Genomic DNA, 247,294 nt, shown 5'->3' with positions numbered 1-247,294 from the left:
CGACATCTAAAAGTTGTCGAGTTCATGCAGAAGTCAATGGCAGTTGCTCTAAGAAGTTTTTTCAATTTGAGTTTTTTCGGGTCTTTCTAATGGTTTTTTTTATGCTTGTAAAGTGTTCAAGTTTTTTCCCCCAATGATTTTATTAAATTGAGTTTTTTTTGTGTTTGGATTTTTTAAGGGCTCCTCAACTGCAGAAGCCCAGAACTAAAAAACTGAAATGGCGCTCAGCCTCATAAAGTAAAAACTGTTGTTTATGAAACACCCCTTAAGCTCCTGCTCACAGCCTATGATTCAGGGGTGGACCCGAAATGCGTTAGGCGTCCATTACACTCTAGCCACCTGTTTTTAATGGAATAATAAACAGCAGTTTTTACTATACAAAACGGTGGGACATTTGTATTTTTGAGTTTTAGATTTTTTAATAAATCAGCAAAAATTAATCATTTTTTTTTTTAAATGTGAGTTTATTAAAAGTAGAAAACAAAACTCTAAAATGACACAAATTCAGATGCTGATAAATAAACCTAAAGAGAAATAGAATTGTATCATTTAGATGCAGGACAAATGTAGCAGCGCCAAAGCCAATGAAAACCCCTCTACTGCTGAGCATCCAATCAGCATGCTGCTTTTATTATTTAATGTAGAATAGAATGATCAAAACTAAAGGGTGATTTGGTTCTGGGGGGTTACTGCATTGGTGGGCCTCTTTATCAAATTTTGGTTTGTAAACCGGAGTTCCCCTTTAAGTATGTCAAAGAATGGACAATTTTTTAGTTGGTCTTCATTTACATTTTTTTTATAGTGTCTGAATGATTTGTTTTCCTATTTTGACCCTTTCCAGCTTTCAAATTCAGTCCCTATCCAATTCTTCTTCCTGTTTCTCATTCAAACCGCGGTCTGGTTGCTAGGGTAATTTTGACCATAGCAACCAGATCTCTACTGAAATTCCAAACTGGAGAGCTGCTGAACAAAAAGCTAAATACTTGAAAAAACACAGAAAACATCCCTGCCTGTAATATACTAGTACAGGTATGGGATCAGTTATCCAGAAACCCGTCATCCAGAAAGCTCCAAATTATGGAAAGGCCATCTTCCATTGACTCCATTTTATCCAAAATTTTAAAAGCGATTTGCTTTTTCTCTGTAATAATAAAACAGTAACTTGTACTTGATCCCAACTAAGATATAATTAATCCTCATTGGAAGCAACACCAGCCTATCTTGTTTATTTAATGGTTATGTGATTTTCTAGTAGACTTAAGGTATAAAGATCCAAATTACGGAATGATCCATTATCCGGAAAACCCCAGGTCTCGAGCATTTTGGCTAACAGCTCCCATACCTGTACTTGATCCCAACTAAGATATAATTAATCCTTATTGGAAGCAAAACCAGCCTATTGGGTTTATTTAATGTTTATATTATTTTCTAGTAGACTTAAGGTATAAAGATCCAAACCACAGAAAGATCCTTAATCCAGAAAACCCCAGGACCAGAGCATTTTGAATAACGGGTCCCATACCTGTAGTTAATTTGCTTTTTGATTCAAAAACAACAAATTATATAAAACAAATTGCAAATTGTCATTCTAAAAGTCAACAACCCCTTAAAAGGATAAAAAGCAATATTTGGATAAGTCGCCATATTTATTATTTCCCAGCACAGAGCATTATGCAAATACACAGGCTACTCGCTCACCTGCTATGTAAACTCATTAACACGAAGAAGAACCTAATTTACATGAGAAAATATTAACTTTATTCTATGGACAGAGCTCTGGTTACTCACAGTGAACATCTGCCCTTGAAAATTCCTGGACTTTCAGTGCAAATCTGTATAAATACTTATCCATATCTTTTCAGTTAAATTCATATAGACGAGGCCCTCGAGCATTGCATATATAGTCTATATATATATATCCATTTTACAGATCATATACATCAGCTCTGATTAATACAGTAGTAGCCTTGTAGTTTTAAACTAGGTGAGAGGGAAGGGTAAGTTAGAATATTATGGGGAAGCCAGTTTAGAGCAAAAGGTGTTGCATGCTATAAGCCACACAGTGAGGCCCAACTACTATTACAATTGGAGGCTGCTTCACAACTACGTCAAGTTATTACTATGGGTGACTTCAATTATCCAGACATAGACTGGGGTAATGGGGTTGCCAAGTCGGAAAAAGCTAGCGGGTTTGTAAATATGTTGAATGACAACTTCAAGCTCTTTGAATAACCTACTAGGAATGATTCTCTTTTGGATCTTGAACAGCGTCGGACTGTGGTCTCCACCCCAGACGCAAAGTGTCCTCTTGCCCCTCCCCAAGGATCAACTACCACTAGACACTACGTGTCTACCTTCCGTGAATTATTTTTTTAAAAGGGAGATGGGCATCCTGTAGTTTGGATCTTTCTGGATAACGGGTTTCTGGATAATGAATCATCTACCTCAATATTGGCCTGTATTTGTACCTGGATAGAGAACTGGCTAAAAGATAGACTACAAAGAGTGTTGGTAAATGGAACATTCTCTAATTGGACCAGTGTTGTTAGTGGAGTACCGCAGGGCTCTGTACTAGGTCCCTTGCTTTTCAACTTGTTTATTAATGACCTGGAGGTGGCCATTGAAAGTACTGTTTCTATTTTTGCTGATGATACTAAATTGCACAGAACTATAAGTCATGGGTGTCCACATTTTCCAGGGTGGGTATAGTCATGAATCAGAAACAATCTATTTTCTACACTAGGGGGGTTATTTATCAAGGTCCGAACTTATCTCAATATTGGCTGCTACAAACTCCGATCTAAGCCGCTCAAGTTTTTAACGTTTATTTATTATTACATTTTCCCGATATTGTGCTTTGCGGTAAAAACTCAGATTTTCACGATTTTTACAGAGGTTTCACCCGATTTTCATGTTTTTTTTAGAGTTTTCATCCAAAACCTCTGATTTTTGCGATAAACCTCCGAAAACGTCAGGATTTGTCCCGAGACCCAGCACACATCAATAAAATCTATGGAACTTCTCCCATTGACTTATATGCAACCTCGACAGGCCTGAGGTACCGTTTTTACTGACTTTTCCATTCTCGGGGTTTCATAAATTCAGAAAAATTCATGAATTTTTAAAAAGTCAGATTTTGTATATGAAAAAAAATCACAAATTTTTCGTGATTTTTGCATACAGAGTTTAGTAAATAACTGTGAGGGGTATGGGGTTACCTGTGAGGCGGGGTCGCCCGCCGCATGGTCCGTGAGCCGGCGCTGGCGCCGGCACCATCTTGGATTCTAGGGCACGCGCGGCATTTGCGCCAGCACGTTTTTGGCGCATGTTTGGCGCGAAATTTGAATCTATTTAAGGGCCATTCTGTGTTCAGCCCCTTGCCCGTGATAGAACTTTGTTTCTAAGTGGTTTCTGAGCCTAGTGCATCTGTTCCTCTTATTCTGTATCTTGATTATCCGTGTTTGACCCTGGCTGTATCCTGACTACTCTGAATTCTGTATCCTGACCCTTGCCTGCCTACGACAACTCTTCCTGCTTAACCCCTTGATTGACAACCCGGTTTGACCCTTGCCTGCCTGACGATTCTGATATCCGCCTGCCTCGACCCTGCCTGTTTGACCATCCTTCTGCCTAATCCTTTTGTACCGTGACCTTTGGCCCAAAAAGACTTTTCTAATAGCCGTGTCCCTTCGCCAGCTAGAACATCCAGCTCGCCTTGCACCCCTCGTTAAGTCCAGGTGGCACCCAAGTAAGCTGAGGGCTCCACCCGAAGCCCAACGGTGGTCACACTACAAGTGAAGCCGAGCCGAGACCAGGGTGCTTGGCATTTGTTCTGGTATCGGGTGCCGGCCGTGACAATAACCTCCTAAGTCTGTATACAATAGCTAGGTGTAATGCCAAATTTAGAAATCAATTTATTGGCCCAGTGCTCCAGCTGAAATTTCCTGAATTTTTTTTGCTTTTGGTGGAGCCTCTCAGCTCTCAGCTCTCTTTCTCTGTTCAATGTGCAGTTGTCTCTGCCAGGCTTTTCCCTTCTGCCAGTATCTTTGACTTCCTCTTCCTGCCAGCCACTCACTAGCTGCTGTGTCACTTCCTGCTGGACTGAGATCACTGAACAGCTGGTTGCTAGGTAACAGCTTACAGCACACAATCACAGGGTCTAATGCCTGAGCCCCTACAGGGCACTAATTCCCTACATATGTGCATATATATATATATGAAGAGATTATCGGCACTCACCATTCACATGATCACTTGCTGGGTGCTAACCAAAAGTAATTGCAGCAGTCCACGAAAGTACTCACAGCAGTCGCCATCAAGCGTGTATCAAAAAGTAATTTATTGGTGCATGGTATATCCAAAAAGTCATTTATTGGTGCATGGTATATACTGTATATATATATATAATGTCAGATAAAATGCAAAAATAAAAGCATTCATTCACTATTGAAAAAAGGAGAGTGCTGATCCCTTATTCCTATATGATTCACCGATTGATAGAGCACCTCCAACTTTTGGATGTCAAAAGTGTGGGCGCTCCAAACAATTACTAAACATAAATCAATAAAATTAGTATGGGCAGAATGGTTGCTCAATTACTTGCAGTGCTCAGGTTCTGAATTCTGAGTCTGGAGATGACTGAGAGAACATAGATTGCAATCACTGAACAATCACTATATATTCCCAATAGGTTTGTGAGTCAAAAAGCATCGTGAGCAGAGTGTCCCCTTCTATAGCAAATGTAAAGAGGAATATCATCCAGTCCACCCGGAGTTCTCTTTCCTCTCTGAGTGGAACCCAGGTGAAAGCCCTTAGAACAGGGTTACCAGGTCTAATTTCCAAAACCAGCCAAAGTCAATTAGAAAACCAGCCCAAAACTAGCCAAGAGGCACTTCAAATGTAGCCCAAAAATAGCACAATATGTGCAGTGAAAAAAATCTAAAAAAGGAAAAGAAAATATTTGAAAATTTGCAAATGTTTCCATGAAGCAAAATGGGACAGGTTCTAGGGTCGCCAGGGGCGTAACTACAGAGGGGGGCCCAGGAGGTAATATAAGGCCCTAATACATACACAATTTCAATAAATATTGGTGAAACAGGTCAATCTGTAGATATTTTGGTGGCCAGCAGATTTTTGCTACAAAATTGTCTTAAATCGAGGAAAGTCACTGGAAAATGTGAGAATGCTTAAGACTGATGGGAGACTGGGGTACAGAGCCCAAAATCTGGTCTCTCCCAATTTCTACACAAGTCAATCCCATTGCCTGCTGGGTATTGTAGTCTTACATTAACCTTGGCAGTAACCAGGAAATTGTTAAACAAAAACTACATTACCCAACATGCACTGGGAGATGTAGGCTTGGCACATTAGTGCAAGAAAAAACGTTGGCTAGTTTCCAAAGTACAAACCCGCCATAAGCCCAAAGGGGTCCTTTAATGGCCAAACTTTATGGGATTGTACAATGAAAAAGGGGAAGCTATTTATCAATCTCCTACACTAGCACACAAACATACATACAGGGTCTCACAGCCTTTCTAGCAATAGTATCAGCAGAATGAATATGCAATAAGTTATCAGCCATTGTGACACATATGTATCAATCACAAGCTCCAAGCTAATATCCCACATACATCGTTGCCTTAATCCCAACTTTATTTCCCATTACAACTGTATGGTAACACTGTGCATCATCACTTATATGTTGCCCTAACTATATAATTATATTGCCCTCTGGCTGATACAGGAGTGTTTGCCTCTTTGTAACCATTTAAACAATAGGCTGGTGTAATGTATTTTCATGAAGATGTTTCAGCACGTTATTTGGGAAAGGGGTAGTTACGATATTTACTAAATATGTTTTGTCAGCAGAAAAACCTTTCTGATATAAAGAGGAATTCCACATTTTACTAAACATGCCCCATGTCAGAATTCTGCCACCCCTGGCCACATTGAATTCCAATCTCACTCCCCCGATTCTAAAACCAGGTCCCTAGTGGGATTTTGGGGTACTGGTCAGTGTGGGGGGCACTGGTGTGGCTGGGTAATGAGTGAATGACAAGGCAAAATGTTTATCATAATTCTGTCCACTCATTATAATGTCACCTGCCTATGGATTTGGGCTGCCATAACTGTAAGCTCTGTGGTACATCAGCAGTTCATAGATTCCCTGTGCCTGTATCCCCAGCCTGTTACTAAGGGACATTCAGTAGGAAATAAGGAAGAAATGAGAGGCAAATGGGGGAGAAAGTGCCTGTGGGTATAAGTTGTGCAAAATATTAATTCAGTAAATAGCACCCAATGATCTCTTTTTTGGGGAAAATTCTTTGAACTTTCCTTAAATGTACTCACTGTTATTCTCTTAAAATAATTAGTAATGATCATTAAATCTGTAACACCGTTGGCAGGTTAAATGTATGGAAAGGTGAGTTGCACTGCAGGAATGGTGGGAGTGGCATGTCAGTTGGTTTCTATGGTTACATTGTTTACCCTAAGTTACATGAAAAGTTGTTGATCTGCAGATCATTTTCATCTGGCTTCCTATTGGCTGATAATACAGAGAGCATTGTGATGTCATACAGAGAGCATTGTTATGTCATAGAGAGGAGAATAAAGAGAGCATTGTGAGGTCATAAAGAGGAGAGTTGTTTACTGATGTTACTCACTCACTTTGTCATAAGACCTACGAGCGCTGGTGGTGACACATCAGAGACTCAATCTTATCACTTTTTGTATTTTTTCTTATTGTTATTTTGCTTTTTGTATTTTTTCTTATTTTTTATCATCGTTATTTCGCTTTTTATATATTTTCTTATTTTTTATCGTTATTTCAAAACTATAATTATGTCAAAAGAAGAGAAAGATACTAAGATAACAATTAATGAAAAAGAAGAAGAGGAATATCAGCGTTCCTGCATGAGGAAGATCTCCCGGATCGTGGTTCTACTTTTGATTGGACTCCTTGCTACCTGCTATTATATATTTGTGGTGGAGCTGTGCATATTCACTGTACAGTTATTAGAGGCAAAGGTGACTTTCCTGGTGATTTTCCACCTTTTGTTCCTCCTGTGCGTGTGGTGTTATCTCCGGACTGTTATGACGCCTCCCGATGTCCCTCCTGAAAAATTCCGCCCATCGGAGTCTGACAAGCAGCTGTACCTGAGTGATGAGAGGCCACAAGTGCTGCAGGAGATCCTCATTCATGCGGCTAAAGACTTGCCTATTTATACTAAGGATCCAAAAGGAGATGTTCGGTACTGTACCACATGCCAAATGTTAAAGCCAGACAGGTGCCACCATTGCCCAGTGTGTAACATCTGTATACTGAAACTGGATCATCACTGCCTATTTCTAAACAACTGTGTGGGATTCTCCAACTACAAGTTCTTCCTCCTCGCTGTGATGTATGGAGTGCTATTGTGCATATTCACTAGTGCAGTGTCGCTTTATTGCTCCATACTATTCTGGACTGATCAGCTGCCCAACAGCTCATCCAAAGTCCCCATCATTGTGCTGTTCTGCCTGACCACAATCTTCGCTATAATGCTATTCCAACTTTTCCTTTATCATTTCAAACTGGCTCTAAGGAATATAACTGATCGGGAGGACAGTGATAACACAGAGGAGTTTAATCCCTATAACTTGGGCTTCAGCAAGAATCTGAGAGAAGTGTTTGGCAATGAAAAGAAATACTGGTTCCTCCCAATCTTCAACAGCTTAGGAGATGGCTTCTCATTCCCAATGGGTGAGGCCACAGAAGACATAGAGAAAAATGCTGCTTTTGCCAAACCCCCAAATGAGGGAATATAGGGTTATGGAAGATAACTTATAATACAAGTTGACCAGGGACTGGTGCGATTGCCAATTTGGAGTCAGGAAGGAATTCCCCCTCCCCCCCAGAATATGATATTGTTTTATTATTATTATTATTATTACAAAATGTTTTAATAAAAGTACATTATATGTAACTGTATCATGTCAGTGTTTTTCTTTTAATATACCCAGGCACTAGAAGTGTGCAATAGGTCATTTAGTAGTTTTGAGAAAGGGCAATGACATTTCTAAAATGCAAAAATTGAGCCTGGGAGTTGTCTCTGGTATAAAGTATAAAAAGTGGCATTTACTGTGAGGGTATACCCGCGGGTCCGGCAGGGTTCGGGCAGGGTTCAGGCAGGGTTCAGGCAGGGTGCTGCATCAAATCTTTGGGTCGACCTAACAATTCCGGCTCCTCCATTTATAGATTTCTGCCGGCTCTGCCCCTTTAGTGACAACACTGCGGGCGGGTGCCAAGCCAGGTTGGGTGAGGGCGGGTTAGGGTTGGGTATATGTCCAAAAAATCTGGACCTGCATATCACTAATTCTCACCTGTTGTTGGCCTAGAATTCTACTACAGAGTTTATACTAATGGGTTAACTCATAGGGACAAGCTGTCACTCACAGGTTTATATAATAATCTGTTTATTCCTCTTGCTATAGACAAAGCTCTTCCATTTGGGAAAATAAGATTTTGTGGACTCACCATTAAATCTCTTTCTCTCCAGTCGCTTGGGGGACACAGGAACAATGGGGTATAGCTTGCACCACCAGGAGGCAGGACACAATAAAATACAAAACAAACTAGCCCCTCCTCCTCCTGCTATACCCCAGCTCGCAGTCAGAACCAGCCCAGTTTGTAACAAAGCATGGAACAGGAGGTTAACAATAAAACATGAAGCCTTATGTAACTATGTACAAGAAAAGGTTGGTTGTATTAGCAACCATGTCTGAAAAACACAAGTGAAGGCCTCAACCAGGGAGGGAAGTCCTGTGTCCCCAAGCGACTGGAGAGAAAGAGATTTAACGGTGAGTCCACAAAATCTCCTTTTCTCCTTAGTCTGCTTGGGGGACACAGGAACAATGGGGACATACTACAGCAGTCCCATTAAATAGGGGCGGGAAGTAGAGGCCTATGTGGAACTAGCCACTGGAGTACTTTACTGCCAAAGCGGGTGTAAGATGCCGCAAAGGTATCTAAATGGTAGAATTTTCCAAAGGTATTCCCCGAGGGAATGATGAACAGGGAGTCAGACTTACAGACGTCTTTGCTTGTTGAAATCATATGAAAGCTCTGCTAATGAGACATAGAGAGATTTGCTGCAGAAAAAGCTATAATCACTTTGCTTCCACAAGGCTGTATCTGCTCTAGGAATATTGATGGAGATATGACTGCTCCACTGTAGTCACCACCATCCAGTCCAGCCATAATGCCAAACACAAAGGTGCATTTCTGGCCTCGTTAAGTACAATACAAGCAAAATTCCCACCCCAAATCAATCAAAAGGTTAATTACTATAGCTCTGAACCTCTTTATTTCATCAGATGCCAATGAAGTCACACACACAGTTGTACAGTTCCATGCTGACACTTTGCAGGGGGATTCGACTAAATTCAAAAAATGGGCAGCAAATGGGCAAAGAAAACATAAATTCACCTCTTTATAGGTCCCTGGTAAGGCCTCACCTTGAGTATGCAGTGCACTCTTGAGATGGAGAGAGTAGAGAGACGCGAAACTGAGGACAGTGAGGTTGGGGAATACCCTTCCAGATGATGTTGTGAGGGCAGATGCCTTTAAGAGGGGCTTCAATGGTTTCTTAAACAAGCACTTTCTTATACTTTGCACTTGATGCCTAAGATATAATTAATCCTTAATACGGGTATGGGACCTGTTATTCAGAACGCTTGGGACCTGGGGTTTTCCGGATAACGGATCTTTCCATAATTTGGGTCTTCATGCTTTAAGTCTACTAGAAATTGATTTAAACATTAAATAAACCCAATAGGCTGGTTTTGCTTCCAATAAGGATTAATTATATCTTAGTTGGGTTCAAGTACAAGCTACTGTTTTATTATTACAGAGAAAAAGGAAATAGTTTTTAAAAATTTGGATTATTTGGATAACATCGAGTCTATGGGAGACAGCCATTCCTTAATTCGGAGCTTTCTGGATATCGGGTTTCCGGATAAGCGATCCTACACCTGTACAACCAAATTCACTATTTTAGGATTCAGCCAAATCCCAGAAGGGGGCAATACATTTGGCCCCTCAAAGGTCTATAGCAGAATCTGGGTTTATTAACCCCCCAAAAAAACATAAAGCAATGCACAAGATGGCTTCCATCTCAGGTGAGCACATTATAGGATCCCGTTGATAAGTCATGGGAGGAAACCTGTGATTTGTGAAGGTCGAAGAAACCTAGAAACACAAGAGATAAAAATATTAGTATTTAAAACAAAGTGCAAATAAGGAGCAAAAGAATGGGCATTACAATGTAACACCTTATGATTTAGGCTTCTGTACCAGAACTATTATCAAGTTAAGGTAAATAGAGCATTCTGCATCATGACCTCTTTTCTGTTTCCTTACCCACCCTATTAGTCCTGGAAAGGACGACTAGAAGCAGTCAGAGGGACTAGTTGTGTAGGGGGGTTGCCACATCAAAAAAAAAACCAAAACAGGTCTACAGGTTGTGAGCAGTAGCAGGGACAAGTGGAACTTTTTGGCCTGGCACCATTCACAGTCCCCTCATCTACTGGAAAGTAACTGGCATCATGGGCATGATCACCTGACATGCAACTGCACCACCCATTCTAGGTTATTGCCGTTCACATCAATGGGGAACAATTATAAGATCATTGTTCTGTATGGTGGCCTTCAATGCAGAAGAATGTTGCCCTTCTTGCCTCCTGAGAGAGTCTCTGCTTAATCCAAAGACACTCAGTCGATTCAATGTGGTCACATACAGTCAATGAAGGGAAAGTTGTGCTCACCCCCACACCAAAACCATTAGGCGGGGGTGCAATGAGGCTGTGACTACAAAATACATATAGTCAAATACAAGAGTCCTCTGCACTCAACCCATTATCAATATATTTAAGACAGAGACATTCTGTGCATACTGCTACTGAAAAACAGGGATTGTTTGTCCATATATTGCAATATATTTAAGCTGGACAACTACGTCAAAGTCATCCCATATCTGGCCAGTCCTACGCTCAATTTTCATCTGATTCATTAAGAATTCAATTGATTAATTATACATTTTACACAGGGAAGAAGTTTTACCTGCAACTTACTTGCTGCTTTCAAAGTAAAACTCCCAAACTAGACTATTTGTCTACACATACAGTCAATGCCAATCTTCTCTATTCCTTGGGCCCACCTAGCCATGGACTTTATTGTCAGTCTTCCACCTTCTTAGGGGAATATAGAAATATATGTGGTGATTATGCAAAACTGTCACCTGTTGAACTATTCCAACTTTTTATTACATTTTTTAATCCACGGCTTGTCTTTAAAATTTGCATCTGACAGAGGGTCTCATTTGAATTCCATTTTCCACTCCCACACCAAGTTGTGGCATCAGTGTGAGACATGGCACAAAATGTAAAGTAAAACACTGCCAGGGACGCCATTTCTGTGGGTCTAGCTCTGAAAATTCACTGCAAGTTTTACAGCCCTTTCCCTGTCTTTGAAATAATCAATTCTACTTCCATATAACTTCAACTCCCAACCACCTTCTCCTGTCTTCCAGGATGGCCAACATGAATATGAAGTGATAAATAGCCTTCAATCAAGACTCTTCTGTGGATCCCTTTATTAACTCATCCATTGAAAGGGTTTGAACCTGTAGAAAACTCCAGAATTAATTACACTAGTGTTCATGACTCTCATGTAGTGTAAGGATTTCCTGAGGAACCGGTCCTAGTGGGTCCTGTGGACCTCCTGATAAAGTGGGTTCTAGGGGGTCATGGTGAACTCATTGGCAAGACCCATTGACATCATGACAGTGGTTCCATTGCTTACACCATCACACCTGCACTGTTGTATTGTGACATCAATGCATCCAGATATGCCACAAAACTTTATATCAAACACTTCCAGGAATGCAGCTTCTGTAGGTCTAGCTCTGCTAAATTCTGGATTGAACTATAAGTCTCTTTTTGACTGACCAAGTGTCTGTTTCTGGTACCGTATATACTCGAGTATAAGCCGTCCCGAGTATAAGCCGAGGTACCTAATTTTTAAACTGGGAAAGCTTATTGACTCGAGTATAAGCCGAGGGTGAGAAATGCAGCAGCTTCTGTTAAGTTTCAATCAAAAAATTGAGGGTTTCTGCTCCCATTGGAGGTGCCGGCGTCTCGTTTTTGGATGCCGGCAACCATTCTTGGACGCCGGCGAATATTCTTGGGGACTATTCTTGGACGCCGGTGTCTATTCTTGGACGCCGGTGACTATTCTTGGACGCCGGTGACTATTCTTGGACGCCGGCGACTATTCTTGGATGCCGGCGACTAATCTTGATGCCGGCGACTATTCTTAGACGCCGGCGACCGTTTTTGCGCTTGACCCGAGTATAAGCCGAGGTAGCGTTTTTCAGCATATTTTGGGGGGCTGAAAAACTCGGCTTATACTCGAGTATATACGGTATTTGTTTTCTGACACTTTTGTTTTCATATACACATTTAAATTAAAAAAATTAAATTTTCTAACCTTTGGCAGGAAACAGATGTCTTCTGAATCTCTTTCTCTTTGGGAATTTCAGATGTGAATCCTGTGAGTGGCTAGTGGAAGTCAGAGTCGATGTCGACTGTGAAAATGAAAACATATTTTATTATTTTGTTTTACCAAAACCGACTGTTATAGATCAAGGGGCAAAGCAATAAAAGTTGGTGAGTAGAAAGCTCCAGTTAGTGTCAGGAAGTGCCGTTAATTAAGGTATATTGGCTAGTTGCTTAGAATGACATTTTCATTTAAGCAAAGAGTATTTTCTGGGATTATAATAATGCCATGCATATTAAATGATAAATATTTAGAGAAAAATTATTAGTGAGTTATTTAATGATACCTTAGTTCAAACTAGAATTTCAAATATATAATGTATCCAATTTAATGTATTATAGAATAAATGCATTTCTTCTTTTTCACTTTTTTGCAACTTTTGGACCACTGTTGAAACATGGGGCCTATTGTTTTTTTTTGTTTATGATAGAAAAGGAGATTAGTCGGCCATGACAGAGGAGATTTATCGATGACTAATATCATAACGGGCCATTGGCCTTAAGCCTCCGCCTTAGACCCTTCACTGGTCTCTCATTTTCTCTCCTGCAACTCCCTCCACCTTGGTTATGTCAGTGCCATGGCTCCTCCCCCTCAGTGATGTCACTGCCGAGTTTTAGTTATATATAGAACGGAAGGAGTTGGTTTTGGGTGGATGCTGGTTGTCTAGTGTTACATTTTTTCTGACTCTCACATGACTAACATGCAGTGGTAGAAAAAGTTGGTCTGCGGCAGTGTCAGATATCAAGATCCTTCTCTCGAAAACATTAGGTTAAGTGCTAAATTATATAGAGAATAATGTACCCCCAATCAAAATGTATAAGGATATTATCAGTTACCATTGGCCTTATGGTCATGGAACTTCAAGGAGTCTAATATCCTCATATTTTACAACAGGAGGTACATTATTTTTTATAATACACATATTTTAGTAATAATGACATCACTAAGCACCAATTATAAGGAAGTATTTTACAGCATATCCATGGCTCTTGTGTATGATATACTATCATTTAGGGCAATAGGGTAAAAAAAGCAAAGGGCTGATGGGAATTTGTAGACTATAAGGCTCCACTAGAAGATAATTAGGAAGATAATAATACTGTCACCATGAGGCAACTTCAGTACTGTGTGTGGGCAACAGAGACACTAGCTGGTGTCTAAACAAAATAGAGGTGGATGTATAAGGATTATGGTCCACAAAACGGTTTAGGACCTCCCGTCTCCTGAATTATTCATTATGGAGCCAAAACACCTGTGAAATGTGAATGTAAAACACCTGAATGCGCCATCACTGTGCTCACCTTTGTCTTCTGTGTCGTCCAGGATAATGTGTTTCTCATAGCGAGCCTTACCTACAAATGAAGCACAACAAAGACACTGCATTTCCAAAAATCCATTTTTACATCCTAAGGAAAAGTCTTTCAATACATAGAATATAATGATACTTTCTCAGCTGACAATATAGGATTGAGTGTCATGTCTAACCATATGAAACAATTTCAAAATTTACTTCTAGTTCCACCAGGAGTAGACAGTATTGTCACTGGAGGGCTTTGCCCTAATTCTTGGACACAGGACAATAAAGCCACCCTAGAGGAACCCCAAAAGGTGCCTAGAGTAAATCAATTGGGCATAGGGATACTGACTGAGAGAAGCATCAGTGCAGCCCCACACCATGATAATTATATAAGCAAATGTATCTCAGTGCTTTCATTGCAGTTAAGCTCAAAAGGATATTAACAAATTTACAAGTCAAACTGATTGTAAATATTACAAGCAAAACACAAGTAATGAATGGAAAAAGGTACTGACAAAATCAGGGCACCAAAAAGCATAAAGTATGTCAGAAGTTACAAAAACAGAAAAAGGATATATATATATATATATATTGTTTATGAGGAAACCAGTGTCTGAGGATTTACACTGAAGTAGTACAGAAGAACAGATTAATTGTCATGGGCAGATAATTGATAAAGGGGCAGTTTATCAGACACTTCACCACTACATTTGCCATTTGGTGAATTATTTGTTTTGCCTTAGAAAACCAATGTGTTGTGGTGATTACAGTGAGGAAGAAATCCCTCTATATTTGCCCCCAACTTGAACTGCTACAGTTTTAATCCCAAACCCCCTTAATGTAAGTGCCTTGCACTGCTCTACAACCAATCAACTATCACCCGATTCAGGACCGCCATCTTGTTTTACAGATCTCCAATTTTCGCTGCAGAGTTGCAGGCCCAAGGGTGCAAATGCCTAGTGGAAGGGTCCTAAGGGGCACAAATTTGCACGAAAGATTGTCACCCTAAGATTTTAGGAAAAGAGATTGAACTGGTGGGAAACCTTCAGCCTGATTCCCTAGTTTTTTAATAAATGGGTTAAATAGTTTAAACCTTTAGTCCAAGCAAGTCCAAGCAAGAAATGAGAGAAGTAGAGAATCTCCTCCTAATGAATCAGCTTCTTTGTGTTTCAATCTGTGTAAAAGGGATTACGATCTCAGCCTGGCAATTATAGGCCAGTAAATTTGACATCTGTGGTGGGCAAATTATTTGAAGGCTTGTTAAGGGATCACATTCAAAATGTTGTCCTAGTGAATGGCATTATGAGCAGCAATCAGTAAGGCTTTATGAAAGATCGGTCATGTCAGACTAATTTGATTGCTTTTTATGATGAGGTAAGTAAGATGCTGGACAGTGGGGGGGGCAGTAGATGTGATCTATTTGGATTTTGCCAAATACGTGGCCCACAAACGACTGCTTTCTAAACGAAGGTCTGTTGGGCTTAATGAAGTCGTTTGCACATGGATAGGAAACTGGCTACAGGATCGGGTACAGAGGGTGGTTGTTAATGGGACATTCTCTACTTGGAGTAAGGTTCTTAGTGGGGTCCCCCAGGGCTCTGTATTGGGTCCACTTTTATTTAACTTGTTCATTAATGACTTAGGATTAGAAGAAAAGAGGTTCCAGCTAAATATTGGGAAGGGGTTTGTTACAGTGAGAGCTGTGAAGATGTGGAATTGTCTCCCTGAATCAGTGGTACAGGCTGATACATTAGATAGGTATAAGAAGGGGTTGGATGGTGTTTAGCAAGTGAGGGAATACAGGGATATGGGAGATAGCTCATAGTACAAGTTGATCCAGGGACTGGTCCCATTGCCATTTTGGAGTCAGGAAGGAATTCTTTCTCCCTCTGAGGCAAATTGGAGAGGCTTCAAATGTTTTTTTTTTGCCTTCCTCTGGATCAACTGGCAGTTTTGCAGATTAAAATAGAGTTCAAAGGTTGAACTTGATGAACGTGTGTCTTTTTTTCAACCTAACTTTGTTACTATGTTAAGCTTAGAGAGTGAATGGCAGTGTATATGTGCCTTCTTTTGTATCTATGTCTGTGTATAAATTAACTGTTAGTATTAATGTGTCTAAGGGAAACTGTGTGTACGAAGGTCTGAATGTGTGTGTGAGTTATAGAGACTATAAATGAACCTGTGTATAGCTGTGTAATGTAACTACATTCATTATTGAATCTTATAGGTACAGGTTGGCTGTGGGTTTTGCCTACAACCATTCTCTCAGTGCATTTGCCACAGAGCATATTAACCCCTACAATTCCTGGTCCTGCCGCTCCATTGAATTCCCCACTTATCCATGGCCTCATTCTATTCACTGTCTTCTCTTACCCTTTACTTTCTCATTCTGCTGAGTTACCCCACACTCACCTCTCTGTCTCTAATAACTCTCTGCCTCACTCTTTATATTTGTATAAATAGAAATATCTATAATATTATAATATATTTTTGCACCTCATCCATCTTTCCTGCTCCTGTAGCCACTTCATTGTTTAAAACAATGAATGAATGTCTAAACATAGATTGTATACTTCTGACATTTTGTTGTGCACAACCTCACCCTGCTGTTGTTACTCTACTTTATGTACAGTAGAACCCCCATTTTACATTTTTTAAGGGACTAGAAAAAATGGTGTAAAGTCAGGGAAATGTATTATGCATGTTATATTGATTGGACCACAAAAAATGGTAAAACATATGGAAATGAGGGTAAGTAAAATGGAGGCTTCACTGTTTGTATCCAGCTCTAATTAGGACAATAGAGGGAATAACATTCTACAGAACTCAGGCTATTAATTGTTCTAAGAAATATAATATACCAAGTGCTGTCCTGGCAAACAAAGAGTTTGTGTCACTAATAGAATGGCAATGCTATACATGTGCAACACGTACTACTTTATATGCTGTATTTATAGAAAAGCTGTTGTTAGGTTTGTGTGGAAACCAAAATATTGTTATTTGTGTAATATGTCCCCTCCCTGGGTAATTTTCAGCGGATGCCCCAGGAGCCCCATCATCTGGCCACTCAACCACCGCCAGCCCCTTACCCTCCTTCTAATTACTTTTGTGTGGTGGGTGATAGTGGAGGACAGACAAGGATCGGGTCTGGGTTGCCGGGGCCTACCAGGTTTTTTCTGTTGTCCTGCCGACCCAGTCCGACCCTGACAATAGTCTTGTAGGAGTGTCAGGAATGTGCTGCCCCAGCATGCTGTATCAGTAGTGTGTGGAACACATTAGGCACAATATATGAGATTTCTAGATTCCTACTTACCTTTTGGTCCAACAGCACAGTAGAAATCAAAATGAATAATCCCTAGAGAGTGAAAAACAATGACATTGCTTATGAATAAAAGAAGTGCGTTATACAGCTCTAAACATACATTATATAGTACTAACATATCCCACAGTGTTTAACAGAATTTTAAAATCCCCTAATCGTCTGTTCCCTCCCCAGGGGAGTGTAAAGTATCCACTCTGTGATGCAAGCACACAACACCAGTGACATCACTAAGACCAACAACACCAATTATAACTGATGACATCACTAAGCACCATTTATGAGGATATAATTTACAAGATATTCTTGGCTCCTATGTAATATCAGAATAAAGTCCACTAATGATAAGTCTCCCTGAGGGCTGTAACTACAGGGGGGTGAAGTGGTTGCGACTGTGGCTGGGCCCAAGCACATAAGGTGCAAAGAATAATCAACATTTATAAAATCATATAAAGAGTCTACACAAAATAGGACAAGAAGGGGTTTATGGATAAAGAGAAATAATGATAAGAGATCATTCTTCCACTGTATAGAGCACTTGTAAGGCCCCATCTAGAATATGTCGTACAGTTTTGGTCTCCATCACTCAAACAGGACATTATTGTATTAGAGAGGGTACAGAGAAGGGCAACTAAGCTGGTAAAGGGAAAATCTTAGCTATGAGGAAAGACTGGCCAAATTGGGGATGTTCACGCTGGAGAAGAGGCGCTTAAGGGGTGATATGATAACTATGTATAAATATATAAGGGGATCATATAATAATCTCTCTAATGATTTATTTACCAGTAGGTCTTTCCAGCTGACACAAGGTCACCCATTCCGATTAGAAGAAAAGAGGTTCCGGCTAAATATTGGGAAGGGGTTTGTTACAGTGAGAGCTGTGAAGATGTGGAATTGTCTCCCTGAATCAGTGGTACAGGCTGATACATTAGATAGGTATAAGAAGGGGTTGGATGGTGTTTAGCAAGTGAGGGAATACAGGGATATGGGAGATAGCTCATAGTACAAGTTGATCCAGGGACTAGTCCCATTGCCATTTTGGAGTCAGGAAGGAATTTTTTCCTCCTCTGAGCAAATTGGAGAGGCTTCAAATGTTTTTTTTTTGCCTTCCTCTGGATCTTTTTCAACCTAACTTACTATGTTATCATGGTAAAAAATATAGTGATAGGACCAATGCTGCCTTTTTATGTAACAGCATCAATTAATCTTGCTTTATTTTATAACAGCAACATGGGGAGGCCCATTTATTAAAGTTTGAATGTTAGTGGTATTAGAACTTTCTGAAACCACAATTAAACTCTTTTTCTTAAAAAAACAAATGCCATGAAAGTTATTAAAACATCCGAATATAAAAAGTAGGAATGAAAAAAAAACCACTTGAAAATCTCTAAAGCCTCTCAAAATTTGATTTCTTCAGACAATTTCCAGCAAAAAAACCCTGAAAACCTCTAAAAGTCGAGTGGCTAAAAAAAAGGTTCAACGGGATCAGCGCAGCAGACGTTTTGTATTTGAGGTTTTTTTTATGGTTTTTACACTTAGGGGCATATTTATCAAAGGTCGATTTTCAAAATTTATTTTCACTCTAATAAATTCGAATGTACTCAAAACTGGAATGTGATCTTATTTAAGAAAAAACTTGAACGTCTATGAACAAATGAAATGAAACTCGATTCAAGTTTCTCCTTGAAAAAAACTTGAATGTCAGGAATGGACCTCTGCCATTGACTTGTAAATGAATTTGGCAAGTTTTAGGTGGCAAAAATTCAAATTAGAACTGTTTCCACGGTCGAGGTGTGATAAATCTCACATCCGAATTTACATTCGAGTTGGTGCTTTTAAATTGGACACCCCAAAAAAAATCGAATTTACCAATTGAACCTTAAAAAATCTGCCCCAAATCAATCTCAAACTTTTAGTTTTAGGGCTCTTACACACGAGCGGTTGAAGCTGCGCTCCCCTGCGTTCCGTTTTTCTGCGTTCAGCCGCAGGGGAGCGCAGGAATAGATGCATTACATTTTTTCCAATGGGGCTGTACTCACACAGACGCGTGTAGACGCCAAACGCAGGTTGAGACGCAACATGCTGCATTTTTCCTGCGTTCGGCGCCTACACGCGCCTGTGTGAGTACAGCCCCATTGGAAAAAATGTAATGCGTCTATTCCTGCGCTCCCCTGCGGCTGAATGCAGAAAAACGGAAAGCAGGGGAGCGCAGCTTCAACCGCTTGTGTGGAAGAGCCCTTAGAGAAATAAAAAAAAAAATTTCTAGAGAAAAAAACTACCATACATGAATAAAATAGAAATTTGTATTTTAGTAAATGCTTTAGTAGTGATTACTAGAAGAAAGTGCTCATACATCAGTAGCTGGGGGGGGTGCCTATTTTGTAGAGTTTTGGTTCAACTGAGAAAGGTTCAGACAAGGTTTTTGACCCCTCTAATGTTAATTTTTTGGGAAAACAGCATGTGAAGCAGATATGACATCCTCCACTTGCTGGTGACATACTGGTTGGGTCACATGATCACTGATGACAACAGCCAATTAGACATTTGGTTTCATTCTGCTAAGTCTACCAGAACAGTAAAAATGACCTGCTCTTTGGGTTACAGTACTGTCAGTAATGGTGCCTATATTTGTCAGTGATATATTTTTTGTCATTATGTCCAACCCTATTATTGTGCGTTCAACTCAACCTGCAGCTTTGTATTTTAAAAAATCAGGTTCTCCGTCCAATAATGAAGTCTAAATTGAATGCAGTTGATAACATTGAGAATAAATTGCGGTGTACGATTTATAAGACAAACCTGAAATGAGTTGAAGATAGCAAATATCACCTGGAACGCCCTATTTTTAGGATCAGTCACAACTAACAGGCCAAAAACCCAAGTGAGGCCCAGAAGAGGAATAAGGACAGCAAAACTTTTACTAATCTGTATCAATGTTTTCTTTTCATCTTTGCTTTGCCTTTCACCAATGGTAGGTCTTAGTAACTTGTATATAACCACACACAAAATGATGGAATTGACAAACATGATGGCGAGAACAGGCACGACAAAAGCAAGAAAGCTCTTTGTTGTATCATAGTCAAGCCAGCAATATTTTCCACTGGTAAATCCTTGTTTCAGTGCTGTAGAAGCCACTGTGATAATGGCTATAAGAGCAGGGCATCCATATCCCACAGAGAATGCTATGATCATCATAATCTTCCTACTCATGTCATGCAAAATGTAAACCAGACGGTAAAAGAGGATGAGCCCGGTGGTTAGCATCCAAAAGAAGAGCGCCAAGTAGAAGTAGAAGCTGAGGAACGCAACAGCAGTACAGGCCGGGGAGTCTGGAGTCTTCTCCAAAGATGCTCCAATGATAAAAAAGATGTCACCCACCAGTAGTGACCCGGCAATATTCACCAGGCACACGTGGCGGAGGTACGAGGTCTTGTTCTTAATCACCGACCTCCAGACAATGGCTTCAATGACCAGAGTGATAAACAGGCAGGCGAGAGACGTCCCCAAGCCAATGTAAGTAATCATATCTAAGACTGCTTGTACTGGATCTGTTGTGTTAGATGATGGTTGTATCGGACCTGTTGTGTTTTTCATTAGATTTGTAGCATCATGTGCACCCATAAGCACAGCGAAGGAAGTCAGGTGATTACAGCTGCAGACTGTAGTGTTCCCAATGACTGACGCAGAGCAGTTTTCCTTATTCCAACTATTTATACTGAAATCCCAGAAGACACAATCAGGGTCAGCCAGGGAAGTGTTGCTCTTACTAAAGGTCAATGATACATTAAAACGATCAGAGTTTTTGGTTTCTGGAATCACTTTCGTTGAGATAACGAGGCCATTGATTGTCTTGTTAAAGGCAGAAGGCAGAATATCTTTCAGAGTAGAATAAGCGACGCTGACAACAGTGCAGGAGTTCCCACTCAGGAAACCTTCTCCTAACAACACTCCTCCACTTAATCCGGACAGCTGGAATGTCTCATTGTAGCTCTCACTTGCATTTAACGTTTGCCCTCTCAACTGAATGTTAGTGTTTGCTTCGTTGCTTGTAAAACTGGTCACATTTGTAAGTTTTGCTCCAAAATTTTCAACCGACTGGAGAAGTTCTGAGCTCTTGTTCTTTATAGTTGTCCAAGCTTGTGTATTGTCCACAATGGTATTTACTGTAGTGATAAATTTCTGGGAGGAAAAAGTGTAAAATACAAATTATGCAAGCATGATCAATGAATATAGTTGAAACAGCTTTTTATTTTCCATGTTAGATGAGAGCACTTTTTAAAAGGGAATAAAAATACATAGAGCTGAAACCCTCTCTCAATGTAGTGCTGTATACAGAAGAGTTGAGATGTGGTCAGCACGTGGCTGTTACTTGGAGTACCCCTTGATTGTCTTTTATTCAGAATATGCAAGTTGGGGAGAGCTGGGGATGAAAGGAGCTAGAGAAGCCAATACATACTGCCTGCTTATGGTGGGCAAAGAAGATATTAGGCTTAATGGGGTTGTTCGCCTATAGCAGGAATGCCTATACTTTACTAATGTGAGATCTACTTTTAATGATGTTGTCCCATTATCATCTACATACATAAAAGCATTGTTAGCCCTCTGCTCCATGGAAAGTATTACTTAAATATTGATTTATGAGAAAATGGTTATTGTTATATTTAACAAACATATATTTCTCATGTAAGCTTAACATAATAAATATGTGAATGAAAAGAATAAAACAGAAAGGTAATTTAGACCGGCTGTTTGTTGACAGTGTCTTGAGATCTACTGATCACCAACTAAAGGTCTACTGTACATCCCGATCTACCTTTTGGGCACCCCTGACCTATAGTATAAGCAATATACGTATATATGTCTTTATACACTGCATGTGGGTTTTAAAGGAGTTGTTAACCTTTAAATTATATTTAATATGATGTAGAGAGCGATATTCGAAGTCAATTTGCAATTCTTTTTTCATTTTTTATTATTTGTGGGTTTTCAGTTATTTAGTAGCTCTGGTTTGCAATTTCAAGAATTTGGCTGCTAGGGTCCAAATTATCCTAGCAACCATGCAGGCCTGCATTTGTGGAGAGGCCATCAAGGCCCGGGCCTAGGGTGTCAGGATTTTAGGGAGCGGCATGCTGCCAAACCACACCCACATTGGTTCAGAAACACTGGGGATGCACAGCAGATACAATAGTTTTTCAAATTTTCCATGTGCCAATCCCCATTGTTCCAGTCTCAATGATGAAAATTTGGGGGGTATAAAAGGGAGGGGACAGGGGGCGATGAATGACAGCGGGCCTAGGGGCGCTCGCTATGTAAATCCGGCCCTGCAACCATGCATTCATTTGAACGAGAGTGTCACGGCCGGCACCAATACCAGAACAAGTGCCAAGTACCCTGGTCTTGGCTCGGCTTCACCAGTAGTGGGACCACCTTTGGGCTTCGGGAGGAGCCCTCAGCTTAATTGGGTGCCACCTGGACTTAACGAGGGGTACATGGCGAGATGTTCTGGCTGGCAAAGGGGCACGACCGGATAGCAAGAGTCTTTGGGCAGAAGGTCAAGGAACAAGGCATCAGGAGAAATGGAAACAGGACAGACCGGATCAGGACAGGCAGATAACAGAATCGTCAGGCAGGCAAGGGGTCAAAACCAGGTAATCAGACAGACTGGATCAGGCAGAAGGAGTTGTCGTTAGGCAGACAAAGGGTCAAAACCGGGTAATCAGACAAACAGGATCAGGCAGGCTCGGTAGTCAATAAACAGGCAGGATCAGGATACAGAGGTCAGAATAGTCAGGAACAGGCAGGGTCAAACACGGAAAGAACCATCAGGATAGCAATTCAGAAACAGGTAGCACAAAGCTCAGGAAACCACAGGATATGATCCTATAACACCGGGCACTGGCTACAGATCTGAATGGGCCTTAAATAGGGTCCCAATTCGCGCCAAAACGTGCAGAAATTTGCGCCATTGCGCACTGGCGCAATCACGCCAGCGCGCCTGCGCCTTTAAGAGACCCTAGGAAACCCAAAATGGCGCCGACAAGGAGAGGACAGGAGCGGCGCAGGGGGCGTCCACGCCAAGGACACGGCGTGGGCCCCGCTGCCCACTAGACCACCAGGGTAGGTTCTTACAGAGAGACTGAATAGAAAGATGACTAATAAAATTTATCAATAACAATAAATGCGTAGCCTTACAGAGCGTTTGCTTTTTAGATGGGGTCAGTGACCCCCATATGAAAGCTGGAAAAAGTCAGAAGAAGAAGGCAAATAGAAAATAAAAAATAAAGGCCAATTAAACAGTTGCTTAGAATTAGCCATTCTATAACATTGTAAAAGCTAATTTAAAGTTGAACCACTCCTTTAAACCCAGGTGACTTGCTAGCACTGACTGGTTAGCTCTCACACTACACTAACTGGTTTATAATCCACTCAAAAGCACTAAAACATCCCACTAAAGTCCAGGTGATGAGGTCTTCTCAATAAATGCAAACACAAACAGAGCAAGGCAAACTGCCTAAGCTCTGATACCAAACTATTGCTCTTTACTAAGCAGAATTTTAAATTGAAGCAGAAAATTAGAGAGTGTGGAGTTCTCTAAATTAATGTTAAAGGGCTAGGGTTGCCTTGGGCTAGTATTGAACCCCAAACTATAAGGTGTAGCATTTATACCCTACTTCTTTGTACTGGCACGTCCATATTAAAGGAGTGCGAACCTCTAAAGAAGCCTGGTATTACTTTGTGGGTGTCAAGGGTGTGACCTCAAATGTCTTGATTTTTCATTTTCACGTTGGTAGGTATTTAGTCAATATGTTATTACTTACGTCCATGGTTTCTGGCTGCACATTTTTACTGTTATCTGAAACAACAGTCAGTATGTCCACAATCATGTTGATGTTGCTTGCTGAGCTTGAAATGGTTTCTTTGTTAGTTACAGAATTATTGGAAAGGCTTTCAATGAACGCAGGCATCAGCTTCTCAGGTTTTGGTGCATTTGCCAAGTTCTGGAATGAAGCATTGAGAAATATAATTGGTTCCAGTTGACTGTGACAACCTACCTATTGAGATCTAGAATTCCATTCCTCCCCTTAGCTGCACAACTTTTGTATTTTCACACTGCCTCTAGGTGGAACTCAGCTCTGACATACAAAAAACATCCGAATGATCCAGAACAACCCTGTGATTTATCCCCACAAGAAAAACACAATCATAAGCCCCCATGTCACTGTATGCAACAGAGAGTAAGGAAAATGTAAGCTCTTCGGTGCATCTAGGGACAGTTAATTTGGAAGCTTCTCTATGGTGATTGTGTTTTTTTTCTCGGTGCTGAAGGTACCACATTGTGTTCTCCTACAGACATCTATTTTGTTTTAAACATACCTAGGGGGACAGCATGAAGCTTCTTCTGTAAATATCAACTTGCCACTCCAGAACAGCCACCTGAACTATGGCCTACAACACTATCTGGCTTGCAAAGAGGATACTGATACTAACCCTTCTAACACCCATAACAAATCAGCCCCTCTGAATGGGGAATTTTGCGACAGTAACAAGATCCAGTGATTTGGTGATGGGTCCAATGGATGAATGTGTCCATGTGTAGATGAAAAGATGCTGTAATGGTACCTAATTAAACTGTAGGATACTGCTTGCATGAAAAAAACATATAAATTAAAAATTCATATTGATGGCTTTAGGTGAAAAAACTGAAAATAGTAACCCAGCAAGTACAATATTGTTACCTGAACTTCCAGGAACTGATTGAAGACAACAACAGAAGTACAGTTTTCTTGGCTCGTCCACTTTCCATTATTGCAAGAGTAGGTTATATTCCCTGTTAGTGTGGGATCTTTATTCTGACACGGAATGAGAAGTTTCCCACCACTGGGAGTCTCGGGAAGAAATGACTCTAAAGAGTTAAAGCTGCACTTTGAAATATCAGTTCCTGTAATGCAACAAACAAGAGTCAGGGGTTACAGGGAAGGATGTTATTAAGTCTTGGCACTGAACTGAGCCAGAAGGGCACCAGTACAACTCCCAGCCAAGAACCAACAGCCCTTCCTACTCCCACAACCATATGCCCTTCTATGCCTCTCTCTCTCCTCTCAGCCTACTGTCCTTCTGAATACTTCTGCTTCCATGTGGTTAAACCACCCAAGAATTCACCCTTTTATTGGTAGTTTTATGGCTTTTAATTTGGGTGAGGGTCATGAAATTCTACCATACCAGGCAGTGAGACCAATGCTTTGTTCAGAAGACAAAGAAGCAACAAAACAGGTAGGTGCCAGCAATCAGTTTTGGCCTTTGCCGGTAAATGCCTCCTACTGCGCATGCGCCATCAGACGCTACTGAATACAGAAAGAAGAGCGCTCGGGAGAAGATGGCTGCCGTGAACTCCGCTGGAGAGGACATGCAGTAGAAGGAGGGGTAAGCAACAAGTCAGGGGTATTTGCCCGGGGGGAGGAGGGAGGGGGACCTACATAGGGGAGGGAGGGATTTTGCGCCTAGGGGGTTGAATTCTCCTTTAAGACATAAGGTATGGAAGACTTTCTCTTAAACAGTTGAAGTTCATTGCTGTAACTCCTTCATAACAGGTAGACAGCCGCTCAACCTCTCTCTCCCTAACAAAGACTGCTGCCCCTTCCACTACCACTGCCAGAATGACCACTGTATTTCCTGTTCCTGTTTGCTTTATTCCTTTTTCAGTACCAACAACTTTCACAGTTCAACTTAGGAAGCACTGCCACCTAGTGGCCAAACAAATTATACATTAAATACCATATATACTCGCGTATAAGCCGAGATTTTCAGCACCCAAAATGTGCTTGAAAATCCTACCTCGGCTTATACGCGGGTCAGCTGCCTTGTAGCGATGAATCCCCCTCCCAGCCGCGAAGAGCAACAGCGCAAGTGTCATCTGGTGTGACTGCGCATTTGGAGCAGGCGTGACTACAAAGGCCAACGATGCGCTATGGAGAAGGCATAGGACAACGCATGCGTCAAAGGTAATTACAGTAGGCGCATGATGTCCTAAAATGCGTTCCGTATAATAAGGCAAACCCCTGCCCCACGTGACAGCTTTGTTGAACTGCGCGAGTGCGCGTCTTCTCTAGTCCCAGCGCCTTAAGCAGCGACCAGTGAGACCTTCACCTCAGGGTAAGTGCCGTCTCTTGTATCAGGACTGCTGCTCTGCTACTGCCCAACTCTCTGCTTGTCACACACGGAGAGACAAAGGGACGCGCACGCACACCGCGTGGAACAAAGGGGCAGCAACGAGGAAGCCCCTGGTGCTACTGGCCTGGGCTACAGTTGATTGGTCAGCCTTTCTACCTAATCATCCCTTATAAGCGCCGCTGCCCAATGGGAAAGCACTTGGCTTCTGCAGGATGGGATCAAAGGTCACCTCAGCAAACCCCCAGTAGTGTAAGGACCACAGTTAGAGGGACCCTAGAACTATGCATTGGGCTCCCATCTTAATGGTGGAAGGTGCATTGATATAAATCAGGGATGTCAAACCTGCAGCCCTCCATCTGTTGTCCAGCTATGACTTCCACCAGCGCATTCACGGCTCCTGCATGTTGTAGTGAGGCATCCCAGCCGTGAAGAAAGAGCAACATATATAACATAGTTGTGTCTAGGCTTATACGCGAGTCAATACGTTTTTCTGGTTTTCATAGGTAAAATTAGGTACCTCGGCTTATACGCGGGTCGGCTTATACACGAGTATATACGGTATTCACATTTTGCCTCCTTACAAATAGTTATGTTTTTTATCCACAATGCAACATTATCCCCAGAAATCCAGCGTCCTTGTGGTTGCCATGGAGAGTTGCACTTCACATACCATAATCTTAGCTGTTTATAACTGACTGAATCTGATTTATCAACCAGTAATTTTTTAACAAGTGGCATGATAGAATTTTTTCTTGTATGTAGTTCTACTTGTATGAGACCTGGAGGGCTGGCATATATATATATATATATATATATATATATATATATATATATATATATATATATATAAAGCAATCTTGAAAAAAACCGCACTCACAGGGCTTGTAAAGATGAAAAAACGAAAAATTTTATTACGACGTTTCGGCTCTAATACTAGAGCCTTCCTCAGGCCTGAGGAAGGCTCTAGTATTAGAGCCGAAACGTCGTAATAAAATTTTTCGTTTTTCATCTTTACAAGCCCTGTGAGTGCGGTTTTTTTCAAGATTGCTTTGCATTTACTATTTGTAACCTGCACCCAGGCAGTCGGCCTTGATTGTGTGAGTGCTCCAGCCTGACGAGTTTTATATATATATATGTATATATATATATATGTATATATATATATATATATATATATATATATATATATATATATATATATATATATATATATATATATATACTTGATGACACTCCTGTACTGAGGGGTTGCAGTGGGCAAAGTGCCTTATTTTGTGTATGTCCAGAAATACTGTGTTTTGTTACCAAAATGTGGAATCTGCACTCTACGAGCAACTACGAGCAGAAACTGTTCATGCACCAAACATTTATTGGGTTATGTGGGCGTTTTGTGGGTGGATTGTTTCACATCTTGCCTTGCCAAGTGCAAAAAGCAGGCTTGGATTTGTGAAAGACCCAGTCCTAGGGAGGCAGAATTATTAGAGCAGAATGCTGCCAGGCTGCCTCTGCTCAAACCCTACTGCCCAACTTCCAATCATCATTCAATACTTGGGAGTAGACGGGCAGGGGATTTTGACAGCTATTTGATTGTTCCACCCAGTCCCCAGTACTTTGTGAGGGGTCAGAAGCTGAGCGAAGGGGGTGGACAAGTGTAGGGGGCTCCATTGACAAATGTGATCCTGGCAAAAAAAGCACAGTTTTCCACTAAAGTTATGGTTTAATGTACTTTCCACCAGCTTTTTTTGCAGGAGATAAATACAAGTATGAAATTCGTGGAAGTCAGTATAATTTAAAGGAGAACTAAATCTTAACTAAAGAAGTAGCTAGAAATGTTGTACATTATGTTTTGGGCTTCTATACCAGCCTAAGGCAACCACAGCCCTTTAGCAGTAAAGATCTGTGTCTCCAAAAATGCCCCAGTAGCTCCCCATCTTCTTTTCTGCTGATTCAGTATATAAAATATGGCATTTTTAGCCATATTCATTTTTAGGGTATAGTTCTCCTTTAACCCATAAAGACATGGTTAAATTATTAAAGCATAAGGAAAGCGTATTTCACTGGGGGGGGGGGCAAAATGTTAGGCACCCTCCCTCTAAAATAAATTGTTAGTTTTTTCCTAGGCAAGTATTCCTGTTACTTTGCCTATACCAGAACCATTGCATCAGTCCGGGTGCATGCAAACGCAGTGGATTTCGATGCAGAAACGCGATGTATGGTAAGAATTTGCCAGTGCAGCAGCTTTCTCCAAGGGCTTGTCCGTTTTTCTCTGAAAATGTGTTTTTCTGCCCGAGGAAAAACTTGAGCAATCTAGTACACTGGAGGGGTTCAATGACAGGTGCCTAACATTTTCTAGGGAAATAGGCTTTTCTTCTTCTTTAAGTAATGTAGGTGTTTAATTGGAACAGTGAAGTATAGTATGGGGGGTGTTTAAAATACACATTTTGGATATTATATTTTGTTTACAATGTTACTTTTGTAGTGACAAAAAAAAACATTTCAAAACTAAAAAGAATAACTTAATTCCCATATTCTGTGACCCAATACTGCACTATAATCGCAAACTGAATTGTGTTCACACAAAATTAATTTCAGTAGCAACAAAATTACATTTGTCCACACAAAATGAATTCGGGAAACACATAGATCATTTTGTAGTTAAAAAATCAAATGAAGTGCACACAAAAATAGTGTTGTACTTGTTGCACTTGTAACATTTTTGTCTGGTAAAATTAATTTTGTTACCACTAATTATTTTTTTGCATTCAGGGGATGGATTTTGTTCTGCTGACATTTTTTTTGTGGTCACAAAATGTGTTCTGCATTCATAGAATTAATTTTCTGATCATTAAATAAATTAAGAATCATTTACTAAATTAGTACTGTGCGCAAAGTGCAAATTGTTGGTACAGTGTGCTATTTTTTTTACTGACAATGCAACTTTTTTATTCAGCATTATAGCTTAGTTAGGCTTGTTGCACAAACTGCATGCCCCAACCAGATTCTGTAGCATTAATAGTGCCATTTGCATGCAGTTCATCTCATGTAGGAGCTCTTGTAGGTACAAAACACAAAATTAAAACTGGAAATATCACCTGCACAAGACAGACAAGTGCACCAGGCCCTGGAGCTTTCACAGTACCACAAATCAGGTGAAATTGTCAGGTTGGCATTCTGTGATTTAGAGTGATTTATATTGGCACAAGCGCATTTTATTTCTCTTTCTGCAGTTTTGTGCCCATTTTTGCATTCAGTGCTGTACCTGATGATGGTGAAACCCACAAGCCCCAGTTGTGGAGTAAATAATGAGACAATGAAACTCTTACCAGTCCAATAGTTTATCTGCATGTCAGGGCTTCTCACACTGTCAATGTTGTTGGAAATCACACAATTGAAGACGACAATTTCATTGCAGTCTGGCGACTGGTTCGAGTATTCTGCTGAGAAACACATCAGTTGTCCATGTATTTGTCTGTTTCCTGATAAAAGAAAAAGGAAGCGCCTAGTGTTTTTGTGATATAAATGCAGCAAAGGAAAAGGATTTATTATCTGATATCATTTACTACGCTGCCACTAACATACTTAGATACATAGATGGGCCCTACATTTGTACTCCAGCAACATATGAAGAGTCTTATGTATATCTATGCCCTCTGCATATTTATTTATATTATATATACCTTATTTTATATAAGATAGTAGAGTCCTGCATCGGGTCCGGTGCCCGTGAGTACCTGTGGAATACCTGCAAAGTGGTCGGGTTTCGGGCAAAAAGTCCCCAAGTCCTTGGCTGTGCGGCAGTCCGCAGGTAACCCTCCCACCCACCCTTGTGGTTCTTCCTGTTTTTACATTTTTTTTGGGATTATTCGGCACCAGAGTGATGTCACTTTGCGGAATACCCGCAAACTGGTTTGGTTTCGGGCAAAAAGTCCCCAATTCCTTGGCTGTGCGGCAGTCAGTGCGTAACCAGGCTAGGTACCTCACAAAGGTGTAGACTTGGTCCCTCTCACCCACCCTTATGGTTCTTCTAGATTTTACATTGTTTTTGGGAAGATTCGGCACCAGAGTGGTCAGGTTTCAGGTAAAGGGTCCCCAATTCCTTGGCTGTGCGGCAGTCTGCAGGTAACCCGACTGGGTACCCCACAAAGGTGTGGGCTTGATCCCTCTCACTCACTCTTGTGGTTCTTCTAGTTTTTAAAATTTTTTTGGGACGATTCAGCACCAGAGTGACGTCACTTCTGGGCAAATGTGACGTCACTTCCAGTTTTGGGTGTCCCCTTGGTTGGAAGGTTAGTTGGCCTATTGGAGGTTGGGTAGCGGAAACATGCGGGTCAAATTGAGGGTTGCGGGTACTTGTCAGGCACAGGCTTCAAAAAATGGACCCATGCAGTAGTGATGTGCGGGCCAGCCTGATACCCGGGTCGTGTTGAGCTTTTATAGACGAGCGCCTCTCGCCCTTTTTGTGACTTCAATGGCAGGGCAGGTCGTCGCGGGTCTATAAAAGGAACAGCCCGACCCGCATACAATTACCACGCAGGACTCTATAAGATGGAATTGTTCCTTTAAGAGCTGTATATACTGAGTTGTTTTAATAAGGCTTCAGCAACTGCAGGACGGACCTTGTAGCTATGAATTTTGCTTGCCTGTGCATTAATACAGCCGGGCAGTCAATAAAGGGGCACTATCTAGCAATAGATAAAGCATATGTGGAATCCACTTTGATGCGTCATATAGGAAACAGGATTCTTTGAGATTTTACTTGCCTTTCCTGAGTGATGGCTGATGGGCTATAAAAAAAGCTCCATCTGCAGGGCTAAAACCAGAAGTTTCAGATTTTCTGTATCTGAGGGGGTCTGGGCAAAGCTACTTGACCAAAGCCACAGTCTGTACATTCCTGGTTACTCAGGTTGGTATTACCTTAAAGGGGAACTCCAGCTTCCAAACCAAAATTTGATAAAGAGGCCCACATAACGCAGAAATGTATCAGTTACCTGTTTCTTCAAATAGTATGAATAAATGCCATTTTCTATGCTGAAATCCAGCTGTTTAACAGTTCTTCTCTTTCTGCATCATTTGAAATCCTGGCAGGGAAGGAGGGACTAAACACTGATGTTACAAATTGTAACAACTTCTCCACAGCTTACAGACAACATGCAGGAACTACATAACCCACAATACATTGCACTGTGATGATCCTTTCCTTATTGAAATCACTTGTGCAGGGAATTGTGGGGTTTGGAGGATGCAGGCTGAGGACAGATGGCTGTTGATACAAAGTAACAGTAGTCAGCCAGCTCAGCAAAGTAGTCAGACAGATCAGCAGGGGGCTAGGCTTAGGGAATTGTTAAAAATCATGAAAAGTCTGCATATTTTATAAATGATGTATATTGCAAAGTTGCTTGAAATTATGTTTACTTTTCAAAAAACTTAAATTATGTTTTTGTGGAGTTCCTCTTTAATAATATTCTTATCTTAAAGGGATATTGCCATATCCTTTACCTTATGATCTAAGTGAATCATTTCTTTAAAGATGTGATCATGAACAGCATCAGAGTTTTCAGTTGGTCATTTCACTGTTGCTACCTGCCTCTAGAAAAGACCTGCATTCCACCCTTTGGTACCAAATTATGTGGGCATAATACACTTAGGGGCACCTCCGCTCTACAATTTGACAACAACATGCACTTACTGCAGCACTGCACAATCTGTTTGAGCTTGTCTTACCCTCTAGTTGAGTTCCAGGTGCCACAAACTTTACAAAATAGTCAGAGGAACTGTCAAGTGGGATACAGCAATTAAGTATTTGTTTTTTGTTGCATATCTGATAGGTATAAACAGGATCAACTTGGATTGCTTGTTGGATGGGCAATGGCAGGACTTTGACTGTGTAACTGCTCACGCTGGGTAAGTTCTGCGGATACAAAGTGCAGACGTAGATGCCTGCAAGACAAGATTCGAAAAGCATTTTACAATTTCTTAAAATACAAGAAGAGTAAGGTGTTAGTATGAGGTACTTTAATTGTTATGTAGGGGATTGAAGGTTTAATTGCCCTTTATTCAAGCAGTAGCCTAAGTCTGATACAGCTAAGTGTGACCCTAAGTTGCAGTTGGGAGCAGTGGTGTAACTATCAGGGGTGCAGCGGGTGCAACTGCACCCAGGCCCACCCCTGCCACAGTATGGCCCACCAGAGTCCCAAAACATACACATTGGACACACTGGATGCACAGGTAGGGTTTTTGTACCATGGCCTGCAGTCCACTAGTGGTGCAACTGGTTGAGAGCTTTTCAAATCATGGGTTAAAGAATTTGCCTGACATTTCAGTACTGGCCAGGAGGTGTGATAGTCCTAGTCTTTAGAAGGGGAAACCGACATGTGCTCAGCCTCTTGTGACTTGTTGGAGGTGGTGGATGAAATTCAGAGCCAGGCTGGAGGCAGGCCCAATAGGTGTTAACTAGGATTAGGTTAACTAGTTAGCAGCATGTAACTCTGCTGAGTAAAGTAAAATAATTAGTAGTCCTGGGTGTACCACCCACAGAGCTGGGACTGAAGTGTACAGACCTAGGGTCAAAAGTAGTCCGCCTAGGTTCCACTTGGAGGGCCCATACTTGGGGTTGAACACTTTCAACTGAGAATAGATCTGCAGACTGATTACTGACCCCTGATTTGGGCAAGCACTTATTAATAGATACTGTAAATGCTGAATAACTGTACTGTGTCATATGTGACTGTCCTCCTTGAGGTTGTTCTACATTCCTGTACCTAAAGAGTTATCACATTTTTTTCAAGAACCACTGGCAGCCATTTGACTTGATGAACCTGAGAGTTGTAGTTTGGCCACACTTTCCTCCATTAACTCCCCGAGAGCCCATCCCAGAGATCAAGAGTTGTATGTCTCAACTGAGATGTTTATGTTCCTTACCAGCCCAGTCCATGGTCACGGGCATCACTGTGAGAGTGGAGCCAGTATTGCTGATGTTATATTTATTGTCCGCTATTGCATAACCATTTATGCTCCAGGTTACTCTGCCAATGTTGGGTACATCACTTTGGCACATCAGACTCAGAGAAGACTGGACAGAAACAGAATCTTTACCTGTAATGGTAACGATGGCTGTAGAGAAAAACAGAAGCAGTTGAATAATTGGGTCTTTAAGTAAAAAACAAAAATCATTATTTATGGTATGCACACTCCCATCAGTTCCATATTGGAAAGTAGTGGGGTAACAGAGTTGACAGATGAGTAGTTATTCCTTCTATGGAAGGTGACTCCTTGAGTTGATTTGGTTGTGCTTCTCTGTACATTTCTTCCATGAGTTTTTACCTGGCTTCAGATAGGTGACTTGTATGACCTTATAGCCGGTGGCACCATATATACCTTGGAAGGTACATGTGTAATTGGTGTTACTTCCTGATTTTTCAGAGGGGCACTGAGAAGGATTAGCTTGAATAGTGTATATGGAACAAGCAGAATCCTTACTTTGCATCCCTGTGAAAGAGAAGAATATATTCTGAGAAGAAGAGAAGTGTTCCCCCTCTCAGACAAACAAAATGATAGCCACATAAAGATATTGTAAATTGCATTTCACCAATCTATTTAACATAATGATGGAAGAGACTTTATTTCTTTCTGGCTATGCCTTTTTGAAATGAATGGTTTCCAGTGTAGCTGTAACGTTAGGTATCCCAAACCCAGAACCGACCCCAAGGTCCCAGTCACGGCTCACTATTCCGCCTATAACAACTGCCTTTTGCTTTGGGAGGAGCCCTCTGCTACTCAGATGCGGCCAGGTCTTAAAGGAGAGAGTTCTGGGCGACCAATCGCACCCAGGAACTATAAGAATAGAACTATAAGAATAGACCTATGTTGGGCAAAGACACATTAGACGCTGGCTCTTATATTTGAATTTCACTACTATGTGCGATGATGTCATCCGTCACCCAAACCCAAAAGTGCCGATGCGCACGCATCATTCTGCTCTAGCTCAAAAAGGGGGAAGACGCACCACCGCTAGACCACCAGGGATTCCTACAGTGCCTTCTGCTTTTTACAAGGTGCCATTTATTTACTTATGACGCAAAATGCAAGTGCAAAATCATGCCCCTTACTACTGATTCTGGAAGAACTGTGGCAGGGGCAGATCTGCCCTCTTCACCTTTACCTTTTTCAGTCAGGGTGGGTGTATGTTGGCTCTGTAGAACCACTTGCCAAAGGGCATGGCTCGTATTGAAAGGCTCCAGCGTGTGTCCCCTGTGTGAGGCCAGGCATTGTCCATGCGTCTGCTATGTGGGAGCTACTACCTTATCCAAAGGGACAGGTATTTGGGGCAAGTAGAGCTACCTGGCGTAATATAAAGAGCTCTAGGGAAATGGACTGTGACTATGTTTGTTCACCCAGAGTGGAGTGTGGGACTGTGTCCTGGGGAAAGACTGTGCCAGAATTGGAACTTACCACATGGGTTATCCAGGTTGATTTGAAATTGCATTTTACACTTATGCCAGTTATGTAAAGTTTTATTTGTTTGCTGCACTTGTGTGTTTTATTGGTCCTAGTGGAATTTCCCTGGGGTGTAAATCCTCACTGACCAATAGGTCAAATAAAGTTACAAAAAAAGGGGAACTGCCCCTTTAATACCCTACTGTTTATATGTGCATGGTTGCAACCATATAGTGCTTGTCTTTTCGTCTCTACATAATGCCAAAGGAAAATGTCCCAACCAAGGAATGCAGCAGAACTATACTGGGCACACAACAACACAGGGCCTCCTTATCATGTTAAGAATTAAAGGGGTGGTTCACCTTTAAGTTAACTTTTCGTATGTTATAGAATGGCCAATTGTAAGCAACTTTTCAATTGGTCTTCATTATTTATTTTTTATAGTGTTTAAATTATTTGCCTTTTTCTTCTGACCCTTTTCTGACCAATTGCAAATTGTAAATTTATGGAATATAGAAAAATCTGTGGTTATTTTAGGCTCTGTACATCAATACCATGGTTATACTTACCATCAATTTGTATTGGCCCTGCTTGAGTCCAGGTGACATTAAAGAGAGCAAGGTCCTCGCTGCAGCAAGTTAAATCGGTCGCTGTTCCATCACAGACAACAGGAATATTGCTGCTTGAGTTAATTAATACAGGGTTGATTTGCAGAGAGGTGGTTGGGTTGTCTGGGCCGGTACAAGTGTAATTACCTGTGGTCAAAGATATATATATACATACATATATATATATATATATATATATATATATATATATATATATATATATATATATATATATATATATATAGAAACATTCATTATTCAGGAATCCTCATAAACTTGATTATCTATGCAGAATATGTCAATCAGTGTAGTAATGGTCTTCAACTGCAAACCTGTGCAGGTATGGGATCAGTTATCCAGAAACCCGTTATCCAGAAAGCTCTAAATTACGTAAAGGCCGTCTCCCATAGACTCCATTTTATCCTAATAACCCAAATCTTTAAAATGATTTCCTTTTTCTTATTAATAATAATAATAATAATAATAATAAAACAGTAGCTTGTACTTGATCCCTACTAAGATATAATTAATTCTAATAGCAGACAAAACCAGCCTATTGGGTTTATTTAAAGTTTGCATGACTAAAGTTCTGAAAATCCAAATTACGGAAAGATCTATTATCTGGAAAACCTCAGGTCCTGTGCATTCTGGATAGCAAGTCCCATACCTGTACAGAAGTGATGTGCGGGTCGGTATTTCTCCAACCTGCACCCGACCCGACCCTAACACACCCTTACCCTCCCTCCCCGCATATAACTTCCGGTTGCTTTTATAAACCCGCGCTGACCCGCCCACCGATGATGTCACAAAAGGGGAGGGCCGGGCAGGCGCAGCATCTATAAAAGAAGAACCCGTTAGTCGGAAACCGCATTTGACGGTGGCGGTGAGAGCAGTAGAAGAGCTAAATATGTATTACATGATTTGTATAATTTAAACACCCCCCTTTATACTGTAGATGATCTGGACAGGGGATGCGGCTAATGATGTCAATGGTGGAGTTAATAATATTTCGGGATGGGAGGGGGGAGGGGTTATGACACGGATGGACGAATTTGTCCAGTTTCAGTTTTAAACCAGACCGTCTCTATTAAAACTGGATTTTCAGGTTTAAGACTAGGAAACCCTGAAAAACCTTTTTTTGCTTTACCCTTAAAGTGGCATTTAGGTTTGAATAGAATCCTATACTTAACCCTTTACTTATTTCACTGGGTGCCAGATTTTTCCACCGGAGCCACTGCGGGATGTTCATGTGAATAAAAGCAAATTGATATGAACCCCGCGTTGTTCCTTTAAACATCAAAGTGACTGAGCACTGTACCTGTATCATTTGCGGTGACGTTCTTTATAGTCAGGGTGGACAGCAGTGATGATGTATTGTAGGAGATCATATATTTCATTCCCTCTTCAAGTTGTATAGAGTTATAGAGCCATGAAACATTTGTCAGATTACTGAACTGACAATTAATCATCACCGTGTCTCCTATTAATGGTTTTGCTGGGATCACTGTGATGTCTGATAAATCTAAAAGGAGTGAAAGACTGAATTATTACTGCACGTTATGTTGTACGTTACAACTACATATTTTTATATACATCATCCTTACTCTGAGTAACTTGTATTTCCGTGATCGTTACTATTGAAGAAAGCACCTCTTTGAGCAGATTGGGGTCATTCAGCTTGTTTTGTAAGGAATCTCCAAGTGAGGCATTAGAGAAACTTATTTGTAGGACAGACATATAATTTTCCGCTGGAATATCTATTTTAAAAATATGGAAAAGATAAGTTATTGGTCATCCATGGGAGCTGTAATGGAATGAGTGTATTTAAAAAAAAACTTAAAGTTAAAACAGGTTGTTGTGCATTGGGCATGTGTGTGAGTCTTCCATAACAACTGCACTGGTCATGCCGCCATGTTGTGTCCCAGTCCCGCTTTGACAAGGTGCATTATTAGCACAGTTTATAGTCTGATGTAGTGCAGCGGATACCTGGCATCAGGTCTGGGCTGAGTGAAACACATTCTAGCTAGACCTGTTTATCAGTTCCATTTGGAACAAAAAAGGTCCAGTGTCTTTTGTGTTAGAGTCCTGCAGCAGGTCGGGTACCCCGGGTTACCCGCAAAAAAAGCAGGTATAGGCCCTTTTTATTTCAGGTAAACAGAGGCCCAAACAGCCCCCACCAGTCCACTAAATACTGACTTTCTATGGCACCTTATAGCAGCCCCTCTTGCATTTGCCAGAACCCACAGATTGCCAGTCTGGGCCTGCCAGGCATTTGGACCCAGCATGGCGTTGTTGCGCTTTTGAAGAAATTACCATGGACCAATGTGATTTTTCTGGCAGACGTGAACCACTCACAACATGGTTTTGTTTAGGGATGCACTGAATCCACTATTTTGGATTCAGCCGAACCCCAGAATCCTTTGCGAAAGATTCGGCTGAATAACGAACCGAATCCGAATCCTAATTTGCATATGTAAATTAGGGGTGGTAAGGGGACATTTTTTTACATTCTTGTTTTTTGACAAAAAGTCACGCAATTTCTCTCCCTGGCCCTAATTTGCATAACCAAATTAGTATTTGGATTCGGTTCAGCCTGGCAGAAGGATTCAGCCGAATCCGAATCCTGCTGAAAAAGGCTGTATCCTGGCCGAATCCCAAACCGAATCCTGGATTCGGTGCATCCCTAGTTTTGTTCTAGGGCTCAAGATACCTCTTGCAAAACAGAGGGCTGACACATTGACACCCTACTGCCAACCAGATCTTTGACAGTCATCCTTATAGCACAAGGAAAGGTTAACTAAAGAAGTAGCAAGAAATGTTGTACATTATGTTTAACATGTTTGTGTTCACTTGTCACTTGATAAATCACTTTTCTCTTTTCTACATCCCTTTAAACCAATTACTTGCGAAGCTCTGCACTTACTCCACCTTCCTAGGAACTGCCACCTGACCTCTCAACTGTCACAGCAATTCCTTTGTATCCCCTGCGAGTGACTCTTCATATTTTTTAGTAGAACTAAAGCTTAGCTAAAGAAGTAGGTAGAAATGTTGTACATTATGTTTTGTGCTTCTGTACCCGCCCAAGGCAACCACAGCCCTTTGGCAGTAAAGATCTGTGTCTCCAAAGATGCCCCAGTAGCTCCCCATCTTCTTTTCTGCTGATTCACTGCACATGCTCTGTGCTGCTGTCACTTACTGAGCTTAGGGACCCACTCACAATATACAGTACACATAGAATAGAAATATCACAATATAAGGCTGATTAGTAATTAATACACATAATTACTACATGGCAGCACAGAAACCAGTGCAATTAGCATCAGAATTTAATAATCAGCAAACCTGTAGCATCAGCTTATATTACAGCCAGGGAAGCTCATTTTCTGCTGGATAATTAGTGACGAGCCCTAAGCTTAGCTTCTCAACAGCTGCTCAGAGCCCACTGAGCATGTGAGTGTCACAGACACTTTCCAAGATGGTGACCCCCTGTGACAAGTTTGAAGTCCTGGATCATTGCTGCTATTGACAAGCTGAAACTTTAGCCTCGTGCAATAAGTTCACTATAAAATATGGCAGTTTTAGCCACATTCATTTGGTAAACCACTTGGTTGCTCATGCTATTCATCATCAGACTGGGGGGCCAGGTACTCACCAGAGGCTGCTGCCTCGGGGCCCGTCGCCACCCCCAACCAAAGTGCCTCCTTCCACCCCTGCATCTAGCTTCTTTTCTATCAGCTCTGCCGGGGGCCAGAGAGGGAGGTCGGAAGTCACTTCCGGCTTCCATGCAAGGACTGGGTTTGGGCCGGCTGGGACGTTCCTCTGGCCCAGTTCAACACTGATGCAATTGGTGCCCAACCAGTGGAACTTGTATTGATTCCTGGGAAGGCATCAGTCCTGGGCCCCCAGCTACAAAGGGCCATGCCTTAGGGATGTTAAACCCAGGGCTTTATGCAGCATTTATATCTCATCTCCCAGGGAAATACTGTCAACAAGGTTCTAGAGTTGTTGTCCATCAGTAGCTGGAGAGTGTCAGGTTGGACAACCCTGTTTTACATAATATTTTGCCTCATCTGAGGCCTCTGTCCCTGTAGCCACACCATACTGTCTTCCATAATAATTAAGAAACATAATATGTACCTCTCCTTTGTCTTCTAAGGTATTCCTGTTCATGAGAACCTGTTCTGTAAACCTAGAAGTAAAAAGTATATTTAGATTAATTACACGACTTGTATAAACGACGTATAAGGGCAGAGAGACACACACTAAATCGGCTCTTCTTCGGGGCGACTAATCTCCCCGAACTGCCTCCCGCCAGCTAGAATGTAAATTGCCAGTGGGATGACGCTCGGATCACTTTGTTTTCCGAAGTCGCCCAACTTCGGGTGACTTCGGAAAACAAAGCACTCCGAGTGCCATGCCGTGATTTACATTCTAGCCAGGGGGAGGCAGTTCGGGGAGATTAGTCCCCTTGTAGATGAGGAGATTTGTCGATGGGCGATCCCCAAATCTGAGAGTGTGTCTGCCCTAAACAGTGGGTAATGTTTCAGTAACCAATCAGCAGGCAGAATTTACTGGTCACTTGTCTGAAAAAAAAAACACATGACATTGTGCCCCTTTAAAGATATTTGCCCCATACAGTTACATAATGGACGAGCTTGAAGTTGAAACTAATTTCATCCATGCTGACCTATAAGATGGACAACAGAACCCTTGCAGAAGGCCAGGCCTTTAATAATGGTAAAATAGAGCATCCTACTGTATATCTTTATCAGAATGTTTCTATACCAGGGGTAGGCAATCTGAGGCTCTTCATCCTCCTTGCTGCGGCTCGGTCTTGCGGCTTTACAGCACTTGCACCTGCTGGCGGCTGTTTGAGTGTGTGACCGGGGTAAGTTAACGGTCAGCTTACCGCAGTCGCACACTCAGGAAGCCGCCAGCAGGTGAGAGGACTGTATAGACGTCCCAGGAGTGACAGGCAAGACCGAGCCGCAGCAAGATGATTCCTCATGGTCCTTACCGTGGTCACAAACTCAAGACAATAGATGGAAGATCAGCATTGAACTTCAGCAACAGAATTTACATGAAACAGATGAGAACACTAGCATTAAATAGGTCTATTCAGTGTTTAATTTATCTCAAAGTAGTAATTAATATATAAAGTATCTCAAAATCTGCACTCGGGATTTAATCTATAAATATTAAATTGTATTTTAGATTACTCTCACAACCGCTTAGTCCAAAGATTTGATTACAAATGTATTAATACAAAAAATCATATTTTTATTTTACACGTATGCAAAGACTGACTTATTTATATAATTTAATAAAATGCAAAAAGGAAAAATTTTTTTTTATCAATTTGATCACATTCATTATTTCATATTAAATGAAGTTGTAGAAAAACCGGTATTAGTAGTTCATCATTTGTTTGGGATGTATAAATTCATATAAGTCAGTCTTTGCATACGTGTAAAATAAAAATATGAATTTTTGTATTAATACATTTGTAATCAAATCTTTGGACTAAGCGGTTGTGAGAGTAATCTAAAATACAATTTAATATTTATAGATTAAATCCCGAGTGCAGATTTTGAGATACTTTATATATTAATTACTTCTAAAATCTTTTTATCTCCTGCACCACCTTAATTAATTTGGTTGTGGAAGTCTGTTTAATAAATTAGAGAGTGCTGTACCAACCATAACATTTTTATCTCAAAGTAGCCCTGCATATACACACTGCACTTCTGTTTGTTGTATTCTGTTGTTGTAACAGTTAAAATTTAAAAAAGGTTAAAACTTTTAAAAGTTTACAATCTGTTTTATTTTTTGCGGCTCCAGACTATTTTTCTTTAGTGGAAGAGGGGGCAAAATGGCTCTTTTGATAGTAAAGGTTGCTGACCCCTGTTCTATACAGAGATGTGCGGTATTGCAATTTTGATTACAAAAAGTTCAGTTAATAAATACTGTATTAAGTGCAAACAATAATATGCTATCTGTAGTGTAGGATACTAATACTAATGTATATATTTTATTTTGGGAACTACTCCATGGCTTCCTAGGGCTTCTGGTTCAATATAAGTTTGTCCTGCTTCAGACCCGCTAGGTTACATTGAGCCCCTATCCCTGACTATGATGGCATTTTTTGTTTTTTCAAGTTGTCCTATTATACCTGAATTATGTTCTCATTTGGATAAAGACAAAGGGTGTTCAGGTCTCTTCACTCATTAGGTAGAGTCAGATTTAGTACTCATTTGTCAGTGGCTCTACACTCCTCGCTCTTGGGGTAGAGTAAGCCGCATACTCATTGGTCAATGGCAGGTCGGGGCACTTCTCATTTAGTGAGCAGTCAATTTTAGCACTCGTAGGTCATTGTTCTACTCTCAGATGGTAGTGAAAATGTGATGTATATTTATTTTTATAAATGTGCTGAGGCTGTTGTACATAAACATAACAGTGGGTATCATTTGTGAATCTGCCACTATTCCATCCTATTATATATATATTGGGGGTATTATACACGGGGTTGTCTCTGTGCCATCCTGCTATGAATTCATAGGGGCATCTTACATGTAATTGTCACTGTGCCATTCTTCTATGAATTCTAGGGGGTAATATACATGGAATTGCCAGAGTGCCATCCTGCTATGAATTCTAGGGGGTAATATACATGGAATTGCCGCTGTACCACCCTATGAATTCTGTGGGGGGTATTATACATGGAATTGCCTCTATGCCATCCTACTATGAATTCTGGGGGGTATTGTACATGGAATTGTTACTGTGCCATCCTGCTATGAATTCTGGGGGTATCACACATACGTATTTATATCGATATTGAAATAATATAAATGGAGGGGGCACCAAAAGTTCCTCACTGGGGGGCCCTGAAAGTTTCTCTGCAGGGGGGCCGGCAAACTCTAGTTACGCCACTGGTAGAAGCTAGAATTCAAATGACCCTAGCAGCCATGCATTGATTTGAATAAGAGACTCGAATATCAATAGGAGAGGCCCGAAATAGAAATACATTCAACAAAAAGTAGCAATAAATGTGTAACCTTACAGAGCATTTGTTTTTTAGATGGGATCAGTGACCTTCATTTGAAAGCTGGAAAGAGTCAGAAGAAGAAGAAGAAGAAGAAGAAGAAGAAGAAGAAGGCAATTTATTCAAAAACTATAAAAAATAAATAATGAAGACCTAATGAGAAGTTGCTTAGAAATGGCCAATCTATAACATACTAAAAGTCAACTTAGAGGGGTTGTTCACCTTCGAGTTAACTTTTAGTATGATGTAGAGAATGATATTCTGAGACAATGATGTAGAGAATGATATTCTGAGACAATTTGTAATTGGTTTTCATTTTTTATTATTTGTGGTTTTTGAGTATTTAGCTTTTTATTCAGCATCCCTCCAGTTTGCAATTTCAGCAATTTGGTTGCTAGGATCCAAATTCCCCTAGCAACCATGCCGTGATTTGAATAAGAGACTGGAATATGAATAGGAGAGGCCTGAATAGAAAGATAAGTAATAAAAAGTAACATAAACAATACATCTGTAGCCTTACAGACTATTTGTTTTTTTCCTACCCTTATTTGAAAGCTGGTAAAGTCAGAAAAACGGCAAATAATTAAAAAACTATACAAAATAAATAAGGAAACCCAATTGAAAAGTTGCTTAGAAAAGTTAACTGAATTCAGATTGTTTCCTACAAGATTCTATTTTTCCTATGTCTCACAAGAAAGACTCATTCTCAGCAAATATATAGAACTACGGAAAATAAAAGCACCAGATGAATGTGAAATTGCTCATCCGAGGGAAGGAGTTGCTCTTCTTCTTCTTCAGCAGCCATTAGACCTTTGCTCATTTGAACTAACAGGAACCCAAACAGTAGGTGTTTCATTCCGATGGGCCTGGTCATCTTATTCTGTTTCTGAAAATAATCAGAGAAAGAGAATAATGAATGTATTGGGCCAGACATACTATTGGTTGTATTTATATAGTGTACAGCAATGAATCTGCATTTATTAAAATGAAAGAAAGATCAATGGAAGAAGAAACAGGATTATGAATAATCTACATACAACAGGAGGAGTAGATTTGGGGAAGTGGACAAAAGTGTAATAAAGACAAATGAAGTAAATATTAACCCAACTCTCGTTATTTAATAAAATACACTTAATCTGCAACAACCTATAGCAATAAATCATCTGGTAGCAAACATTATGGTTGCTATGGGTTACTGCACCTGGGCTAATATAGTGCATTTTTTACATATAGGGGGAGTTGCCAGATGTTGGATATTTTTCCCATTTGACTGTCTAAAAAGTGTTTTCTACAAACTGACAAATGCACCAAGGCCGATAGCTGTGCCAGATCTCTAGAATACGTTCTACTGCTTTGAGCAATTGAATACCTGTTTTATAGTGTATTAAAGCTTTGTGCCAGCGCTGAGCTCTAACACCCCTCTGAATCCTTAAGCAAATTGCTTTAAACAAAAAGTTACTTCTGTGTAGTAGGTGCAGTTACCCATAGCAACCAATCAGACTTTTCCTTTCACTTTCTTTTATGGTATTTCTTATTATAGAAGACTGTTCAAAGCTAATAGCTGATTGGCTGTTACTGGCAATAGTTACATAGTTACATAGTTAAATTGGGTTGAAAAAAGACAAAGTCCATCAAGTTCAACCCCTCCAAATGAAAACCCGGCATCCATACACACACCCCTCCCTACTTTTAATTAAAATTCTATATACCCATACCTATACTAACTATAGAGTTTAGTATCACAATAGCCTTTGATACTATGTCTGTCCAAAAAATCATCCAAGCCATTCTTATAGTCATTAACTGAATCAGCATCACAACATCACCCGGCAGTGCATTCCACAACCTCACTGTCCTCACTGTGATGAACCCCCTACTCTGTTCCTTTAAATTAAAGTTCTTTTCTTCTAGTCTGAAGGGGAGGCCTCTGGTACGGTGATCCACTTTATGGGTAAAAAGGTCCCCTGCTATTTGTCTATAATGTCCTCTAATGTACTTGTAAAGTGTAATCATGTCCCCTCACAAGCGCCTTTTTTCCAGAGAAAACAACCCCAACCTTGACAGTCTCCCCTCATAATTTAACTCTTCCCTCCCTCTAACCAATTTAGTTGCACTTAGTCTCTGCACTCTCTCCAGCTCATTTATATCCCTCCTAAGGACTGGAGTCCAAAACTGCCCCCATACTCCAGATGAGGCCTCACCAGAGACCTATAAAGAGGCATAATTATGTTTTCATCCCTTGAGTTAATGCCCTTTTTTATACAAGACAGAACTTTATTTGCTTTAGTAGCCACAGAATGACACTGCCCAGAATTAGACAACTTGTTATCTACAAAGACCCCTAGATCCTTCTCATTTAAGGAAACTCCCAACACACTGCCATTTAGTGTATAACTTGCATTTATATTATTTTTGCCAAAGTGCATAACCTGCATTTATCAACATTGAACCTCATTTTCCAGTTTGCTGCCCAGTTTTCCAGTTTAGACAAATCACTGTGCAAAGTGGCAGCATCCTGCATGGAACCTATAGTTCTGCACAATTTAGTCTCATCTGCAAAAATAGAAACAGTACTTTCAATGGCCACCTCCAGGTCATTAATAAACAAGTTGAAAAGCAAGGGACCTAGTACAGAGCCCTGCGGTACTCCACTAACAACACTGGTCCAATTAGAAAATGTTCCATTTACCACCACTCTTTGTAGTCTATCTTTTGGCCAGTTCTCTATCCAGGTACAAATACTATGTTCCAGGCCAACATTCCTTAATTTAACCAGTAACCTTTTGTGTGGTACTGTATCAAATGCTTTAGCAAAGTCTAAGTAAATCACATCCACTGCCATCCCAGAATCGAGGTCTCTACTTACCTTCTCATAAATAGAAATTAAGTTAGTCTGGCAAGATCTATATTATGCATAAAACCATGCTGGCACAAACTCATAGTATTATGATTTGCTATGAAGTCCAGTATCTTATCCTTTATTAACCCTTCGAAAAGCTTTCCTACCACTGGCATCAGACTAACTGGCCTATAGTTTGAGGCTGAGAACGGGATCCTTTTTTGAATAGAGGCACCACATTAGCAATTCGCCAGTCTCTCGGCACTATGCCAGATCTCAATGAATCCTGAAAAATTAAGTAAAGAGGTTTGGCAATCACAGAGCTAAGCTCGCTAATTACCCTGGGATGAATACCATCTGGCCCTGGATCTTTGTTAATCTTAACATGTTCAAGTCTCTTTTGAATTTCTTCATGTGTGAACCATACCTCATTAGTTGTATTACTAGAATTGGGACTGTTAAGAAGGAAACCTTCACTTACTGGTTCCTCATTTGTGTAGACAGATGAAAAATATGAGTTCAGAATCTGCGCTTTTATTTTGTTTTCATCAACCAGCTGACCCCCCTCTGATAGTAAGGGTCCCACCCCTTCCTGCTTCATTTTGTGAACCCTATTGATTATGTAATATGTACTAATAAACTCAGCCCCTACTACCCCCCCCACACATTCATCCTGGCTTCTCCTATTAGATCCATATTTTCCCTTTATTTTATGTGTTTTTTTTTTTCCATGATTAACTGTAAAGTGCCTCAAAAGTCCACTTTGCAAAGTGATATCATTTATAAAGGTGCACGATCTTTCCAACGATAAGGAGCAGATTTATCCAGGGTCGAAATTTGAAGGTGAAAACTTCGAAATTCAAATTCAAAAATACCAACCGAAATTAAGACAAAGTTTTTTCCGTTTTCGATCTAATAGGTCTGTATTCGGCAGAATTCAAATTGTACAAATCGAAGTAATACCGCATTCGATCTAATTTCCCCAAAAAAGTCCACTAATTGACTCCAAATAGGTTCTAGGAGGTCCCCCATAGGCTAAAACAGCAATTCAGCAGGTTTTAGATGGCGAATGGTCGAAGTTTTAAAGAGACAGTACATGATAAGTTTCGATATTCGAATTTTAGAATTTTTTTAAAATTTGAATCGAATTTGGACCATTTCTAGTCGAAGTACACAAAGGGGCAGATTTATCAAAGGTCGAGGTGAATTTTCTAATGAAAAAAAAAACAAATTTAGAGCTATTTTCTGTGTACTTTGACTAAGGAATAGTCCAAATTCAAATTTAAAAATTAGAATATCGGAATTTATCATGTACTGTCTCTTTAAAAATCCGACTTCGACCATTCGCCATCTGAAACCTGCCAAATTGCTGTTTTAGCCTATGGGGGTCCTCCTAGAACCTATTTGGAGGCAATTGGTGGACTATGAAAAATCAAAGATTTTTTTGGAAAGACTTCGAATCGAATTCGGTCTTTTTGAATTCGAAGTTTTTTCAATTCGAAATTCGACCCTTGATAAATATGCCCCACAAAATAGCTAGAAATTCGAATTTTTTGAATTCGAAAATTCACCTCAACCTTTAATATATGTGCCCCTCAGTGGAAAAAAGTGTGACTTTTTAGTGATTTATTATGCAACAAAACTGTGAGAATTCTGAATACGAAAATTCTCTGGTTAAAACTTGTCAAAAACATGTAGAAGGTCCCTGTTGCAACTAGAAGATCTTTCTTTGATTTGTGGTTTTAGTATTTTTCTCATATTTTTAAAGCTGACTTTTGTCAATTTTTATTGTGCAATAACTCAAAAAATGTGAGTTTTTGTTACTTTTATACGATTTTTTCTGTTCTTACTTGTTTTATTCTGATTTTTTATTTTATCTTTTAGTACATGACAATCGTAGTTTTAGAGAAAGTGAGTTTAGTCATAGTTTCAAAAACCTCTAAAACCACTACAATCCTGCAGACATAAGTAATATAGTCTACAAAAAGACAAAATAAAAAGGCAATCAATAAGAAATCCTCACCAAATAGAGAGAGTGAGTTGAAAGAAAGTCTCACTCTTTCCATGTAACATAAAGTCCAGCATTGCTGATGCAGAGAAAGCCAAAGAGACCCCTGTAGCGCCTGTCATTGTGACAGTCAGAATGTTCCCTGGTAGAACTTGTTAAACTAAAGTTTCATCTGGAATCCTGGATACTGTGTCTATGCCAGCGCCACTAAAAGACACGCAGTAATCTGTCATCACATTGCCAGGCAGAGTCTGGCTCATTCACAAGCAATCAGATGGTGAAGAAGAGTTTATGTCGGATGAAAATCCCCTTTCCACCAGTATTAACGTCTGCGTTTTGCCATTTGTACTTCTCTAAGAAAAACCTGTTCCTGCAGTTTAACATGTTTGTGTTCACTTGTCACTTGCTAAATGCCTTTTTCCTTTCTTATTACTCAATTCTAGGTCCCTTTAGCCAGGGGTGCTTCGCCAATGAGGCGAATTGAGGCTGTCGCCTCAGGCGGCAGCGCCCCAGTAGGTACCAGGGGCAGCAAAAATGCTTCTCCTGGTACTTTAACAGCGAATTTCCGGGGGAGGGGGGCAGCAGCAACTGCTGCTGCCTCAGGCGGCAGAGGGGCAAGGATCGCCCCTGCCTTTAGCCAATTAATTGCAAAGCTCCACCATTATAATATCCTTCCTAGGAACTGCCCCCCGATCTCTCAACTCTGTCATATTGATGCCTTTGTATCCCCTGCGAGTGACTCTTCAAATACAAGACTTTACTTTAATAGCTTTAGCACACACTGACTGACATTAATTAGAGCTGCAATGTCTGTTATCCTCAAAAAATCCCAAATACTTTTCTGGTAAGTCCCTTTTTGTCCAAATTTGCATTTATGAATGTTGAACCTCATTTTCCTCTATTGTGAATGCCTCTTTATATACAAGATGGTACTTTAAAGGGGTGGTTCACCTTTAAGTAACAGCATGTTATAGATTGGCTACTTCTAAGTAACTTTTCAATTGGCTTTCATTTTTTCTTTTATAGTTTTTGACTTATATGTCTTCTTGTTCAGATTTTTTCCAGCTGACCTCTTCTAAAAAAAACAAATTCTCTGTAAGGCTACAAATGTATTGTTATTGCTATAATTGCTTTTTATGATGAGGTAAGTAAGATTCTGGACAGTGGGGGGGCAGTAGATGTGATCTATTTGGATTTTGCCAAAGCGTTTAATACCGTGCCCCACAAACAACTGCTTTCTAAACGAAGGTCTGTTGGGCTTAATGAAGTCTTTTGCACATGGATAGGAAACTGGCTACAGGGTCGGGTACAGAGGGCGGTTGTTAATGGGACATTCTCTACTTGGAGTAAAGTTCTTAGTGGGGTCCCCCAGGGCTCAGTATTGGGTCCACTTTTATTTAACTTGTTCATTAATGACTTAGGGGAGGGTGTTGTAAGTAATGTATCAGTGTTTGCAGATGACACAAAACTATCCAGCCCAATTAATTCCATCCAGGATGTGGCACTTGCAACATGATCTTGACAAACTGGCAATCTGGGCAGCTAAGTGGCAAATGAGATTCAATGTTGATAAATGTAAAGTCATGCAACTGGGATGTAAAAATATCCACTTATACCCTTAATGGGACTGCACTAGGCAAATCCATTATGGAAAAGGACCTTGGAGTCCTTGTAGATGATAAACTTGGCTGTAGCAAGCAATGCCAGTCAGCAGCATCAAGGGCAAATAAGGTCTTGAGCTGTATTAAAAGGGGCATAGTCATGGGAGGAGGGGGTCATTCTTCCACTGTATAGAGCACTGGTAAGGCCCCATCTAGAATATGCTGTACAGTTTTGGTCTCCATCACTCAAACAGGACATTATTGTATTAGAGAGGGTACAGAGAAGGGCAACTAAGCTGGTAAAAGGTATTGAAAATCTTAGCTATGAGTAAAGACTGGCCAAATTGGGGATGTTCACACTGGAGGCGCTTAACGGGTGATATGATAACTATGTATAAATATATAAGGGGATCATATAATAATCTCTCTAATGATTTATTTACCAGTAGGTCTTTCCAGCTGACACAAGGTCACCCATTCCGATTAGAAGAAAAGAGGTTCCGCCTAAATATTGAGAAGGGGTTTGTTACAGTGAGAGCTGTGAAGATGTGGAATTGTCTCCCTGAATCAGTGGTACAGGCTGATACATTAGATAGGTATAAGAAGGGGTTGGATGGTGTTTAGCAAGTGAGGGAATACAGGGATATGGGAGATAGCTCATAGTACAAGTTGATCCAGGGACTGGTCCCATTGCATCTTGGAGTCAGGAAGGAATTTTTCCCCCTCTGAGGCAAATTGGAGAGACTTCAGGTGGGTTTTTTGCCTTCCTCTGGATCAACTGGCAGTTAGGCAGATAAAAAAACCCAAAAAACTAAAAGGTTGAACTTGATGGACGTGTGTCTTTTTTTAACCTTACTATGTTACTATGTTACTTTTTATTACTCATCTTTCTACTCAGGCCTCTCCTATTCATATTCCAGTCTCTTTAAACAAAACAGGGATTGTTTGTCCATATATTGCAATATATTTAAGCTGGACAACTACGTCAAAGTCATCCCATATCTGGCCAGTCCTACACTCAACTTTCATCTGATTCATTAAGAATTCTGTTGCTTCATTATACATTTTATACAGAGACTAAGATTTACCTGCAGCTTACTTGCTGCTTTCAAGGCTCAATTAGTGGTGAGCACAACTTTTCCTTAAAAAGTAATAATAATAAAAAATGAAAACCAATTGCAAATTGTCTCAGAATATCCCTCTCTACATCATACTAAACCTTAATTTAAAGGTGAACTACCCCTTTCACACACACTTACTGACACTGAATAGAGTTGCAAATTCTGTTATCCTCAAAAAATCTGTTTACTTTCAGTGAAGTCCTTGGGACAATCGCATGTTGTTTTTGTCATTTATAAATGGTGAAATAAATTCGCCATTTAAAGGTGAACTAAAGCTTCTGCACTGTTTTTTGTAAATAAAAAAAACCTCTAAAATGTAGAATGTTTCGAGATTTACAATACCCCAAACCATGAAATAGCTCAAATCCGAAAATACACCATCTGATACCTGTCGAAGTCATGTAAGAGTCAATGGCAGACGTCCCTTGAACCATTTGAAGATGTTAATTGCCTTTGTGATTTTTTTTTGGTTAGGTTTCGCTCGAGAACTCGATCAGTCTGAGCGATTCAAGTTTTTTTTCCATCGGAAAACTCGATCAATTCGAGTATTCGAGTGTTTCACCCCGACTACGTTAAATCGAGTTTTTTGCATTCCAGTTTATTCTTAATTTAGAAACCATTCAAGTTGTGAGTTCATTTGAGGTCCCAAAAAAAGCTCACAAACCTCTAAATTCGACCTTCGAGTATGATGTAGGCAGCAGTATTCTTCTAAGTTGGTATTGCTATTTATTTTTTTGTTTTTTTTCCAGTTAACTTTATGGGTTTTATTTATTATGTTTATTTATTATGTTTTCTCAAATATTTTAGTTTTTTTTTACTGAAAAACTTGATTTTTTAGAGAAAAAAAAACGAATTTTTAGAGAATTTTTTTTATTTTTTAGAGATTTATTATGCCCCAAAGCAGCATAAAATCTGAATCCGGAAATATTTAAGCTAAAACCTGTTGAATTCATGTAAAAGTCAATGGCAGAGGTCCCTTTAACAATTTGAAAAACATTTTTTTCCCTCACGATTTTCTGGTGTTTTTCGGTATTTGATGCGGGTTTTCGCTCGAAAACTTGATAAATTCGAGTTTTTCAGCCTATAAAATCGGAAAATTTTAGGTATTTAAGCTTATAAACTTGAAAATTTCAAGATATTTGTAAAACCTTCAATTTTTTTGTTTTCATTTTTCAATCTGATTTTTTTTGGAAATTACTTACTAGTAAATTAGCCATATTCGTAGATGGGAGTAAGGTCGAGTTTGTTTCTGATAAAATATAAGACAAAAAAATGAGTTTTCGTTAAAAACCCCTATGTGTTCTGTAGCCCTCCAGTTTGGAATTTAAAGGGCAAGTCAACCCCAAAATAAAGATTTTCCGAAATTAAAGATTTTCAGTGCTTTTAAATTTATCTATAAAAAGGGTTGCTGTTGAAAGCAGCATTTGTGTAACTCTTGGTCTTACTAAAAGTAAAACACTGGCCATGAAATACTTTAGTTGCAATGTACCAAAACCGTCAGCTCCTCGTGAGAATGTTTAAGCACAAGATTCCATATTTAGTCTCAGTGTTGTTCTAAGCCCAGTCACACTGAACATGCACAGTGATTATTTTCTGCATGGTAATACATATACAATAGTTCTTCAGACTACAATGTCAATGCACAAATGTTTAAAGGGGAACTCTACCCAAAAATGATAGAAACTATAATTGCAAGCAACTTTTCCATGTAAATTTTCAGCAGTTATTTGTTATTTTTTTTTATTTGCTATTATTGGTTAATTACTATTATTTTTCAACTTGAAAAAAGGCAGTGTCTGGGCCTAAAACGTTGTTGGTTGTCAGAGATACCAACAAAGGCTTTTTAAATTATATTCTTGGATGGTACTGTGACTCCAATCAACATTGCACAGGTTTGGGACCTGTTCTCCAGAGTGCTCGGGACCTGGGGTTTTTCCGGATAACAGATCTTTCTGTAATTTGGATCTTCATACGTACCTGAAGTCTACTAGAAAATCATGTAAACATTAAATAAACCCAATAGGCTGGTTTTCCTTCCAATAAGGATTAATTATGGTGGTTATTTATCAAAGGTGGAATGTTAGAGTTTTGAACTCGTATGAACTCACAACTCAAATGGTTTCTTATTTACGATTAAACTTGAATGGAAAAAACTTGATTCTGTGAGATCAATTTGCGAAGCCCCACAAGAAAAAAACCTGAATTTTTCAGAAAAAATCATGAATGCTATTAACATCTTCAAATGGTACAAGGGACCTCTGCCATCGACTTCCACATGACCTCGACAGGTTTTAGATACATTTAAAATCAATTATCAAAGGTTGAATTTTAAAGGTTTGTGAGTTTTTTAGACCTTGAATGTACTCACAACTGGAATGGTTTCTGATTTAAGAAAAAACTCGAATCAGTGTAGTCAGGGTGAAAAACTCGAATACTCTACTTGATCGAGTTTTTGAGCAAAACTCACCGAAAGCAACTGGAACATCATGAAGGCTATAAACATCTTCAAATGGTTCAAGGGACCTCTGCCATTGACTTTTATATGACCTCGGCAGGTTTTAGTTGGTATATTTTCAGATTCCAGCTATTTCGGGGTATAGTCGGGGTATAATACATTTTGAAAAATCCTTTTTTTTTTAACCAGAAAATGTGAGTTTTGACCAAACAAATCTATTTGAAAACTCAAATTTTTGTAAAAAACACAACTCGAACCTTAATAAATCTGCCCCCAAATTTTAGTTGGGATCAAGTACAAGGCACTGTTTTATTATTACAGAGAAAAAGGAAATCATTTTTTAAAAATCTGGATTAGTTGGATAAAATGAAGACTACGGGAGATGAACATGCACAGTGATTATTTTCTGCATGGTAATACACATACAATAGTTCTTCAGACTACAATGTCAATGCACAAATGTTTAAAGGGGAACTCTACCCAAAAATGATAGAAACTATAATTGGAAGCAACTTTTCCATGTAAATTTTCAGCAGTTATTTGTTATTTTTTTTTATTTGCTATTATTGGTTAATTACTATTATTTTTCAACTTGAAAAAAGGCAGTGTCTGGGCCTAAAACATTGTTGGTTGTCAGAGATACCAATAAAGGCTTTTTAAATTATATTCTTGGATGGTACTGTGACTCCAATCAACATTGCACAGGTTTGGGACCTGTTCTCCAGAATACTCAGGACCTGGGGTTTTTCCGGATAACAGATCTCTCTGTAATTTGGATCTTCATACGTACTTGAAGTCTACTAGAAAATCATGTAAACATTAGATAAACCCAATAGGCTGGTTTTCCTTCCAATAAGGATTAATTATGGTGGTTATTTATCAAAGGTGGAATTCAAGATTAAACTTGAATGGAAAAAACTTGATTCTGTGACATCGATTTGCGAAGCCCCACAAGAAAAAACCCTGAATTTTTCAGAAAAAATCATGAAGGCTATTAACATCTTCAAATGGTACAAGGGACCTCTGCCATCGACTTCCACATGACCTCGACAGGTTGTAGATACATTTAACATTTAAAATCAATTATCAAAGGTTGAATTTTAGAGGTTTGTGAGTTTTTTAGACCTTGAATGTACTCACAACTGGAATGGTTTCTGATTTAAGAAAAAACTCGAATCAGTGTAGTCAGGGTGAAAAACTCGAATACTCTATTTGATCGAGTTTTTGAGCAAAACCCACCGAAAGCAACAGGAACATCATAAAGGGTATTAACATCTTCAAATGGTTCAAGGGACCTCTGCCTTTGACTTTTATATGACCTCGGCAGGTTTTAGTTGGTGTATTTTCAGATTCCAGCTATTTCCAGAGTCGGGGTATAATACATTTTGAAAAATCCTTTTTTTTTTAACCAGATAATGTGAGTTTTGACCAAACAAATCTATTCGAAAACTCACATTTTTGTGAAAAACACAACTCGAACCTTAATAAATCCGCCCCCAAATTTTAGTTGGGATCAAGTACAAGCACTGTTTTATTATTACAGAGAAAAAGGAATAATTTTTTAAAAATCTGGATTAGTTGGATAAAATGAAGACTACGGGAGATGACCTTTCCACAATTCGAAGCTTTCTGGATAATGGGTTTCCGGATTATCCCATACCTGTATTTAGAGAGTTCCTTTCTTTGAGTAGCTTGATTTTTGTGATAGTTCCCCTTTAAAGGTTGTTTCCCGTGCTACACACTGAACGAGACACAGCAACACAGTGAGCAATAAGAGAATACTTACATCTTTAGCAGATAAGTGACTGTTTCTCTATCCATTTAGGTATAACCTGGGAGTGAGTGAGAAAATGAACAAATCTGCAGGAGAATAACTCGCCAACCAGCACTCGCCCAATCACTGATTTTCACCTTATTTCCTGATTCCTGACTTCTCAGAGATTTGCATGAATGTTTCCAATGTTATTAAAAAGAGATTCCTTGGGAGATATAACCCTTTTGTGCCCCAGCAGGGAACCCTTACTCTGTCAGTTTAGAATTATAACAATTAATAGCTGTTATGTTGATAAGGGAAAATTTATTCCAAATTTAACATTGTTTTGCCTTGAATGCAACTTCCTTGGTCTGTCTCCTCCGCTGGAACAAGCAAAAGCACTGTGATCTTCTAACCATACAATATACAACACAGACAAATAAAGTGCTGTAACTCAAGGAGAGAACAGACGGAGCTGTATTAAAGCTACAATATAATTCTCTTTTGTAGTGGTTAGGTGACATTGGTCCAATGCAGGCATGTCAACTCATATTTTCCGATGGGGTCGGCGACCCCCATTTGAAAGCTAAAAGTTACGAGTCAGAAGAAGAATGCAAATAGTTCAAAAACTATAAGAAACAATTGTTTGGCACTCTTTAAACAACATTATTATGTAATAAGAGTTGTAAGATGTCTATGGCTAAACTATGACAACATATTTTTGTATTAAATATTATATAGTAATAATTATTCTAATAAATAATAATTTAGTATCATATGGAAAGTTGAGACAATACTTACCTACACGCCACCCACTGTTTAATTCACCAGATTCAAAATGCCTGTAGACTGATGAATAGCGCACAATGAAAGAGACTTGTGGGCTTCCTGGGAAGGCAGTAAAAAAAAAATCTATAGAACACATTTTGTATCACAAACAATTTGAGTGTTGATTGAATGGAATCTCTTTAAATTCCGGAAAATTTGCTCATCACCATGAGGGGGCAATAAAGCCACATGAGTATTATCGATTGTACCCATGATGTTTGGCAAACCTCCTCGGACATAAAAGTCCCTTTTCACTTTCAGCCACTCCTCTCTGGTGTTGGGAAAATGGATAAATAAATTACATCTATTTTTTTTTAGAGCTTGGAGAACTTGAGTCAGTGATTGAGAGAAAGTGGACTGAGACATGCCACTGACAAGCCCTTCTGGTTACTAAAAGCTGGCAGATGCCAGAAAATGGCAGGTGGCCAATAAATGGCCAAAAATGCCCTATTTGTAGGTCCCAAAAGATCCGTATAATTTTGGATAAGCTCATAGAGATCCACAAAGCACTGGCTGTTAAGCCAGTATCTATGAGCAACCTCAGCCTCCCCTAAGCGAACCTGCAAGTCCCTGGCTCTATACAGCCTCGGGGGACGTTGAGGAACAACAGGCAGAAGTGCCAAAGCAACTACTAGTGGATCCTCTGCTGAGCGGTGTGTGATGCAGCAGGGGAAGCAGTAGTACTTCTAAAATGCAGTCTTAAGTGAAGTCTCCTCGCTCTCTCTCTTCTCAGTATCCCAGACGCATCTAAGCCAGAAAGGAGCCCCAAAATTCTCCATTGTATAAAGGCAAGAAGCCAAGGAGTAAAGGGTTTTAATAGTCCTGTTTAGCAGGACTGTAACCCCTGGGTTTCTCTTCCTATAGGAAAGAAACGATTGCCTGGTGCACAGTCCTCTAGGGAGACGGCACTCCCTCAAATCCAGTGGAAAGAAACGAAAGGAGGAACCGGCACACAGGAGCATAAGCAAACGGGGTAAACCCTTTACGTGTTTATTACGTCAAATGATGCACAATGTTTCGGGGGCACGTTGTGCATCATTTGACGTAATAAACACGTTAAGGGTTTACCCCGTTTGCTAATGCTATTGTGTGCTGGTTCCTCCTTTCGTTTCTTTCCACTGGATTTGAGGGAGTGCCGTCTCCCTAGAGGACTGTGCACCAGGCAATCAGACAAAGGAGGGCTAGTGAGTGCGTTCACACTGTTTCTACGAATATTCTCTTCCTATAGGAACATTGACCCAGAAAACATTATTATTATTTATATATTGCCTACACATTTGTGTTTAGGCCAACAGCCCTAGATTGGCTGTGGCAAATACACCATGTACTTGCCACAGCCAATCTAGGGCTCTTGGCCTAAACAAACAGATCAATAAAAAGTTAGCCATGTGTGGTGCCTTGAATGTTACGTGTTTGGTCTGTCGGATACTATAAAGCAGTGGTTCCCCAACTGTGGCGCTGTCTCTTCCTAGTGGTGCTCAAAGCCTGCTTGGATGGTGCCCAGTTTAAAGGACAGTTAGGAACAGATATGAGAGAATGTTTGTGTTACCCTTAGTCAATTAAATCAAAATATTGGGTCACATTTCTCATATCCTAGATAATTTTGGAACTATGATGCAATAGCTGATTGGCCAATGTTTTTTATATTTTTGCAACTTTGTAGTTGCTCTATTAAAAATAAACTGTGGCGCTGTCTCTTCCTAGGGGTGCTCAAAGCCTGCTTGGATGGTGCCCGGTTTGAAGGCCAGTTAGGAACAGATATGAGAGAATGTTTGTTTAACCCTTCTAGATTATTATTATTATTATTGTTATTAACATGTATTTTTAGAGCGCAAATATATTGCACATCGCTGTAAAATAAGTGTGTTTATACAAAGAAATTACATACATAGAACATACAGAGTTACATACATAACGACCAGTACCAGTACAAAAGGTGAGTAAGCCCCTGTGCAAAAGAGCTTACAATCTTGGAAATGAGACACAAGATGGGCAAGGATCAAAAATAAGCAGGTGAGAGATGTAGAATATGGTATAGCGTTTGGTAGCTGAACAGAGTGAGGGTAGGCTTATCTAAATAAGTGTGTGTTAAGAGATCTTTTGAAAGCAGAAAGGTTGGGAGAAAGTCAGACAGACCGTGGGAGAGAGTTCCAGAGGAGGGGTGCAGCCCTTGCAAAGTCTTGAATGCGACCATTTGAGGATGTAATGAGAGAAGAGTTGAGTAGCAGGTCAGTAGAGGAGGGTAGTAAGCGATTGGGTGAGTATCTAGAGATGAGTTCAGAGATGTAGGGTGGGGCAGAGTTATGAAGTGCTTTGAATGTCAGTGTCATTAATTTGAATTTGATTCTGAAAGGTAGCGGGAGCCAGTGCAGGGATTGACAGAATGACGAGGCAGAGGAGGAGCGGTTGCTGAGGTGTATGAGCCTCGCAGCAGTGTTCATTATGGACTAGAGAGGTGACAGTCTCTGGCGGGGAAGGCCAATTAATAGAGAGTTATAGTAGTCTAAACGTGATATGATGAGAGAGTGAATAAAAATTTTGGCAGCATCCTGGGTGATAAATGATCGTATTTTGGATATGTTTCTTAGGTAAAAGTAACTTGATTTAATACGTGGCTGGATATGAGGAGTGAAGGACAGGGCAGAATCTAGGATAACCCTAAGATGGGTTGATAGTGGAATTATTAACTACGATAGATACCATTTCCGTTTAAGAGAGGTTAAATTTAAGGTAGCGTTGCGACATCAAAGCAGACAGGCAGGAGGAGACCAGAGTTAAGAGCTCTGGGTTGAGATCAGGAGAGGAGAGATAGGTCTGAGTATCATCAGTATAGAGGTGGAAGCCATCTTGTAGGTCAATTAAATCAAGATATGGAGTCACATTTCTCATAACCTAGATATTCTTGGAACTATGACACAAAATCACTTTACCTGTGTTTTTTTTAATATTAGGATTCTAGTGTAAAACATATGCAAATAGGAACATAACCTGCAAATGAATCATGAAGACCCAATAAGATGAAGAAGTCTGAGCAAATACAGGGATTTCCATCACATAATGTTATCTTTATTAGACTGACGTACATGTTCATGGACTCCCAGTCTCATAGTACCATGTTTTTTGGGATAATAGTCTCCTGATATTTATTAACAAAAACAAGCTTTGTGGCAATGTAACATGATGAGACCTACTGCCTGTGTCCCTCTGACTCTTCATAAGCTAGATCTTCTTGAATATTCCGGCAGGTAATAGGCAAACCGTCACCTGGGTTTGTTTTAACAAGACAGCAGAGCCTCACATTGAAGTGTATAAAAAATAGAACAATAGCAGCACAGATTGTCTTGAGAAGAGCTAAAATATTTGCTTGACTTTAGTAACCACTGAAAGAAGCATCTCCACAATATTTCCCCACTATGAAACAAAGAGCAATACATTTGGCCCCTCAAAGGTCTATAGCAGAATCTGGGTTTACCGTTAACCCCAAAAAACCATAAAGTGATGCAATGCACAAGATGGCTGCCATCTCAGGTGAGCACATTATAGGATCCCGTTGAATAGTCATGTGAGGAAATCTGTGATTCGGAAAGGTCGAAGAAACCTAGAAACACAAATAGAAAACAATTAGTATTTAAAACAAAGTGCAAAAACGGGGCAAAAAAATGTGATTTACAATTACACTTTATGTACCAGAACTATTACCAGTAAGAATAGAGCATTCTGCATCATGACCTCTTGTCTGTTTCCTTACCCACCCTATTAGCCGTGGAAAAGGCAACCAGAAGCAGTCAGAGGGCAAAGTTGTGTAGGGGGGTTGCCACATCAAACCAGGTCAACAGGTTGTGAGCAGTAGCAGGGACAAGTAGTACCTTTTGGCCTGGCACCGTTCACAGTCCCCTTGTCTACTGGAAGGTCACTGGCACACATTGCATCATGGGCATTTTTTTGCTTGCTAGTTGACTGCAGTCAGCTTTTCCAAGCACCTGACATGCGACTACACCCACCATTCTAGATGACTGCTGTTCACATTAATAGGGAACAATTATGAGATCATTGCTCTGTATGGTGGCCTTCAATGCAGAAGAATGTTGTCCTTCTTGCCTCCTGAGAGAGAGTCTTTGCTTCATCCAAAGCCACTCAGTCCATTCCATGTGGTCACATACAGTCACTGCCAATCTTCTCTATTCCATGGGCCCACCTAGCCATGGACTTTATTGTCAGTCTTCCACCTTCTTAGGGCAATATAGTAATATGAGTGGTGATTTTGCAAACCTGTCACCTGTTGAACTATTCCAACTTTCCATTAAATTTTTCAATCCACAGCTTGTCTTTAAAAATTGCATCTGACAAAGGGTCTAATTTTAATTCCATTTTCCACTCCCACACCAACAAGTTGTGGCATCAGTGTGAGACATGGCACAAAATGTAAAATAAAACACTGCCAGGGACGCCATTTCTGTGGGTGTAGCTCTGAAAATTCACTTTGCAAGTTTTACAGTCCTTTCCCTGTACGTGACTTCTACTTTCATATAACTTCAACTTCCAACCACTTTCTCCTGCGATCCTGGATGTCCAACAGGAATATGAAGTGAAAAATAGCCTTCATTCAAGACTCTTCTGTGGATCCCTTCAGTATCTCATCCATTCAAAAGGTTTGGACCTGTAGAAAACTCCAGGATTAATCACACTAGTGTTCATGACTCTCATGTAGTGTAAGGGTTTCCTGAGGAACCTGTCCTAGTGGGTCCTATGGACCTCCTGATAAAGCGGGTTCTAGGGGGTCATGGTGAACTGATTGGCAAGACCCATTGACATCATTACAGTGGTTCCATTGCTTACACCATCACACCTGCACTGTTGTATTGTGACATCAATGCATCCAGATATGCCACAAAACTTTATATCAAACACTTCCAGGAATGCAGCTTCTATAGGTCTAGCTCTGCTAAATTCGGGATTGAACTATAAGTCTCTTGACTGACCCAGTGTCTGTTTCTGGCATTTGTGTTTGCTGTTGCTGCCTTGCCACCAAATTCCTACCAGTTATTATACACATATAAATCTATATTTTCTAACCTTTGGTAGGAAACAGGTTTCTTCTGAATCTCTTTCTCTTCGGGAATTTCCGCTGTGACTCCTGTGAGTGGCTAGTGGACGTGAGAGCCGATGTCGACTGTGAAAATGAAAACATATTTTATTATTTTGTTTTACTAAAACTGACTATTTTAGATCAGGGGGTAATGCAATAAAAGCCCCTTCACCAGTCTCTCATTTTCTCTCCTGCAACCCCCTCCTCCTTGATAATGTCAGTACCACGGCTCCTTCCCCTCAGTGATGTCACTGGCGGGTTTGAGTTACATATAGAACTGAAGGAGTCTGGTTTGGGTGGATTGAGGTTGCTCAAGAACATTTTTTCTGACCCTCACATCACCAATATGCAGTGGTAGAAGAAGTGGGTCCGTGGCAATGTCAGATATCAAGATCCTCCTCTCAATAACATTAGGTTAATTAAGTGGTAAATTATATAGAGAATAATGTACCACCAAATATAAAGTATAAGGATATTATAAGTCACCATTAGCCTCATGAATTTATATGGTCATGGAACTCCAAGGTGACCTCTAATTTACTCATATTTTATAACAGGGGGTAAATTATTTTTTTATAATGCACACATTTCAGTAAATCTTGTAAAACAAATGACATCACTAAGCACTAATTATAAGGAAGTATTTTACAGCATATTCATGGCTCTTGTGTATCATTTTAATTCCATCCCATTCTATAATTTAGGGCAATAGGGAAAAAAGAAAAGGGGCTGATGGGGATTTTAGACCATAAGGATCCACTGGAAGATAATTTTGTGCTTTGGCAGGCCAAAAAAAACATAATCATACTGTCATCATGAGGCAACATCAGTACTCAGTGTGGGCAACAGAGACACTAGCTGGTGTCCAAACAAAATGAAGGTGGATGTATAAGGATTATGGTACACAAAATGGTTTAGGACCTGCCGTTTCCTGAATTTTTCATTTTTGGGTTGAATGTGAAACACCTGAATGCGCCATCACTGTGCTCACCTTTGTCTTCTGTGTCGTCCAGGATAATGTGTTTCTCATTGCGAGCCTTACCTACAAATGAAGCACAAGAAAGTCTCTGCATTTCCAAAAATCCAGTTTTACATCCTTAAGAAGAGTCTTTCAACATATAGACTTTCTGAGCTGATAACCATATTTTTATAACCATATGAAACAAGTAACAGTGAAACTGATGGGCATTAGTGGGGGATTAAAATCCAGGGATACGTTTGCCTAAAACAGTTATTTCTATTTCCCCCATGACATGGCCAAATGAGACACAGTTGCTTTGAAAATGTACTTCTAGTTCCACCAGGAGTAGACAGTATTGTCACTGGAGGGCTTTGCCCTAATTCTTGGACACAGGACAATAAAGCCACCCTAGAGGAACCTCAAAAGGTGCCTAGAGTAAATCAATTGGGCATAGGGATACTGGCTGAGAGCAGGGTCGGACTGGGGGGACCGGGGCCCACCGGGACTGCTGGTCCAGGGCGCCCCGCCCCCCTACTGCGCCGCTCGAACGCCGCCATGCGCATGCGGCGCTTCTCGGTGCGCAAGCACTGAAGCGCATGCGCAAGCGGTGATGCGATGCGCATCGGCAGAAACTTTTAAAACATTTTTATACTATTAGAGGGGGTCTGGCCCGGCGGGGGCCCACGAGGGTCGGGGCCCACCGGGTTTTTTCCCGGTGTCCCGCCGGGCCAGTCCGACACTGGCTGAGAGAAGCATCAGTGCAGCCCCACACCATGATAATTATATAAGCAAATTTATCTCAGGGCTTTCATTGCAGTTAAGCTCAAATGTAAGACATTTAGAAATTTAGTTAAACTGACTGTAAATATTACAAGTAAAACACAAGTACTGAATGGAAAAAGGTACTGACTGTTGCACAAAATCAGGGCACCAAAAAGCATAAAGTATATCAGAATTTAAAAAACAAAAAAACAGAAAAAGGATAAATTGGCTACGGGGAAACCAGTGTCTGAGGATTTACAATGAAGTAGTACAGAAGAACAGATTAATTGTCACGGGCAGATAATTGATATAGGGGCAGTTTATCAGACACTTCACCACTACATTTGCCATTTGGTGAATTATTTGTTCTGCCTTAGAAAACCAATGTGTTGTGGTGATTACAGGGGGAAGAAATCCCACTATATTTGACCTCAACCTGAACTGCTACAGTTTTAAAGTAAGTCTTAAAGTAAGTGTTTTGCACTGCTCTACCACCAAGCAACTATCAATCGATTTGTGACTGCCATCTTGTTTTACAGATTTCCAATTTTCGTTTCAGGCCCACGGGTACAAATACATAATGGGTCCTAATGGGCTAATGGTATGAGAAACTGAAAAATCATAGAAGAGTGGACCTATGGTAGAGCCAGGATTGATTAATAAGGTAACAATAGGCAGGGTCAGACTGGGATGGCCAAGGCCCACCGTGGCTTTTACCCCAGGAGCCCCCATTATCCGGCCACTCAGTCAGCCCACAGTCAGCCCCTTACTCTCCTTCTACTTAGTGGATTGGGTGAAGGCGGAAGACAGGCAAGGATCGGGTCTGGGTTGCCGGGGCCTACCAGTTTTTTTTCTGGTGTCCTGCCGACCCAGTCCGACCCTGACAATAGTCTTGTAGGAGTGTCAGGAATGTGCTGCCCCAGCATGCTGTATCAGTAGTGTGTGGAACACATTAGGCACAATATATGAGATTTCTAGATTCCTACTTACCTTTTGGTCCAACAGCACAGTAGAAATCAAAATGAATAATCCCTAGAGAGTGAAAAACAATGACATTGCTTATGAATAAAAGAGGTGCGTTATACAGCTCTAAACATACATTATATAGTACTAACATATCCCACAGTGTTTAACAGAATTTTAAAATCACCTCATTGTCTGTCCCCTCCCCAGGGGAGGGTAAAGTATCCACTCTGTGATGCAAGCACACAACACCAGTGACATCACTAAGAGCCAATTATAACTGATGACATCACTAAGCACCATTTATCAGAATAGAGTCCACTAATGATAAGTCTCCCTGAGGGATGTAACAGGGGTGAAGTGGTTGCAACTGTGGCTGGGCCCACATAAGGTGCAAAGAATAATCAACATTTATAAAATCATATAAAGAGTCTACACAAAATAGGACAAGTAGGGGTTTGTTTTTTATGGATAAAGAGAAATAATGATAAAAAATATAGTGATTAGGACTCATTGCTGCCTTGTTATATAACACCAACAAATAATCTTGCTTTGTTTTATAACAGCAACATTTAGTGCTATAGGAGTGATCACTACAAAATAATGCTCATGCATTATTAATTGGGGGTGCCTACTTTCGAGAGTTTGGGTGCCACTGAAAAAAGCTTAGACAAAGTTTATGACCCTTCCATGGGACATATTTATCATGCTAAAACAGAGGAGGCGAGTGGAGTTGTTCATAGCAACCAATCAGATATTTGGTGTAGTTTTCTAACTTATATGTCACTGTCTAATTGCTGATTGGTTGCTATGGGTAACATCACTGGTGTTGTTTTTCCCCACTGTTTGATAAGTAATCCCTTTTTTTGGAAAACAGCTATGTGAAGCAGATATTACATCCTTCATTTGCTGGTTCCATACTGGTTGGGTCTAATATCAGACCGGTTTCATTCTTTTAAGTGCAATAGAACATACTGCCAGTAATGGTGTCTGTTTGTGAATGATCTACTTTTTGTCATTATGTCCAACCCTGTTATTGTGTGTTCAACTCAACATGTTGCTTTTGTAGTTAAAAAAAATAATAATCAGGTTTTATATTAATTAAGGAAGTCTCAATGCAATGCAGTTGAGAACATTGGAAATAGATTGGGGTCTACTGTTTACACATTTCACAAACCTGAAATGAGTTGAAGATAGTGAATATGATCTCGAACGCCCTATTTGTAGGATCAGACACGACTAAAAGGCCAAAAACCCAAGTGAGGCCCAGCAGAGGAATAAGGACAGCCAGACTTTTGGTAATTTGTATTAAGATCTTCTTTTCATCTTTGCTTTGCCTTTCACCAATGGTAGGTCTTAGTAACTTGTATATAACCACAAACAAAATGATGGAATTGACAAACACAATGGTGAGAACAGGCACGACAAAAGCAAGAAAGCTCTTGGTTGTATTATAGTCAAGCCAGCAATATTTTCCACTGGTAAATCCTTGTTTCGGTGCTGTAGAAGCCACTGTGATAATGGCTATAAGAGCAGGGCAGCCATATCCCACAGAGAATGCTATGATCATCATAATCTTCCTACTCATGTCATGCAAAATGTAAACCAGACGGTAAAAGAGGATGAGCCCGGTGGTTAGCATCCAAAAGAAGAGCGCCAAGTAGAAGTAGAAGCTGAGGAACGCAACAGCAGTACAGGCCGGGGAGTCTGGAGTCTTCTCCAAAGATGCTCCAATGATAAAAAAGATGTCACCCACCAGTAGTGACACGGCAATATTCACCAGGCACACGTGGCGGAGGTACGAGGTCTTGTTCTTAATCACCGACCTCCAGACAATGGCTTCAATGACCAGAGTGATAAACAGGCAGGCGAGAGACGTCCCCAAGCCAATGTAAGTAATCATATCTAAGGCTGCTTGTGCTGGATCTGTTGTGTTAGATGGTATTGTTGCATCATGTGCACCCATAAGCACAGCGAAGGAAGTCAGGTGATTACAGCTGCAGACTGTAGTGTTCCCAATGACTGACGCAGAGCAGTTTTCCTTATTCCAACTATTTATACTGAAATCCCAGTAGACACAGTCAGGATCAGCCAGGGAAGTGTTGCTATTACTAAAGGTCAATGATACATTAAAATTATCAGAGTTTTTGGTTTCTGGAATCACTTTCGTTGAGATAACGAGGCCATTGATTGTCTTGTTAAAGGCAGAAGGCAGAATATCTTTCAGAGTAGAATAAGCGATGCTGACAACAGTGCAGGAGTTCCCACTCAGGAAACCTTCTCCTAACAACACTCCTCCACTTAATCCGGACAGCTGGAATGTCTCATTGTAGCTCTCACTTGCATTTAACGTTTGCCCTTTTAACTGAATGTTAGTGTTTGTTTGGTTACTTGTAAAGCTGGTCACATTTGTAAGGCTTCTTGCAAAATTTTCCACCGACTGGAGAAGTTGTGAGCTCTTGTCCTTTATAGTTGTCCAAGCTTGTGTATTGTCCACAATGGTATTTACTGTAGTGATAAATTTCTAGGGGGATAAGGTGCAAAATACAAATTAAGCAAGCATGATCAGTACACATATATATATACATTGAGCAATGCAGAAGAACGGCACTCACAGGACTTGCTGAATCAATCTTCCAAAGGTTTATTTTGCTCAACGTTTTGGTCACCTACAGGGACCTTTGTCAGGAGTACAACAGTGCACATGTTGTTTCTAAGCTCGGGCAGCCAGACAAAATAACTGTTTATGGTGTGCACCTTATGGGGTAAATTTACTAACCCATCGCTACACTTTGCCAGGTGAAAATTCACTCAGACAATGCTAATTTACGAAAATGCAAAGTTGCGTCCAGAGAGCCGAACGCTGGCGAATTTTTCAAGGCGAAGATGCGCTAGCGTTCAATTATGCCTAGCGCAACTTTGTTAGAGGTCTTCGCTCAGGCTAATTTCCATATGGTGGGAAATTTAAAGATGAATGGACGTATATGTTGCAGCAAATACATTACATTACTTGTATAATGTAATGCATTTGCTGCAACATATACGTCCATTCATTATAGAGTTGTTTTTTGACACTTAGAAACTTTTCCCACTAAAAATATGATGTAAGTAACAGAAGATTGAGGAAGATCTATGCACTCCAATGCACTTCACCTGGTCTGAGCTGGCGAAGTCAAGTCTGGCGCAAGAGGTAACGTTCAGTAAAATGCGCATCTTGGTGAATTTGCGGAGTTACGTCTCTTCGCCAGAGCGCAAATTCATCTGGAGCGAATGAGCACCAGCGGCAGTCTCTTTCGTAGTAAAGTTCGTTAGTAAATTGGCGAAGTACCGAAATGACGTCACACTGGTGAATTTTCCCCAGCGTTAGTCACTTCGCCCTTTAGTAAATTTGCCCCTTTACGTTTGCCCCTTGTTAACACTGAGTTAAGGAGGCTACAGCAACACAGCATTTGTTTGATGTGGATACTAGTCGTGAATTCTCTTTCTCCCCTCATGAGGCAGACAGGTTTCTTTTTTCTGAATCTCCAACAGATGTGACTGTAAGTAAATCCTCCTTTTTCTCTTTCAAAATGCCTCAGTTATTGGGGCTGCTCCAGCAGAATTCTGCACTGAAATCCATTTCTCAAAAGAGCAAACCTATTTTTTTATATTTAATTTTGAAATCTAATATTGGGCTAGACCTATTGTCAGTTTCCCAGCTGCCCCCAGTCAGCTGGGAAGGAGGGGAGCCCCAAAAAATTTTTAGATCTTTTTCAGCCTATCACCCATAATGTAGAAAACACGCCAGCGTTTTTTGGGACTTAGAAAAAATTTTGACTTTTTTTGAAGCAATCCCTATCTACTGTATTGCGCTTCGCCTGGTCTGAGGTGGCGAAGGAAGTCTAGCGTAAAAGGTAGCGTTCAGTACACTGCGCGCGTTAGTGAATTTGCGTAGTTATGTCGCTAGCGAAAATTCGCCAGGCGTAAGGGTGCGATGTAACACTAGCGAAACTACGCCAGCGTTCATTAGTGAATTTGCGCAGTAACGAAAATGCCAAACACTAGCGAATTAATCAGCACCTCCGGCCAGACCAATTATCTGTCGGCTCACTATTCCAGTCCATTGCTACCTATGTTGACCACCACTTGCAACGCCATGTAGCAGCAATGGCATCTTACACACAGGACTCCACCCATGTCATTAAAAAATTACAAGCCCTTGGTGATATCACTGTTTCCTCGTTACCATGGATGTCAAAAGCATATACAATGTCATTCCCCATGACCAAGGCCTGCAGGAGAGTGCTGCTCACTAATGCTGACGATAAAGTTACGTGCGAGTTCCTGTCATGACTTTTAGAACTTACACTCACCAGTAGCTTTTATCATTTTGAAAACTCCATTTACTTGCAATCCTCAGGCACAGCAATGGGCAGCGCCCTGGCACCCTCATATGCCGACCTCCTTATGCTACAATTTGAAACAACACACATCATCCCTTTAGAAGGTAGGTCTATTTCAATTTACTTTTGCTATATAGACGATCTGTTCCTCATCTGGACAGGGAATGTAGAAGCCCTCAAGGATTTCCATGACAAACTCAATGTTCTGGATAGCCCAATAAAACTGACCCTATGTTTCCACGATATCGAGGTTATGCGCAGGACCTACTAGTAAACCAACTATGCAACACACTCAGAAGTACCAAACCAAAGGGACCCTCATCTTTGATTTTTACCACCACATTCACATCTGCAGACAGTACTCTCTCTGTATGGGGCAAATTTACTAAAGGGCGAAGTGACTAACGCTGGCGAAAATTCATTTCGGTACTTCACCGATTTACTAATGGGCTCAGGCATAACTTCGCCAGCGAAAGAGACTGACGCTGGCGCTCATTCGCACTCAATCACCAGGCAAAGTTGCTCTCCGGCGAAGGAATGTAACTGTGCAAATTTACTAAGATACGGATTTTACTGAACGTTACCTCTTGCACCAGACTTGCCTTCACCACCTCAGACCAGGCGAAGTGCAATAGAGTAGATAGGAGTTCCTAAAAATCTAGTTGAAAAAATTTCCCAAAAAACACTGGCATCTTTTCATTTTTTTCAGGTGATAGGCTGCAAAAGAGCGTAAACATTGAATGGGGTAACCGACTTCCCCCCTACATTTCCTAACATACGGCACATAAACTATACATTGGGCTCATGTGTAGGGCAATATAACAACTTTATTTTATTTTATTAAGGTTTCCTGGGCTTGTGTAATGTAATGTATTTGCTGCAACATATACGTCCATTGTACTTTAACTTTAATTTGCCGTATGCAAATTAGCCAACGCTAGCGCAACTTCGCTCTGCTTGCAGAATTAACACTAGTGCAACTTCGCCAGCTTTCGGCGCCATGGACACAACTTCACATGTAAGTGAATTAGCGTTGTCTGAGCGAGTTTTCACCTGGCGAAGTGTTGTGCTGCCTGCGAAGCCATCGTTGGTGAATTTTCGCTGCTTAGTAAATTTGCCCCTAAGAATATTAAGTCCAATTGGCCTCTGATTAACATGGATGAAACATTGGCTTTGTTTAAAGCACCTGTATCCATGATGGGATATATGAGGGATATAGGAGGGACAGGAATTTGAAAGACATTCTGATGGTCACAGATTTTAAGGGACACACTCCCAATCCAACAAATTGGTCAGAAAAAAATGGGGTGTTATAAATGCCCGGATTGCACAAGACTTAAAATCAATTAATCTTCATTGGCCTATGACACACGTAAGTGATTCCTGTAGTAAACTGTAGGACTAGGCACTCATAGCTCATACCTACAGTGGTAGGTCTGGTTGTCTCTATTGAGTTTTAACTATGGGTACAGTTGTGTGGGCAGTGGCAACAGGCAAACACACTTTAATCTTTTACTCTTGATCCATCTCATACAACCATGAGCGCAAGAGTGAAGTTAGAGATGGCCACAGTCCGCTAGAGTGAAATTCCGCCACTCTCCATTCATTTCTATCGGATTTTGAAAGGCGTATTTATCAAAGGGTGAATTTGCACTTTCACCCATTGATAAATATTCTTTTGAAAATCCCATAGAAATAAATAGAGAGTGGCGGAATTTCACTCTAGCAAACTTTAGCCATCTCTAACATCACGCTTTGATAAATATACCCCTAAGGCTTTGTTGGGTTTTTTTTCCTCATGAGCTATGTAAGACTAAGGGGTAGATTAATCAAAGAGTGAAGTTAGAGATCTCCACAGGTCGAAGAGTGAAATACTGCCTCTCTCCATTCATTTCTATGGGATTTTTAAAGGCGTATTTATAAAATGGTGAAATTTCACTATTACCTTTTATCCCATAGAAATGAATGGAGAGAGGTGGTATTTCACTCTGCGGAGATCTCTAACTTCACTCGTTGATAAATCTACCCTTATGTTGGGATCTAAGGCCTCGACTGGCAGCCCACTAATATGCAGCAAAGATGAGAGCACTTTGTAGTCGATATAAAAGGGGAATGAAAATAGCGTTGCACCTCTTTCCCAGTGAAGTGCTGCTTATGCAAGCAATAAGAAGTGATCAGCACATGGCTGTTATTTGGAGTGCTCCTTAAATGTCTGTCATTCAGATACCAAGCAATTGCCTAGATATTATGGAGTCCTCTAAATCAATTTAAAAGGGCTAGGGTTGCCTTGGGCTGGTACAGAACCCCAAACCATAAGCTGTAGCATTTATACCCTACTACTTTGTACTGGCACATTCATATTAAAGGAGTGCGAACCTCAAATTAAGCCAGGCATAACTGAGTGCTGTGTCAAGGGTGTGAACTCAAATGTCTTGATTTTTCATTTTCACGTTGGTAGGTATTTAGTCAATATGTTATTACTTACGTCCATGGTTTCTGGCTGCACATTTTTACTGTTATCTGAAACAACAGTCAGTATGTCCACAATCATGTTGATGTTGCTTGCTGAGCTTGAAATGGTTTCTTTGTTAGTTACAGAATTATTGGAAAGGCTTTCAATGAACGCAGGCATCAGCTTCTCAGGTTTTGGTGCATTTGCCAAGTTCTGGAATGAAGCATTGAGAAATATAATTGATTCCAGTTGACTATGACAACCTACCTATTGAGATCTAGAATTCCATTCCTCCTCTGAGTTGCAGAACACACCTGTCTTTTCACACTGCCTCTAGGTGGAGCTCAGCTCTGCCCCTGTGATTTATCCCCAGAAGAAATACACAAAAAGAAGCCCCCCATGACACTGTAGGCAACAGAGAGTAAGTAAAATGTGTCAGCTCTTTGGTGCACAATCTATGGGCAGTTCATTTAGGAGCTTTTTTTTCTCACTGCTGAAGGTACCACAATGTACTCTCTTACAGTTACAGAAATAAATTTTTGAAGATTGAGCACCTCTTCTAGGGATGTAGCGAACGTCGGAAAAAAAGTTCGCGAACATATTCGCGAACTTGCGCAAAAATGCGAGCGGTTCGCGAACGGTTCGCGAACCCCATAGACTTCAATGGGAAGGCGAACTTTAACATCTAGAAAAGACATTTCTGGCCAGAAAAATGATTTTAAAGTTGTTTAAAGGGTGCAACGACCTGGACAGTGGCATGCCAGAGGGGGATCAAGGGCAAAAATGTATCTGAAAAATCTGCCTGTGTGTGCTTGGAAGAGATAGTGTAGGGGGAGAGCTGTTAGTGATTTCAGGGACAGATGATAGTAAGTTTGCTGGCTAGTAATCTGCTTGATACTGCTCTGTATTGGAGGGACAGAAGTCTGCAGGGATTTGAGGGACATTTTAGCTTAGGTAGCTTTGCTGGCTAGTAATCTACTGTTCTCTTTAAACAACTGCCATACGTTGACCTTGTAGGCATTGTTTGCCCAGTTTTTTTGGACGCAGCCACTGAAGCACAGTTGCCAGAAAAAATATGCCATATAAATGCTGAAAATAGTCATTTTTCGCCATACGTTGACCTTGTAGACATTGTTTGCCCAGTTTTTTTGGACGCAGCCACTGAAGCACAGTTGCCAGAAAAAATATGCCATATAAATGCTGAAAATAGTAATTTTTCGCCATACGTTGACCTTGTAGACATTGTTTGCCCAGTTTTTTTGGTTGCAGCCACTGAAGCACAGTTGCCAGAAAAAATATGCCACATAAATGCTGAAAATAGTCATTTTTTGCCATATACGTTGAGTCAACGTATGGCAAAAAATGACTATTTTCAGCATTTATATGGCATATTTTTTCTGGCCTCTGTGCTTCAGTGGCTGTGGCCAAAAAAACTGGGCAAACAATGCCTACAAGGTCAACGTATACACTACTACAGCGGTGGATACGGATTACGTAAAATATATGAATGCTGCTTGAAAAAAGTGACTCCGGTGTTTTTTCTGGAGACGGTAATATTATGGATATTTAGACAGAATGTGAACAAGGTCACACAGCTCGATGGCGGGTTGAAGAAAACAGTGTGCAAATAATGCCTACAAGGCCAACGTATACACTACTACAGCGGTGGATACGGATTACGTAAAATATATTATGGCTGCTTGAAAAAAGTGACTCCGGTGTTTTTTCTGGAGACGGTAATATTATGGATATTTAGACAGAATGTGAACAAGGTCACACAGCTCGATGGCGGGTTGAAGAAAACAGTGTGCAAATAATGCCTACAGGGCAAATAATGCCTAAAAGGTCAACTTATACACTACTACAGCGGTAGTAAAATAAAAAAAGTAAAATAAAAAAAAATGAATATTAAAAAAAAAAAATTAAAGTTGGTGCTGCTGAACTACTAGGAGCAGCAGATTAGCACACCAGTCCCACTCCCCAACACTGCTAGACTAATAGCACTGGGCTCTTATAGTAGTAGTAGTAGTAGTAGTAGTAAAACAACAAAAAAATAAATAAAAGCAGTCCTTACAAGGACTACTGTTATTGCAGCAGTCAGCAGATGAGATCAGAAGCAGGACAGCTGCCCACTGCAGCTACATACAGAGCACTGCAGTAGAAGGTAGATTACTAGCCAGCAAAGCTACCTAAGCTTAAATGTCCCTCAAACCCCTGCAGACTTCTGTCCCTCCAATAACAGAGCAGTATCAAAACGATTACTAGCCAGCAAACTTTCAACTGTCCCTGAAATCACTAACAGGCAGCAGCTCTCTCCCTACACTATCTCTTCAGCACACACAGGCAGAGTGAAAAAACGCTGCAGGGCTTCGGTTTTTATAGGGAAGGGGAGTGGTCCAGGGGAGAGCTTCCTGATTGGCTGCCATGTACCTGCTGGTCTGGGGTGAGAGGGCAAAAAAAAGCGCCAACAATGGCGAACCCAAAATGGCGAACGTCGCGCGACGTTCGCGAACTTCCGGCGAGCGCGAACACCCGATGTTCGCGCGAACAAGTTCGCCGGCGAACAGTTCGCGACATCTCTAACCTCTTCCTCTTCCATTGAGCACCAGGCATATTGTTGTCATCTGTTGGGTGTGCGGGATCCTGCTTTGTTCCTAGCTCTCCTACAGTTAGACATATATTTCGTTTTAAACATACCTAGGGGGACAGAATGAAGCTTCTTCTGTAAATATCAACTTGCCACTCCAGAACAGCCACCTGAACTTTGGCCTGCAACACTATCTGGCTTGCAAAGAGGATACTGATATTAACCCTTCCAACACCCATAACAAATCAGCCCCTCTGAATGGGGAATTTTGAGACAGTAACAAGATCCAGTGATTTGGTGATGGGTCCAATGGATGAATGTGTCCATGTGTAGATGAAAAGCTCTGTACTGCTGTAATGGTACCTAATTAAACTGCTAGCAGGAAAAAACATATGGCAAGAAGTTTGTATTGATGACATTAGCTGAAAATAACTGAAAATAGTAACCCAGCAAGAACAAGTTACCTGAACTTCCAGGAACTGGTTGAAGACAACAACAGAAGTACAGTTTTCTTGGCTCGTCCAATCTCCATTATTGCAAGAGTAGGTTATATTCCCTGTTAGTGTGGGATCTTTATTCTGACACGGAATGAGAAGAGTCACACCACTGGGAGACTCGGGAACATATGTCTCTAAAGCCTTGCACTTTGAATTACCAGTTCCTGTAATGCAACAAACAAGAGTCAGGGGTTGCAGGGAAGGATGTTATTTAGTCTTGGCACTGAACTGAGCCAGAAGGGCACCAGTACAACTCCCAGCCATGGAACCTGCTGCCCTTCCTACTCCCACAACCATATGCCCTTCTATGCCTGTACTACAGCCATCTATTTCTCTCTATAGGGAAAATTTACTAAAGGGCGAATTTTCGCTTTGTGAAAATTTGCCATACTTCCTGCAACTTCGTCAGACGTTATTTTACATTTTTAGCAAAATGTGAAGTTTGAGAAAAGCTGGAGAAAAGCTGGAGAAAAGGAGATTTTGTGTACTCATCGTTAAATCACTTTCGTCGCTTGGGGGACACAGGGAAAGTGGGTATAGCTGGTACACCCCCAGCAGGCGGAGCCTAGCTCAGTTTGTACCAAAGTCAACAGGAACTAGTAAAACTTGAGCTCTAATCGAACTGTATGGAACAAATCAATAACTATAAACAACACCATATCATGTCTGACGGAAGCGAAGGCCTCAATCCAGGAAGGGAAGCCCTGTGTCTCCCAAGCGACTGAAGAGAAAGATTTAATGGTGAGTACACAAAATCTCCTTTTCTCTAGGTCTGCTTGGGGGACACAGGGACAGTGGCAACATACCAAAGCTGTCCCCAAAAAGAGAGTAAGTAAGTAAGTAACCACTGCAGTTTGGAGCACCTATCTGCCAAAGTGAGTGTATTGTAGAGTGAATTATTTGTAGTGTTAACAGTGTAATTTAGAAATAAAAACGACAGCATAAAAATTATGACAGAATCCACTCTCTGAAGAGAGTTTAGGTGACTCTTCCTCTTCAAGATCTGAGGTATAGGATAGCTCACCCTCAGAGCAATCACAGTCATCTCCAAAATCTGGTGGAAGGGGTGTCTGGAAGGGGTATCACTCCTTCTCAGATGGAGATGGGGGTTTGGAAGCCGTTGCCTTAGGGTTATCTAGGCGGAAGAGGAGCTTGTCTAATGAGTGCGCCAACTTCGAGATCCCTTTGGCTAGTTGTGATGCCCACTCTGGGATGTCTCTGAATGGAAGGTTGTGTTAGGAGCTGATGGTTCTCCCGAGTAGCCTGGTTCACCAGGGGTGGAGTAGGATCTGGGGGTTATGTAGCTTGCTCCAGTGGCTTACACTTTACGCATAGAGGGTCTTTGTGCCCTGATGGCAGCCATTCACGGCATTTGGCACAGGCTAGGGACTTTACTGAAGATGCTCCCCTGGAAAAAAGGCTGTTCCCTTCAGACATAGTGAGTTGAAGGGTATTACTGTGACAACAAGAGGCTGAGGCCGGCCTGTGCACAGTAGGGAAAAACCCCCTAGCTGGTATGCACTAAGCTAAGCACTAGCCTTTGATGGGTGGAAGCAGGAGTATCTGCACTAACCTGCGTTGTGGTAGCAGCAGGAGTCACTGAAAATTAAGGGTGACTGCTGGTATAGCAGCACCAGCTAACCCCTTTTAGGCGCACTAGTGAGTTGGTGTGAAAAATATGTGTGCTTTCCCCTCCAGAGTCCCACCAGTAACCCCCTTACAGAGTAGGGCGCACACCGGGTGATGGGATCACAGGAAGACACGCTTGTGTTTGCGTGCGCAAATGACTGAAAAAAAGGCGCCCAATTCAAAAGGCAGCACAATAATGCAGTTTTTGCCTGCCAAGTTAGAACTGTGTTGTCAGTCCGGTCCCCTAGCAAGCATGGCTGCTTAAAAAGGCAGAGAGAAGAAAACCTATGTGAACCTCCCGTCCCAGGGAGGAGGGGAATATACTGGGGAGAGCAGGGGAGTGTAGAATTACTCACCTGATAAGTTAGCAGCTCTCCCTCATCTTCCGGCACCCCCCTCTCCTCCTATAGGCGGAAATGGAGATGTTAGTCGGGGTGTTTGGTCTGTGCATGCAGCACTGGATAGACTCCAGAGACAGGTTCCCCCGCTGGGGATGCCGGTGTAACGGTCGGCACCCAACACCAGAACAAACACCAGGCACCCTGGTCTCGGCTCGTGCTTCACCAGTAGTGTGACCACCTTTGGGCCTCGGGAGGAGTCCTCGGCTTACTTGGATGCCACCTGGACTTAAACGAGAGGTGCAAGATGAGAGTTCTGGATAGGCAGAGGGGCACGACTGTAGAGCAAAGTCTTTGGACAGAAGGTCGTAGTACAAGGCGTGAGGGAATAGAGTAGTCAGATCAGGCCGGGTCGAGGCAGGCAGAAAGTCAGCGTAAACAATTCAGGCCGGGTCTGGGCAGGCAGCGTTCAAAGCGAGGTCAGGCAGGCAAGGGTCAAAACTGGGAGATCAATCAGATGGGATGAGGCAGAATCGGAGTCAAATAACAGGCAAGGGTCAGGTTCCAGAGATCAGAGTAGCAGGGCCGGATTTACCCTCCTTGCCCCCCTAGGCCCAGCTACTGTGCCGCCCCCCCCCCCCCCGTGCGCATTTTCTGGATGTGAATCTTTTTCCAATCAGGACATTTATGCAAAAGTGGATCAGATGGATCAACTAGCAGTTAGGCTTGTTTGAGATATATCTATATATATTCTCTATATATAGACACCTTTTTATACATAGATGCAGAGAGAGTTGTGTCCCTTGTTTTGATAAGTTTGTCAATTGTGCTCCAGTGGGCAGCTGCAGCATCAGTTAAATATTTATGATAAAATAAAAAAGTCAAATCTTGGCAGCAACATAATCTTTTTAGTTCCTATTTCTCAGCAGACATTATCCCTTATAATACATGAGTGATACTCAGAGTTCCCTGTATAACTCAGCCTGCAGCCTTGTGCCTTTATATGGTCACAGAACAACCCCTCAGTGACTTCCAGTATCCTTATCGTTTACAGTAGGGGGTACATTATCCCTTATAATACATGAGTGATACTCAGAGTTCCCTGTATAACTCAGCCTGCAGCCTTGTGCCTTTATATGGTCACAGAACCCCTCAGTGACTTCTAATATCCTTATCATTTACAGTAAGGGGTACATTATCCCTTATAATACATGAGTAATACTCAGAGATCCCTGTATAACTCAGCCTGCAGCCTTGTGCCTTTATATGGTCACAGAACAACTCCTCAGTGACTTCTAATATCCTTATCATTTACAGTAGGGGGTACATTGTCCCTTATAATACATGAGTGATACTCAGAGTTCCCTGTATAACTCAGCCTGCAGCCTTGTGCCTTTATATGGTCACAGAACAACCCCTCAGTGACCTCTAATATCCTTATCATTTACAGTAGGGGGTACATTATCCATTATAATACATGAGTGATACTCAGAGTTCCCTGTATAACTCAGCCTGCAGCCTTGTGCCTTTATATGGTCACAGAACAACCCCTCAGTGACTTCTAATATCCTTATCATTTACAGTAGGGGGTACATTATCTCTTATTATACATGAGTAATTCTCAGAGTACCCTATTTCCAGTTGAAAAGATAATTTACAAATAGAACAAACTGTGTCTGATGTTGCACTTGGTACTGCAGCGCAGCTGTTCTTATAAGAAGCAGTTTCTGGCCGTATCTGCTGCTGCACAAGTCTGAATGTCAGATAACAGAAAACCAATACCGGTATGTTCTGCTGAACTCTGCAGCTAAGATGCAAGTCAATCACATTTTGTAACCAAAGGAAAAGTGTAAGGAAGGAAACCTAATTCTGTAATAGGTTGAAACGAAAAAGGTCCCTTATGTCGCACTCTTGTAAATATCTTCTTAATGAAATATAATAATCATTAATTAATTAAATGGATTTAAATTAATTGAGGTTTTTAATTTCATCACACAATATATATAAAATCATGTACAAAATTCATTTATCAAATTTCATATGTAGCCATTAATTTATAGCATTAAATTCATATTATTAGTTTGTTTATAAATATTTATTTCATCTTGATTATCGTAGCAGTAACTTAAAGCATAAAAAGTTCTATATTAAAAATAGACTAATTGTGTAATAGAACTGAAATGGTTTTCATTTTGTAGGAAGCAGGAAAGGGCCATAAAAACATCTGTAACAGGTTTAGATCACTTGTGATTCTGCACCTCCAGCAAATCTGCAAGTTGACTATGACATATTTCTCTACATGGCCGATATACAGCAGATCTGCAGGGGAAATGTTAATTGTACATAGCAGCTAAGGAACAGATCAGCTGGGACACACGCAGCACAGCAGAGGCAGCAGCCCGAGCACAGAGATGAGTGGGAGGGGGCGGAGCCACAGCGGGAGATAGGCAGGAGGAGCGGTCCTAAAGCCAGCCGGATCTATCAGGAGCAGCCGACTTACACAAGATGTTAGGAGGCGCCTTCTTGCCGCCCCTAACATCTTGCCGCCCTAGGCCCGGGCCTAGGGGGCCTTTCCCTAAATCTGGGCCTGCAGAGTAGTAAAACAGCCAGGCAGGGTCAAACACAGGAATCAAACAGAATAGAAGCTTAACAGCACAAAGTACAAGGCACCAGGAACAAAACCTATCACTGGCAACCATCAGACGTCAGCACGCCTGCGCCTCTAAATAGCGATAATGCGCACGGCTAGGGAGGAAGCCGGCAAGAGGAGCAGCGCGGCGGGTGTCCCCGCCGCACCACTAGACCATCAGGGTAAGTGTTCTTGACAGCCGGACAGGAAACTTCTGCTCATTGTGGAATTCCTGAGCATCTCCTGGTGTCAGTTTAACTGATCAGTAAAAGAGAATACATCCTCTTCTAGTTCGAGGAGCTAGTTCTTCTTTTGTTGTGTCCTGCCTCCTAGTGGTACCTACCAGCTATACCCACTGTCCCTGTGTCTCCCAAGCAGACCTAGAGTAAAGTAGAGAAAAGCTAATGGCATTCCAATATTTAAAAAGGGATCTCAGCCTGGCAATTATAGGCCACTAAGTTTGACATCTGTGGTGGGCAAATTATTTGAAGGCTTGTTAAGGGATCACATTCAAAATGTTGTCCTAGTGAATGGCATTATGAGCAGCAATCAGTAAGGCTTTATGAAGGATAGGTCATGTCAGACTAATTTGATTGCTTTTTATGATGAGGTAAGTAAGATTCTGGACAGTGGGGGGGGCAGTAGATGTGATCTATTTGGATTTTGACAAAGCATTTGATACCATTTGATACCATTTGATAGGTCTGTTTGGGCTTAATGAAGTAATTTGCACATGGATAGGAAACTGGCTACAGGATCAGGTACAGAGGGTGGTTGTTAATGGGACATTCTCTACTTGGAGTAAGGTTCTTAGTGGGGTCCCTCAGGGCTCAGTATTGGGTCCACTTTTATTTAACTTGTTCATTAATGACTTAGGGGAGGGTGTTGTAAGTAATGTATCAGTGTTTGCAGATGACACAAAACTATCCAGCCCAATTAATTCCATCCAGGATGTGGCACTTGCAACAGGATCTTGACAAACTGGCAATCTGGGCAGCTAAGTGGCAAATGAGATTCAATGTTGGGATGTAAAAATATCCACTTATACCCTTAATGGGACTGCACTAGGCAAATCCATTATGGAAAAGGACCTTGGAGTCCTTGTAGATGATAAACTTGGCTGTAGCAAGCAATGCCAGTGTCACGATCGCCGCCCGGAGCAGGACCAGGAGCTCCGGGCGGCGCAACTACTTCCTCTGACGCCGCTCCCAAAATGGCGGCGCCCATGGCCGCCACGTGGGTAGCGGCGCCGGCGCAGAGACGCCTGCGCGCAAGTGCGCAGGCGCGAAGACGTCACAACGGTGCGACGGACGCAGGCGCAGCGCGTCGGTCGCAGACGTGCTGACGCCGACGCAAGGGCGCCAAAAAACCCCTTTAAAAGGACGCCCGAGACGCCAAGATGGCGCCCGAAAATAGGATCTTGTTCCTGATTTGATTCCTGGGTTCCCTGTTGCTGTTTTCCCTGAGTATTCTATTGATTGATCTCTTGTTGTTGACCCCCTGCCTGGACTTTGGACTCTGTTTATATTCTGCCTGCCTTTTGACCTGTTGCCTGAACTTGATTACCCCTTCTGCTGAATCCCTGGATACCACGATCCTGATCCCTCCTGAGGGGCTTCCTCCTATATCCGGACAACTCCCCAGAGGGAACTCCCGGTTCCCTGACATTATTTTCGGGCCATGGATTCCTCTGAGGAAGCTCAGCCAGATTTCGGCAGGGCCTTTCGGGGCCTACATTCCCGCATGGAGGCGTATGAAGCCCGGCAGAATTACGTGGGACACACGCTGGAGGCGATCTTGGAAAAGCTCTCCTTGTTGACACCAGCGACCCCCCTGCCGGCACCTCCTCCGCAAGCGGCTGCTGCCAAGGCTACCCAGCCCCCCACCTCTGGTCCACATATTCCTGCTCCGCCTCTCTACGATGGCGATCCTCAAGCCTGTCGAGGATTCGTGAATCAGTGCCAGATTCGATTTGCCCTACACCCCACTGAATTTGACTCTGAACGTGCCAAGTTGGGGTTTGTGATTACTCGTCTGGCAGGGAAAGCTCTCGAGTGGGCATCTCCACACTGGGAGAAGCAGTCCCCACTGATGGATGACGCGGAAGCATTCCTCAAAGAATTTCGGATCGTTTTCGATGCTCCCGGCCGGGTGACATCCGCTGCTTCCCGTCTGTTCCAAATCCGCCAAGGGAGTCGCAGTGTAGCGGAATATGCTATTGAATTCCGTACACTTGCTGCTGAGACTCGTTGGAACAACGACGCATACCATACTGCATTTTATAATGGTCTCTCCCTCCGCATCAAAGATGACCTGGTCTCCCGGGAATTACCCACGCAAGTTGAGGACCTTATCGCCTTGGCTGTTAAGGTGGACACTCTTCTGAGAGAGCATCAAACCCTGAGAGATCGTGTCAGGAAGTTTCAACCCACGTTGGCACCCCGCTTCCAGAGGCCTCTCCTGCAGGCTCCTGTCACCCCGCCTGCCCAAGCATCCATTTCTCTCCAGGAGGAACCCATGCAAGTGGGAAGAACTCGCCTCACTGAACAAGAGAGACTCCGCAGACGGACGTCAGGCCTGTGTATGTATTGTGGCGGACATTCCCACTTCGCTAATGCCTGTCCTGCAAAGGCTAAGAGTTTTGTACCCCGAGGTATGTCTGTGGTAACTCATGTAGGGGGCACGACTCAAAAGTCTCGAGATTGGTCTCAGGGGAAGACCCAAGGAAACTCACACAGGTTTCTCCTTCCCTTCCAGATTCGTCTGACTGATAAGACCATCTTCGGGAATGCTTTCCTCGATTCCGGAGCCGGGGGTAACTTCATGGACGCTCTCTTTGCTAAGTACATGGGAATCCCCCTATTTCCTTTGCCTTCTCCCATGAGGATTTTCGCCATAGATGATAAACCCCTGGAGTCTGTACTCACGATGACCACTGGCGAACTACTTGTGCAGGTTGGGACCCTGCATAAAGAGAGACTTTCGTTTCTTATCATCTCTTGTCCCGATGTTCCTGTTGTTTTGGGTCTCCCCTGGCTGCGCCTGCACAATCCCACCATAGACTGGTCCACAGGGCAGGTTTCTCGTTGGAGCCCATTCTGCCTACAGCATTGCCTTCCTGATAAACCCCTCAAGAAGGTAACTATCTCCTCAACCGAGTTAAAGTCTCTGCCCTCCTGTTATAAGGAATTCTCCGATGTGTTCTGTAAGAAGTCTGCGGAATTCCTTCCTCCACATCGCTCTTATGACTGTCCTGTCGAACTCCTGCCAGGAGCCATGCCCCCCAGAGGCCGCACTTACCCTCTTTCTCCTGCTGAGACTTCCGCAATGAAGGAATATATCCAAGAAAATCTCCAGCGGGGGTTTATCCGCCCTTCTACCTCTCCTGCAGGGGCTGGGTTCTTCTTTGTGGAGAAGAAGGACGGAGGCCTTCGGCCATGCATAGACTACCGGGGCCTGAATAAAATCACTGTCAAAAACAGGTACCCTCTGCCCTTGATCGTAGAGCTCTTCGACCAGCTGAAGGGGGCGAAGATATTCTCTAAGTTGGATCTCCGAGGGGCGTACAATCTCATTCGCATCCGTGAGGGTGATGAATGGAAGACGGCATTCAACACTCGTGACGGGCACTATGAATATCTCGTTATGCCCTTCGGCCTTTGCAATGCCCCTGCCGTCTTCCAGGAGTTTGTTAACGATGTATTCCGGGATCTCCTAGGAAGGTTCGTAGTCGTATACCTGGACGACATCCTGATCTTCTCTAAAGACCTAGAAAGCCATCGCTCCCAGGTGAAGGAGGTACTCTCTCGTCTGAGGAAGAACTCTCTCTTCGCCAAGTTGGAGAAGTGCGTCTTCGAGGTGTCTAAGATCCCCTTCCTAGGATACATTATCTCTCCTGAAGGTTTTGAGATGGATCCCGTGAAAGTGTCTGCCATCCAAGAGTGGCCTATCCCGTTGAGTACCAAGGCAATCCAGAGATTTATCGGATTTGCTAACTACTATCGGCAGTTCATCCGGGGGTTCTCTTCCCGCATTGCACCTATCCTGGCCCTCATCCGGAAAGGGGGTAAACCCAGCTTGTGGCCCCCATCTGCCATTGAAGCTTTTCAGTCTTTGAAAGAGGCCTTCACATCCGCTTCTGTCCTCCGACACCCCAATCCTGAACTACCCTTCTGCATCGAAGTAGATGCTTCTGAAGTCGGAGCCGGAGCCATCCTGTCTCAGAGACATCCCGCTGATGGGAAGTTGCATCCCTGTGCTTATTTCTCCAAGAAGTTCTCGTCCGCAGAGCAGAACTACGATGTCGGGAACCGAGAACTCTTGGCTGTTAAACTTGCCCTTGAAGAGTGGCGTCACCTCCTGGAGGGTTCTCTGATTCCTGTTCAGATTTTCACCGATCATAAGAATCTCGAGTTTATCCAGTCCCTCAAGAGGCTAAACCCCAGACAAGCAAGGTGGGCTCTCTTCTTCTCTCGGTTTAATTTTATCTTGACTTATCGCCCAGGTTCCAAGAATCAGAAGGCCGATGCCGTGTCTCGTAGCTTCACTCCGGTGGACCGCTCTCCTGAGGGACAAGAGCCAATCATCCCTCCAGTCAAGATTATTGCCTCCCTGTATCCACAGTTTGCTGACCAAATCCTGGCTGGTCAGTCTTCTGCTCCTTCAGATACTCCCATTGGAATGGCATTTGTTCCTCCTGAGCTGCGTCTGCCTATTCTGCAACAGACCCATTGCTCCAGGCAAGCCGGACACCCTGGTCCAGCTAAGACTCTTGAACTATTACGACGCCTGGTCTGGTGGCCTGATATCCGCAAAGATGTGAAGGACTTTGTTGCTGCTTGTAATGTTTGTGCCACATCTAAGTCAAGCCATTCCCGCCCCAGTGGGTTACTACAGCCATTGCCGGTTCCTTCCCGTCCCTGGACCCACCTGTCCATGGACTTCATTGTCGAACTTCCTCCCTCTTGTGGGAACACTGTGATCTGGGTTGTCATTGATCGATTCTCCAAAATGGCCCATTTCATCCCTCTGAAGAAGTTGCCCTCTGCGGTGGAGTTGTCCCAGCTATTTATCCAGTACATCTTCCGCCTGCATGGGTTCCCGGTGGAAATCGTCTCCGATAGAGGCACCCAGTTTACTGCCAAATTCTGGCGTTCCCTATGCAAAGACCTGGGAATTGTTCTTCAGTTTTCATCTGCATACCATCCGCAGACGAATGGGGCAGCTGAACGTGTCAACCAAGCCCTGGAACAGTTCCTGAGGAACCACGTATCCCTCTGCCAGGATGACTGGTCTGATCTCCTCCCATGGGCGGAATTCGCTCATAATAATGCTTGTCATTCCTCTACAGGAAGGTCTCCGTTCATGTCGGTGTATGGGCAGCATCCTCAAGCTTTTCCCCAAGACTTTGTACTTTCTGACGTCCCGGCTGCTGACGATTCCGCAGCCCATATGTCTGCTATTTGGGCTGCTACCAAGTTGAACCTAGAGAAGAGCGCTCTTGTTCATAAGACTTTCGCGGATCGTCGTCGAATATCCTCTCCTCCCTACAAGGTGGGTGATAATGTCTGGCTCTCTTCCAGGAATATCCGGTTGAAGATCCCATCTCCCAAATTGGGTCCAAAATTCGTGGGTCCATTTCCCATCTTGGAGATAATCAACCCTGTGGCTGTCAGACTTCAGCTTCCACCAGAGATGAGAATCCCCAACATGTTCCACGTGTCTCTGGTGAAACCCGCTATCACCAACCGGTTCTCTGGTGGTCAATCTCCTCCTCCTGCCATCTCTGTGGAGGGTCAACTCGAGTACGAGGTGGAGAAAATCCTAGACTCCAGGATCTCCAGAGGGTCCCTTCAGTACCTCATTCAGTGGAGGGGCTTCGGTCCTGAAGAATGCTCCTGGGAAGGACATCGTGATGTTCACGCTCCTCGTCTGGTGAGGGATTTTCACGCCAAGTTTCCCCAGAAGCCTTGTCTCGGTGGTCCTGAGGCCCCCCGTGAGGGGGGGGGGTACTGTCACGATCGCCGCCCGGAGCAGGACCAGGAGCTCCGGGCGGCGCAACTACTTCCTCCGACGCCGCTCCCAAAATGGCGGCGCCCATGGCCGCCACGTGGGTAGCGGCGCCGGCGCAGAGACGCCTGCGCGCAAGTGCGCAGGCGCGAAGACGTCACAACGGTGCGACGGACGCAGGCGCAGCGCGTCGGTCGCAGACGTGCTGACGCCGACGCAAGGGCGCCAAAAAACCCCTTTAAAAGGACGCCCGAGACGCCAAGATGGCGCCCGAAAATAGGATCTTGTTCCTGATTTGATTCCTGGGTTCCCTGTTGCTGTTTTCCCTGAGTATTCTATTGATTGATCTCTTGTTGTTGACCCCCTGCCTGGACTTTGGACTCTGTTTATATTCTGCCTGCCTTTTGACCTGTTGCCTGAACTTGATTACCCCTTCTGCTGAATCCCTGGATACCACGATCCTGATCCCTCCTGAGGGGCTTCCTCCTATATCCGGACAACTCCCCAGAGGGAACTCCCGGTTCCCTGACAGCCAGTCAGCAGCATCAAGGGCAAATAAGGTCTTGAGCTGTATTAAAAGGGGCATTGATTCAACGGAGAGCGGTCATTCTTCCACTGTCAATGCCATACAGTTTTGGTCTCCATCACTCAAACAGGACATTATTGTATTAGAGAGGGTACAGAGAAGGGCAACTAAGCTGGAAAAAGGTATGGAAAATCTTAGCTATGAGGAAAGACTGGCCAAATTGGGGATGTTCACGCTGGAGAAGAGGCGCTTAAGGGGTGATATGATAACTATGTATAAATATATAAGGGGATCATATAATAATCTCTCTAATGATTTATTTACCAGTAGGACTTTCCAGCTGACACAAGGTCACCCATTCCGATTAGAAGAAAAGAGGTTCCAGCTAAATATTGGGAAGGGGTTTGTTACAGTGAGAGCTGTGAAGATGTGGAATTGTCTCCCTGAATCAGTGGTACAGGCTGATACATTAGATAGCTTTAGGAATGGATTGTTCACCTTCCAAACTCTTTTTTCAATTCAGTTGTTTTTAGATTGTTCCTCAGAAATAAAGACTTTTTTTCAATTACTTTCCATTATTTATTTTTTACTGTTTTTCCAAAATCTAAGTGTAAAGTTGAATGTTGGTGTCTCTGGTGTTTGAGTCTGGCAGCTCAGTAATTCGGGTGCAGACTCTAAACTGTTACAATTTTGCAACATTTAGTTGATCCATTTCTCAGCAGCATCTCTGGAGTATTTGCAACTATTGTATCAATTCTAACAGCTGCTTGTAATGAAACTCAGAGATTCTGCTCAGCAGGGACAAAGATAAAAACATCAGCTAAATGTATCAATTACAGGGTCGGAGACCCCCTCCCAGAGCTGCTTCAGAAGATGAAAAATTACACTTGACATTTCAATATTAGAAAAGCAGTGACACTAAGGGGCAGAATTATCAAGGGTCGAATTTTCGAAGATGAAAATACTTCGAAATTCGACCATCGAATTACTTTGACTTCGAATATCGAAGTCAAAGTTTTTTTTCATCGAATTTGTCCAGGGCCTGGTGCACTTGTCTGCCTTGTGCTACTGATATTTCCAGTAGCACTGGAAATATCACCTGCACAAGGCAGACAAGTGCACCAGGCCCTGGAGCTTGCAAAGTGCCACAAAGCATGGGAAATGATAATCTATGATTTAGAGTTAAGTATATTGACACAAGCACAATGTTTTTCTCTGTGTGCAGTTTTGTGCTCATTTTTGTATTCAGTGCTGCACAGGCCCCCAGTTGTGCAATTCTAGAGTAAATAATGGAAAAATGAAACTCTTACCAGACCAATAGTTTATTGTCATATCAAGGCTTCTCACGAATGTAATACTGTTGGAAATCACGCACTTGAAGACGATGGGTTGTTCGCAGTCTGTTGTTTTTTTGTACTCTCTCAAGAAACATTTCAGATTTCCGTATGTTTCACTGCTTACTGATGAAATAAGAAGGAAACAGTTATTTTATAAGTTGTTTTAATGCAGCAAAAAAAAAGAAGAATATACTATCTCATATAATTTAATACACTGCCACTCATATACTTAGATACGTAGATGAGGGATCCTTACATTTGTACTCCCGAAACATATGGAGAGTGTTATGCATATCTATGCCCTCTGCATGTTCTTTCATATCCTTTACCAGCAAGTCATTTCACTTCTGCCAACTGGCTTTACTTTATCACTTCAGTCATTTGTTATGCTTTATATTCTGCCCACACTTCAGAACTTTCCCATCAGTCCTGTCCCAGGGGAGCTGGTAAACTAAGGCCCCATTCACAGAACAAAAAGGGTCAATTTTTTCAGGAGGCCAGTTAACCCTCTTGTGTAAACATGCAAAGGTAGACTATACAGGGGGTCAGAGAAGAGACCTGCGTTCCACATTATAGATACCAAATTATACAGGCCAGTGTCGGACTGGCCCGGCGGGATACTGGGAAAAAACCCGGTGGGCCCCGACCCCTAATGGGCCCCCGCCGGGCCAGTCCCCCGTCCCGCTCATACTAAAAAGAAAAAAAGGTTTTTCTATGTGCCGCGCAGCGCCATTTGCGCATGCGCGCGGCACCTTTCAGTGAGGAGCAGCGACTACACGCAGGCGCGCTGAGCAGCGCCTTCGCGCAATCGTGCTCAGCGCGTCATAGTAGGGAGGCAGGGGGGTCGGAGGGGGCCCTGGATTTTAGTCCCAGTGGGCCCGGGCCCCCCAGTCTGACCCTGATGCAGGCAGACACAAAATGCTCTCATAAATGGGCAATTATAAGGACTTCCCCAATCAATATTTTGCCAAAAGTCGGCCAGATGTCTATCCGGCATGTTTTGAAATCCTGTTGCATTGGCTCAATCAGACTGCCCATATTCTCCTTGTTGTGATCCAATTGATTGTCCCTAAGGATCAGATCAGCCCATATCTCCCACCTCAAGGTGGGCATATCAGGGAGAGACCCGATCATTTGGCAAACTTGCAGAACGAGTGGCACTCTGTATGTATGGTCAGCTTTATGTGCACCTCCACTCTACAAGTTAGGTAATGACCACAACCTGCACTTACTGCAGCAATGCACAATCTTTTCAGCTTGTCTTACCATCACTGAGCTCTGTTGTAGATGACACAAATTTTACAGAACAGTCAGCGGAACTATCAAGCGGGATACAGCAATTAAGTATCTGGATTTTGTTGCATATCTGATAGGTATTTACAGGATCAACTTGGATTGCTTGTTGGGTGGGCAACGTCAGGACTCTGACTGCGTGACTGTCCTTACTGGGTAAGTTCTGCTGATACATTATGCAGAGGTAGGTGCCTGCAAGACAAGATAATCAAAGCATTTCACAATCTCCCAGAATACATGAAGAGTAAACCTGGCCATAGACATTGAGATTTTAATCCTTGTACAACGAACTTTCAATATCGATCGTATGTTTCAATGCAACAGTCTAAAACTAACCATTCAGATTTAAACTGTAGGGTTGAAGTAGGAAAAAACACAAATCAGACAATGTTCTGGTCATGAATTGACAGAATATAGTAGTGACAGTCACCCACTAATATCGGCAGATATCACAACAGACACAACTGATGGATGAAAACACTGCATGCTACGTCTTCATTTGGCGAGATAGAATCTCATGGTATCTGACCAATTTTTTTTCCCCATCGAAATACATTGATGAAACTGCATGAACAAACTACACCATCAGACTTTATCTTATCCAACTTTATATTCTAGCTATTGGGGGATTACATTTTATCGCAACCTAGTGTTGCTGCATGCTAGTTCCTGGTGTTGCATGGTGTTACGTGGTGCTGGATGGTGTTACTTGTGATGTTAAGTGGTGTTTCCTGGTGTTGCATGGTGTTTAATGGTATTGACTGTTGTTTCCTGGTGTTGCCTGTTGTTGTATGGTGTTGCATGGTGTTGCCTGTTGTTGTATGGTGTTGCATGGTGTTTCCTGGTGTTGGATGGTGTAGAGATTTTGTACCAGGGCCCACAGTCTCCTAGTTACCCCACTGGTTGAAAGCTGTTTCCCAATCCTGGGCTAAAGAATTTTCCTGAAATTGCAGTAACTGGCCAGGAGATGTCTTTGGGTCCCACCTGTTGGAGGAGGTGGATGAAACTCAGACGTTGGGTGGAGGCAGGCCCAGTAGGTATACATAGTTTGAGGTTAGGTCTGTTATAGCTCATTCCAGGAGTGAGACGTAGGATTAGGTTAACTAGTGAGTAATTTGAAACTCTGCAGAGGAAAGTAGACAATCCACTTGGAGGACCAGTACTTGGGGTTGAACACTTTCAAATGATACTAGATCCGCAGGCCAATTACTGACATACCTGATTTGGGCAAGCACTTCTGGAAGTTCTATTAATAGGTAAATGCTGAATAGCTGTATAGTGTCATGTGTGACTGTCCTCTTTGAGGTTGTTTTCCATTCCTGTACCTAAAGAATTATCACATTTTTTTCAAGAATCACTAGCAGCCATTTGACTTAATGAACTGAGAGTTGTAGTTTGGCCACACCCTTCCTCCACTAACTGACTATATAGCCCATCCCAGAGATCAAGAGTGGCATGTCTCAACATTTATTTTCCTTACCAGCCCAGTCCATGGTCACAGGCGTCACTGTGAGAGTGGAGACACCATTGTTTGATATATATTTATCATTCCCTATTGCTTTGTCATTTATGCTCCAGGTTACTCTGTCAATGTTGGGTACATCACTTTTGCATGTCAGACTCAGGGAAGATTGTGCAGAAACTAATTCATTTCCTGAAATGGTAACCGTGGCTACAGAAAAAAACAGAAAAAGGTTTATTAAAAAATGTAAGTATTGGGTCTTTGAAAAAAAACAAAAAAAACAGAAATCATTATTTAATGTTCTACTGTGATTATGGTATGCACACCCCCATCAGTTCCATATTGCAAAGCAGTGGGGCAACAAAGATATGGGATGAGGAGTTATTCCTGCTATGGGGGTAGAGTTGCCATCTTTTACTGGCCCAGGATTTGGGCAGGGGGCAGGCCTGTGACGTTGGGCGCGCTGGTGATGTCATGGGCAGTGCTTTCCTGGGGGTGGGGTGATGACGTGGCAACCAGCTATTGGCTGATCGCCATGTCAATCAAGGACGGTCCGGTTTTCCTTATTTTCTTTCTTGACCCGGGCAGCCCTTCTGAAAACCAGGCTGTCTGGGTCACAATCGGAGGGGTGTCAACCCTATATGGAGGGTGTTTTTATTAGAAAGAAAGAAGACAGGCAGGGCCTAGTAGTATTACCTTGGGTGCCAGGGCTGGAACTAAAGGGAGGCAGGTTATGCAAATGTGCAGGGTACGGGGGGGGGGAGAGCTGGAGATTGCAAGTAGACAAGTGGTAGGCTTTCAATAGCATTTCATTTTTTTACGTGTGGGTTGTATGTCCCCTAAAGTTAATTTGGTTGCCCTTCTCTGTACATTTTTTCCATGCGTTCTTACCTGGCTTCAGATAGGTGACTTGTATGACCTTATAGCTGGTGGCACCATATATACCTTGGAAGGTACATGTGTAATTGGTGTTACTTCCTGATTTTTCAGAGGGGCACTGAGAAGGATTAGCTTGAATAGTGTATATGGAACAAGCAGAATCCTTACTTTGCATTCCTGTGAAAGAGAAGAATAAATTCTGAGGAGAGGTCCTTACTGTTGCACAGCTCCCCCCCCACAAATAAAACGATAGCCACATAAAGAAATTGGCAATTGTATTGTACCAATCTGTGTAAAATTGTGCGGAGCTTGACCAGGTAGGGTCTAGAGCTTGAGGCAGCAGAGGAATGTAAAGGAGTTGCCTGAGGATGGATTCTAGTGAAAGAGGCTTTGGTGTGCTTGCCCTTTGGGTAGTGTTGGGAGCTCATCCAGAAGATTCAGAGGCTTTGTATGCTCGGCTAGAGAGCTTGGGTGCCCGGCCTGAAGCGTAAAGATTTCTTTGTAGATGCTGTGGATACCTGTACCAGATCTGTGTGACCCCCGGCGAGTCTCTGTCTGAGGGAGGGTATTGAAAGGCTCCATCGTGTGTCCCCTGTGTGAGGCCAGGCCTTGTCCATGCGTCTGCTACGTGGGAGCTTCTACCTTATCCAAAGGGACAGGTACTTTGGGTCAGGTAGAGCTACCTGGGGTAATTTAAAGAGCTCTGGGGAAAGGGACTGTGACTGCATTTGTCCACCCAGAGTGGAGTGTGGGACTGTGTCCTGGGGAAAGAATGTGCCAGGATTGGAACTTACCACACGGGTACCCCCAGTGTCGGACTGGCCCACTGGGATACCAGGAAAACTCCCGGTGGGCTCAGGTTTCAGTGGGCCCTCCTGCTTTTAAATATTTGGCCTATTTCATTGCCATTTCTTATTTCCATAAAAAAGAGGCTAAATGGATGGAATAATAGATTATAGTATATAAAGAAAAGAGACTAGGAGAATAGAGGTTGAGTGTGGAGAGGAAGAAAATAGCACTGTCAATGGGCCCCTGGTCTAAGGTTATATGGTGGGCCCCTGGTGTCCCAGTCCAACACTGGGTATCCCGATGAAGGTTTGATTCCTAGTGAAATTTCCCTGGGGTGTAAATCCTCAGTGCCCACTAGGTGGAGGCACTGTGCTAAAAATTCCCAGTACCTTTCCCATAGCATAGGGGTTCAGGCCCTGTATTGGGTATTGATAAGAGTGTACATCCTATACTGCATGAGGTATCATGATAAAATATGCCACTACATTACCTGTAAATGCCTTGGCAGATGTTTTTCTGGCTAGGCTGATAAAATACTGCCTGGGTACCAACTATACTTTCAGGGCTTCCATAAAATTGGGGGGGAAATGCAGCTTTTTTCTTTATGTACAGGGGATTTGGTTCACTGTTCTGATATACTGTATATTATTCAAGGCCCCTGTGCTAGAAAGCAAAATCTAAATCTCTAATCCCTCTCCTTGTCATCCAAACACCCCCATGCCTTTTTTCTGACTGTTGTGATGTCTACACCACATTGCCAGTTTAAGCCATGCCCAAGATATGGCACAGCATGTTATACCCGACCATGTCTACAGTATATACAACCTCAAATTTACCAATGTTGGCAAGGCCCACTATTTTTCAAGTCCTCAGATTTGAACTATTCCCTAGGGATGACTGCAGGGTTGGACTGGGCTGTCAGACACCGGGAACAAACGTGGTGGGCCCGGCTCTTTTGGGCCCGGGTCCCTGCACTCCTTCCCCTAACCCCCCTTTCCTGATACCGGTAGCAACAAAAAAGTTACAGCGGGGAGGGGGATGGTGTGGGGGGCCCCTGAGGCTGCTTTTAGTATGTTATAGAGTGGCTAAAAGCTAAATAACTCAAAAACTACAAATAATAAAAAATTAAAACCTTTGCCTCAGAATATCACTCTCTACATCATACTTAAAGTTAACACAAAGGTGAAAACCCCCCATTAATAGCTTTAGCAAGTGAGGCTCATTTGTAAGCACTGGGCAAATGTGCACCTGGGCAGCTACCCATGGCAACCAATCCGATGATTGCTTTCACTGTTCAACCTGCAACTGATTGAAAAAAAACTCATCAATGATTGGTTGCTAAGGGTTACTGCCCAGGTGCAAATACCCCCTGGTAGGCAGTGCATTTACCGATCATGGAGAGCCACACACAAATAAAAAATAAAAGCCAATTGCAAATTGTCTCAGAATATCACTCTCTACATCATACTAAAAGTTATCTCAAAAGTGAACAACCCCTTTAAGGAGATTCAAATGAAACTATTGTTAATTATTAGAAAGTAGAACAGTTATTTTAGACTCTGTACATGGTTCTACTTACCAGGAATCGGTATTTGTCCTGCTCGAGTCCAGGTGACATTGAAGAGAGCAAGGTCATTGCTGCAGCAAGTTAAATTGGTCGCTGTTCCATCACAGACAACAGGAATATTGCTGCTCGGGTTAATTAATACAGGTTTGATTTGCAGAGAGGTGGTTGGGTTGTCTGGGCCAGTACAAGTGTAATTACCTGTGGTCAGAGATATATATATATATATATAGAAACATTCATTAGTCAGGAATCCTCATAAACTGGATTATCTATGCAGAATATGTCAATCTATCAAGGGCTTCAACTTCAATTGCAAACATTCCAATAAGATTGTTTTTACTCCAATATGAATTAATTATATCAGGGGAATTCATGTGAGTTTTTTTTTAACTCGAATAAATTTGAATATACTCTAAATTCATTTGGGAGGTTATTTGAGAATTAAATCGAATATTACTGACCCAAAAACTCGAATCAAATTCAACTAAACTAGAATCATGTTTTTTCTCTGAAAAAAACACGAATTTCAGGAAAGCTAGTAATATCTTCAAATTGGTCACTGAACCTCTCCCATTGACTTATACACGAACTCGGCACGTTTTAGGTGGCGAATAGTCGAATTCGAATTATTCCCAGAGTATAGGTTTGATGAATCTCGAAATTCTAATTAAAATTCGAATTCGAAGAGACCTTCGTATTGGACATAATTGAGACGTATATTCTCAAAACGTTAAAGGATGAGTAAACCTTTAAAATAAGTGAATGTACAATTGATGAGAGTGCTATTCTAAGCACTTTTGTAATTTACATTCATTATTTATTTTCTTTTAATTCCTCGATATTAAGGGATACATGTACTGTTCATATGAAAGAATTTTGTTACAACAGCACCACCTGCTGGTCAGTTTCCCACCAGTCTGACCACAAAATTTCCTTGACTACTTGGTGGTCAGACTAGTGGAAAAATGACCAATATCTTTTTTCACTAGTAAAGGCCATAGTTAATGAACAATTTCAATATATCTTGGTAGAATAGGTTAATTTAGTAATGTTTTGGGGCCCCAAATTGCATTTGCTGTGGGGTCCAGTAACATCTAGTTACACCACTGAAAAGTTAAGAAACACTGCCTAATGGGCTCTTCTGAGTTTGGTTTCCATGTTTTACTTGGAGACAATGTGGAGAGGGCATGGACTGTGTGATGTCAGGGGCAGGGCTGAAGATGTCACTGGTGATGACATTTGAATAGAAACAATGACATTTTGGGGTAGCGGTTATGACACAGCCTGCAGAGATTGGATGAATTTCCATTCAACCAGGTAACGTTTTGTCTGGTTCCAGTTTTGAACCAGACAGTCTTTGGGGCAAATTAACTAAAGCGGGAAGCGCCTAACGCTAGCGCAAATTCGCCAGCGTGACTTCATTTCGTTTCGATTTATTAACGGCATAAATTCGCTAGCGAAGTGGACCTACTCTAGTGCTACTTTGCACCCTTACCCCAGGCGAAGTTGCGCTATGGTGAAGGGACGTAACTACGCTAATTCACTAACTTGCGCATTTTACGGAACTTTACCTCTTGCGCCAGACTTGCCTTCGCCACCTCAGGCCAGGTGAAGTGCAATAGAGTAGATAGGGATTGCTTAAAAAAAAGTTGAAATTTTTTCTAAGTCCCAAAAAACGCTGGCGTCTTTTCCTTTTTTAAGGGTGATAGGCTGAAAAAGATCGTACATTTTTTGGGGGCACCCTCCTTCCCCCCTACGTTTCCTAACATATGGCACCTACACTATACAGTGGGCACATGTATAGAGCAAAATAACAATATAATGAAGCTTTCCCAGCCTTGTGTAGTGTAATGTATTTGCTGCTACATATACGTCCATTCAACTTTAACTTGGCGCCGTATGCAAATTAGGCATCGCTAGTGTAACTTCGCGTTGCTTGACGAATTAACGCTAGTGCAACTTTGCTACCGTTCGCCTCCCTGAGCGAAACTTCGGATTTTAGTGAATTAGCGGTGCCCTGGCAAAACTTCGCCTAGCGAAGTGCAACGTAGCCTGCGCTAGCGCAACGAAGCCGGTTAGTGAATTTGCCCCTATATATTTTCTGGTTCAAAACTGGGCAGGTGACAATTTTGAAATACTGTTTTTGTTTTACAATTAAAGTGCCATTTATGCATGAACAAAATCCGGTACTCGTTTTACTGGATGCCAGATTCCTCCACTGGAGCCACTACTGGATGTTCATGTGAATTAAAGCAAATTAATATGAACCCTGTATTGTTCCTTTAAAGGGGCTGTTCACCTTTGAGATAACTGTTAGTATGATGTAGAGGGTGATATTCTGAGACAGTTTGCTATTGGTTTTCATTTTTTATTATTTGCGGTTTTTGAGTTATTTAGCTTTTTATTCAGCAGCTCTCCCGTTTAATCTGGTAACTAGGGTCCAAATTCCCCTAGCAACCATGCATTGATTTGAATAAGAGACTTGAATATGAATAGGAGAGGACTTGAAGAAGAATCAGTAATAAAAAGAAACAATAACAATACATTTGTAGCCTTACAGGGGATTTGTTTTTTAGAAGGCAGTCCGCGACGCCCATTTGAAAGCTGCAAAGAGCCAGAAGAAAAAGGCAAATAACTATGTTACTATAAAAAAATTAATAATGAAAACCAATTGAAAAGTTGTTTAGAATTGGCCATTCTATAACATAATAAAAGTTACCTTAAAGGTGAACCACCCCTTTAAATAGAATAGTGACTGAGCACTGTACCTGCATCTTCACTGGTGAGATCCTTAATAGTCAGGGTGTAGAGCACCGACGTATTCGAGATACTATATTTAATTCCGTTTGTAAGTGTTTTGAAGTTATGGCGCCATGAAACATCCGTAGTGTTACTGAACTGACACTGAATCATCACCGTGTCTCCAAAAAATGGGTTTGCTGGGTTCACCGTGATGTTTGATAAATCTAAAAGGGGTGAAAGATCAGACTGAAATATTACTGCACGTTATCTTGTACATTACATCTTCTTTTCGCAATATTTTTTTTATATTGAATCCTTACTCTCAGTAACTTGTATTCCTGTGATTGTCACTATGGAAGAAAGCGCCTCTTTGAGTGTACGGGGGTCATTCAGATTGTTTTTTAAGGAAACTCCAAGTGAGGCATTTGCGAAACTTATTTCTAGGACAGCCATATAATTTTCCGCCGGAATATCTATTTTAAAAATAAGGAAGAGATTGGTTATTAGTCATCCATAGAAACTATAATAGATCAGGCTTAATGAGTGTATTCAGAGTACCTTGCCACCATGTTGTGTCCATTTCCCCTGTCCCTGCTATGGCAAGGTGCATTATTAGTACAGTGTATTATTATTATTATTAATAATAATAACGTGTATTTATATAGCGCCAACATATTTCCCAGCGCTGTGCTCTCCTTTGGTCACTTTACTGCATGGTTTAGTGGTAAGGGATATGGATCCAACATGGCGTCATTACCCTTTTGAAGAAATACCTTGGACCAATGTGATTTTTATGGCAACAGAGGATAAATTTTTGGGCCTCAAAAATTGTGTCTACAGTCTCGGTGTGGGTACAACTGGCAATGACATAGTGAATGATTCGCAACAACTTTTTGATCTTTATGTTTTCATTTTTGTTTTCCTTGCTCTATAAATATCTCCATGGGCACATGAAAAACAGGAGTCATTTATAAACTCTGGGCAATCTTGAATCTGGGTAGTTCCATGGCAACCAATCAGATGTTTGCTTTCATTGTTCTCCTTGCAGAAGCCTCAAAACAATCTAATCACTGATTGGTTGCTACGAGTTGCTGGCCAGGTGCAGATTTTGCTCAATGTTTATAAATGAGCCCCGTTGAATAGCAACTGCCTGGAATTGCAGGTGCACTTGCATGTCAAGTGTTTGTCAAGGACTTCCATGTTTCAATGCAATAAATTGCCTGATATGCGAGCACACCCTTGGTTCCAGGCAATGGCCATTCAAAAAGAAAGCCTGTAGACAAAATCCCTGAATTTCTATTGGGTAGGTTACCAAACCTTGTCAGACAATGACCTCATTGGTGCAGTGATGCAGCCCTATTCTGTCGGTTCCCGTAAGCCTCCATTATTATCTGATCAAACAAGTGGATATTGATGTGTATGGTCAGCTCTAGTTGATATAATTATTATCCAATATACAGAGATACTCTTGCACACCAGAGGAGTGACACATTGCCACCTTACTGCAAACCAGATCTTTGAAAGTCATAACTAACCAGTCATAATAAGCCACTTGGTTGCTTATGCTACTGGTTCCCAACCATTGAAACATTAATTCCTGGGGAGGCATTTGTCCTGGGCCAACAGCTACAAAGGGGAAAGCATTTATACCACATCTACCAGGGAAATGCTGTCAACAAGTTTCTAGAGTTTTTCAGTAGCTGGAGGGGTCCATGTTAGAGTCCTGCGTGGGTCCATTTTTGGGACCCGAACCCGACCCGTACCGCAAGCTGCAATCCGCAACCCGCACCCGCAACCTGCATTTTTACCCGCTTGGACCCGCAACCCGACCCGCAAGTACCTTCTCTGCAACCCGGACCCGCGACCCGCTGACCATCAAGAATCAGGAAGTGCTGTCATTATAAACCGGAAGTGACATCATCGGAAGTAGATATGATCAGAAAAGGGTGGGTAAAACCGGAAGTGCTGTCATTGTGTACCGGAAATGACATCATCGGAAGTGGACGTGACCAGAAAAAAGGAGCAAATATTGATATTGAGAAGACCCGCAGCCCGACCCGCAAACCCGCAGAACCGCCGACCCGCGGGTATACCCGCACCTTGAAGTTCAACGAAAAACCCGCATGGTACTGCAGGTTTTTGCGGGTAACCCGCGGGTACCCGACCCGCTGCAGGACTCTAGTCCATGTTGGACTTGAAATTTTGTAAAAATGGACATGGTAATTAGGGGGTGTGGCCATAAAATGGGCATGGCCAGAAAAGATTTTGCCACGCTGCGCACGGCACATATTTTTTGTCCCTCTTTTCGTTTTTCAAATGTTGCGAGGTATGATATAGTAAAAAAATCTTAGGCTTCTGCCAGATATTTCCCAGTCAAATCCAGTTGAAAAGTAGGTGGAGTAGGAGCAGGTCTGGACTGAGATTAAAAATAGGCCTTTGTCTGGTCCTCTGGCAGGACTAAAAATTGCCAGTCCATGCCTAAGTGGGAGTAGCTGAAGCCTCCATGATTGGCACATGTGCAGTACAGCTTGTAGGGGTCCAATGCCTGGGATGGCACCAAACCAAAATTGGGAACCCTGGGAATTGGAAAAGAAAGAGGAGCCATATACAGTGTTGCAGGATTGGATCAGGGGTTGTTCACCTTTAAATGAAAATTTAGTAGGATGTAGAGAGTGATATTCTGATGCAATTGGTTTTCATTTTTTATTATTTGTGGTTTTTATTTAGCTTTGTATTCAGCAGCTCCCAAGTTTGCAATTTCAGCCATCTGGTTGCTAGGGTCCAAATTAACCTAGCAACCATGCATTGATTTAAATAAGAGACTGGAATATGATTAGAAAGATGAGTAATAAAAAGTAGCAATAACAATACATTTGTAGTCTTACAAAGCATGTGTTTTTAGATGGGGTCACTGACTCCCATTTAAAAAGAGTCAGAAGAAGAAGACAAACAATTCAAAAACAGTGAAAATGAAAAAACGAAGGCCAATTAGGATTAAGCAACATGCTATTCTATAACTCACTAAAAGTTAACATAAAGATGAACCTTTAAAGAGATGCAATCATACAAAAAAAAAAAAAAAAAGACGTGAAAAAAATGGGTGCAATGGCATACTGCTTATTTTGCCTCATCGGAGGTCTCTTCTTCCCCTGTTACCTGTATCCCTGTAACCACACCATTCTTGTTTCCATAATAATAATTAAGGGACATAAAATGTACCTCTCCTTTGTCTTCTAAGATATTCCTGTTCATTATAACCTGTTCTGTAAACCTAGAAGACAAACGTGTATTCAGATTAATTACACAGCTTGTATAACTTTATTTATACTTTAGACGTATAAACAGTGGGCAATATTTCAGTAACCAATCAGCAGGCAGAATTTACTGGTCACTTCTCTTTTAGTACTCACTGGTCAGTGAGGGGGGCATTGCTCTTATCTCAGGTGACAGAGGCATTGAGTTATTAATTAGAATCTGCCAAGTTCCTATGGTTCCCAAGGCTTCCAGCTCTCAATTTCACCAATTTTCACACAGGGCAAGGAAGCATGACTCCAAATTTGAGGTAGAGCAGCGGCATATTGATAGAGGAGTGGGGCAGAAGAGCCAATGTTGAATGACAACACAGGCCAGGGGCTACCAGAATTCTTAATCCACCTGTGCATAGAGGCAGCTTTAGTACAGGTATAGGATCCCTTTATCCGGAAACCCGATATCCAGAAAGCTCTGAATTACGGAATGGCTGTCTCCCTTAGACTCCATTTTATCCAAATAATCCAAATTTTTAAAAATTATTTCCTTTTTCTCTGTAATAATAAAACAGTAGCTTGTACTTAATCCCAACTAAAATATAATTAATCCTTATTGGAAGCAAAACCAGCCTATTGGTTTATTTAATGTTTAAATGAATTTCTAGTAGACTTAAGTCATGAAGACCCAAATTATGGAAAGATCCGTTATCCGGAAAACCCCAGGTCCCGAGCATTCTGGATAACAGGTCCCATACCTGTACCAACTGGTTAATGTAGCATTAAGGCTCTAATTCCTCAATGGGTAGAGGCAGATATAGACTCTGAGATGTATGGGAGAACCTTTGTTCCTATTTTGCAGCTCTCCAGTTTCAGCAATCTGGTTGCCAGGGTCCAACTAACCCTAGCAACCATGCATTGATTTGAATAAGAGATTGGAATATGAATAGGAGAGGCCTGAATAGAAAGATGAGTAATAAAAAGTAGCGATAACAATAGATCTGTAGCCTTACAGAGCATTTGTATTTAGATTGGGTCAGTGACCCCAATTTGGAAGCTGGTAAGTGAAGACTCAGCTATTCTATAACATACTAAAAGTTAACTTAAAGGTGTACCAACCCTTTAATTAATTTTTTTCACAAAAGTTTAGATATTTTCCTACAAGATCATAGTCTTCCTATGTCATATCTAGAACTAAAGAAAATTAAACCACCTGATGGATGTAGAACTGTTCATCCGAGGGAAGGAGTTGCTCTTCTTCTTCTTCAACAGCCATTAGACCTTTGCTCATTTGAACTAACAGGAACCCAAATAACAAGTGCTTCATGCTGGCGGGCCTGGTCATCTTATTCTAAAGAAAGAGAATAATGAATGTATTGGGCCAGACATACTATTGGTTGTATTTATATAGTGTACAGCAATGAATCTGCATTTATTAAAATGAAAGAAAGATAAATGGAAGAAGAAGGAACATGGCTGCTGCCTGCTTGTTATAATTATTAATTCCCAGACTGAAGGAAGCAAGATTTAGTTATTTATATAGTGTAATTAAAGTTCATTTTGCTTGACTAATGTAATAAAATAGGATTTTGAATAATTTTTTTGGGTGACGGGTCCCCTTTAAGTCTACTAGAAAATCATGAAAACATTAAATAAAACCAATTGGCTGGTTTTGCCTCCAATAAGGATTAATTATATCTTAGTTGGGATCAAGTACAAGCTGTTTTATTATTACACAGAAAAGTGGAATCAAAAAAATTTGGATTAGTTGCATAAAATGGAGTCTATGGGAGACAACCTTTCCGTAATTCGGCGCTTACTGGATAATGGATCCTATACCTGTAGTAGACTGATCAAAGAAGCTAACTGCTGATTGGCTGCTATTGGCAACAGAATGAACCCTATTGATTATATTATATGTACTACCGGTAATAAACTCACCCCCCCACACACACACACACTCATCCTGGCTTCTCCTATTATATCCTTATTTCACCTTTATTTTATTTCCTGTTATGGTGCATTTTACAGCACAGTCTTTCCAACACAAAGGGGCTACTTTTTTAAACCAACATTTTTTCGGATCATGCTTTTTGACGCCAAAAATCCAAATAGCTCTAGAAAAAAGTGTGTCGTTTTTGGGATTTAATATGGGACAAAACTGCGACAATCCAGAATATGAAAATACTCCAGCTAAAACCTGTCCAAAACATATAGAAATCAGTGGCAGACGTCACTTTTACAACTGGAAGATCTTTCTTAAATTCGTGGTTTTCTGATATTTTTAATGCTGAATTTTGTGCAACAAAGCAAAATAGTCATAGTTATTGTGCGACAACTTGAAAAAGTTGTGGTTTTTTTTTTTTACACTTTTCCTATAATTTTTATTCTGATTTTTTAATAAATCTCATGAACTTTTTAGTTGAAGTGACCATGAGTTTAGCCATGGTTTCAAAACCCTCTAAAACTACTAACCGATCTTTGATAAAAACACCAATACTTTTACAATTTCTGGGTTGGAAAAAGACAAAATAGAAAGAGAAACAATAAGAAATCCTCACCAAATAGGGAGAGTGAGTTGAAAGAAAGTCTCACTCTTTCCATGTAACACACGTTCCAGCATTGCTGATGCAGAGAAAGCCAAAGAGACCCCTGTAGCGCCTCCATTTAGAGAGAGAAATTATGATCCTGACGTCCCGCTGGCAGTCAGAATGTTCCCTGGTAGAACTTGTTAAACTAAAGTTTCATCTGGAATCCTGGATACTGTGTCTATGCCAGCGCCACTAAAAGACACGCAGTAATCTGTCATCACATTGCCAGGCAGAGTCTGGCTCATTCACAAGCAATCTGATGGTGAAGAAGAGTTTATGTCGGATGAAAATCCCCTTTCCACCAGTATTAACGTCTGCGTTTTGCCATTTGTACTTCTCTAAGAAAAACCTGTTCCTGCAGTTTAACATGTTTGTGTTCACTTGTCACTTGATAAATCACTTTTCTCTTTTCTACATCCCTTTAAACCAATTACTTGCGAAGCTCTGCACTTACTCCACCTTCCTAGGAACTGCCACCTGACCTCTCAACTGTCACAGCAATTCCTTTGTATCCCCTGCGAGTGACTCTTCATATTTTTTAGTAGAACTAAAGCTTAACTAAAGAAGTAGGTAGAAATGTTGTACATGATGTTTTGTGCTTCTGTACCAGCCCAAGGCAACCACAGCCCTTTAGCAGTAAAGATCTGTGTCTCCAAAGATGCCCCAGTAGCTCCCCATCTTCTTTTCTGCTGATTCACTGCACATGCTCTATGCTGCTGTCACTTACTGAGCTTAGGGACCCACTCACAATATACAGTACACATAGAATAGAAATGTCACAATATAAGGCTGATTAGTAATTAATACAGATAATTACTACATGGCAGCACAGAAACCAGTGCAATTAGCATCAGAATTTAATAATCAGCAAACCTGTAGCATCAGCTTATATTACAGGGGAAGCTCATTTTCTGCTGGATAATTAGTGACGAGCCCTAAGCTTAGCTTCTCAACAGCCAATCAGAGCCCACTGAGCATGTGAGTGTCACAGACACTTTCCAAGATGGTGACCCCCTGTGACAAGTTTGAAGTCCTGGATCATTGCTGCTATTGACAAGCTGAAACTTTAGCCTCGTGCAATAAGTTCACTATATAAAATATGGCATTTTTAACCATATTCATTTTTTGGTTTTAGTTCTCCTTATTAGCACACACTGACTGACATTGATTAGAGCTGCAAAGTCTGTTATCCTCAAAAAATCCCAAATACTTTTCTGAAAAGTCCATGGCACAAGTCCATGTTGTTTTTGTCCAAATTTGTCTTTATGAATGCCGAATCTCATTTGTCTCTCTTTATATACAAGATAGCACTTTAAAGGGGTTCACCTTTAAGTAATTTTTAGTACAGATGAAGCCATTTCGATTTGTTTGTTAAATGTGTCATGACTTGGGATCAACTGAAGAAACTGTGTTATCTAAAGTCATCTTAACTCATTTGATGCATTTAAACTTTTCATTAGCATACCAAAGCACCACAAGGGTGAACGCTTTAATTAGATGGGATGCTATGATGCAATTTTCTGTGTTAAATGGGATAAGTGGGTTAAATGAGTTAATATATTCTGTGTTAGACACACAAACCAAAGTGGCTTCTTCTGTATGTTATAGAAAGTCACTTTTCTTTTCATTTTTTCTGTCATCTTCTGGTTCTTTCCAGCTTTCAAATGGGGTTACTGACCTCATCTAAAAAAACAAATGCCCTGTAAGGCTACAAATGTATTGTTATAGCTACTTTGTATTACTCGTCTTTCTATTCAGGCCTCTCCTATTTATATTCCAGTCTCTTATTCAAACTAATGCATGGTTGCTAGGGGAATTTAGACACTAGCAAACAGATTGCAGAAATTGCAAACTGGAAAGCTGCTGAACAGAGGTGGGCCTTGCTGATCGGGCGCCCTAGGCAGCCCAGCCGGCCAGCTCGCCCCCCCCATCCTTGTCTCGTGTGCATGTGCGGCAGAATTGTTTGCATTTGCGCCAGAAAAAGTCAAGGGTGCAAGTCTAGTGCCAGGTCCAGTCTAGGGGTAGGCAGAAGAGGTAGCTGCCCAGCCTCCCCCCCAATAGTTGCGCCCTAGGCAACTGCCTCTTCTACCTACCCCTAATTCCCTGCTGCTGAATAAAAAGCTAAAAAAAACACAAATAATAAAAAGATGAAAACCAATTGCAAATTGTCTCAGAATATCCCTCTCTACATCAGTGATCCTCAACCAGTAGCTTGTGAGCAACATGCTGCTCTCCAACCCCTTGGATGTTGCTCTCAGTGTCCTCAATGCTGGTGATTTTTTTTGAATTCCAGGCTTGGGGGAAGTTTTGGCTGCATAATAATCAGGTGCACTGCTAAGCAGAACCTCAATGTAGGTTGACAATCCACATAGGGGCTACCAAATGGCCAATCACAGCACTTATTTGGCACCCCAAGAACATTTTTCATGCTTGCGTTGCTCCTTTTACTACTGAATGTTTCTCACCGGTTCGAAAGGTTGGGGATCCCTACTCTACATCATACTAAAAGTTACTTTGGACTATTCCCTAGTCTAAATTTGAATTTTTTTATTTGAATTTTCACTTCAACCTTTGATAAATCTGCCCCTTAATAGAGGTGCAAAGTCTGTAAATTATTTTCAGTGAAGTCCTTGGCACAATTGCATTTTTGTCCAAATTTGCATTTATAAATGCTAAACCTTACTTGGCATCTAAAGGTGAACTAAAGCCTCCGTACTGGTTTTTTTTTTAAACTGCCCAGCATTATATTGTCTCCCACAGTATTCTGTACTGACCCCTGGTCCTGAGTGCAATTATTAGAGATTCACACAGGGAGAGCCCAGCTCTACGCAATACAGGGACACAGAAAGGTTCTGGCAGCTATGTTTTTAGGGAGGGTGTCAGGGAACAGTTCAGTGCTTTTAAAGTTATTTGTAAAAACAATTGTTATTGAAAGCAGCATTTTCTTAATGCCTGGTTGTTAATTTTTAAACAATGTTGCCAAAGTCTTAGGGGCAAATTTACTTACCTTCAAAGCTGCAACAGCGTTGGCTGCGTCGCACTTTGCCAGGCCGCCGCTAATTCACTAAAATCAGAAGTTGCGCTCAGGGAGGCGAAAGGTAGCGAAGTTGCACTACCGTTAATTCGTCAAGCAAAGCAAAGTTACGCTAGCGTTGGCTAATTTGCATACGGCGCCAAGTTAAAGTACAATGGACGTATATGTTGCAGCAAATACATTACACTACACAAGCCTGGGAAAGCTTCATAAAATAAAATAGAGTTGTTATATTGCCCTATACATGTGCCCACTGTATAGTTTATGTGCCATATGTTAGGAAATGTAGGGGGGAAGGAGGGTACCCCCAAAAAAATTTACGATCTTTTTCAGCCTATCACCCTTAAAAAAGTAAGACGCCAGAATCTTTTGGGACTTAGAAAAAAATTCAACTTCGCTTGGTCTGAGATGAGAAGGCAAGTCTGGCAAGTTAGTGAATTAGCGTAGTTATGCCAATACACCATAGCGCAACTTCGTCTGGCGTAAGGTTGCGAAGTAGCGCTAGAGTAGGTCACGCCAGTAGGTTTACGCCAGCGCGGTTAGTAAATCGGCGAAGTAACGAAATTATGTCACGCTGGCGAATTTTCGCTAGCGTTAGCCACTTCGCCCTTTAGTAAATTTGCCACTAGTTCCCCAGCAGCAAAGACAGGTCTGTGAATCAGCTGCCTTGTCTTACATTGTATCAACAGTCTGTCACCAGGACAGAGAATAGAAAGGCAGAGACGCTGCTTTCAGTAGCAATAAATATACAAGTAATAATCTGGTTGCTAGGTCCTAATGTTACCTTGACTAAGATCAATAAAAACGCACCATAACAATAAAAATGTAGTATTGTGTTAGGAATAAATGCTGGTTTGTGTGGAGTCTATAGGCTGAGTAACACACCTGTACACAAACTGCAAGTTAGATGAATATTAAAGAAATAATGAAAAACGGTTTAGCAGAGAGTAAAAACAAGGACAAGTTCAGGCAAAGGTCTGGCCAGGCAGCAAATAAAAACAAGCCCTTAAAGCAGGCCATGGGTCAAGGGCGGGCAGTAGACAAACATAACCATGAACAGGTTAAAGATTGGGACAGGCAGAGGAGTTGCAGGGTCAAGAAACAGGCTAAGGTCAAATGAGGGAGTCAGAACCAAAGGGAAGAGGGACAGGAGCAGAACTTACAAGGCAGGAGCAAGATTTATTAGGCAGGAGCAGGACTTACTAGGCAGGAGCAAGATTTATTAGGCAGGAGCAGGACTTACTAGGCAGGACTTACTAGGCAGGAGCAGGACTTACTAGGCAGGAGCAGGACTTACTAGGCAGGAGCAATGTAACAAGCGGAACAAGGTTGCAGGAACAGGGTCAGGAACAGATCAAAGGAACCAGAGAAAATGAAGATCAGGAACACAATCAACAAGACACGTAGCTAGAAAAAGGCAGAATGGCCGATGATACAGCACTGGGAAGTCTGAGAAGCAGGTTTAACAACAACAGCTCTGAGGCCTGCATGCCCCGGGGTTCTTTGCTGACATTTAGCCATAAACAAAACCTTATGTTTAGTCTTTTCCCTGATACTGTAAGTGTACCAACATTCCTGCCCTCACTTCTTACTCACTGAGTCCTTCTGTTCTCTCTACATGTGGGGCATCCAAATAACAACTTGCACCTGATGTCATAAAACTTGGTGCAGCCCAGGGCCATATTCTCCACCTAATTGTTTTATTATATATAATTAATTAATAGTATGTTATTATAAGCTGAGCATCTTCTTTATTGGTCTTCATTTAGGATTTTTGGTTGTTGTTTTTGGTAAAAAGTTACTTTTAAGGTGATTCTGCACCCCTCTCTGGTCTATGTCTGTGTTAGAAATGAACGGTACATGTGTCCTTGTGAATACCTCCCAACATTTTGGAAACAGAAAGAGGGACATAAAGATTTGGCGTGGACCACGCCCATTTTTTGTGGCCCCTTAATTACCATGTTCATTTTACAGAATTTGGCAGTTTATGAAAGTTTGAACACATTTCTGTGGTTTTTCTGTGTTATTGCAGTTTTGCTAATGAAGGTGAAATGCCCTTTAAGCTGCAAGTCAAGGTTTCCCCAAGAGACCTGCTCATCTTAAATTGTTACAATTGTTTCAGTGCTTATCTTAAATTGTTACAAATGTATCTAAGTGCAGCTGCCACGTATTCTGGGCTCTGTGCCAAAAGCCAAATTAAGTTGTAGAAACTTTTGAAACTTTTTGTGCCTGTTTAGTGCAGGAGATCAAAAAGAAAGTCGGGACATTTCAGTAACAATCCGGGACTGTGGGTTGAGCTGTCAAAATTGTGACTGTCCCGCGACAAATGGAACAGTTGGGAGATATGCTTATGATATGCTTACTCCTAAGAAGCACAGTCGGATTTGGGTGGTCAATCACAGCTCTGCCCACACACAGGGAAAAGCATATAGCAGGTCCCTGGCTGATTTCAGCCCTTCCACCAGATGGCGCAATGCAAAGTGCCACCATCTCTTCTGCACAATCTGGGAAAGGATTTTTTGGGGAACTTTCTAAACTTGCATTGTGCATTACCCCTTAAGTGCAGGCAGATTTACAGAAACAAACTAGGGGGGTGCATTGTACTAAAAGTAAAACACTGGCCCTGAAATACTTTAGTTACACTGTAATGAAATCAGTCGGCTCCTCGTGAGAATGTTTAAGCACAAGATTCCACATTTAACAGTCACAGTGTTGTACCGGTCACACTGAACATGAACTGGGATTATTCTCTGCATGGTAATACACATACAGTAGTTCTTCAGACTACAATGTCAATGCACAAATGTTTAAAGGGGAACTCAACCCAAAAATTATAGAAACCATAATTGCAAGCAACTTTTCCATGTAAATTTTCAGCAGTTATTTGTTAATTTCAATTATTTATTTTCTAATTTATTTATTGCTACAGGTATAGGATCCATTATCCGGAAACCCGTTATCCAGAAAACTCTGAATTACGTAAAGGCATAGACTCCATTTATCCAAATAATCCAAAATTTTAAAAATTTTCTTTTTTGTGTAATAATAAAACAGTAGCTTGTACTTGATCCCAACTAGGATATAATTAATCCTTATCGGAAGCGAAAACCAGCCTATTGGGTTTATTAAGGGGCCAATTCACTAACTTTGAGTGAAGGATTCAAAGTTATTTTTGGGCTAATTCGACCATCGGATGGGCTACTTCGACCTTCGACTACGACTTCGAATCGAAGGATTCGAAGTAAAAATCGTTCGACTACTCGACCATTCGATAGTCGAAGTACTGTCTCTTTAAAAAAAACTTCGGCCCCCTAGTTCGGCATCTAAAAGCTACCGAAGTCAATGTTAGCCTATGGGGAAGGTCCCCATAGGCTTGGCTAACTTTTTTTGATCGAAGGATATTCCTTCGATCGTTGGATTTAAATCCTTCGAATCGTTCGATTCGAAGGATTTTATCGTGCGATCGAAGGAATAATCCTTCGATCGTTCGATCGTACTATCTGCCCTAAATCCTTCGACTTCGATATTACATGATTTTCTAGAATATTTGGAATACAAATATATTTTCTGGAATATTTGGATACAATGGAAACTATGGAAGATGGCCTTTCCATAATTCAGAATTTTCCGGATTACGGATAACAGATCCCATACCTGTAGTTCCCTTTTAAAAGGTTGCAAACATAAGTTTGTTTCCCGTGCTACACACTGAACGAGACACAGCAACACAGTGAGCAATAAGATAATACTTACATCTTTAGCAGATAAGTGACTGTTTCTCTATCCATTTAGGTATAACCTGGGAGTGAGTGAGAAAATGAACAAATCTGCAGGAGAATAACTCGCCAACCAGCACTCGCCCAATCACGGATTTTCACCTTATTTCCTGATTCCTGACTTCTCAGAGATTTGCATTTGCATTTCAGCTGTCATTTAAAAGAGATTCTTTTGGAGATATAACCTTCTCGTGCCCCAGCGGGGAACCCTAAATCTGTCACTTAAGAATCCGTGACTTTGACAAAAGGGAAATTTATGCCTAATTTAACATTGTTTTGCTTTGAATGCAACTTCCCTGGTCTGTCCCCTTCGCTGGAACAAGCAAAAGCACTGTGATCTTCTAACCATCCAGTATATTAAACACAGACAAATAAAGTGCTGTTCAAAGTGTGACTCAAAGAGAGAACAGATGGAGCTGTATTTAAAGCTACACTATAATTCTCTTTTGTAGTGGTTAGGCATGTCAACTCACCCATATTTTTTGATGGGGTCAGCGACCCCCATTTCGAAGCCAAAAGTTAGGAGTCAGAAGAAGAATGCAAATAGTTCAAAAATGTTAAAAAAAATAAATTAAGGCCAATTAAAAAGTTGCTTAGGCCCCCATACACGGGCCGATAAAAGCTGCCGACAGACTGAGTCGGCAGCTTATTGGCCCATGTGTGGGGCCATCCGATGGACTTCCCAGTTTGGAATCTGGCTGAAAGTTTTGCCATATCTCGATCAGGCAGGTTAAAAAAATCTGCATCTATGCATGTATGCGGTTCCTCGATCCGACCGCCAATATCAGATCCACTATAATCCGATCTTGGGCCCTAGGGCACATGATCGGATCAGCCCGATATCACCCACTTCAATGTGGGCATATCGGGGAGAGATCCCCTCGTTTGGCCAAACTAGCGGATCTCTACGTCTTTGGCCACCTTTAGAATTAGCCATTCTATAATATACTAAGGGGCAAATTCACTAACCATCCCAAAATTCGCCAGCGACGGCTTTGCTCACATCGCAACACTTCGTCAGGCATAGATTCGCGAGGACATTGATAATTCACTAAAATCTGAAGTTGCGTCCAGGGTGCCGTATGCTGGCGAAGTTGCGCAAGCGTTACTGCGCCAAGCGAATCGAAGTTGTGCTAGCGTTGTCTAATTTGCATACAGCAGGAAGTTAAAGTTGAATGGACGTATATGTTGCAGCAAATACATTACACTACACAAGTCCAGGAAACCTTAATAAAATAAAATAAAGTTGTTATATTGCCCTACACATGAGCCCACTGTATAGTTTATGTGCCATTTATTAGGAAATGTAGGGGGGAAGCCGGGAACCCCAAAAAAAACGTTACCCTTTTTCAGCCTATCACCCTGAAAAAAGGAAAAGACACCAGCGTTTTTTTGGACTTAGAAAAATTTTCAACTATTTTTTGTGGAAGTCCTATCTACTCTATTGCACTTCCCCTGGTCTGAGGTGGCGAAGGCAAGTCTGGTGCAAGAGGGAACGTTCAGTAAAATCCAAATCTTAGTGAATTTGCGCAGTTATGTCCATTCGCCAGAGCGCAAATCCTGGCATTAGGGAGCGAAGTACCGCTAGAATCTCCTTGCTAGCGAAGTTACGCCGGTGACCGTTAGTAACTTCGCCCTTTAGTAAATTTGCCCCTAAAAGTTCACTTAGAGGTACCTTGATTTAAGCCCACTCTCCTGCTACAAGTCCCCCGTCCATTGTAAGTAATTTGCACCCGGAAACAAACTTTTCCTATAAAATGCATAGAAGTCCATCTTCTGAAGCAGTGGAGCAGGGGACACAGCATGGGGTGGGCAGAATAGGGGCATGGAGGGGTAGTTTGAGGTGGGACAGGTGTGGCCAAGATGCATCTGAATCATCTCTGCTAATGGCCCAAAGCTAATCAACATATAAGTAAGAGAAAGGCCTGGTCTATTGAAGCAATGTTCAAATAGTAATGGGAGTGATGAACCAACTCAATTTTCTACCAATATAAACCAAATGGACCACAAAATCAGACGCAGCCATTCAGATAAGGCATTACTCTACTGAGGCACTTACTCTAAGGGCATGTCTAGAATCAGATCAGGGTCAAGATTTTTTATTGACGAACTAAAGGTTTGTACTCATAAGGGTTATATTTCTCTCCATTCATTTGTATGGGATTTTGAAAGGCGTATTTATCAAAGGGGTGTATTTTCACTCTTACTCATTGATAAATACTCTTTTAAAAATCCTATAGCAATGAATGGACAGTGGTGGAATTTCACTCTAGTGGACTGTGGCGATCGCTAACTTCAGTGTCGCACTGGGCCTGTTCCCTACGATGGGACGCCCCTAAAAAAAAACACTTGTGCCTCCACACAGGGCGACAGCATTCACACAGGTGCACAACGCATCAGCATTCTCACAGGTGCACCGGCACGCACCTAGGTAAGCTGGGAGGGGGACTGCCTGGAGGGCCCTTCATGTGGCAGTCCCAGTGGGCCCCATTGCTCCAGTCTGACCCTGTCTAACTTCACTCTTTGATAAATATACCCCACAGTGTTTCCACCTTTATTTCTCCTTTAATGATTTTTGACATTTACTAACCTGCTAACTGTCTAGAGCTGATTATCACGCATAGTTATACTTAGTAAGTGATAATGTACATATTAAGCCAGCCATGGCTAGGGTTACGTAGAAGAGGCATGTATCTATTCCCTCTGCCTAGTCTGGGCCCTCATCCCCCACCACCCACTTCTCAGGTAACCTTGTCCCCCGCAGCGCATTCACTGCTGCTCACATTAGCACACTTCCCTGTGCGGGGGGGGGGAGCTGAGGTGCCCAGCCAGCTGGATTGCCTAGGTTGCCCGGCTGGCTTGTCCACGCACTGGTATATACATCAATGAATTTCTATTTTCCATAGGAGCATTAAAGGATAACTAAACCCTAAAAATGAATAGGGCTAAAAATGCCATATTTTATAAACTGAACTTATTGCACCAGTCTAAAGTTTCAGCTTGTCAATAGCAGCAATGATCCCGGACTTCAAACTTGTCACCATCTTGGAAAGTGTCTGTGACACTCACATGCTCAGTGGGCTCTAATTGGCTGTTGAGAAGCTAAGCTTAGGGCTCGTCACTAATTATCCATCAGAAAATGAGCTTCCCCTGTAATATAAGCTGATGCTACAGGTTTGCTGATTATTAAATTCTGATGCTAATTGCACTGGTTTCTGTGCTGCCATGTAGTAATTATCTGTATTAATTACTAATCAGCCTTATAGTGTGACATTTCTATTCTATGTGTACTGTATATTGTGAGTGGGTCCCTAAGCTCAGTAAGTGACAGCAGCACAGAGCATGTGCAGTGAATCAGCAGAAAAGAAGATGGGGAGCTACTGGGGCATCTTTGGAGACACAGATCTTTACTGCTAAAGGGTTGTGGTTGCCTTGGGCTGGTACAGAAGCACAAAACATAATGTACAACATTTCTAGCTACTTCTTTAGTTTAACTTTCCTTGTCCTTTAATGGCTGCACCTTATTCCATACAACAGTATGAGCTACATTTATCCGACAAGGTGTTTCTGCAGAATAGACAGGTGCAGCCCTGGCTCTCTTATAAGGAATTCATGTCATCTTGTACCATCTCATTGTAACTCTACCTAAGAATGCAGCTCCTCAACCTGCCACTCACTCTCTGACATGAACCGAAAGGTCCTCTTGGTTTAACTGGATATGTTTATACTTGTAATGTAGCCATAGTTACATGGTTAAAGAAAAGACTACTATGCTTCAAGTCCTAGTTGCCCTTGGTAAGGGAGCATTCCATCTGACTCACAAGGACCAAACATGAAGTCACTTAAATTTCCCTGCTTGCCCTGTTTAGGAATAACACAACCCATTTATACAGTATTTTGTGATTAAAGGGGTTGTTTGCCTTTAAATGAATGTTTAGTATGATGTAGAGAGTGATATTCTGAGACGGTTTGCAGTTGGTTTTCAATTTTCATTATCTCCATATTTTTTTAGTTATTTATCTTTTTATTCTGCAGCTAGCAACCATGCATGGATTTGAATAAAATACTGGAATATGAATAGGAGAGGCCCGAATAAATCCATGAGTAATACAAAGTAGCAATAACAACAAATAGGTGGGGGTCAGTGACCCCCATTTGAAAGCTGGAAAGAGTAAGAAGAAAAAGGCAAATAATGAAAAAACTATAAAAAAAGAATACATGAAGGCCAATTGAAAAGTTGCTTAGAATTAGCATAACATACTAAAATCTAGTACCACTCCTTAAAACCAATAGGCAAAAATGATGTTCAGCACAATCCTTATTCATTGCCCTCATGTTGAACAAGGGGTTACACTGTCCTTATACTAGCAGTAAGGGAATGTGTCATCACAGCATCAGCAGATATAACGTTCCATAGTCTCACTGCCCTTGGTGAAGAGCCATTGACCTACTGATGACTGCATTACATGATTTGTGGCTTAGTGAAAAGTGATAAAATGCAGTGGGTGCCATTGTCCTTAAAGGAACAGTTCAGTGTAAAAATAAAAACTGACTAAATAGATAGATGTATAAAGGCTGGAGTGACTGGATGTGTAACATAATAGCCAGAACACTACTTCCTGCTTTTCAGCTCTCTAACTCTGAGTTAGTCAGTGACTATAAGGGGACATAACTGTTCAGTGAGTTTGCAATTGATCTACAGCATTCAGCTCACAGTTAAAAGCAAGTTATGACCCATGTACCCCCTAAAGTCACTGATTGGTTACTTAAAAACATTTTTTATTTTGCACAGCCTATCTATTTACCTAATTTTTATTTTTACACTGAACAATTCCTTTGAAGGAGAATTCAACCCCTTATTAGAAAAAACCCTACCCTCCCTCCTCCCCCAAGCCTAGCTGCTACCCCGGGAAAATGTCCCTAACCTTTTAATTAGCCCTGAGTGCGGATTCATGGCATCGGAGTTCACAGCAGCCATCTTCTTCGGTCTTCATCGGGTCTTCTTCTGGCACTTTGGCAATTTTCATGACTTTTGTCGCATGCACAGTTGACAAAAACCTAAAGACTGCGCATGCACCGATACGGAACTTACTTCCAGATGAAGACCAAAGAAGAAGATGGCTGCCGTAAACTCTGACGCCATGAATCTGCAACAAAGGGTAAGTAAAAAGTTAGGGGCATTTGCCCAGGGTAGCAGCTAGGCTGAAGGGGGTGGGGGAGGAGGAGGAGGAGGGAGGTGGATCTATGTAAGGTAGGGGGGTAGGGTTTTTTTTTTAATAAGGGGTTTACTTCTCCTTTAAGGTGCAATTTTTAGAAGGATGGCCTCTTGTGCTTGGTTCTTTTCAGACAATGTCCCCTTGAAAAGAAGTGTACACTGAGCCAAAAGTAGGACATAGTAGCTAAAGAACCATGAGAACAACAGAATGTAAAGGAGTCCTCCACCCTAAAACAAATGTTTGCATAGTGATAGAAATCAATTTTGTTGCCAGACTAGTCTCAGATATCTTCAGAAGCTTAACCAGACTGGTTTCTTGAAGTCACAGAACAAATTAAGCTTCCAAAGGTTCCTCTTGTTAATTCAGCACGGGTTTAAACAACTATGATGTAGGGACAGTAACATGTAAACTAATCACAGATTAAATGGTATTAATTCTACCAGCAACAAAAGTATGGACATTCAGGCACTTAGTGGATTTCACAAGGGTTATGTAGATCAAAAGTAAAAAAAAATCTTCAATTAAAAGCTGAATTATAACAGCTCCATATCCAATGCGTTTTGTGATCTAAGGGTACTTAATGATGGTTAACTGTGTTGGGGGTTTGTTTGCCTTTCTCTGGAATAATATTGACATTTTGGAATTGTTGATCTTGATGAACTTAACATCTTTTGTAAATTACTATATCTTCTTGCTGATCTTATGCATCATCTTTTACCACCTGGAGGAACTGCTTACAGTCAACTTTGCCCCAACCTCAAGGTCACTGCTGAAGCAGTCGTAACTGAAGGGACATGAGAGGCTGACACAGGTATGTAAAAGAGGGGCAGCAATATGCAAGAAATAAGCTTTAACATATTAAGTAGTAGTGGCTGCTACTCACACCTTCCTGGAACAATGAGCCCTATTTTAAATATTTCTGCTAGGGTTGTTGTCATGAAGCTTCCAGAGAAGCTGGCGTAAAATAAAGTTGTTCTTCAAGTCGTCATGGAAATGTTCTAAAATGCCACTGAAATACAGTTATTTTAGATGGTAGAAAAATATTAATGACTTCTCCTATTGTGTTCCCGAAAGGATGTTCTTCATCAAGGAACTAATAGTATTTTGCCAGGTTTACATTGGCAAAGGTTAAATATGTTTTTGTTAGTATGAGTGGATGTTGAAGTGGATGTTGAAGTTCTTTATAAGGCAAAGTGAATAAGATGAAGAAGAAACTCAAAGAGCAGGGATCATTTTTTATATATCTTAATGCAATATAAAACGGCAAAGGTTTCCTCAGGTCAAAAAGCAAAATTTGTATGGAAAGTGCATATTGATGTTTGCTGTGCATGCTGGGAGTGCTGGGTGCAAAGAGGGAGTAAGTGCAAATAACTGATTGCTGTGTGTTTGAGGTGCAGTTGTGTTGGGGGAGAAGATGGCTAGAGGGTTGGAGGAGATTTTAAACTAGGCCTGGGGGGAGGGTTCAGTAAAAGATTCGGTGGAAGACAGGTTAGATGAGATAGTGGGCAAAGGAAGGGAAGATGGGGGTGGAGATTTGGTTGGGGGTACTGTTAAGGATAGGGAGGACCACATGCCATATATGCAATTAGGTACCAGTTTTAAATGTATGTTTACAAATGCAAGAAGTCTGACTGGTAAAATGGGAGAGCTGGAGGTGCTGGTGCCGGAGGGAAAATATGATGTGATTGGTGTGGCCGAAACATGGCTGAATGAGTCACATGACTGGGCAGTTAATATCAGTGGCTATACTTTGTTTCGGAGGGACAGAGGCAATAGAAAATTAGGTGGGGTATGTCTGTTTGTTAGGCAGGATTTAAAAGCTATTTAAAGGAGGAGGTTATGTTAGAAATGAGGGGCCAGAAGTCGTATGGGTGGAGTTCTTCACCAATTGTAAAGAATCCAGCAAATTAATTGTAGGAGTCGCTATAGACCCCCTAATGTAAGTGAGGAGGCTAAGCTCTTGATGCAAATAGAAAAGGCTGCTATTTTGGGGGGGACATTTTAATTACCCAGATATTGACTGGAGCAATATTACTGCCAGGGCTGTTAATGGGAGCAAGTGTACAGTATAAACGTGTTGCATGACAATTTTATGGCACAGGTTGTTGAGGAGCCTACCAGAATAAATGCTATTCTGGATCTAGTGATCTCAAATGACTCAGAACTTATAGCAAATGTGCAAGTCATTGAACCCCTTTGTAATAGTGACCATAATGTGATCTCATTTAGGGGTAGATTTATCAAAGAGTGAAGTTAGAGATCTCCACAGTCCGCAGAGTGAAATACATTTATGTGGGATTTTTAAAGGCGTATTTATTAAAGGGTGATAGTGAAAGCTCATGTTTTGATAAATACGCCTTTATGCATGGTGGGCAAATTATTTGAAGGCTTGTTAAGGGATCACATTCAACCATGCATTGATTTGAATAAGAGACTGGAACATGAATATCAGAGGCCTAAATAGAGAGAGTATCAATAACTATGTGAGCATAGTATATATGACCCCTATCTTTCCCCAGTTTAGCCACTAGATGGCAGTCTTCAATAATGTATAAGCTGAGCAAACGTCCATTTTACCAGTTCTTCCTGCTCTTCCGCCAAGTGCTGCTGTGATCTGGAATGAACCATCAAGGAACAGGGAGTGGCACATGAGGGGGCCCATTCGCTAAGCTCGAGTGAAGGAATAGAGGAAAAAAACTTCGATTTTCGAATGTTTTTTTTTGGCTACTTCGACCTTCGACTACGACCTTCAAATCGAACGATTTGAACTAAAAATCGATCGAATATTCGACCATTCGATAATCGAAGTACTGTCTCTTTAAAAAAAACTTCAACCCCATAGTTCGCCACCTAAAACCTACCGAGGCCAATGTTAGCCTATGGGGAAGGTCCCCATAGGCTTTCCAAGGTTTTTCTGATCGAAGGATAATCGTCCAATCGATGGATTAAAATCCTTCAAATCGTTCAATCGAACGAATTGCGGTAAATCCTTCGACTTCGATATTCGAAGGATTTTAATTCGGCAGTCGAATATCGAGGGTTAATTAACCCTCGATATTCGACCCTAGGTAAATGTACCCCGAGGAGAAAAAAAAAAGCTGCTGGTGCACACACTGGCCCCTCCTCCCTGCTATGTCACAGCATGCAAATGATCTCATTTGACTAGTCAGAGAGATAATGAGAGCTCAGTAAGCTAATTAAGTTTATCAAGTTTATCAGAGCACAAGTCACAAGACTGAGGGCACCTGAGAAATTAACAACATGTTTAGCCCCCTGTCAGATTTCAAAATTTTATGTATATAAAAAAAATTGCGCTTTTGAAAAGTGCATTTGAATTCAGGATTCAGTTGGACGAGTGCTGTGCATCTTGTAAAAACATGTTTTGCCATGATAGAATCCCTTTCAGCCAAATATCCTCTTCTGTTTTGTTCTTCTCAATTTAAAAAACGACTCTGTCTACAATGTCCTGTAATATATGCAGCACCGATTCTTATCAGGAAGCTCCTCAAATGCCGCCCCCCTCACTGGCAGGAACACTAGTGCGAAGAGCACAATTGCGCTCTCTCGCTCTAGTAAAGCCGAATTTCCGGTTTCAAAACTGGAAATTCGGCTCTTAAAGGTACCAGGAGCGGCCTGGAAACCTACCGGGCGCTGCTGCCTGAGGTGAGTTGCTCAACTCGCCTCATGGGCGGAGCTCCCCAGAATATATGTGTACGGTGTTATAAATTATCATAGACCCCGAAAGCTTTTTCTCAATAGTAAAACAAGCAGTCTTTAATTGTGTAGCCATATTCTGCTACTGCAAGAAATATAGCACTGATTTTATTCCTTGTAGCGCTACAGGATTCCTGGGTTGCCTACTAAAACACCTGCCAGGGCCGGGGCCGTTATTACAAATTTACCGGCAATGTAATACCCTTAAAGGAAAACTATACTCCCCAGACAATGTAGGTCTCTATTAAAAGATACTGAGTAAAACAGCTCATGTGTAAAACCCTGCTTCATGTAAATGAACCATTATCATAATAATATACTTTTTTATTAGTATGTGCCATTGGGTAATCATAAATAGAAAATTGCCATTTTAAAAAATAAGGGCCGCCCCCTGAGATCGTACGATTCACTGTGCACACATACAAACCACATGTAAGGTCACATGAGCCAATTAACAGACAGAGATCTGCCTTTTGCTTCCTCACTTCTTCCTGTTACAGTTAGTGTTGTAGTATTTCTGGTCAGGTGATCTCTGAGACAGCACAGATAGAGTCACGAAATGGTGGTTCAAGGCAAGAGATGTAAAAGGGCAATATTTAAGTAAATATATATTCCAGTTTGGTAAGATTCTTTAATATGTCACTCAATTTGATATAAACTATCTGTTGCTTAAGTATTCATTTTGGGGGTATAGTTTTCCTTTAACAAAATCCCTTGGCCCTCTGGTGGAAACTTACCTTTTTTTCGTCTTCTGCTCCTGTTGCGATGTGGCCCTGCCCCCTTTTGCGGCACGACCGTGGCCCGCCCCTTTTTGCATCACGGCCCACCCATTTAGTTACGCCTCCACCACTGGCCGGTACATTTTTTTAAAAAGGTGGCAACCCTAGTGATACCCCAACCTGGGAACTTCCCTGACCACATACACAGAGGAAAGGTTGATGGGCTTATTTGGAGGACATTGTACTTTTAAATAACAGTGATCTATGCTGCCTGCCAGCCAGGAGCTACTTCATATTATTTCATTTATATGGTTTTATATGGGGTGCGTAGGGTGTAAAGCTGAGGGGGTGCTGGGTACTTACCTCTTTCCCTGTTCGATGCCTTCACTCCCCCGCTGAATATAGGAACTGGCCGCTATGTCCCAGTGTTATATCACCAGCCATGCATTTACTGGTTCCTGCAGGATGACGGGTTGGCTAGGGTGTCTGGCTGCCTTGACTCTGCCTGAGGAGAGAAGGCTTTGCTCTTCAGAGCCTTGACAAGGGCCGCCATTACCTCTGCACCCTAATTAGAGCTCACTTTTCTGCCACTGGGGTTCCCTACTGACTTCACACACACAGTAATATCTGGGACCTTGCAGCACCTTGCTTTATACCTTGCTGCTTCTCTCTCACAGCATCACTTCCTGTGCAGCTCTTCCTTCTTCCTGTCAGCCTCCTCCCCCTCCTTGCACAGAACAACACAGAGGAGAGAAAAGTATACATAACTCCCCTACACCAGTTTAGTTGCACATCTTTGTGCACTTTCCAGCTCACTGACATCCTTCTTAAGGACTGGAGCCCAAAACTATCCATTGCATTAGATAGCACTTTATTAATTAGTGCAGTGCTGTCCAACTTCTGTGGTATCGACGGCAGGAATTTTTCTGCCCTACATGGTGGAGGGCAGATAATGGAAGCCAGTTGACCACTCCCTGTTTTTAAACCACACCCACTTTAAACCACACCCATGTTACCACAAGACCATGTCCACATTAATGGTGGTAGCACACCAAAAAACCAAATGGTTGGTGCTCACTGCAGGGATATCACTTATCACTCATATGTGAAACAAGATTAAGTCATATCCTTAAAGGAAAACTATACTTCCAAAATGAATACTTAAGCAACAGATAGTTTATATCAAATTGAATGACATATTAAAGAATCTTACCAAACTGGAATATATATTTACATAAATATTGCCCTTTTACATCTCTTGCCTTGAACCACCATTTCGTGACTCTATCTGTGCTGCCTCAGAGATCACATGACCAGAAATACTACAACACTAACTGTAACAGGAAGAAGTGAGGAAGCAAAAGGCAGAACTCTGTCTGTTAATTGGCTCATGTGACCTTACATGTGGTTTGTATGTGTGCACAGTGAATCTTACGATCTCAGGGGGCGGCCCTTATTTTTTAAAATAGCAATTTTCTATTTATGATTACCCAATGGCAAATACTACTAAAAAAGTATATTATTATGATAATGGTTCATTTACATGAAGCAGGGTTTTACACATGACCTGTTTTACTCAGTATCTTTTAATAGAGACCTACATTGTTTGGGGGGTATAGTTTTCCTTTAAAACCATATGCCTCATTATCCTCTGTGGATAACACAGCATCCCCCCCAGCACATGATTAAACACCTTAGGGGCTCCTAACAACAATTTTCAAATGCTAACAACCCCTCAGATAGGGTTGCCACCTCTTCGCTCGGTGGAGATTGGGCAGGGGGCAGGGACGGGATGTGGAGGGGGCAGGGCTGTGATGCAGTGATCATCGATTGGCAGATCAAAGTGTCAATTATGGGGAATCCTGCCTGGTTTTCCTAATTTGGAAAACCGGGCAGGAAGTTTTGACCCAGACAACCCTTCAAAATACCAGGCTGTCTGGGTCAAAACCAGCAGTGGTGGAACTACCGGGGGAGCAGGGGGTGCGAGCAGGCCAGGGCCCGCACCCCCTCAGGGCCCCCCAGCAGCTTGCACACCACTGAAATGTGGGCCGAAAATCGGAGGGGGTGGGGGGCCCGGCTGTGCATCCCGCACCAGGGCCCATCACCCCCTAAGTTACGTTACTGAAAACCAGACAGGTAGCAACCCTACCCCCAGAACAAACCCCTACCAGGCTTATGTTCCAATGGCAGAGCAGGGCACACAGGCAGAGTTTGGCACACACAGGGAGCATAGGGAAGGCAGAGTATGGCACACACATGGAGCATAGGGCAGACAGAGTATGACACACACACACAGGGAGCATAGGGCAGACAGAGTATGACACACACACACAGGGAGCATAGGGCAGACAGAGTATGACACACACAGGGAGCATAGGGCAGACAGAGTATGACACACACAGGGAGCATAGGGCAGACAGAGTATGACACACACACAGGGAGCATAGGGCAGGCGGAGTATTGTGGTGTTTATACAAATGGCCTGTTGGTGTCACTGTGCACATGAGTTGTGTTGTGCATGCACAGTACTTTCTATACAGCTTAGGGTGTTAGAGTGAAGCTACTATTGATGTGTAATGGCTGCATGAATCTGCTAATAAAACACTGTTATACTCTACTCATCCTCGGCTACCAAAACACGACAAGTATGGCACACACATGGAGCATAGGGCAGGCAGAGTATGACACACACAGGGGGCATAGGGCAGACAGAGAATGACACACACAGGGAGCATAGGGCAGGCAGAGTATGACACACACAGGGGGCATAGGGCAGGCAGAGTATGACACACACAGGGAGCATAGGGCAGGCAGAGTATGACACACACAGGGGGCATAGGGCAGGCAGAGTATGACACACAGGGAGCATAGGGCAGGCAGAGTATGACACACACAGGGAGCATAGGGCAGGCAGAGTATGCCAGGACGGTAAAAATAATGGTTGATCCCAATGTTATTATTAGGGAAAAAAGATAAATATATAGGAAGGGGAATTGGCAAGAGTATGCAATAACCGACACACACTCTAGAAGAGCCTTGCAAGTCTGATTTTTCTACTCTACATAGTTTCAAATTGAAAAAAAAAAATGTATCCACCTTTAGGATTTAATATGACAGCCAAGTTTGGACCACACACCTGAACCAAGAACCAGGACTTTGTTGTGACGAATGGCCTAAAAAGGCACTTATCAATTTGGTAACATCTGAGTACTGCTTCATCTTATTGCCTTCACTTTTTTTTTGAATGGTTTAATAACATGTCACGGACCTAGCAAAAGCCTAGTGTTTATAGTACTTCTGCCTGGGGTCACAGATAGCCCATTAAATATGCCATTCTTGCATCACATAGTGTTTTATTGTACCTTTTCATTATTCATTTCATGTCTTATGAAAGGACCTAAGCTTTTCTATAATAAAATAAAAATCAGGTGGCCAGTTTAGAAAACGTATATCTTTAAGTTCTCATAGCAGATAGTATCTATAGGTAACAGAAAAGCAAACTGACAGACATAAGACAGTGAGTGGATACTGGCTTTAATGTTCTTTACAAACGTAAGTAATAAATAAATTATAGGAGGAATGATTAAACACCTATATGTGTACCCTATAGAGTATTCATATATGCAATGCTTATATCTGTTAAGTGAACTCAACACGGCATCAACAAACCAAGACTTTATTCTCAGAACCAAGGAACCAGCTGGCACCTTAGGAGTCCAAAAAGTTAATTGAAGCTCTTTCAATAATTTATAACTTTGTTTAACATACAAAAAAAACTATATATCAACAGGTGTTCGGGTGATAGCACATATAAACCAGGCTAATGAAACAGAGAACTTCGCTCTGTTTTAATAAAGAGTGGATTAGAACTGGCAAGTATATATACAAACTGTCAATTGCACCAGCCCGAATGAATTTAGGAATATCCCATGTTGTATCCAGCTGGCTCCGTCATAAGCTGAGAGGAACATTTTACAAAAGAAAGGTGCTTCCATTGCTCCACCTGAAGGACATCCATTAAACTTGAAGTTGATGTCCATGCGGGTAATAGAATAATCTACTCTATCTATACTTCTCAGCATACTGCACTTTAATAGTATGTTCCTTCCCAGAAGGAAGCGGAATAAAATATTCCAAACTGGTAAGGAACATTATAACACTTACATTATAGGGTTTTTTTTTTACACAATAATCAGTAATGAACATGTTATTCTATATAGGTTACACTAAACATGGGGAGAGGGGTCAGAGTGTTTTCACCAATCGTCCATAAAACATAAACAATAACAACCATCAACTGCCTCTTTCAGCAATCCTTCAGCAATTCTAAAAGAATTGGGTGCCACGTACCCCCCTCCTATACAGCCGCTGTGGGGAGCCTCAATAAACCCCAGACCAAACTAGATGTCTTCACTGAGTCCCATCTCCACAGAGAATTAGAAAGCTGTAATCCAGTCTGCAGTGTTTGACTGTGAGAAAGGCATTGAAGCCGACAGTTGGGCATGACAGTAATACACAGAGTCACTGACAAATGGCAATAAACAATAAAGTGCATACAGTATATTTTAAAAGTGTCCCAAAATGTATTTGGGCATATACAAGGACAATGGCACTGTCTTGTTTTCAGGTGAGTAAGGAGTAGGAATTTGATGGTGTTTCACTTGTAGAACTCCTCTGGGCAGTAGAAATATTATAAGCACCTATATGGGAAAAGAAACACGTGTATCAGTTTGTGCAGGGGCTCTGGTCGTATTATAGTACAAGTAGCCATTAGATGAAGGTGTGGAAGAAAGAGGATTAACACATCCTGTCCTACATTTGATTTATCTCACAAACCTTCCTATATAAGAACAGAAAACAGAATTTAAAATAGAATACATAAAAACACAAGGACAACCACTTTCGAGGTTCATATAACCTCAACATAGTCACAAGGTTTTGAGGGGCTGAAAATGTGGTTTTGGGGCGGCTAAAAGAGAACTTATAAATATAAAGCAGTTCATAGAACTTAATTTCTTCTTTCAAGAGGCTAAGTCTTCATAAATCTTCATTGTCCTCTGTTTGAATATGGTTTCTAAGTCAAGGCATTATATAGATATAAAGATGCTTGGGTGTCCGCACTCTGTCTTTGTCGCAGGCGAGGTGCACGATCAATTGGAATGATACAATCGATGCAGGGATCAGCTCACTCTAGTAAAGGTGAATTAAAGTGTTTTTATTTGTAACACAGCATTGTCCAACGTTTCGTTCCCACCTGGGGACCTTTATCAATATATATATATATATATATATATATATATATATATATATATATATATATATATATATATATATTCAAATACAAACAAATACAAATGGTTATATACTAAAGGCTCCATTTGGCCTAATGTCAGGTAGTGGAAGTGAGGATGCCCGAGGTTATGCTAATCCTCTAGTATAGGTTGATGTAAGTGTTAATAGAAGTTGAAGCTTTTTGTCAGTAGGCCACTAGGTGCAGCAGTAACTTAAGTTTACTGTAGTACAGACCTTGGCCAGTAGAGGGGGTACAAATGCCACATAAGGGGATAACATATGGGAGTTTTTTTCCTGAATGCTGGATGGATAGGTAAAGATAGGCAGGGTCTCCTGAGTAAAGGTGGCCATACACAGGGAGATCCACTCGTTTGGCGATGTCGCCAAATGAGTGAATCTCTCCCTGATAGGTACACATTGAAGAGGGCGATATCGGGCTGATCCAATCTAGGGTCCAACGATCGGATCAGAAAGGAGGCCAAATGGGTGGTCAGATTGTGGGACCGCATCAACAAAAAGATGCGGCCGCAGTCCGACAGGATTTTCTAGCCTGCTTGATCACATCTGATATTGATCAGGAAAGCCCGTTGGGGGGCTCTACAAATGGGCCGATAAGCTGCTGACTTGGTCTGTCGCCATCTTTTATCTGCCCCTTTAAGGTGGCCATACACAGGCAGATTAAATTGGTCCTTTAGACGGCAAGAGTGAAGAAATCCTATCTGCGGCTAGGACCAGAAAATGATACAAGGTTCCCATAAATCAATGAGAGATGTGAATGTACTGTGGGAAGCCGGGAAGCCAGTAAGCCTGTCAGATGAATCCGGATGTGCTTTGTATGCACCAGTTGCAACTTATAATAAAAGCATTGAGTGTGAAGACTTGCATTTAGATGTAACAGATACTGTAGGTGTGCCAGTGCTACATGCAGATAACCTGAGAATATTCATAAATCTAGCAGAGCATGAATAGTTCTCCAGTGATGGTTTCATGCTTACCCTTTTTAGCAAAAATGTTGAAGACTCCTCTGGAGAACTGAATCTCTGATGTAGTAACATGGGAAGTCTGTGGGGAAAAAAATAAAGATTTTTGAATGTGAGAACAAGGTTAACATTTGGCCTCAACCTCACCCAAATAAAGTAATACAAGGGACACAAGATAAACCAATAATAATTTTGATTCTGTTGGGGAGGGAGACTCGTTCTTGACTACATCAGTCAGAAAGGATAATTGCATCAATATCTCTCAATGGTAATTTGATAATGAAAAAGAAATCACATTTTATCCTATAAAATCATTACTAACATAACTGCAAAGAGTGGTAGGAAATTTCTTTACTTGACCAGTTATTACTCTTAAATTTAAGGAATAGTAATTTTACTGGAGCAAATTTCCTGCAGTAAATATGTTTACACAATATAAGCTAATAGATCTGCAGCAGTTTCAGCATTTACTGTATATTCATCCAATGAGCAAGAGAACATTGTTTTTTAAAACCTGCCTGAAAAGATTCTTAAGATATCTTAAGATTTTATTGGTTTTTGGAGTCAAATGCATTGAACCAATTTTAAGATTTCCCCAAATTCTTTGTTCCAAGGGTTGTCGGAATTATGTGTTGATGGCATGTTTATATTCAATTACATTGTAATGCAAAGTCAGATGTTACATGGACAAGATATTTTTGAGGTTGATGCTGGCCTCTTAATTTGCACATCTTATTGAAACTCTAGAGGGCTTTGGTCATGGGATTACCAGCATCACTGCATTCAATGTATTGCACATTATTTTTGTATGAAATCCAATATTTTGCACCCCTATGAATTGTTTGCATGATTATGTTGCTATCCAACATTTTTTACATTTAAGTGTGGCTTACAGGTAAAGAAAAAAAAAGGTTGGAGACCTCTGCTCTAGAGACTTAAACAAGGTACACCACAATAAATATGGCTTCCTAGGATTCAGAGTATTAAGAAGAATACTGGCTGGTGGGTAGATAAAGAACTCTTGGTAAAACGTGAATTGTTGTGGGTGAATAAATGTACATAATGTGTTGAGTTTTACGAAGGAATCGAGTACCTTTGTCTGCTGTGAACTCCCCCTTGACAATGAGAATCTGCTGAGCAACGAATCGCGAACCTGGAATTGTTTAAAAGTGAAAAAGTTAGGATTAGTTGAAAGAATTCTTGAGTGTTAAGTTGTAATATTCTGCTTTGACTGGAACTTACTTTTTTGTCGAGCAAACACCCAAACAGCAGAATAAACAGCCCCTGAAATAAACAAAGCATAGGGTTGAGAATTAGTCAGAGGAATCATATCAATAGGGCTCTTTTCACCTTCATAGTGTTTATTACTGTTCATTGAGAGAGAGAGAGAGAGAGAGAGAGAGAGAGAGAGAGAGAGAGGGGCCATATTTAAAGATAACAGAAGATGGAAAATCAGTTTAATTTGACCAAAGTAGTGATTTCATCAACTAGGATAACGTAATAAGGATTTTGGAGTAAACAGTATATTACTCATCAATGTATATTAATATAACATAGACAAGTAAATAAAGTTATTTGTTCTGGGGTATACAAGTTTAAAGCTTAAGTTGCCCCCCCTTTGAGTTGATTATTTTGGTTTAATTCTCATTGCACTACTTTAAATATTTTACAGTCATCATCTAAAACTGGACATACACTGGGCAGTTTGGCTGATTTCAAACAAACTGATCAACCATTGGAATACTTGCAGTTCCAACAGACTTTTTTGTCATCAAGCTGGATTCCAATTGGTCTAACTGGATAGAAAATGCAGTTTGTCATCCTAGTGAGGGATATCACTTGACCAGGTAGTGAAAAGGCAGCACTTCTCTCCATTAAAACATGTTCCTATTTTAGTGCTATATGGACTAACACCATGCGTTCACAAACTGCAAATAATCTGATGTCAAAATTGAATTGGCATATGTGACCAACTTTAATATCATGTTGGCCTAGAGGTTTAACAGTCTGTCTATGATACTGGAACTCAACCTAGAAACCTTGGAATGGTTTTTTTTTCATAAAGTATTTAAAAAAGGTTTGTTTTTTTTACCCTTTTATAAAGAATCTTTTTGATTCTGTTGACTTTTTTTGTAATTCATGCAATTTGTAAATTTGCATATAGAGTTTTGAGAAATGTTCTGTCTAATACTGACAGACGGTGAGGAAGTTGTTAAAGGGGAAGTAAAGTCTAAATTAGAATAAGGCTAGAAATTCTGTATTTTGTATACTAAACATAAACATGAACTTACTGCACCACAAGCCTAATCAAAAAATGATTTATGGTTTCAAAGTTGGCCCCCGGGGGTCACCATCTTGTAACTTTGTTATACATCTTTTTAAGACCAAGACTACACACATGCTCAGTGTGGTCTGGGCTAAGTTTAGGAATCATCATAAATTATCAAAACAGCACAGGTCAAAAAATATCTGCCGTAGAAGCTGATACAGCAAGACTGATTAATAACCAGAATATACAGACTGCACTGGGTCCTGTGTTGTCATGTAATCTAATGTGGATTTTATAGTTTTTGTATTGTTTAATACAAACTTTCTCCAACTCTGCAGAACCAGTGGCTGCAGCAAAATAATCCTCCAAATAGAATCCCAGTTTAACTGTTTAAATCTGGCTCCATGATCTTTGTCCCTGCAGCTGGAGTTGGAAACAGTAAAGGGGTTGTAAAGCCAAAATAAAATCCAATACAAATCTCCGCCTACTGCTCTACAGGGAAACAAACAAAGCTGCTTGAGTTCTGCATGACTGGGAAGTAAGGCGGGGGCTCCCCCTGCTGTTCATAAGTAGGATTGTTTCCCTGCAGGGCAGTTAGGGACCGTCTGACAATTCCTATCCACAGCAGTAAATGAAGGGAGAATTTCACTGCATACTGTCAGTTTTTTTTTATAAAAACAGTGCACATTTTTTAATTAAAGTATATTGGAGATAGGTTTCTTTTATTAAAGAAAGTAAAAATTTTATTTTATTTTTTTTTGCCTTTACATGCCCTTTAAATAGTTGTAAGAATAGAAATGGAGTTGAAATTGTTTCTCTAGTTTTGCTAAATTCCTCAACCTTCTGTACTCACCTACAATGTAGGCCCAGAGACCAGACAATGATATTTTAATTATAAAACAAGTTGAAATCTTTTATAAATAGGTTATCAACGAGGCAGTAGATTGAAAGAGTAATGTACTAAAATGTATTATTTCTGTTGAAATAGGACGTTATTTTGGTGAAATTTTAATCAATTGTTGAAATTACATTGGAAAATTCTGCATGGCACTTTCTAGTTGTATAAAGCTTAGGAAATGTGTACTGTGGTCTTTTTTGGGAATGCAAATGTACATTTCATGTTTTCAGACACATGTGCATGCTGTAGCTTACCTGAAGTGAGTTGAGTGCTGAGAAAATACCAAGGACCCATATAGCATCAGGAGCTATAATTGTTGCTATACCAAAACCCCAGGTAAGACCTAATAGCGGTGTCAAGATGGCTATGCTCTTCCCAATGTGTACTAAGGTGCTCTTGTCTTCCTTCTTCGGCTTGTCTCCAACTGATGGCCTGAGAAGTTTAATGATGACAACCGCAAGGATGATGAAGTTGACAAGGACAATTGTCAGTGCTGGCAAGACGAATGCGATGAAGGCCTTGCTGTCTCTGAAGTTGAGCCAGCAAGCATTGTCATTCATATATGTTTTACTTGGTTGTGTGACGGCAACCGTAATAATGGATATAAGAAGAGGGCAGCCATAACCCACGGTGAACGCTATTGCCATCATGCGACTTTTGCTCATGTCGTGCAAGACGTAGACGAGTCGATAGAACAGTATGAGTCCCATAGTCAACATCCAAAAAAATAAGGACAAGTAAAAAAAGTGAGTGAAAAATGTTGCAGCCACGCAGGCGTTGGTGTTAGTAGAATTTGTGGCATCTGATTTCAGTAGAGTAGATATGGCTGCACCAATGATAAACCAAATATCTGCAAGGAGGAGCGATACGGCAATGTTCATCAAACAAACATGGCGCATGTAGGACGTTTTGTTCTTGGTCACTGACTTCCATATTAGTCCTTCAATCATGATGCAAATCAATAAGCTGATAATTGAAATAGCCAAGCCAATGTAAGAAATATAATCCAGTATGATACTATCCACTGATTTATAGGACATGAGAATTGAAAAGGAAGTCAAGTGATCACATTCACACGTCACATTAGAATCATAGTTTACACCTCGGCACCCGGTATTGTCCCAGTTATTTGTAGTCAGATTCCAGAAAACACATCCCGGAACATTCAGTGTCTGATTGCTCTTCTTAAAGTTCATTGAAATTTTAAAAGTGGAGGGCACTGAGTTGGAGAGTACTGTTGTCATGACTAGACCATTGACAAATTCAGTTGAGGTATTAAGCAAAATGTCCTTCAAAGTTGCGTAGGCAATAGTAATAATGCTGGTGTTGGCCTGCATTTGGTTTACGCTAGACTGTGGGATAAGAACACTGCCTGTTAAATTATTTCCTTGGATGAAACTAAAAGTTTCATCATAGTTTCTTGATGGACTTGCAATAATACCAACTAACTGAACATTGGAGTTGTTTTTTATTGAAATGTTTCCTCCATTGTCAATTTGAAGTTTTCTGGCAAATTTCTCCACGGATTCAAGCAGCTGGGTACTCCTTTCAGTCCTATTGTTCATTGCCCCCCAGGAGTTTGTAGATGCTTCATCTACAACCACATTGACAGTCTGTAGAAAGTTCTGGAGAGAAGATCAAGGCATTAATAAGTGTTCAGGCTTGCACACCAGTTAGCTACATAAAAAAATGGCTGCCTACCATTTCATTGTATTCTTAGAGGTTGATATTAAAAATAAAACACTTACTGCAGTTTATGTTTATATAAAGATGTAATGCCCAGTCTGCCCCTCCATTCCTGCACCCCTTATTTGCCTCTGCCTGTACAAGTTTAATACCCCCAAAGATGCACATGGCTCCTACAGTAGCTGGGCAAACCAGATATCCTCTCCTATCTGCGAATGCCTTGTGCTGGCTGGAGGGGTCGGCAACTCTCCCAACAATATGAAGACTCAAAGATTTGCCAGACACAAAAGGCAGGTGTAGCGGGGTAATCCCCTGCACGTTTATTTAGTCATATGATGTAACGTTTCGGGGATGTGCCCCTTCTTCAGACATGCCCATTCTGCATGTCTGAAGAAGGGGCATGAACCCGAAACGTTACATCATATGACTAAATAAACGTGCAGGGGATTTCCCCGCTACACCTGCCTTTTGTGCCTGGCAAATCTTTGAGTCTTCCTACAGTAGCTGCCCTGGTTATCAATGGACTAACTTCATTATAGCAGTAATATAAAGTCAGACCAGTTTGTCATGATGTTGGAATTGGCTCTCATTGACTTCAGCAGTCTTTTTTGCCCATTAGACTATCAACAAAAAGGGCTGGAGTACCAGAAGTGTATTTAAAAGTTGCCTAAATCGAAAACCAAACTACTTACGGGGACATCTGGTAATAGAGAAAGGTGCCTTTGTTTTTTTAGCAGCATACTGTAAGGCAGAATACAAACGAGCTTCTCGAAACAAAGGCAGAATTCAAGATTGTGATTTATATAAGTGTATTTAGGATTTCAGTTCCCCATTAAACACCTTAGGCTGTTGCTTTTAACACACACTTTGGTAATTCTCAGATACCTTGAGTCTCAAATAGATCAGCCATACTAATGTTCACTACCCATTGTTGAAAAGGCAACACCACCCATAATTTAGAAGGCAACACAGACCCAAATGTAGATGAGTTACAAAAATGTTAATGATGTTTGTGTCATGGTATAAAAACGTGTGTATTAATAAGAGAGGCAGATTCTTTTTCCGGAACTGCCGACTGCTGTATTGCTGCTCACAGTATTGGTTCACCTAATCAATGAAGCTTTGGGGCAAATTTACTAACCGGCGAAAATTCGCCAGCGATGGCTTCGCGCACATCGCAACACTTCGCCGGGCGTAAATTCGCCTGGACAACGTTAATTCACGAAGATCCAAAGTTGCGCACAGGGTACCGAACGCTGGCGAAATTACGCAAGCGAAATCACGCTCAGCAGTTCGAAGTTACACTAGCGTTGGTTAATTAGCATACGGCGTGCAGTTAAAGTACAATGGATTTATATGCTGCAGCAAATACATTACACTACACAAGGCCAGGGAACCTTAGTAAAACTATATCAAGTTGTTATATTGCCCTACACATGTGCCCACAGTATAGTTTAGGTGCCATATGTTAGCAAATGTAGGGGGAACCCCAAAAAAAATGTATGATCTTTTTCAGTCTATCACCCTTTAAATAGGAAAAAACGCCAGCATTTTTTGGGACTTAGAAAAGTTTTCAACTTTTTTTTTAAGAACTCTTATCTACTCTATTGCACTTCACCTGGTCTGAGGTGGCGAAGGCAAGTCTGGCGATTAAGGTAACGGCCAGTAAAATCAATAACTTAGTGCATTTGCGTAGTAACGCTCTTTCGCCAGACCGAAAATCCGCCTGGCGTTAGAGTGCGAAGATGCGCCAGAGTCTATCTCCTTGGCGAAATTACGCCAGCAAATTTTCGCCAGCGTTAGCCACTTCGCCCTTTAGTAAATTTCCCCCTTTGTCTTCTGAGTTTGAGCATTATCCAGGTGTCCAGGTGTGATACTTTGCAAGGGAAAAGAACCGGACTTCTCAGTATAAAAAGTATTTTAGGAAAATACATGATTATATGCAATAGCACAAGGCTTACCTGCATAACAGCCTGTGGTACAGTTGTAGTACTGTTCTCCACTTGCTGTAGGATGTTGACTACAGTTATGATGTTGCTTGGTTGAGAAGTTATGTTTTCCCTCTCTGTCGTCACCGTGGTGCTAAGGTCTTCAACATACAAGTGCAGTATGTCTGTCCCAGCTGGGCCTGTCAGATTCTGGGAAATATAAAAATACACACATTTTTTTCTTTGGCGCTTTATATTCAATAGCATGTAAGACATTTGAACTGTTGTATTGCACTGCTGATGGCATTTGGTTCTTTTACAGTGCTGAACATGTTGCCTGGCATTTCCCGTTCGAGTCAACAGGAGCCGGGGGAAGCAAATATCTGGCTGAAATATAAAGGCTGTGCTATTAGCTTGAGCATGTATGGCAGATTTTGACTGTAGGTTGAGGAGATACACCTGAAAGCCCAGCTTGAAGGTCATTTAGGGTGAGATTTAGGGTGAATATGTAGCTGCTGTCCTAGATATTCTGTGTCTGAATCACTGATACACTGATAGTTTGCTCTTTGTCTATCTGTACGATCTGTATGATCAGACATAACAAGTCACCCATTCATATCACCATATCAGTTATAACAAGCCACCTGATACACATGTGATTACTGCCCAACCCTAACCCTTACACTAATAGACAATATAATAATACAGACAGAGTTGGGGGGGTCCGGGGCCCACCGTTCTCCAAATTTAAGGGCCCACTCCTCCTACTGCAACCATACCAATACCAACCATACCAAAAGAACAGAGATACCTCAGTGCTCCATGGCCTCTGAGCTCCTCCCACTTAATTTCTTTGCCGCCTCTGGACACCTCCTCTAATGAAGCATCCAATGATATGATATGCATTAGGAGGGAGGAGCTCGGCTCACTAAAAAAAAGACAAATGTAAAATTTCCAATTCTGTTGCTGTTAACGGTATTTGTAATTTCTTACCACAATGTCATTGGCCAATCTGTTGAGACTTTTCAGTACGCAGTTATTGGGCAATATGGGCTGCCAACCAGTCGGAGTGCAGGTGAAACTCTTGTTTCCAGTTAGGTTAATATTGTCATCTGCACAAGGGACTGTAATTATGTCGCCTATCGCTCCAATGCCTGGTGGGTTTTGGCACCTGATTGTCTCTATAAAAACAATAATTCGGAATCAATAAACAGAAACTAATGATCTAGTTTGGGGTACAGAGTAATTGTCTGGCCAGGATTTAGGTCTACCAATTCTGGTGCAAGTTTGACAGTCAACAAAAATACTGAATTATGACAAAACGTCTTTAAAACTACAGTATATAATTCAGCTTACCCACTATAACTTTACCCACTATAACTTTACCCACTATAACTTTACCCACTATAACTTTACCCACTATAACTTTACCCACTATAACTTTCAGTAAATGTATAAATACATATATAAAACAAAAGGTATATAAAGTGCTTAGTGATGTCATCAGATATAATCAGATCTTAGTGGTATAAATTCTGTCACATGACTCACTGAAACTTGTGTATTAGAATGAATGTACCCCCCTTTGTTAAATATGAAGGGATTAGAAATTAACTCAGAGTTCCATGACCTGCAGAAGGTCTCAGATTTGTTCAATAATAGAGTTTAATTCTCCATTAAAGGCTTAAAGGTAACTTTTAGTATGTTATAGAATGGACAATTCTAAGCAACTTTTCAACTGGTTTTCACTGTTTTTTTTTTTTTTTAGTTTTATAGTTATTTTCCTTAATCCTTGCATCTTTCAAATGGGCGTCTCTGACCCCTTTCTAAACAAACAAATACTCTGTAAAGCTACAAATGTATTGTTATTGCTACTTTTTACTAATCGGCTTTCTATTCAGGCCTCTCCTATTCATATTCCAGTCTCTTCAAATCAATGCATAGTTGCTAAGGTAATTTGGACCCTAGCTACCGGATTGCTTGAAATGCTAATTGAAGTGCTGCTGAATAAAGAGCTAAATAACTAAAAAAGCTTAAAAAATTAAAACCATTTGCAAATTGTCTCAGAACATCACTCTCTACACCATACTAAACGTTACTAAACGTTATTTCAAAGGTGAACAAAAAAAAAAACAACTTAAAACAAAGCAACATATTAGCTTTAAAAATCAGTTTTTTAACTTCAGCGTGTGCACTTACCTGGTTGGCGAAGAGTCAGTTTCATGGTGCGGCTGTTAACAGTATCACCCAAAGAGTTTTTAATTGTGCAGAAGGCCGTGTAATCGTTACAGCCAACACAATTGTAATTCACACTGAAACAGTTGCCATTTAATATCATATCTAGGATGAAGCACAACAACATAGTAAGTGTCTGTGATCATAAGATACCCTTGTCCTGTTAAAAATCTGCCTATAAGTTAAATAAAACTTAGAATGTGAGCCTCCTGGCCTCACCAAACCAATTAACTGTCAATGGAAAGGTTGCTACACTGTTTACATGGTTTCCAAATTCTTTTCTACTACAAGTATGGGACCTGTTATCCAGAATGCTTGTTACCTGGGGTTTTCCGGATAATGGATCTTTCCATAATTTGGAACTTCATACCTTAAGTCTACTGGAAAATCTTGTAAACATTAAATAAACCCAATAGGCTGGTTTTGCCTCCAATAAGGATTAATTATATCTTAGTTGGGATCGAGTACTAGGGATGTAGCGAACTGTTCGCCGGCGAACTAGTTCGCGCGAACTTCGACTGTTCGCGTCCGCCGAATGTTCGCGAACGTCGCGCGACGTTCGCCAATAGGCGTTCGCGTCAAAAATCGTTCGACCATTCGATTCCTTCGATCGCTAAAATCGAAGGATTTTCGTTCGAATCGAACGATCGAAGCCATTGGATTGAATGAAATCATTCGATCGAATGGCTTCGATCGTTCGATTCGAACGAAAATCCTTCGATCGAACGATTAAAATCCTTCGATCGTTCGAATCGAACGATTTTCGGATGTTCGAAGTTCGCGAACAGTTCGCGAACTGTTCGCATTTTTTGCCGGTGTTCGCGAACGGCGTTCGCGAACACATAAACGGCAGTTCGCTACATCCCTATCGAGTACAAGCTACTGTTTTATTATTATAAAGAAAAATACAATTATTTTTAAAACATTGGATGATTTGGATAAAATGGAGTCTATGGGAGATGGGCTTTATATAATTTGGAGCTTTCTGGATAACGGGTTTCCGGATAACAGATGCCATACCTGTATCTGGAGTTACAACTGGGCATGTGTCCACCTTTATTGCAATTATATATATATATATATATATGGGATGACTTTGACGTAGTTGGCCAGATTAAATATATTGCAATATATGGACAAACAATCCCTGTTTTGTTTAAAGGGTAAGGCATTTTTCAGTAGCAGTATGCACAAAATGTCTCTGTCTTAAATATATTGATAATGGGTTGAGTGCTGATGACTCTTGTAATTGTCTATATATATATTTATATATATATATTTTTTAAACTTTTCTTACCTGTTGTTCTTCCTACTGAAGGCTGCAAAGTAGCGGTGTAACCCGACATGTCTGAACCACAGCAGCTGAAGCTAGTATCTTTGCCACTTTCATAGAAGGTTTCCACTGGTTTGATATCAATCAGGGAGCTTGGAATGAGTTTGACGACATTTACAGACTTTTGGACCGACTGTACACTCAGAGTTTTCGATGAACAATAAAAAATACCTGTTAATAAAATAACCTACTGTTAATCTGGGCTGATGTTTTGTTCTTTGTATGGGAAATAAACATATCTGAAGGTAAAGTAATGACCATGTGCCCCATTTTTTATTCCTGTTTCCAGATGGAAATATCAACCATACCTGCAGGGACAAGACAAATAAGACCTATTGTACCCACCTTTCCAGCTCGTGACTGCACTTGGAATATAAAGTATAGAGGTGAAATTTGAAGCAGTATAGCTGATGAAAGTGTTTTGAACAGTCGTATTAATGGCGCCGGAGAAATTCCAGATAATATCAGATACATTCTTAGAACTTTGACATGCTAACCATATTGATCGCCCTTCGGAAATGGTGAGAGCACTAGCTGGAGTCAATGTTAACTGAGCTCCTGGAAACAAGGAGAAAGAACGATCAGCATTTGCATCCTGAGGCAGGAAAGAACAGCTGCCCCCCATATCTGCCAACCATATCCCCACCACCATGCATCTCTTAAACTACTCAGGATAAATGGTATTGAGAGCTCTTCTACACTGCTAGTCGCACAAGTTCTGTTCTTAGGCTTATGGATCACCTTAGGCTTATGGATCACATGCTCCTATAGAGCCCTTAAGGGTTTTTGCCCACTACTGCTTTCCGGTGGAAAGTGGCAGCACACAAAAAGGCCTGTTAGCCCATTACTGCTCCCAGTGTTAGCACAAGTTCCTAGGTTGACTGACATAGATGGGTGACAGGAGACAAATCACTTACTAATGGGCCAAGGGCCACCTGTCATCGCTCCATGTGCATCAGCCTGGGCATTTGACATCAGCGGTGTTCCACTGGTCTTAAGGGTTGTAAGTGAGTCTTAAAGAAACATCACTCTCTTAAACAAAGAAATTAAATATATGTCCTAAAAGTGTATTTGGGATCAGCAATTCTTTATTTATTGCTGGTGTATAATAAATCTTCTTAGTACTTAGTGATGTCAATACACCAGTGTATGGCCACACTTGAACAAGAAGAAAGGCAGCACTGGTTAAAAAAAGGTAATTTATTGCAACAGGTCACCAACCCAAAATCGCCTGACGCGTTTCGGGAACACCACACTTAATCATAGGCTTATAGATTCATACGTCACTTCCTTAAACACATCAGTACTTAGTGATGTCAATACACCAGTGTATGGTCACATCTGTACTTAGTGATGTCAATACACCAGTGTATGGTCACATCTGTACTTAGTGATGTCAATATACCAGTGTATGGTCACATCAGTACTTAGTGATGTCAATACACCAGTGTATGGTCACATCTGTACTTAGTGATGTCAATACACCAGTGTATGGCCACATCTGTACTTGGTGATGTCAATACACCAGTGTATGGTCACATCTGTACTTAGTGATGTCAATACACCAGTGTATGGTCACATCTGTACTTAGTGATGTCAATACACCAGTGTATGGTCACATCTGTACTTAGTGATGTCAATACACCAGTGTATGGTCACATCTGTACTTAGTGATGTCAATACACCAGTGTATGGTCACATCTGTACTTAGTGATGTCAATACACCAGTGTATGGTCACATCTGTACTTAGTGATGTCAATACACCAGTGTATGGTCACATCTGTACTTAGTGATGTCAATACACCAGTGTATGACCACATCTGTACTTAGTGATGTCAATACACCAGTGTATGGTCACATCTGTACTTAGTGATGTCAATACACCAGTGTATGGTCACATCTGTACTTAGTGATGTCAATACACCAGTGTATGGTCACATCTGTACTTAGTGATGTCAATACACCAGTGTTTGGCCACATCTGTACTTAGTGATGTCAATACACCAGTGTATGGCCACATCTGTACTTAGTGATGTCAATACACCAGTGTATGGCCACATCTGTGATTAGTGATGTCAATACACCAGTGTATGGCCCCATCAGTACTTAGTGATGTCAATATACCAGTGTATGACCACATCTGTACTTAGTGATGTCAATACACCAGTGTATGACCACATCTGTACTTAGTGATGTCAATACACCAGTGTATGACCACATCTGTACTTAGTGATGTCAATACACCAGTGTATGGCCCCATCAGTACTTAGTGATGTCAATATACCAGTGTATGACCACATCTGTACTTAGTGATGTCAATACACCAGTGTATGGCCCCATCAGTACTTAGTGATGTCAATACACCAGTGTATAGTCACATCTGTACTTAGTGATGTCAATACACCAGTGTATAGTCACATCTGTACTTAGTGATGTCAATACACCAGTGTATAGTCACATCTGTACTTAGTGATGTCAATACACCAGTGTATGGCACACATCGGTACTTAGAGATGTCATATTTTAGAAACTATTCTTAGTGATGGCATTTATGCCAATTGATACTTACATAACAGTGATATGCGGGTCAAGAAGATCTCAACCTGCACCTGACCCTAACCTGCAAAACCTTAACCCTAAACTACAAAATATTGCTATTGTGGGACCTGCTCCCGACTGTTATTCACGTCCTCTCGCTCTGTACAATACATCTGTGTGCCTCTGGTTCCAAGACAGGGAATTTTTGGGAGCAGTGGGGGAGTGTACTTCCCCAATGTGACCCGGACCCAACTCTAACCCGCAATGGTTGGCCAAATTTCAACCTGAACCCGCCCAACCAGTGGTCAAGCCTGAGTTTTGGGTCAAACCGCACATTACCATTACATAAAAATAATAGTAATGTTTGATCTGTTGTAGTATAGGATATTAGAACTACCATTTAGAATTTAATCACTTACCTGGGTTTAAATAGGTGACACTGATGACTTTAGAGACCTTAGCTTCATATGGCGTGAAACAAGTACACGTATAGGTTGCTTTGCTTCCCTCGGTGCACTGGTCTGGACTGGCTTGCACCATGTAATTCCAACAAGTAGCAGAAGCGCATAACTGGGACCTGTCTGTGATGAACAGTATTTAAGATATGGTAAGGCATTCAGTAAGATGTAAAATATTGCATCTTTTTATGGGATGATCTCACCCATTCCCACTTGTCCTCAGTAATTGGTAGCAATGATGTTCTAACAAAATACTACATGATCCACAGAAGGAATCTCACACCAGCAGTCTCAACTCTATGGGCCTTAAATCAGACAACCTAACCATTAAATGTGTGTTGAGTCTGGAAACATTCTTGCTTGCATTGTGGACCTGTCTTATTATATCTAGATTTTGGGAGAAGGTAGATAAATGTCTGGCCAAACACCAAATCCCTAGAGGCATGTCTCATGAAATGAGTTGAAAAACAGTTCTTGGCATCAATATACCCTTCTGATACTTTTAGACTATAAGCTATTCTTTTAGATTGTAAGCTCTTTTGGGCAGGGTCATCTCTACCTCTTCTATTAGTTATTGGTGGTCTTTATGGGTATTCCTGTATGTTTTATGTATACACCTATTTATTTACAACACTGTGGATATGTTGGCATTTTTTAGATATTTGATAATAATAATAATAATTGCTAGGAAAGTAAATATCCTATCCTAGAAGCTCACTACAGCACCTACTTTTGATAAACAAGGTCCACCCACTCTATAGCTGACCTACCTGAGCAGAACATCTGTTGTACATGAACTTCTCGCATCCCCAACTTGAGATATTGCCTACCGACTATACCATGCCTTAGACATGTCATCAAATGAGTTGTACCTACCCCACAACCTCACTATTTTTATCTCTATTCCTTCACTCCATGTTAAATTTTAAGCAAATAAATAAAAGTTTTTTTTAAAGAGGGTCAACAGCAGTGGACCAAAACAGTTGTGCTAGCCACCTAGGAGATGGCAGGAGATACACTTAAGATTTCAAGTGTATCTCCAAAATAAGCTTGAAAGTCCAGCTTGCAGGTAACTTATGATGACATTTTGGATAAAATCATAGCTGCTCAAGATATTTATGGAACCTGTAGCTGAATGACTGCTATATTTCCTATTAAATTAAACCATGTTATGAGCTAAGGGTAGACTTGAAGCTCCAAGGTTGATCCTGAGCTGAAAACTTCTGATACCCCCTGATCTAAGGGGCTTAGAGCAGAGACTTTTGAAGAACTTACTGAGCTTCATGTATATGGAATGTAAGGGCAGAGACACACATGGAAATTCAGGGAGATTAGTTGCCTGGCAATAAATCACCTCTTCTTCGGGCGATTAATCTCCCCGAACTGCCTCACGAGGAAACTTCGGGCGATTTTGGAAAATGAATCATTCCGAGTGCCATCCTGCCGGCGATTTATATTCTAGCCGACGGGAAGGCAGTTCGGGGAGATAAGTTGCCCGAAGAAGAGGCGATTTTGTCGCCGGACGACTAAATCTCCCCGAATCTCCACGTGTGTCTCTGCCCTAAGAGGTAGACTCAAGTTTCACCTTGACTGCTTTATGTGTCAATAAACTCAGCCTGAACAATACAATTTTATTGTAAGTCAAGTATACACTATACACAGATATCAGCCAGAGTGGGGGGGGGGGAGGACTCCATGCATATTTCAATTTAAAGTTACTGTTTGTTTCGCATTTCTTTTAGTTCATGTATTTAGGGCTCAGGGGTCACTTTGCCTGATTATTCTTTTTAGACTACAATTGGGCTCATGCTGATACATGTTCAATGTGGTAAAACCCATGCCAGTCGCCATATTTTTTTTACCCACAATGCACAATCCAAGAATTCTCCCGCAACAGTGGAAACTGATTTGCTATCAAAGGCAAATTGACTTGGTAAACAGTATTAAGATAAACACGAAACTTAATTTATACAACACTTACTGAAAACACCTTTGTTTGGATCAGAAGAACATGTAAGTGAAAGAGAGTTAATGTCCCCATCTGTGGAACAAGTGACCAAAGTATAGTCGGAGTTGTTGCAAGTAACTTGTACAGAATCAGGTCCCGTAATGGTTATAGAAGCAACGGTTATGTTTGTATCTACCAAATAAAGGTCAGAGGTATTTTCAAACATGCACTTGTAATTTCCTGCAGAGACAAAAGGTTAAAAATGTTTAAAAGAAACGTTTTTAAAAAAAAAACAAAAAACAACTGTTAAAATTGTTCTCAGGTCAGGGCTGTTCTTGGAGGTGGCAAAATGAGTTTTATAACTGTAGTACTGTGAACACTGTGGCCATTTAACCCATACCGAGCTACACTTCAAATAACCAGGGTCACAGATGTGCAACAAGGATATAAAATGTTTTTCTGACCATATGTCCTACTATACCTGTTATTCCACAGTCACACTCCCTTCCCAGAGACTATTATCCACTGTTACTATAGGCACCATCTCTCCCTACTATACCTGCTATCCCACAGTCACACTCCCTTCCCAGAGACTATTATCCACTGTTACTATAGGCACCATCTCTCCCTACTATACCTGCTATCCCACAGTCACACTCCCTTCCCAGAGACTATTATCCACTGTTACTATAGGCACCATCTCTCCCTACTATACCTGCTATCCCACAGTCACACTCCCTTCCCAGAGACTATTATCCACTGTTACTATAGGCACCATCTCTCCCTACTATACCTGCTATCCCACAGTCACACTCCCTTCCCAGAGACTATTATCCCACTGTTACTATAGACACCATCTCTCCCTACTATACCTCCTATCCCACAGTCACACTCCCTTCCCAGAGACTATTATCCACTGTTACTATAGGCACCATCTCTCCCTACTATACCTGCTATTCCACAGTCACACTCCCTTCCCAGAGACTATTATCCACTGTTACTATAGGCACCATCTCTCCCTACTATACCTGTTATCCCACAGTCACACTCCCTTCCCAGAGACTATTATCCCACTGTTACTATAGGCACCATCTCTCCCTACTATACCTGCTATCCCACAGTCACACTCCCTTCCCAGAGATTATTATCCCACTGTTACTATAGGCACCATCTCTCCCTACTATACCTGCTAACCCACAGTCACACTCTCTTCCCAGAGACTATTATCCACTGTTACTATAGACACCATCTCTCCCTACTATACCTCCTATCCCACAGTCACACTCCCTTCCCAGAGACTATTATCCAGTTACTATAGGCACCATCTCTCCCTACTATACCTGCTATCCCACAGTCACACTCCCTTCCCAGAGACTATTATCCCACTGTTACTATAGGCACCATCTCTCCCTACTATACCTGCTATCCCACAGTCACACTCCCTTCCCAGAGACTATTATCCACTGTTACTATAGGCACCATCTCTCCCTACTATACCTGCTATCCCACAGTCACACTCCCTTCCCAGAGACTATTATCCACTGTTACTATAGACACCATCTCTCCCTACTATACCTGCTATCCCACAGTCACACTCCCTTCCCAGAGACTATTATCCCACTGTTACTATAGACACCATCTCTCCCTACTATACCTGCTATCCCACAGTCACACTCCCTTCCCAGAGACTATTATCCCACTGTTACTATAGACACCATCTCTCCCTACTATACCTGCTATCCCACAGTCACACTCCCTTCCCAGAGACTATTATTCCACTGTTACTATAGGCACCATCTCTCCCTACTATACCTGCTATCCCACAGTCACACTCCCTTCCCAGAGACTATTATCCCACTGTTACTATAGACACCATCTCTCCCTACTACACCTGCTATCCCACAGTCACACTCCCTTCCCAGAGACTATTATCCACTGTTACTATAGACACCATCTCTCCCTACTATACCTGCTATCCCACATAAAGCATTTCCTTAACCCGTAGGTACTGTATATAGGCTTTTATTTTATGACTTGGAATTTTTTTTTCTGCCAAGGCCCATGCTTCTAGCTTATAACTGTTGCTCTCCAGAACCTTACTATATATTGGTCCCTGCCTTGTTCCCCCCCCCACATAAAGTCAGGTAAACAGTTAAAACACCCCCACTACTATAAAATAAGAGAAACTTGCCTGCATTATTCTTAGTCATGCCGGTTATGACCAAGTTGGACTCTGACGTAGAACTTGTTGTTTTGTTGGTAATTTCAAATGGTGCAATAGATGTAATTTTTTGTGTGTCATTAAAATACCATAGTACATTAGTAGAAGCAGAGTTTACAGTGCATAGAAGAGATACTCTATCTCCAATAAAGACGTTGACTGGGGAAACATTTAGGTTACTCTGTCCTGTAAAGAAAGACATAAAGTGGGTTATAAAACACAGAAGTTCATATTTATTACATTTAACTAAACTAATAAATGTGTTCGGATTGGGCACATTGTAGAATTTTACAGCAGAGGACTGGCTGTTCATCAGATGCATGACATAATTTAAAGTAAGATGAAAATATACTTTCCCCCACTGTCTTGCCACCGGTTTCCTAGTTGCACCTTTAATAAGGCCAATAAAGCCCCGGTACACCCAGACAGGCTCACTATCTGCCCCAATCCCTGATTTGATCATAGCACTCCACCCTGTTCTCAAGCTACTCTATAAACCTCTTCATTTCTCCAGTTAAGTCTGTGCCTTTTATCTTCTTTACTGTAAAGCTGACTAAGTGCTCTTGTTCCATGCTCAAACTGAACTACATTTTAATGCACTTGGAGAACAAAACCAGAAGAGTTGCACAACAGTAGTCCCTTTACTTATTTGCAAATGAATGTCTACTAATGTGCATCTATATTCTGATGTGGTTCACAGTAACCTTCCTGCATCTCTATGTTTGGGGAGCAGCACCCAGACCAACATTGCAATGTGGTGAGTGACAGTTACCCTTTATATAGTAAAGAGACTGTAATTGCCTTCAAGGAAAGGGCTTAAGCACCTGGGTCACATGGATAAAGTGGTGAGCATCATTTGGTTATATAAGAAGAGCCATATGGCACATGACCCACTTCTTCTGATGTCTGATATAATACTGTTGCATAATGAAAGGAACAGCACTAACAGACTGGCTTCTTCTGAATGTCAACATTTTGGGGAGGGATAAGCCTTCCATCTGCAGCAAGTTATCCTCTCCAATTTCATCACAAGCCAGTCCATGGCTCAATAAAATTGGCCCTAAATGCACGTGAGTGACTTTCCTGTAGATACACAAGACGTGTGATTACATGGTGATACATATCTGGACATCCAGCAAGCTAGAGCACCACTAACATTTTGGATAATAGATAATAATAGAAGCGTTCTTCTATAGATTGCTGCAATGCAGTTCAATTTCATTGGGATTCAACCCATATTTCTTGACACTATATTATTGCAACTGTCTACAGCTAGAGCACATTTTCTAACATTCTTCCAAGGTCCCCTATCTCTTTGTACATCTGTATATCCATGGACCATTAAGTAATCTAAAGGGTTCTGACTGAGGTTGGTGATCTTAACACTAATGTCTTTGTCACTGAATAGACTCTAGAGTCCTCTTCAAAACCTTAGGTTCCCTGGTAATGGAATACAGCTCATTGGAATTGTTAATGGAATACAGCTCCCAGAATGCTTTAACCCTTGAGTATATGCTCCGGAGAATTGTCGTTCAGCAAGCTGTTATTTAAATCAAATTGGGAGCAGAATCAGTAAATACTATTAATGAGCATGTCGGAGACCTCTAGTGACCAAACAGAGGTAAAACCACAATCTCAATAATTTCTCCAAGACATGCTATTCAATAAAAAATATATATTTTATTCACATCAGTAGTTAAAAAACATGTATAGTATTCCCTCTAACGCCTAACGCGTTTCATGCTTACCCAGCACTTAGTCATAGTGCTGGGTTCAGCAAGCTGTGCCTAAGAAATTGAGGAGCTCTACATAATAACAAATTACTGTTATGGAACAAGCTTCAGGCCAGTACATTCAGGTTATTGCACTGTAATACCACCTGAGCTTTAAGTCTTTACCTTCAATGACATTCTGAATGGCTGGTGTGGCTAAGCGGAAGGTTGCACTCAAGTTGGCTACTAAATCAGTGTTAGCCGCCTGGAGCACTGAAGAGTTGACTGCGTCTGTTACAATTGTATAGTCTGCTACAACACTTCCTGGCCTGAAATTGAAAGGATGGGTTAGCCAATCATGAGCAATCACAATCATGATAATAGCATAAAGGCCAAGAGCTAACACTCCACTCCCCCACCTCCTATTTGAGGCTGCTTGCATCACATCACTACTGTGCTGCTACTTTTACAACAGAGCAGATAGTCCTTACATTGACTTTGTCTTACTCACTGAATAACTCTTTGCTGTGGTCCCCAATCCCCACTCCTAGGTCTGAGCCTACATCTGCTTTCTTTTCTGATGGGGTCTAATAATCTGATTTAAGCCATTCCTCTGCCTTATATCTATGCAGAGAGTCACTTAATCCTGTTGATCACAAGCGTTATGAAAAGCTGCCCAAGCAGTAGAGTCCTCCATTATCTCTACCCTGCAAAACACTCTCCCTGCAGGTAACTCTTCTTGTCCCCTTTGCTCAGCAGGGGTAACACATTTATTTTCTTTTTATTAGATTCCTACGATACAATTCCTAAAATGTTTGACTTCTCTATGTATTAAAGCCCGTGAGAAGTGATGAGCGAATTTATTCCCCAGCCATGGATTTGCGAAAATTTGCCGTGGGAAAATTCACAGAGAAAAACACCCATAAGAAAAAACGCCCATTGACTTTAATGCATTTGGACAAAAAAGTCTCCATAAGAAAAAAAACCCATTGACTTTAAAGCATTTTGAGTAAGAAAAGTATAAAAAGTAATGCGTAAAAATGCCCATTGACTTCAATGCGTTTTGCAATTTTTTCGCAGTTTCTAGAATTTTGCAGTGAAGGAAAACGGGTGTTATGGGTACTATTCATGTCCAGCAGTAACTACAGAATGAAAAGAAACCTCATCTTATCAATTTAACATCCTCGACTGAATTCCTCTTACCTAAATCTCGTCACTCTCGCATACAGGTATCCAGGCAAAGATCCGTAGCTGGAATCAAACTACAAAACACAACAAAATTGAAATTAAGACAAATTAGCTTCTGTATAATGGCTAGTGAGCTGTAGCAACTGCCTCTTTTTTGCTTTCCAGACAGTCAGGAGATGCTGGGAATTGTTGTCCAACAGCTGTTGAAGCACTTGTAGTTGCCCTTCATTGTTCTAGATTTCCCCTCTTAACACAATATAAATTAATTAAAAGGACACAATCAACAGCTTTTGTTACTGCAAACCTGGGATAAGTCCTGAACTACATTAGCTGTGACAGTCATGGCAAATGGTTCCATAATTTCGGATTTACTCCACAATTCAGCTGGTTACATGGAATATTGGGGGTAAAACTGGGTGTGACTGAGCTCAGATCATCCTGAATTTTTATTTTCAGTTTTATGAGTTTCTTCAGATAGGAGGTTATAGCAGGTTCTTCACCCAAAAAGCGATTCAAAGCAACATTCGAACACATTTAAAATTGTATATAAAGCCAGGAGTCAAAGGCAGCAGTGCAGAGAATACAAAAAGCCAGACAGATATTTCTTCAATTAGCAATTACAATTACAAATAACAATTTACTAAGACTTATACTAGAAAGTTGTATCTTTTCTTTCACTGTACAGTTTTTGGCCAGAGGTTCCCTTTAAGTAAGAGATGCCTAAAATTAGACATTTGTTATATATATATATTTTAGCATAAAAGGGATTTTTTTTTTACATGAAAAATATTTATTCCAAGCAACTAAGAAAATACCCGTGTACATTACTGGATAGTGTTATGGGAAACATACCGCATTTTCTATCCGGCTCGTGTAACTTTGGGACTTGGCGGACGACAGGTCTCTGAAATCGTCTGTAAAATCTTCCAAGATTCTAAGACTCATTTTTTTGTTTTTAGCTGTTCGTTGAAAGGAACAAAGATAACATTTAAAAAGTAAGTGCAAATAGAATTGAAAAATATATTTCTAAAGCTCAATTAGGTACAGGAAGGTGCAGGAAGCTTTAAAGGGCATGTAAAGGCAAAAAAATAAAATCCCACTTTTACTTTCTTTAATGAAAAAGAAACCTATCTCCAATATACTTTGATTAAAAAATGTGTACCGTTTTTATAAGAAACCTGACTGTATGCAGTAAAATTCTTCCTTCATTTACTGCTGTGGATAGGAATTGTCAGACGGTCCCTAACTGCTCTGCAGGGAAACAATCATACTTAAGAACAGCAGGGGGAGCCCCGCCTTACTTCCCAGCCATGCAGAACTCAAGCAGCTTTGTTTATGACGATCCCTAAGCAGCCCAGACCACACTGAGCATGTGCACAGTCTTAGTCTTGCAAAGATGTTTAACAAAGTTACAAGATGGTGACCCCCTGTAGCCAACTTTGAAAGCATAAATTATTTATTTGATTAGACTTGTGGTGCAGTAAGTTCATGTTTATATTTAGTATACAAAATACAGCATTTCTAGCCTTATTCTATTTTAGACTTTACATGCCCTTTAATGTAAGAGAAGCCAAGAACTCACAATTAGCTGCAACAATCCAGTTAAGTTTTACCAGTTTACTTCTTGGGACGTCTATAAGCTCCTTTGAGCTAGCTGATGCAAACCACTAATAGTCAACCTGGAACTCATAGGTCAAGTAAGCTCAGGCCTCCCTTGTGTCTTCATCACACCTGGCTTCTCTGTATAGTTATTGTTTGAGCTATCCTCTAAGATGCATTACAAAAGGTTGAATATTACTAAATTCCTGCCCAACAATGGTGGTTGCAGCTTTAAATAACAGCATAACATGGCAATGCAAAAGGATGTGAGAGCTCAGCATTGAGACGGCCACCTTCGTCATGACATCACACCTTTGTCCTTTTGGAAAAACATGGAAATACTGAGCTCTTGAACTGAAGAAGCTGCTCAGATTAGTAGTGAAACTTCTTCAATGATTATTCAGCAAATCCAGTTAATCTAGATTTGCTTCTACTAGATAAAGCATGGACATATTTAGCAACATGTCCACAACAGCAAGAATGCAGGTATTGCGTGAAGCATTTATAATTTCATAAAATATTTGGTGGCTGGTATTGGACTAGCCCCCCTATGGCCCACCAGAGGACCTGACATTCAGGGCCTACATTTGGATGCCTAAAACATACATACAACATGCTAAACTATATTGGTGCCATGTGACTCTGGTGGGGATGAAAGAGCTGATGGAAACTGTCCTGCACTGAGGCTCCTCTGGCCTTGGGCCAAACACGGCATTCCCGGGTATCATGGCAGACCATTCAGATTCTATTGGGCTCTTTCCTAAGAGAATGTCATAACATACCTATGTGTGTGCATATCACATGTAATGACAAGCTCCATTGTTCTTACCTGTCGTAACCTGACAATATGCTCCTGTTGGAGGTGTTTGATTTATGCAGGTACACCGAGAACTGGATCCCACACAAGGTGTATAAGTGTGACATACATCACCAGACCACGTGTAACCATTTTCACAGGAGCACTGGGACGTTGATCCACTTAGACTGCATACTGGTAAATACAAAATCGCAAGCAAATATAGGATTAGAACACGACTTGATATGCCTAGAACAATGCAACCATTCTTGTATTTCTCATTGTGTGTATTTATTTTACTCAGGTTTGTAACTTGTAGGTGCACCTGGAGGGATCTAAACTGTTCCAAAGCCAGGCTGGCTATATAAGTCAACTATCTCTAATAGCAGCAGAACAAATAAGTGCATTGTGTAAGGGTACTTAAATGGGCATCGCTAGGGCTGTCTAGGATATTTTGATATGGTCAGATGTTGTATTTAACATCATACTGGGTGGAAAAGCTTTGAACTTGAAACTACCCAATGCCCATGAATCATGACTTACCTGTTGTTACACTTATTGCTGATATGTTGGCAGTCATGGAATCGTCTAGAGCAATGGGATATGACAAGCTCTGTATGAATAATTTGAGATCATCCAGGAGTGAGGCATTTGGGAAACTGAGTTCAATGTCAACCATGTATTGAGAAACAGAAGTATCAACTGCAATACAAAAATCCAAAGTACAGGTTACAATTCAGGATTTTTATTGTTATCATCCTTTACTATATGGAGCAAACACATTAGCACAGCCCTTTACTATGATATTACAATGATAATGACACAAAAACCTGTGTAGCTGAATGGCAACTTCAGTCTGCTGGAACTCTAGAGGACACTACCAGAAGGTGGTGCTGCAGTTCCATTCTATAGAGACACGTGCTTGAATGACGTGAAAGAATGCACTGAATGTTTGCATCGCGCTACTAATAAATATGCAGAAGGCTTGAAATTGTAAATTGCATTTGAGTGGACTGAGTTTACATTTAATGGGACCTAACAGACATAAAGTAGGACTGCCCAACTGTCTATGAAGATTTTCTTTCATCCAGATCATAATATACAGTATCTAGTAGAGTTAAGTCTAATGCAACTGGACCAGGGGCATAACTACAGAGGAAACATCCCCTGCAGCTGCAAGGGGGCCCAGGAGGTATAGGGGGCCCAATGCAGTCCAAATAAAGAGCAATTTCAACATATATTGGTAAAACAGGACAACCTCTGGACATTTTGAGGGCCCTAGAATTAATTAGCTGTAGGCCACAGTAACATCTAGTTATGCAACTCAGCTGGACTTTCTGAGTTTTCCTGAAAACGTTTTAACCCACATCTGAGTGGCTTCTTTAGTTCAACTATGGTAGGGGATTTCCTGGTGGTTAAACTCTTAAGCTGTTACTGTCACTAAAATTTCTCTTTTCAAAATATTAATCTACATTCTGAGGGTTATTTACTAAACTCCGAATGCAAAAATCACAAAAAAATTGTGATTTTTTAAAATAAAATATGACTTCTAAAAAAATCACGAATTTTTCGGAATTTATTAAACCCCGAGGATGGAAAAGTCTGGATCTGAAAATCCGGCATCTCACCTGCCGAGGTTGCATATAAGTGAATGGGAAAAGTCCCAATGATTTTTTGATGTGCGCTGGGTTTCGGGCCAATACCCAAAGTTTTTGGAGTTTTTGGGTGGAAATGACGCAAATTTTCTGGAAAATGAAATAATAAATAAGCGTTTGTAGCAGAAAATATTGGGATAAATTTGGACTTTGATAAATAACCCCCTAAAAGTTGCCTATGGGTCATGTTGATCGTTTTTCACTGATAGTTCTAATTTTGTAATTGCTACTTGAAGTTCCCAAACCTGACTGTTTTGCCTAACCTGACTGTCTCTTCTCAGCCTGTCAGTTTCTAATGCTAATGGACTCCTGCTGCACAAATATGGCAGCCCCCTCATACAGGAACAGGGTAGTAAAAAAGGTAATGTAAAAGCATCACAAAACAAATACTTTTATGGCAACAGTATATAGCAATAGCATTCAAAAGTTTTATGGCAACAGTATATAGCAATAGCATTCAAAAGTAATGTTATGACGTCGGCTCCAATAATATTGTTTCCATTGAAGTTATTTAGTTATGTGCAAACTGAAAATCACAGAGGTGTGAAAGTGTGATTCCCACCACCCTCTGGAAGATTTGAGATAGCATCTCAAAGGAAATATGAAAACTTGTGGATACCCAGACTGGACCTTTGTCAAAACAAAGGTGCACAGCAGATGAAGCAACATAGTAATTCCATGTGTGGCTGGAACATCAGAATTTTCAACAAACTTTGCTTTCCTGTGTTTTTCAAACCAAGCAACATTCTGAGACAGAAGTTGGTACACCCAAAATACTCAACATCAAAGCACATGCAAAGTAATATGGTTGATGCTTTTCAGTGTAGTAAAGAGTGCATGGATCTATACATACTGTAGGGGAGACTAAACAACCACTCAGCAAGAGAATGGCTCAACATAGGAGGTCTAACTCCTCAGGACAAGAAGGAAAAAGAACAGCAATGTGCTTATTATGAACCGAGAAGACAGATAGTTTGAAAGAGTTGTAATTGAGGCCATTAATGCCAAAATGGAACAACCATGTCTGAAACAGACGAGGGGGCACAACAACATTCGAAAAGAGCACATTTTAATGACATATTGGGCTCTATACTCAGGCCCGGATTTGTGGAAAGGCCACCTAGGCCTGGGACTAGGGCGGCAGGACTTTAGTGGGGCGGCATGCTGTCCAACCACACCCACATTGGTTTAAAAACACTGGAGATATAATAATTTTTTTCCCATGCACCAATCCCCATTGCTCTGGTCCAGATGATGAAAATTTGCTCTGGTCCAGATGATGAAAATTTGCATGAATAAAGGGGAGGGGACATGGGCGATGAACGGCAGTGGGCCCAGGGGCGCCCACTATGTAAATCCGGCCCTGTCTATACTTGGTGCACCTTTAATGGTGTTTGTTGACCTTGAAATGCACTACTATACTACTTTAGTTTCCTTATTATGTAAATACCCGACAACCAACAATGCTCACACGCTCTCTGATACACAAACAACTTTCACACTGAGTTTGGCATGTAGAATTCACACAAGCAACTCCATCTACATGGTGACCGTCTCCTACAAAAACCCACCCATGGCAACAGCCATAAGATAGCGTACTCACAGTTCTGGATCAACCACTTAGTTTAAAGGCTTACAAATACACCAGGACAGTAACCCTATTACCCTACAAATACAAAAGGACAGTAACCCTATTACCCCAGTCTAACACATAGTCAGATCTGACAGTTGCCTTTTAAACTTCACATTTATCCCTACCCAACAGCCACAGTAAGAACACAGAGCTGTTGGGCTATCTGGACACTGCATATTCCTGGAACTATTAAAAAGTGAACACACAATACACATCTATTACAACTCACTAGGAGCTGAAGGCAGTAGGCATAGGAACATAATATCAGTCCAGAAAAGCCAAAAACAAGCATGACTCAAACACATTAAGCTGTGATCGAGGAGGGGGAGAGGCAAGAGTAACCATGAACCATCAGGTACCCAGACAAGGGGGAGAGTGATGAACAGCAATCCACTTAAAATGGAAAGATAAGTTGCGTATATCTTATCTTCAAAGCGGTTTACGTACAATCCTCATTAAAGTATACAATATTTTCTACCTTCGTGGATGGAAATTCTTGGGTAGAATGGAATGTTCCACTGGGGATCCAGTAATGCAGATATTTCATAGTAACAGCCCATTCCCCCCAACACCATCCTGCTTTTCTATACAAAAACTTTAGCATGGTTGCAGCCCATAACCAGAAAAGAGGTAGCTCATTTAAAGGTAGAGCTATGGTCTGCAACATACTGAAGGAAGACGACAGAATGTTCTGTCTGTAAAACATTTAAGAATTATTTGTGCATTCACTTACATTGGGGTGAGGAATTTGGATGATCCTTGGCGGCTTATGCGAAAGTTATGTCTCAGCATTGTGCCAGCCAGAAGGGGATGTTTTTAGCAACACGTGAAATGAGTCTCTTTGCGCTTTTATTTTTAACTTCACTAAATGCTTTAGATGAAATTAAAAGTGTTTAAGCAAATTAAAACTTGTTTAGCAGGAGATGTCACGGAACACTTTAGGGTTAGTTTATCAAACAGAGAAAGTAGACCTCCAGGGAAAAGTTCACCTTCACTCTCTATATAGTTTAATACAGACCGGATTTATCTAAAGGTTGATAAGTTTCTAAATATGCCATTAAATATCCCATACAGGTGAATAAACAAAGGTGAATATTCCCTCTAGTGAACTATGTTGAAAACTCTATAAAAACTTGCCTTTTTATGTTATAGAGTCAAACACTAGTTGTTTGGCAGGTTATAGGCCTTGGACAAATATTGACAGCATACAGGGGCTGATTGTTCCTGTCAACCATATTTAAGGGGTACGTTTACCTTAGAATTAACTAGCAATAAACATAATACGCATTCATGGTTTCCATTGAAATTTTTTCTTTTGTATCTCTTTTATTACTTAACTTTCCAATCAGGCCTCTCCTATTTATCTTCCAATCTCTTATTCAACCCACTGCCTGGTTGTCAGGGTAGGTGGGATCCTTGCAACCAGATCATTTATATTCCAAACAGTAAAGTTAAACTAAAATAATTTCAAATTCTCATGGTTAAAAATTTCAAGAGTACAAAGAGTAAAATACATGAGGGGTTGGCAGGAGGTGGCAAGTACAGTAGATGCCCATGAGATTCCATGACCTAATTGTAAGCACTTAACAACACAATCATAATCACATTATACTTTTTCAAACAGTTAGCCATGGTCAGAGTGGAGCTGATATTTAGGGGGTTATTTACTAAACTCTGAATGCAAAAATCACGAAAAATTTGTGATTTTTTTTATATAAAATCAGACTTTTAAAAAAATCACGATTTTTTCGGAATTTATTAAACCCCGAGGATGAATCTAAAACCTGTTGCGGTTGCCTCTAAGTCAATGGGAGAAGTCTCAATGATTTGTTGATGTGCGATGGGTTTCGTGCAATACCCTGAAGTTTTCGGATTTTTTAATGCAAATCAAATTTTTGGGAAAGTGTAATAATAAATAAGCGCAAAAAACCCGAGTGGATTTCATTGGAGTTTATAGCAGAAAATATTGAGATAAATTCGGACTTTGATAAAAAAAAAAACCTTAGTATAGTACCTGCAAGATAGCACAAGAATGCCATTACTTCTTTAGTAGACAAAGAATATTTTGGGAAATTTAGACATTTTTCAATACCACATACTCCTAAAGATACAGTAACTGCACACTGAGGACATTTTTCCAACTTAAAAAAAATGAAGCGCTATGGGCAACAAAGTAATTTGTACAAAATATCTACAATTGTAGAGTAGAGATTAATCTTACATTTAAGTATATTTAGTTTCAAAAATTATACTCCAAAGGGTTCTCTTCAAAGTTAAAAACCAATAGTTTTATTAAATACAAAATTTTAAAAAGTAGGCATACAGACCCATTATGGGGAGGCCCATAATATACCTTCATATCTTCATATACCTTCATATCAAGAAATAACTTGTATTATTGTCCACAACTCATAAAACATTGCCAGAACTTTCTCATGTATTGAGTCCCAGACCTCTCAATTTAATTTGATTTCTTATCTTCATGAAAAATGCATAAAACAAACACAAGCGGCAGAAGTGCGCGACTTTGTCATGTTTATTTAATACTTATATTTTTCTTATCATCATTTGCTCAGCACGATAATCAAACAAAAAGAGCTAGCAACAGTCAATATTAACAGATCCTACTTTCAATCCTATCTGATCATGTATGACCCATAAAACATCAACAAAAAGCTGCCAAGTAACCGCTATATAATAGCCAAATACATATGTTTTGTATCATATCAATAATTATTGCTACAAGGTACCTGCTTGGAAGGTAAAGGCTGTTACAACTGCATTAAAGGGCATGTAAAGTCTAAAATAGAATAAGGCTAGAAATGCTGTATTTTGTATACTAAATATAAACATGAACTTACTGCACCACAAGCCTAATCAAACAAATGATTTATGCTTTCAAAGTTGGCTACAGGGGGTCACCATCTTGTAACTTTGTTAAACATCTTTGCAAGACTAAGACTGTGCACATGCTCAGTGTGGTCTGGGCTGCTTAGGGATCGTCATAAACAAAGCTGCTTGAGTTCTGCATGGCTGGGAAGTAAGGCGGGGCTCCCCCTGCTGTACATAAGTATGATTGTTTCCCTGCAGAGCAGTTAGGGACCGTCTGACAATTCCTATCCACAGCAGTAAATGAAGGGAGAATTTCACTGCACACAGTCAGGTTTCTTATAAAAACAGTACACATTTTTTAATTAAAGTATATTGGAGATAGGTTTCTTTTTCATTAAAGAAAGTAAAAATTGGATTTTTTTTTTTTGCCTTTACATGCCCTTTAAATGAAAGTACATTTTAGTTTTGTGGTGCCAGATAATATTGAATAAACTCATTGTTCACTTTCTGGTCTTGTCTTATGAAAGAGGCATAAAAATAAATCCTCTCTTCACAGGAGATATCCATGGGAAAACAGTGGCCTTGTTGTATTGATAACGACTAAAAATCACAAATCACATCAATTTACCAACAACATTTCTGGGTGAAATTTTCCAAATCCAAATTCAATTATCATTTTATTCTATAAATATATCTATAAAAGTTTAAAATTACGTAAGAAATTAAAACTCTTTTTAAGGAAACTTTAACGTCCCTGATTTTTAATCTTGAATATGTTGTAGGTTACGTTTTACCTTGTCTCCTATATACACACACTTTTTTTTTTTTAAAAAAGAAATTGTAATGTCTAATGCACTCCTAAAGGCTTTCTGGGCCAGCCATGTTATGTTTGGGTTGGACCCCCATACAAATATCAGATGCTTTTTAATGGATAACTGTAATAAATATCAGATGCTTTTTAATGGATAACTGTTTAATTCCCAAGTATGTCGCTGGCCAGAAAAGATTCAGTTGAATTCCCATGTCAAATTCTAGGACATTCTTCATATAATTGTGAAAGAACGAGACTTCCCACTGGCAGATTCACAGCATAAACCCAAATTTGTAGGGTTAGAGAACATGACAGTTTTTGGGCTGGAAGCCCTTTCCCATCCTATAAAAATGCTATGTGCTAATACCTTAAATAATAATTTTTTGTAGCAAATGTGAAGCACTGTCCTTTCAGTTATTATGGCTTATATCTATGTTTTGACAGTGAATGGTTTAAATGTCCCCAGAAAGAACTATACATAAAGGGGCAGATTTATCAAGGGTAGAATTTCGAAGTTGAAAATACTTCGAAATTCGACCATCGAACTGAATTACTTCGACTTCGAATATCGAAGTCGAAGTTTTTTTTCATCGAATTTGGCCATTTGCGGTCGAAGTAAAATCGTTCGATCGAATGATTAAATCCTTCGAATCGAAGGATTTCAGCGATCGATCGAAAGATTTTTCTTCGACTTCAAAAAACTTAGATAACTGCTCTAGAAGGTCCCCATAGGATAACATAGCACTTCGGCAGGTTTAATTTGGCAAAGTATTGAAGTCGAAGTTTTTTTTAAAGAGACAGTACTTTGATTATCGAGTGGTCGAATATTCAAACTATTTTCCTTCTAATCAAATTCATAGTATCCTATTCGATGGTCAAAGTATCCAAAAAATTACTTAGAATTTCAATGTTTTTACTTCGAAAATTCCCTCAAATTCACTTCAACCCTTGACAAATCTGTCCCAAAGGGTCCTGTTTACTAACATTGGAATTTCTATTTTTTTTCACGAATCAATTTTTTTCTCTAAAATTCGAGATTTATAAAGTGCAAATACCATGAAAAACTCTAATACAAAATTTGGTCAAGTAAAAGCAGTTAAGGTCCTATAGAAGTCAATGGGAGCTGCACTGATCCTATTGGACCATTTTTAACCAATCAGAATTTTACAGTTTTTCTGTTTTGTTTCCATTAGTAATTGTCCGTGGTTTTCATTTTTTTTTTCTGGATCATTTTTTAAAATGTGTTTTTTGCTCTGATCTTTTAATAACTTTTCATGGCATTCATAATTTTAGAGAAAATGTGTGGTTTCAGAAACCTCTAAAATTAGAATTTTGTAAAATGGGTCTCTATGTGTCTTAAACCTTAATTACTGTAGGACTCTTATTAGTTGTTTCCAGTCAGCCAACATATACATCCCAGAAATAACCTTTTCTTCCCATTTGGATTATCGACAACAGGATAACGTGTTTTACAGAAGAGGGTAAATGAGCCAGGTTCTTAAAATGAAAACAAATTCATGGTAAACCATCTCACACTCAACACCACCATGTCAGGGAGAATTGGTTTGTATTCTTAAACAGTCTCAGACAGTGAGCCGTAGAGGTTCAGTGAAAAGTTAGGATGTGCATAAAGATGGAATAAATGCAAAAACACAATGGAATGATTAGTTTTTTGTGAAGATAGCTTCATGATGCAAAGATAAAAAGTACAAAAAAATACTTTCGTAGAAAAAAATTCCACCCAACAATCATACAATCTAACACGTCGCATCAAATGTATTTGAAATGAAAATTACCGTATTTATAATCAGGTTAACAATCCTAAAATAGGCTGTCAGGCATAGACCATGAAGTATAGTGTACACAAAAAATTCCGTCCCAGCATAGTTCTATGTATAGAGAGAGGAGAAAGCAAATTACTTACCCCACCCTTACCCCCTAAAGCCTTTTGCTTCCTGAATTTTTAACTGATATAGCCATGTGAGTTTTATATGTTGGTGGAAAAATAAAGACAAGGTGAAACTTTGGGGCAAATTCACTAAAGGACGAATCGCCTAACGCTAGCGTTAATTCTCTAGCGTAGCACATTTTCGTTAATTTGCCGATTCACTAACGGACACTGGCATAAATTCGCTAGTGTTACTTCGCACCCTTACGCCTGGCGAATTTGCGCAACTGACGTAACTACGCAAATTCACTGATACGTGCATTTTTCTGAACGTTACCTTTTACGCCAGACTTCCTTCGCCACCTCAGACCAGGCGAAGTGCAATAGAGTAGATAGGGATTGCTTCAAAAAAAGTTTAAAAAATTTCTGTCCCAAAAAACGCCGGCGGTTTTTCTTTTTTTATGGGTGATAGGCTGAAAAAGATCGAGATTTTTTTTGGGGCTCCCCTCCTTCCCCCCTACATTTCCTAACTCATGGCAACTTAACTATACAGTGGGCACATGTGTAGGGCAAAATAAACATTTTATTTGATGTTTTGAAGGTTTCCCAGGCTTGTGTAGTGATGCTACATATTCCTCCTTTGTAACTTCAATTTGGCGCCGTATGCAAATTAACCATCGCTAGCGTAACTTCGCTTTGCTTGGTGAATTAACGCTAGTGCAACTTCAAACCTTACGCTTCCCCTGAGCGCAACTTCGGATTTTAGTGAATTTGCGTAGCGCTGGCAAAAATACGCCTGGTGAAGTGCAGCGAGGCGGATGCTTGCGCAACTGCAAATCTTAGTGAATTTGCCCCCTAGCCTTACAATAGACAAATATTTCACAGTCATCAATGCAATCTAGGGGTTCTATTTACTAAGATCTGGGAACATTGCCTCTGCTAATGCAGACAGATCCCATAAAGAGATGAATAGTTCCGTTATCCGGAAACCCATTATCTAGAAAGCTCGGAATTACATATACAGGTATGGGACCTGTTATCCAGAATGCTCGGGACCTGGGGTCTTCCGGATAACGGATCTTTCCGTAATTTGGGTCTTCATGCCTTAAGTCTAATAGAAATTCATGTAAATATTAAATAAACCCAATAGGCTGGTTTTGCTTCCAATAAGGATTAATTATATCTTAGTTGGGATCAAGTACAAGTTACTGTTTTATTATTACACAGAAAAAGGAAATCATTTTTGAAAAATTTGGATTATTTGGATAAAATGGAGTCTTTGGGAGACAGCCATTCTGTAATTTGGAGCTTTCTGGATATCGGGTTTCCAGATAAGCGATCCTATACCTGTATTGTCAGACTTCCTGGATTCTTCAGGAAGTTTTTTCTCTCGGTGTTTTCACCCTTTCTTTACTTGTCCTTTTTGTTTTTATCGCTTGAGCCCTAACCACTTTCCCAATTAATGACATCTCTCCTAAACTCTGAAATATTTGAATATTTATATTAGTATCTCCTCTCTCCCGTCTCTCTTCCAAGTTTTGTTTGTTAAGGTTTTGAAGCCTTTATTGATACTCTTTGTAACTTAGACCTGGTACCAATGTTCCCTCTAGTTCCATCTCGGCTGTGTGCACAAAATAAATCTTTTTTTTTGCTGGAACTATTTTTGCATGTTTTAGTTGTCTGAAATAATTTTAGTAACAAATAAATGTTATTCAGAGCACCTAAAGGTCACAGAGATTACCTAAACGAAACACCAGTAGAAGCAGAGCTGCCGTTTCTATTGTCAGGACTAAGCATTCCTAGGAAACAGACGGCTAAATTTGGTGTTTGAGATTCTTTGAATAATCTCTTAAACAAATACCTGATGCTCAAGGCAGAGGAGCGACTGTTCCATTGTGAAACATTTATGTTGCCACTGCGTTCAGAAATAACCTGTTGTGTAATGGCTGTAGATTCACCATCCAGGGACCTACATGCATGGTCGCCTAATTCTATTTGCAATAGACAAACTAATGTTGAGGTCAAGGAGTTGCAGATCAATGAATCGTATTGCCTCCTGAAAGAAATATCATTATTCTTTAGGTTGATTCAAAAGTGGTGGAGAATTTGGGTGTCTACCATAGAAGCGGGTGAACTTGAAGGTGCAACTTGAGAATTAAAAAACATCATCTACTGCATAGATAAGGGTATCCCAAATGTAGGCTACCAGTGAATGATAGGCATTGTAGACTGGTAATAGGTAGAGGGATAGGAAGTTAAAAAAAATCTGCTTATTAGAAATAATTATGCATTGTAAAGCTATTGAATATGAATTTTCAAGAGGTGTATTTGAAACTATTAGAAAAACCCCTCTGCCATAACGTTGCACCTTAAAAACTTCACTAGAAGTTCAGGTTTCCAAGAGATAATGGGTAACTAGGCATTTCAACTGACCAGTCTGCACAACCATTTACCCCCACTGAGGTTAGTGGCTTCAGTGAATGATAAGGCAATGGAAATGAGACACCAAATTAATACCAGGGCCTGGGATATTCCAGAAAACATGGGACTTGTGGTCTCCAAGCCCAATGAATGTGTCCTGGCCACAGTAAACTGAAATGACTTCAGTGCAACACACATTCTGCTACACAAGAACTGAAAAGTCCATCTGGTTTTCTAGAATTTACTGCTCACACTGGCCAGTCAAAGGTTCCATTATCCCTGACATGACCACTTGACTTCAACAAAATAGTCTAGTTCCGCCGAATTCAAACAGGCCAAGGTATTTCACATATGTGTGTCCATAATCTGCTCGGCACGCTACTCAAGATTCAAGAACATGTGAAAAGAATTAGCAGTGGAACTATACTAGGTAATGCTGAAAAAGCAGACAAGCACTAGAAACAGGGAATAGTCACAGTTGCAAGAGTCTATTTTTGGCAATGATAACAACTGTGTGGTGCACCCAACTGGGTTGTAAATGCAGTCTTTAAACTATTCTCTGACTCTGTTTTTCAAGCAAACAGAATTTTTGTAGGAATTTATTTGGGTCCAATTGCTTCTCCCTGGTACATTTATCCCTGTACAGTTTGGGCATTTTTAAGCACTGGCCATTTAACCTTTGAAGAGCTGCATACAAAGACTGGAAAAGAGCAGACACCTAGGGGCTGATTCACTATGGGTCGAATATAGAGGGTTAATTAACCCTCGATATTCGACTAGGAATTGAAATCCTTCGACTTCGAATATCGAAGTCGAAGGATTTAGCGCAAATCCTGCGATCGTACGATCGAAGGATTATTCCTTCGATCGAACGATTAAATCCTTCGAAACGAACGATTCGAAGGATTTTAATCCAACGATCGAAGGAATATCCTTCGATCAAAAAAACTTAGGCAAGCCTATGGGGACCTTCCCCATAGGCTAACATTGACTTCGGTAGCTTTTATCTGCCAAACTAGGGGGTCGAAGTTTTTTTTAAAGAGACAGTACTTCAACTATCGAATGGTCGAATAGTCGAACGATTTTTACTTCGAATCCTTCGATTCGAAGTTGTAGTCGTAGTCGAAGGTCGTAGTATCCCATTCGATGGTCGAAGTAGCCCAAAAAATACTTCGAAATTCGAAGTTTTTTTACTTCGAATCCTTCACTCGAATTAAGTGAATCGGCCCCCTAATCACATAATCATAGTAGGGCAAAATATAAGCAATTTAGAACTAAAAGACAGACACGGACCAGACCTTGAATCAAATTCGAGAAAATAAGACAAACAAATGAACTTCAAGTCACAACGAGGACCAAGAAGCGAGGAACAGGGTTAGGAGAGGACAGACAGAACATAAGGAAGAAAGGCAAAAAGTAGACTGCCAAGGCATAAGGATGGTAACTCAACACAGGACAAAAAAATAAAAATAAAATCCAGAAATACCTGTCAAGAGGCAAAGATTCAACCACAATAATTTGGCACAAAAAGTGGTTGGTTTATGCAGACGAGCCAATAGACTCATCATGTGCGCGAGAGGAAGGTCAGGCAGTCTCTTAAGATCACATTGCTGCACTGAGCAGATCAGCAAACAATCCTTCTGATATTTGTACAGATGGGGTGAGTCACGGGGCCCTCGTTGTTTGCTTTGGTTTCTGTACTACCTGTCAGAATGAGGTCTATCAACGTCTTTTGACATTGAGTTTTTCAATTATTATTACTGACTACTGTACTTCCATTCCAGCAATGCAGCAAGAAGCTTTTCTTATGCATTTTCCCTCTTGAAAGAAAGGAATGCAATTCTATATGTTGTATATTATACAGTATGTGCTGAGCTCAGCCCTCTAAATGTAAGTACAGAAAGTGTATTCTGAAAAGCTCAATGTACAAAGAAGCTTGAAAAGAGTGTTTAGGTAGGAGACTCATCTCATCTGAATGAAAACCAATTCCCACATTCCCCTGGGAATCCATGAAAGAAAACTCAGTTTAGCTCCTGAAATTTAGGAATGCTCTATAGCAGTGGTCCCCAACCAGTGGCTCATGAGTAACATGTTGCTCTCCAACTCCTTGAAAGTTGCTCCCAGTGGCCTCAAAGCAGGGGCTTATTTTTGAATTCCAGGCTTGGAGGCAAGTTTTGGAGGCATAAAAGCCAGATATACTGTCAAACAGAGTCTCCTGTTGGCTGCCAGTCTACATAGGGGCTACCAATAGCCAATCACAGCTCATAAAAAAAGTTGGGGACCCCTGCTCTATAGCAATGACTGTTGTTTGATGGTTTAAGCCTCCCATGATGGGCCAAACCTAATTCAGGGCCTCCCTGAGCTCATGACAAAGTTACACATATACGAAACACAGCACGTTCTATGTACAGTTTAGTGAATCAGCCACAGCCTCTTACCAAATATAATGAATCTTTTACTTATGGATGTACCGCCATCCCAAATATCAGCTTATCGATGTGAAAAAGGAGAGCACTTCAATGCAGATTAACTGCTTGTGATTTTCATTTATTGCAAACTGCTATACACGCATAACAGTTTGCAATAAATGAAAATCACAAGCAGTTAATCTGCATTGAAGTGCTCTCCTTTTTCTCATCGATAAACACAGCACGTTATCAATAATCCCAAGAATATTCATAAGAGCAAATAAGCTTATTCAAATCCAAATTTTATCCTAAATGACCATGTAGTTGGTCTTTCTGTGGTATCTAGAAGAACAAATAGACCAAATCTCACCCATCAATGGCCTTCAGATTGTGGCTCTTAAGGGGGTATCCCCATAGTTTGAGAAATGTTGCCTATAGTCTATACAGTATAGCTCAACCACTGTATTTTATAGCAACTTCCTAAACTGTGCTTTAAAGTCCAGTTAGTGAGAATCAGCCTCTAGTAAATTTTATGAAAATGTAAATTTAAAAAGCAAAATGGATTAATTTCTTCATAATCTAACTGTTTAGGTTTATACTGTATGTACCATGTGTATTGGTCCAAATCAGTTTCATGCTTGTGGTCACCTTTTAGTTTTAATTTTTATGCATTGGTATTTACAGTGTTACATTATTTCCATTTTTAAACTCTACCCTCAATTTATGTATCTTGTTATAAACCATTACAAGGGATATAGTGCTGTTTGTTCTACTACTGAGACTGACATAATATCATTTTTGATTACAGTTCTTGAAAGAACAGTAACACCAAAAAATTAAAGTGTTTTAAAGTATCGAAAAGATCATGTACTGTTGCCCTGCACTGGTAAAACTGATGTATTTGCTTCAGAAACACTACTATAGTTTATATAAACAAGCTGCTGTGTTGCCATGAGATACATTATCATAATGAAGATAGATGATAGATAGATAGATAGATAGATAGATAGATAGATAGATAGATAGATAGATAGATAGATAGATAGATAGATAGATAAATTATCATAATAAGGATAGAGATAGACCGATAGACAGATGATAGATAGAGATAAATAGATAGATAGATAGACAGATAGACAGACAGACGGACGGACGGACGGACAGACGGACGGACAGACAGACAGACAGACAGACACACAGACAGACAGACAGACAGATAGATAGAAAGAGAGAGAGACAGACAGACAGACAGACAGACAGATAGATAGATAGATAGATAGATAGATAGATAGATAGACAGACAGATAGAGAGACAGATAGATGGATAGATAGATAGATAAAGTATCTTAATGAGGATAGAGATAGACAGATAGACAGACTAATGTGCCATATATACAGATATGCCCAGCCGCATGCCTTGATTTGCCATCACAACACAATTAAAATTGCTGGAATAAAAGGCAGGGTTACCAGACACTGTTCGCTTTGTATTCCGAAGTCGCCCGAAGTTGCCTCACGAGGAAACTTCAGGCGACTTCGGAATACGAAGTGACGCGTGTGCCATGTCGCAGGCAATTTATCATTTTAGCCGGCACAAGACAGAAGTAAGGCATTTGGTCACCGCAAAGACGAGGCGATTAGTTGCCAGGCGACTAAATCTCCCCAAATCGCCCAGTGTGACCTTACCCTTAAGGGTCAGGGCACACGCTCATATTCGGGGAGACAAATCTCCTCTTCTTCGGGGTGACTATTCTCCCCAAACTGCCTCCCGTTGGGTAGTATGTAAATCGCCGGCGGGATGGCACTCGGAGCTGCCTCACGAGGAAACTTCGGAAAACCTAAACCTAAATCAGTTGCAAGATTAAATTATTGATTTTTTTTTTTTGCACTGAGTTTTGTTGAAGTCACATGTTAGTCCCGGAGTCTGGACCATGTAATATTCATTAAAATATTCAGGTTTCAATTCACCAGCACTTGTGCAACTGCAGTATGGGATCCATTATCCGGAAACCCATTATCTCGGAAGTTTGAAATTACATATACAGGTATGGGACCTGTTATCCATAATGCTCGAGACCTGGGGGTTTTCCAGATAATGGATCTTTCCATAATTTGGATCTTCATATATTCCGTCTACTGAAAAATCATTTAAGGATTAAATAAACCCAATAGGCTGGTTTTGCTTCCAATGAGGATTAATTATATCTTGGTTGGGATCAAGTACAATATAATGTTTTATTATTACAGAGAAAAAGGAAATCATTTTGGAAAATTTGAATTATTTGGCTAAAATGGAGTCTATGGGGGACAGCCTTTCTGTAATTCGGAGCTTTCTGGATAACTCCATTTTATCAAAATAATCTACATTTTTAAAAATGATTACCTTTTTCTCTGTAATAATAAAACAGTACAGGTATGGGATCCATTATCCGGACACCCGTTATCCAGAAAGCTCAGCGTTACGGAAGGGGCATCTCCCATAGACCTTATTGGAAGCAAAACCAGCCTATTGGGTTTATTTAATGTTTCCATGTTTTCTAGGAGACTTAAGGTATGAAGATCCAAATTAAGGAAAGATCTGTTAAACCTTAGGTCCCAACCCTTCTGGATACAGGTATACCTTGTACTTGATCCCAACTAAGATAAAATTAATCCTTATTGGAGGCAGAACCAACCTATTGGGTTTATTTAACATTTACATGATTTTCTAGAAGACTTAAGGTATGAAGTAAATAAAGGAAAGATCTGTTATCCAGAAAACCTCAGGTCCCAACCATTCTGGATAACAGAACCTATACCTGTACGTGATCCAAACTAAGATATAATTAATCCTTATTGGAAGCAAAACCAGCCTATTGGCTTTATTTCATGTTTACGTGATTTTCCAGGAGAATTAAGGTATGAAGATCCAAATTATAGAAAGATCCATTACCCAGAAAACCCCAGGTCCTGAGCATTCTGGATAACAGGTCTCATACCTGTATCTCTCTTGCACACCTATTGCCTACAAGACAGCAAATCTCACAAACCAAAATTTTTATGAACAAATAAAACACTGTAGATTCTACAGAGAGATGAAAACCCACCTATCACCCAAAGAAATGTATTTTAATGGCACAAATTTATTATAAATCTGTTTCTCTTACCGGCTCGTTTCTTTCTGGAGAGGACGTTTCCCAAAGGCTCCGAGACATCTTGACTCCTGAAACCCTGAGGGTAAGAAATAATAGAAATGTAAAGAGACAGAAGGCAAATGTACATTCCCCTCTGTTCTTTCATTCCCAGCCTGTTACAATATTTAAAATTCTTCCTATTGTCAAAGAAGAAGGATGAGTCGAATGAGTGCAGGTATGTTAATGACCTCATTAATTATCACTTCTCTCTTAAAATGGGTGTAACCCAGCAACACAATGTTACCAAAAGGGAACACTATCAGCACAGATCACCCTACTCTTTAACCCCACCCTATAATTACCCACATTGAAAAAAAATAATAATAATGGCATTTTTATTTACTTTTTTTGTTTGTCAGTTGTTTATATCAATAAATAACAACAAACACATCGAAGAATGGAAATTCAAAACCCCAACAAATGTTGGGACTGTAAAAAAATTTTTTTTAAGATGGGGTCAGTGACCCCCCCCATTTGAAAGCTGACAAGAGTCACAAGAACAATGACAATAGTTCTAAAACGATACAAAATAAATTGACCAACGGAAAAACTGCTTAGAATGGGCCATTCTATAATATAATAAAAGTTTACTTAAAGGTGAATCACCCCTTTACAAGTGTTCCTATTCACAGTGGTACAGGTATAGGATCCCTTATCCGGAAACCCGATATCCAGAAAGCTCCGAATCAAGGAATGGCTGTCTCCCATAGACTCCATTTTATCCAAATAATCCAAATCTTTAAAAATTATTTCCTTTTTCTCTGTAATAATGAAACAGTCGCTTGTACTTGATCCCAACTAAGATATAATTAATCCTTATTGGAGGCAAAACCAGCCTATTGGGTTTATTTAATGTTTAAATGAATTTCTAGTAGACTTAAGGCATGACGACCCAAATTATGGAAAGATCCGTTATCCAGTAAACCCCAGGTCCCGAGCATTCTGGATAACAGGTCCCATACCTGTATTAAGAAAACTTTGAGCAGCTAAAAGATGAGGTTAAAATGGTACAGGTATGGGATCTGTTATCCGTAAACCCAGAAAGCTCTGAAACATGGAAATACCGTCTCCCTTAATAGACTCCATTTTATCCAAATAAGCCAAATTTTTTATATGATTTTCTAGTAGACTTAAGGTATGAAGATCCAAATAACAGAAACATCCCTTATCCAGAAAACCCCAGCTAACGAGCATTCTGGATAATAGGTTGCATACCTGTATCTGTTTTAAATTAAAAAAGCTTGAGCGCCAATGAAGATCTGGACTTCCATGAAGGTTCAGTGCCCTAATCAGTTTAGATATAAGAATAGCCCCTCTGGGTTTTTGGAGGCCAGGCAAGAGATACCCACTGTTCATTATCATTATTACTGTTGGCTGATTTCATTTTGGCCAGAAAACAGATATATAAAACATTGCAGAGGGGTCAAAGATGAAGCAATGGGGGAATTTAATAAAATTGCAATGGAATGAAAGACAGAACAGCCAAGAAAGGCTGTGAGTCTGTGAGAATAGAAGAAGAAATAAATTAGCCTTAAAGGAGAAGGAAAGCTCCAAGACAGTATATTGCCAACAGATTAGCCACAATCGTGCAAGCTAGAATGCTATATTTATTCTGCAGAATGCTTTACCATACCTGAGTAAACAACTCTAGATACTGTCTCTGTTTGTTTAGGATAGAAGCTGCCATTTTAGCTTGGTGTGACATCACTTCCTGCCTGAGGCTCTCACTGCTTACCAGGGCCGGAACTAGGGGTAGGCAGAGTAGGCACGTGCCTAGGGCGCAAAGCTGAGGGGGCGCCAGGCACGTACCTGCGTCAGGTCCTTTGTCTCCCTGACTGGCGCCGGTAATTTGTTTGCAATGCGATTGCGCGCCGGCGCGGAATTTCGCGCATGCGCGCCGGCGCATAGTTTCACGCATGCGCGATTGAGCGCACACAAAGCCGGCGCCATGCCCGGCCAGGTTGCCTAGGGCGCCTGGCCGGGTTGGCCCGGCTCTGCTGCTCACTTACAGCTCTGAGCTCAGATTACAGCAGGGTTGGGAGGAGGGAGGGAGAGAGGAGCAAACTGAGCATGCTCAAGCCCAAGCCCTGGAGGTTTAAGCTGAAAACAGGAAGTCTGATACAGAAGCCCATGAGTACACAATAGAAGGAAAGAAATGTGGTGTTTCTTTTGACAGAGGACTCAGAGCAGCATTACTTTGAGGGTTTACTGGTGTATTTATTTAGACCTTTCTGATAAAGCTTACTTAATTTTCCTTCTCCTTTAAGATAGCATTTGTGTATAAGGGCAGAGACACACGCTCAGAATGTAACTCACCGGCAGGAAGGCACTTGGAGCAATTCGTTTTCCGAAGTCGCCCGAAGTTGCCTCACTCGGTAACTTCAGGCAACTTAAAATGAAAATGAAGCGCTCCGAGTGCCATCCCGCCAGCGATTTACATTCTAGCCAGCGGGAAGGCAGGGGAAGGCAGTTTGGGGAGATTAGTTGCGCCGAAGAAGAGGAGATTTGTCGCTGGGTGACTAATCTCCCCGAATCTGAGCGTGTGTCTCTGCCCTTAATGATAAGTGGGATATGAAAGCACAAGAGGTTGTTCATGTGGGTTTAAAAGAGGCAGAAAATTAGGGGCAGTTGGCAACTATGCTTAAGCCCTTCAGTTTTCTGCCAAACGATTGCACTGAAATAATGTTTCCTTTCCTTTGCGACCTGGGGCTTTGCGGATAACGGATCTTTCCATACTTTATGTCTACTAAAAAAACGATTTAAACAGTTAGAGGCACATTTACTAAGCTCGAGTGAAGGATTTGAATATAAAAAACATTGAATAGGCTACTACGAACTACGACTCCGGCTCGAATGATTCGAATAAGAAATTGTTTCACTATTCGACCATTCGATAGTCGAAGAACTGTCTCTTTAAAAAAACCTTCAACTACATACTTCAGTAGTTTAAACCTACCGAGGTACAATGTTAGCCTATGGGGACCTTCCCCATCACTTTCCTAAGCTTTTTTGATTGAAGAAAAATCCTTCGATCGATTGATTAAAATCCTTCAAATAATTTGATTCGAAGGATTTTAATGATTTTTACTTTGATCAATTAATCAAAGTATTTGCGCTAAATCCTTCGAATTCGATATTCGAAGGATTTAACTTCGAGGGTTGAATTTGAGGGTTAATTAACCCTCGATATTCGACCCTTGATAAATGTGCCCCTAAAATTCAGTAGAATTTTTTTCCTCCAATAAGGATTAATTATATCTTAGTTGGGATCAAGTAAAAAAATACTGTTTTATTATCACGGAGAAAAAGGAAATAATGTTTAAAATTTGAATTATTTGATTAAAATGAAAGGCGGCTAGCGATGAGCAAATTTTTTCACAAGCTATGGGTTCATGGCGAAATGTCACCATCTGTAAATTTTTTTTGCAAAAATTCACTGCTGAAAAATGTGCCTCATAAGTAGCCATAAGAAAAAATGCCCATTGACTTCAACGCATTTGAACAAAAAAAGTCGCAGAGACTAAAAAAGGTGACAAGAAAAAACTCCCATTTATTGCATTTGGAGCAACAAAAATTGTTACGTGTAAAAAAAAAAAAAAAAGTGACGCCCATTGACTTCACAATGAGTTTCGCATTTTTTTTTGGGACAGATTTGCACATCACTTGAGATGGCCTTCTGTTTTTTGGAGCTTCTGGATAATGGGTTTCTGGATAACGGATCCTATACCTGTACCATATATTCAGGCATGTAAACAAATAACTGCACCTTTATTACACCTTTATTAGAGCTCGCTAGTTGAAAGTTGCCTTTCTATTACGAATATCTGAAAAACTGATAAAGAGCAAACAGTATCCCATATGCAAATACATATAACTATTACTCTACTTTCTTCAGATTTACACTACAGGTATAGGATCCGTTATCCCGAAACCTGTTATCCAGAAAGCTCTGAATTATAGGAAGGCTGTCTCACATTTTATCCAAATAATTATTTTTCCCTGTAATAATAAAACAGTAGCTTGTACTTGATTACAACTAAGATATAATTATTCCTTATTGGAAGCAAAACCAGCCTATTGGGTTTATTTAATATTTACATGATTTTCTAGTAGACATAAGGTATGAAGATCCAAATTACCGAAAGATCTGTTATCTGGAAAACCCCAGGTCCGAGCATTGTGGATAACCTGTACTAGCATTGTTAAACTAAACCTGCATGGAGTTATAATCAATTATCAACACTCCACCACTACTCAAGACTTATTCCAGCAAGACGAGAGTGCTCCCTATAATAATATATTCATAATGTGCAGAAATCTAAACACGTCGGTTTTACTGATAACCACATATTAAGGAATAAAATAAACCCTATCCCTTTGGATGAATCATGGAGGCATGAGGGGCCCCTAAGGATAGTTGGTTGCCACTGGATACAATGTTTGTGCACATCCCTGGAACTGTCCAGAGTCTATAAATTCATTCTGTAGGTCGGGTCAGACAAGGCAATGTTTATATCCGCCCTGGATGAGCATGTGCTTATGGGGTGTTGATGAAAATGGAAAGAAGTAGAAGTCATGTATGGAATGTCTTGCATAGAAACCAGATCCGCTCACAGTGAATAGTATAGTATAAACTATATCAGACTTCTGTATTTGGATAGAAAATATTTGTTGTGCAACATTAAAAGCTGTGGATACTTCCTCCCTAGTTTTGCTTGCTTCCAAAATTTGGTTGCAAATGTATTATTATTAAGTTCTCTGGGAGGACATTTGTAAATGTCTATAGATTTAGGGGCAGATTTATCAACAAAAAAGCATTGCATCTTGTTTTAAAGGAGAAGGAAAATTTTCTTCCACTTGGGGATGCCAAATGTTAGGCACCCCCAAGTGATTGTATTGACTTACCTGAAACCCCGGGCCAGTGCTCCTATCAGCAGAAAACTGCACCAGCCCGGGGTTATTCCAGTGAGCACCATGGAGTGATCCTCTTCCGGCTTCTTCTGTCTTCACGCGGCTGCCTATGAGCAGTAGATCGAAAAGCCGAAGTTTAACTAAAAAGTCGGCTATTTCGTTCTACTGCGCATGTGTCTGCCCCGGGAAATTTGAAGAAAGAAGGAGCCGGAAGAGAATTTCTCTGTGGTGCTCACTGGTATAACCACAGGCCGGTGCAGTTTTCTGCTGATAGGAGCACTGGCCCAGGGTTTCAGGTAAGTCAATACAATCATTTGTGGTTGCCTAACATTTGGCACCCCAAGTGGAAGAAGACTTTCCTTCTCCTTTAAGCTGCATTTTTTCTACTGAGGTGTTATTTGTGCCCTTAAGGTGGCCATACACAATAAGATCCGCTCATTTGGCGAAGTTGCCAACAAGCTGATCTTAAATTGATATGCCCAACAAAGGCAAGGCGATATTGGGTTAATCCTATGCAAAAGAAATAGGCATGGACCAGCCGTAGGACCACATGAACTAGCTGATCAAACCTGCCCGATTTTTGGCCTGTTGTCGATCGTGGAGACCCGTTGGAAGGCCCTACACATGAGCAGATAAGCTGCCTAATAGTTCTGAAGGACCGATATCTGCATCTTTAATCTGTCCGTGTATGGCCACCTTAAGATGAAGGTCTGGGGCATGTGCACCCACACCCACTGTCACTCATGGTGAGTAGATTTCTACAAATGGGGGTCTCTTGTTCTTCATCTTTGCAGATTTATCAAAGTGTGAAATCAGAGCTCACTACAGAAATAGTCGCCCGCTTTCTATTCATTCCAATGGGATTTTTTAGAAACATATTTCAGTGGGTAAAAACTACGCTTCTTAAAACCCCATAGGGATGATTAGCAAGTGGGTGGCTTTTTTTAATGGTGAGCTCTAATTTCACACTTTCATAAATGTGCTTTTTGGAAAAATAAAAATAATGCCTTCATGGTGGGTCCTGTTCAGAACAATGATTTTCATGCCCATCCCTTCGCTAAGCTCCATTATAACTCCAATAATTTCCACTTTCCAATTTTGGCCACTCTATGGATTCTTTGCCCCTTGTTTAGGTCACTTCTTCTACAGTTTGTTGTCTAGTTTATTTCAAAGCAACCTCACCCTGTGGTGAATGGGGCACAAGTTTTCAAAATCAGTATTAAAGGCAACAGAGACATAACGGGTTATTTAAAGGGTTGGTTCACCTTCAACTTAACTTTTAGTATGTTATAGAATGGCTAATAATTAACCTTCATTTTTTCTTATTTATAGTTTTTTTTTAAATTATTTGTCTTCTGACTCTTTCAGCTTTCAAATGGGGGTCGCTGACCCCATTGGAAAAAACAAATGCTCTGTAAGACTACGAATGTATTGTTATTGCTACGTTTTAATACCCCAAATTACCACATCCTTTTTTCCAAAATCTGGCAGGTAATGGAAAGATTGAACACATTTCTGGGGGTTTTAGGGTCAGGTTTTATGTGTTATTACAGTTTTGCTAATGAAGGTGAATTTAAGCTGCACATCACAGTTTCCCAAGAGACCTGCTTATCTTAAGTTGTTACACTTGTTTCTTTGCTTATCTTAAATTATTACAAATGTATCTACGTGCACATGCCACAAATGTTGGGCCAAAAGTCAATCAGGTTAGAGACTTTGTATCTTTTTTTTGCTGTTCAGTGCAGGAGATCAAAGAGAAAGTCAGGACATTTCAGTAACAATCCAGGACTGCTGGCTGAGCTGTCAAATCGGGACTTTCCCGCAAAAAAAAAGTGACAGTTGGGAGGTTTGCCAGTGCAAGGTGTAGAGCCCAACCAGACCCTGGACAGAAGTGCTCTCTGCATTAACACAAAGCATGTACTCATGACTCCTTAGTGCTCTTGAACTTCTGACTGGGATCTTATTAACTGAACTTCTGTCTGGGGTCTTTGAAAATTGAAGTTCTGTCTGGGGTCTTTGAAGATGACCCGTATAGTTATTACAATTTTTTTACAGCATTCCAACAAAGTAAGGCAATGAAAAATAAGGAAAAAGATACTTGCAGTGATCTGGAAAAACATACAATGGAGGCAGAGCCAAGGAAAGCAATCAGTTCAATGTCAGAGCAACAGAACTATTTACAGTTCATCTTATTCAAGGCAGAAGGATGACTTCTTTGAAACATCAAGCGCAGAGTTCACCCTAACGTTTATTTTTCAATTACTACAGGACTACAGGACAGGAGTGTAACTTTGGACATGACGTTACCCACGTTTCCAACGTTTCGGAATATGGCTTCCGATCAAAGGAAACATTTGCTTAAATCTAGTCAAAATACTCCAAAAAAAGCCATTTTTTTCATTCCTTGTGTTTATTTGACCATATATAGAAATGAGACATTTGATATTCATACCAGTAGAAATAGAATAATTCCATTGTGTTTTTGTGCAGGAGAAAATGCTAAATAGTTTGCAAATCAGTTTAAAATTAAACTCCCTCCGTTCAAAACAAGGTTAGGTAACGATTACTAAGCAATAGAGAATAATGCAGCTACAATGCTTTTTTCTTTTACAATTTGGGCTTTGTTCTTCTCCCGCCATTATGGGACACAGACTGACCCAAATTAAGATGTTTTATAAAGGCTTAATACGCAAATGGTAATTTGTCACTTCTAGAATTGTTTTGTTCCACGTGGCTATTTCAAGCACTTTTGTACTGTCGGAATTATCCCTTTATTTTTTGCTTTTCTTTGTAACAACTCGCTAACGTAATCAACAGGTTTCTCCTTGACATCCTCCCTGTTCTGCATGCATGCAACTAAATGCCATAATTGTTATTCATACAGCTGCACCAATCATATTTTCTTTCATGCTCCTTTGCATATATGTGTCTCACAGTGATCAATAAGCACCTTTATTCAGCTTCAGGTTATACAGGCAAAGTCTTTATAGTCTTCGTTTAGCCTTGCTAAAGATAATTGGGGTTATTTACCATGTAAGACACGGTGCAAAGTGCAACAAACTGGTGCAGTCCACCCTCTGGCAGGTGGAAAGGGAAGGTCTGCCTTGCAGCTAAAAATATGCAGCCAATACCCAAATAGAAGTGCTTTCTAAATAAACACTAAAGGGTGCACACTTGAACTTGAGCTTGGAGTCTATAAAAGACACCTAATACATAATTCCTTGCTTAACAACAAAGAACACAAATTGAAATATAATTAGAATTAATAATCAGACAGCTAAAAACTACTCACCAAACGCAAAGATGAGTGATCAGCACTGGGAAAAGCCGGTGAAAGTGGTAAACTAGAAAACAGCGCAAATATGAAATATATCCACCTTCGATCCATGCTTCACTTTCTTCTTCTTCTTCTTCTTCTTCTTCTTCTTCAAAACTGAAAGAGAATCCAAAATTGGTGTTTTAGAAAATGAACCAGAAACAGCTTGAATTTACAGTAAATATAAGAGAAACAAAACAAACATCAGACATTTTTAGACTAGTTTTACTGGAAGCTGAAAGTCTTGGCCCAAAAGATGTGAACGCCATGTTTTACTGTGTCAGCCAATTACATTATAAGATAAATACAAGTCACTCCAGATCGATTGCTTCCTCCAACCCGCTGAAAGAAGAATGAAATATATATGGCCTCTTTCAACGCAACAAAAAAAACTCATGGGGTAATGTAATAAAAGCACAACCCTTGCAGCAGGTCCATAGCAAATCAAATTTGTATTTGTAAAAATTCTAGGGATGAAGCGGCACAAAAAACCTTGATTAATGAAAAGTGAGGGCAGCACAGCAAATATATTCATCTGTTCAATTTAAGTTAAGATTAGGGAAAATCTCACAATTCACCCCCATCGGAGGGTGCATGCTATAGGCTTAAAATTGAAAATGTGGTGTGAGATTTGCCAAGAAAAGTCAAAAACAAGAATAATAAAAAGCATAAATTACAATAAATATGTAGCCTTACAGAACATTTGTTTTTAGACGAGGGTATTATACATGGAACAACCATGAAGGAATCTGTCTTCACCCTCGGCCTATGATAAATCCAGTAGAGAAGATTTAATTGAAGCAGGGAGAGGCTTTGCTGATGGGGAACGCTCTTGTCTTTAGAACACGCAGAACATGGTATATTAGGTGGCAAGTCTATTTTTCGACCTCACATGAAGCCAGGAATCCCAAACATCATATCAACCTAAACACACGAGTAATATATAGGCTGTTACTGTGCTCAGAACGCTCATTCTGGACAGCACCCAGTGGATTAATGAACATATGTAGCCGGTGTATTGAGTATCACCTACATACAGAAAGGGAATGGAGTCTACAGCGAGCAATGGAAAATATTTATGTGCAGATTTTACCTAAACCCCTTTACAAAGCATCAACACCATTGTGTTGGTATATAAAACATTTCATTCATTTAAATTTGAATATATATACTGTAAATATATGTTCATTTATATGTGTATAATGGATAACGTACAGCTGGTTTCTAACTGTTGCAGACCAGTAAAAACGCCATAATCCCTGGACGATAGAAAATGAATTGATACGGTAGATATTAATGATGGACTCTTGCCCTAAATTAACCCAACGAATAAACAGCAATCCACGCAGATTTCCTAAAGTTTTGAACCGATTTAAATGCTTTTTTTTCCAACTTTTAGAACCGAATAAAACCCAAGTTCCAAAAATGAATAAATCATTCCCTATGCACCTTTATCCAGCTATATTTGTAATGTAAAAGGGATGTTTGGCCATGTTCTGAGTAATAATGCATTTGGCCCTTATATTTTACATTTTGGTGCTTAACAGCAATAAGAACCAGACATAGAAAGAGGTGAAAAGAGAGGAGTAAGGACAGGGAGAGGAAAGACGCACGCCAGGCAATATAGACCATTTTGGGAGATGTATTATGGGCATATTGTGATATTTTAGTCCATTTCTTGCACTAGGGATGTTTTATGATCAGCTGCCCATTGGCCTCATATTCTCTTGAACCATATTCTCTTGTCCAGTTTATAAAGGAGAAGGACCTTATTCATCAGTCTTTTCCAGTGCTCTAAGGTAGATGTGGTGGACAATTTCCAGAATAATATTATTCCCTCCCAGGCATAACAATTAACAGTCTCAGAAGGATCCACTGATATCTGCCAGTAACTAGGTTTTCTCTGAGCCCCAGGAGGCATGACTTGGGGATATTTGTTATGAGCCACCTCTGCTCTGCAAAATTGACCACCTCTACTCTTTGTTGTAGCAGGTCCTCAAGACATGGGGGGAAAAGTCTTCAAGTCACTATTTCAGCAATAGCTTGTCTGATCTAAGGTCCATAGAGTAAAGGGTGTCGGTGTAAGAGATGTTTTAGGAATTTTGTGGTACAGGTATGGGACCTATTATCCAGATGCTTGAGACCTGGGACTTTCTGGAAAATGGGTCTTTCCGTAATTTGGATCTTCACATCTTAAGACTTCTAGAAAAGCATAAGTTAAACATTAATTAAACACAATAGGCTGGGTTTGCTTCCAATAAGGATTAATTATATCTTAGTTGGGATCAAGTACAAGCGACTGTTTTATTATTACACAGAAAAAGGATATCGGTTTTAAAAATTTGGATTATTTGATTACAATGGAGTCTGTGGGAGACAGCCTTGCCCTAATTCGGAACTTTCTGGATAATGGATCCCCTACCTGTATTGTACTATCAGCGAATACTGATCAACATGACCTATAGGTAACTTTTGATGTAAATTAATCTTTTGAAAAGAACATTTTTAGTGTCAGTATCACTTTAAGAGAGATTAACCTCAACAACTGTTGGACTTCTCTTTTTTTATCCTGTTCTTACCTGGGACAGACGAGCATAGTTAATTAATAATTGCTACAACATATACTTAATAGTCTGGCACCCTCTCACACAAAAAAAGCCCCAATATTTTTTCAGGTATGATCATCATTATGATAAACACAAAATCATCTCTTATATCGTTGTATTGCTAAGAAACTTTCCTGATCAATGCAGTCACGCCCAGTTCTGCCCAGATATTCTTGTGTTGAACAACAAACCCAACCAACTCTTCGGTAAACTCCACTTGAACAACTGACAATTTGACAAATTGTCAGGCAATACATCACTCAGTTGGAATTCTCAACTACAACAGCCCTTCAATATTTCTAAGAAGCCTTGGGAAGCACCTTCATTTACTCAGAGTGTTCTACACCCAGTGGATCATCCCATGCAAATCCCATTTTTGATGTTTTATTACGCTGAATTTCAATAGTTTGCCCCATCTCTCTCCTCCAGTTTGCAGTAAGGACAACTGGTCGGTTTCAAAAGATTTAAAGATACAATTCAAAGAGACAACGGTTTCCAACAAATAATAGCTATTGATGGAGCCAACTCACGTAAAGCTCAAGTACAGGAAGCCATTCTCTTTTACCCACTGAAATGAATGATGCTCTGTGTGTGGGTCAACCAATCTTTGGTCAGCCTGCCTTTGATTTTTGCTATATTCTTTTTAGGATTAAGTAGCAAGACATCTATACAGTGTGCCAAGGCTGTCCAGCTGGAGGCTTTATTTTTTTGTTCTGAATTTTTATGGTTTGTTTTGTTGGGAAGATAGAACATTATTCCAGCCGTACAAAGACTGGTTGAACCAGTATTGTTCCCACTGCTGTGGTACTGTATAATATGACATTGCAAACAACCACACATTTATAGTTATTTGTACATGTAATTGCAATGTAATTGCATTTGAAATCAGGAAACGTTCGTCTTTCTAGTTTCTGCACTGCTGGTTCTGAAACAAGTTAGAAAAACTCAGCTGATTAACAGACCTGTGCAGAGGAGTCTTTGCTAGAGGAGAGCGGGGTTCAGATATATCAGAAGCTACAGGGACACATAGATACTGCTTGCAACTGCAATTACAAATACATACAACTTTAAAACTATTTTACGTGTTTAATTAACATATACTGGAAAGCAAGTTACATTTTTCTCTCAATATCACAAATCAGTTTCCCTTTAAAGACACTAAGACAATAAAAATGGACTTTGACACTAGTTCCATTTACAATATTTGACTAATGTCTAGCTGCTGTTCACATCAACTCTTAAAGGAAAAACAAACCCCTTATTTAAAAAAAACCCTCCCCATGAACCAGAATATTGCGCCTACGCATTCACCGCCTCGTCGGTCTCATTGTCACATTACGAAGACCCGGAAGATGGCTGCCGTGAACTCCGATACCTGAATTTGTACTGAGGGGTAAGTAAAAAGTTAGGGACATTTGTCCAGGGTAGCAGCTAGGCTTGGGTGGAGGAGGGTCTATGTGGGGTAGGAGGGGTATGTTTTTTTTAAATAAGGGGTTTGTTTCTCCTTTAAAGGAACAGTTCAGTGTAAAAATAAAAACTGGGTAAATAGATAGTATGTGCAAAATAAAATATTTTCTAAGATAGTTAGTTAGGCAAAAATGTAATGTATAAAGACTGGAGTTACTGGATGTCTAACATAATAGCCAGAACACTACTTTCTGCTTTTCCGCTCTCTAACTCTGAGTTAGTCAATGACTATAAGGGGAGCCACATGGGACATACATGTTCAGTGAGTTTGTAATTGATCCTCAGCATTCAGCTTAGATTCAAAAGCACCAGTTATGACCCACGTGCCCCTTCAAGTCTCTGATGGGTTACTGCCTGGTAACCAATCAGTGGAAACCAAGAGAGCTGAAACGCAGGAAGTAGTGTTCTGGCTATTATGTTACACATCCAGTCACTCCAGCCTTTATACATTACATTTTTGCCTAACTAACTATATTAGAAACATTTTTTATTTTGCACAGCCTATTTATTTACCTAGATTTTATTTTTACACTGAACAATTCCTTTAAACACTACTGGGTAATAGCCATGTTGGCTGGAGGGCCACGAGATTGCCATCTCACAATACAAGAACCAACAGTGCCAGATTATTAATATAATTCACCCATCTAGTCCAAGCAACTGTATATTTGGGTTTACATATGATTTGTCTCTTCCTAGTCTTGTTTGCATTAGATCTCTGTCCAACATTGTTGGCCAAAGTTTGAGATTACCCCCATAACATACAGTCACCAATCACCAGATTTCCTATATTGATTATAAACTGCATGGCCAAAAAATTGGGACATTTGCCTGCCCAACATCTCATTCGCAAATCAAGGGGATTAATATGAAGTTGTCCCTTTTTTTTGCTGCTTTAACTCTTGCAAGAAGGTTGTCATGTTGGAACATTATTGGTTTGATTTGCTTCCATTCAGCCACAAGAGCATTAGTCGGGTTGGGAACTAATACTGGGAAACAGGCTGGCTGTTTGTTTTTTAGACGGGGTCAGTGACCCCCATTTGAAAGCTGGAAAGAGAAGGCACATAATTAAAAAACTATAAAAGAGAAAAAATGAAGACCAATTAAAAAGTTATTAGAAACAGCCACTCTGTAACATTCTAAGGATTATTTTAAAGGTATACTACACCTTTAAATGAGTCCAAAAGGTAAAAACATTCAGCTGGCACATTCTTTACTGATTCTGAGCATTTTATCGGTGAGTAAAATAATTCTTTTATCAAGCCGATCACCATTATGATGAACACAACAGCTAATCTTTATCTTTCAGAGATAATTTGGGAATTACACACTGGAAAAAAAATGAATTTTTAAATGGAGAAGCGGCTTCTGGGTGCGTTCCATACTGCGGTTAGTCAGAATAGCAAAGATGGCTCCTCGTAAAGCACTGCAAATCTTTATGATGCTATTGTCTAAGAATAACATTGGGCCTAGCAGACAATGAAATAAAAATGCCTGGATTAATGTGAATATTTACTTGCTAAAGCTTTCATTGCCCTAGGATAAAGCAGATCAACAAGGCAAATATGCAAAACCAGAACACGGAGAGTAAGTATTCATGTTCTTTGTTCCAATCTGAATACTAAATCCATTTCTGGCATTTCATAATAATCAGGCTTGTGTTTCTGTGCTGGTTCATTGCCCTGCAAATAACAGGAAAGAAGAGCAAGAAAGAGCCATTGGCACACACTGTGTGAAATCCAGCATGTCGGGTCAAATGGGTCTCTGTTTACGACTACCAACATTATTAAACTAAGAAGTAGGAAAAGTAATATGCCAGAGCTGTTTGCATGTCTCCCCCTACAATTCTTCAGTTGGGCTATTCTTTAGCTTCTAGTTTAGTATTGCAATTCAATAGGTCTAGCAACAGCCATGGGTATGAAGACATTGGGGCAGATTTACTTAAGGGCGAAGTGGCCGTCGCTAGCGAAAATTCACCAGAAATCCAATCCGCAGGGACATCGCCAATTCACTAACAGGCGCAGATGACAATTAATTAGTTCACAATAGTGAAAGAGACCATCGCTATCGTTCGTTTTCGACTTTTTGCTCAGGCGAATGGTCATTGCTCTACAAAAAGTGCGGATTTTACTGAACGTTATCTCTTTCGCCAGAGTTGACTTTGCCACCTCAGGCAAACTTCTAAAATGAAGCTAGATCTTCCTCAATCTTATGTCACTTACATCATATCCTGTCTGCCAAAAAGTTGAAAAAAAGCTGGTGACTTTTCCTTTTTTTAAGCGGGATTGCCTGCAAAAGTCCTAACAAACTTTTTTGGGTTAACATTTTTCCCCAGACATTTGAGGGGCATGGAATTTTCACTTTAGGGTGGGCTCATGTGTAGGGCATTAAATGATCTCTTTTGTCTTTATTAAGGTTCCTTGGACATTTGTAATAATAAGTGGCCACTTCAAGCATTTGCACCAACATCTCTAATAAATGCATACCCGCCATCAAATTGACCTAACGATCACTAACGAATTTTCACTAGGCATAAATGAACACTAGCAAATCTCCGCTATGAAATGCAAAAGTCGACCAAGACGCAACTTCGCGTTTTAGTGAATTAGAATAGTGGTAACGAATTTGCACCTGGCAAAGTGGTGCAAAGTGTGCGAAGCTGGGTAAATCTGCCCCTTAGACTGTATTTATTATATAGTATTATATAGTATTTATATAATATAATAGATATTTAGTATTTATTATACAGTATTATATAGTATTTATTATATAGTATTTATTATATAGAGCTTTCACAGGTAAGACAAAGGAGTGGGCCTGGCCTTGTAGTGAAACAAGCTTAACTTTTAGTATGTTATAGAATGACTAATTCTAAGCAACTTTTCAATTGGTTTTCATTATTTATTTTGTATAGTTTTTAAATGATTTGCCTTTTCCTCCTGACTCCTTCCAGCTTTCCAATGAGGGGTCACTGACCCCATCTAAAAACAAATGCTCCGTAAGGCTACATATTTATTATTATTGCTACTTTTTATTAATGATCTTTCTATTTAGGCCTCTCTGATTCATCTTACAGTCTTTTATTCAAATCACTGCATGGTTGCTAGGGTAATTTGGACCCTAGCAACCAGATGGCTGAGATTACAAACTGGAGAGCTGCTGAATAAAAGCTAAATAACTCAAAAACCACAAATAATAAAAAAAGTAAACCAATTGCATATTGGAATATCACTCTCTACGTCATACTATGGAGGTTATTTACTAAACTCCGATTGCAAAGATCTCGAAAATTCCGTGATTTTCTTTTATAAAATCTGACTTTTAAAAAATCATGAATTTTTCGGAATTTATTAAACCCCTAGCATGGAAAAGTCTGAAAATCCGGCATCTCAGACCTGTCAAGTTTGCATATAAGTCAAAGGGAGAAGTCCCAATGATTTTTTGATGTGCGCTGGGTTTCATGCGGACAAAAAAAACAGAGTTTTCGGGTGAGAAATCCTAAAAAAACACGAAAATAAGATTTTTTTTCCTGCAAAACAAATTTTCGGGAAAATTTTTTATAATAAATAAGTATAAAAACTCAGCGGATTTGATCAAAGTTTGTAGCAGAAAATGTTGAGATAAAATCAGACTTAAATCGGAGTTAACTCAAAAGTGAAAACCCCTTTAAAAATGAACTGCCTGTTTTCTTTATCTATAATTTTCAAATAGATATACCATACCCGACTGATTAATGATTAATGATTAATGCATTTCTATTGCACAAGTACATATAAAACCGATGTCACAACTCAAAGCAAAAACAAAGTTACCAGGAAGAAACAAAGAATAAATTCCCACCTGCTTAAAAAAAGGAAACCACCGGGGCCCATCCACATAACTGAGCTTCCTGCCTAAGTGCCGGGGCATTGCAGTCAGGACATGAAAGAACTATAAACCTCTTGCTTGAGATTCTTCACATCGTCTCGCTGTGCAAACAGGAAAGTGCAAAGATACTTCTCATTGTGTGTAAAGCCATCACTGTATCCTTCCTCGTGTCAAGAAAGGTCAGATGTAGCCTTTTTAAAAAATAAGGCTTAAAGTCACTTTATTTATAGGAATTTCCAGCAAAGCGCAATTGGCATGGGTTATGCTTCCAGGGTATATATATATTTTGATATCTTCATAGGAGCGGCCAAAGTAAACAGTTTCGTCTCCAGCAACATAGAAGACTCCAGAGCAAAGGTCTTGCTTTACCTGACCGAGCAGTTACATTTCAAAATGGAGCCTCTCTCAAAAGCAATTACCGTGGTTTTACTCTACAGGAATTCCAACATGGCCAGAAGTATCCAGACTCCAGAATATATGACCAAACCTCCAGGGCCGGATTTAAATAGTGGGCTCCCCTAGGCCCACTGCCATTCGTCGCCCCTGTCCCCTCCCCTTTATTTGTGCAGATTTTCATCATCTGGACCGAAGCAATGGGGATTGACGCATGGAAAATTTAAAAAATGATTGTATCACCAGAGCATCCCCAGTGTTTTTGAACCAATGTGGGTGTGGTTGGGCAGCATGCCGCCCCCCTAAAATCCTGCCACCCTAGGCCCGGCCTAGGTGGCCTTTCCACAAATCCGGGCCAGCAAACCTCAAGTTCTTGGCCAGATTACTTCAACGGCCCTTGGTCTCTGCTCCACCATATAGAAGTGTATGTATGATGGATACAAGGAGAACCCTAACTGCCAGGTGGACTAAATAATATGCCTGTTTGAGGGAAGATTGATCTATGATCAGAGAAACATGGTAACATAGAAACTAACAACTTAACTACTAAGAATGTGGAAAGGGAAAGTAAAGTGAGCATATCTAGTAAAGGGAGAATATATCCATAGCATTGCTGCAAATATAACATCTGCGGGGCCCTTATTAATGCCCCTTGTCGAGAAAGCTCCCAATGTGCCCTACAGAATTTTTTTCTCGCAAACAAAATTTTCAGGAAAGCATATTATTAAATAAGAACAAAAAAACGTGCTGATTTGCAACGATTTCAGAAAATATTGAGATAAATTCGGACTTTGATAAATAACCCTCCAAATGTGCAAATAAGAAGAAAGGGAATGGAATAGGGTTTCAGGCATATAACAATGAAAGAAGCCATTAGGGGAAGGCAGGATTCCAGGATATATAATTATAGGTCTGTTACTGTGCATGTGACAGGGGCCGGACATACAGAGCCTGTGGCTGTAGGACATCGGTATAGTCCCATTATTGAAACTGAGATTTTGTTTCACAGAGCTAACTTTCCAGTGGAACAGGATCTTTTCTGTATTTCTGGAGAAGGGGTTGCAAAATGCAGAAGTTGCACTAAAGTACAACAAAAAAAATAGGTAACTTGATATTAATCGTTTAATGTTTCCAACCTTTGAAATGGACCCAAATTAGGAAGGATTGACGGGATCTGTTAATCTGTTAATCTTTTCATGTATTGTTCCTTTACTATTATTTCACTTGGTCTGTATTCTATAAAATCCCAAAGTCCTCCCAATAAACCAAGCTCTTTATGTCTCTGAGCCTTGGAAGTTGTGTGGTAACATTCATACCAAATGAAAAATGGAAATGTAGTAAACAATAGTAGTAAAATGCACAAAATCATCTTTTAGGATGAATTAAAAGGGCCTAATGCATTTAATGCCTATTGGAGTACTTTTTCTGTGGGTAGTTTGCACCCTGAGCAGGGTCAGATTCATGAATAGGCTATAGCCTAGGGACCTAAAGTGATTTGGGGCCCATCTAGTTTCATATTTTTATATTCTCTTTAAAATTGTTATTATCTGCAGATAAGGGACGGGTACAGAACCTGCTGAGGGAAGATTAGGCAGCCAGACAACATGAGGCGTTTATATGCCACGGGTCTGAGCTCTCGAAGACACATCTATACACATAAACACATAGATAATAATATAAAAAAAAACACTTTTGGGAGTAGGTGTAGCCTTTAAGGGTGGCCTAGTGTAGCCTAGAGGTCTCACATCTCAATAATCCACAACTGAACGTTAGACTGGGGTGAACTGGGGGACCTCTGAACACTGGCAGGGGAAGGTCAGTCTGAAATGTATTGAGATTTAGATAGAATGCTTATTTGCTTGTCTGGATATATCTGAAAGCTCAGTTTGAAGGTCAGCTGGGTTGAGATTTGGGAGCAAAAAGAAATTTCCCGTCTTTGGAACTGTGGTTGAATGATTGATACACTCATAGTTTGCTATATATTTTACTGTATTATTCGCTATGGGGTCCTCATCACAGGTTGGACCTTTAGGGACAGCTTGAACTGAAATAATCTGTTATATATTGGTCTACTGTATCAAGACCATCTTTCTCTTTATCAATATTGTCATCAAACAGATTTTGACTATCATGCAGAATCCGCTTTCAAACTTTACCATTTGTAAGTTAAATAAAGGCATTTATTGCCGATGGGACATTGTCAGTCATTTAGTGGCCGGGCAACCTTGCATGACCTTGCTGGAAATTAGCTCCCGCCCTAATCTAATCAGAAAATATCTTTGATGTGGCAAAATTCCTGCAAGTTCAGGAATTCCTTAAATATCTGTTTTTCTGGGTGAGGGTTATTGCTCTGAATCAAGTATCTAGTCTTGGATGTGATACAGTATATAAAGTAAGAACCATAATGGTAATGTTTTCTCGTGTCCAGGTTGTGACTGAATCGTGGTGAGTCACGTCCACATGGACAAGGCAGCATAGACTTCATCAAACCAGTTGGCTCTTGAATTGTACATAGTGAAGGGGAAATTTACTATATGAATAACTAGCTTTCCATTTCCTAGTCAACAAGAGGATTAAAAGATTTCGATTTGCTCTAGCAAGCAGCCAGTATGGACTCTCCTACTCATTTGTATCAATGTAGGGGAGACATGCCTTTTGTATTTTGAGATCAGACTGCCCAGGAATCGTGAGGGTGGTACAGTGGACTACTAGGGTCAGTCAATGGCCATGAAGCCATTACCCATCACCATTGCAACTGACTCTGTGGGACTAGATGGTCAAAAAAGGCCTTGTGCTGGGGATTCTGTCTGTTTATTTGTCTGGGTCCACTGATAACAACAATCACACACTCTCCCAAATGTATGTCCCCTTGTGTTAAAACAACAAACACACAAACAATGATTTATCTGAACTAAAGCCCCATTATTTACCATATTTGTTCGATTCTATAAAGAAGTTACTCTGCCAAACTGGGTCTGCCACAAAAATTTTGTGTGTTTCTAAATATGTAAAAACCTTTGCAATTTTTAACCAAAATAAGATCCTTCCTTCCCATATTAGATTACATGATCCCAGTTCCTTACAAAAGCAGATCCCTATCTACACACAGTATCTCAGAGCGGTTTCAGGCCAATTTAGGATAAACCAATGGTTGGTTGAAAGACACTAGGGGTCATTTATCAACACTGAGCACATTTGCCCATGGGCAGTAACCCATGGTAACGAATTAAATTGCTGCATTCATTGTTCTACTTGCAGCTGGCTTTAAAAAGCTAATCAACGATTGGTTGCTATAAGTTTCCCATGGGCAAATGTGTTGATAATTCATACCACAAGATGAATCGCTAGCAATAAATCTCTGCTTCTATGGGCGACTATTCTGCAGTAAAAGCTTTCCCATAGACAATAATGTGAATGGCTGGTGGTAAAACCCATGTCTCACTCTATAAAGTATCCAGTTTGCTTTGAATTTGGTCCCCATAAAATCCACTTGAGGATTAAAAGTATGCATATGTTATGTCTAGTAGATAAGTTTCTCTTTATTTTGTTTCATTCCGCAACACAAGTTGTATCTCCCTCATATCTCTCCCACAGGCTGTAGCTAGTTCCCCATATGTCTCCGACATACGTAAGCTTGTCATACACACTCTGGTATGGCCTGGAACATCATATACCAATATAATGTAAAGGACACCACCCAGGCCCCAATCAGTAAGATCAGGAATGGTTGCAATGTGATGTTCACGATAGTGATGGGCGAATAAATACGCCAGACAAGAATTCGTGGGGAATTTCAGTGTTTTGCTGGCGGCAAATAAATTCGCGAAACTCCCGCTACAATTTGTCAGTGTTAAAAAATTTTGGACGCTCGTCGCTAAAGTCGCTCGCGTCAAAACCGTTGCACGTCAAAGCTGTGAGTGTCAAAATTGATGCGGGTGTCAATTTTCGAGTTTTGCAAATCTTACACCGTTTTGCGAATTTCGCTGGAAATTTGTGAGTTTTTTGGCAAAGCAAAACGGGAGAGATTTGCCCCTCACTAGTTCACACTATACTGCCTCTGCTCTTCATGATCAGGACCCACCAGAACATGGGCCAACCAAACTTTCCTTCCTGTATAAGTATGGGCCATGCTAAGTCATGCATAGGCAGCCCTACAAGATATCTGACCAATCAGTTTGCCCAATCAGTCTGTAGGAAGATAAGTTGGATATTTTAAATTTTCGCCGCTGTGCAGCTTATCCTGATTCACCTTAGTGGTACCAACGGTTAAATTGTCACGTTCTCAAAATGTCTTTGTTTACAAGATATGCCCTGCTTTTGACAGATATTTACAAGTTTCTACAGAGGGTTCTAACTATATCCCACCTACTTATCTGCAATAACTGAGAGCAGGCGATGTCTTGGGTGGCTTCCAACGGGCAAAGAGCCGTCAGTAGAACATGGATTTCCTGTGGTGCTTCCCATTGTATTAGTTGGCATGTGAGCTATGGATATTTCCTACAATTTTATCCAGTAACATCTGCACTGTCTGTGTGCACTCTGTCTGCCTGTGTCTATGTTACTATCCAGGTGCTATAGCTCTTGGCATGTCCTAATGGAACTGTGTCAATTTGTTAATATAAAAAGAAGTGTATGGGATTTCCCAAACATATTCTATCAGAACCACAATGAAAGGATCTGCACTGCAGAACTTTGTGTTCTCATCGAACTGAAGGGATAAAATAATGTTTATGTCCATAATTATATAAAGAATTGGCTTCCCCACCATGAATTAAATCTCCCAACTGTTTCCAATGAACTTATCACGGACATAACATTCCACATTGCCTAATATTTACCCTACATCACCCTACATCTCCCTACATCTCCCTACAACCCCCACTCAGGATCCTATCCCACAGTATAACATAATGAGAAAGACCATATTAACTAATTAATTATTAATTCTTCTGTAGGAAGTATCAGTATAATAATAGATATAGATATATATATATATATAATGCAAACATTCGCATTATACTTGGGCATTCGTCTCCACTTATACTGAATGCTGCCCTGGATCCAACAGAAAATAGATTTTAGGATTTGATACCATTACAGTTATAGGATCCATTATGCAGCAGCCATGTCCCACTGAATCCTATTTATTCCAAATATTCCAATTTTATTAATGATTTTCTTTTTCTCTCTAATACAGATATGGGGCCCTTTGTCCCGAAACCTGTTATCCAGAAAGGTCATCTCCCATTGACTCCATTTAAGGGAGATTAGTCGCCCGGCGATAAATCTTTTCTTCGGGGCGACGAGGAAACGAGCAGGGCACGAGGAAACTTGAGGGAGAGTAGTCGCCCCGAAGAAGAGGAGATTTGTCATCGGGAGACTAATCTCCCCAAATCTGAGCGTGTGCCCTGACCCTTAAAGAAATAATTTAACCTTTTAATCTTTCCATTTTCTCTGTAATAATAAAACTGTAGATAAACTAAGACATACCTAATCCTTACTGGAGGCAAAATATATCTAATGGGTTTATTTAATGTTTTTTTTTAGTATCAAAATCCGCATTTTTCTGATTGTTTTAATTAAAAAAGTCTGACCAAAGTAGAATCCACGATTGTACCTTTTTTATTACTAAAAAAAAAGATCAATTTAATCGGATTCGGGACAAACACGAAAAAATCTAGCGAAAAGCCGAATCATACAATTTTTTCTGATTTTTTTCCCGAATCGCTCAATTTTTTCGGGCTTTTTCCTGAAAAGCCCTAATTTTTTAGATTTTTACCATGAAAACTCCAAAATAGTTGGAAATTTTGGATAATTCCAGCACAGACCACAGATATAAACTCAGTAGGTCTGAGATCTTGGATTTTCAGATTCACACTTTTTCCATGCTTGGGGGTAAATTAAATCTTCAAAAAAAATCGAGTTTTTTTTTCCCACTGAAAATTCGGATTTTTAAACTTTTCGAATTCTTGGCTTTAGGACTTTAATAAATAACCCCCTTAAAGTATGGAGATCCAAATTACAAAATGATCAATTATCTGAGTATTCTGGATAAAAGGTCCTATACCTGTAATTAGCCAGTAGCTTGCATATGATGGTACCTAAGATGCATAAATCTATATTGGTGGTAAAGTAACCCTAATATATTTTTTTTATATACACTGCATTGTTTAAATGATTTAATCAGAATTAATGTATGGAAATTCAAATTAAAGAAAGACCCCTTATCTATCCCAAGCATTCTAGATATCAGATCCCATACCTCAATGATCATTTATTTATCTAGCACTACAATGATTTGCCAGGCTTTATGGTCACTTACTCAGTCTGCTACAATGGAGCTGACAATCTAATTTTCCTATCACAGTTACGTACATTAGAGTCACTTTAATAAGAAGCCATTGTAACTACCAGCAAGTTTCTGGAGTGTGAGAATAAATACACAAAGAGAAAAATGCCCTGGCCAGTACCCAACGTAGATAATGCTAACCATGATGGCTCCATTCAGTGCCTCTGCCAATCCAGTACCACAATGCAGTATTACTAGGGGACAGGGGATGTACATTACCTTGCTGCTTTGGAAATGAAAAATTCCACCTGTTGGCTGGAAACGATAAAATCCAATGGCTGGTTAACTGCAGACAAAGTGTCGGCCCTTCTGACTGTCAGATATAAAGTGCATGGTGCCCAAGCAATCCCATTAGTAGGGCAAGAAGAGAGAGAGAGCTTGCAGGCAGGTGTCAGGATATTGTCTGGCTTCTCTATGAGCCTCCTCTGAGGATTTCAGAGCTGAGGACTTGGCTGAGCAGAGCACCAAATAGAACCCACTATTCATAGTTCACTGAAAATACTTCCTGATGACATCACGAGCCATGGAATGTGTCTTTAGCCACTTGCTCGGAGCTGCAGATACCAGAACTCACACAACTTGTTTTACGGTTACGTACAACAAATGGTAGAGGAATTCATTGAGACAGACACCTGGAAATTCAGGTCCTGCTACATTTGGAAGAAAGAAAGAAAGAAAGAAAGAAAGAAAGAAAGAAAGAAAGAAAGAAAGAAAGAAAGAAAGAAAGAAAGAAAGAAAGAAAGAAAAAATGAAAGAAGGAAAGATAGAAAGGAAGAAAGAAAGAAAGAAAGAAAGAAAGAAAGAAAGAAAGAAAGAAAGAAAGAAAGAAAGAAAGAAAGAAAGAAAGAAAGAAAGAAAGAAAAAGATTTAAAAGGAATAGCAACCCTTAAATTAAATTGTGCCAAATGAAAGAAAACAACATTTTAAGCAACATTTTTAATGTTTTTTGTTACATGTAATTGCCATCGAAAGCTGTCCTTGTCTGTCTGTCTGTCTGTCAGTCAGAACCAATGCAGGAAGGAGCAGACAGACACTGCTTTCAATTATAATTTACATTTACACATCACTTTCTAACCATCGTTTCGGCCCTCATTAGGGCCTTTCCCATATTAACAATGCACATCCAACGTTTCAGCCCTAATGAGGGATATGTTGGATATGCATTGTTAATAAAACACATTTGATTCACGATGAAATGGAGTGTTGGTCCTTCTACCAATCTGTATGATTAAATTTGACCCTTACACCTGAAATCTTTCCTGATCCGGTATGAGTGCGAACACTGTACACAGGGCCGCCATCAGGGGGGGACAGGGGGGACAAGCGTACCGGGCCCGGGCATGAAGGGGGGCCCGGCAGCGCTGCATTTTTTTGAAGATCCGGGCCCCCCTTACGAGCGCCCGAGCCGTACGTCTTGCCTCTTCAGTGCCGAATGCGGAAGTGCCGAAAAGCCGAAGCCGATGCGACGAAAAGACCCGAAGTCACGGAAAAAGCCGAAGTCCCGAAGTCACGAAGCGCCGAAAAGACCCGTAGTCACGAAAACAGCCGAAGCCGAAGTCCTGAAGCAGCGCAAAGACCCGAAGTCACGAAAACAGCCGAAGTCCTGAAGCAGCGCAAAGACCCGAAGTCACGAAAGGAGGCGAAGTTGAAGTACTGAAGCCATGAGTTCAATTCTACTGAACACCAGTTTGTGTTTTTTTTTTTTTTAATCCCCTGGCCACCAATGTATTATTTTAATATTCTATAGGCCCCTGCCACCAATCTTTTTTTTAAAACTTTGTTTTTTGGGCCCCAATTTTTTTTTTAACTCGTAAGGGGCCCTTTGCCACCATTGTTTTTTTTTGGGTTTTTTTTTTAAAAAAAAAATTAATTTTCTTTTTGGTGGCCCCAAATTTTTTTAACTTGTAAGGGGGCCCCTGCCACCAGTTTTTTGTTTTTTTCAAAAAAAAAATTATTTTTTTAAAATTTTTTTTGGGGCCCCAATTTGTTTTTAACTTGTAAGGGGGCCCCTGCCACCATTTTTTTTTTTCAAAAAAATTTTTTTTTCTCCAAATTTTTTTTTTGGGGCCCCAATTGTTTTTAACTTATAAGGGGGCCCCTGCCGCCAATGTTTTTTTTTTTTTCAAAAAAAATTAATTTTTTTTCAAATTTTTTTTTGGGGCCCCAATTTGTTTTTAACTTATAAAGGGTCCCCTGCCGCCAATGTTTTTTTTTTTTTTCAAAAAAAAATTAATTTTTTTTCAAATTTTTTTTTGGGGCCCCAATTTGTTTTTAACTTAGAAGGGGGCCCCTGCCACCAATGTTTGTTTATTTTTTAGTTTTTTTTACATTTTTTTTTGTTGGGGCCCCAAGTTTTTTTTAACAGGGGGCCCCTGCCACCAATGTTTTTAAAAAAAAAAAAATTTTAATTTTTTTTTTTGGGGCCCCAATTTTTTTTATAAGGGGGCCCTGACCATCAATAGCTTTTTACAACTTGTGTGTGGGGGGGGGGGGTTACTTTTTTAGCGCTGATGTCTGTGTGGTCTTTTAACTGCGATGTGGGCGGGATATGGGGCGGAGCTTGGTCGTCAGTGTGGGCGGGGCCCAGGGGGCCCCAAAAATTTTGTTGTACGGGGCCCCGTGATTTCTAATGGCGGCCCTGACTGTACATAAAGTATATATATATTTCAGATGAAAATTGAGCATAGGACTGGCCAGCTTAAATATATTGCAATATATGGACAAACAATCCCTGTTTTGTTTAAAGGGTAAGGCATTTTCAGTAGCAGTATGCACAAAATGTCGCTGTCTTAAATATATTGATAATGGGTTGAGTGCAGAGGAATCTTGTATTTGTCTAGATATATATATATATATATATATATATATATATATATATATATATATATATATATATATATATATATATATATATATATATATATATATATATATAAAAGCTGTTACTGTTAGGACCACAGACCACATTCCAATTGTGCATTGAAATTGTCTGTCTAATTTAGAACAACTAAATTTAGAACAACTATATCCCTGTCCCTGTCTCTCTTTCTCTCTCTCTCAAAATAATGCTGCTCTGAGTCCTCTGTCAAAAGAAACACCACATTTCTTTCCTTCTATTGTGTACTCATGGGCTTCTGTATCAGACTTCCTGTTTTCAGCTTAAACCTCCAGGGCTAGGGCTTGAGCATGCTCAGTTTGCTCCTCTCTATCCTTCTCTGCTGTAATCTGAGCCCAGAGCTGTGAGTGAGCAGGGAGACACTCAGGCAGGAAGTGATGTCATACCAAGCTAATATGGCAGCTGATATCCTAAACAAACAGAGAGCTTCTAGAGCTGTTGTATGGTAAAGCATTCTGCAGCATAAACAGCTTGTTAAAGCTTGCACTATTGTGGCTAATCGATTGGCAATTAACTGCTTTGGTAGCTTTCCTTCAACTTTAATGTATTCATAATATTTGCAGCCCTTCCCAGCAGCAGCATAGGAACTGTCTGTGAATATGTAATATTGTAGCTGATTAGATTCAGTGATTTCCCTGTCAAATTCTGTTACACACAGTCAGTGCCACACACCACCATATTTTTGCATGAATCGTATTGGCTGGCATATTGTCTGGCATTTAAATTCATACTATGCAGGGTCGGACTTGGGTATGCAATATCCACTGGGACCACTCTACCCTATGTGATGCCCAACCGCCCTCTCACCCACCTCTCACCCACCTACCAGGGCAGCGGGGGAGTGTTGATGGAGGGCAGGCGGGAGGATTGGGTCTGGGTCTCGCTGGATCAGTCTGACACTGGCTTTGGAAATGAACAAGGAAGGGGCAGAGCATGCTCAGTGCTGGCATTGCTTGGGCACTTAACTGCCACTTGTTGCCAATCTCTTCCTGAAAGTAGTGGAGGCAAGGGTCAATGACCCCCTCCTTTATTGGGACAGGCAGACAGTTTTTCTAAACCAGTCACAGGTCTCTACATTCAACAGCACTGTATAGGGGTTATTTATTACAATCCGATTTTTTTCAGATTTTTTAAGTGAACTAGAATCCACGATTTGACCTTATTTATCATTGAAAAAAATCGATAAAATCAGTTGGGGGGGAAAAAACTTTCGAAAAAAAATTCGAGTTTTTGCAAAAAAAAAAAAACCTACATTTTTTATGCCCAAAACACTCAAATTGTTAATGAAATTGCTTGAAACCCCTGATTTTTTAAAAAATTTCTGTACAAAACTCAGCACAGACCATAATATCTTCAAATTTGAAATGGGACCTTTGTCATTGACTTCCACATGACCCCCAGGAGATGGAGTATTTTCATATTTGGACTTTTAGCAGCCTCGGGGCATAATACCTCACGAAAAATTTAGGTATTTTTCCACAAAAAATTGGATTTTAAATTCGGATTTTATAGTCCAAACAATTAACATTTTTCGAGTTTTTTGCATTCAGACTTTAGTAAATAATCCCCTAAATGTCCATAATAAAGCATTACAGATTACAGGTAACTTGAGCACGTGTGTTTTAGCAAATCACTTCAATATCTTTGTTCTTTACTAGTGTTTGACCTTGATTCTCTTATTCAGAGCATAGCCTGGTGTTTCTTACTATCTTTAAACACTATAATTACACATAAAACTCCTGTAAATATACTTGTATAAAAGCTGAGCATCACTACCCCCTCCTGCTTTTATTCCTCCTGAAGCTGCTGATACTGTACATTTCCCATATAAAGAACCCTTTTATATTAGGTACAGTAAATACTGTAGATTATAGGATGTTAATTCCTTACAATATAAAACAAAGAAATATCAATATAAATACACTCACTGCAGCTGACAGGTGTTTTACTGTCGGTTCATGAGATTTATGGAGAGCTGCATTTATAGAGAAAAGTTTATTTGCACCACTCCCACTCGCTTCACTTTCTGATACTCTGTGGATAAATGGGCCTCCCCATGAAATGAATGAAAGCAATAGTACTTTAACATGCAGACCTTTAGAGAGTAAAAACCTGGGAGAATATCCTGAGACCCAACACAGAGGGGAAACTGCCATAATGGCAATTATAGATGAAAATCTCAGTTAGCCTTTACTTCTTCACTGAGCAGATGGAGAAGCACTTCTAATAGAAGTGGTATAATAGTCTCTGGGAAGGGAGTGAGACTGTGGGATAGCAGGTATAGTAGGGAGAGATGGTGTCTATAGTAACAGTGGGATAATAGTCTCTGGGAAGGGAGTGTGACTGTGGGATAGCAGGTATAGTAGGGAGAGATGGTGTCTATAGTAACAGTGGGATAATAGTCTCTGGGAAGGGAGTGTGACTGTGGGATAGCAGGTATAGTAGGGAGAGATGGTGCCTATAGTAACAGTGGATAATAGTCTCTGGGAAGGGTGTGTGACTGTGGGATAGCAGGTATAGTAGGGAGAGATGGTGCCTATAGTAACAGTGGATAATAGTCTCTGGGAAGGGAGTGTGACTGTGGGATAGCAGGTATAGTAGGGAGAGATGGTGCCTATAGTAACAGTGGGATAATAGTCTCTGGGAAGGGAGTGTGACTGTGGGATAGCAGGTATAGTAGGGAGAGATGGTGTCTATAGTAACAGTGGATAATAGTCTCTGGGAAGGGAGTGTGACTGTGGGATAGCAGGTATAGTAGGGAGAGATGGTGCCTATAGTAACAGTGGGATAATAGTCTCTGGGAAGGGAGTGTGACTATGGGATAGCAGGTATAGTAGGGAGAGATGGGGCCTATAGTAACAGTGGGATAATAGTCTCTGGGAAGGGAGTTTGGCTGTGGGATGGCAGGTATAGTAGCTTAAAATTAATACTGGCCTTGAAAGTGTGAGGCTCATTTTAAAAGGTGACCACACAACAAGCCCTTTTGTATTTTGCAGGTTAGTTACTAAACGTATAAATAGCCTGGGTAAAGGTTTAGTAAAATTGTCCTAACCCTCAAAGCCCTCCAATTAAAATGACTGCATTGACCAGAATAGCTTGTGTGGGTTATGTTGGTCATGGGCCTGAGCAGAACCCAATGTTCCTCGCAGACTAGCAGGTGACTTGATAGCAAGTTAGCTTTCCATATTTATTACATGATATCTACAACTTCAGCTGTGCTTGACCCATGTATGCAGAGTAAAATGTGCAACAGAGGAAGATTTGTTTAGCTCCCCTTTAGTCAATGAGCACCAACGTCAGTGGAAGGCTAGAACCAAACATTCTGCCATAGCCATATGATAATGGCAACAGTTGCTGAGTGTGTTGGCTCCTGTAGGCAAATGTCTGAAGCTGTGGTGAGTCACTCGCTGAGCATCTCTTGTGCGATAGTGTGGCCCGTAGCCAAATAAACACTGCAAGAAACATTGATCTGACATTATCTTCCCAGGGCCTGGTGAGTGTCTCTGGTAAGAATTAAGTTGGCAAAGTTATAATGTTTATGCAATTTGATCTTGCAGAATGATAAGACTTGTGAGAAACATGGGTACCAGTGGTCAAACTGTCAGCTGCCCCAGGAACAGGCCTGCCCGGAGTAATGTGTGCAAAATACAATATCTATCTAGCAATGAAAGGACCTATAAACTTCAGTCTCCTGATTAGACCTTTTGAATGAGAAAATACTAAGTTACCCAACCAAACTTGCATGGGGGAGACAAAGGTGGAGACAATCAATGAGGTTCAACCAACACTCACGCACCCAAGTTCAAGGTGAAGATCAAATGAGATGCAACATGAGCAAATGGATCTTCTGTGGCTGAGACAACGTTGGCTCAATGTACCCATGTGCTGTTTTACCTCAGCTGTGTCTCAATAGGAAACCAGTAATATCAGTAAATATTTAGGACCACCATATGGGTTTAATCCTAATTGGCAGCTTATGATCTAGAAACCTTGTATTGCTTCCACACAATTTTCCTATAGAAAGAGGCCTGGGATCTAACACCCATAACATCCCAGAAGTGTCTATTGTCATGAATGGCTCCTCTGTGTTCATTGGCCTTCCACTTCATAGACCAGGAGTCCCTAACCTTTTTTACTCGTGAGCCACATTTAATTTATAAAGACTTGGAGAGCAACACAAGCCCGAAAAAGTCCATGGGGATGTCAAATAAGGGCAGTGATTGGCTGTTTGGTAGCCTCTATATGTATTGATAGTCTACAGGAGACTCTGTTTGACAGTACACTTGGTTTTTATACAACCAACACTTGCTTCCAAGCCTGGAATTCAAAAATAAGCACCTGCTTTGCGGCCACTGGGAGCAACTTCCAAGGGGTTGGTGAGTAACATGTTGCTGACGAGCTACTGGTTGGGGACCATTGTCATAGACTGTCACTTCTCCTGATACAATTATAAGCTGCTCCATTCCAGTTTCTGCAATGGCTTCTCAGGATAATATTCAAACAAATGACCCTCACATTCAAAGCAGTTGACAGTTCTGCTCCACGCCACATCTCTGAACATATCTTCATGTACTCACCAAATCCATTACTCTCCTCTATTGACACGCTGCTCAACTTCCCACTCATTACATCTTCATATAGTCACATTCAAGACTTTGCTAGGTCTGGCCCTGACCCTTGTGGTCTCCGCTGACGCGGCACTCTCTCCCCCCACACACACACATACACACACAGAGATGGCTTCCAGAAGAAGTAACATATGTATTGTGTGTCAGAACAGACCAATTGGAAGTAGGGATGCATCAATGCCACTATTTGGAATTCAGCCGAATCCCTGAATCCTTTGTGAAAGATTTGGGCAAATACCGAATCTGGCGACAAAGGTAAAAGTGGGAAAAAAATGTTTTACTTCCTCGTTTTGTGACAAAAAGTCACGTGATTTCCATTCCTGCCCCATATTTACATATGTAAATTAGGATTCTACTTCGCTTCTGATTCAGCCGAATCCGAATCCTGCTGATAAAGCCTGAATCTTGGCCAAATCCTGGATTCGGTGCATCCCTAATTGGAAGGTGGCCATACACAAACATGGCCATTTGTGCAAGATCTGTCTGTTGAGCCACATTCTGATTGATCTGGTCCCATAGACGATTGGTCTGTGAGTCTCTTTTTTTGCAGGGAAGCACCCAGCAGTATATACCAAGAGAGGGACTAATTAAAATGGTTTATTTGAAAATGTCCATCTGCATGTATAACAGGGATCCCCAACCTTTTTCACCCTAGAGCCACATTCAAATGTAATAAAAAAAGCATGAAAAATACTCCTGGGGTGAATAAATAAGGGCTGGGATTCGCTATCGGTAGCCTCTATGTGGACTGGCAGCCTACAGGAGACTCTGGGGCAAATTCACTATGCGCCGAAGCGCCTAACGCTAGCGTCAATTCGCTAGCGTTGGGAATTTTCGTTACTTCGCAAGTTCACTAACGAACGCTGGCGTAACTTCGCTAGTGTAACTGCTCACCCTTACGCCTGGCAAATTTGCGCAACGGATGTAACTACCCAAATTCATTAACGCGCGCATTGTTCTGAATGCTACCTTTTACGCTAGACTTCCTTCGCCACCTCAGACCAGGCGAAGTGCAATAGAGTAGATAGGGATTGCTTCAAAAAAAGTTAAAAAGTTTTCTAAGTCCCAAAAAACGCTGGCGTTTTTTCTATATTATGGGTGATAGGCTGAAAAAGATCGAAATTTTTTTTGGGGCTCCCCTCCTTCCCCCCTACATTTCCTAACTCATGGCAACTTAACTATACAGTGGGCACATGTGTAGGGCAAAAAAAAAAATTATTTAATGTTTTGAAGGTTTCCCAGGCTTGTGTAGTGCTGCTACATATTCCTCCATTGAAATTTGAATTTCGTGCCGTATGCAAATCAACCATCGCTAGAGTAACTTCGCTTAGCGAATCAACGATAGCGCAACTTCGCAACCTTACGCTACCACTGAGCGCAACTTCTTATTTTAGTGAATTTGCGAAGCGCTGGCGAAACTACGCCTGGCGAAGTGCGGCAAAGTTATGCCTGGCGCAACTACGAATCATAGTGAATGTCCCACTCTGTTTGGCAGTACACCTGTTTTTTAATGCAACCAAAACTTGCCTCCAAACAAGAAATTAAAAAATAAGTGCCTGCTTTGAGGCCACTGGGAGTAAAAAAGGTTGGTGAGCAACATTTTGCTTTCAAGCCAATGGTTGGGGACCAAGGATCTATAATATGAAAGTCAGTTTAAAGGTTAATTGCCCTTCTAAATGGTATTATTCTGCCTGTGACATTAAGGAATCAGTACTATCTTTGTGAAGAGTCACTCCCTCCTACTGCAGTAAAAAACAAAAAATGCCTACTAAAAGCTTTACAACTGCACGGGGCTCCGCACAGAACTGGTATTGCCTCGTCTTTATTAGCTCTTGCCGTTACCAGAGGGCCGGTGAGGATTGTGTTTATGGTGAGAACAAGCTTCCATAAAAACAAACAGTAATCTGGAGCTGCTCTCTACCCTTTGCACATGAATTAACCTTTTTGAACCTGGAGAGCAAAGTGGAGAGGAACCTGAAACTTCTTGTCACCAAAGGCAAGATGGATGGAACTCTGTAGCTACTGGAGGGGACACTAAAAGCAGGTTTAAGAAAGTAATAATTAAGCAAAGCAAGCAAGTCTCTCCCTGTTATACCTGCTACATAGTAGGCAAAGTAATAACATTAACTACAAAACATTGTTCATATTCATAATCCCCATGGGATTAATGATTCAGAGGAGTGTTAAAGATCAGGGCAGCTGCTGAGCTCTGATACCTTACAGAGTAGAATGGATTTTGGGGATTGCTGCAAATCCCTCTGGATTCTCCAGTTCAATACACCCTAAATATGTTGCCCTGCCTTGGTTACTAGTTGAGTAGCAATACTACCGTTTATATAAAGAAGCAGCTGTGTAGTTATGTGGACAGTCAATCAAGCTATATGTGAGCTGTAGGACACATATAAACATAGCAGATAACAGATAAGCAGTATAGAATTCAATGGTTTAAGATAAAGAGGTGCCAAATTCCATTCAAGGTTTTCTACCTGTCAACCCTCCTATGGTGGGCTTATTCCTTGTTGCCAAAATATAGTTTATTTCTACTCTCTGGATGAACATGGAACAAGTTTAATGTAAAAGGGCATTACCGGCCCTTCAACTGGCCTGAGGGGCATACAAGATATTTTTACATTTATTATATATTGTAAAATAGTAATGGCTAATAGTTTTAAGTATTTTTTTTTTTTTTACCAGATCAGCATATTTTAAGAGATAACAATCGGGAAAAGGCCATGAAATGCGATAGAGTGCCAGGGAAGGATTAAGCAGGTACCAGATTTCGGAAGGAGTCAGACAGACTTAACATATGGCACATTTAATGCACATTACGTTGGTGTTTATCCTTTCAGCTCTCACTAAACCCCCAACAGGGCAGGGAGTATTTCACTCTTCCTATGAATACTGAGAGAGAGGCACTTACCATGTCTTAATGCTAACACCTAATTCCTAGCAAATCCCACCACTCACAAAAGGCTTAACATTCTTTGTAGGAAATAATATTTTGACACAAGAGCTAAACAAAGAACGATCTTTATCTTAACTGAAAATGCTTGTTATATTCACAGACAAGCACGTAGAGATGATACCCAGAGAAACAGCTATTATAGAATACACATGCGTATATACAGTATATATATATATATATATATATATATATATATATATATATATATATATATATATATATATATAAAAATAAAACATTATAGCAACTACCATGAGAAAGTATAATCAACATAAATTCAGTTGAATGAGATAAACAAATGGCATGATGTATATCATGAAAGCCTGATCATAGCCTATAAGGAATCTAGAATTTTAAGATTCTCTCATCTAATCGCATGGTCCCTGTAGTACAATTATAGTGCCCCTTCTATGAAGTTCTACCAGTGCTTGCTCAGACCTTACCATGTAATGTAATAGGAGGAACACAGTTTGCATGAGGTCTATTTACACCCACCAAAGAGTAGTAAATTCTACTTGGTAATTGGTCACTATGGCAAACAAGACCTTCTGATTGTTATTTGCTCAGTGTTGGAGACTTTCATGCCAATATTCCTTCTAACTGTTGTGAGACACCAGCAAGTTGAGTAGTTCTTCCAGGACCACCAACTGGGAAACATGATGGTCCCAAACCTAGGACGGAAAAACACGAGAGCAAGGTTTGGCTAGAATGGGATTGTGGTTAAGAAGGCTTTTTGTGATGTATCTCATGAAAGCCTAATATTAGCCTATCAGGAATGTGGAATCTAAAGATTCTCTCATCTCATCGTAAGACCTGGACCTGAAGGTCTCATTGTCCTGTGGCACAATTATAGTGTCCCTTCTACCAGTGCCATGCTGTAATGTAATAGAAGGCGCAAAGTTTGAACCAGGTCATCAAAGAGTAATAAATTCTACTTGCTGGTTGGTCACTATGGTATACAAGACTTGGTGTGAATGCTGTGACCTTAATTTCGTTATCCCTTTTGATTGCTCAATGTTGGAGACTTCCATGCTTACATTCCTTTTAATCCTTCATTGTGAACCACCAGAAAGTTACAATGGGAGACACGATGGTACCAAACTGAGGAGAACAACAAGTTTAACCGAGAATGGGCAAAACTGGGATTATGGTCAGGAATGCTTTTCATGATGTATCCCACCCCAGCCTCATATTAGCTTATCAGGAATCTAGAATTTAAAGACTCTCTCATCTTATTGCAAGACCTGGACCAGGTCTCATTGCCCTGTAACACAATTATAGTGTCCGTTCTATGAAATTCTGTCAGTGCTTGCGCACACCTTACTATGTAACATAATAGGAGGGATAAAGTTTGCATCAGGTCTATTAACACTCATCAAAGAGTAGTAAATTCTTCTTGCTGATTGGTCCCTATTGGATACAAGACCTAGTGCAAATGCTGTGATGTTCATTTTATTATCCGTTTTTATTGATATTTGCCCCATGTTGGAGACTTTCATGCCAAAATGCCTTTTAATGGTTCATTGTGAAACACTAGAACGTTGAACACTTCTTCCAGGACCACCTGCTCGAGGTGTAATGGTCCCAAACCAAGAACAACAAGATGCACAATGAGCAAGGTTAGACTAGACCAGTAGCTTGTGAGCAACATGTTGCTCTCCAACCCCTTGGATGTTGCTCCCAGTGGCCTCAAAGCAGGTGCTTATTTTTGAATTCCAGGCTTGGAGGTAAGGTTTGATTGTATAAAAACCAGATGTACTGCCAAACAGAGCCTCAGTGTAGGTTGACAATCCACATTGGGGCTACCAAATGGCCTATCACAGCACTTTTTTGGCACCCCAACAACATTTTGCTTGTGTTGCTCCCCAACTCCTTTTTCGTCTCAATGTTGCTCACGGGTTCAAAAGGTTGGGTATCCCTGGCTAAGCTTGTGGTTAAGAAGGCCCTTCCAACAAAGTATGTTATTTCTCATGAGTTTTTCCACTGTAGCTGATAAATCTAATAGAACAATTAACATACTTTCTTCATCATTAAAGTATCTAATTTATCTTCCAAAAGGACATTTGCTCCTGCCCAGGACTTTCAAGCATGATTCTAACTAATATGTTAAACACATTCACTGCTTATTGAACATGGGAACTGCATTTTTTGGAAGCATTTGCTTTCCACTTACCCTGGATCCCTCATTTACTCAATGGGTTTACAAATGAAAATCGTCAATTATTATGTCAAATCATAATGACTGATAAATATTTTAATATGGGTCAACAAGGAAACACAACAGGTATGTAAATTAATTCTTCTAAATTAAAAATTGCAGATCCAGCCACAACAATGAAGAAATCGATGAACACTTAAAGGAAAACTATACCCCCAAAATGAACACTTAAGCAACAGATAGTTCATATCATATTAAGTGGCATATTAAAGAATCTTACCAAACTGGAATATATATTTAAGTAAATATTGCCCTTTTACATCTCTTGGCTTGAGCCACCATTTTGTGATGGTCTGTGTGTTGTCTCAGAGATCACCTGACCAGAAATACCGCAGCTCTAACTGTAACAGGAAGAAGTGTGGAAGCAAAAGACACAACTCTGTCTGTTAATTGGCTCATGTGACCTAACATGTATGGTTTGTTGGTATGTTTGTGAGTACAGTGAATCCTACGATCTCAGGGGGCGGCCCTTATTTTTTAAAATGGCAATTTTCTATTTATGATTACCCAATGGCACATACTACTAGAAAAGTATATTATTATGATAATGGTTCATTTACATGAAGCAGGATTTTACATATGAGCTGTTTTATGCAATATCTTTTTATAGAGACCTACATTGTTTGGGAGGGTATAGTTTTCCTTTAAGACCTATCTGCCTTCCTGATGGCTTTATTCATATATTCTGTTATAATGACATACAGATATGATTTTTTTTATCATTATTGTTTATACAGTATAGAATTTGTGCCTCTGGTGCATCACACACCTTAAAATAGAAGGACTTTAACATAATTATTTATTTGTTTTTTTCCTGTCAAGGTAAAGGTCATACTTTACATACTGGTATCATAGCTACAGGGAGGTTTCACAAGAATGGAAGAATTAAACTATCAGGAAAGAATGTTAAGGTTGGGGTCATACACAAAAATTATTTGGTTGATACATCAGAGAAATACAATTTAAAAAACACAGTCGGAAGAAATGACTTCCCTGAATGATGAAAGTGAGCAGAATAGCATATAGCTATGACATCATAAACATCTGTTGCTGACATCAGTGCATCAATACCATCAGTGATACACACAGGGACTATATGATAAGGGACTGAGATGATATTATAGGAAGATTCATAACTGATAAGAATTATATGTGCCTGTTGCCTTGTTGGAATACATTTACACAAACACTGAGCTGTTTCTAGGAGCATATTTGACTGTTCTCCAAGAAAAGAAGACTCTTCGAAAGGAGAAATCTACTTAATATTGCTTTTTATTTTGTTTTGTTTTTTTAAGTATCCCATAATGTTTCAGTGATGTTTATATCTGGAGATAAGGAAGGGCACGGGAGGTGCCTGGTGTTCATTAAACTCCTGGGGGTCATTAATCTTTTGCAGCATGGGAACATAATGTTGAAATAACATTTGCACCATAGTCTGAATTGAATCTCCTAAAATGGTTTGGTATTGGCTTTAATTCAGCCACGCAGAGAAATAACCAATGACTTCTGCCCAACTGTCTTAACACAGACCTATCCAGCTTTCTCTATGCAGTTAAAGGCTTGATGAAAATGTAGGGCTAAAAATGGTGTAAAGATTTCATGAGACAAATCAACATTTTGGGGGTAACCACTATCGTCCTTTGGGCCTCCATCTGAGAGTATGGGTTAAAGTGTTTTTTTAATAGACAGCCAGGAGTAGGAGGAGAAGTGAGTCCTCATCTTAGGTCCACAATGCTACAGAAATAATTAATGTAACTTAATGATTCAGCCATAGATCAGGGAACATCTAGGCCAGCCAGTACTCAACCCTATTCTCACCTGACCTTCAGGATGGGTTTCCAAATGTACCTAGAACAGATGGTCTTTGCCCACAAATCTCATACTGACTTTAGCCAAAGTTCCCGGCCATTATTCAGTTACACTTCACAGATGTGAGGGGAATTGAGGAAGGGAACCTGCTTTACTGGGAATGGGTCAATGGAACTTTAGGACCCCACTTATACACTTGGTTTTGCAAATGAAATTAGTTTATATTTATTATAGTACTTTATCAGTTGTAACGCCAGTGTAAAATCTCTTAAACTCATACAATATCCATAAAGTGAAGCAACACATCATGGTGCCCTTCAGAAATAGTGGCCCTTATGTACAAAGATCAGTTACAGTTTCTAGGCAAAAGAAATACAAATATGTGCATGTTAAAATGCCATTAAAGATGACCTTATGTTGTCTTGCACCTATGTGCCTGTGTCTATTAATATAATTGAGGCTTTAAGAGTAAGGTGCAACATGGAAGGTGCAAGGGTGCTCTTGTACTTTACACCTACAACTAACCAGGCATTAAATACAAACTGGCCCCTGCCCGCATTTCAGTTCTGAAACAATTTCTTATGCACTTGCCCCACTCCTCATTGATTGTATTCTCTTTGTAGCAGCACTGACCTCATTCCACCATGAAAACTAGCAGCACCTATGGGTTTTTTACTCACTAATTCATATTTATCCTGTACCCCTGTTTGAACTTATGACTTGTACAGCACTGTGAACATTTTTAGTTGCATATACAGTATTTAAATCCAAAATATTATGCTACTTAACTGTCCGACTGATGTGTCTCATCCTTGCTTTGGCTTCCTACATTATGTAGATACACAGATACTTGAGGGAACCTAATCCAGCTGCTCTCAAGGGTATAGAGCACTGTCTGCTACATAGTACTCCTCACATCACCTGGGCCCTTGCAGAAGTATTGGAGGGAGGATCTGCTCTATATATAGTCATATATACTTGGGTGCCAATGGTTTGTAATGAAGAACATTTATTTATGGATTTATTAATCCAGCAGAGTCGCACATCATGTTAGTGTAAAATAAAACGTAGCATTTATTGTCCATGATAAAACAACTTTCAGTATACGTACTGTACTCATCTGCACAGAGGTATTGCGATGTTTCAGGCGCCATCTGCAATCTTTCTCAAGCTTAACTCTGTGTGGCAAATTCACTAAGATTCGTAGTTGCGCCAGCGTCCGCTTTGCCGCGATTCGCCGCAATTCGCCGCACTTCGCCAGGTGTATTTTCGCCATCGCTACGCAAATTCACTAAAATCCGAAGTTGCGCTCAGGGGAAGCGTAAGGTTGCGAAGTTGCGCTAGCGTTAATTCGTCAAGCAAAGCAAAGTTACGCTAGCAATGCTTAATTTGCATACATCGCCAAATTGAAGTTACAATGGAGGTATATGTAGCATCACTACAAATGCCTGGGAAACCTTCTAAAATTTTTATTTTGCCCTACACATGTGCCCACTGTATAGTTAAGGTGCCATGAGTTAGGAAATGTAGGGGTGCAGGAGGGGAGCCCCAAAAAATTTTTCGATCTTTTTCAGCCTATCACCCATAAAAAAAGAAAAAACGCCAGCTTTTTTGGGACTTAGAAACATTTTTAACTTTTTTTGAAGCAATCTCTATCTACTTTATTGCACTTCGCCTGGTCTGAGGTGGCGAAGGAAGTCTGGCGTAAAAGGTAGCGTTCAGAATAATACGCGCGTCAGTGAATTTGCGTAGTTACGTCCATTGCGCAAATTCGCCAGGCATAAGGCTGCGAAGTAACACTAGTGAATTTACGCCAGTGTCCGTTAGTGAATCGGCGAATTAACGAAAATGCACTACGCTAGCGCATTCACGCTGGCGTTAGGCACTTCGTCGTTTAGTGAATTTGCCCCAGAGTGAGTAAAGCGGCACGATTAATAGTGGCGTCTTTAAGCTGCCTGTGTCTGCAAGCGGCGGAGCCCATGTGATCAGTCATCTAATAGCGCAGTATGATGCTCATTGCTGCGTCATATGACGAGTGGTCTCAGCGTCTCCACTAGTTGCAGCAACATGGGCCATATTGTAAAAGGGCAAAATGCCCAAAATGTAACATACAGCTAAGTGCTAAAGATTGGCACACATGCTAGTATAATTGAAACATCATTAGAACACATATGTTCAGTTAGTAGTATATACAGATAGTTAGTATATACAGCAGGGAAAGGCAAGGGTAAATAACCCACAGTTCAATTCATAAATACATAAAGATCAAAGTCTTCATTTAGTCTAGTAGGACTTAATGACTTTAAGCGGTGTATCCACTGTACCTCCGCCTCTCTTAGTAACAAGACCCTGTCGCCCCCCCCCTCTTCGGGTTGTGGAATATGTTGAATAACCCTGAATCTAAGGTCTTCAGCCTAATTGCAAATGTTAAAGGCAATGTTTGAAGACAGGGAGTGTTTGATTATGAGTGTTAACCGTGGATCTATGTTGGGAAAATCTGTCCTTGATTTTCTGGACTGTCTCACTCACATAGATCAAGTTGACAAAGCAACATATAGACAACAAAACTAGTGTCACAACTGAAGTGTCTCCTGATTTTACAAGTCTTATGTGTCACCGTGCTTTCAAACGTATCTCCTGTCAAAACAAATTTACATTGATCACAACCCCAACACCGAAACATACCATCCCTGGGAGGACCCATGAACGTGTATAGTCTCGATGAAGGAGCTACTTCTGCATGCACACGTTATTTGCAACCCTTCCTCAATGACATCACTGGCATCTGGTTAAATTCGGTCACAGTGGGATAAGCATCTCTTAATAAAGAGTATCTGCCGAAAGTGTTCACTTTGAGAATGATATTGACCTACAAAAGTTACGTGGCGATACCTCTGTGCAGATGAGTACAGTACGTTTACTGAAAGTTGTTTAATCATGGACAATAAATGCTACGTTTTATTTTACACTAACATGGTGTGCGATTCTGCTGGATTTTATGCATAATATTGGATTGACCCATTTCAGAGTTTTTGCACCCAATTAATCTTTCAAGTGAGTGTGCATTACATTTGCTGGATTTATATATATATATATATATATATATATATATATATATATATATATATATATATATATATATATATATATCAAACCGCAAATATATATATGCTATAACCAGCACCCAGGCAGCTGCCCTTGAAGAATGAAAAGTGCACCACTATGGACTGTGTATATATATATATATATATATATATATATATATATATATATATATATATAATTCTCCAATGAGTATCCGCACTCCGAGGCAATATAGGATAAGGAGGGGTGCACGGTAATTTTAGCATACACCAATAGTTTCCAAACCAGCACTCCCTTTTAGTGAAAAAATGTAATTTTTATTGTTACATGGTATCTTATGCAAACGTTTCGATCCCTGTTGGGATCTTTTTTCAAGGAAAAAGATCCCAACAAAGATCCCAACAGGGATCGAAACGTTGGAATAAGATACCATGTAACAATAAAAATTACATTTTTTCACTAAAAGGGAGTGCTGGTTTGGAAACTATTGGTATATATATATATATATATATATATATATATATATATATATATATATATATATATATATATATATATATATATATATATATATATATATATATAGTTATATATCTTCAGTATCCGCACTCCAATCAAGCAATCTCAGGGGTGCACGGCCAATTCTCAATCATATAATCAAAATCTGGAATAAAGCATTCCTGGGCCAGCACTTCCCTTTGTAAAACAAGTGTCTTTTTATTATTTCATTTCACACATCACAGTGCTCCAACGTTTCGGTCCCTCTTGGGACCTTTGTATATATATATATATATATATATATATATATATATATATATATATATATATAAATATATATATATATATTATATATATATATATATATATACTGGGGGCAGGAATTACTACCCCTGAGCCAATGGAAACACATCCCTCTCCCAGGGCATAGATAGGCGATATAGATAGACTTTCTCACAGTGAGGATGGATGACCCCTTACATCTCCTACAATAACTACTTTATTTCATTCATCCAACCTCCTCATCTACTGACATTTTGACAACCTTGCCAGTCTGGTGGGAGTTGCCAGAGAAGCATGCAGGAGCCTACATGGGATTTTATAGGCAGAACAGCAAAGCAAATCAGAAAATGGGGCAACAGGAACAGGCACAATGTATATTGCTTGAGGTGCTAAGGAGACCTTGCAATGCTATTCTACCTAATTGTAAGTACATGCCAAATACTGTAGGTATGCATCAGGGATCATATATCACATATAGCCACAGGGTAAAACTAATTGTAAATCAACTCGCCTGCAAATATTTTCAGCTTTTAAAAGAAATGAAAAACAGGCTTTAAAAGCACAAATAATCATCCCAGTCCATATATCTAATACATTCTATCATTTCTGTCACACTCTCGATTAACGATAAGCAGTCAGTATACAACCTGTTAACCCCAAAATGCTACACTAGGGTAAATTTTTGTACCCTTGTTTTGAATATATATCATATATACCTTACATACCACCCAACTGTCCCGTTTTCAGTGGGACAGTCCCTCTTTTGACAGCTCAACCCGCAGTCCCTCGTTTGTACTAGAAAGTCATGATTTTCTCTGCACTGAGCAGCCAGCCAGTTTCTAACTTAATTGGCTTTTGGCAGAGAGCCCAGAACAGCCACCTCCAGATAAGATACTTATATCAGTTTTGAGATAAGCAAATAAGTAATTGTAACAATATAAGTTAACAGGTTCCTTTGGGAAAAGTTAGACTCACAGCTTAAAGGGCAATTCACCTTCATTAGCAAAACTGTAATAACTGAAAAAAACATAGAAATATTTTCAAACTTTCATAAACTGCTAAATTTTGTAAAATGAACAAGGTAATTAGGGGTGTGGCCACAAAAATGGTATTAACAGGTATGAACATATGGCAAATGCATTCACATAGTATAAATTACAGAAATGTTATTAATGTTTTATTATACTTATGTTGCCAGTGGGAGGGCAGTTGGGATGGTAGTGGGAGTGACTTTTTTTAATTGGGGGGCCAGCAGCACGTTGTTGCACCACTGGGCCACCTATTTATATAATGCCCTACACATGAGCCCCCTGTAAATGAATGTTCCATATGTTAGGAAATGTCTGGAGAAAACCGGTTACCCTAAAAATGTTTGGTTTTGACTTTTTTTGAGCGTTTTTTGAACTTTAATGCATTTTCGGCTCACAGTATATGATGTAAATGACAGAAGATTGAGGAAGATGTAGCTACTTTTTTGCACTTGACCTGGTCTGACGTGGCGAAGTCAAATCTGGCAAAAAACGTAACGTTCAGAAAAATCCAATTTGTGGAGTAACGCCCATTCACCAGAGCGAAAAGTCGCCTGGCGATAGAGTGTGAACAAATGCTAGTGACGGTCTCTTTCGCTAGTGAATTGACGACTGCGCCTATTAGTGAATTGGCGATGACCCTGCGGATGTGATTTCTGACGAAAAGTCGCTAGAGTTAGCCACTTCGCCCTTTAATAAATCTGCCCCATGGTGTTCATATTTATTAGGAGACAACAGCATTTAACATTGTTTCTTTGCATCCTAGAGATCAGACATAGAGGTTTTAGCATTGTCTAACTGAGAGTAAGATTTACACGTCTTCTTCCTAGAGAGTTTGCTTTCAGAATCTATAAAGACTAATGATATTGGGTGCATCATTAAATCCTAATTCTAATCTTTGAAGCAAGGGTGGACAGAGACAAACTGTAGCTAGCAAAGTCAGAACATTGTTCATGGGGCCACATCAACTTGACACCCACCACGTTTAGGAATCCATAGTCTTCCAATTGAGTGCTAATCTCCTTAGGAAACCTCTTCCTGTAAACATTTGGGGCTCCACACAAGGTTCCTCCAACAGTCTCTATTGTCTCTGTCTACCCCATAGACATGAAGATGGTTTGTTATGGAAACAGGAGTCAGTGTTGGTCTGGTGGTCACTGGAGGTCAGAAACTACATTTACACCAGCAGACCCCAACTTTTTTTGGCCCGGGGACCAGTGTAGGGCCAAATTTTGGGGATGGGGGAAGGTGGAGGGCGGGGTTGAGAGGGGGTCGGAGGGGTCGGCGTCCAATTCTGGCTTGCCAGCGTCCAATTCAGCACGCCGCGTTAATTGGTTGCTAGGCACGTTGGCCCAGTTCAAGACTGTCCGCAGCCTTTAGGTTAGGGACCCCTGTATTATACAATATATGGGTAACCCCCCCACACACAAACTGTTATCACAGGATATTTATGTACTAGCTACTGTATGTACAACCTTGCGCAAATACATTCTTGCAATTCTAAGTATAATGTGAGCTGATCTTTATTTTCAGAATACAAAGGCTTTTCATGTTTTTTTCTACTGCCTGACTTATTTCAATCACAATGAAGGAATCACTGATCCAATTACATTCCCCTTGAAGGGTTTATTAACCAACAGGAAATTCCAACTTTTCTACTTTGCATATTATTTATCATTCTATTTCCTGAATATGAGATCTGTGAATACTAGCTTTCTCTGCCAGGCCAAAACATTAATAGAACATTAACAGGCTGTTAGAGAAAGGAGTGCTCAATGGCTAAATAGTGATCCCTGTAACATGGAATTAGAAATCTCTGAATATAATACAGTACTTGTGTCAACAACTTTGGATTCAAGCAGCAAAAAAATGTATTTGCAAATTTGAGAGAAGGGTTAATTTCCCTGATATGAGCGAAGGTGTAGTGCTATGGTGTAACTGATAATAGTCCATGCCTTATCCTGCCATGCCATGTCAATTCCATGTAGTCCCTATTTAAGGAGATTTGGGGAAATTAGTTTCCCTTTTAACAGTAGGGATGTCGCGGACTGTTCTGCGGCGAACTTGTTCGCGCGAACATCGGCTGTTCGCGTCCGCCGCAAGTTCGCGAACGTCGTGCGACGTTCGCCAATAGGCGTTCGCGTCAAAATCGTTCGACCATTCGACCATTCGGTCGCTAAAATTGAACGATTTTCGTTCGATTCGAACGAAAATCGTTCGATCGAACGATTAAAATCCTTCGATCGTTCGAATCGAACGATTTTCGGATGTTCGAAGTTCGCGAACTGTTCGCGAACTGTTCGCATTTTTTGCCGGTGTTCGCGAACGGCGTTCGCGAACACATTATCGGCGGTTCGCTACATCCCTATTTAACAGATGCACTTGTGCCAGTGATAGATTTTGGGAATCCTACAAATGAGATTGTACATGTCATGTGACAACCCTGGACTTCATGGACTTTTACTTCCAACATCTGTTTTATTTGACCTCTCCTCCTGTTCTCCTGCTTTCCCCATCTCAAACAAAAGCTAATCTGGGGGTACCCAATCTTTTATACCTGTGAGCCACATTTAAATGTAATAAATATTTGGGAGCAACAGAAAATGATCACAATAAGTCAATAAGGAGATGGTGGTCGAGAATCATTGGCACGACTTGAGGGACACTAAGGGCAACATTTGTATTTTACAGAGATTCTATGCAGTAGCCCTATACAACTGCACCAACATATAAAGCGTTGCAGTCTCATCGGTCCATTGAATCTCTTTAATACATACAACCAGGACCGCCATCAGGGGGGCACAGGGGGTACTATGTCCTAAAGGGGGGCCTGGCTGTGCTGCATTTTTCGAAATAGCCGGGTCCCCCTTGACAGTGCCAAAGCCATGCCTAAGCCACCGAAGTCCTGAACCGATGGTCCCGAAGAGCCGAGGTCCTGAAAATGCAAAAAGACCCAAAGCCACTAAAAAAAAGTTGAAGTCCCAAAGCCGTGAAAAGACCCAAAGCCACAAAAGGAGTCAAAGTTGAAGCCTTTAAGCCGCGAAAAGATCCAAAACCACGAAAGGAGCCGACGTTAAAGTCCGAAAGCCGCAAAAAGACCCCAAACCACGAAAGGAGCCAAAGTTGAAGTCCCAAAGCCGCAAAAAGACCCGAAGCCATGAAAGGAGCTGAAGTTAAAGTCCTGAAGCCACAAAAAGACCCGAAGCCATGAAAGGAGCTGAAGTTAAAGGCCTGAAGCCGCGAAAAGGCTGAAGCCACAAAAGTAGCCGAAGTTGAAGTCCTGAAGCTGGAAAAAAGACCCAAAGCCACGAAAGGAGCTAAATTAAAGTCCCGTAGGCACAAAGGAGTCAAAGTTGAAGTACTGAAGCCACGAGTTCAGTTCTACTAAACACCAATGTGTTTTTTAAGATTTTATTAAACCCCTACCACCAATGTTTTTTAAAAAAAAAATATTCTCTGGGGTCTCAATGTTTCTTTTCAACTTGTAAGGGGGGCCCCTGGCCCCTGGATTTCTGAAGGCGGCCCTACAAAAAAACTATCCCACCAACACCTATACCTATATCACACTGTGGGTAGGAAAAACTATTTTCCCATTGGTCGCCCAACCTGGCCCAAAACCTGCAGTAAAACGGATTGAATCATTGGGAATACTGGAACAAGGAGAGATGGTTCCTCCCGGCAATTATGTTGATTGTGATATCTGTCACCATCGAATAAATACACTGGGCAATAAATCTAACATTTATTATGGCAACTTTTACAAGACCGTGGTTACATTTACATCGAAATGTAAATTATCTAATGGCCCAACTCGATGAAGAGACAAATAACACTTCATATATTTAGACAAATGTCGCGCATCACTCAGCCAAACTAAACAGTTCTAACCTGCAGCAAGTACAGCATCCGAGGGGAACCATAAATAGACACTTCTCAGAGGAATAACAGGGATAGAATAGGGGTTACCGAAACGGATGTCTGTGTTTGGGACAAGAGAGGTATTTAAGCGTTATGGAACAATACAGGCATGCATTGGAAGGAATGATCACATTATGTAACGTTCTTGTCAGGATTATATTTTGACAAATAATAAAAACGTATATGGACTTCAGTGTTGTAATGTAATATTATTAGAAATGTTTGTGCTATCTAGTAACCCATAGTAACCCATGCACCCAACCAGCATGCAGCATTTACTGATCCCATGCCTGAAAGCAAACATCTGATTGGTTGCCAGGAGTTACTAGATCTGCCGCCAAATGTGAAAATGTTATAAAATTTCCCCTCAAAGCCATAATGTTGGCCAGTTAAAGAAGTTTTCCACCAAACTGATTCAGTTTTAGCAACATCTCTTCTGACTTTAGACCTTTACTGTGATCATTATTTTACTATGATAATGTTAATCTCACTCTCATTTACGATAAAGCGCATCAAGTCTTTCTAATGCCCAATCTTCACTTAATCAAAGCAATTGCTTCTCTGAGGTACTTGAGTGCCTTCATGGGTTCATTTATGTTGAAGAGCAGTGGACAATGTATTAACTACATTTTAGGGGTTGCCATATTAAAATAAAAACTATAGTGCCATCAAAAGATGTCAATGGAGCTCTTGAGCTTCCAAGAACCCATAAAAATGTCTTGAAGGACCACATCAGGCCCAGACGGACAGGGATTTGGAAGAGTTAGCTTCATGAAGTTCCAGTATTACGTCTGAAAGTCAGGTCAGCACAGAATTCATGGTAGTTGTTTCTGGTTTCATTGACAGGTATAATGTACCACCAACTTTATTTGCAGCAAATAACAAAGAGGTCTCACAATGTGTTGTCTTTCTTTCCTGTAAGAAGTTTCTAGTATCACATGTACAAAATGTTTCCCATTTTGTATTGATTTAAATTCCAGCACATGCAACATGCAGAATGCAGTAGTCTGGCAATAGGATGGAGCATAAGTGAAAAACAAACATAAGGCATGCGGTGTACCACTGAAGTGAAGCCAAATGGCCTACAGAAATGCTCTGCAACAGGAACCTTTGCAGGGATTGATTTTAATCTTCAACAATGAGGGGAAATGCTTGATTGTTTGTATGGAGGGGAGGTTCCTTAGCAGTTGTTGGGTGCTGGAGACAATATTTTTATATGCTAAACGTATATGACATAGAGGTTTCTGAAAATCAGTAGCTTTGAACTTGACAACCACCCCCAAACTATCACCACAAGCTAAAGCTGGACATACTGAGCTTGTACTGCCAAGACTGGTAAGTTTAGGCAAATAGGTGCAGCTGGTAGAGGTAACCTGGTGGTAAATACAAGGTACAAACACTTACTTATTGGATGTAATCTCCCATTCCTGCCATGTTTGCTTTGGCACACCATAGTAATGATACAGGAGGCATCATTTTAATGTTCTGTGCAGTTTCTATCCAGTACACCAAGCTTTAAGATGGTTCTTCATGCACTCATGCATCAGTTTTTTACTAGGAAGGCTATCATTCACTAGTTCCTGCCAGAAAGTGAGAGATTGAGGAGCTGTGGATTTCCACTGAAGCAAAAAGCATTTTAGCACAATAAAGGAGTTGGAGGTAGCAGAGTTTAGCACTTGGTAGGAGAACATCTGACATATATTGCACCACCTCTCCCCAGAAACAAGGAATGAGAAAGAAGTCCTAGAATGAATGTAAGAACCCACTTCTTGCCTACACTTCACACATTGGTCAAAGTAGCCCAGGCATTGATATATGGCAGTGTAGTATATAATGGAAGAGACACATTTTCCCAAAGTGGCATCCAGTGTGACCGAACTGGCTGTGCTTGAAGACTTTTACAGTTACAGTTATTCTGGTTATGATAATGCAAAAATATATTTCAAGTTTACAAACTTCAAAAAACCTCTATTGTAATAGGTCAGCCTATTCTTTTTTTTTCTTTTTTTTTTAAAGGTTATATTTTTGGAGTTTCAGGCTACATAGTAAAAAGCAAGAAGAAACAAAAAGAACAAAAACGAACATAAACAATAAGAATGGTGTACATTTTCTAGGCAGATAATGTCCTACCTGAAATCAATACCAAGACCCCTCTTATACAAGGCACTATCCAGGGGACTAAATGTTTTTTGTGTTGAGCAATACAAGGCGTTGTATTAGGTATTAGTATAGAGTCATGGGCATTTATTGGAAACCACTGGGAAATTTGTTTGAGGAGCAAGGAACCCAATGCACTTGAACTTATCAAAATTGTTAATGAGCCTTACACTTTGGGAAACATTGCTGTACATAAATAAGGGACTTCAGTAATTTTGTAAATGTCATCCCCAAAGAAGATAGGTTTACACATGGTAGCTCCCAGCTATGAGTAACTTAGGATGTACAGAAACAGTGGAAATACTATGTTCAGCACTTTAGATGTTTCATATCACAGCATTCCTGTGGTTTGTAGCATAGAGATGAAGACTGGGCCAACAAAGAGCATAATGTAGAGAGCTGGCCGGACTGAACTTTCTATCAGTTTACAGAAAAAGCATTGAAATTTGATCTTCTAATTCATTTCCGTTAGAGACTTTTACATGTTGACTCTCCAACAAGAGTGTCCAGACTTGTGTTTCCTTAGTAAATTGGCATATCAGTATCCCTGTATAAAATCAACATTTTACATTTTGGATAACTGCCACTCAGTCGATGCACAGCTCCACTAGGGAAACTAAAGACTTCTAAAAAAAATGAAAACAAGTATAAAGAACCTTTTCTATTTATTATACAATGTTGCAGAATATGTTCCTGCGTTTTATTCATAATAATAATAATTCTGCATAATCAATATTTTTTGGTAATCATGGTGGCACTTTATAAATACTACTACTATTAATGATGTAATGATAACAATATAATATTTATTTAAAAATTAGTAGTTATACATTTAATGAATTAACAGCAGGGTCAGTGACCCAGTGGGCAGTTACCTACTGTATGCAAGGAGACTTTTCTAATCAGAACTGCACAGAATGGCCCCTAGCAAGTCATTACGTCAGGCTATTGAGGGATGGAGCAGCACTTTAGTAGTTATATTGAGCCGGCCAATTACAGAAATGTGCCAGTACTACTTTTTTTTAATTTTTTTTATAACACTAATCTTTTTATTAGAATGCGTATAGAGGTAAGCATTCATGGAAACTGACAGCCAGGCCAGAAAATGATGAGTAGGGTTTTAATACAGGTTTGTGTGCTAACTTAGCTGGCCATAGACGTGCAGACTTTACCATTTAGATAAAATAAAGCAGCAAAGAGAACAAACCAACAGATGTGCAAAACTATGGCTGACAAATTCTACGGGGAAGCTCACAGCGATATCGTCAGATTGGCAATACATGCAGAGATATTATCGTCAGCCAACAGAAATCTTTTAACTTGGCCGATCGTCCAAACGACCGATCTCCATGGGACAAAAAATGTTGGGACTCTCCACACATGGTCCGAAAATCGTATCTTTGCATCTATGGCCAGCTTTAGTGATGTGCGAATAAATTCGCCTGGCGCAAATTCGCTGTGAATTTCTGCGTTTCTAAATTCGCAAAACTACCCGCGAAAATTCGCCTGTGTCAAAAAAATTTTTTTGCCCATTGCCTTTAACGTCGATGTCAAATTTTTCTGCGAAACTGGAAACATTTATCCATCACTAGTGCTAAGGTATAGACCCATGTTCCATGTCTTCTAACACAAATAAGACTCGGGAATTAGAGAGTGCAAGTCCTGGGCTCTGGACATTGAACCAGCAAATTTGTCTCACCAGTCACACAGACACAAATGCTCCATGAACGGGCCCTAAGTCATGCAATTTTAGGCACCTTAGGGTTCAGGAAACTGTGTCCATGGAATAAGTAATTAAGACGCACAAAATACATTAAAACAAATATTGTTTAATGGCAGCCCCTACGTATACATTAGAAAGAAACAGGTTTTTACTTTGGTCTGAGAATGCAAGGAACAATAGATCAAGCCTATATTCTTTTTTTGTAATTTATAGTTTATTGGATTTTGACAGTTTTTCATCACAAATCATAACTGTTTACACTCACAGAGACTTATGATATCAAAGCATCAAGTTACACCATAATAGACAAGCTGAAGGTATATAAAGAAAACAGTAAAATCATACATCAATACAGCAGGTAAATTGACACAATATATAATCTTATTACGGTCACCATGTATTCAATACAATTGTGCACATACAGTAGATACATGTTATATAACCATCTAATCTCCATAAACCTCATACCTCCCACTATTTCCCATTTCTGTGGATCAAACGACACATAGTCAGTTCAATTCACTCACCAGAAGAGCAGCAATCATTCGCACTTGTATCTTTGTAGCTACCCAAAAAGGAGAACAAGACCTCTATCTTTGAGAAATAAAATAATCCCACTTAGACCAAATTTTTTCATGCAGGGGCATCCTCCCTTTATGTTTGGAAGTCATTTCCTCCATCAGTTTCATATCGCGCAAGCGGACAATTACCTCCCCTAATGTCGGAGTTTCTGGGGCCTTCCATTTAGAGGTAATAGCTAATCTAGCCGCCGTATAAATAAAATTTATCAGCTTCTGTTCCTGTGGAGAGAGATGCGGATAAGGGGCACCCAAAAGCGCATATATAGGCTCTATTGGTATGTCCATAAACATTATTTTTGCTATCATACCTGCAATATCATTCCAAAAATCTCTAAGCTTACTGCAGGACCATAAAATGTGCATAAGTGTGCCTGGCTGACCACACCCTCTCCAACAATGGGCAGATGAATCCAAGAAGATCCTATTGAGCCTCACTGGAGTATAATACCAATGAAATAAAGTTTTATAAACATTTTCCTTCTGCCTTACACACGTGACACCCTTTCTAGCATTCTCCCAGATATCCTCCCACTGCTGGTGGGTGAGGTTGGTCTCCAGGTCTGTTTCCCACTGAATCATATACCTATGTTTAGGCGGTGGCTCATCGTCAGGGCTATTTAGGAGGGAATACAAGTTTGATATCAATGCCTTCTGCGGCAGTCCCTTAACACATAATTTTTAAAAAAAGGTCATAGAGTGAAGTGGAATCATCTGAGATATAGTGTCCTGAATAAAATGCGAAAGCTGAATGTATTCATAGTACCAGGTTTGTGGAATTTGGTACTTTGTTTGTAATTCCAAGAAGGTATATTGTTTATTAGTAAGAGGGTTGAAAAAGTCCTTCACGTAAAATAGGTTTTTCGAACCCCAATGCTCCTTAAAGGTGGAAGTTAACCCGGGTGGGAAACAGGGATTCGCCAACACTGACTGCAATACTGGCGTTGTGCCAACTAAAGGTGTTTTCTTATAACAGTGTTTCCAGATCTACAGGGTAAACTTAATTATATGGAGTGAAGTAACTGGGAGTTTAACAGGTTTCTTAGATTCCCAAAGTAATGAGTTTGGGTGAATTGGTAGTAGATTAAGCATTTCTATTTGTGCCCACTAAGACATAGAATTGAAGGTGGTCCACCCTAACACCTGACGCAGATGCGCTGCCTCATAATATCTCCTACTATTTGGGGTCGCTAATCCACCGTGTGATTTGCTAGCAGTCATCACAGACTTTGGGACCCGATGTCTCGATTTAGCCCAAATAAATTTAAAGAAAGTTTTTTGCAGATCCTGTAAAACGGTACTTGGAACCTGAACTGGAATAGTCTCAAATAAGTAGAGCAATTTCGGTAAAATTGCCATTTTTAAGGTAGCAATTTTACCCAACCAAGACAGGGAGTATGTGCTCCATTTATCCAACAATGACTTGATGATTTGGAGGAGCAGAGGATAGTTATGCCTGTAAAGGTCAAAATATGATTTAGTAAGATGAATGCCTAAATATTTAAGTGAGTAATCCTTCCATTTATATTTAAAACTCGATTTGAGGGCTTCCCGTGTAGCATATGGAACATTCAACGCAAGAGCCTCTGTTTTTTGAATGTTCAGTTAATACCCAGATATTTCACTATACTGGTTAAGGAGTCTATGGAGATTTGGCAAAGATATCATTGGATTGGTAATACCTAGAAGTACATCATCAGCAAAGAGGGAAACTAAAAATTTGTGTGCTCCCAATTTTGGTCCTGTTATATCCCTATGTGTCCTAATTGCTGTCGCCATGGGTTCTATGCTTAAGGCATATAACAGGGGGGAGAGCGGACAGCCTTGCCTAGTGCCATTTGCAATTTTGATAGGAAGGCTAGAAGCCCCCGGCAATTTAAGAGTCGCCGTTGGTGTGGAATACATAGCCCTTATAGCAGTCAGAAAAGACCCTCGAAAGCCCATCTGTTCTAATAGAGTGAGCATATATTTCCAATCTAGGCGATCGAAGGCCTTCTCTGCGTCCAAACTAAGAATGATGGCTGGAGTTTCGGCTTTATTGATAATGATCAAGCCTATATTCTATTGTCAACAGGAACAATACCTTTTACCTAGGGCAGGGGTCAGCAACCTTTACTATCAAAAGAGCCATTTTGCCCCCTCTTCCACTAAATAAAAATAGTCTGGAGCCACAAGACATAACACCACTTATAAACTTTTAAAAGTTTTAACCTTTTTTAAATTTTAACCGTTACAACAACAGAATACAACAAACAGAAGTGCAGTGTGCATGTGTAGGCCTACTTTGAAATAAATGAAACACTGAATAGCCCTATTAAATGCGAGTGTTCTCATCTGTTTAATGTGACTTTTGTTTCTGAAGCTCCATGCTGATCTTCCCTCTCTTCTCTTGAGGGTGTGACCACGGTAAGGACCATGAGGAATCATCTTGCTGTGGCTCAGTCTTGCCTGTCACTCCTGGGACGTCTATACAGCCCTCGCACCTGCTGGCGGCTTCCTGAGTGTGCGACTGTGGTAATCTAACCGCGGTCGGGCACTCAAGAAGCTGCCAGTAGGTGTGGACTGTATAGACGACGTGACAGGCAAAGCCGCCATACTGAGCCACAGCAAGCAGGATGAAGAGCCGCATGAGGCTCCGGAGCCGCGGGTTGCCTACCCCTGACCTAGGGAGTGGCAAGTGCTCAGTGACTGACATAGGAGATGTTGTCTACAGATGTGAAAGATATAGACATGACATGTGAAAATGGTTATTACATATTTGTCACTTTCATATAGAAATTCATAGTTATGTTGCTTAATTTAACTTAAATATATGTTACCTTACGACCTAATGGATATATTCCCCATTTTCCATTTTCATGGGGGTTTCATTTTACTTACCCAGAGAAATGTAATTTCAAAGCTTCATTTCTGAACTATTAACCATCACAGTCATAAGTAGGTATGGAATACATTATCCGGAAACCCATTATACAGAGAGTTCGGAATTACGGAAAGGCTGTCTCCCATAGACTCCGTTTTATACAAATAATCCAAATTTTAATAATGATTTTCTTTTTCTCTGTAATATTAAAACTGTAGCTTGTACCTGATCCAAACTAAGAATTTATTATTAGAAGCTTCTCTATAGTACAGGTATGGAAACCATTATCTGGAAACCTGTTATCCATAAAGCTCTGAAGTACGGAAAGGCCCTCTCCCATAGATTCCATTATAATCAAATAATTCCCATTTTTAAAAATGTTTCCTTTTTCTCTGTAATAATAAAACAGTAGCTTGTACTTGATCCCAAAATAGATATAATTAATCCTTATTGGAAGCAAAACCAGCCTATTGGGTTTATTTAATGTTTACGTGATTTTTTTAGTAGACTTAAGGTATGGAGATCCAAATTACGGATATCTGGAAAATGCCAGGTCCCAAGAATTCTGGATAATAGGTCCCATACCTGTATTATACATGGGACAGAGCCTCTTTCCTCCCCATGATAGATCCCATAGCGGTTCCCATTTTTTTCCAACAAGCAAGTTATACTGGCGGCTCTTGAAACCTAGCAGCCCATGGGTTTTGGCCTTTATTATGTCACCTCATGATGATGCGTGACTGATAGCTGAGAGACTGCGTCAGAGATGACCCTATAACAATATGGCTGCTCTGAATACTCTCTGACAAAAGAGGAGAGTGTCTTTTGCATGCAGAATAACCAGCAACTGTGACTGACAGCAAAGAAGCCCAGGGGCAAGGCTTGCCATCATAAACAACACCTGTCTCTCAAACAATTAGTCACACAGTTAGATCATGAGGTTGTTGCAATGGGCCAGGTCAACTGAATACAAAGAAGCAGAATTCATCCCCTATATCTACCCAGAGAAGAAGGAGAACAGATGTGGGATGTGAAACAAACATGCAAACAAAAAATCCATTAACCACAACCTGGCTATATCCGCTGCCGGCCGGCATGCGGTTATGCGTGCAATTCCCGCTGAACAGTGGAACAAACACTAAAAATACACTCTTACAACAGCTGACAGCATATTGCCCTACTAAATATGAATTCTATAGGGCAGGATCCCCAACCTGTTTTACCTATGAGCCCCATTCCAATATAAAAAGAGTTGGAGAGCAACATAAGCATGAAAAAAGTTCCAGGGGGGGGCAAATATGGCCTGTGATTGGCTATTGGTAGCCCCAATGTGGACTGGCAGCCTACAGGAGACTCTGTTTGGCAGTACATCTGGTTTTTATACAACCAAAACTTGCCTCCAAGCCTGGAATTAAAAAATAAGCACCTGATTTGAGACCACTGAGAGCAACATCCGAGGGGTTGGTGAGCAACATGTTGCTCAAGAGCCATTGGGTGGGGATCACTGCTGTAGGACATCATCATGAGCAATATATATATATATATATATATATATATATATATATATATATATATATATATATATATATATATATATATATATATATATATATATATATATATATATAAAAATAAAACATTATAGCAACTACCATGAGAAAGTATAATCAACATAAATTCAGTTGAATGAGATAAACAAATGGCATGATGTATATCATGAAAGCCTGATCATAGCCTATAAGGAATCTAGAATTTTAAGATTCTCTCATCTAATCGCATGGTCCCTGTAGTACAATTATAGTGCCCCTTCTATGAAGTTCTACCAGTGCTTGCTCAGACCTTACCATGTAATGTAATAGGAGGAACACAGTTTGCATGAGGTCTATTTACACCCACCAAAGAGTAGTAAATTCTACTTGGTAATTGGTCACTATGGCAAACAAGACCTTCTGATTGTTATTTGCTCAGTGTTGGAGACTTTCATGCCAATATTCCTTCTAACTGTTGTGAGACACCAGCAAGTTGAGTAGTTCTTCCAGGACCACCAACTGGGAAACATGATGGTCCCAAACCTAGGACGGAAAAACACGAGAGCAAGGTTTGGCTAGAATGGGATTGTGGTTAAGAAGGCTTTTTGTGATGTATCTCATGAAAGCCTAATATTAGCCTATCAGGAATGTGGAATCTAAAGATTCTCTCATCTCATCGTAAGACCTGGACCTGAAGGTCTCGTTGTCCTGTGGCACAATTATAGTGTCCCTTCTACCAGTGCCATGCTGTAATGTAATAGAAGGCGCAAAGTTTGAACCAGGTCATCAAAGAGTAATAAATTCTACTTGCTGGTTGGTCACTATGGTATACAAGACCTGGTGTGAATGCTGTGACCTTAATTTCATTATCCCTTTTAGTTATAATAATGAATACTAATGTTGGCCTTTCTAGCCAGGGTAGAATATTAGCCTGGCTAAGATCGTTTTCTCTTCCAAACTGGGACATTATTTGAGGGACAGGAAAACCTGCCTCATATTACAAAGATAATTACATTCATAATCTGTATTGGATTTGGTACAATTTGTTCCAACAATACAGCAAAATTAAAAATAAGGAAGTCAGGAAATGATCTGGTTCATAGACCCGATGAATGTTTCTTGATAAGGCACCCTCCAGCCACTAAACAGTGTTTATCATATAAAATGTGCAACTATAATTAGATGTTCCATTCTGCAGCATACTTAGAGACTGTTCCTGCTGAATTGTGCTTAGTACAGGGAATACCTATGCTGCCATATTTTTATGGTATTTCTCTCTGTACAGACTATGAGCAAACTTAGGGGACTGCGCCTGCTGAATTGTGCTTAGTACAGGGAATACCTATGCTGCCATAGTTTTATGGTAATATTTACAGAATTGTAATCACTGAAAACAAATAAAAATAATAATACTAGCGTGCATCACACTCTCAATGGGTGATGGGATACAGGCTGGAAGTTGCACCCCCCTGGTATAGGATCTTTCCCCCAGTAGGCACAGCTTTAAATTCCTGGAAGGGAAATAGTTGATTTCCGTACAGTGACTACTGAAATATGAAAAGCAAAAAAAAAAAAAAAGAATATTCTTTCCTGAATCGCCCCTTGTTTACATTCTCTCTGACCATTCTTAATTGTCTCCACCACGTGAGAATGTTTGCAAGATGTTTCACTTGTGAGATCAAAGGGCAGGGGGCTGCGATGGGAAAGGAACTCTATTTATTAGCTGCTGAAATGATTTCTTCTATGACTGTTATACAGACAGTGCTACTTTATAACACAACAGGCTTGACATTCCTCTCTTCATTAACATGGATCCAAGAGACTTGATTATGGATCATTCCATTCTATTCCATGGTTCATTCCATTCCAACACTGACATTACTAGAAGCTCTGTCATAAGCAATATCCCCCAATCTCTACCCCCAAGGAGACATCTGCTAAAATAGGTTCTTTAATCCCTTCTCTCTATGTTGGGTCAAAACAGAGGATTATGCAGGTTCTTCGGGATCAACAAGCTATTTGGTCCTCACCAACAAAGTTTTCAAACCCTTTCAATAGATGGTGGTGAGACCCTGGACAGTATACCGTTGCTGTTTTGACAATAATTGGCCAATAAACTGCCAACTGAGCATAGAGGGCCAAGTTGGCAGCTAATGTCAGCCCTAGTATGGGGACCATAACATAGAGGGATGAATTTAGTGCTACATACTCATACCTACAAAGGGATTATACAAATGAGCCCATGCATCTACAATAGCTTCTAGCTGTAGCATCTAGCCCAGCACTTGCTAAGTCCTCTCCTACCCCAGAACTCTGTCTGCACTGGGGCCTTCTTTAACTAGGCTCCCCAAATCATCCACCCACCTTCAGGATGAAACAAGACACATCTACACACTTAACTAAAGATGTCAACGGACCTCCCTGTACCGATAGGACTGTCTAAACCACCCATATGTCACGCTTACACCTGGATGGGGTTATACCTGTCCCACCCATTCCCATAAAGACCAGTTTTCTATCTAAGGCTGTAGAACTACTAATAACTAATAACCATGGGGTAAGGTTGAATTCATACTCCCCTCAGTAATAAAAAATAAGCAGCCAATCATCAGGTAACACTCACTTGACAGCTGTTGGAAGGAAGTACCTGAACAGTTACTATGGGTTACTAGACCTGGGGCAAACATTGCCGGTTATAGTATTATTCCCTTATTAATTCCTAAATCCATTACTGGTCAGTATAGTGTAACTTTAATGAAAATATAAGCCGTGTGGGTTTATACTTATGTCATTGTATTTAACTGCGTAACTTGCTGGGTAACATGTTTGGGTATCAGAAAGGGGCACCTTCTTCTACAAGACAGGAAGTCTAGAGCGCCGGGCACTATAATTTGTTTTAAGTTTAACAGCAATTGTTTTGCGCTGGATAATAGGGAAGGTTATATAAACAGCCCATACTTTTCTTTACACTTTCTATGGAAGGGAAATTGGGTATTTAAACATACAGAGTTATCTGCACTCGCCAGCTGGCAACACTTTCATCTGGAGGGTGGGAAAGGGCTAGAATGAGTGGTACATGCCAAGCGCCATTTTGCTAATTCTATAAACAGGGTCACTGGATCCCCTGACCCAAGAAACAACAGTTACGTTATTGGTTTAGCTCTAGCTTCCCTGAATTCCCTGTTCCCTGTATGCTTAGTAGAACCAGGTATGAAGAAGAATAAATGTTAATAAGAAACTGAGTATGATTATATAATAAGAAGCTGGGTTATCCAATAAGTATCACTGATCAGATCTCCCCACTCCTACTAACTGGTCAGGTTCAGGTTGAGAGTGTTTACCTGCCAGTTAGGATGAGCGGTTGGTTTAGACTACACCCAATAGTATATAAAGCACCCTTGCTTTTTTACCAGCATCAGACTAGGGTGCTGGGCTGTGACCCCTTCAAACGCCCCTGCAGACCACCCCCCACGCGTGATGTGTCCCCTGGACACCCCCCTGGGGAAATGTGTCTCTACCTTCTTTCTCCATTGCTGTGATTGGGGGAGAGAGAGGGGTCCAGAGTACAGGGGGTCCCCCGACCCAGTCCAACCCTGCTCTTTACCCTTAGCTGTCGTGCACTTCTCTTCATTCATTCCCTTATATTCTATAGCATCACATCACTGAAAGTTCAGGGTATAATTGGGTTTATGACCTGCTCATACCTAACCTTCCCCAAATTAGTGGGGAACCTTGCAGCAAAGTAGAGGGCTTTGTACAAACAGCACCAGCAAATAAAGCAGCAATAGAATTGGTACCAGATTTAGCCTTTAGGGTCAGTGCACACGCTCATATTCAGGGAGATTAGTCACCCGGCAACAAATCTCCTCTTCTTCTGAGCAACAAATCCCCCTGAACTGCCTCCCGCCGGCTAGAATGTAAATCGCCGGCGGGATGGCACTGGGAGCTCTTTGTTTTCTGAAGTCGCCCCCGAAGTTTCCTCGTGAGACCCTTAGAGTTCTTTAGATGGTTTAGGGCACTCAGTAAGCCACCACAGCAACATGATTTTATCTAATAAAATATGTATTTACATAAGTTTTGGGTGTTTAAATAGCTTGTAAGAGGGAAGGCAGCCTGGAGATCATAAGTGACTGACCCAAAGGGAAGATGGAAGGGGCACGGGAGCTGGACAGATAAATAGAGGACAACTCAGTGTGTAGTGATGGGTGAATAAATTGGCCTATCACGAATTTGTGGCGAATTTCCACATTTCGTCGCCGGCGAATAAATTCGAGAATCTCCCTCAGAAATTCGCCTGCGACAAAAATTTTGGACGTGCATCTGAAAACTCGCTCGCGTCAAAATCACTGCACGTCAACACTATTTGGATGCCCATTGACTTTAACGCCAGTTTCAAAATTGACGCAAGTGTCTTATTCGACGCGGGCATCAATTTCGATTTTCACAATTTTTTCATGTATTTTTCGCCGTTTTGCAAATTTTGCAGGAAATTCTCAAATTTTTGGGCGAATCGAAACGGGAGAAATTCGCCCATCACTACCCAGAAGGTCTAGCCACTCTAAGACAATAGGGAAATGTAATGGTAAGTGTGAAGAAACAGAAAACTGGGTTGGAGGACCTGCAGCAAAAGGATGAGAAGGTGATGGTCTCAGAAGAATCGTTAGAGGTGTGAGGGCATCATAAAGCAGACAAGTGAGTAATTTATAGAACGATCAAAGAATTCTTTTCATATCTCAGTGGGAGAGAGGAAAATTAATGTTTAGTGCTGCTTTATGGAAATTGAGTCTTCACATGTCTAAACATCTTCACTCTTTGGTTCAGGTGCTTCTATTGATGCAGAGAGTGCAACCTCCTGTGGTGATATTTGGCCACTCCCTCACAAGCCACAGCCATGTCCCTTTTTGACCACACCTTGCACTGCAGCACCCCTACTACATCCAGGTGTGCCCCATGCATGCCACTGAAATACACAATAGATATGCAGTGTATCTGTTTTCCAGAAGCCCATTATCCAGAAAGCTCCGAATTACAGGAAGGCCGTCTCCCATAGACTCCTTTTTAATCAAATAATTACATTTTTTTGAAAATGATTTCCTTTTTCCCTGTAATAATAAAACAGTACCTTGTACTTGATCCCAACTAAAAAAAAATATTTAAACCCAATAAACCATTCTATTGGGTTTATTTAATGGGTTTTTTTTTTCAGTATGGAGATCCAAATTACAGAAGGAAACCCCAGGCCCTGAACATTCTGGATAACACTGGAAAATACAGGGCAGTTAACATCTTTGTTGGTGGTTAAAAAAACTCATTACTTGTGATTATTTGACATTTACAGAGTCAAGAGTCAGACTAGTTTGGCAACCTCTCTCTCTCTCTCCAGCTGGAACTTTTATATTTTTACAACATATTAGTGCTTTGTTCTAGATAACATTCTAGATAACATTTTTAGAGATGATGAGAAGTTAATGACTGCTAAGAGCTATGGCCTGGGGGAAAGTAACTACAACCAAACAACTATTTCCCATAAGTTGAAATGAAGAGAAAACTTGTGGCTCTGCTACTGATTCTTTCCCCGGCAGTTCCATGTCTGTTCAACAATATTATAAGTCTCGTGAGCAACAAAAGCCATGACTTTTAGTTGACGATGCTTTGTATTGGCCTAACTTTTGTAGATTCGCCTCTAATACCCTGTCAATATTGTTAAAGGTCACTAAGCTGCTCGTTTTAGTCTTGACTGCTTCTTCAAATATTTTCCAAGCACAGAAACAAAAAAAGAAAATGTTTGAGATGTCAGTGAATCGGACCAACCTAGACAGCAGGGTTTAGACTCGTATTGTATGAAATGCAGTGTATTTGAAGGACACAAAGTCATATTTGTATAAACTCCTGTAACAAATAGAACACAACCCTCTGCCCTTAAAGGAGAACTAATCCCTAACATTGAATAGGGCTAAAAATGCCATATTTTATATACTGAACATATTGCACGAGGCTAAAGTTTCAGCTTGTCAATAGCAGCAATGATCCAGGACTTCAAACTTGTCACAGGGGGTCACCATCTTGGAAAGTGTCTGTGACACTCACATGCTCAGTGGGCTCTGATTGGCTGTTGAGAAGCTAAGCTTAGGGGTCGTCACTAATTATCCAGCAGAAAATGCGCTTCCCCTGTAATATAAGCTGATGCTACAGGTTTGCTGATTATTAAATTCTGATGCTAATTGCACTGGTTTCTGTGCTGCCATGTAGTAATTATCTGTATTAATTACTAATCAGCCTTATATTGTGACATTTCTATTCTATGTGTACTGTATATTGTGAGTGGGTCCCTAAGCTCAGTAAGTGGCAGCAGCACAGAGCATGTGCAGTGAATCAGCAGAAAAGAAGATGGGGAGCATTAGAGTTTTGCAATATGGGGGCAGACATGTTATCATAGATATTTTGATACATAATTCAGGCATCCCCAATACTTTCTTACTAGGAACAAAAACTTGGGACACAAGGGATAAAAGTATTCTGAGAACAGCTGGAAGCCTCCTTTAGGCTAACTGGAGATAGCATGGTCACTATTGTTGGTTGGATTTGAGTAACCCATGAGCCACATTTAAATGTAAAAAGAGTTGAAGAGGAAAAAAGGTCCTGGGGAGGGGGCAAATAAGTGCTGTGATTTGGTAGCCCATATGTGGACAGGCAGCTCTGTTTGGCAGTACTGCTATTTTTTATGCAGCAAAACTTGCCTGGAATTCAAAATAAGCACCTGCTTTGAGGCCACTGGGAGCAACATCCAAGGGGTTGGTGAGAAACATGTTACTTGTGAACCACTGGTTGGGGATTACTGGATTAGTTAGTTTGGTTAGTTTCTTGATTGTGGGGACCAAGGCAGCCTAAATGGTTACTTTGGGCATTCTACATTAGTGGGTAGAGCCTAGTAAAGGAGATTGGTTCTTAGGATACACTTTACTCGGACAAAGAGTTGCCACCCGGCCGGTATTTTACCGGCCTAGCTGGTAAAACACCTGCCAAGGCCGGTATTACAAATTTACCGGCAATGCAATTGCCGCTAATTTATAATACCCTTTAAAAAAAAAGCCCCTGGCCTGCCCCCAATTCGCAAAGAACTTACCTTTTTCCAGTGCCGTGGACGTCTCTGCGATGCTGCTCCGTCCCTTTTGTGGCACACCATGTAGCTCCGCCCCTTTTTTGCTACGCGGACCGCCCCCTTTTGGTGCCCACCCCCCACGGGCCGGTATTATTTTTAAGTAAAGGTGGCAACCCTACTTGGACATGTTGTATCTTGCCTTGTCTTTTGTGCGTTGTTAGATATGGATCTGTACACAATCTCTACAGAAGGTTTATGAAGGCTGTAAATTGTTATATTGTCTGCACAATATTATGGGTAAACTTTTTTATTATCTTTTTCTCCTGAGTATTAACAATAAACAATGGTAGGAGTTTGAAGGGTGGTGGGGCTGGGGGAAGGTATGGGAAGCTAAGCCCTTGCCCTATATTCAGAGTATTCTCCAAAAAAAGCCTGTGATTCCCAAACTTTATGATGGATAAAGTGATACCTTATTTCAGGGATCCCCAACCTTTTGAACCCGTGAGCAACATTCAGAAGGAAAAGGAGTTGGGGAGCAACACTAGCATGAAAAATGTTCTTAGGGTGTCAAATAAGTGCTGTGATTGGCCATTTGGTAGCTCCTATGTGGATTGTCAACCTATATTGAGGCTCAGTTTGGCAGTCAACTGATTTTTATACAACCAAAACTTGCCTCCAAGCCTGGAATTCAAAAATAATCACCTGCTTTGAGGCCACTGGGAGCAACATCCAAGGGGTTGGAGAGCAACATGTTGCTCGCAAGTTGGGTATCACGGTTTATTTGGATGCCAGTGACAGAGCATCTGGGGAATTACAGCAGTGACATATTCTATTTAAGTATTTGCTACTGTGTATAAACCTGAAATCTCATTCTCCATCTAAAGGACAAGGCTGGCTCCACTGACGTTGTTAATAACATGTTTACATTGGTTCCATTTCTTGCTACTGTATCTATCTGTTCTTCAGTCAATAATTGGTATGTAAACTGTAAGTATTTTATTGACTAGTCTGTCCCTTAAACTAATAGTTGGGATCAAGTATCAGCCATTGTACAAAATAATAGACTGGGGGATTGTGGTTTGCATTATTCCATTCCAGTGTAATAGTATATGTGGAATGGAATCCCTTACCCGGAAACCCATTATCCAGAAGGCATTTGAATAATGGGTAGTAGTCATGTGCAGGTAGACTAAAAGCCGACCCACGCCTAGCCATAACCCGCTCCTCCACCCTCACCAGCCCGTAACCCAGTGCGTCTTCATACAGATAGACCTGTGCCCGCCCGTAATGATGTCAAAGAAGATCGCTCACTGGAGGTGGAAGTCAGCACAGCAGGGCGATGAGAAAAGAAGGAACCGTTCAACCCAAACCCTCCCACAACCTGTCAATCATGTGTGAAAGTCAGCACATCAAGTTGCAAAGGCCATCGTCTATTGTTAGCAAATAAGTCTATTTTTTAACAATGATTTCCATTTTCTCTGTAATAATAAAACAGTTCCTTGTACTTGACTTAAAGGAGAACTAAACCCTGAAAATGAATGTGGCTAAAAATAGCATATTATATATAGTGAACTTATTGCACGAGGCTAAAGTTTCAGCTTGTCAATAGCAGCAATGATCCAGGACTTCAAACTTGTCACAGGGGGTCGCCATCTTGGAAAGTGTCTGTGACACTCACATGCTCAGTGGGCTCTGATTGGCTGTTGAGAAGCTAAGCTTAGGGCTCGTCACTAATTATCCAGCAGAAAATGAGTTTCCCCTGTAATATAAGCTGATGCTACAGGTTTGCTGATTATTAAATTCTGATGCTAATTGCACTGGTTTCTGTGCTGCCATGTAGTAATTATGTGTATTAATTACTAATCAGCCTTATATTGTGACATTTCTATTCTATGTGTACTGTATATTGTGAGTGGGTCCCTAAGTTCAGTAAGTGACAGCAGCACAGAGCATGTGCAGTGAATCAGCAGAAAAGAAGATGGGGAGCTACTGGGGCATCTTTGGAGACACAGATCTTTACTGCTAAAGGGCTGTGGTTGCCTTGGGCTGGTACAGAAGCACAAAACAAAATGTACAACATTTCTAGTCCACTTCTTTAGTTAAGCTTTAGTTCTACTTTAAGGTTTGGGGTTATCAATTATGAAAAGATCTCTAGCTGTCTATATAGGTATGATGAGAGTTCCTTATCCTCAAAATGGCACCTGGGAATATTGATCATTGTTGCCCTCCAGGAGCCAACAGCATCAAAATACCCTGGTCTAACTGTTGCCACCCTTGGTACTACTGAATATAAAGCACCTTATTAAAGGAACAGTAACATCAAAAAATGAAAGTGTTTTAAAGTATTAAAAAAATAATGCAGTGTTGCCCTGCACTGGTAAATCTGGTGTGTTTGCTTCAGAAACACTAATATTGTTTATATAAATAAGCTATTTTTGGTGTTACTGTTCCTTTAAACACACACTGGAAAGTACCTGTCTTGCTTCATTGTGATTCTAATAAAATTCCACTTTGTTCCATTTGCTTTTCTTATTTCATTCGATTTACTAAATTAACTTGTGTCAACACTGCGTGCTTGTGACTTCCTTATGACAATGCTTTAACAGGCCAAGAATCCCCGAGGGAGCCACAATACAGTAACAGTAGCCATAGCCTTGTTTGATCCAAGGATTACAGGTGCCAATCTAATTCTGTATTCTTGTGACAAAGGACAATACTCAACCTACTGTCAAGTACAAGGATCTCAGATATCAAACAAGAGCTCTCGTATCATATTGCACAGGGTTATTAAAGTCGCGGAAATCTTAAGCGATTGCAGGGGGTACATTATTTGTTATAATACACAAGTTCATAGATACGGGGGGAGGGGCTTAGAATATGAAACTTCTAGCACTTGGTGGTGAAAGAGCAAAATTCAAATAGATATTGTATCTGATATTTCTATGTAGTTACGCATTTAACTTGACATAATGCTTAGTTTATAATAGATGAGAGAGTATGATTAAGGCACCTGTTGTTTTGCCCCTGTATATTGATATATATAGGTACAGGTATGGGTTATCCAGAATGCTCGGACCCGAGGCTTTGTGGATAACAGATCTTTCCATAATTTGGATCGTCATTCCTTAAGTCGACTAGAAAATCATGTAAACATTTAATAAACCCAATAGGCTGGTTTTGCTTCCAATAAGGATTAATTATATCTTAGTTGGGATCAAGTACAAGCGACTGTTTTATTATTACACAGAAAAAGGAAATCATTTTTATTTAAATTGGATTATTTTGATAAAATAGAGTCTATGCGAGACAGCCTTTCTGTAATACAGAGCTGTCTGGGTAACGGGTTACTGGATAATGGATCCCATAACTGTACAAGGGAATCCTTATACCTTATATCCTACCTGACCACTATCCAGTTGAAAATCCCATTGGACAAGGCCTGAATTGGCTTGTTGATGTGATACTTTGCCAATGGGTTTCCACAGACCAGGGGACCAAACAGCTACAAAAAGGGAAGATGTCTGAGCCTAATAAATTCAATTCATGTTCCGTTAAGGATATAACATACATATAACAGTACAAAACCCCTAAAAAAACATCATCCCTCCCACCTGAAAGAACTTCTGTTTTCATTATAAATTTTGTTGCTGTTTTAAAGGAATTTTACGTTGGCCAAAAAAAAAATGCTCCAACTCTACAAACAGCAAATTCTGAAAACAATGGAAAACAAAAACTGGTACTAAAAATAGAGCAATTCTTTTAAAAGGAACCTTAAACAATGAGTTGTAGACAATCTTTGTGTAACATTTGATAACTCCATGAGAAGTTATTGAAAGCCCAGCAGCGGCAAATAACAGAGCTCAGCCTCGCTGTACAGAATCTGCTATATGAGATATGGAGCCAATGACGTAGGTAAAGCATGGAGCCACCCTTGTGAGACAGTGCTTCTTTAGGTTAGTAAGAAAAAAGACTTGGAGTAGACGCGTTGAGGGATGGCCCTAAACAAAATTATGCATGGATTTCTAATGGTCAGGATTTATAAAAGCTTCCAACTCAATGATGGGCACTCCTGTTGTTTACATGTCCTCCAACATTTCATTTACATTCACTAGGACCTGTCCCAGGCACTCAAATAGGAACACAATTGCCCCCATACACAAAATGTTGCCCCTAATCCGCACTTGAGCTGTGCACCAGTTTGTCCCCTACATCTACTATTGCTTCTACACACGCAAGCCCATCACTTGTCATATACCGAGTACAGCACTCCCTTAGAGTATTGCCCTGAAAATATTCGATTTTATGCTGGCAAAATTGCATAGGATGGAAGAGAGTGTACTGTATGTGCGCACGTATGGCACTCCCACAATCAATAAGTCCCAATCACTTACCAATTCCCATTTTAACAGTCTGTATCTTATTTTCAGGTATTATAGCCCTTTTGTTTAGTTCGTTTTGATACAGAGCCATAAAGAGTGCAAGCTCATGGAGGAGTGGTGTAACTAGATGATACTGGGCCCCACAGAAAATACATTTTAGGGCCCCCAACATATCCAGAGGATGTCTAGTTTTACCAATATATTGTAGGGGACAAGAGGCATCCTTCCCCTGTTTTTCTGCCTGTGACATCATGCAGCCCAGTTACAGGTTATTGGCTGGGCACCCCAGTACATCCTTGGGAGAGAGGGTGTGCCTGACTTTGGAGCCAAATGTACAGGGTCTCCCAGAGAGCTGAACAGAGCCAGCACGAGTAGCTGTAAGACTGTCAAGTACAGAGAAGCTGTTAAATCTGTGGAGGTACAGATTGAGCCCAGCCTGTTCTCTGCCAAGCTGCTAGAGACTCAGAAGGAGAAAGGTGCCACTGCTGAGATTGATCCTGCTGCAGAGCTGCCTGTAATCTCCAGTGTGATTGCCTCTGAGAGCACCCTGGTGAGTGAGCCACCCAACGGAGGATAGTGGCACGGATACAAGCGTGGGGCCCCACAGTGAAGACAAGTCTTGTGTATTTACCTGCTACGTGGGAGCTGCTGCTAAATTATAAATGGAGAGGTACTTTTGGGAAATGGTAGCACTACCTGGGGAATAAGAGCTCTGGGGAAGGGACATTTCATTTGAACTGTGTGGTTATTAACCATTAAGTACCTAATAGTGATGTAGGTAGTGTCCCACGTGTCCCCAGTGTAGGAGTGCATGGTGTATTAGTTTGCCCAAGTTTTACTGCAGTTTATATAAAATTTATATTTGTTTAATTTGCAAACTGTGTGTTTTTTCTTATCCTAGTGGAATCCCCCTGAGGTGTGTTCCTCAGTGTTCCCTAGGTGGAGGCACTGTGCTGTAATTCCCAGTTCCCGGTTCTTTTCATATGCAAAGTTGCTATTTAAAGAGACAGTAACCAAATTAGGGTTATAATATTTTGAAATGTTTGTTCCTCATGGGGCCCCTATACCTCCTGGCCCCCCCCCCACAGCCAGGGTCTGCTTCTTCTGTAGTTACGTCTCTTGCATGGAGCAGGGGTGGAGATAAAGGCACATACTCATCCAGTCCCATCCATTTCCCACAAGCAAAGCTTCACAAATACAGTAACACAATTACAGTGGCTCTCACAAGCAGGCGCTCTCCGTCACTAATCAAATATGAGAATGGCCTGTTGCAATCCCAGGGAAAATGCCCTGCTGGGTCAAACTCTTATCATATCGAGCACACAAAAACACACAGTTCCTGTCCCTCATACCGTTACATTGTGTACTCATAGAGGGTTACCAGCAGAGCACATAGCAATAGCAACCACTGCCCCAAAATACGTGCTAGCTAGGCAGAACCGAGGCAGAACAAAGAAATGGATACAGCCAGGGATGTGCTGATTGGCTGCATGACCCCCGGCAAAATAAAGGGCTCATCATTTATAGTAAAACATGTGACCATCCGCACATCATGAACCAGTGATTTTGGAAGTTGAACAGCATGACATTTGCAGCACAAACACTATTTTCTTGGATTATCTTGGATTATCTTGACAAACGGCATATTATTAAATCTGAAAATGCACTTTTTACAAAAAAAGTGCCCTTTTTTCTGTTTCGAGTCTATACAGTGGCTAATAATCATATGATTCTACTCACACAACTCTTGTTCTGATTGCCCTTCAAGGTGGGTGCCCATACATTTCTAGGTAATGAAATAGGAATTCTTTCAGTATCTGTCACTAACCGGCCTTCAGCTTTGTCCCACCAACTAAGGCTCCATGACTTCTAGTGAACCATTGGTCTAGCCTATAAAGGGTCTACTGTCATGATTGTCTTCAGTTTGGTCTACCTATAAGGGAACTAGGAACTAATGCTATAATTGACTACAGATTTGTCTAGCCTATAAGATGTGGCGTAACTAGATATTACTGGGCCCCACAGCAAATAATTTTTCAGGTCCCTAAAATGTCTAGAAGTTGACCTGTTTTACCAATACTGTTTTAAACAATACTTGTTGAAATTTTATATAAATTAGGACCTCATGGGGCCCCTATACCTCCTGGGCCCCCTGCAGCCACAGGGTCTGCTTCCTCTGTAGTTACGCCCCTGCCTATGAGAGTTTTAATGCTTTGAATGGCTACAAGTTGGTAGACCTATAAATGTTCTAATACTTTGATTACCTGCAAGTTGGTTTATCTATGAGTGTTCTAATGCTTTGATTACCTACTAGTTGGTTTATCTATGAGTGTTCTAATGCTTTGATTACCTGCAAATTGGTTTATCTATGAGTGTTCTAATGCTTTGATTACCTACTAGTTGGTTTATCTATGAGTGTTCTAATGCTTTGATTACCTACTAGTTGGTTTATCTATGAGTGTTCTAATGCTTTGATTACTACTAGATGGTTTATCTATGAGTGTTCTAATGCTTTGATTACTACTAGATGGTTTATCTATGAGTGTTCTAATGCTTTGATTACCTACTAGTTGGTTTATCTGTAAGGGTTCTAATGCTTTGATTGGCAGCAGGTTGGTCTACCTATAAGGAATTTAATGCTTTGATTGGCCGCACACTGGTCTACCAATAAGGGTTCTAATGATTTGATTGATTACAGGTTGGTCTACCTATAAGGGTTCTCATGTTATGATTGGCTGCAGATTGTTCTACCTATACTAGTTGTAATGATCTAATATAACGTTGGTCTTGCCTATAAGGATTGTAAAGTTCTGCAGCATAAGATGATCTTGTGGCTTGTTTTGGTGTTGCTCAGCATTGTTGAAAGCCGCACTGACAGGACACAGAAGATTGAGTTCTGATGTCAGATAAGTGCAATATCCATACTGCTGGTTATAAAAACTATTTCACAGCTAAAACAGCTTTAACAGAAACATTGCAAACGGCATCAGTTTGTGGCACAAGGGAATGCCATCTAGAGACGTTAGTTGGGAGTGTTAGTGTTGTAATGTGATCTGATTCTAAGGTAGTTTGGAGATTATATGTTATTACGGGTGTAGGATCTATTATCCAGAATGCTGTCTGGCCATGTGGGAATACATGGTACCTTAAGGGGCCAGTTGCAACAAACCAGCCTCTGTTCTTCTAGGTGGGTGTATGGGGTATCAGCAGAGAAGTGAGAGTAGCTGCATGATTGGCCGTGTATTGCCACCCTAGGGAATAATCTGATATCCTTTCAAGTACCTGTTCTCATCACCTCCATTAGATTAACATATTTTTTAAACTTAAAGGTCCCTTTAAATACAAGTGTATGTCATAGGGTTCTCGTGCCAAGTGACAGAATCGAGTTCATTGGTTCAGAACAAACCTTGGCCCAGAGGTTCATTTGGCTACCGCATAGGAAACCTGCAGGAAAGCCATTTTCCATCCTGGGATCTGGGTTATCTAACCATAAAATGAGCATACTCAGCATAAATCTAGTAAACATTTATGAGACCGCAAGGCTGCACAGTCACTTCTGACCTAGTGATAAATAAGGAAATATTAATTTTTGATAATTTTGCATTTTTTATAATAAATAATACAAAATAAATAGGGATTATTCAGGGTTATCTATAAAGCCACGCAGTTATTCTGATAACAAATCCGACACTTTGGTCAAATTCAACCTCTTGTTATTCATTAATTCATTAATGGGATCTAAACTGATCACTGAGCAGAAGCAATCACTCATGGCTCGGCTTTCCTTATGGGGTGCTCCTGGTCATCATGGAGCCTGGGATTGAAAATATCATGGGCAAACCTGCGAGCCAACAACCTTGCTGCGTAGCTCTGAAGTTCTGCACCTCATATGGGAAACAGCTGACTTTTAGACCGTATGGATGGGAAGGAGACTGGGGGCAGTTAAAATACAATGGAGGGTTTATTTCTCCTTTTAAGGGATACTGTCATGGGGAAAAAAAAATTTCAAACTGCATCAGTTAATAGTGCTGCTCCAGCAGAATTCTCAAAAGAGCAAACAGATTTTTTTTATATTCAATTTTGAAATCTGACATGGGGCTAGACATATTGTCAATTTCCCAGCTGCCCCAAGTCATGTGACTTGTGCTCTGATAAACTTCAATCACTCTTTACTGCTGTATTGCAAGTTGGAGTGATATCACCCCCCTCCCTTTTCTCCAGCAGCCAAACAAAAGAACAATGGAAAGGTAACCAGATAGCAGCTCCCTAACACAAGATAACAGCTGCCTGGTAGATCTAAGAACAACACTCAATAGTAAAAACCCATGTCCCACTGAGACACATTCAGTTACATTGAGAAGGAAAAACAGCAGCCTGCCAGAAAGCATTTCTCTCCTAAAGTGCAGGCACAAGTCACATGACCAGGGGCAGCTGGGAAATTGACAAAATGTCTAGCCCCATGTCAGATTTCAAAATTGAATATAAAAAAATCTGTTTGCTCTTTTGAGAAATGGATTTCAGTGCAGAATTCTGCTGGAGTAGCACTATTAACTGATGTGTTTTGATAAAAACATGTTTTCCGATGACAGGATCCCTTTAATGCCCCCAAAAGGTAGAAAGACTCTTTCCTAATAGTGATTGGCGAATCTTCGCTTCGAAAAAATTAGCAAAAACCATTGAAGTCAATGGGCGTAAAAATTACAAAAAGTGACAATTACAAACACGACAATTTTTATACGTGGGACCATTTTGTCCAAATGACTTAAAGTCAATGGGTGTCTGAATAATTTTGTCACTGCAAATTTGGGCAAATTTTTGCTGCAGTTTCGCGAAAACATTTGCAGGCGGCGAAACACAATAATTCACCGCAAATCCATGCCTGCTGAATAAATTCACCCATCACTACTGCCTAAATTTAGTTCTCCTATTACACTACTCCCTACAACCAGGAATCACAGGGGGGTATAGTTAGCAAAACTTCCCTCCACGGGGCCCCATTTATTAGTGTAAACCAAGTATAGGGAGAACAAGCTGACAAGGACCAAAATGTTGAAACACTCATCAAGTAAGAAAAGTGGTCCGAACCCTGAGCATAGGAACCCATGATTAACCCATGATTGTCCCTAGGAAAGGAAACACATAGGGCAGAAGGAGATTTTTTATTATAATGCGACTTGTATGTTACTTTTATTTTTGTGACCCCCTGTGAAATCTTTCAGTGCCCATTTGCCCATTCTGCTATTGGTCCCATTTATTAGCCCATTGGTCACCTGTGCCCAGCATGGGGGTCCTCCCAACAAATACAATGTGCCCCAATAAGAACAACAATTCTTGCAAATGTACAAATCCTGATCAATCCAGGTCAGACTCAATTCTGCCAAAATCCCACCCATTAACCCTACCTACCCCCACAACCCCCCTCCCTCTGTGGTAACAAGCCACACTTTTATACCCCATGGGGCACTCTCTGGCCAGGGTCGGACTGGGCCATCAGACCACCAGGAAAAAAACCCAGTGGGCCCAAATGACCCAGACCTGCTCCCTTCTGAGTCCCCTCTCTACCCCGACCTCCCCTGGCCCCAATCGTGACCACAACAAGAGATTAGGTACACTGCGGGTGTTGGAGGGGGGTATGTATCTGGGGTGGGGGTTCCAGCGGGGTTGAGGCTGGGGTAGGGGGGGGAATGGGGGGGAATGGGGGAAAGCTCTGATGGGTCTCTGACCCTCCAATCCAATACTGCCTCTGGCACTGGCTCTCTGACTGCAATACTCCCACTAATTCCGTGAATTGCCGCCGGCGAATAAATTTGCAAAACTGCCACAAAAATTCACCCGCGTCAAACAAATTTTGGATACTAGTCGGAAAAGTCACTTGCGTCAAAACCGCCGCACGTCAACATTATCCGGATGCCCATTGACTTTAACGCTGGCGTCAAAATTTACGCAGCCATCAGAACTAACATGGTCGTCAAAATTCACGTCTTGCGAATCTTTCACCATTTCGCGAATTTCCCGGAAATTTTCAAAGGCACCAGCAAGTGTAATTGCTCCAAAATGACTGTAATTATTGGGGGAAAACACTGCATTCTGGTTATAACAAATGGCTATTTACATCCAAAATTGCACTTTGTACTTGCATTTATATATGATCCCTAAGAGCCCCGACCAGTAAAAACCCCAATCTCCTATTGCTTTTGATAGCCGATATCAAGGGATTTATCTGGGACTGTCTGAGTAAAGTTGCAGCATGCGGAATTTCTGGTGGAACAAGTTCATCTCTCTTCAACAGGAGACAGCGGGTACAAAGCCCAAGGTAGGGACCATTAAGCTGCAGCCTGCATAACCACTTTGTTTGTTTTTAAAGTGCGCCCATATCATTAACGCACAGGAATTTCAATCTATCTGCCCCGAGCTGCATCTGTTGCTCCCACTGCAAATGCATTGTTGCTGCAATATTGCAAGAAAGCCTCATTCTTATCAAAGCCGGTGATTTCATTTGATCCCATATCTGATCATATGGACATAGGGTGCTACAAAGTTCCTACCTGATAGAGGTGCTCTACTGTCTCCCACTAATAATCCCGGCAAGGAGTTCTGCTCACAAAATAATCCAACAAGGTTTTCCCAGACTCAGGGACCCGCGGTGGGGCCACACCTACTGTCATATATATATTGTTTCTCCTGCTGACAGAAATGAAGCTTTTTTTAACCAGCGTTGAAGGGAAATGTTTCCTTTAGTAGAGCACTCCCATGGGATCCTTATCTGCCCCAATAGCAATTGCCCTGTTTAAATACAGACAATGTCCTGACCTGTCAGATTAAAGGAGGGGTTCATCTTTAAGTTCATTTTTAGTAGTATGTTATAGAATGACTAATTCTAAGCAACTTATCAATTGGTCTTCTTTTTTCCTTTTTTTATAGTTTTTAAATTATTTGCCTTCTTCTTCTGACACTTTCCAGCTTTCAAATGGGGGTCACTGACCCCATGTAAAAAACAATTGCTCTGTAAGGCTACAATTTCATTGCTATTGCTACTTTTTATTACTCATCTTCCTATCCTATCCAGGCCTCTCCTATTCATATTCCAGTCTCTTATTCAAATCAGTCCATGGTTGCTAGGGTCATTTGGACCCTAGCAACCAGACTGCTGAAATTGCAAACTGGAGAGCTGCTGAATAAAAAGCTAAATATCTCAAAAAACACAAATAGTTAAAGAAATAAAAACCAATTGCCAATTGTTTCAGAATATCACTCTCTAAATATTAATTATATTATATTAATAGTTGATTAAAGGTGAACAACCCCTTTCAGTTTAATGTCAATTTTCCAGAATAAATAATGTGAATATAAGGAAAGCTTTGCAAATAAATTCTTCCTGGTGAATGGGAGAATGTTATCAGCTTCACCATGACTGGCACATGCAGCCTGAAATCCAACTGCAATCAAGGTATATATATATATATATATATATATATATATATATATATATATATATATATATATATATATACATACATATATATATAGCAGAAGCCAGTTCTGCGTCGTTGTTTTCAGGAGTTGGAATATATATATATATATGATAATTTTTCATTGGAATCTGCACAGTTTCAAAGAGATTTCATAAGATCAGGTTTAACGGGATGGCCTTGTGCCCAGAGGCATAATAAGCAGTTTCAGTATGATTTTAATCTACATTCATTACACATTTTCAGTGTGGTGATTTGTACATTGCAGTTGACATTCTCTGCACTGCTGGTTCCAACTCCTGAAAACAACGACGCAGAACTGGCTGCTGCTACATTGTTCCGTTGTTACCAAAAGGGACAGGCAGCTGCTGCTTTCAATAGCAAATATATTTTAAAAACCAGTTAAAAGGTCTAATGAATGTATATGGGGAAGTTGCTTGAAATTACTGTATATCTTATTTCATTGCCCAAACAAATGCTTTTGGGTGGAGTTCCCCTTTAGCACCAGATTTAAGGTTTCCTGCATGTATTTCTACACGGATAAATTTTACGAGCTTTCTTTTCCCTTCTGACTTCAGCCTGGTGGTTCTCTGTTTCCATTTGGAACCTGACTTGTGTCGATGGGGCTGGTGGCGGTTTGTGAATTGTGGGAAGCAGAGAGTTTGGGTGGATCAGGCCGGCCAGGGATTGTTTGTGGAGGAAGTACAGGTCGCTGACACTGGGGAGTTTAATCTACTCTCTTCCTTCTCCGGCACAGTTATGGCACTGGCAGGACACTATCTTCCTGTCATTTGTTTACATTGTCATGTCACATCCATGAACAATGAGCACTTTCTTTCACAGGCTTCTCCCTGAACAGATTAATAAATAAGAAATAAATGAGCATTCGTTAAGGCCGGGTCGTGCGGTAACACACAAGTGTATGTGTGCCTGCTGGATCAGCAGTTGACATTGCACCCAGAGTGTATTGTTCATCCTGCTATACAAAGTGCAGGGGAATATAAATTTGGGGAGTGAGAAAGGGGTTGTAATAATAGAGGAAGGCTCAGGAATATTGTGGGCCCAGCGGTGTTCAATACATACCTCCCAACTTTCTGGAAACGGAAAGAGGGACAAATAAATTTGGCGCACTCCGCATGTCTAATTTTTCTGACCATGCCCCTTTTTGCAACCACACCCCCTAATTACCATGCCCATTTTACAAAATTTGCCAGGTTATGAAAGTTTAAACACATTTCTGTAGTTTTTTATGTTTTATTACAGTTTTACTAATAAAGGGGAATTGCCCTTAAGCTGTGAGTCTAACTTCTCCCACAGGGACAAAACTGTCAAATGTATCTTAAGTATCTATCCAATTAAGTTAGAAACATTGTATCTTTTTTGGCTGTACAGTGGAGAGAAATCGGGACTATCCAGTACAAACGCAGGACTGCGGGTTAAGCTGTCGAAAGAGGGACTGTTGGGAGGTATGAATGCTACCTTCTGATAGGTTGCTTTGGGTTACTGCTCCTGGGCAAACAGTGCCTTTAACTGCCCACAGGTGTGCCAGAATTTCCATTATTATTTTAATGCCACCCAGGACTTTGTAAAGTCAAATAAATTAAATGGGAGTAAAGATACAAGTGTGAGTAGAAATTGGTCTAGTGAACAAACTGCCAACAAACTGCAGCTTAGGGTCAGGAAAGATACTCTGTATGTTATTCACCAAAGCTTAAGGCTAGGGAGGATTATTTTGTGTATTATTCATTGTATACAGGGCACGTTCAGCCGACAGCCCACAGAACTGCGTGAATCAACCAACAGCGCATGGCGAGGGTTCCTGTATCTCCTGAACCTGAAAACCTGAATGTACAAATCCTGCCAGGCCCTCAGCAACTATAGCCTGTCAAAGAGCTCCAAAGAGGCCAGAATGGGTGTAAAACACCCAAAGAGGGAAAGTCTCATCTACTGCTTGAACCCTTTCAGATGTTGGGGTGCCCACAATGAATGGCATCCAGGGAAGACAAATGAACCCTGGGTCCTTTTCCACTGTGGGCACTACATTATCTTACTTCCCTACATTATAATTGTTCTGCCCAGTTACGTTCTGACACTCTTCTGATATGTACAAACTCCTCCCACTTTCCCATAAAGCACTGTTCCTTTTTGGGTCTTCAATGTGGGGACTGGCCCACAAAAAACAGGACTGATGGGTTGTATGCCATTGGACAAGTACTAGTATTAACTCCACTACTGCTCTTAATTTGGGGCTCAGAACTGCCCTTGTTCAATGATCCTTATCCATCTTACATCTCTGGGGTTCACTATGACATGATCAAAATATCACTTGCTAAACTCTTGCCCCTGTGGTCCTGGTCCCAGGCTTTATCAATAAAAGTCCCTCAGTACTCTCTGCACCAAGAGTCCAGGACATGGAATCCCTCTCCTTTTATTAACAAAAGAACAGGACCAGTGTCGGACTGGGACACCAGGGGCCCACCCAAAAACCTTAGACATGGGGCCCACCATAAAACCTTAGACCAGGGGCCCACTCTCAGTACTAATATTCTTCTTCCTCTTTTTACTCAGCCTCTATTCTCCTAGTCTCTTTTCTTTATATACTATAACCTATTATTCCATCTATTTAGCCTCTTTGTTCTCATAGAATAGGGAATGGCCATGAAATATGCCAAAAGTTTAGAAGCATGAGGGCCCACTGACACCTTGGCCCACCGGGAGTTTTCCTGGTATCCCGGTGGGCCAGTCCAACACTGAACAGGACATCCAATAATATCCTTAAAGGAGAAGGCAAGCTACTGAGTCAGTTTATTGGCAATAGATTAGCCACAATAGTGCAAACTAGGACGCTATATTTATTCTGTAGAATGCTCTACCATACCTGAGTAAACAGCTCTACAAACTCTCTGTAGCAGCTGCCAAATTAGTTTGGTGTGACATCACTTCCTGCCTGAGTCTCTCCCTACTTGCTCATAGCTCTGGGCTCAGATTACAGCAGGGAGGGGAGGAGGGAAAAGGTAGAGAACAGCAAACTGAGCATGCTCAAGCCCTAGCCCTGGAGGTTTCAGCTGAAAACAGGAAGTCTGATACAGAAGCCCATGAGTACACAATAGAAGGAAAGAAATGTTGTGTTTCTTTTGACAGAGGACTCAGAGCACCATTACTTGGAGGGTTTACCTGGTAATAACCAGGTTGTGTGAACAACCAACCCATCTCCTCCTAAGTCATAAAGTAAGAGCCATAATACAGTATGCAGAGTTAGTGCAGCTGCAATTCACCCTTATTCTAAATCCACAATGAACAAAATATGGTGTATATGGAACAAGGCGGTCATAGTGGGGACCTAAAGAAGCGACATCCTTACTATATGAGTGTGTTTTCTTATTGTAATTAATAATATTCAATGTGTAGTTTGGTCCCTGAGTTACAATCATATATTTTGACTGTACTGACCCAATATCTACTTGTGTGTAGTGTTAAAATAGGCCAAAATTTGATAGTGTCACTTGTACAATTTTATGTCGTACAGGTATGGGATCTCTTATCCGGAAACCCGCTATCCAAAAAGCTCAGAATTACAGAACAGCCATCTCTCATAGACTCAATTGTAGCCAAATACTCAAACTTTTTTAGAATGATTTCCTTTTTCTCTGTAATAATAAAACAGTAGCTTGTACTTGATCGCAACTAAGATATAATTAATCCTTATTGGAAGCAAAACCAGCCTATTGGGTTTATTTAATGTTTACATGATTTTCAGATAGACTTATGGTATGAAGATCCAAATTATAGAAAGATCCATTATCTGGTACCCCAGGTACCGAGCATTCTGGATAACGGGTTCAATTCCTGTAGTAATGTAGGCCAATATATTGTCCAATAGGTACGTATGTGCCAAGTTTTTGTAAAGATATTGGTAAAGGCCTATACATAAGCCAATAATCTGCCGACTTGATCTGGAGGAGCACAAGAATGTTAGCAGCCTTTCCCCAGACGAGAGTGACTGTATTTTTTTCAACACCTTGTAGTTTCAGGAGGTGGTTTTACTATTATGATGCTGACAACAAAAAGGGTAAGGGCAGAGACACACGGGAAGATTCAGGGAGTTTTAGTCGCCCGGCGACAAATCGCCTCTTCTTTTCCCCAAACTGCTAGAATCTAAATTGGCAGCGAGACGGCACTCGTAGCGATTCGTTTTCCGAAGTCGCACAAAGTTGCCTCACAAAGAAACTTAGGGCGACTTCGGAAAACAAAGAGCTCTGAGTGCCATCCCGTCAGTGACTCAGGGAGAATTAGTCGCCTGAAGAAGAGGCGATTTGTCACCGGGCGACTAAATCTCCGGAATCTTCGTGTGTGTTTCTGCCCTAAAGCAAAATTTGTAGCCAGTGCAGTTTGGAGGGCCTATAGAAAAGGATTTCTAATTAGTTGCTGAGTTAGAGAAAAGGCTTCTCTGTTTTTATCAGGAAGGAGTGCGGGCTGTAGTACTGTTGGATTTGGAAGATGGAATCTGGTAAATTGGGGGCAGTTACAACCCTTGGAAGCAGTGGTAATTCCAAAACTATTTAGAAAGGAGCAGATCCACCCAAGGATCCCAGTGGCCTGATGAGTGAATTGATGGCCAGTTTGAGTTTGGGACTGGTGAATTATAGACCAGAACTTATTTTGTGGCAGAGAACTGGATGTAAGCTCCACCCAGTGAAGCCAAGCAGCCCAATTGGATCTATCAGGAGATTGAGTAGGATTATAATGCTTTCCAATAAGGAACCAAATGTGATCAGGTTTCATCTTAGTACACGGGCAGATGTTAGGCATATGAAGAATTATGGGATGCCTTGTTTTTATTCTACCATGTCAGATCCGGTTTTTAGCTCATGGACAGGCACAGCCATTCTTCATCATGTGCAGTGGGAGATGATCTAGTTCTGGTTCCACTGCCCAGAAGCTAAAAACTGGACTTGACTGGCAGAAGATGGAGTGGCAACTCCACAGACCAACTCTATAGTCACATCCCTGGCTAGTGGAGTTGGGTGGCCTAAATGAGAGGGGTAATCAGTTAAAAACCGAGTGGTGGGAGTTTCTCTCAATGCTCTTTGGATTTTCTCAGAATTAATCATTTGTGACCCTGTATGACAGAAACTCATGAAATGTTTTATGTCTCATCAGCCAGTAACAACATGACAGTATGACATGAAGTGACTCACAAAAGCGCATCATTATCCTGGGCCAAAATAGTTTCTGAATGTTTATTTTAGTTTCTCAGAAAGAAAACTTGAGGTTCATCCAAAAAAAAAAAAAAATGCCACATATATTTCAGGCAAATATTACTATTCATAAAAATAATCACATGATCTAATTAGTGTCGATTTAAAACACTCATTAAAGGGGATGTTCACCTTTATGTTAACTATTAGTAGGTTAGAGGTGGACACCATACCATAGTGCAGTCCATCACGCTGCCAAGCTTGGCCTGGCCAATTTCCAGGGTCGGACAGCAATATAGAGTGAAAGCTCTTTGCATCACTGGTGACATGCTCGTGCCCAGACTGCTCCTTAGCTGATACTGTGAGAGGAATAAACATTTGTTGATTGTTAGCCTACAGCCCATCAATGCGGAAAATCTCTAATTTTCTGTAGCAGGGGCGAAAATTACATTCTAACTCCAAAACACCCATTGGACCTTTTTCAGCTGGCATTTTGGAGTGTGCTCTTTTTTGTCTCCCATTGCAACTGCCACTTAAAGAAAGTTCTACGGTTTGCAACAATCGCTGTAAAAAAAGCTTTAACCCAGTTGAATAGGCCTGAAAGTAACATTTTAAATATTTAGAATAATTAGAACATAGTCACTTACATTTTGAAAACATTGCAGTCCCTTGTAGGAATGTATTAAGTTAGAGACGGTTTTTTTTGCACTTCCTTGATGGCTGAGATTTTTCACTTGGTATCACACAGACAGGGGTGCTCCGCCAATGAGGTGAGCTGAGCCGCTCGCCTCAGGCGGCAGTGCCTGAAAGGATTCCAGGGGCGGCAGAAAGCCGCTTCTGCACCTTTAAGAGCCAATTTTCCGTCTTTTAAACCGGAAATTCAGCTGTACTATTGCGAGAGGGCGCAATTGCGCTCTCCACAATAGTGTTCCTACCTCCCCTCCCGACAGGTAAGCCGGTGAGGTGGGGTGGCATTGCAGGAGCCGCCTGTACACATAGAAAGATCCTATTGATGCAGACTCCTAAATGTATTTTTTCTAGGACTAGGGATGCACTGAATCCAGGATTCGGTCCTGTATTCGGCCAGGATTTGCCTTTTTCAGCAGGATTCGGCTGAATGATTGTGCCTGGCCAAAACCGAAACTGAAAAATGATGTGGCTTTTCTTTGTGCACGGCTCTCTTTTTCCTCTCCACCACCCTCATTTGTATACGTAAATTAGGGTTCGGATTCGGTTTGGTATTTGCCCAAATCTTTAATGAAGGATTCAAGGATTTGGCCGAATCCAAAATTGTGGATTCAACGCATCCCTATCTAGAACAAACACTTCTGTGGCAGTTCTGCATTCTTTGCACATAGCCTCTCTGTTTCTAAATTGCTCTACTCCATTCCCTAATTAGAACTTGGATTACACCAGTTTCCAATGCAGGCTGATGCCATTAATGAAATGTTCAGTGGTTTTGTTTGCTTTGTGTTCGCATTCAGAGTGTCCATGAATGCAAGATGCTAGAAAGCCTCGTATTTAGAATTAGGACAGGAGTGTTTGGGTCCCTTCATCTTTACTAAATCCACTGTGTAGCTGCTCAGCAGATATGTAACGATAAATACAATGTTCAGTGCATCCCCCACTTATTATATGGATTTTACAGGGTGGACACCACATGCATCTCCAAGCAGTTATTTTACACTGGATTCGTTGGAAATGGCCCTGGATAATATGAATATTAGAAACTTATCTGATAAACCTAAGGTTGCCACCTGGCCGGTATTTTACCGGCCTGGCCGATAAAAATGATGTTTGATCCCAATGATATTAATAGGGAAAAAAGATAAATATATAGGAAGGCCGGTATTTTTTTCCAGAAAAGGTGGCAGCCCTGGATAAACCCTAAGCACAGGCTTCTGAACTACAATGTGCATTTGAACTCTGGCGTTTCTAAAAGAAAGAAAAATATTTACTCTGGGATCGGGCCAGCGATACACACACCTAGCAGGGTCCCATTATTAGTATATGGAGTGATCGTCTCCGCAGATAAAATGCGATGAAGGCACAAGGCAGAACAATGGATCCACATGTGCTTTAACAATCAAGTGTCTGTTCCGAAACTTGCAGAGCTGGTCTTACGACAAGGTATAATCCACAGTGGCTGGTTCTACTACATTCCCCATGTAATTACATAGATAAAGAATATTATTGTTATTACATAGTTTCATAATAAGGACATTTCCTGTTCTGGGTTATTGGGTACTTTCCCCAGGAAACAGGGGAAATTTGTAAAGGGTTGACATGTCCCCTCTAAAAGGAGGAGAAAGTGATACACGGGGAGAAGTGGAAGGGAGGAGAGAATTGTACATGCGGAATATGTAAAGGGAATTAAATATTTGAAACGTAATCGGGAGAAAACGGGATGAGAGAAGAAAAAGTAAATAGATTACTAATACCAATGGGCGAATTTTTTTTGGCTATCATGGATTCGCGGCGAAATTCCACATTTTGCCATCTGCAAGTTTTTCCGTGAAATTGCGGCAAAAATTTGCCGCAGAAAAATTTAGTGTGTAACAAAAAACACTCATTGACTTTAATGCATTTAGACAAAAAAGTCGCCAAAAAAAAAATTGCCCATTGACTTTAATGCATTTGGAGCAGGAAAAATTGCCTCGCATTAAAAAAATGTTAACGCTCATTGACTTTGGCATTTTGCAAATTTTTTTCCGTTTAGCAAATTTTTCAGCGAAATGGGACATATTTACTCATCACTAATTACTATACATGTTTTCCAGTACAAACCTAATGTGGGTGATGGAGTTGCCATTTGCTAAACTTGATGCCACAGCTGGATGCCCAACACTAGCTCCTCTAATGTCTCATTCGGCCACAGTGACTGTGAACCATTGAGAGAAGAACCAGTGTAGCTGAACTTTCCAAAGACTGATCTTGCTATTGAGAGAAGACAATGTTCCCCATAACACTATAGAACAGACAGTGACGTCAGGAATCCTAAATAAACAGCAGAGACAATGCTACGCCCTACAAGACCGCTATAGAAAAGCAGTGCAATTAGCATGAAGTGTGCAACCACACAGTTCCTATGTATTGTTCCTGAATACAGCTATATTTATCCACCACTGGAAGGAGCAGGAGCACATTGCACGAGGGCCCACATACTGTCTGCAAATAGAATCCAAGGCAGAGGGTGAAGCCTGGACTCAGGGCTGATCCTATCAAATGTGGGGCCCAATTGGGACCATGTTGGTGGGGCCCCTAGACAAAGAGTTGCTGGCTACTGACACACCAAGTATTTAGGAAAATAAGGGCATACAGGCACAAAATAGAAAGGAAAGGGGCAGACAAGGTAATAGAGTGAGAGGGATGAAATAGGGGCACATAATAGGGGCACACAGGGTAAGAGAGAGAGGGAGGAAATAGAGAGAGTGGACTGGACCAATTAGTTTGGGGCAGGCTGGGCCGATTCTGCTTGGGAGCAGGCTTGGTTGGATTGGGGGCAGGCAGGGCCTATCAAGGTTGGAGGAAAGCTGGGCCTATGAGAGTTGGGGGCAGGCTAGACCTATGGAGTTGGGGGATAGGCTGGTTTATCAGAGTTGGGGGTGGGCTGGACCTATGGATTTGGGGATGGGCTGGATTCTCAAAGTTGGGGGCAGGCCAGGCAGCATCATGTTCTGAGGGAAATATTATCTGTGCTGCCCTGTTGTGCGGGGCCCCCAGAGGTGCAGGGCCCTATTGGGCCCAATTGGTCCAATAGGCCTAAGGCCGGCCCTGCCTGGACTTGTCATAGGTCGATTGTGGATCCCTGTGACCAGCGTCGGACTGGCCCACCGGAATACCAGGAAAAGTCCCGGTGGGCCTAGGTGTCACTGGGCCTCTTGCTTCTAACAATTTGGCCTATTTTATGGTCATTCCCTATTTCTTTATGGGAAAAAAGAGGCTTAATAAAGGAAGAATAGAGTACAGTAAATATATAATAAAAGACTAGAAGAATAATAAACCCTGTTTTTCTTTTTTTAGACAGGGGATTATTGTATTTATATATTTTTTTATATGGCCTTAGGAGTGCACCCACAACCCCCCTCTTGTACCTGAAATGTAGCCGGAAGCTGTGGCTGAGCTTCATGTGGTTAGTGCACCCTCATACCCACCCCTTTAAATTAACGGTGGCCCTATGTCCTTGTTGTTTTTGATTAATCCTTGGTTTGGGCAATTTCTCTCCCTTAAAAGCCACAAATGCTAGCGGCTGGGGAGGCTTTGGCCTTTTTATTACCAACGCCTGTGAGACACTCTTTATATTTGCTGCACTTATCACTAGGTAACACTTGCACAGACCCACACACATTACACCTATTACACTCCACATTTAGCTTTTCCTTTTTCATCTCCCTCTAAATCTATACTCACACCTGTACTTATACTTATACTCACACACATACACACACACACAAGTGTGCACTTATATATATACAACTTTACTTTTCCTTCATTATAGTCTCTTCACAATCACATTTTTTTTTTTAAAATGGGCGTTGGTCTGGGCAGTCTCCCCTTCAAAAGCCGCATATGCAGGTGGCGGGGGAGGATCTAGTCCAGATTGAAACCGAGGTTTTAAATTTTGATCACAGGTAAACAGGTTAGGGACCGCCGTATGGGGTTTACCTTGACGTGGTATGGCGGCTTACCAATTTTATGATCATAACTTTATAACAAAAAACAGTTTTTCTTTTTTTAGACAGGGGATTATTGTATTTATATATTTTTTTATATGGCCTTACGAGTGCACCCACAACCCCCCTCTTGTAGAAGAATAAAGAGTTTGAGTTAAGTGAGAAGGAACAATAATTTGGAAAGTGGGCCCACGGTCTAAGGTTTTCTGGTGGGCCCCTGATATCCCAGTCCGACGCTGCCTATGACAATCAATTTTGATGCGTTAAAGTCAATGGGCGTCCGAATAATGTTAACGCGCAATGGTTTTGACGCAATTGACTTTTCCGACGCACGTCAATGATTTTTTTGCGCCAGTTTTTATTCGTCAGCAGCAAAATGTATTTGCCCGTCACTAATTGCGGGAACGCAAACAGTGCTAGGGTCTATAAATAACCGTCTATAAACAATCCCTTATGCATTTGTATAAACACCACAATCTTGTTGACAAAATAGTTGCAGTTTTGCCAGCGTTCTCTCGTTTTAATAATTAGAAAAATTGGCAACAGTTTTTTCAAGCGGGGTGAAAATATCTGTGTGAAGTTGAACTCCACGTATTGTAAAAAATGATACTTGGATGAATACATTGAATGAATATATATTTGGCGCCAATCAGGGGTGTAATTACAGAGGGAGCAGACCCTGCAGCTGCTGGGGGTCCAGGAGCCCCATGAGGCGCTAATTCCTATACAATTCCAATAACTATTGATAAAAGTGGGCAACCTCTAGACAGTTTGTGGGCACTCAATAGTAAAAATCCAGGTCCCACTGAGACACATTCAGTTACATTGAGTAGGAGAAACAACAGCCTGCCAGAAAGCAGTTCCATCCTAAAGTGCTGGCTCTTTCTGAAAGCACATGACCAGGCAAAATGACCTGAGATGCACCTACACACCAATATTACAAATAAATAAATACACTTATTGGTTTGGGAATTAAATTTTATATGGTCGAGTGAATTATTTGCAAACAGTGCCATTGAAAAATAAATACTACACCATAAAAATCATGACAGAATCCGTTTAATCATCAACCACATCGTTTATATCTAATCACGGCTGCTCTTCTCTATGAGCTGAAGCCATTGCGTTGGACAGGGAGCAGCTCTTGCTGGTTGTTTGTGTTGAACTGTATCTGTGTGTTACAGTGTTTATCTCCACTCCCCATTTGTACGGGAAAATGTGAGAACTGTATAA

General features: G+C 40.6%; 4 protein-coding genes across 7 annotated transcripts; 1 reads left to right on the top strand and 3 right to left on the bottom strand.

Annotated features, from left to right (window-relative positions):
• Nucleotides 1–6,867: 6,867 nt before the first annotated feature.
• Nucleotides 6,868–7,911, top strand: LOC121393852 (palmitoyltransferase ZDHHC20-A-like). The gene has a single exon (XM_041563587.1). The coding sequence runs from the start codon at nucleotides 6,913–6,915 to the stop codon at nucleotides 7,804–7,806; it is 894 nt and encodes a 297-aa protein (XP_041419521.1). The 5' UTR covers nucleotides 6,868–6,912; the 3' UTR covers nucleotides 7,807–7,911.
• A 2,070-nt stretch (nucleotides 7,912–9,981) lies between these two features.
• LOC108716249 (adhesion G protein-coupled receptor F5) lies at nucleotides 9,982–43,345 on the bottom strand. Its single transcript, XM_041563586.1, has 16 exons — nucleotides 43,208–43,345; nucleotides 39,558–39,609; nucleotides 37,025–37,177; nucleotides 36,739–36,942; nucleotides 35,382–35,567; nucleotides 33,700–33,864; nucleotides 33,298–33,489; nucleotides 32,101–32,316; nucleotides 29,703–29,855; nucleotides 24,948–25,150; nucleotides 24,030–24,209; nucleotides 20,011–21,390; nucleotides 17,206–17,247; nucleotides 13,897–13,947; nucleotides 12,527–12,623; nucleotides 9,982–10,228 (listed from the first exon to the last, which is right to left on the bottom strand). The coding sequence occupies exons 1-16, from the start codon at nucleotides 43,337–43,339 to the stop codon at nucleotides 10,155–10,157; spliced, it is 3,480 nt and encodes a 1,159-aa protein (XP_041419520.1). The 5' UTR covers nucleotides 43,340–43,345; the 3' UTR covers nucleotides 9,982–10,154.
• Nucleotides 43,346–57,822: 14,477 nt separating this feature from the next.
• LOC108717215 (adhesion G protein-coupled receptor F5) lies at nucleotides 57,823–116,881 on the bottom strand. Of its 3 annotated transcripts, none has more exons than XM_018264061.2 (17): nucleotides 116,619–116,881; nucleotides 98,419–98,556; nucleotides 97,180–97,231; nucleotides 94,281–94,433; nucleotides 93,987–94,184; nucleotides 91,231–91,416; nucleotides 88,875–89,039; nucleotides 88,002–88,193; nucleotides 86,495–86,713; nucleotides 85,202–85,351; nucleotides 72,728–72,924; nucleotides 69,710–69,889; nucleotides 64,020–65,366; nucleotides 62,870–62,911; nucleotides 61,148–61,198; nucleotides 60,144–60,240; nucleotides 57,823–58,668 (listed from the first exon to the last, which is right to left on the bottom strand). In XM_018264061.2, the coding sequence occupies exons 2-17, from the start codon at nucleotides 98,548–98,550 to the stop codon at nucleotides 58,595–58,597; spliced, it is 3,435 nt and encodes a 1,144-aa protein (XP_018119550.1). In that variant the 5' UTR covers nucleotides 98,551–98,556; nucleotides 116,619–116,881; the 3' UTR covers nucleotides 57,823–58,594. The 3 variants fall into 3 exon arrangements, with proteins under 3 accessions (XP_018119550.1, XP_041419519.1, XP_018119549.1); XM_041563585.1 differs by lacking the exon at nucleotides 116,619–116,881 and adding an exon at nucleotides 106,584–106,969; XM_018264060.2 differs by lacking the exon at nucleotides 116,619–116,881 and adding an exon at nucleotides 99,767–100,278.
• Nucleotides 116,882–119,772: 2,891 nt separating this feature from the next.
• adgrf1.L (adhesion G protein-coupled receptor F1 L homeolog) lies at nucleotides 119,773–235,351 on the bottom strand. 2 transcript variants are annotated; one of them, XM_041563584.1, is made up of 21 exons: nucleotides 235,267–235,351; nucleotides 170,362–170,502; nucleotides 162,132–162,195; nucleotides 145,881–146,039; nucleotides 145,371–145,532; nucleotides 143,795–143,901; nucleotides 142,958–143,016; nucleotides 141,941–142,083; nucleotides 140,013–140,228; nucleotides 137,855–138,061; nucleotides 135,835–135,996; nucleotides 133,222–133,434; nucleotides 132,841–133,047; nucleotides 131,508–131,648; nucleotides 130,302–130,489; nucleotides 129,342–129,518; nucleotides 125,949–127,319; nucleotides 123,770–123,811; nucleotides 123,621–123,680; nucleotides 122,543–122,609; nucleotides 119,773–120,955 (listed from the first exon to the last, which is right to left on the bottom strand). In XM_041563584.1, exons 2-21 carry the CDS (start codon nucleotides 170,455–170,457, stop codon nucleotides 120,879–120,881), a joined length of 3,918 nt encoding a protein of 1,305 aa, XP_041419518.1. In that variant the 5' UTR covers nucleotides 170,458–170,502; nucleotides 235,267–235,351; the 3' UTR covers nucleotides 119,773–120,878. The 2 variants fall into 2 exon arrangements, with proteins under 2 accessions (XP_041419518.1, XP_018119548.1); XM_018264059.2 differs by lacking the exon at nucleotides 235,267–235,351 and adding an exon at nucleotides 185,287–185,561.
• Nucleotides 235,352–247,294: the final 11,943 nt, after the last annotated feature.

This window comes from Xenopus laevis, chromosome 5L, assembly GCF_017654675.1.
Source record: "Xenopus laevis strain J_2021 chromosome 5L, Xenopus_laevis_v10.1, whole genome shotgun sequence".
In the NCBI taxonomy this organism is placed as follows: domain Eukaryota; kingdom Metazoa; phylum Chordata; class Amphibia; order Anura; family Pipidae; genus Xenopus; species Xenopus laevis.
This window is presented reverse-complemented; position numbering and strand designations above follow the sequence as displayed.

What these genes read in the sequence shown, in the direction of transcription:
- LOC108716249 (XM_041563586.1), bottom strand. Translation starts at nt 43,339, where the DNA reads ATGACCAGGCCCATCGGAATGAAACACCTACTGTTTGGGTTCCTGTTA. An exon ending in CCTTAGAAGACAAAGGAGAG is followed by an intron (nt 37,178 to 39,557) that starts GTACATATTATG and finishes TTTTTAAAATAG; the next exon opens with ATATTCCAGCGGAAAATTAT. An exon ending in GCAGATAAACTATTGGACTG is followed by an intron (nt 25,151 to 29,702) that starts GTAAGAGTTTCA and finishes GTTGCATTACAG; the next exon opens with GAACTGATATTTCAAAGTGC.
- LOC121393852 (XM_041563587.1), top strand. Translation starts at nt 6,913, where the DNA reads ATGAGGAAGATCTCCCGGATCGTGGTTCTACTTTTGATTGGACTCCTT.
- adgrf1.L (XM_041563584.1), bottom strand. Translation starts at nt 170,457, where the DNA reads ATGGATCGAAGGTGGATATATTTCATATTTGCGCTGTTTTCTAGTTTA. An exon ending in CAGCACTCAACTCACTTCAG is followed by an intron (nt 123,812 to 125,948) that starts GTAAGCTACAGC and finishes TGTTTATTTCAG; the next exon opens with GGGCTGTTTATTCTGCTGTT. An exon ending in GGTGTTTGCTCGACAAAAAA is followed by an intron (nt 123,681 to 123,769) that starts GTAAGTTCCAGT and finishes AAACAATTCCAG; the next exon opens with GTTCGCGATTCGTTGCTCAG.
- LOC108717215 (XM_018264061.2), bottom strand. Translation starts at nt 98,550, where the DNA reads ATGACCAGGCCCGCCAGCATGAAGCACTTGTTATTTGGGTTCCTGTTA. An exon ending in AGGAATACAAGTTACTGAGA is followed by an intron (nt 94,185 to 94,280) that starts GTAAGGATTCAA and finishes CACCCCTTTTAG; the next exon opens with ATTTATCAAACATCACGGTG. An exon ending in AGTCACCTATCTGAAGCCAG is followed by an intron (nt 88,194 to 88,874) that starts GTAAGAACGCAT and finishes TTTTTTCTGTAG; the next exon opens with CCACGGTTACCATTTCAGGA.